Source organism: Triturus cristatus, chromosome 8 (genome assembly GCF_964204655.1).
Source record: "Triturus cristatus chromosome 8, aTriCri1.1, whole genome shotgun sequence".
Lineage (NCBI taxonomy): Eukaryota > Metazoa > Chordata > Amphibia > Caudata > Salamandridae > Triturus > Triturus cristatus.
In genome coordinates, this window is record NC_140591.1 from 1,011,264,085 (window position 1) to 1,011,552,442 (window position 288,358).

Here is a 288,358-nt window from a genome sequence, read left to right on the forward strand (position 1 = left end):
TCTAGAGAGAAGCGGGATTCTTGTGAGAGTTTTTCTTTACTATTCTGTGGTTAGCGAAGCAGACAATGGAGATGTGTATATGTTGTAACTAATAGATTTTGTAGAATCTGAAACGAAGTCTACTGAAAAGGCTTTGTAAAGGAGGGGTAGACGAGTGACAGGAGACAGAGCAGAAGCGACTGCTGACGTCATTCAGACCGCGCTGTGATTGGGCAGTGGATCAGAACAGTGTTCGCGCTAGGATTGGTGCGTTGGTGTGAGCCACGCAGGGATTGGAAGGAGTACAGGGTGACGTGGACGCTCCAGGATTGGTGCGTTGGTGTGAGTCGCGTTGTTATTGGACAAAAGATTGTACAGTTGCGGAAGGCACTAGAGAATATTGGTAAACATTAAAATATATATTACCAACCGGAGGAAAAGAAGAAGAAATCCTTGTTCGGTAAAATTAAAAGGCGGTTCGACAAGGATAAAAACATAATAACAAGAGAGGGTGAATTGTTACCTCAGATGAGAACTCCTGCATCCTTCATGGTTTCAAAATATGGGTATCATACCTGTATATGGTTATGTAACTGGGCTAAGTATACTAAGGAAGATGGTGTCTTAGCGTTCCCGGAACATGGTTCATTTAATCTGGCCGTGTTGAGAAATTTACAGGAGAAAATGATGTGTCTAGAGCCTAGACCAAGGCCGACACAGTTCGAGGCGTTGGTGGAATGGGAAGATGAGGTGCATGAGCGAGAAAAGCAGAGGAGTGGAGGCAACTATAGGTATATGTTCGGGAGGAAATATGATCGTGAAACTCATCATGATCGAATGAGGAGATGGCGAGATGCTAGTATGTCAGAGGGATTATATCCTATGAGAACTGTTGAAGAAGCGGAAGGGAGGAAAGGTACAGAGAGGGTACCTGATGCAGAAGTGAGAAGGTATGGAGCTAATGATTATGAGGATGAGGTCTTGGATGACATGATTTACAAGAGACCACCTCCGTATAGACCAGAACCAGAAGAGAACACGCCAGTTGCTACTCCTGTAAGAGATACTTTGCGAATTATTAAAACTGAGGTTGTGACACCTGATCTGAAAAGTGGTAGCTCTTTCACGGAAAGGGAGAGAGAGAGAGAGCAAGAGAGAGAGAATCGAATCGGTGATGAGAAAACAAGAGAATTAGCCAGGACCACATCTGAGCTGACTGAGAAAATTAGAGAGCTGACGAAAAATCTTGAAGCAGTTACAGTGCCTGTAACAATTGGTCCGATTGTGCCTATTTTTGATAAGCAAAGAATGGGTGAAAATGGTTTAACAGTTCCCTATGTTGGAAATGGTTTGGTTGGTACTTGTACTTTGGAAGAGTCAAGAATGAGAACGGGAGAAAATAATTTGAGACAGTCGAGACATGACACATGTAGTGGAGGATTAGTTATACAGCCTAATTCAGGATTGAATACTGGTTGTTTGGGAGGAACGATGTTGGAACCACAGAGGATGACAGAACAAGTGGGTGCAGTGAAAAAGTCTACTGAAATAACAGCTGAAGATTTGAATGATTGGTTGAAAGTTCTCCAAAAGAAGGATAAAGATTCACAGGCAATTGATGTAGCCAGGTTGCGCATAGAATTGGAGGAACTTATTGCAGGAACAATTCCTACAGATATGCTGAAAAACCATCATGATGGAGAGTTGTTATTTATGTGCAAGAGTATCACCTGGAGGGCTAAGAGTACACATGACAGGTTAAAGGCAATAGCGAGTGAACAAGGAGTTGACATGGATAAGGTGAAAGCTTTGCAGAAACCTTACAGGGTGGATTACTCTGACAAAGATATTGAGAATCTAAATGGTGCTGGCAGAACAGGACAGATTAAGGAAATGATTGCCTTACTGCGAAAATGGGGTGATGTGGAAAAGTGGAAGGATAGGTGGTACAAGAAAAGGGAAGATTCAGTGGACAGGACTTACTCAGCTTTTCCTATGAGAGGAAAAGAGAAAACAGTGGATGCTTATCCTATGAGAGAGATTCCTGGAGGAGGATACGTACATGTCTCATGGACTAGACACAATATTTTGTCATTTACAAATGATTTCCCTCGACTGAGAGAAAAGCCCGTCGAGTGGTATAGGCAGGTAGACAGGTTTGTGAAATTGTCAAAAGTGCTGTGGATTGACCTGAATAGTCTGTTTGATATAATTGTTCCAGCAGACTTGTGGGCAGAGTGTAAAATAGTTGTAGATTGGCCTGCTAAGGAGTATCCAAGAGATCCGAAAACAGGAGCACCAGATCCAGAGGTTATGAAGAAGTATGAACAGGTTATAGTGTTCCTGAAAAATAAAGTACCCCCGAAAGAGACAGACTGGGTTAAGATAGATCGAACACATCAGGAAGCAAAATAATCAGTTCATGCTTTTTACGAAAGGCTGATACTGGCTTTTAAACAGTTCAGTGGAGATGAACACCTGGGTGACAAGGATTTGAGTCATTTTGTATACAGATTTGTATATGGCCTGAGACCTGAAATCAGTGAAAGAATACGTGAGCATACAGTTGACTGGCAGAGTAAAAAGATTGATGAAATCTTGAGACATGCAAAGTATTTCAGTGATGAGATTGAGGCAAAACAGAGAAAGCTGAAAGAGAAAGCAATGTGGGCACAGGTGAAAGTTGCTGAGAGACAAGAAGCACAGTTGATGGAACAGGCAAATAATCCAGGAAATAGGCCCAGATATGCAGGAAAAGGGAAAGGGAATCTAGAAGAGGCAAAGAAAAAGTTCCCTTGTCACAACTGTGGACAATTGGGGCATTGGAGATCCGAGTGTACCAATCCACCATTAGTGAGTAATGAAAATAAACCCTTAAATCAACAGGTGCAGAACGAGGGGTGTAATCAACAGCAACAACAGCAGAAGGTTGTCAGACAGCAGAGTCAAGAGCCAAAACCGCCCTTGCCGCAGAATAGAGGGTCCCAAAAGTATAACCAGGACTCAGGATTCTACAATGATGAGCAGGTAAACAAACCGAGACGTTCTAACCTGGTACAGCAGTACTGGTTAAAGAATGAGGGGAGTGGGTCTGAAGGGGACTATTGACGGTGCCGAAGAGAGGAGGAAGAGTGCATACTTGGTGCAACTCTAGAAATAGACCAGGTAGGACCATTTGTAGATGGGAAAATAAAACACCCACGGTATTTATGAATACTGTCTAGAATAAACCAATTTGAAAGCTTGTCTTGATGCCATCCTGGCCGTCGTACTCTCGTGAGTTTATTTAATTATGCCTCCGTGTAAAGAGATTATTACAGTACACACATATTAAGTAATGCAGTAATTCTCTTAGGCTCTGGCTAGAGACAACCGACACACATTTGGAATAGGGCTACTGTGAGTGTGTCATTGAATAGCAATAGGCTGTAAAATATTTTCTCCCACGCCTCGCAAGCCACGAGCTGGAACGGAACTGGTATTAAACAGGGGGTGAAAAGTTTACCTTGAACAAAGACGTACCATAAAGCCATCGAGCTTCTTTTCTGCTACTCAAAATTCATGCTTCCAAATAAAAACAGTCGTAACAGCATGCCTTTGTTATTCATGGGGAAGGTAGGGCCGGACCACAAAACATTTCTACTGGCACTATTTCATGACATTGGTGATAACTGAGTGCAGTGCTGGTGTAAAGACCTTTTATCACAATATTTATGAAAGCAAGTTTCTTGAGGATGTAATGTGTGTGCATACTTGCTTTGTGACATTTTGCTGTGGTTGTCACGAGCTCTGTTGTTTTCTTTTCTGCTATTTTTGAGCTACATTCTAGCAATGGGATATAATTGTGTTGTACTGTAGGAGCTGTGTTGCATTCAGTTTTGATTGTTTTATTGTGATGTATCCTGTTATGTTTTGGTTGAATTATTCTGCTTTGACTATCTGTTATGTTACACCATGTTATGGTATGTTATTTTATGTCAGAAAATTCTGCTATAAGAAAATTCTACTATATATTCAGTTAAAAGAAGCACATGTTTTTAATGTTCCAAAGTCAAGCAACCATTTAACACTGTCTGCCTTGGAAAAATAGTGCTGATCCACCTCCTTAATTTGTTCATACAGCAGTCAGCCCAAACTGTGGCAGAGACATTGTATTAAATTAGCACTTACAGTGCACACTGCCCAAGAAGTCACACATAAAAACAAAGTGTTTATAGCCACACTTGCCTCAAGGTGCCTTTAGGGGTCCCGCTTACCCTCTTCCCATGGGGCAATGAGTACCCTGCCTTGGGGTTTAAGAAATACCGTTTAGTTAGAGGATGACACAGGTCATCCTACACAGCGGTAACATCTAACCGGATTTGGTAAGATAGGAGCCCTAATTTTTCCGTCCTGATGAACGACACGGCCCCGTTAGGCCATAACGGCAGAAACATGTTGGCGATAATAGTGGTGACGGAGTATTAGTCCCCAAATCCCCACACTTTCGTTTTTAATACAAAGTAAATACCCAGCGAATAAATGTATTTTAGTTTTTACATTGGTTTTTAAAAATCACTTTCTCAAGGGCCTTCACTTAGATTTTAGAAGTGCCTCCCTGTCTCCAGGTGCAGGCCCGCTCTACCAAATATGGTTTCCAGAGAGCAAGGACTGCCAATGATGAAGCATGATACCTGGTGGTGTTTGAGGACAGTCCTTTACATTTTTTGAGCGGCCCAGCACCCTACTAATTTAGCACTTAATACTTGTCTGAATCTGGTCACTATTCTCAAATGACTATTCATTCATGGTGGCTTCTTTTTGTGTGTGCATAATAGGTTTGGAGGCCAACTCTCCCTCAATACCCCATAGCCTCTAGTTCCCTCCCTTGGTAAGCTCCAGGGTGTTGTGTGTCGATATTTTGATAACTGCAGGCCATGAGTTTGAGTCACCTCTCTCAATGCTATCCTCCTCTTTGCACAAATCGGCCTCTGCAACAGGTTTCAGTCATCCTTGGCAATCTTAAAACAGTTTATTTTCATTGGTGAGTATATCTTAGTTTCTCGTACCTGGTTGTCACTACCTTTTATGTTGTAGCTGGTTGGTGCTGCCCTAAGTGTCGTACCTGGTTGTCGCCGCCTGTAGTGTTCTCTTTTTTTTAAATCAAATTTTTATTGATTTTCCATACATCCAAAAAGGGGTTCCGGTTACATACCCCAGATAGGTAGTAAATTCACAGTGCAAATCATGTTATTTATGGCACAGTTGAAGCACCATATGATGTCCATGCCAACTTTTCAGGCACTGCAAGCGGTCATCACGATAAGTATTTGCAATCGATGAAAATTTCCGTCCCCAACTAACCCCCCACCCTTCCTTCCCCACGCCCCTCCAGGCGTGTCATTAGGTGCTGGCTGCAAGAAGCCAGTAGAACTGTTATCTCAGTGGGGCGACTAATTTGAATAGGAAGCTGCTGCAGCTGAATGTCACCTGGCTTGCTTGTCGAGCACCACTACTAAACATGGGGCTACAGATCGAGGTGGTCTTAGAGCTGCTCATGTGTTAGGCCATAGCTGCCATCGGGTCACCTACAGATGCGTCATCCCCCTTTGCTTCGGAAGATTTGAGTGCCACAACGAGCGCTTCCCAAGCTCCTGCCCGTTCCAGGGCCTTTTCACTCTCGGTTCACTTAGCTATTTGTACCCTAATCACTCCCTCACACTCAGCCCACTTTAGGAATTCTGCTTTCCACTTTGCTATGCTAGGGCCCTGTTTTGCCTTCCAGGGGATGGTGATGTTCTTTTTGGCCAGGAGCAGACACAGATCTATAAATTTGCTAGTAATGTTGTTCTTTGACGTGTGGGGAAAGCAGTGCAAAATACAATGAGCCATGGTTGGATCCAGCTCTCTATCAGTGAGGTCTGATAATATTGTCGTTACCTCCTCCCAATAACTGTCTAGGAATAATGGCTCATTGTTGTGGCACAGCACCGTATTCTTCTACAGCCTGGCTGGCAAATCTTGATAGCCTTTTCTCGCAGAGCTCCTCTGACAGGCCTTCAACATCTCCATAAAGCCTTGCACTGGCTGTAGTGGAACGTGCACTCCACATACGCCAACTGCAGGCTCCTTTGCACTGGCTTGGGGTGCATGTAGCATACACAAAACGTTTGGTGCATCCTTGCAAACTCTTAGGGAGAGCACTCTTGTTTCTTTGGGGCACGTATTCTCTACTCCTCAGAACTTGTCACAGCCTCCCCAGCCCGGGAGCATGCACAAGAACATGACAACACAGAGATCATAAACAATGTTGGACGTCAGACACTGTGTTCATGCTGGGTTTTCTACCCCCTCCCCCACCTCTTCCCTCCTTCTTTCTTCTGAGTGTGCCTGTGACCAAAGCACTCCTCTCCCCTTGTTGGGGAGGGATCCAGGATCTATGCCCTGGAGTCTCAGCGACCTCGCTGAGAGAGTCCACCACGACAATGGAATCACACATATCGGAGGACTGGGAATGATCCCATTCCCACGGGGAGCCGTCTCCCACCCAGCCGGACATCAGACACAGTTACTTCCTCATCTCCACGCTGTGTCTCCTACCCCATACCCCACCTCTTCCTTCCTTCATTCTTTGCCTATCTCCACTACTCCTTTCCTCTCTCCCCTGAATTTCTCTCCCCATGCCTGTTTTGTTTATCTGTATTCCTATACTCCGCTTAATCTCCCTCCCTGTTACCCTTTTACATTACCCTCTTACCCTTCTACACGCCTTGAACCAACGGATGTAACCTGTAAGTGATGTACCTTCTGTAACAATGTGTAACTTGTAACCTATGTAACGCTCCTCATGTAAAGCGATCTGATACCTCCGGGTCTAGCCAGTGCTATCTAAAACTCAAGAAAATAAATAAATTAAATAAATAAATGTCTTTATTCATCAGTGTACAACATTCAAACTGAAATTCTCATGATGTCATAACCATTAATAGCCCCACTGGCTTGATGTATACAGCAAATGGCAGTTGTCAGGGTCAGACTGGCGGTAGCAGGCATTGGGTGTTTCACCGGGAGGCTGGAAGGGTGGGGGCCGGTTGGTAGTTGGGGGGTCCGGTTTTCTTACTGGGGCCGGTTTGCAGTGGTGCTGCAATATTAGCCCCCAGTATAAAAAGCAGCACTGCCTCACACTTGCATCTCCCCTATCCCCGACAGGCTGGTCCGACAAAATTGCCAGGGCTGCTTTGGTTTCCCAGTCCAGCCCTGGCAATTGTGCATTTCTTTTGCATCCTTTGTAGAAAGCAGCCATTGGAATAAAATCAATCCACAGCTACAAAGTCACATGTAGGGCTCTATGCCAGAAAACAATTCCGTAAAGCAGTGCAATTTCCAGTTCATAGCTTTTGCCATGGACGCAGCATTGAGCTTTTGGAATGGAGGGCCTAGTGACACAAACTCCAAGATCACCATGTGTGACATTTTGCTTAGGGTATTCTAAACCTTGTAAACAATAAATGGTTCTGACTTTCGAATTTTGTTAAGATAAATAAGGTTGTGGAAGAAGAAGAACTTATAAGTACATTATTTAGGAATGCTTATAGACATTGCCATTTTTGAGGAAGTAGCCAAACCACATAATACATCTTTTGTATTGAAAATTGAATAAAACCTTAATATTTCTAGCATGTGTGACAAGCGGTGACTTTGATCTCTCATATTAATAAATAAAATGCCTGAGCACAAAAAATCAGCTTTTGTGCACTGGATAATATTTGGAGGAGAAAGAAGGTAACAGACTAATGCTGTTTGACTTGTTAATTGTAATTCAAAAACTGTTATCTATCAATAAACAGAAATAAAGGCTTACTGTCAGCAAATACAGAAATGGGATCTAGGACACAGGGGTCTCAAAGTTTGAGGGATTAGTGATTCTGAATTTTGTAATATATGCAGGAAGCAAATGAAGAATGAGTGCTGCATTGGTGTATGTCTGGTTGATGATAAAGTATATGGAGAAGGGATTGACGGTACAGAAAATAAAGGGGTAGAAGGGCTCAGGTGCAAGAGCTGCTAAAGTGATCCGATAGAGTGTGTGCCAATATCATCATGTTATCTGAATAAGACATAAGTAAACTTTGGACAAATTATATTGTGTGATCCTGAACGGGAGGAGAAAGGGCTTTGGAGTGGACTGGACTTTGGAGAGAGCAGCATGACTTTGCAGAATCATCACTCTATGAGCAGCTGGGAAACCATGCCTACCCTTCTCATCAGTAGAAACAAATGAATCTAGGCTCCTCCCACATCTTAGGGATGCTGAAAACCTTGTTATGGATTGCATCTGTGTGGAGGCTCTACCAATGATCTACACACCAACTCATTGTTAGGGTTTCTAATCCATCTTTGTGCTCAGAGTGTGATAAAGTCTCTTAACCAGGTGCTGATGTGAAATACACTGATTCTGTGTGCCATACACTGGAACTGTTTGAGTTAATAAGTCTATATAAGACAAAGCACCACTCTCCCAAAAGTTGTGGGAAAAAATCTACCACCATGAAAACATCAGGCATAACTATCATGTGTAAATTATAAAGATTTTAACCATTATGGCCATTTGTTGAACCTGGACCACCTACTATTTCTAGCAAGACAAGGTCTGATTTATGTTTCTGCATAGAAGAGTGGAATTATGTAAAATAAAGCAAGACAGTATCCTAGCAGTGGGCTTTGCCCACCATAGGTCTTGGCTGACAGAATCAGCCTTCTCAAAAGGCCCAGGTCTCAGGTCTATGTTCTGGAAGCTCATTCAGTCCTGTTTATTTCTTTTCCTTCTGAGACCTGTAATTCTGATTTTATAATGCAAGCATAGGGATTACAAATGTAAGAATGCAAAGGAAATACTGGATTAGCTACTCAAGCATAGGGCTGGGAGGGCTAAGATCTCTGAAAATGCTGTCAGCACTGCTTCAGCAAACAGACTTCTATACGAAGAGATTGCTCCAAAAGCTTAGCAGTCAACACAAAGAAGCTGGTAATTGCAGCAGTATCTAGTCTGAATTCAGTTTGTGACTGGAAGTTTTAGCAGTGCCATCTGTAGGTTATTTTAACTCTATCCACAGACTTGTGGCAAAAATGCTGACAGTTACATGACTCAGGATGGTAAAATGCTGGATCAGTTGTAAAAATCAGGAAAATCACTCTTCACCACCGAATAAAAGAGCTGTGAATAACAAAAATATTGGTTCAAAAGTATTGTGCTACTTAAATATTGTGTCAAAAACATTGTCACTACAAAAATATCAAGAAACTGTATATAGAAGAATTTTTTTTTTCAGGTATAGTTTATTGTTTAAAAAAATATAATTGTATGTAATTTGTTTGACTTTTATATAGTTATATTTAATATTGTTTTATTAATTGACTACATAATATCTGAATTTTATGTATTAATATTATTATTAATATAAGTGCTTTAATTTTTTTGTGTAATTTGTAATTTTTATTGAGTAGCTAAATTCTTTAAATCGTAATTATTAATTTATGATTTGGAAGAAGTGTGTTGGATTTGTTGGAGAATACAGTGGGGAGTTATTTAAATGATATATTATTGTATTTCATTTTCAATTAATTCTGTATGATAATTGAATATTTGAATGATAAGTAATTGTATATTTTAATTGATTCATTGTCATTTTAAATATTTAAGGTATTTTGTGATTTTAATGTACATTTTATTTATGTGTAGTTTGATTACTGATTTGTATTTAGTTTGAGGTTGGTGGATTTGTAAGGGAATAGGGTTTGAAGTTATTTCAATTATAACATTTTTTAACAAATATATTTTTATGTTATTTCAATATTTCATTGGTGATTAATTACGTATTTTTTATTAATTGTTTGTTATGTAAATTACTTGTAAAATGTGTTTTATATTTATTATTAGTTCTCATTTTATTTGTTTTATTTAATTACTACCGTAATCTTATTGTTTCCTTTATGATTGTGTTAAACTTTTTGTGGGTTAGTGTTTTTAGGTAGTAAGTAGGAAGTGTACTTATTTGAAAATCATTTATTTTGCTTTTTAAATTGTGCTTGAATTATTTTTATTTACATTTAATTTCATTTATTCCTGTTTTATATCTCATGTTATTTTGTTTGTTTCTGTAAAATCTTTATTTCGGCATAATAGCCATAAAAGAAGAACATAAATAAAATAAACCCCAAAACTAGTTATATTATCAAAAACAGTTAAAAATGTGGAAAGGAAACTGTACATCCAGATCAACGATTTATGCAGTTTTCAGTAGTACTCGTCGCTTAAACCACATAGCAGCAAGGAATTTTGAAACAGCGAATACAGTAGATCTCGTCACATCTGATTTGAGTATTCGGAATGCATTCATGCAATGAGCGAACCCCAGATTTTTACACAAAGGTACGAGCCAATACCTTCTAGGCTTTCTATAAGCCGGGAAAAAAATAAAACATGAAGTTCATTTTCATTATCACAATTGCAACCGGGACAATTCATTGGAGAAGAGGTAGACCACCTGGTCGTAAATGCTCTAAGCGGTAGGGTTCCATATCTCCATTGCAGATACAGTTTCCTGGCTAAAATGGGGCAGATGTCATCTAAAAAAGTTCAAAATTATATACATGTTTAATCTTTAAAAAAGATTCTGTGAGAGTGCCCACCTCTTGATTATGGAGGAGAGAATCCAACTTACTATCATAGAACAATCTAGAGAGGTGTTTGCGAGAGATCGCGTTACAACTATTCAAAGGGTCGTCCCATAAGGCAGGTATGCCCAACCTACCACATTCGCTCTTAACATACATAAGCCAGGGTATTTTCCATATCTTGGGCATACATAGTATTTCTGCCAATTCCAGCCTGTAATTTGATAACTCAGGAGTTGCCCAGAGCCTACGCCAAAACCTTAAGGGTTTGACGCCTAGCTCGTGGGCGATCGGTCTTATACCCAGATCTAACCTCAATGGGAGGAGTGGAGTGCTGGATGGTAGGGCCAATAGTTTTCTTAGGAATTTATTTTCAGTAATGCTAATGTCAGACTTACAAACATGACCCCATAGTTCACCCCCATACATCACCGCACCCCTGGCTTGTGTTTTATAAATCTCTAATGGTGGTCCTATTGGCTTTATGGTCGACTTGTTAGCAAGCTTTAGAATGCCCCCTGCCAACTGTGCCAATTTCAGTTGGGACTTGGTTTGCTGGGGGGGCCATGTCATACTCTCATTGATAGTTACCCCTAAGTAATCAAATATCTGGACCCTCTCCAGTCGTGTAGTGCCTATTTTTGGACTGGGGCGAGTAGTCGCTGGTGGATTGAAAATGATAAATTTAGTTTTTAGTGCATTGATCTCCAATCCCCGCTCAAGGCAAAAGGACTCAAATCCGTCCAGTATGCGTTGAATCCCCATTGGGGATTTTGAGAGCAGGAGGGTGTCGTCTGCCAACATAATTGCAGGCACCCGATTTTCCGCCAGCTTTGGGGCATCAGTGTTTTGAACCGTATTCAAATGAGTGATCACTCCGTTGACATAGAGGCAGAACAGGGTCGGTGCCAAAACGCACCCCTGCCTTACCCCCCTTTGAACGGAGAATCGTGTTGTCAAGGCTCCATCCTTCCCATACCTTACCCGGGCAAAATTTGCTTCATGGAGCCTCATCAAAATGTGCAAAAGATGATGCGATATACCCAACTCATAGAGCACAGACCACAATTTCTGGCGTGGGACCAGATCGAAGGCGGCGCGTAGGTCCACAAACACCATGTAGAGGCTGCCGCCCTCCAGCGTAACCGTCTTCCAGAATAAAAGAGATAGACGGAAGATCTGATCCATGGTGGACGTGTTTTTCCTAAATCCCGCCTGGAATGGGCTCATTACCGAATGCTCATCAATCCAATTCTGCAGATGAATTAAAATTAACCTCGCAAAGATCTTTTGCGGGACATCTATAAGGCTGATGGGCCTGTAGTTGGCTGGGAGCAGAGTAGAGCCCCTCTTAAAAATAGGGACTATCTCTGCACCCAGCCAAGTACAGGGCACCTCCATGTCTCTCAGGATGGCATTGTAAAAGATGCACAAATATGGGGCCCATATCCTTGGTTCGTATCTAAAGAGGTCACCCGGGAATTTGTCTAATCCCGGGGCTTTACCAGGTATAACTTTACCAATTGCTTCATGGACCTCTTCTAGCGTAAATTCGAACACCATCTCGGATGAGGTGGATATAAACATGTTCCTATCAATCCCCCCAGATTCAAAGCCCTCAACTGAGCTGTACAGGTTCCGGAAATGCTCCTCCCAAACCTCCGCTGCTATATTAGGTTCGATTGCCGACACCGGCTCCCCAGAGCCAGTGTTGACAATGGACCAAAATTCCCGGTGGTTTCTAGTTGCGAGGGCAACTGTCAAATTTGTCCATTTATCATGGTCCCACTCAGTCTTTGCACACTCAAGCAGTCGTCTATATTCAACTCTCCTTTCTGTTATTTTGAATATGTTTAAACAATTTTAGGAAGTTAGCTATTTAAATGTTTGTTTAATAATGATTAGGAGAATGAATGGTATATATAACCTTTCCTAAGTTCAACACTTTCGAAGTTGGAGTGGGAACAGTAAATCCCCTCCCATGTGTAACACGTAGCTGTTTTTGTTTAGAACGGGGTGGGGATAGAAAATCTAACCTCTACAAAATCCAACACTTTTCCTGCTTATGCTGGAGTGGGAAGGGTAAATCTAAACTGTTAGATTTGGGGGTCTCTAGTTGGAACAGGTAGGTACTTGTGACAAATAGGGACCCTTGCCTCTAGTCGGGTAAGGGTGTACACTCCTAAAATAACCCCTGCTCACCCCCTTGGTAGCTTGGCACGAGCAGACAGGCTTATCTCAGAGGCAGTGTGTAAAGCATTTGTGATCACATACAGTAATCAAGTGACAACACTACAGATGGACACCACACAAGTTTTATATCAAAAACAAGTATTCTTTATATAGATTTAACACAAGACCATAATCCACAATACTGTTACTTAAAAATGGTAGAATTTAGCTTAGCTCTCTTTTAGATCTTAAATGCAACACTTTGAGTCAATGTACCTTTAGATGCGACACGCAGAGCAACAAAAGTGTTGCAACGATGGTGATGCGATGAAAGTTCGGTGCAAAGAAATAAAGACGTGAAGATCTTCCTGATGCGGCACGCTTCTCCGATGTTGTGAGAAGACTCGACTTGATGCGTCAGCTGTAGCGGCGACACCCTTGTTCAGTGATGCGACGGCAGCAGCTCCGACGGCAGCACGCTTCTCCGTGGATGCGAGGCGCTTTACTTGATGCGGTGCAATGCGACAGCTACAGCGGCGACATCCACGATGCGACGGCAGCGGCTGTGACACGCTTCTTCCTCGATGCGAGACTCTTCTCATAATACGGTGCAATGTGACAGCTACAGCGGCGACACCCTTGTTCAGTGATGCGACGGAAGCGGCTGCGACGGCGACACGCTTCTTCAGTGTTACAGGACACATCTCGTGGTGCGGTGCAATGCGACAGCTACAGCGGCGACACCCTTGTTCAGTGATGCAACAGCAGTGGCTGCGATGGCGACTGCGACACGCTTCTTCTCCGTGAGTCGCGCTTCCAGCTTCTTGCGACACACAGTCCCTCAGAAGGCCCAAAACAGCAGTAGGCACTTCCAAAGATATCTGGGGAGCTGGTGGTTGAAGTCCGTTCTCCCTGAGACTTCAGCAGGAGGCAAGCTCTTTTCCAAGCCCTTGGAGATCCTTACACAAGTTGAATGAAAATGCACACAAAGTCCTTTCTCCTTTCTTTGGCAGTCAGCCAACCACTGCAGGCCAATCCTCCAAGCAGCACTTCAGCTTAGGGATAGTCTCTCCTCAGTTTCTTCTGGTTCCACTCCTCAGCAAAGGATTCTTCTTGTTTCTCAAAGTGATCTAAAGTTCTTTGATTTGGGTCCCAATATTTATACCAAGTTTCTCTTTGTTCTCTGAAGGCAGAGAGGCCTTTGCCTAGTCCAAACCAGTTCTGGTCAGTCCTGGAGCACTTTGTGTACTTGACTCCTTCTTTCCTTTCAGAGTGCAGGGAAGAGACATCAGACACACCACAGGAGGTGGAGCCAGCATTGTGGAGGGAAGGCACCACCCTATTCAGGTCCCAGGTGCAACCCCTCCCTCCCATCTAGATGCAGATCTCTCCAATTACCACTGGGCTGACTCACCCCGTCTCCTGGAATCCCCCAGCCCTGTCACTCAAACTCCAGACAAGGAATACACAGCCTAGCAGAGGCAGGTTTGAATGGTTAGACAAGAAAATACCTACTTTCTAAAAGTGGTATTTTCAAACACAGAATGTTAAAATCAACTTCACTAAAAGATGTATTTTATCATTCTAAGTTCAGGCATACTAAATTAGAATTTCTACCATGTTCCCTGAGTCAGTTAGGATCATAAGATGTAATAATCAAACTGCCCATTCTGGCCTATGGAAACAGGTAGCCTTGCAATAGTGAAAAACGAAAATGGCTGTAATTCACTATAAGAATATGCCACACACACCAAGGGCTTGTCCTACCTTATCCTTACAATGAACACTGCCCTTGGGCCTACCATAGGGGTGTCTGATATGATGAAAAGGGAAGGTTTAGGGACTGGCAAGTGGGTGCACTTGCCCCGTCAGCATGACAGTACCGGACTGCACGCAAGCTCTGCACTGGCAGGCCTTAGGCACACTTTTACAGGCTGCTTCTGTGGGTGGCACAACCAGTGCTGCAAGCCCACCAGCAGTGTTTGGATTACCAGCCCTGGGCACTCCTGGTGCACTGAACTAGGGTCTGACAGATAAACCAAACCAACCAATCATGGAATCACTAATGCATACATCAATTTACAATAGGGAGCATTTGCACTGTGGCACTGGACAGCAGTGACACAGTGCCCAAAGCATCTAACACCAGCAAAAACACATGAGGCAACAGAAAAAATGGAAGGGAGACCCACGCCAAGGTGCCAGGTCTAACATAAACCCTCCAAAATCCAGCACTTTCCCCACTGTTATTTTGATTTCAGTGAGAATATTAAATCCCACCCCTCCAAAGTCCAAAACTTTTACTAGTGATGCTTACATTGGATTGGGAACAGTAAACCTAACCTCTCCAAAATCCCACACTTTCCTTACTGTTGGTTACATATGAGTAGAAATAGTACATCTAACCCCTCCAAAGTCTAACACTTTTTATGATTTTGCTTACATTGGATTTATATTAGTTTATATAACTCCTTTGAAGGTCAACAATATTCCCAGTTACGTGTAAATTTGATTTTTAACATTTTTTTCAGTTAATGTTTATATTACTCACAGCAAGATGGCCAGGGCTGCAAGTCCTAGATAGCCCTGCACTTTGGATGAAGGGTCTCTATCAGGGCGCCAGAAGAGTGCATAAATGGACTCTTAGTACCCGCAGTGCGGAACACTCACAGCAATGGGGGGCAGAACTATGAGCCCCCAGACAGCCCTGCACTTTGTAGTGGGGCCTTTATCAACACTCCGAACGGCTGTATAAAAGGACTCTCAGTACCCAAAGCACGGGGCATGCGTAGGCATGCACAGGTGTTGCCCGGGTGAAGACTGGGCCAAAAGCAGGCCCATTTGCACCCATTTGTGGCCGTTTGAGGCTGCGCAGGGCCCATTCCTTTGGCTCCTCCAGAAGATCTAGTATCATCAGCCCAAGTGCAAGGAAGCCACTGGTTTATCCTAAAATTAAATTCCTCATGGTGAGCTTTGGTTCTTGGCTTCAGAGATTGGGAAAAAATGACTACAACCTCTAATCCTTCTCAGGCCCCCAGTTGAGCAACCATAGAAATTTTTTGGGCAGAGCCATTGCGTCATCACTAAGGAAATCATCTTGGCACAGATACACCTTTCTTAGAATATAGACAGCCCAGTGCAACTATTCTTGGGTTCCTGGTGCAGATGCCACCCCAAAATAGAAGCGAAGCAGCTAAAATTAAGAGAAAGCTATAATACCCGACTCTTGGCAGGAAGGGTGCTGACAAAAGCATCAATTCTGACCCTCCCATTTTTTGGGAAGATGGTCCACCAGGTTCCCTGGATGTGTCTGCTTGGGCCTCTTTTTTGTGCAACTTGCAGCTACCCTAAAAAATGTTTGGCACCTCTGGTAGTCAGGCTTGGTAAGATTGAAGACATAGGGGGCCATTAAGATGGCGGACGGATAGCCACCACCCAACCGGTGGTGGTGATCTGCCCGCCATAACTCCCTGCCCGCCTGCCATTTACCCCCGCCATATTACTATGGCGGGGGGTACCGGGGCAAATTTAAAGTCCGTCCTCCGCATTTCCGCCGGCCGGCAATCTTCACGATTGCCGGCCTAGTGGAACTCGGGCATTATATGGTGGCAGTGTCTGGAATGGAAAGGCATGTGGGAATTGCTTTGGGGGCCCGCTACGGGCCCCCGGGGTGGGGGACTGCACTTTGGGGGGTACCTATGGTACCCCCCAACATTGCCATACACAAGGTGGCAGGCACCCTGACGTGCCTGTCACGTTGTGAATGGCAATGCACAAGATGCCTATTTAACATTGCAGCGGGTGCTGCTTACAGCATCACCCGCCGCAATGTTAAAGTCCAGAATGCGGCCACCAGTGTGGTGGGCGCATCCTAATTGGCCTTGCGGGACCGCCGCACCTCTGGTGGTTGGTCCCATTTTCCATTACGGCATCGTAATGGGGCTCTAAGTTGCTAAGATCTCTAGCTTCTGCCATTCTTGTCCCAGGACTTGAGGTTTTGTGATTCCTTCTGCCACCTCTTTGGCAGCCACCAATAAGCATGACACTAGTGTGGACAGGACCATTTCCAATTCAGCCAAGAATGCCACCCAAATAGTTGCTAATGGGGCCCTCGAGAGGCACATTACCATTAACCCCATGTGCCAAGCCGCAAATGAAAGGGATTGTAATCTTCTTTGTAACAACTCTGATTATAATCCCTGTCACAGTAACTCTCCTTTCTGCATTAATTTACACCCTGAAAGCTGTTCATTTGTTGAGGTTTTGAAGAATATCCCAAAACTGGAAAACCCTTGATCAGAGTCTCATGACCAACCTAAGAATAAAGTGTGCCACTGGTTAGCTGGACATTCAAGTTTCTCTTTGCGGAATTATCATAAAATTTTGATTGTGCGACAAATGTACTGGATTGAGCCTTCTGTTCAGATTGCCTATAGAGATTGTGTCATTATAAATTTAATATACCGGTCAATTGTTAGACGTGTCCTTTTTCAGCAACAACGTTAACCCTTTCTTGTAGAAGGAACTAGAAGTTTCTTACGTTTAGGCTTTTTTACAGGCATTTCTCAGCTGGTAATGTCCCAACATATGGTATGATCTCGCAAATTTCACCTCAGTGGGTAGATTGCAATTTACACAGTACCAAATGATTTATGACCATGGCAGACCTAAATGACATGGATTGACAACAACAGTATGTTAATGATCTGAACCCTCTAATTAGGGGGTCCTACCCTTATAGGACTTATCTAAATCTGTTAATTTGGTTAAAAATGGGAATGTTGTTGCAGCTCTTCCATGCAGTGAGCCTAAGGTGGCTCTAGAGGGAGGCAAATTAAATCTGCTGTAATTTTGCACAGACTTGATGAGGATGTCTGTTTAGATCTTAGGGTGAAACCGATTTGTTTGAACGTGGCTTGTCTAACTACTAAAATAGCTGATGCAGATTGGCTTTCCTATATTGTTAGTTTTGTCCATATCCTGTTGCAAGAAAACTTGTGTCAAGACTACCCTATGTGGGAAGGATGCTAGAGCTTCTGTGTACCTGCCCATAGATCTTTGAGGGGTAGGGCCAGTGGGGGTACAACTTGTAATTTCAAGATGTATTTAGTCCCCATGAAACACACAGGGATACAGATCCTGTGGGTTGTACTGCCAAGTCAATTTAATATTGTCTTATTAAATTGTATAATGCTGTAGGGCCAAATTATTCTTCATGCAACTTAGAGGATTTGATCTTTACTGTATATTGTCTTCGTATAAGGTTTTTTTAAATTCTTCGTCATTTTGATATTTTTAATGGAGGGGGATTTTAACACAAAGCTGGCCTTCAATACTCCTGTACTCCAGCCCTTCCAGATGTTCCAGGAGGCTTGAGCCCCGGGTAATCCGGAGAACAGGCATATGAAGCTGTGTATGTTTTTACTTGACCTGGGACAGTATAATGGACTAGAATTAAGGGGAGATTCAAACTCTGATTTTCCTACTTATACTGGGTGGGGGTAAGGTGCTTTTACTGATTATACTTTAGTTCCCCCCCCCAAATTGGTAAGCTTAATGATTCTATTGCAATCTCTGCTAGTGCCTTTAGGGGCCACAATTCCATTGTGTTTTTTTTAGTTTTTGCTGAGTTAGCTAAATCTTCAGTTGTGATCGTCCCTTCAGCCATCTCCCCACATGATCAAGGGCTGCCGTTTAGGTGGGGGGGGTGTTGATTTAGCAAAATACAATTCACCTATAAATATGGAATACCTGCTGTTGGAAACCCAGCCCAGCAAGGCCATTCTTATGCCTTTTAATTCCTTGAATGCCCAGATTAAAAGTAGTCTTCTGTATCATGTGCAAGCCTGAAAAGAACACAGAACCTGATTAGTTTGACAAGGAGTGTAGGCATGCAAACAATTAGCTGAGAGCCGCTAATATCTGCCCCTAGGGACAAGGCCAAAGTAGTGGCCTGTTGAGCTGCTTATAAAAAAGCTATCAGAGACAGGGAGTAGGATGTTAGGGTGGAGAAGTGGGATAGGCTGTTATCTGCCACCTCACTTATGGATACAGGAGGCTTCTGGAAAATCATCTATCGCCCTAAGATCTCTGAAGGTCTGACCGAAGGCTTGGGGTTCAACATTAGTGCTGAACATTGGGTTAATAATTTTAAAGCCATTTACTATTGCATGGGCCCTAGCTATTGTAATTCTGAAGATTTGTCTTTGCTTTTCCCACTGTAAATTAGATTTGAAAAAACTGAGGATTGGGGGTGATTAATGACAGTGCCTCAAGGAAGGCCTCTGGACCTGATGGGGTACTGATGGACCGGTACAAGAAAAATTTGGAATTTTGGGCCCCTGTTATTACAAATGTGGTTAACAATGCTGCTCTTAGTGGCTTCCTGAAGTCATTGCACACATCTGTAGCCATCCCTGTTTGATAAAAAAAGTTGCAGAAATGACCCACGGTGCTACATACCAATTTTGTTTCTGGATTCTGTGGTCACAGTTATTGTGCATATCGCTATGAGAAGGAATGAGGAGTGGTCCAAAATCACCCATGTAATTTGCCCCATACAACATGAGTTTAGGGAAGGGCTTGGCACCATAGAGCACTGTTTCAACCTCCATCTAGTTATCAGTAAGTATACGTTGGCCAAATAGGGTTTGCTGTACCTATACTTTATGCGACTAAGCAATGTGTTCCACAAAGTTAACTGTAGTAAGCTCTGGGAAATCCTTTCCAAGTTAGGACCTGATGAGGACCAGGTTATTTTTCTCCGGTCCTTACATTGCAGAGTAGTTGCATCTGCTTGATACAGACCGGGCGGGAAATGCATTGATCTTTTTTTTACCTGAAACAAGTTGTCCACCAGGGCTGTGCCCTGGCCCTATTTATTTTATTTCTACCTTATATAATGGTATAAATGAACACCTATGAAACTCAAGAAATGGCAAACCCATGATTAGGCAAGCCATTGTGCCAGCTCTGCTCTACACAGATGATGCTGTGTTAATGTCTCACACCCTAAATGGCCTGAGGTCCCTAACAAACAGTTTTGTAACTTTTATGGATGATTTTTATCTGGATAATAATATATTCAAAACCAAATATGTAGTTTGTGGCCCCAGAACAGAGAAAGAAAGATTGTTTTCGATCAAAAGCAGTTATATTGAACAGATCACTGATTTTCTACATTTTCCATATTTGGGGGTTGTGTTTGATCAGAAACCCTGTATAGCCAACTGGTGCCTTTGCTTTAACCATTCTGTGGGGGTAATGTTTGACTATGCTCGGAGAGTAGACAACTAACCAGTGTTGCCACTATTAGATGTTTTTCAGCACAATTGTTTGCCAATTCTAATATATAGCGCAGGTATCTGGGGTTACCGAAATGTAGCAATGATGCAGGATGAGGAGAAACAATTTTGTCAGTGGATCCTATGCCTGTAACCCTCAAAACCACACTTTTTTCTCCGTGAGGAGTTGGACATTTCCTATGTGACCTGTTTGATCAAGGTTACATCCATAGTTTTCTGGGTCTCTGTTTGGGCAAATGAGCATTCCTCCTTCAAGAAAGAGATCAATGGTGGCAGCTTGAATTGCAAGAAGAGTCTTCCCATTCCCTGGCTGAAATATGTGTTTTCTTTTCCACATTCTCTTACAAAAGTCAATATCTCCCAGTTCAAACAACTCTTTATGAACCATTTCTACCTAACCAGGGAACAAGAACAGATGAGGAAACCCCTTCTGTGGGATCATGCCAATATCCAAACAACAGCGAATCTCGAGCAGTACCTGACTTAGGTTTTGAGCCCTGGAGAAAGATCTCTCATAGCTAAATTTCAACTAGGGATAAGAAGAACCTTACTTTGTTTTACCCAGGGCCAATACAATAATGCTTCTGTTTTAGTCTGCCCATGTGACGAGTCCTCTGTGCAATCCCTTGAACATTTTGTTTTCTTTTGTAAATATTATGAGCCTTTAACTAAAACGTTTTTAAAACCTTTCTTACATTGTATGAATTTTATCAAAGAAAGCCTGCCTTGTACTTTCAACACATGTTACCTAACGTCCCAGTCTGTTAAAATGTTGGAAGCTTTTTAAAGACAGCATTTCTAAAAGAAAATCATTGACTGATAGATCAGTAGATTTTTAACAATATTTATTGATTTTATTTTATTTTATTCGAATGGTGGCGTACTTATGCTTGTAATGCCTTTATAATTGTTTTAAAACAAATTAAGAAAGCTTTTCTGACTGATTGACTGATATTACTTACAAACTGTATTTTTTATTCAAGTGTTACCTTTTGACATGGAGTTTGTTTTGTCATTAATTGTGCAAAGTTATTGTTCAAATATATTGCAAACTTACATTTTTAAATTAATCTTAATAATATTAATCACATTTGTAACTGTTAACATAGTATATTTTTTATATATGTATTGTAATATATACATAATGTATATATTTAATTCACAGGTTTCATAAAAATATATACTATTTTTAAACTTTAAATTAAATTACAAATATGTTTTGGGTATGTTTATATGTCTTTCCAACTTGTTCTATTAAGTTATTGGCAATATATTTTATGTAATGTATTTCAAATGGTTTCATTATTTTCATTATTGCTTTTTCTTGTTGTATATGTCTAAGTATATATGTTGATATTCACATACTTTAGTCACTTGCCCATGCATTCAGTAAGACATGTTTAATCACTCACTTATATAGTCAGTCATGCACCTACTAAATCATCCATTCACACACTTATACACCCACTCATTCTTCAATACACCTTCGCATATATATATATATTAAACTTATCTAAACTTTACAGAAACACAGTCACTGGATGATGTCATCAGTGATGTCATATGAAATGTCATCAGTGATGTCATCAATGATGTCACTGACCATGTCATGAATGATGTAATATGTGACGTCATCAGCAGTGCATTGCGGGGGTGCGAGTTTTAGTTAGCTGAACTAACTATGACGGCCAAATTTCTCTGGTTGTGTAAGAGTGAAATGTCCAACTAACTATAACGTCCCTGAACCCTGTGGTTTTTTCAGTGAATTTCAAAGGATTTTTAAATGCTAATTTCTAACTATAACGTCCCTGAAACCTATGGTTTTTCAGTGAATTTCAAAGGTTTTTAAGTGATATTTTGTAACTGTAATATCCCAAAAATATTTTTTCTTAGCTTTTAATTTGTTATAAAAATAATCTAATGTTTTCTCTTTTCTAAAATATAAATATACTTTTTTTTAAAAAGTGGAGTGGCGTACCAATCGTGTACCTGTCTCGGTGGGTGCGCACATCCAAGCTGCCATATTGGTAAAGTTGTATATGATGCGTGTTTGGTGTGCAACGGGTGCGCGGTGCCCGGCCCCAGGAAACGTCACGTACGTAATTCCAGGGGACATGCCGGGTGTGCGACTTCCGTAAAATGTTATGTTTTAAAAGTATATATATATATTACCTACTGGTGGTCGCCAGTAGGTAGTTATAGTTAGGACCTATTTTCCATAGGAAATCCTCAACATTCTATTTGGAATAACTTTGGCACCCGTTGCCGAATCTTCGCGAAATTTTCAAAACTCTTGGCCAGCTCCAGTTCGCTCCTATCCTGAAAGTCTCAGGATGATTCGTGTAGCGGGGGCTCAGAAAAAAGGGGGGTCCCAAAACGTGTTCTCCGCATACAATTTCCCATAGGACCTTTAGCTGCAGCTACAGCCCGAACTGTTGAACGGAATTACACCAAATTTGGCAGAAAGGTAGACCTTGGTTCAGAATCGCGTCTTTTGCTTAAATGGTGTAAATCCGTTTAGTAGTTCCTGAGAAAATCAAAATCAAAATCACATATATATCTGGGCGGAGCCTAACCACACATCTCACCGTGAGATCTGATTGGCTGTCAGTACTTCATCAAAGAAGTGTTGGCAGCCATCATGGGACCAATATACATGATAGCACCTAATTAAAATGCATTGCAGTTAATTGAAGGTTGTAAGACTTTACTTACATTATAAATCATTTGTTGATGGTACCATTCTCATTTTGAGAATTGTGGTGTGTTCTAAGGTGATTTTGCCATGTGAAAAAGCCTTCTGCTGTGATATCATGAATCATGTTTGAGAGAAAACTATTTTCTCATGCTTTTCCCACAGAGGTTTGGAAGGTGATCCATAAGCTAAACTGAGAGCATATTTTCTGTAAATTCACATTATCTTTCTCAGTCATGTGAGAATAAAGTCTGACATTCTCAGTAAAACATGTACATCCAACAAGGGCAGAGACTGTCAGTTGATTCCTTTGTGTTCTACTGCAGCTTCCCAGAGTGTTCTAAAGAACAACTAGAGCGCTAACAGTCCTACTTATGACAAACGTATTGCACACCTGAAGCCATCTTGATTGGAATAAAGTGGTAACTCTTAAACGATTTAATTTAAAAAGGAACAAAATGAGGGGGTTCATTTTGCCATGGAAAGTATGATTAGTGCTGCATAAAGAAAAATTAGTGCACATTTTGAGTGACTTCTCAAATCCTCTTCTATTTCGTTAAACAATTCTGACATTCAGACTGAAACATGCACTTTAAATACCAGCAGCAGACTTCCCTGGTGAGCAGTAGCTTTACTACAGTGATCTAATGAGCAATTATAGTGCTAACATTCTGAATTTATGGCAAATGTGTGACACATCTGAATGCCATCTTGATGGAATCAAAGTAAAAAACTGAAAGTATTTCCTACTGAGGAGACTGTAGTACATGAGGAAATTAGGAAACTTCATAACAAATAAGTCTCCCATGATGGCCACCAGAGACAGAAGAGCCCAAATGTAGCAGAAATATCACCCACATGTAGCCCAAGTATAGCCCAATGACAGAATGTCCCAGAGTGTTCTTAAGAACAACTAGAGCGCTAACTGTCTTACTTATGACAAAAGTATGGCACACCTGAAGCCATCTTGATTGGAATAAACTGGTAACACTTAAAACATTTAATTTAAAAAGGAACACAATGAGGGGGTTCATTTTACCATAGAAATTATGATTAGTGCTGAGGAAAGAAAAATGAGGGCACATTTTCAGTGACTTCTCAAATCCTGTTCTATTTCATAAAAAAATTCTGACATGCAGACTGAAACATGCACTTTTAATACCAGCAGCAGACTTCCGTGGTGAGCAGTAGCTTTACTACAGTGATCTAATGAGCAACTAGAGTGCTAACAGTCAGAATTTATGGCAAATGTGTGACATATCTGAATACCTTCTTGATAGAATCAAAGAAAAAACTGAAAGCATTTCCTACTGAGGAGACTGCAGTAAATGAGGAAATTAGGAAACTTCATAACAAATAAATCTCCCAAGATGGGCACCAGAGACAAAAGAGTCCAAACGCAGCACAAATATCACCCAGATGTAGCCCACATGTAGCCCAATGACAGAATGTCCCAGAGAGTTCTTAAGAACAACTAGAGCGCTTACTGTCTTACTTATGACAAAATTATGGCACACCTGAAGCCATCTTGATTGGAATAAACTGGTAACACTTAAAACATTTAATTTAAAAAGGACCACAATGAGGGGGTTCATTTTGCCATAGAAATTATGATTAGTGCTGCAGAAAGAAAAATTAGGGCACATTTTGACTTCTCAAATCCTCTTCTATTTCATAAAAGAATTCTGACATGCAGACTGAAAAATGCACTTTGAATACCAGCAGCAGACTTCCCTGGTGAGCAGTAGCTTTACTACAGTGATCTAATGAGCAACTAGAGTGCTAACATTCAGAATTTATGGCAAATGTGTGACATATCTGAATACCTTCTTGATGGAATCAAAGTAAAACACTGAAAGCATTTCCTACTGAGGAGACTGCAGTAAATGAGGAAATTAGTAGGCCTGGGCCAAAATTCCGTTCCGTTCGCGGAAATTGCGATATTTTGGCATTTTCGCGTTCCACGGAAAGTGCGAAAATGTCAAAATTTCCGCATTCCGCAGCTTAGCGATAATTTTTTTCTTGCTCGCGCTGTAAAACAATACATTCTCGCGCGCGCGCGATCGCCTTTCCTGAATCCCTGCGTTCTCCGACAAGTTTTCTTGACCCGGTCGCGTTCTCCACGAGATGTTGGATTTTGGTAGCCATTTTGCGCTGTCTCGCGAGAGTTCGCGGCCGCATTAAAGTCATTTTTCACGCGATCACGTCATTTGTCGCGCGATCACGTCTTTCTTCTCGCGATCATGCACCGCGCGAATATGATAAGATTGAGATCTCGAACATGTCATTCTACAACGCGAGCCAGAGGATGAGGACGCGGGCACGTGAAATCGAACGCGAACAGGAGAAAGAGACCGCGAACACGTCATATCCAACGCGACAGGGACAAAGAAGAGAACGCGATCATATCGTTTTCGACACGCCGGCGGAAGTAATGTGAAGCTCGAGAACTCAACAACGTAAAATTTACAATTTGGAGAGGAATATCGGCTCTAGCATCATGAAACCATCTGCAAATACTGATTTTGGATGAAAAGAACTCCTTACATTCACATTTGGCTTTCCTTTTTTGTGCAAGGAGTCATTTTTTTACAAGGTGGAGAGAGGGAGGAAGTGACACAGAATCTCCAACTTCCTGTTCCTGTCCAGCAGGCTCCTCCCAGTGCTTTGTCCATCTCCTGCTCATTCTGCCTTTGGATTTGGAGCTGGAAAGATCACTCTTTTTGTCTGCTGCATCATTGCAATTGGATTTCAGGATTTTTGGAATAGGATATTTGACAAGTAAGTGGTTGTTGTGTTTGATTGTGGGCATTGCAGTTGTTGTGTAACTACAATTTATTTTTGATAATTAATTAATTATCATCATTCCTTTTTTAATTTATTTTTTTTAATTTTGTGGGTTGTAGTAGTAGGCCCGAGCTAGCCATGGGCATGGCCTCATGGGTGTGTGTGTGCATGATGAAGCAACTGTTCCTTTTGTTTTTTGAATATATTTCATTTTCAAGCACATTTAGGGCATGGATGGCATTGGATTGAGTTGGGGAAGTGTGTTTTTTGGGGTGGCCTTGCTGATGTTGTTGGGCCTGGCCATGTGGCTGGTGGCCATTTTGAGGCCTAGGCCTGCAAGCTTGCCAGGCCTTGTCTGCCAACAGGCCTGCTTTCATCCACTGCTACCAGAGCAGGTAGCCACAGCTTTAGTAATCTACTGTTTTCTGTGTGCTCTGTTGAATTTAGACATCATTTAGGGCATGGATGGCATTGGATTGAGTTGGGGAAGTGTGTTTTTTGGGGTGGCCTTGCTGATGTTGTTGGGCCTGGCCATGTGGCTGGTGGCCATTTTGAGGCCTAGGCCTGCAAGCTTGCCTGGCCTTGTCTGCCAACAGGCCTGCTTTCATCCACTGCTACCAGAGCAGGTAGCCACAGCTTTAGTAATCTACTGTTTTCTGTGTGCTCTGTTGAATTTAGACATCATTTAGGGCATGGATGGCATTAGATTGAGTTGGGGAAGTGTGTTTTTTGGGGTGGCCTTGCTGATGTTGTTGGGCCTGGCCATGTGGCTGGTGGCCATTTTGAGGCCTAGGCCTGCAAGCTTGCCTGGCCTTGTCTGCCAACAGGCCTGCTTTCATCCACTGCTACCAGAGCAGGTAGCCACAGCTTTAGTAATCTACTGTTTTCTGTGTGCTCTGTTGAATTTAGCCATCATTTAGGGCATGGATGGCATTGGATTGAGTTGGGGAAGTGTGTTTTTTGGGGTGGCCTTGCTGATGTTGTTGGGCCTGGCCATGTGGCTGGTGGCCATTTTGAGGCCTAGGCCTGCAAGCTTGCCTGGCCTTGTCTGCCAACAGGCCTGCTTTCATCCACTGCTACCAGAGCAGGTAGCCACAGCTTTAGTAATCTACTGTTTTCTGTGTGCTCTGTTGAATTTAGACATCATTTAGGGCATGGGTGGCATTGGATTGAGTTGGGGAAGTGTGTTTTTTGGGGTGGCCTTGCTGATGTTGTTGGGCCTGGCCATGTGGCTGGTGGCCATTTTGAGGCCTAGGCCTGCAAGCTTGCCTGGCCTTGTCTGCCAACAGGCCTGCTTTCATCCACTGCTACCAGAGCAGGTAGCCACAGCTTTAGTAATCTACTGTTTTCTGTGTGCTCTGTTGAATTTAGACATCATTTAGGGCATGGATGGCATTGGATTGAGTTGGGGAAGTGTGTTTTTTGGGGTGGCCTTGCTGATGTTGTTGGGCCTGGCCATGTGGCTGGTGGCCATTTTGAGGCCTAGGCCTGCAAGCTTGCCTGGCCTTGTCTGCCAACAGGCCTGCTTCATCCACTGCTACCAGAGCAGGTAGCCACAGCTTTAGTAATCTACTGTTTTCTGTGTGCTCTGTTGAATTTAGACATCATTTAGGGCATGGATGGCATTGGATTGAGTTGGGGAAGTGTGTTTTTTGGGGTGGCCTTGCTGATGTTGTTGGGCCTGGCCATGAGGCTGGTGGCCATTTTGAGGCCTAGGCCTGCAAGCTTGCCTGGCCTTGTCTGCCAACAGGCCTGCTTTCATCCACTGCTACCAGAGCAGGTAGCCACGGCTTTAGTAATCTACTGTTTTCTGTTTGCTCTGTTGAATTTAGACATCATTTAGGGCATGGATGGCATTGGATTGAGTTGGGGAAGTGTGTTTTTTGGGGTGGCCTTGCTGATGTTGTTGGGCCTGGCCATGTGGCTGGTGGCCATTTTGAGGCCTAGGCCTGCAAGCTTGCCTGGCCTTGTCTGCCAACAGGCCTGCTTTCATCCACTGCTACCAGAGCAGGTAGCCACAGCTTTAGTAATCTACTGTTTTCTGTGTGCTCTGTTGAATTTAGACATCATTTAGGGCATGGATGGCATTGGATTGAGTTGGGGAAGTGTGTTTTTTGGGGTGGCCTTGCTGATGTTGTTGGGCCTGGCCATGTGGCTGGTGGCCATTTTGAGGCCTAGGCCTGCAAGCTTGCCTGGCCTTGTCTGCCAACAGGCCTGCTTTCATCCACTGCTACCAGAGCAGGTAGCCACAGCTTTAGTAATCTACTGTTTTCTGTGTGCTCTGTTGAATTTAGACATCATTTAGGGCATGGATGGCATTGGATTGAGTTGGGGAAGTGTGTTTTTTGGGGTGGCCTTGCTGATGTTGTTGGGCCTGGCCATGTGGCTGGTGGCCATTTTGAGGCCTAGGCCTGCAAGCTTGCCTGGCCTTGTCTGCCAACAGGCCTGCTTTCATCCACTGCTACCAGAGCAGGTAGCCACAGCTTTAGTAATCTACTGTTTTCTGTGTGCTCTGTTGAATTTAGCCATCATTTAGGGCATGGATGGCATTGGATTGAGTTGGGGAAGTGTGTTTTTTGGGGTGGCCTTGCTGATGTTGTTGGGCCTGGCCATGTGGCTGGTGGCCATTTTGAGGCCTAGGCCTGCAAGCTTGCCTGGCCTTGTCTGCCAACAGGCCTGCTTTCATCCACTGCTACCAGAGCAGGTAGCCACAGCTTTAGTAATCTACTGTTTTCTGTGTGCTCTGTTGAATTTAGACATCATTTAGGGCATGGGTGGCATTGGATTGAGTTGGGGAAGTGTGTTTTTTGGGGTGGCCTTGCTGATGTTGTTGGGCCTGGCCATGTGGCTGGTGGCCATTTTGAGGCCTAGGCCTGCAAGCTTGCCTGGCCTTGTCTGCCAACAGGCCTGCTTTCATCCACTGCTACCAGAGCAGGTAGCCACAGCTTTAGTAATCTACTGTTTTCTGTGTGCTCTGTTGAATTTAGACATCATTTAGGGCATGGATGGCATTGGATTGAGTTGGGGAAGTGTGTTTTTTGGGGTGGCCTTGCTGATGTTGTTGGGCCTGGCCATGTGGCTGGTGGCCATTTTGAGGCCTAGGCCTGCAAGCTTGCCTGGCCTTGTCTGCCAACAGGCCTGCTTCATCCACTGCTACCAGAGCAGGTAGCCACAGCTTTAGTAATCTACTGTTTTCTGTGTGCTCTGTTGAATTTAGACATCATTTAGGGCATGGATGGCATTGGATTGAGTTGGGGAAGTGTGTTTTTTGGGGTGGCCTTGCTGATGTTGTTGGGCCTGGCCATGTGGCTGGTGGCCATTTTGAGGCCTAGGCCTACAAGCTTGCCTGGCCGTGTCTGCCAACAGGCCTGCTTTTTCATCCACTAGGATCAGAGCAGGTAGCCACAGCTTTATTGATCAAGTGTTTTCTATGTGATCTGTTGAATTTTTAGACATCACCTTCCTGAGAGTGTAGTGTGTGGCTGTACACAGTACTAGTAGTATAACATAGCTCTAGTTAAAAAAAAGTCATAAATGGCTAGACTATCTTTTGTTTGCACTAGTACAGTACTAAGTAACTGAACCACAAAAACAAATGCAACATTTCACTGATGTTCTTCTCCTGTCTTCTTTGCTTTTAGGTGCACAAAAGACAGAGTAGGAGGTGTCATCGGCATCACCTGGCTACCCGTTGTACTGCCAGCCAGACAGAAGTCCTGCTGCGCATCACGCCCACGTGTGACCAGAACTTGTTGTGCATCTGCCTCCTGCCTGACATCGGAAGAAGATGGCCCCAAAGAAAGGTACTAGGTCCAGTACCAAGAAAGTTGCTGGTGAGAAGAAGGAACAGAAAAAGGAAGTGCCATTAACCACGACTGGTGGTGTGCCGGCCAAGGTTTTTTTTGGCACCAAAGCGTTGTCCGGGAACCAAGCTGGGACCAGCACAGCGGTCCAGCAACCCCACCAACCTAGGCCCAAGGGCTTTACTGTCGCAGAGGTAGCCAGTCTACTAACGGGCAGCGATGTTGAAGAAATGTCATTACCGCAAAGTAGTACACAATCAAGTTCAACGCAGGCGCAAACTCAGCATATCAGTGTCAAGCCGCCGCAACCAGAACAGCAGCAGCCGCCGCAACCAGAACAGCAGCAGCCGCCGCAACCAGAACAGCAGCAGCCGCCGCAACCAGAACAGCAGCAGCCGCCGCAACCAGAACAGCAGCAGCCGTCGCAACCAGAACAGCAGCAGCCGCCGCAACCAGAACAGCAGCAGCTGCCGCAACAGCCCACCATAGTAGTTGTTGCTCCTGACGTAGGGGCATTTCAGGAAATCGAGCTTCCTGCAGACAAAGTGGAGCGAAGTCAAACCACTGTTTCAGAAGATCAATTGTCTTCCAGACCACCAGCAAGGAAAAGGAGGCTTAGTCCATCATCTTCTTCTTCAAGCCCCGCTTCTGATGATCGTGATGACACTTGGGTCCCACCAGCTCGGTCTGAGAGTGAAGCACGCCACAAGACATTGCTTCTGAAAAGGAAGGTCCCAGAAAAACTTAGAGTTATGGAGGTAGATGTAGAAGAGGGGGGTGATGATGTTGATGAAGATGAGCCAGTCATCACGCACATTACTCCCGCCCCAAAGGGATTGGAGACCGACATTCTCACCCTATCCAGAAAGGCTGCTACTGAGCGGGATGTAGCACGGATCTCACCAACACAGGTTACACCACCACTACCTCCAGCTGCCATATTTTCCAAGGCCCGGCAGGGACCTACATCCAGCTCAACCATCTCAGTAGGAAGTGGTAGTAAAAGTCACAGTGTAGGTGGACAGGGTCACATATTTTCAAGCACCCCCTCAAGTTCATCTGGTGTTGAAAGTGGCACATCCAGTAGTGCCAGAAAGTTCTCCTCCCCAGTTTGGGACTTCTTTTCTGTTAGCGCCAAGGAGGAGAACGTTGCTATATGCGCAATTTGTCGGCAAGGTGTTCGGCGTGGTAAGCTTGGTACAAACTATGGTACCGGAGGACAAGCAAGTCATCTCAGAATACACCACAATATCGTGTGGGAGGATCACCTACGTAAGTTAAAAGAAAGTAGGAAAACTAAACCCTTTGAAGTTGGTCAGGAATCAGGGAGCGATATTATTGTGGTGGCAGGTGAAGAACAGGGAGGCATTTCTAGCCCTGTCTCCAGTAGTGCAGTCACTGCAGTGGTAACGCACACATCCTCCTCAGTAACATCAGAGTGGCACCGCAGTAAGAGCCATACTCAGAGTGTGGGTGAGACACCAAGGCGACCGGCGAGTACCTCAATGAGACAATCTGTGTCGTTGAGCCTTAGTGGGTTAATGAAAACAGCACCACTAAGGAAAGTAAGCCAGCCTACCATTGACAGCATGTTTAGGTTGGAGGGGCAGTTCCAACGCAACCACCCAACGGCACGATTGTACAATGCGAAGCTGGCTAAAATGCTAGCGCTGGACCTTCTCCCTTTTTCATTTGTGGAAGGGGTGGGTTTCCTTGAATTTGTGTCTGCCATCTGCCCGAAATGGAAAGTTCCCAGCCGGTCCTATTTCGCAAGAATTGCTGTTCCGGCACTACATCATGATGTGCTGGAATTGGTTGGTCACGGTTTGCAGCAGAGTGCTGTGCACAATATCCACCTGACAACAGACATGTGGACCAGTTGCCAAGCCACAGATTACATGTGCATCACTGCACACTGGATCTCTTTTGTGGGGATTAGAGATCAACTATCTGCACGAGGTGTTGTTGACACAGCTGCGATTTTTGAAGGTACTCGGAAACATGCAACTGTAGCCATGTTCGCCATGGAGAAATCTCATACGGCTGAAAACATTTTAGAAGAGTTTCGCACCAAGGTTTTGGAATGGCTGCGGCCCAGAGGGCTTGGTATTGGTTTTGTTGCCACAGACAATGGCAGTAATGTACTTAAGGCCATGGAACTTGGTTCCTATTTCAGGGTTCCGTGTTTGGCACACTGCATAAACATTATAGTGCAAGACTTTCTGAAAAAAGAACCCATAGTAAGCAATTTACTGGCCATCTGCCAAAGAATATGCACTCATTTCAGCCATTCTTTTATAGCTCGGAAGCAGCTGAGGATCCTCCAACGTGACCGTAGGATGCCAGTCAAGGCACTCATCCAGGAGGTGGCAACACGTTGGAACTCAACGTATTACATGCTTGATCGTCTGTACGAACAGCAGAGGTCACTCAATGAATATGTCTGGTACAGAAGCAGTGATGCTAGTGTTAAAGGCATGACCCTTCAGAGGGAGCAATGGACCCTAATTCAATGCCTGACTGAGATGCTGTCTCCTTTTGAGGTCTTCACACGTGAAGTCAGCAAGGAGGACTGTACAATGGGCCAAGCTATCCCATTGTTGCAAATGCTAGAGCATGAGCTGAATAATGTGTCTGAATCCTACAAAGGTGTAGAGGACAGAAGGCAAGCCCATGACTTGGTGGAGAGCTTATCCAGGCGCTTATCAGAAAATGTAAGGATACAAAATAAAATGTTGTCACAAGAACATTACATTTGTGCCACAATTCTGGATCCACGTGCAAAATTAGGACTATTCCTTTCTTTTTCCGACAATGATGTTGCCCGCTACAAAAGTTGTATAGCTGAAGCAGTCATCAAGTTTGAAAACGAAGGGCTGCTAATTAAAAGCCCGCCACATCAACCCACAACAAGTACTGATACTGAAGCAGGCCATGCAGAATCAAGTGCAACTTCGTCGGCTGAGGGCAGTGCGGTTGGCTCACAATCGCAACACTCACCATCACCATCGACTACAAAAACAATAACTGGATCATTCAGCCGAGTACAATCATTATCAGATTGGTATGTAAAGATGGGCCTTAAGCACAGTGCTGATGCACAGAAAAAACAGCACAAAAGCTTACCAGCAGCAACCCTGAACATTGAGCGGATGGTCCAGGCCTATCTGGACGACCCAACAGAGGTGTACGTTGATCAAAACCCAGTGCAGTATTGGTATAGGAAAAGGTCTGAATGGCCACAGCTCAGCAGGCTGGCGATAAGCTATCTGGCTTGCCCTGTCGCAAGTGTCTCTTCCGAACGTGTTTTCAGTGCTGCTGGTTCCATTGTAACCTTGAGAAGGACCAGTCTATCTCCCAAAAACGTGGAGAGGTTAACAATGATCAAAATGAATCAGCACTTCATACCACCGAATTACACAATGCATGAATCAACAGAGGAAGATGAGGACAGCGGCTCAGGTGACGGAAGTATTGTGTCAGATGATTACCTACTACTGGAAGATCCCCCAGAGTTTGAGGACGAGCTATACTTCCCTGACAATTAGGCTCGCACTTACTGTCTTCCTCCCTTTTTTCCCCCTTTGTTTATGTGTCTGTCGTTCCGGTTATAAACTTGTGAATCGCAACAAATGCATTATCACCGTCTTCTACTCTTCTAATTTAAGATACAAGTTTCAGGTGTCTGCCATTTGACACTACAGTCCTCAGAATCCAGCTCCTCCGCTCGATCATACTGCATCTCCTGCTCAATTCCATTTCCCTCATAAATGATGATTGGATGATGGTAACAACAAATTCAAACTTTCCTCGTCCTTCCAAAACAAGTGGACCATGAATCAGATGACTACTATAGCTATCCTCCTTCAGAGCCGAGAGAGACTGGCCATTAACTGAAAATAAGATGCAACAGGTAATGATTGATGCCATGCATTGGCCGCAGAATAGCAGACTGAATGATGTAGATTTTGTTGTGTGTGTTGCGCATGAATTGATGTAATTGTGCACTGCCACTAATCAACTTTCTACAGAACACACTAATTTTCCCCTTCTTGCAAACAAGAAATGTGTACTTCTCCTGCATCTTGGTGATACATTGCTTTTAATTCAATACAGGAAGGGGACTCACTCAATCTGCGCAATGCAAATGACTGTGACTTAACAGCACCGTCCATCATGATGATGGCGAAAGAGACGGCCTGCAACGTTAACAAGATGAGATGGAACAGGTAATGATTGATGCCATGCATTGGCCGCAGAATGGCAGACTGAATGATGTAGATTTTGTGGTGTGTGTTGCGCATGAATTGATGTAATTGTGCACTGCCACTAATCAACTTTCTACAGAACACACTAGTAATTACTAATTTTCCCCTTCTTGCAAACAAGAAATGTGTACTTGTCCTGCATCTCGGTGATACATTGCTTTTAATTCAATACAGGAAGGGGACTCACTCAATCTGCGCAATGCAAATGACTGTGACTTAACAGCACCGTCCATCATGATGATGGCGAAAGAGACGGCCTGCAACGTTAACAAGATGAGATGGAACAGGTAATGATTGATGCCATGCATTGGCCGCAGAATAGCAGACTGAATGATGTAGATTTTGTTGTGTGTGTTGCGCATGAATGAATTGATGTAATTGTGCACTGCCACTAATCAACATTCTACAGAACACACTAATTTTCCCCTTCTTGCAAACAAGAAATGTGTACTTCTCCTGCATCTTGGTGATACATTGCTTTTAATTCAATACAGAAAGGGGACTCACTCAATCTGCGCAATGCAAATGACTGTGACTTAACAGCACCGTCCATCATGATGATGGCGAAAGAGACGGCCTGCAGCGTTAACGAGATGAGATGCAACAGGTAATGATTGATGCCATGCATTGGCCGCAGAATGGCAGACTGAATGATGTAGATTTTGTGGTGTGTGTTGCGCATGAATTGATGTAATTGTGCACTGCCACTAATCACCTTTCTACAGAACACACTAGTAATTATTAATTTTCCCCTTCTTGCAAACAAGAAATGTGTACTTCTCCTGCATCTTGGTGATACATTGCTTTTAATTCAATACAGAAAGGGGACTCACTCAATCTGCGCAATGCAAATGACTGTGACTTAACAGCACCGTCCATCATGATGATGGCGAAAGAGACGGCCTGCAGCGTTAACGAGATGAGATGCAACAGGTAATGATTGATGCCATGCATTGGCCGCAGAATGGCAGACTGAATGATGTAGATTTTGTGGTGTGTGTTGCGCATGAATTGATGTAATTGTGCACTGCCACTAATCAACTTTCTACAGAACACACTAGTAATTACTAATTTTCCCCTTCTTGCAAACAAGAAATGTGTACTTCTCCTGCATCTTGGTGATACATTGCTTTTAATTCAATACAGGAAGAGGACTCACTCAATCTGCGCAATGCAAATGACTGTGACTTAACAGCACCGTCCATCATGATGATGGCGAAAGAGACGGCCCGTTAACTTAAGATGAGAAGGAACAGGTAATGAATGATGACAATTAATGGCATGCATTGGACACCTGACTCTGAGCTATTGGTCTTTGTGTTTGCGTTGTTTGTTGTGCACAAAGTGATGTCAAAGTGTACTAGTGGTAATCTATCTTTCTGTACACAATAAAGAATGACTCAAGTCAGTAATATTTATATTTCTACTCTTGTTGTGTCATAAAAATTACACTTGTACTGCAGGCCGATCTCCAGTCAGTCAGTAGAAGTATCAGAGCTGATGATGAAGTCAGGAGGATGTTTCATGAGTGGCATAAAACGGAAAAGCCTAAAGGTAAACACGTCAACAACAACCACAGCACACCCAAATGTCTGTGTAGAAGTTGAATAGAGTGTAGCGGTGGGATGACTGCAGTGCATTGATTTTACTAACTTTAACTGTAAAATGCTATGTTTGGAATGGATAATGTGCTTTGCGTTTGTCCAACTCTTTGAGAGAAAAAAAAAGGACTCTAAAGTGTTAACGTAGGATGTGCTAATGGTAAGCACTGTGGGCCTGATCTCTCCTGTTACAGTTGAAGGTCTATGCTGGAAACAGACTACAGTAGAGATGATGCATATGCATACATGCCACCTCGGAAAGTGTTCTTGTTGCACTACACCATCACTTGTGCATTTGTTTTCACTTTCTGTCTGAATATCCCCTTTGGTTTTCAATCTAAAATTACAGGCCGGGCCTTGTCCAAAACTTTGTAAAACATTACAATGCATATTAATTACCTTACCAATCAATCACCTTTTTATTCCAGCCGGGCAGTGGCGAGTGGCGAGGCGACACACCCAAGATTGATGGACGAGAGGAGCAAGAGGAATGCCGAGATGCAAAAAACCAGTCCACATTTTTGACCAGGATAAGACAGTAACAGTATCCACTTTTCACTTCTTTTAAATAATTTGATTAATATCTTGTATACATTCTTTACAACAGTGTGTTCTTGGAGTTGTTATTATCAATCATCATTACGTTTGCTCTGTGTTTACGATTCTTCACTACCAATATTTAAAATTTCTATTTGCTATCTGTTAAAGTATTAAGGCCGGAACAGAACAAGAAATAGAAGTGTATGTAATCCGGGTCTCATCATCATGCATGCATTGCCTTTTTCTCCCTTAACATATGGAATGGATATGGTATGGTAGTCTTCAATGATTGTCGTTTGTTTGTCTATGTATGCATACTGTTTTTCTATGTCAAACCTTTCCCAAAATCCCCCTTCCCATCCAATCAATGGACCCTAACCCTCTTCCCCCGGGCTGTGTGACTTATTGTCGAGGTGTAACTAAATTAAATGTACACCAATACTTAATCACACACTTCCTGGGGCGGATGTGGTGAAAGCAACACTACTTCAATTTCAATGCAGAGCGATGATCTTCTTCTGCTTGCCCACCCATGAGTAGGATATTTCAGAGGTTATTTTATTTAACAAAGGAACATATACCTCAGCATGAATTGCCGGCATTGATTGGATTTGTTTGTTGTTATTCCTCATATACAGCACTAACTGTTAGACTGTAGGCATAGTCAAGTGACTCGAGTCGACAAAACTATAGTTTGTAACTCTGTCTAGTAGGCTATCCTCATAATAACCAGCATTCAGTTTTTTTGTCAAATATTTGAGCATATAATTGTTGCTCGGTAAATTCTGTGATGTACTTCATTCAACTACTCCTCTAACAGTCTCTCAAAGGCGATTGACTATCTCCTTTTCTTTTTTTGGAAATGCTGCCACCCTGCCAGTGTATACTACTACTACTATACTACCACCACCACCACCCCAATCATGGCATGTATGAAAAAGGAAACCATCTTCACCATGCAGCCAGTGCTGTGCCACAGTTGGACATAAACATCAAGCACCGGTAAGAGAGAAGTTTGGGGGAGGCAGAATTAATAATGGACATGTTGTCAATGATTTCAGTTTCAAACACCACTCCAAAGAATGCATAGTAGGACCAGTCAGTGAGTGAGGTGTGTCGCATCTATCTGTTTGTGTCTTATACAGTCAGCAACTTATTGAAATCAAACACACGCTATGGGCGGCCATGCACCAGCAAGGAAACAGTGTGATGTAAAACAGTTACCCCACCTACAAAACATTAACAACATTGCATGTAACATAGAAAAATATATTTAATTGACCCTAACAAATAAACTAAACCCACAAAAGCTAGCCCACCCACCTCCCTAACCCCAACGACTGTCCATAGAAGTAGAGAACGCCCAAACGAGTGAAGAACGAACAGGAATTAAAAAAGGGGGAGTGACAGGGACTAACTGGTGGGGCGGGACTGGAGGAGGACACGCATCTGGTCCTCTAAATGGGCGACGCGGCGTCTAAGGCCGCGGCAGTTGCAGCCACAGTGGGGGGGGGGCACCGGAGATGACACGGTGGCGGCGGGCAGCCGTCCGGCGGTGGCGCTGTACCGCTGGAGGGCGGTGGCTGGGGCCCGGGGCACTGGAGGAGGCTTCAATAGCTGCAGCAGCCTCCTCCACCTCCTCGGCTAGGACCACCAGCCGCCGGTATTCCTGCTGGATTGCCTCCAGCTTCCGGCGCCGTGCCTTGGCGGCCAACTCCTTACGGTTGAGTTTCGGAGTTGCTGTGTATCAAAAAGAAAAAAACAAGACAATTGTAAAATATAGTCTTAATAAAACAGTAGGACAAGGTAATTATTTATACACATAGTGGCATGGTAGAGTAGCACTATAAAATAAAGCACAGTAGTACATAACATTTTAAATGTCGCCCGTCCTTCTTCCTTCCACCTGTCTTACACTTTTTAGTTGAACAGTGCACCAGGTGCTCTTCTCCATAAAACTTTCAAAGCGGAGTTGAAATCAGATAGATGAGGACATTGGTTACTCAATACTCCGGCTCCTAGTCCTATACCAATTAAAGGGAATTCTAGTCTTCTAGTTCACTCTTCAAATGTCCCCAAGAACTCATACTTACTTACGACATCGGATAGCGGGCGGACTTTGTCCGCCCGCCATCCGACTGCCAAAAAGGGTGGGGGTCCCGTGGGGACAATTAATTAGGATGATGCGCCTGGCACAGTGGCGGGCGCACCCTGTTTTTTAAAATTTAAATTCTGGTTGGCTTTGCTGAAAGCAATGCTAAAATGTTGTGCTGCTTTTCCAAGCACAACATGACGGGCCTCGCACGGAGCCTGTCACGTTTTGCTTTGAAAGTCGGGGGGGTACCATAGCATCGGTAGGTACCCTCCATGGGGGCCCCCAAGCATACTCTGCAATGTGTGCATGCCTTTGCGTGGCGGACGGCAATGCCGCCACGCAAAGGCATTCCAAAATGCAGATTATATGGCTGCCGGTGTGGTGAGAGAGACACCACCGCCATATTGAACCCTTTTCCGCCTGGACATGTCTGAATATTTTCTACAGGGATGGCGGGAGGTTTGCCCCTGCGGTGACGGCAGTGAATTCCAGCCGGCCCGGCGGGGGCAATACGCCCACCATCCTAATGGGGCCCTAATTCACAACTGTACAGTATACATATACATACAGTACACCTTTGCAGTGAGTGTGCTGTCAAGTTCAACAATAGTTAAAGATTATGAATCTAACTTACCACCGCCTGCCACTGGTGCTGCCACTCCCCCTCCGTTGCTATCTGCAACTGCCGCATCCTCGCCCTCGGCGTCGCCTTTGCTGGCCCCAGCAATGGTGGTCGGTAGTGCGCCTAGAAAACATTACACATTTATTAGGCGACATATACACCTCCCCCCTATTGATCAGTAGCAAGGTTGAAAAATGAGTTAATACTAACATACATCACTAGTACAAATCAGGTAGTAGTAGAGTAGACACTAAGTTATATGATCATTGTAGCATTTGCTTGATTAGCCCTAGCCATGCACATGTGACGTTACCTTTACCTTGCAGCTTCTTAAGACACCTTTGAGCCCACATGACCTGCCTCACACTGCTACTGTCTAGTCTACGCGCTGCGTACAAGCGGTCAACAAACATTAACAAGCCACTTTTTTAGGAAGAACTGGTGTACTACTGTTACTGTTAGTCCATATTGCTTATCCATAGATGCTACACTTTTTGGCACGGCTGAGAAATGCTTGCAAGTTGCAATATACTAACGCACACCATGTCTTTTTTCGCATTACAGACGCAAGATTCCCTTCTACGAACCAGAGCTTCTGAACGATGCACCAACTACCAGTACTAGGTTCTTCTGAGGTGAGGGGTCCCTTCACTCACATCTTCATTTATAAATGTATATAAACTAAATTGCTATGGGATGGTGGTGCTGCCTTCCACCACTGTTCAGTTATCATGATTTAATTCCCAACTGTATAAGTGTAACAATGTATATTGTTTTAATGTTATTGATTTGCCGGTTGGTGCTGCTAAGAAAACAGTGTACAGACCTTCTCAAATTGAAATAAACATTTTAAACTTACATAGACTTCGTGGTATTTGGTGTGGAGTGGACTAACTTACACGAGTGAGCAAATTAAAGTAAGGGTGTGCATGTGAATTGCTTCCACGACAGAGGTTGGGTGTGTTATGTTCTGGGTTGTCTACTTGTTGGTTATCTTGGGGGGAGGGTTCCGAGACCTAATAGGTATGACAAGACAGTACTATAGTCAAGCAGTGGAATTGTGGTGGGTGCGGAATTTCTGATTGAGGTGTGCAAGGAAGGTCCAACCTACCATCACCAACATCCTATTTTCTGGTGCAAATGTATGTGCAAGATCCCTACAACAGTGGTATGTCCTATAGGGTATCATATCAAAATATTAAGAAATCTGGTAGGGCTGTTGCTGTGAATTTTCAAAGCCTCAACATCAATAAGAGTAAAAAGTAGTACAAGACAACGACCCAACGGATTGTACGAGCTACTAGTGAATATGAGTTTTATATTACAACCTTTCACAAAGAGTGGCACTGGCCAACTGGGCAAGACTAGCTACTACAGTACAGACAGACAGACTGATAGTATGTAGTAGTACTCAGTCATCATAGCGGAGGCAGGGATAAGCTTTTTGAAACCGTACAGATCGAAGGATAATTGGTGGTAAAAAAATAGCATTTGGAAACACACTATAGTTCGGGAGAAATGGGGCAGTAAAAGTTATGGAATAAGAAATATTATTAAAAACAAGAAGACTTACTGGGGCCAGCAGAGGAGCCCTCAGCGGTGTCCTCCTGGTGGTGTTCCTGTCCCGCCGACTGTCCAGTCCCTGTCGGTCTGCCCCTGGGTGCTGATGGACAGGAGAGATATAAGAATTAAGAAAGAGACAAACATTGATGGATGATGTCAAACAAATACAATATTTTTCAACAACGGTCAAAAAACACTTATGTAAACAACAATTGCAATAACTACATTGACCGATCTCATCTGGTCAACATGTAATATCGCAGTTCGACTACTTAAGTTACTATTTATCAACAGTAATCCATTCTTCCATTCTGATTCCAGAAAACTAAGTTACAAGTAAGCCTAAGTATTAGTACAACGTACCACCCAACCTAGCCCACCTATTCCAGGCATGCCAATTGTACATTAAGTATGCATTTCCACTGTATTCCTCAACAATGTGTATGATCCAATCATGGAGGACACATGAACATGACTACATTTTTTGTATACACCAAATTTTGGTTTGATTGATGCTGATCTGCTCCTGCTAAGTAACTGCAAAGCCTACCTCCACTCATTGAACAAACTAGAAAAGGTTCTAAAGACTGCCGTACTAGCAGCATGTCACGTAACTGAGTGAGGGGGGGCATCACGCATACCACTAACCAATTAGAAGCTCATACAAAATACCTAAACCTAAGTATCAATCCGCCCCTATCTATTAGTGACAGGACAAAGTAAGGAGTGGACGTGAGTCACTGTAGCATTACGTAACTTAATTTCTCTAAAATAAACTCGTAAAGAATCACGCTAAGCAAGCGCAAACGCAAAGCTGCAAACAAGTAAGATTAGTAGTAGCGCAGAAGAGCACCTGTGTCATAATCACAGAAGACTTTTAAACGTTATTAACCTGGAATGTATTGTAAGCAGCAACATTCTAGCTGGTTGGAAGGAAAAAAAGATATTCGCAATATATAACATAGAGCAGAAGAAAAGACACAAAGTTGTAATAATTAAATAGGTACTCACCAAGCCCCGGGACCTCCACTCCTAGCAGGTCCAGCAGGTCCTGCTCACGGTCCAGGATGTCGGACCACCGGTGCGTCAGCTGTGCCTGGGTGCGCCGGACCCCAGAGATGCGCGACACTGCCCGTCGCACCTTCCCCCACCGCTGCCGATGCTCCCGGAGGCCGTACCCGGACCCAGGCCTGCCACCTGCTGCCAGGGTTGAGGGGAGGTGGCGCTGCACAAAGAAAATTAGTGCAGCCAACTCCGCCTCCCCAAATAAGGCCCGTGCATGCACCCCTTGTGGGCGCCGCCTTCCGCAAGGAAGGCGGTCGCGGCTCTGGCTGCGCCGGCGAACAGCCCTGCCCTTGGACATGGTTCTGGGGACGGGGCGGGAAAGAAAAGGTAAAATAAATAAAGGAGTAAAGGAAATAAATAGCGGGCAATACAAAGAGAAAAAGTAGCTAAAAAACAAAAAAAAAGTAGACAAAAACAAAAAATATAGAGGCAGGAAAATAGTTAGAGAAATAATAAGTAATAAAGATACAAAAAAAGTGGCTATAAACAAAGGATTGAAAAGATTTAGGGAGGATTGAAAATCAGGCCCCAGAACCATGCAATAGAGTGGAAAACAAGATGGCCGCGCCCACTGCGACCACGTGCGCAAGTTCGCGCGATATTTTCTCCCTGAGCAAGCAAAAAGCAACGCGATCAAGTAAAAGCGGTCGCGAACAGGAAATATCGACCGCGAACATGCATTGCGCGACCCAGAACAGGAAGTAAACATCGCCAGAGGGCGGGACAAGTGAAAACAAGATGGCCGCGCCCGTGAGCAACCGCATGGGTAAGTTGGCGACCCGCGATCACGCAAAAAATACCGCGAACAGGCGGCAAAAAAACTTCCGCGTCTTCGCGATATTTCCGGCGTGTTTGCGGAGATTTTCTGCATTTTCGCGATAATTTGCGGAAGTTAATTCCGCAAATTCCGCCCACCCCTAGAAATTAGGAAACTTCATAGCAAATAAATCTCCCAAGATGGCCACCAGAGACAAAAGAGCCCAAATGCAGCACAAAAATCACCCAGATGTAGCCCACATGTAGCCCAATGATAGAAGTGTGCGAAACACTTATTTTTTGTGTATTTGCAGTTTTATATAGGACAGACTTGTCAGGTATTGGAGTGCTTTACATGAGCATTGGTTACACCACACAAGATCAAATTCATTTTGGTTGTAGACATGGGGAGATTTAGTGATTTGACCAGAATCACAGAATGTTGAGCTGAAGCAGAAACTCCAACCTGGTTCTCCAGTTGCAAAGTCTGCAGCTCTGGCAGTAACACCACATCCTCTCCCCTAGGTGCAACATTTAATCAAGTGGTCAACTGGATAAAAAACATAAAGATTACAAATAATTTAATAAGTTCTTTGTCGCTATTTGAAAACTCAGAAAATATGTCCTCATTTTAGTTTTTTAGAGGACTAACCATAATTTTGATAGAAATAAGACCCTCTCATATATGTAATTTCTAAAGGAAATGCTCTAGGTATTACAGTTTTGATTACATCAAGATGACATCAGGCGTTCCACACTTTTGTAATAAATATAGAATGTTAGCAATCTAGTTGATCATTGGGATACTGTTGAGAGGCAGAGGCCAGGGGCACGGAGTCTGAAAATTGAAGGCAGGTAGGAGAGTGCAGAGGCAACAATTTGACCACACTGGGCAGGTAGGAAGGGCAGTGGCAGCACAACAGACTATGGAGGGCAGTGGAAGGGAGGGCAGGGGCAACAAACCAACAATACAGGACTGGCAAGAGAGGCTGTGGCAATATAATAGACCATTGTGGGAAGAAGGAAGAGACAGTGATAGTACAACCATACATGCCAACAGACCCGTTTCAGCCAGGAAACGTCCAATGTTTTTAAGCTCAAATGGGCTTTATTAGATCTGTCTTCTGTCTACAATCTCCTCTTTTTCAATGTAACTCAAAGGGGAAAATCAATACCCCAGTTTTTTTTCAAAATCTCCCTCTTACCAAGTTCAAAATGTTCGCAAGTATGGTACATTGGATGACGGTAGGCAGGAGGAATTGGGGTAGGGACATGGACTCGGATAACAGAGGACAGGAGAGACATGGAGAGGTGCACCAAACTGACCCTGCAGGGCAGGCATCAGGGTTTACAGCAGCACAATACACCACACAGGGCATGCGGGACGGGAGTGCAGCACAACAATCCATAGAAAGCAATAGGGAGGGGACAGGACGATGCACATGGACAACAGAGAACAGAGGGGAAAGAGGCAATGGTAGCTAGCTGACCATAATGGACAGACAGGAGAGAAAGCTGCAGCATAACAGACCATAAAGGGCAGGAGGGACGGATCAGGGGCATTGCAATGGAACAGACAAGCCAGGAGGGAGGGAATAGGGGTCTGCACATGGAAACAGAGGGCTGGGGGCAAGGGGGCAGGGCAGGAGCAGCAAGATGACCATGGAGGTCAGGCAGGATGCGCACTAGAAACAAGACACACCATGGAGAGCAACAATGAGACTATGATGGCATACACACAGACCATGAAGGGAAGGTGGGATGGGGTAAGGGGCAGCTAGCTGACCACACAGGGAAGGAGGGAGGGGTCATGGCAGCACAGAAGACCATGCATGGCAAGCGGGAGAGTTAGTGGCAGCACAATGGCTATGATGGGCAAGAAGGAGGGTGTAGGGACATGCACAAAGGACCATGGAGGATAGAAGGGAGGGTCAGGACCTGGGCACAGACAAGAGAGTTCAGGGGAAGGTGCCTCACAACAGACTGCGTGGTGCAGGCAGGAGGAGCAGTTGCAGCACAACAGACCAGGGAGGGCAGAAGGGTGTGGCAGTAAAATGGACCATGTAGGACAGGAGTAAGGGGATAGGGGCATGGCATGTGGACAGGTAGGGTGGAGGTGGCAGGGACAGGTTACGGTCATCTGACAATGCTAGGCAGGTGGGAGGGGAGTGGCAGCTCAACAGAACACTCAGAGTAGATAGGAGTGGCAGGTCCATGGAACATGGTGGGCAAAAAGGATGGAGCAGGGGCATGCACAAAGACATCGGAGGGCAGGGGGAAGGAGAATAGGGGCAGCAAGCTAAGCACAGAGGCTAAGCAGGAGGTCAATGATGGGCCATAGAATTGGGCAATGTTGGGCAGGAGGAGTGGACTGGTAACATCATGCTAAATGGAGGGCAGTGGTAGCACATCAGACCATGCATGGCAGGAGGGAAGAGGCTAGTCCATGGATTCAGACAACAGAGGATAGGGAGGTGGTGGATGGGGCAGCAAGCTAACTGTTCAGAGAAGGTGGGTATTAGGAACTTTATTGTTTTTAAAATGTGTGTCTGTGCGAACTACTTAAAATATGAACAAGTATGCAGCATAATCTCACTTTTATTCAGGAAGAAGAGGACGTTTGTGACTGTGACTCCGGGCTCACTTGGCAGAAACACCCCCTGACCCTCCACCCCCCATCGCAAAATGTAATTCCCGTGAAAAGGGTTGGTGGACGCAGTGTTATATAGAACATAGTCCTGAGAGCACGATAGAAAATGAAAACTAGATATAGTATATGGTAAAAACTATGCACCAAAAAGTGTGATATAAGATGAACCGGGGCATGAAATATAATATGCAATACATTGTGCGCAATGACAGATTCATAGGAGAGTGCGAGATAGCTCAGGCACTAGCGCGTGCTATGCGATATGCGCCTTGGAGTGTAATATGCACAGGGCAGTGTTGTTTAACCTAACTAGTCTCTAAAGTTGTAATATAAAATATGTGCTCGGGAGTGTAACGTTGCATATGCACTGTGACAAAGATATGGATCCCAGATTATAATATGTATGGCATAGCGCTGTGCGTTATAGCATAGGCATCGAGGAAGGCACGATAGATGGGGCAATATAACCCATGCGAAGGCAAGTGTGACATGACATATTCACGGGGTGGTGTTACAGTGCACATTTGCTAGAGAGTGTCATAGCATACGCACTAGCTGGTGGAATACAACACAGAGGTGTGTGGAACTCAGCGGGCACTGGTGGGTGTAACACAGTATTGGGCTCAGCCAGTAGCACGCTGTGACTCTCAAGTGAGGTTCGTCTCCTTTCCAGAGAGTAAAATAAAAAGTAGTACACATCCGGCTGTGGATGTGTGTTTTATTAACCATGAGGGGGGTTTCTTGCATCGTTTGGTCGAATTTTTGTCGAATCCCCTTTGAATGGCTTGGTGCGCGTGTGTATTGAATGTGCCCGTCAATAGCTATCCATGTTTGTATAAATAAACGACAAGGGTGTCTACTTGGAGAGTACCCACCGGCGGGGGCGCCGGGATTAGGCATGGTAGGGCGTCAGACACGCCAGAGCTTCACTAGCGGTGTAAATACATTCCCCGTGGATTCATTGTATGCATAGTCGCCTTAATGAATATCACGCAAATCGTCATGGTGATAGGTACATACGGTTTGTCCAGCATGTCCTAGGTGTTTCTATAAATATATATATTTTTTAAATAATAAAAAACAAAGGCTGGCCCTGGAGTATAGGGTCCCCGGGGCCATAAGTGGCCTAAGGAGGGGGTCAATGCAGCCCCCCTCCTAAAGATTTTTTTTTTTAAAAAGGCCATGTCCCGGGGGTTGGGGTCCCCGGGGCCGATTAAGGCCTTGGGATTGCCAAATTAAATTTTTTTCAACAAAAAAAATTAGGGTGCAGGCCCTGGGGGATGGGGTCCCCAGGGCCTTCTTAAAAAAATAAAATAAATAAAAGACTGGCATCGTGCTGGAGGCCACGCCCCCTCCTTGCAGCACTCTGCAAACGCGCCCCCTGGCCATGTGTAAGTTGGGGAATTAATTCCCCTTCAATACTGAGGGTCCCTGAGGGACTACTGGCCCAACAGGTATCTCCAGTATGTGCCAGGGAGCTGCGTTGCAGACAGGTGTTCTGAGGCCACGGCCCTTTTTACACCTCAATGCAACGTAGTGGGCTAGTTTGACCCTAGAGACCCTTAGGATTCAAGGGGACATAATCTCTCAACTTAGAACGACCACAGGGCGCGTTTACACAGTGGTGAAGGGAGGGGACGGGGCCTGAGGTGACGTGTGCAAACACGCCCTGTGGCGCGTTTTAGGTTGGGGAAATAATTCCCTTTCAACCCTGAGGGACCCTGGGGGCGAACTAGCCCACCAGGTGATTCCAGTAAGCGCCACTGCACTGCGTTGCAGAGAGGTGGTGCAGGCCGTGCCCCTTTTTACACCTCTCTGCAATGGCACTTACTGGACGTACCTAGTGGGCTATTTTGCCCCTAGGGACCCTCAGGATTCAAGGGGACTTAATCTCCCAACTTCAAAAACGGACAGAGGGCGTATTTACACAGTAGGCAAGGGAGGGGACGGGGTCTGAGGTGACGTGTGCAAACACTCCCTATGGCGCGTTTTAAGTTGGGGAAATAATTCCCCTTCAATCGTGAGGGCCCCTGGGGGCTAACTAGCCCACCAGGTGCTTCCAGTAAGTGGCACTGAGCTGCGTTGCAGAGAGGTGGTCCAGGCCGTGCCACTTTTTACACCTCTCTGCAACGCAGCTCTGTGGCACTTACTGGAGGTACCTAGTGGGCTACTTGGACCCTAGGGACCCGCAGGATTCAAATGAACTTAATCTCCCAACTAAAAACGGCCACAGGGCGTGTTTACACAGTGGTGAAGGGAGGGGACGGGGCCTGAGTTAACGTGTGCAAACAAGCCCTGTGGCGCGTTTTAAGTTGGGGAAATAATTCCCCTTCAATCCTGAGGGACCCTGGGGGTCAACTAGCCCACCAGGTGCTTCCAGTAAGCGTCACTGCGCTGTGTTGCAGAGAGGGGGTCTAGGCCATGCCCCTTTTTACATCTCTCTGCAACGCAGCTCTGTGGCGCTTACTGCCGGTACCTAGTGGTCTAGTTGGACCCTAGGGACCCTCAGGATTAAAGGGGACTTAATCTCCCAACTTAAAACGGCCACAGGGCGTGTTTACACATTGGGGAAGGGAGGGGACGGGGCTTGAGGTGACGTGTGCAAACACGCCCTGTGGCGCATTTTAAGAGGTATTTTTAATCCCCTGCCCTATTATATACTAGGGGCTTTCAGAGGAGGTCATGCTAATCACAGGGGGACCGCAACGCATAGTGTTCCCTAGTGTATGTAGGTGTTTTCACTGTATTCTGAGTGTCTTTTAACATAGCACTGGCTCTAGGACTGGTTAGTCAGACTCAGTTACCACCAGTATCCGTCTGAAAAAGTTGAGGGTACAGGATGATTTTGCAACAAGGCTTCTTTCTGCTCTACTGTTTGTTCTTTCTGCATGTTATCCTTCTTCCTGCACTTTTCTTCGTCTTTGAGGACTTCTGTTGCTTCTTTCTGCATTTCTTTTTTTACTTTCTGTGCGTTTTTTCTTCTTTCTTCACATGTCCTATCTTTGTAGGCATAGTAAGAAATTAGCATTTAAAAAACCTTTGAAATTTACTGGAAAAACCATAGGTTTCAGGCACGTTATAGATAGGAATTAGCATTTAAAAAACCATAGAAATTCAATGAAAAAACCATAGGTTTCAGGGGCGTTATAGTTAGCTGGACTTTTCACTCGTACAAAACCATTGAAATTTCCCCGTTATAGTTAGTTCAGCTAACTATAACTCGCGCGCCCGCAATGCACTGCTGATGACGTCACATATTACATCACTCATGACATGGTCAGTGGCATCACTCATGACAGCACTGATGACATCTCAAATGACATCACTGATGACATCATCCTTGTTTAAGAGTGGCAGACCTCCTCTCCCCCTAATATAACCTTTGATACACACATTCAAAAATAGAAACTAGAACTTTCAAAACAATGGACATACCAGTTGCAAGTTACAACAACCTATTCAGTAATTCTAAGATCCACATACACATCCACTCATTCACCAACAGTCCTATACAGTCACTCATACATGTACTCACTCATCATATGTACTCATACACCTATACATCCTGTTACACAACGCCACTCATCCATAGAGTTACTCACACATATATTCACTCATGCTAATAAAGAATCAAACATCCATTTACTTGCATATACAGTTATACACACACCACCACACTTACTTCTACAGAAACTTACACATACTTTGTTTTTTAAACAATCACTTATAGAAACACATACTTATTCATACAGGAACATTTTCAATCTCTCACTCTCACATATACTCACGTATATACACCAATAGTCACATATACTAGTTTAAAACATATTTAGTTACTCATAAAGACACTATTGAGACAGTCATTCACTCACTAACACACCCATGCACACACTCATCCACCCATACAGTCCTGCACACATGCTGTCTTCAACACATACAAACAGTGAGTCACTCATTCATGCACCTATGCACTATGTAATACCCCCCACTGAACCATACAGACACTCAGACACTCATACTGATACTCAAAAAAACAACTAATAACCTATATAGACACTCATGTAGCTACTCACCAACCCATGCAGCCACTTATACACAAAGTGAGAGACTGATACAGATATTTACATATTTAAACATTACTCACTAAGTCATGTATTCACTAAGATACAATTAATCAGTCAGTTATACAATCAATTTTTCAAAAACAAATCATCCATTTAGACACTTATATAACGCATTTATTCTTCCATCGACCTTGAGATATACATATATAAAACATATGTAATTTTCAGAAAAACACACATTCACTGGATGATGTCATCAGTGATGTCATCAGTGATGTCATTTGAGATGTCATCAGTGATGTCATGAGTGATGTCACTGACCATGTCATGATTGATGTAATATGTGACGTCATTAGCAGTGCATTGCGGGCGCGCGAGTTATAGTTAGCTGAACTAACTATAACGGGGGAATTTCAATGGTTTTGTACGAGTGAAAAGTCCAGCTAACTATAACGCCCCTGAAACCTATGGTTTTTCCCTTTAAAATTCTAAGGTTTTTTAAATGCTAATTCCTAACTATAACGTGTCTGAAACCTATGGTTTTTTCAGTGAATATATATATATATATATTCCATACAAAAGCACTCCTCCTTGGAAAGCCACACGCATCGTGTCATTTGCTTCTTTATTGGCAGATTGTAAATTACACACTTGGCAGTTCTGGCGTATTTATGCTTCTCTGTGCCTCATATACCATACGCGTTTCTGGTTCACAAACCCTTGTTCACTGGCTCGGCACAAATGGAAACAGGGAGGCAGGAAGTATTGTTGCATTCGCAGCGTGAATTTAAGTTCTACCACAGTGGGAAAGTCCTTCAGGGCATTCTGTTTATTAGAGTCCTATGTATAAACCCATAGTGGAAGCCTCCTCTAATGTTTCTCAATACATATCTCACCACCGTTGGTTCACCAGAAACTCGCCAGGTGAGTGATCCACCTTCTGTAAATCTGCCAATGTTGACATGTTGCTCTCTACGCACCACTTTTGTCTTCGGGGCCATTCCACTCGCGCTGTCAGCGGGGGGGGGGGGCTTTCCGCGACCAGAGCAGGCCGCTATATAATTCATACGAAAGCACTCCTCCTTGGAAAGCCACATGCAGCGCGTCATTTGCTTCTTTATTGGCATATTGTAAATTACACACCCGGCAGTTCTGGCGTCTGTATGTGTCTGTATGCCTCATATACCATACGCGTTTCTGGTTCACAAACCCTTGTTCACTGGCTCGGCACAAATGGAAACAGGGAGGCAGGAAGTATCGTTGCATTCGCAGCGTGAATTTAAGTTCTACCACAGTGGGCGTGTCCTTCAGGGCATTCTGGTTGTTAGAGTCCTATGTATAAACCCATAGTGGGAGCCTCCTCTAACGTTTCTCAATACATATCTCACCACAGTTGGTTCGCCAGAAACTCGCCAGGTGAGTGATCCATCTTCTGTAAATCTGCCACTGGTGACACGTTGCTCTCTAGGCACCTCTTTCGTCTTCAGTGCCATTCGACTCACGCTGTCAGCGGGGGGGGCTTTCCGCGACCAGAGCAGTCCGCTATATAATCCATATGAAAGCACTCCTCCTTGGAAAGCCACACGCAGCGTGTCATTTGCTTCTTTATTGGCAGATTTTAAATTACACACTCGGCAGTTCTGGCGTCTGTATGCGTCTGTATGTATATGTGTGAGGGCTAATCTTTGTTCTGTAATGAAGCCTTTCAATCTGAGGGCTCTGGAACCAGCTTCATCTAACCATGTAGGAGCCTGTCTTTTATGGTTGCTCCGAGGTACCTTTGTTTTTAGGCCTTAGTACAAACAGCTTTGCCCACATTGTAGACCTAGGGCCAGATGTACGACCATTGGATTTAGCGCCTCGCAATTTGCAACAAATTGCGAGCCGCACATTTTGGGGCGCTAAATCCAATGTCCAACAGTGTCTCAGACACTGTTTGCGATTCCCAATGGGGTCGCAATTTGCAAGGCTCATGAATATTAATGAGCCACTCACAATTTTCGACCCCCTTGGGAATGACAGGCCCTCCCAGGGATGGTGGCCTACTGGGCTCAGCAGACCACCATGTCTGTGACTGCTTTTCAATAAAGCAGTTTAAAAAAAAAAAATGCAGCCTGTTTTCCTTAAAGGAAAACGAGATGCATTTTTTTTTTAAACAAAACTTTTTTGTTGCATTTTTTAAGGGCAGGCAGTGGTCCCGGGATCACTGCCTGCCCTTAAAACATATTTATAGAGCTAGTCACAAAGGGGAAGGAGTCCCCTGGGGATCTCTTCCCAATTGCGACTCCATTACCACCCTCTTGAAGAAGGTGGTAATTTGCAAGTGTTTTTTCAACCACAATTGCGGTCACAAAACATTCCTACATGGCTAGGGACTCGCTATTAGGAAGGGAACGCCTCTTCCTAACAGTGAGCCGCAATACACTATTTTGCGAGTCGCAATTTTTTGCAAGTCGCAAAATAGTGTTTGTACATTGACCATGTAGGTTTTTGCAAGCGTAAACGGGTCGCAAACTTGTTTGCACATGCAAAAACTGGTTGTGCATCTGGCCCCTAATGTTATGAAATTCATGAAAGAAAAGTGCAAAAGAAAATGTAGAGAGACAGAGAGAGAGAGAGAGAGAGAGAGAGAGAGGAAGTGGGAGTTGCATTAGTCCCTTTCAACTATAAGATTTCGTGGGCATGTTATGGTTTGTCCTTGCTTGGATGAGCTGTCAATCAAGCCCACTACATTTCTTTAAAGGCTATTTTTTCTTATCATTATTCCCATTACAGTTAGGTGATGGGGATTAAGAAGGCTTCCATACCTCTCACTCATCCACTTCTCGCTTTGAGTCTTCAAATCACCCTTATCCCCATGGTTTCACAATCCCTCTTTTCATTCACACGTGTTCCCTTTTAGCCCCACTGTAGTCTGTTCTTTAATTCCTGCCACTACACACGGGTAATTGTTACACTCATGAGCCACTTGGAAAAATAAATCATTTAAAGAACTGTTGTGCATCCAGAATACAGATAGTTTATACATACAGGTGACCTGTAATATCATATCAATTCAACAACACACAGCACTAGGGCTCACAGCCTTGATATTGACTATCGCCATCATAAACTAGGAGCTGCATTTCTATTGAGGAAATGGACAGGAAGAAGAAATAATGGACACCCTCTGTTGTTATGTTCCCCAACCTAGGCCTAAGTAGCAAAGCGACCTTTTACCTACATTTGTCCTACCTTGCTCTGCATAAAAGTTCTAGCACTGACCTACCCATTTATGTGCTTAATATATGTTGATAGATCTCCTTGAAACTAGCCTCATTTAATATGCATGAGGATTCTTAGTAAAACCCCCTGCACATGACGCACATAACATGATTAACATACTCTGTACAAAAGTCATTGCTATCTTTCATCCTAGAGCGAAAGAGCTACTTCGCATAGTTGCAATTATTGATTTAGACTCATTTACATAATCGTACTCATAACATATCGATTGTGGTAGGAACTCGAGGCTATCTTTGTGGTATACAAGAACCGTACCTTCACTAGGTAACTAGAGGAGACGCGTCCATGCTGACTCAAGACAATAAGGTCCCGGCACTCTTAAGCTTCAACATGCAGCAGTCTGACATCCCTTGTGGCGTGTCCAACTCATGACAGGGTTTTACATTCTCTCATATCAGGTAATAGGGTTGGCTCTTTCCTATGGGATTCTTTGCTTTACACCCACATACATGCTAGGAACACTGAGGTACACCTAGGTATGGTCTGCATCATAGGAGTACGATTGATTACTGTCACGTGTATATGCCTGCATATATTCACTGTTTTAGCACCGTGGTAGAATTCTACCTTCTATTTACTCTGCTGGTGTTTGTAATCTCTTATGTTAGCTTCTGTCTATTGATTGCGCCAGCAAACATGTTTTATACTAGAATGACGCTGATTCAATAAATACTTATTGAAAACGTCCCCACCGTTTTTTCTGCCTATCTCTCTGAGACTAAGTGAGCATGACTGACTGAGCGAAAAGTAATGTACTGTTTCCAATATCCCTGAAGCGTCAAGGGTAACCATGTTCGATGGTTGCCAGAAAATGATTCACTCCTTTATAAAGTTTGGGGGCTTATAGTGGCAATGTGAGCTAGCTGTTCTATACGCTGACTTATCCTGTGGGGGTGTCCGGAAGCAGTCTAGACACCAAGCCCTCAGTTTATGTTGTCCAACAAACGCACCGATTCTATGTATTTTTAGGAACTACACTACACTGTGATTTAGAGTGCTAAAAAAGCACAGCTAAGTGTTTTGGCATTGTTTCCTTCCCCTTAATCATGGGGCATCTGCTCTGTTCATAATTCTTTGGCATCCTGATATTGAGGGGACATTAGTAGTTGAATGAGGGGCCATTAGTAATGGCCTAAGTTACTGTAGTCTGCCTACAGCATAGGGACCCGTGTCTGATTTAAGAAAACCCTAGTAACAGCCTATGTTACTCAAACTTGCTACTTAAAGTACTTGATTCTGACTCCAGAGACCTTTAGTACTGGTTTAAGGTACTGCAGCCTACTTCGGAATGTCCCTGTGCCTAATTGAAGGTGCTTCTTGTAATGACATAAGTCTCTGCTGCCTGCATAGGAAAGTGCTGATTGAAGCTTTTACAAACTCTTAGGGGTTTGGAAAGCCACATTTAGGTTAGGGTTTCTTGTGTGTTTTTGTTTGATCAAATCTCTTGACTTTGGCAGTTAAGGACGATAATTAGCGGTACTGGAAGTGGTATGTGAACAAGCCTTGCCAGTACACATGATACGCCTTTTTCAGTTGCAAATCAAATCTTTTGGCTTTGGAAATGTTTTATTAAATTTATCACTCTGGAAGTGGAGCAGAACACTGCATCCATAACGGCAATGAAAAAGCCATAGTTACAATGGCAGTACACAGATGCATCCCTTTTAGACTGCACAAGATATCAACCTTAAACAAACAAAATTGTTTTTTTTTTTTTTTATTTACGAACATCTCGTACCCCAATAAAATAGTTTCCATTCAAGATGAGTTCATTTGCTCAATTGTTCTTATGCCATTTAAATAGCTTAACCTTAAGAAATCAAAAGTTCGGAGAACAGTATTCTCTCTGTCCGAATATAAATGGCGAGTTTTCTATCCGTTATCTATTTAGAAGTTAGAAAAGAAGGGGCATATTAACAACAACGCCGAGCTTTGCATCTCTAATGGGATGCAAAGTGGACGTTCCGTGCCAGAATAACTGGAAAAATGTCGCTAACCGACATTTCTCCAATTATCAAGCTGCACGCAAACAAGCAGAGCGATAAGAAAAGTAGCGCTAACCACAGTTATCGCTACTTTCTTTACGCCTGCTTGTGATCTGATTTAGCCATGTAATCCAATGGGGGGTGGATTACATGGCTAGGACCTGCCTGCCCTATCAGCAAGGTGCCGCTGGTCGCAGTGTGATTATCACTGGATTTCCAGCGATAATCACACTGTTTTCCAGCTAACGCATGGATTCCCATCGCTTGGGAGATAAGCGTTGCTGATAGCACGCTATCTCCGCCATAAAATCCAGCGTTAGCCTGCAATAATTATCCTCGCGCTAAAAGCGCTGAGCGATAATTATCGCAGGCCCTTGCTGATATGCCCCGAAGTTGGGGGCATATTAACAAGACGGCGATAAAAAATTATCGCCGCTGTTGCGGCCGTTTTCGGCCAAAAAGCGGCGATAATTTTATCGCCTTATCAGCAAAGACACGCTATTGCGTGTTTTGCTGATTTATCGCCCCTTACAACAACGCCCAGCTTTGCATCTCTAATGGGATGCAAAGTGGGCGTTCCGTGCCAGAATAACTGGAGAAATGTCGCTAACCGACATTTCTCCAATTATCAGGCTGCACGCAAACAAGCAAAGCGATAAGAAAAGTAGCGCTAACCACAGTTATCGCTACTTTCCTTACGCCTGCTTGTGATCTGACTTAACCATGTAATCCAATGGGAGGTGAATTACATGGCTAAGACCACCCTGCCCTATCAGCAAGGTATCGCTGGTCACAATGTGATTATCGCTGGATTTCCAGTGATAATCACACTGTTTTCCAGTTAACGCATGGATTCCTATCGCTTGGGAGATAAGCGTTGCTGATAGCACGCTATCTCCACGATAGAATCCAGCGTTAGCCTGCGATAATTATCCTTGCGCTAAAAGCGCAGAGCGATAATTATCACAGGCCCTTGCTGATATGCCCCATAAGGCCTAGAGACCAATGACCTAGCGGTGAGTTTTTGTTTTATGAAATAGGTACATACATATTCTTTAATCATAGAGATGGGACAGAAACGAGCTACATATTGCCTACAGCTACTTTTTCACTTCCGACTACAGCAGAAAAACATACAACTACCAATACTTCAGCTGGAGTCACAATGCTGTGGTAAAATGCCACATCTGTCTGTACAATAAATGGATCCTTGCTCTGGCTTGCTTCTTCCAGAGGCTCTTAAGTACATTTGCCTCTTAGTGTCATGTGCGGTTCTTGGTGGATTAATTCCCAGCTAATCCACCCCTTGCCCTTTGAATTCCTGCACAAGATACTGCGTGTTAAACGACCAACCGAGCAGTGTCTTAACACTATGCCTTAGCTCTACTTACTTGGTATCCCTTGACTATCAATAGCTTTGAGGAAGCCACTGCCGCATATAATTGCATGGAGAGAAAAATGTCAGATTTAAGAATCCTGCATTGATAGGAAATGTCAAGAGTGTAGCTATTGACCTAAATTATAATGCAAACTATGGAAGCAATAACAGACGCCTGTCATTGGCACAGACACATCATATACAGTACAGCGTTTAGCCAGATAGTTAGTGTATTACTTTATTGACTGGTCCGGTACTTCAGATTTCATTTTCCACACTGTTGTATTTTTCTGTTTCTAATATGGCCCCCATTTCCCAGATATTTTCTTGCCTATTGTGCATGTGTGTGGTACCAGGGATGGACGCACCAGGAGTACCTGGCTGTCTTGGGAGCCTTGGGCCCGGAGGACATACTGACAATGGCCAAGGCAGAGGGAATGGATGGGTGAAGGGAGTGCCTCTGCTCAGGACTAAATTGAGGCACTTTTGGCTATAGTAAGGAAGAATTTCTGGAAGCTCGTGTTTGGTGACAGTTTATGGTTAAGACATGGAGCACCATGTCCTTGTCTTAGTAAGCCCAATATTTCGGGGGATGCATTTCTTTTAAAATCACGGTTGAGTGTCTACTGGTGAATTTTCACATACCACTAAATTTGATAACTAGTATTGTGAATGATTTCAACTTTCCTATGTTATGTGAGACCGCAGCATACCTTTCAAACTCCCATCCTTGCACAGCCCAAGCCTGACACCCTGACAGACGGGCACTGTCAACACTCCCAGCCTCATTTTAAGCTTAAAGGCATTTGTTTTGCCGCATTGTAAAGGTGATTTTTTGCAGGGTGATTTTACCACAAATGGTTTTAGCACGAGTGAATTTAGTGACAGTGCCAAATCCACCTGGTAAAAACACATGGAGCAAAGTAGCGTGGTCTGAAGAAAAATAGCCCCAAATTGTATGCCCTAGGCAGAATAGGAAGGATTATCTCAAAAGGTCTCCACCACCCACAGGCTGGAGGTAAATAGGGAAATGCACAACCTCTTCTAAAACATTTCTCATGAGCTACAAGCTCCCAAACATGAACATGTAAAAAATGTAATTAAAAATAAATAAACAAATAACAACCAACATAAATTGAACTAAAATATTTTCGGCAAAATTAGCAACCCCCAAAAGTGTCATAATGGGTCAAACCAAAACTCTCAAAAAAACGTACACAGTGAAAACAATTCACTTCCTAGCCATCAACATGAAATTAGCTGTCATGTAGCATTTCCTGCTACTTCCCATATTTCAGTCCTGGTGCAACTCGCCTTGCTGTTGGGCGAGGAGAACTAAGCTGTAGGTTGTCAAAGCCGAATACCATTGTATAGATGAAAGAGAAACCAGTGCTTCCCGGGACAAGACAAAATCCATTGAACATAACAGAATCTCAGATATTGACAACATATCGTCTCCACATAGAGACTATGAAGCATATCATGTCTAGAGTCAAACATTAGAATACAGACTGCCATACACGCCATCATCAATGTACTTGCTAAACTGAATTTGTATGCAATGGGCCCATTTCAGCACACAGTGGCCATGATACATTGGATTCCATAGCCCATCTCTTCGAAAATACTAAGGGGGATATTCTCAAGAACGTGAGATAACTACCGCGGGAAACAACCTTTACAACGCAACTTTTACAACGCTATGCTATTACAACGCATTTTTTACAACGCAAAAGCTTTTACAACGCATGCATTTACAACGCATGCTATTATATGGTAAGTACTTTTACAACGCATATACCATTACAACGCATTCTTTGCAAAAGCCTTTACAACGCATGCATTTACAACGCATGCATTTACAACGCATGATGTTATATGGTAAGTACTTTTACAACGCATATACTATTACAACGCATTTTTTTTAATATTGAGATTTGTAAAAAATTTAATATATATTGTATAATTTAAAATAATTACTATATTTGTAAAATATGATAGTGTAATTATTGATTAAAATTTTGTTTTTTATTTTTGAAAAAATTAAAAATGTGAGTAGTTTAACAAAAGTTTTATACTTGAGTATTTTTCTAATATAAAAGAGTATTTTTTAAGTTAAATAAAATAAAGATATGATTAATACTTGAGTATTTTTCTAATTTCAAAGAGTATATTTTAAGTTTAATTTAAAAAAATTTACGATTATTAAAAGAGTATTTTTCTAATATCAAAGAGTATTTTTTTAGTTTAATTAAATAAATATAATTTTAATATTAAATGATTTGTCTTTTGAAAAATTAATAATTGAGTATTTTTAATTTTATTATAATATGTTAATAATTTAAAAATAGATTTATTATTAATTATTTATACTAGAGCTTTCTTAAAAAATATATAAAAAAATTATTTAAAAATTAGTCTTATGAAAGAATCATACTTGAGTATTTTTTAAAAATTAAAGAGTATTTCTTAAGTTAATTAAAAAAAAAAATATTATTAATAAAAGAATTGTATTATGAAAAATTAATAATTGAGTAATTGTAATTTTACTAAAATATGTAATTAAAAGAATAATTAGGATTATTATAAAATATTAATACTAGAGCAATTATTTAAAATTAATATCAATTAATAAAAAAATTAATATTAGTATTATGAAAGATTAATACTTGAGTATTTTTAATCTTCTTATATAAAGTTAAATGTTTGTAAAAAAAAAAAAAAAAGTAAGAGTACTTTTGGAGTATTATAATATAAAATTAGAGAAATGTTAAAAAAAAAAGATACAAAACTAAAATTATTTTTAATATTAAAAGAGTAATTAGAAATGCATTTCAGAAATAATAATACCTAAAGAAAATAGAGCAAAGAAAATAGAACTTACTTTAAAAAAAAATTCCCACGTTTTTGCATTGAAGTCTATGAGCTTATTTGTCCTTCATTTATTTTGGCAGCTTCAGAATAAACAACCCGCGGAACAAGAAAAGAAGGATCAGAAAGAGAAGAATGCGCAAGTTTAGAAGGAAAAAGAATATAGAGTCGAGGTAAGGAAAAGAATTAATAAATTTACATTTAAAAAGTAACATTTTACATGATTAAATTACAATTTTAAAAAATAATAACAGTAAACAAATAATGTTTATAAAATATTTATTTATTGAAACAAACTTAAAAAATAAACCATATTTTTATTGATTTTTGCAAAATAAGGTACATTTTTTGGAAAACATATAAATATTTTAATTACATTTTTAAACATTTATTTACAGATTAGTTAAATAAAGTAGTCCGTAATAAATATTGAAGCACGCGATGACGTAATGACGTGAGCGTCGACGTAATGCGCAATTTTGAAGAGCATCGGAGGAGGAAGCAGCAGGAAGCTGATCTGCGTCCAGGTAGGAAACATTTTCACTTATAATTATAGATTAAACCTTTAATAGTGATACATATATAGTAAGGAAAGAATAAGGAGAGGTTGCGGAAAACTAATTGATGTTTTAAATGTTTTTAAACATGTCCACATTTATGTCATTAATGTATGCCTATGTCGGGTCGCCCAAAGGTATTGGTTCATTTCAAAAATGTATGTAACTGTAAAAATATTTAAAGTTACTGTTCACAAAGTTTATTTCTTAACTTCGGAACTAAAAATAGTGATTTTGATCTTCATTTCTAAGAGAAAAATAATAGCGTATTCGTAAATTTTGGGAAATAATGATTGAATATAAATTGGTGTTTATGCAGCAATGTGCATTTTGGATAATGGCTTGACATGTACAATTTAGATTGGTTTGTTTTTTGGTGAATTTTTAGGTCGGTAATTAAAAAGGAAGTTTTCTGTAATTAAACTAATGGCGTTCGGTTGTTGAAAACTTGGTCCAATACTATGGAACAGCAGATTTGATGACATTGGTAGTTTTGCTAGAAATGAAGAATTGAAAAAAAAAAAAAGACCCGACTTGTTAGTTTGAAATTTTTTTTAGAAAAAACATTGTATGCCAATTGTAATTTAAAAATATTTAAATTTGAAGCAAAGCAAGAAAGTAAGTACAAAACTAATTTTAGAAAGAAAGAATGTTAGAAAGATTTTCCAGGTAGTCTATAGCCACACACAACGAAAATTGTTGTACAATAGCCAATAGTCTCTCAGACATTTTCCTTGTTTTGACAGTTACTCGTGGGTTTAGACTACCTGCAAGTGTTTGGGCTATTCTCATTTCTTGAAAACTTTGCTCCTTCTTCAAAGTTTCCAAAAAAGAGTAGAAGTTTGGATGAGGTTTGCCAATTGTGTGGTTGAAGGAGTTATGCCATCCCTCAATGGCATTGTTTGTTTTTGCTTCTCCCTCTAAACAACTCGTGTAGCAGTTCCACCACTCCACATGGAATCGTGGCTTCCTCCTGCGACCCGATCTGCTTAGGTGTCCAATCCATGTGTCCTCGAAATAATTTAGAATGGGTGCCAATTTTTCTTCGTTACTTGTATAATAAACAGATTCTATAATTGCAGTGTAGTACTCGTCCACACTATCGGGAGCAACAAAACAAAGTGCTGTTAATTTTTTAAGTTCAAATTGTAGTTTGCTATCACGAGAATATTCTGCAACTAGGGATGTTTTTTGTAATTTACGCCAAAATGCCTGGGAAAAATGGAAAAAACATCCCTGAATTTGGGTATCCGTGTACGTTTTATTGATCACATTGATCATGCTCAATTCAAAATCTATAATAATTTTCCTAGGACTTTGAGATGTTTTACTTTTAATCACTGATAAAAGTTCAGTGTATGTTGCAGAAGTCTTATCAGGTAGCAAACTATATACTAAGGGGATTACACTATTGTTAATTTTGGCATGTATAGTGTAAATTTGAGTGAAAGGATGGGGTGTACTTTTAAACGTCCCATCCATCATCCAAATTTCACTACTTTCTAACTTTGCAAGGTTACGTGGGGTACTAAAAATTAGAATTCGTTTCTGAGGGTTTTCGTTGTCATGCAGAAGGAAAGGTTCATCAGAAAAAGAAATAGAAAGATCATGTGGAATTCTAATGTCAGAGAAAGAATGTGGTGTAGATAATTGAATGTTACTTGCCTGCTTTTGTCTTTGAATAATTCTTCTCAAATTAGGAATTATAGGCATGTTACTAGCAACATGACTGGGGACATGCTGTGTAACCTCTCTTAAAATTGATCCTGTAGAATCATTGGAGGTGCTTGCAATAGCTTTCATTTCGTTAACTGTTTCTCTAATTTCTACCTCCATTGCAGAGGCAGAGTGGTTATGTTCTGTGGTTTTCACAACTAAATTATCAAGAGTAACCGCTCTGCCACTGCAATGGGTAGTGTAGTATTGCACACACCTCCAATGATTTCTAGTTAAACTTATTCTTTCCTTACTATATATGTATCCTCCATGGTTTAATACATTTTTTCCCTTCCTGGATTTAATGTACTTCGCAGCTTCAAGACTAGACATTATCTGAAAAGAGAAGAGAAGAAAAAAAATTAGGCTGAAAAAGTAAATGCAATACCTAAAATGTAACACTTACACCATCCAACACTTTCCCTACTGCTGCACCTTCCTGGAGTTAGAATAGTAAATTGCACCCCTACACCATCCAACACTTTCCCTACTGCTGCACCTTCCTGGAGTTGGAATAGTAAATTGCACCCCTACACCATCCCACACTTTTCCCTACTGTTGCACCTTCCTGGAGTTAGAATAGTAAATATTACCCCTACACCATCAAACACTTTCCCTACTGCTGCACCTTCCTGGAGTTGGAATAGTAAATTGCACCCCTACACCATCCAACACTTTCCCTACTGCTGCACCTTCCTGGAGTTGGAATAGTAAATTATACCCCTACACCATCCAACACTTTCCCTACTGCTGCACCTTCCTGGAGTTAGAATAGTAAATATTACCCCTACACCATCCAACACTTTCCCTACTGCTGCACCTTCCTGGAGTTACAATAGTAAATTGCACCCCTACACCATCCAACACTTTCCCTACTGCTGCACCTTCCTTGAGTTAGAATAGTAAATATTACCCCTACACCATCCAACACTTTCCCTACTGCTGCACCTTCCTGGAGTTGGAATAGTAAATTGCACCCCTACACCATCCCACACTTTTCCCTACTGTTGCACCTTCCTGGAGTTAGAATAGTAAATATTACCCCTACACCATCCAACACTTTCCCTACTGCTGCACCTTCCTGGAGTTGGAATAGTAAATTATACCCCTACACCATCCAAAACTTTCCCTACTGCTGCACCTTCCTGGAGTTAGAATAGTAAATATTACCCCTACACCATCCAACACTTTCCCTACTGCTGCACCTTCCTGGAGTTATAATAGTAAATTGCACCCCTACACCATCCAACACTTTCCCTACTGCTGCACCTTCCTTGAGTTAGAATAGTAAATATTACCCCTACACCATCCAACACTTTCCCTACTGCTGCACCTTCCTGGAGTTGGAATAGTAAATTGCACCCCTACACCATCCAACACTTTCCCTACTGCTGCACCTTCCTGGAGTTAGAATAGTAAATTGCACCCCTACACCATCCAACACTTTCCCTACTGCTGCACCTTCCTGGAGTTGGAATAGTAAATTGCACCCCTACACCATCCCACACTTTTCCATACTGTTGCACCTTCCTGGAGTTAGAATAGTAAATATTACCCCTACACCATCCAACACTTTCCCTACTGCTGCACCTTCCTGGAGTTGGATTAGTAAATTATACCCCTACACCATCCAACACTTTCCCTACTGCTGCACCTTCCTGGAGTTGGAATAGTAAAATGCACCCCTACACCATCCAACACATTTCCTACTGCTGCACCTTCCAGGAGTAAGAAAAAAAAATTCTTCAATCTGAAAACTTTATGTTCTACATTTTGGGAATATTTTAAAAATAAAAAGTAAATTGTTTGTTAAACTAATTGATGGTTTAAATACAATGTTGTATAGAAATACCTTGGTTTTTTTTGGAATTGGTTTCCTTGGTGAGGCTTTTGAAGTGGAATTGGCCTGCTGGCTGGAGTTGACACTTATGTGTTGGATGGAATCGTACAACACAAACAATTGTCTGGAAAAGTGATAAAAGGATAAAATGAGAAAACTGAACGTTGTTGAGAAATGCAAATTTAAAATAACTTTTTGCAAAAAAGATATTCAATATAACTAATAGTACATAACACTTTCCCTACTGCTGCACCTTCCTGGAGTTGGAATAGTAAATTGCACCCCAACACCATCCAACAATTTCCCTACTGCTGCACCTTCCTGGAGTTGGAATAGTAAATTGGACCCCTACACCATCCAACACTTTCCCTACTGTTGCACCTTCCTGGAGTAAGAATAGTAAATTGCACCTCTACACCATCCAACACTTTCCTAACTACTGCACCTTCCTGGAGTTAGAATAGAAAAATGTACCCCTACACCATCCAACACTTTCCCTACTGCTGCACCTTCCTGGAGTTGGAATAGTAAATTGCACCCCTACACCATCCAACACTTTCCCTACTGCTGCACCTTCCTGGAGTTGGAATAGTAAATTGCACCCCTACACCATCCAACACTTTCCCTACTGCTGCACCTTCCTGGAGTTGGAATAGTAAATATTACCCCTACACCATCCAACACTTTCCCTACCCCTGCACCAACCTGGAGTTAGGAAAAAAAATTCTGCAAACTGCAACTCTTATTTTAATTATTTTGGGATTATATTAACATTAAAAATAAAATGGTTAGTCTAACATATTGATGGTTTAAATACAATGCTGTATAACAATACCTTGTTTTTTTGGAATTGCTTTCCTTGGTGAGGCTTCTGAAGTGGAATTGGCCTGTTGGCTGGAGTTGTCACTTATGTGATGGACTGAATATTTCAGCAAAGAAACAAACAATTGTCTTGGAAAAAAAAAAGAGAAAATAAAATAACTTAACGTTGTTGACAAATGCAAATTCTGAATAACTTTTTAAAATTATGATATAGAATATAACTAATAGTACATAACACTTTCCTAACTGCTGCACCTTCCTGGAGTTAGAATAGAAAAATGTACCTCTACACCATCCAACACTTTCCCTACTGTTGCACCTTCCTGGAGTTGGAATAGTTAATTGTACCCCTACAATATCCATCACTTACCCTACTTCTGCACTTTACTGGAGTAACAATAGCAAAAGGAATGACTATTACATTGTGGAAATTATAACTCTGAAAATATAAAATACCTTTTTCTGTTGTTGTTTGTTTTCGTGGAATTTTTGGTAATGCTGGCTGCAGGATTAAGTTATTTTTTAAATTTATTTAATCCACAAACTTGTAACCGATTTACTGTGGAAATGAAAAAAAAATTTTCACAAATTAATGTTACTTAGTCAACGTTGGTTAAAGCAAAAAAACCAATTTTTTGTAAATATGATATTTGACAAATGAGTATGAGTAACAATTGGTAAAGTAAAACATAATACACTTTGAATGCATTATTAAATAAGAGTAATAATGGATACACCTACACCATCACTCAATTACTCTACTGCTGAACATTCTGGGACTTAGAATAGTAATAGTTACCCTAGTAACATGAAACGCTTTTTCAAATGTAGTACCTAACTGAAGTCATATTAGTAATTGTTACCCCTGCACCATGGTATTATTTCGTTTATGATGTAGTGTGAATGATTAAAAGATTAATATAATCACCTTAACCATACAACAGTTTTGCTAATGCTAAAAATATATTTTAAAAGTAAATAATTAAAATTAAATAACATTTACCTTCACAATAGTAAAGGTGAGTCGATTACATTGAGGTGATGCAAAGTTAGGGACATGAATTCTTGATTTTGAAAAAATAGCAAGTTTCTGTTTTTGGAAAAGAAAGTAGTTGTTTTAAGTTGGTATATATTTTTAGTGATAACAAATTAGAAACAGTACATTTTAAAAGTTAATATAAAATTTTTTAAAACATATTTTGTATGGAAAGCAAACATATTTTATGCTAAAGCAAGGTGTTAAAATTTTTTACTGACTTACTAGTAGTTGCAAACTAATAATGCTTTTCCAAACGAATTCAGTGCTCTCTCTGAGGAGGTCGCAGTGGAGGTGACAGAGGGTCAGGTTTTGACGTCTGGTCTCTCTGGTAGTTGATAATCAACTGATTGCAAAATGGTGTCTTCCTGGTATTTATAAGTTTTACTCAGTGTCACTATTAATTTTTTTTAAAAGTGCGTTCCTTGTGTTTTTTTTTATACTTTATTTTACTGTGGAAAATGATAATTTAAAAAAGCATTTAAAAATGTATTTTTTTCATTCATTTGCTCCGTTTTGGCATCCATTTTGGAACATGTCTTTTGCTATTGTTTTCATAGAAAGTGTTGTAGGACAAGTTTTACAAGTGAGATGGATAAAATGGCGCCTATGTGTATGTGTCTTCTGTTTTTCTCTGTTTACTTTCTTTCCGATGTAATCATGATAAAAATGTGTATGTATTGTTGTTAAATCTTTCGTTGTTTGTATAAAACTTTGAAATGTGTGAATACGGAATTTTAGGGGGGATTTTGAGTATTAATTTTAATACTCGAGTATTAATTTTAATACTCGAGTATTAATTTGGTAATGCATTTCAGTAGATTTACGTACAGTTTTTCTCCACATTTTAATACACTTCCCCACCCTAAAACCCCTAATTTCCCTGCATCCCGTGCCAGATTTTATTGTACTTTAAAAAAAAAAATAATAATTTGCGTTGTAATGGTATGCGTTGTAATAGATTTCGTTGTAACAGCACTTTTAAGTATTTTAATAGGTTTTGCGTTGTAAAAGTGTTTGTTGTAAAGTAATGCGTTGTAGTAGTATTTGCGTTGTAAAAAATGCGTTGTAATGGTATGCGTTGTAATAGCATGCGTTGTAACGTCATACATCCAACTACCGCAAGAGTAGTGTAACGCAACTTTCAATATCGCAGCCCATCGCAGGAAAATAACCCCATGTCAACGTGGAATTCACAACAAAGCGGTACCATGCGATAGTCCGGGCACAGTACACACCTACAATGACCCTGGCTCCTCGCCCAGACCCACAGACTGTCACAATGTACAATTCCATGCTGTCAGAATGTCAACCTGTACCATGTGGCTACATACATGTGGACACATTGTAATACAGCATTTCCCCTTCACATCGCAGGGGCATCGCCAACACCTCCTGCAGAGCAGTCCCAGCCACTCATGTCATCCCCGGGTGGACTCTGGCTGGCCCTTCCCTGGCCCATATTGTGTAGTGAGCTTGGCATTGCCCTGTACCGCTCCAGCTGAAGAACTGCACTGGATGTGCAAATAAACATCCAGTGACGCTCTGCTGTGACATGTCTTACATCATTCAGGTATGGATGTGTGGATGAATGTGGGGACAGTGCCTTCCCTTGCACCAATGATGTTCATCCTGTGGGATGCAAGTCAGAGTGTGCGACATTGCATTTTGTGTACCTGGTCCCGTGAACACTACTATAGGGACACATGCATCAGTCACTTCCTTGTCAGGACATGGACTGGACCACGCCCGAGCCCACAAGTCATTGTGGCAAGCCCTGCACTGGTCTGGTGTACAGCAGGACAGACCACTCCGATGACGCACCGAGGGGGGGCCATCATTGCTACCCGTCGCAGGCATACTCGCTGGTGGTGTGCAGGTCACTGGTCTAGTCATCAGCATGTCACGGCCACTCCCTGAGGGCAGGTTTGCACACACACCACACCCATCCGGCACAGGCGTCACAGGCCATGTGACTCCACCAACATAAGGGGCTGATGACGTCACATTCCCCTCTGCCGGTGGTGACTGGATGACGGATGCTCCACGGTTCTCAATCATAACGGGCCCATGAGTAGTTGCGCACAGGGTTAGTGGCACCCGAGGCCTTGCGGCCGTCACGGGCCTGCCACCATGTGGCGCTGACTGGGGTTGCACAGGGTTAGTGACACCTGGAGCATTGCGGCTGGCACAGGCACCCCGCCACGGGACAGTGACCTCGGGTGCACTGAGTCAGTGGCACCTTAAGCTGCTGAGCGGGTGAGCAGCCTGCGATGATGCCCCGTACCTGCAGTCCGGACAGCTCAGGTTTATTGTGCGCTGCTGGACCTCAGTTTGGGCCAGAGCCAGCGGGCAGCACGGGCCTACCACCACGTGGCGTCTCTTCTGGGATCCCAGAGTTAGTGGCACCCATTGGGCTGAGCGGGTGTGCAGCCTGCGATGGTTCCGGGTGCACTGGTATGTCCTCTGCCATGGAGTAATCAAGACCCAGCACCAAACGTGAGACCTGTTGGGCTGTGGAGCATGGCTGCATGGTGTGGAGGGTGCCATGTCCGCAGGCCGCGGGCTTGTGGCTTGCAGCGGCACATGGTGAGACATCCTGTCTACGTGCCGGTGGCAGAAGGTGAGCAGTGTGGCCTGTGTGTGCATGGGCAGGCATGCTCCGATGGGCGGCGGGAGGGGTTGGGGTGCCTCTGCCTGGGCGTGCATGGACGGGCAGGCGATGTTGTCTTGTGCAGGTGTGTGTACTGTGCCAGTCATGTATCGGGACTCTGTTTCAGCTGACGGCTCTGACTCAGATGTGTGACCTGGTGAACTGCAATACATACCGGCACGTGGTTGGAGACACACCGGTGGCAGCAGGTGAGCAGTGTGGCCTGGGTGTGCAGAGGCGGCACTCTCTCTCTCTCCCCCTCTCTTCTTCTATCTGTCTCTCTCTCTCTCTCTCTCTCTCTCTCTCTCTCTCCCCCTCTCTTCTTCTCTCTCTCTCTCTCTTTCTCCCTCTCTTCTTCTCTCTCTCTCTCCCCCCTCTTCTTCTCTCTCTCCCCCTCTCTTCTTCTCTCTCTCTCCCTCCCTCTTTTTCTCTCTCTCTCTCTCATCCTCTCTTCTTCTGTCTCTCTCTCCCCCTCTCTTCTTCTCTCTCTCCCCCTCTCTTCTTCTCTCTCTCTCTCTCTCTCTCTCTCTCTCTCTCTCTCCCCATCTCTTCTCTCTCTCTCTCCTTCTCATCATGTTTTTTGTCTTGCAGGCTGGGACCTACGGATTGTCCCGAGGGGAGCAGCCACGTGTCTTCATTTCATTTCAGTGTTTATTTTAATAAAGTTTCATTTGTTGCTTCGAAAGTGAATGTGTGCTGCTCATTTCTGTGTCGACACATGCATGTCACCAGTTGTGATTGTGCGATGTCAGGCGGATTATTTTGTACATGTTTAGGTGTAGGTGATGTGGCATGTCTTTGGTCGGGGGTGACAGGGAGGGGTGGTCCTGGGGGTGGTGTCGGTGGGTGTTGTGGCCCTCTTGGGTGTCTGGGCTGCATGATGGGTGGCTCCATGGCATCTGTTGCCCTTCCGATGTGGCCCTGGGCTGTTCTCCCTTTTGTTGTGCAGGCTGCCGTCCGACTTTACGCCAGGTCAGAGCAGGTGTAGATTTCCCGGAGCTAACGCGCCTTATCACCTGTTTTGTGTTTTTATCGCAGTTCTGTCTGGCCGTTGAGAATGTTGAGGTGTGATGTTGTCGCAGCTTATGGCACGGGAACGCCCGCTCCCCATCTCATTAGCGATAGTTGCGGGGGGCCTCTGTGGCAATGTTTTTTGTGGCTGCTATCGCGGGTGAACTGGTGCTGTGGGCTGACAGCACCAGCTTGTGAATGGGGAGATAAATTTATCACGGCTTTGGCTGCGATGAAGTGCCGTTAATTCGGCGATAGCTCCTTGTGAATATGGCCTAACCATTTCCATGGAGGCGTGGTTAAACAGGGATGACCAGCACATGATATTGCCTATGAACTTGCAGCAAGACAATACTGTGAAGGCAACATGTTATGCTGTAACTGGGCAGTGAGCAGGGCTTCACAAATCACTAAGCACAGCAGATCCTGAGTGCTCTGATAGTATGAGAAGTAGGTGTGTCTCCACTACTGGGGTGTTTGGACATTGCTCATCGTATTAGGTGCCCCCCCTTTATCAAATGCTGAATTGTTGCTTCTTTCCAGACACTGTGCTTCTTTTTCAATTGATGGCCGGTTTCGGTGTCTTTCTGTCCGTGCAGGGCTGGGCCTAATGTCAACAGCAGGGTCTCCAGGTAGCGGTCTAAGTGAAGTGGGCATGGTGGGTTGGACGTGTGCCTTTCTTTGACCAGCCTGACATTTACAATTCAGGCCTCTCCCACCTGCACACTGGGGATCATAGAACAGCCACTGGCCTCACAAGGGTGCCTGTTCCAGCCAATCCTGGCCCTGCTCTCATTCTGTTTTGGGTGACAAACAGCAAGGGAGCAACATCTGGGTTGGAGCAGGAGACGAAAAGTAGGCCTCTAGTCCTGTACACATGAGCAGCACAGGGTGGGACTTTCATAGAATATGGCAAACCACAGCACGGCTTCAAAATTAAGCTGTGGGCTTTATTATTAAACCATGCTGTGAATGGTCGTTTTCTGTCCCTCGCTCTCCTTCTTTCGTGCCCCGTGCACTATACATGAGGGAGGGGAAGAGACAAGTATCCGTGTCCTGCTGCCGTCCTCATCAGAGGGAGCAGTCACGTGCATGGGTGTAGGCTTGGAGCTGAGGCCCTCCTCGCCTGAGACTGTGGCAGCTCAGTTTTTTTTAATCCTTGTCCCATCAGCAGCTACAATTTTTCGAGGGACAATATGACATAAAGCCCCTCTTTTGAAAGTCTGTCTGTACCAATCGCAATGGAGCTGACTAACACATCTCACAGAGTACACTGAGCTAGATATGAATATATAGCAGGATTAAATGTAACATTACAATGCAAGTTTGTAATAAATGTATGCATTTTGTGAACCCTAAAGGTGTCTGCGATGTACCTTTGTGTCAAAAGCAATAGTAAAGGATCTTAAAATAGGATTATGTGAAGCATAACCTCGAATGCGGTGGGGCTGGGGCCCACGAAAGAAAAGGATACTTAAAAATACAGAAAGAATCGTCCTCCTTAGACTTCCCAGGCTGGTTTTATGTTTTTAATGCTTAGACAGCTTAAATATGTGATGAGGCCCTGGCTGCTCTTTCAGTCGGTGTGACACCGCCAAATTATGATAAATCGTTGACGCAGTGTGCAGTGAATTCAAATATAAAACCATTTTTGTGGCGAGAATATCCCAAATCCTTTATTGCTGAGCATGGAGAGCCAGAGTACCGAACGGATTGGATGTTATATCGTCAAAAGCAGATGAGAGAGAAGGGAGCATGGGGCCTCTGAGTTTGTATTGCAAGGGCGGCAGAAACCAGGTTTGGCAGATTACTTCCCTGGCTCGCTTTACAATTACGGAGGCAGGCGCCCTAGCACCATAGAAGATCTTAGTCCCGCCCCTTGTGGCTCACCTACTTGTTCTTACATATGGGCAGTGCTTTAAATGGGAAAAAATAAGGGCAGGTACTCTTAAAATGAACTATGATTGTAGCAAGTGGGCGGGGCTAGGGGCGTGGCTAAGGACAAGACATATAAGACACTTCTACTATGTGGCCGAATACTTATATATTCTTGAGTGCGCACTCACAGAAACAAGCAGCAATGCTCACACAAAGCATTCCAAGAATGTCCTTTAAAATACCTCCCTAGTGTCTGGATTCTCTCCCCCTTTCACTTGCTTTTCTCACACACACACACACACAAACATACGCACACAAGCAGGCAAACACCCAGACACACAAAAGACAGACACTCACACAAAAGAATCAGGTGGGATAAAGGCCATTTTCCACCCCTTATCTCCCATGGCTTTAATTGCTGCTATTGCTGCTGTCAGCGGGATGCCTGGATTCGAGTGTGTGCACAAATGCACACCATGGTGTGAATGTAGTTGACAGCAAAGGGCCTGAATGGACCCTGCTCTGTCAAATACAGCGTGGTGGTGAACACCGGACATTATGCGGATGAGCCCTGCTGAATTGTTTAAAGGTGGCTCAGCTTGGGCTAGAGGTGCATTGGCTGTCAGACAACCTCGTTTGTGCGCGTGAGCCAAAGCAACAATGACCCTACCTTTGATGAGTACCGGTACTCTCCTTGGCAGCAGAGAAGTGCTGGTACTCAGAGCGGTAAAAATGATAAGTGCCGGTACTCAGTACCGGTGAGTACCGGCCCATTTAAAGCACTGCATAAGGGTCAGGTCATCTATCCTCCACTGAGCTAGTTGTCCCTAGCTAGGACGGTGTGGGAAACTTATACCCGCCTCCTGTGCTGACCACTGCACTAAACCATACTGCACTTGTCAGGGCTGGGGGACATTGGCTGAGCTGTGTGTAGGACGTGCCCCTGTACTAGAAGAACACAGGTTGCTACGTGTCGGGCCAACATTGATATACATTGGATGAACTCGGTGCGGGTCCAAATACTACAACATAAAGGGTGGAGTGGGTTAGGATCTGGGGTCATAGGTTGAGCTGTGCGAGAATCTCTTGACTGGAAAGAAGGAAAGTTAGATGTAAAATGCAGCATTTGCCACCCTTAGTATCCGATTTTATAGAGGGGCCACCAAAGCTTCTCTTATGTCAGTTTGGCTCTCAATCTTCGCTCGCTCGCTGCATAAACACACCCCTAACTTTTGTGTTGCTCCACTTTGAACTGTCACCAACTGTCGCTGATGAGAAGCTGACCTCCTCATCACCGATTGTAGTGCAAGATTCCCTGGGGCATATTTACAAGCCCCTAGTACCACCGAAGCTCCACTGTTTTTGACTCTCTAGTGGCGCTGTGTGCTAGTTCATATTTACAAGGCCACGCAAAGCCACTTTGTGTGGCTTTACATAGCCTTGTAAATATGGCCCTCTTCCGCACAGTACTCTGAATCAAAGAGGCGTGTCATGGGCTATGCTGTGTGTTTTCTCAGACAGTACCCATGGCATTTTGAAACTGCCTCAGATTTACAAGGATTCGTAAATCTTACGCAGCATCAAAAACGAATGCCTTTCCAGGGGAGGTGTTGCAATGGCACAACGAGGAGAAATACTTGTCTTCTCCTTGTTTCTTGATCTTTCTATGTGTGCTGCATTCTGTAGCACACAGAGAAGGAGCAAAACACCATTATTGATTGTTTTTGTGCAGGAAGGGGTCCCTTCCTGCACAAATACAATCATTCCTGCACCGAAGGCACCCTTGCACCATGGTCCAAGGATGCCTGCGTTTGCGCACAGCTGCTGTTTGTGCGTCGGCGTAAGTACAGGGATGTGCCATATTCTTATAAATACGGTGTATTTTGAAATTGTATGTGTAGCCGCACTGCGCCATTTAATTGTAAATATGCCCCTCAGTTTCAATTCATGACTCCATAAATACTCCGTGACCCTCTGAAATATCTGCATCCCTAAACCATGCAGAAACATCATCCACTCATAACTTCGCTTCTTGAGGACTAGAAAAAGGCACTCCTCTGTAACCATAAATGACCCTAGTCAATGCAAATGTTTGAAGTCATGTCATGCAACGAAAAAAAACGTATCAATTGCATCTTAATATGTTCCTTCTGAGTGGTGGACATCTAGACATCACAGCTCATGGACCTTCGGGCTGGACTGTTCCCAAGAGGCACAGGGTCAAGTCTGATTTGCATTTGTAGAGTTATGAGGACAGCAGTGTAGGCAATGAAAGCTGCACCAATATATTAGTTCTTATATATATTTAGATTGCTCAACTTTCCATGACCCCACCGCTTAGAAGTCACAAATGTACGAGAAATAATTTTTCTTCAAATAATGAATGATGAAAAGGAGCAAATAGTAAAGTATAATCCATTTATCACTTATAAACAGTCTCTTCAGATCCATGAAATTCACACAAAATTATTGTGGAAGGAGTCTTGAAATCTCTTTTTTCGTGGCTCTGAAGAGACCGTTTATAATTGATAAATGAATTACAATTTACTGTATTCTCCTTTTCATCATTCCTGATTTGCATATGGCTGATTCTGAACTGGGGTGGCGAAGTGAGCTAAAGGACGATGATGGATTCAACCTAGATCTGTGACTGGGATTGAGTTTCTGAAAAGTTTCAGCACTCCGTCCATCATCAACTCGTGTTTGCTTTGTTTGCCCTAATTTGGTAGGGTATGCCCAGACGTGGGTGCCTTGCTCACTTTGCCACTGGATTCAAGCTAGCCTGGCTGATAAGGGGTGTTACCCCGAAACCGCTCCCAAGATGCTTGTTTCCGGTCCAGGGAAGACCTGGCTTGGCAGTTTGGGTTGGGTTGTTCCCATGAGGTATAGGGTCAAGTCTGATTTGCAGAACTAAAGAAAGATGATGGATTCAACCAAGATCTGTGACTGGGGTGAGTGTCTGAAAAGTTGCAGCACTCCGTCCATTATCTCATTGTGTTTGCCACGATCCACAAACTTGACAGCAGCAACCAACATGTGCAAGAGACAAAAACGCTACTCATCATCAAGAAGATGGTGCCATACATCATCAGCCTGGACGCCACGACCCAGATGTAAGCACATCGCTGATGTTTACAGAAGGTGTGGTCCAATTGAGCAGCAACCATCGTCGGGCAAATGGCGTTGTTGAATGATTTATGGGCACCATAAAGAGAGTGGTTCAGCACGCTGTGCTCAAAGGAATTAAGTTCAGCCAGCCTTATGTCCAGCCCTTCTTGCCTATCGGACAACTCTCCATTCTATAATAGGTGAAAGCCCTGCGCCCTTGCAATTTGGGAGAGCCATTGGGACAAAGCTACCATAATAGACCACGAGCAGAGTAACAGACTGACGAAATTCCTGTCACTGACACTTCACGAAAAAGCAAGATGAAGGTCTATGCAAATAAGCGTAGATGTGCTCGGGACCAAGTTTTCGAAGAAAGAGACTGGTCCCTAGTCAAACAAATACGGAAATGCAAGACTAATGCTCCATTTGATGCTGATCCATTGAGAGGCGTAATAAGTAAAGGACATATAGTGACTGCTCAATATCCCGGAAAGTCCATTATGAGAGACTCATCACATTTCAAACATTTGTCTCGATGTTCTTTGTCTCCAGACTTTACGAGTGAGACAAGTCCACCTGAGTGCCCACTTCAGGCATCTGAGTCTACATCTACGATGCCAGTTCACAGTGCAACTCCTTCACCTCATACGACTCAATCTAGAAGATTGGTGTGAGCAACTCAATGACTCATTGACAAACTCTAATGTATGTATGTTATTCATGCTTTTATTTAACAAGGGGAGAGATGTAGTGTCATGTGTTTAGGGTCATCAGGACCCTTGTGGTCCTTACAAAGTTAAGTAATCAGTTTGGAGGTATTTGGGTCTGTCTGGGTGTGGTCAATAAAGTCTATGACATATTGCATTCATTTCAAGTTTGCATGCTGAAGATTAAAGATGCGCACTACAGAGCTCCATGTGTGGCAAGATCATTTGTGTGCTCCAGAGGTGGAGTGCATGTGACAGAAGTCATTTTTGAAAGTGTTTTAAGTTGTGGAAATATGATCAAATTAAGCCTAGTAAAATGTGATACCATAACATAACTATTTTTAAAGCACACGTTCACCTAGAAAGGTATCTTGGCACTGAAAAACAGATGATTTTATTGTTACCCAACTCAATTGTGTTCCTTTTATTGACCCCAGAAGGATGAAAGGATGAGTAAAACCGCCAGGATATAAACCTGTGAATATGAAGTCAAACACATATTAGTCCACTGAGTCAAGAGACCCAGCTCCTGCACAGATGAGTGATTGTGCCTCAACAAAAGTTTGCAGAGTGGGAGAGTTTGAGGCAATAGGGCCCAACCAAAAAGGCAATGATGCATGTGAAGCAGTAATAGTAACTTAAGCAGTAGGCAAGCTCATTGTGCCAGGAGTGCACACGAATCTATAGCTTGCAGAATTTACTTCAGAATGAGCAGTACACATAATATAGTTACGCAAATAAATAAAGTGGGCTTCCTTGTACACCTTTCCTATCCAGTGCTAAATAGTCGTAATATTTTGCCAGCATCTGTTACATAAAAAAGCTACTATTATCTTTTCAAGCACCCGCAGGTGTGCACCTCATGACTTTCAAGAAATTCAATAGAAAAGCCGTGTTGGCAATAATCTGTTACCACTTGCAACGTGATTATAAGAATTTACTTGACGCAACAGCAGGCGTGCTCCAGCGATGACTAGGGTGAATTTATTTGTTTGTCAGATTTCTAGCAACACGTCATCATTTAGCAAATCTAGCCCCACAGTTATGCTCCAAAAATAGGAAAAGTGCTGTGCAACCTTGGCCAGGCTGCTTGCTGGTTTTCTTATGCCATGGTTGTTTGCTACAATTTTCATATAACCAACCCAGAGTAACATTTTGCGCTCAATACGAACTGTCAAAGAAACAAGCTGTGCAGAAAAGTGCTCAGTTGACAAACTTCCTGAGCCCATTGAAAACCCAAACAACTGCTGTCGACTAAAGCAGGCAGAAACGGCGCCACATGAAATTGCATTTGCGATAAGCACTCAGCTTACCGCAGTCAATGGCTGATCATTTGTATTTTAGAAAGAGTGACAAACAGCTACAATTGGCGAGGGAGAGCAGTTCTGAATACTGTGTAACCACTGCTGTGGAGGAAGGATTCAAATCTGGTTATTCACTGCGATGACTTCGCAGCAGTGAAACATGAAACCTATTTTGCACTACACAGATATCACTCGGACCACAGGGAATGGTTGAAAGTCATGTGCTGATTTTTGAGTCCCTAAATGGGGTTCGTTTTCAGAATGAAACACAATTACCGGTACTGAAAAGATAAGGCTTGGGCGGTAAATTTCGTTTTGCGTGCGGAATTTGCGATATTTTGACATTTTCGCGTTTCGCGTAGAGCGCGAAAATGTCAAAACTTTCGCAACCTGCCGCGAAACGAAAGTATTTTTCTTGTTCGCGCTTTAAAAATGCATTCTCACGCGCGCGGTCACGAATTACCGGGTCCCTGCGTTCGCCGATGAGTTAGCCGGTCGCGCTATCCCGCGAGACTTTGCGATCACGAAAACGTCATTGCGATCACGAACAGGAAATAAGTATCGCGAGGAAGATGGCCGCGTCCATTAGCGACCGCATGGGCAAGTTGGGGATATATATCCTCGCGAGCACGCAAAAACACATCGCGAACGGGCGGGAAAAGCAATCTTCCCGAAAGTTTCTCATGCTTGCGGAGACTTTGCGCAATTTCGCTATTATTTGTGAAAGTCAATTTCGCAAATTCCGCCCACCCTTAGAAAAGATTCGAGCAATAAAAGAGTAGAGAGCAGAAGTGAGAACTGCATACAACAACTCTGTACATTTGGTAGCATGCAGTGGCGGCTCCTCCGCTAAGGCATAGGAGCATCGCCCTACTGCCAGGAAGCAGCAAAAGAAATGAAAAAATAAAATGATAACAACGGAATGTTATTATCATTTTATTTTCCCCTGCTGCCGCAGTGTGCGTCAGGGCGTGGGGCGGGGCTGCAGAGCAGGGGAGGAGTGGTAGAACACTCCTGTGCGCAATGACTGTTTGGTTGACCCTCTTGGGCCGCCCAAAACAGTCAGGCGCACTTCTCTGTTTTCCATGCAGGCTGCATTACAGCCTGCATGGAGAGCATGCCCACCCCTCCAGCCCCTGGCTGAGCGCCAACAAGGCGCTCAGACCAATCACAAAGCTGCATTGCAGCGTTTTGATTGGCGTAGTGGTGGGAGCCTGGCTGCCTGCTTCCTGTTCCAATCTGGAGTTGGACACAGGCGAACAAGAGAGAAGACGCCGGCGGCAAGGTAAGTGTTATTTACATTTTTATATACAGCACGCTGCCCCTTCCAGCCCGCCCCCCCCCCACTCGCAAGCTGTGCCGGCAGCCCTTGGTAGCATGCAATAAACATCTTAAGAAATATCAAGAATTAGAAGATTGCCAAGTGCTACACTATATATGGATCCCTTATTGAGGAGGTGACATTTGGAAGATGCACCTGTATATAATAGGCTCTTACAGTATGACATTAGTTAAAGTATTATAATTGTAGTATGGGATTTTACTGATTGCATTCACTTTTACGAGATGTATGTGCATTATATGTCCTGAAGAAGGTGGGGGTAGACCTGTGATTTCACCGAAGCGCCCAGTCAACAGTTTTCCATTCCTACCGCATTTATTTGGAAAAAACAATTGAATGAGTTTTAATGAATTCTAAGAGATGGGAATAACTGTTTTAAGTGTTTAATGTATTTTTTTTTTTTTTTTTTTTTAAACCTTTATTTCTTCAAGAATCTGGACACAGCTATTCAGCCGACAACCCGGAGGTTCGGCAGCTTCGGTAGGAGAGGACAAAGAAGCGTCCACAGTGCATTGAAGGAGCAGTGAAAAGGTTCCATTTTTAAATAATTACAAACACACAACAAACCCCAGCAAGGCAACAACACTGAATACCCACGGTGTTAGCCCCTCAGGGGGGAGCCGGACCCCAATCGTCTAACAGTTACAGTACTATGAAAAGAGGAAAACGGGGGGAACGCAGAGGCCCAAGAAGTCAATTAACCATCACATCTGCATACTAAGCTGGAAAGAAGATCAAGAAGAAAGCTGTTCCTCGGGGGGATCCAGATCAGGGGCAAGACATATTCCCCCCTGTATTGATTCCACCTCCCCCAGATGGCATGCCACTTCCGAGGGCGGCCTCTAGCGCAATAGACTGTCTTCTCCCTGAGCATGCTCCAGTCCATATTTTCTTTCCACGCGGTTAACGTGGGGGGCCCCGCGGAACCCCACAAGCGCGCGATGTCCCTCTTAGCAACCATGTTACCCAGAGTCACCCACTGGGTTTGCGCCTCATCATGATCAGTGGGCCCCCAGACATTCAGGAGACAACACCGCGCTTCCGGCTGCATAGCAATGCCCGTCACCTCCCCCATCACTGCATGGACTCGCCTCCAAAATTCCGTGATGACACCACATTCCCAAATGATATGGAGGAAAGTACCCACCATACCACATCCCCTCCTGCATAGGCCTTCCTCAGAGAATCCCATATGAACCAGTCGCGGCCCCGTCACATACACTCGATGCAATATCTTGAGCTGCACCAGCCTCAGACGCGACGGGATCGCAACCTCCTTAGGAGAGGAAACAGCAGACTGCCAGTCCTCATCATCCAACTCGAGTCCGTCCCTGGTCCACTGGTCCCGCAGCCCCAGAAGCATATCAGCCCGAACATTTATCAGTTTCTTGTAGATGAGCGAGATCGTGCTCTCTGGCATATGGCCATCAAGGATCCGGTCCTCCAAAGGAGAGGACTCAGGCACCCTCTCACCCTCCACAAGGACTGACCGCAGGGCATGACGCACCTGAGCATATCTGAAAAACTCGGATGCCCCCAACTCATACTCTTTCTGCAACTCTTCAAAGGACTTCACCCTCCCCTTAATCAGCACATCTCCAACCCTGGAGATGCCGATCAAGTCCCATTTATCAAACCCTTTCGTATGCCAAAGCCTACCCAACCTTTCAGATTCAAACAACGGGGTAGCTAGGGTGAGCCTATCCTTCCAGCCCAGAGAGTCAGTCGCCATCTTCCATACACGCACCGCCACCCCAGTGGGCCCCGTGAGGGACGAGTCGAGGGACCGCGAATACAATGCCCTAAGATAGTTCCCACCACGCAGCAACCATCTGTCCATGGCATAACCAGGGCTGATAGCCGGGCCATAAAGACCATGGTTAATCGCGGACAACTGGGTGGCCCAGTAATAGCGTCGGATGTCTGGAAGAGCGATACCCCCGTCATACCATGGAAGCGTCAATTTAGCAATCGCTATCCGCGGCCGCCCATCCCACAACAATGTTCGTTGGAGGCTTTCGACCTCCCGAAAGTACCTGGCCGGCACCCAATCCAGAGTATTCTGCAATGCGTAGAGGAACCGAGGAAGGGACATCATTTTGAACAAGGCAGCGCGCCCGACGAGGGAGAGCGGTAACCTCCGCCAGCCCTCAACATCCCGCCGCAGGCGCGCCAGGGGGGGGAGCAGGTTTCTCTCATACCGCAAAGCGGGGTCCAAGGAGATAAAGATCCCCAGATACATGAAGCCCTGCTGAGCAATCTGGATCGAATAAGTTCACGGGACCGGTGGAACCTCACCACTAAGGACGTATAAATACGATTTACTCCAGTTGATGACGAGACCCGAGTTCCTACCGAAAGATGTAAGAACGTCACAAACCACTATGAATGAATTTTTGGGCGAGGCAAGATACAACAGGATGTCGTCAGCATATAGCGAAATGCGATCCTCGTGTTCGGGCGACCAGCGAAGGCCACGTATGTCCGGATGCCATCGTATCCACGCCGCCAGCGGTTCAAGGGCAAGGGCGAACAGCAGAGGCGACAGGGGGCAGCCCTGCCGAGTCCCCCTCCCAAGCCGGAACGGAGTCGATGCTCGGCCATTTACCACCACACTCGCAAGGGGTCCCTCATACAGCAACCTCACCCAACTCACAAAACCAGGGCCAAAGCCAAACTTGGCTAGCACAGCCCACAAATACTCCCATTCCACCGTATCAAAGGCCATCGTGGCATCAAGAGACGCCACAATAGCCGGTTCTCGCAGCGTGCCAGCCCTGGCGATCACACCATGAAGGCGCCGAAGGTTTAACGCGGTGTTGCGATGCGGAATAAAACCGGATTGATCCGGGTGAATCAAGTCTCCAAGTACCCTGACCAATCGGCCCGCCAGGATTTTAGCCAGAATCTTCGGCTCGGCGTTGAGGAGTGAGATGGGCCTATAGGAGGCACACTTATCTCGGGGTTTACCATCTTTGTGTATCACAACAATTGTCGCCAGCCTCTGGTCCAACGGGAGGGTCCCACTCCCCCGCGCCTCCACGAACATGGCGCGCAGGTGAGGGGCTACCCTATCCGGGAACAGCTTATACAGGTTAATCGGCAAGCCATTCGGGCCCGAGGCCTTGCCCGGGTTCAGCGCGCGAATAGCTCCTGCCACCTCATCGACCGTTATGTCTCCATCAAGATCATCTCTATCTACATCAGAGAGACAGGGCAGAGCGATATCCCTCAAGAGGTCACGCGAGTCCTCGGGCGGCCTATCCGACACTGAGGCATAAACCTTACAGAAATAGTCCGAGAAAGACTGTACAATCCCCACAGGTTCCACAATCACCTCTCCCCCCTCTCCCGTCAACTCCGGCACTACTCTATTAACCCTTTCTTTTTTATCCAGCCAAGCTAGGAGCTTCCCGGCCTTGTCACCAACATCATACAGGCGGCCCTGCTGTTCCCTACCGAGGGCCTTAGCGGCATTTGTCACAAGGTCCTTATACTCGGCTTGCTTCAAGCTCAGCTCATGCAGTGAGGCCGCTGTTACCTCCTCCTCTAACGCTCCCTCCAAAGCCCCGATCTCCTCCTCCACTTGCATAACCTCGCCATCTCTCCGCCGCTTGGCCGCCACTACAAGTGAGAGGGCCTCCCCTCGCAGCACGGTCTTAAATGCTTCCCACAACGACACAGCCGAGTCCACGGACCCATGATTGTCCTTGAAGAAATTATCCACTGCCTTCACCAATGCGCTGCGCATCTTAAAATCTCGAAAGTACCAGGGGTTAATAGGAGACACCCTTCCCCCTCCCTCGCGGCTTATGTCCAGCCTGACCCACACTGGCGAATGGTCCGATATGCCACGCGCCATGTGCCTGACCTCAGACACCAGTGGGGCGTGCGCAGCCAAAGTGAGCAGGTAGTCAATCCTAGAGAGGCTACCATGCGCCCCGGAGTGGAAGGTGTATTGACGCTGTGTGGGGTGCCGGAGCCTCCAGCAATCTATCAGGCCGAGTGTGTCTAGTAAGTCTGGAAGCCACTTCTGAGCCCCCCCCAGTGTCTCTGGGCGGGTACCTATCCAGCAGCCCAGAGCCGACAGCATTGAAATCCCCCCCCACCACTAGCATACCTCCCGGGAGATCCAGCAAGGCCCTACCCAGATCTGTAAACGTGGAGGCCTGCAGGGCTGGAGGGACATAAACCGAAACCAAAACCAAAGTTCTACCTTCCCACCTCCCCGCCACCGCCACAAACCTCCCCCTATCGTCGACAATTGTGGAGTCCACCTCAAATGGTAGCGAGGCCCTGACTAGGATGCCCACACCCCTGGACCCGGAGGAAAATCCCGAATGAGCTATGAATTTATAACCCTTCCTATTAAGAGCATAACACGTATTACCTATGAGGTGTGTCTCCTGCAGTAGGGCAACATCTGGCATTGACCGTTTCAAGTGTTGCAAAACTATCCCGCGCTTAATGCGATCTCCCAAACCATTAACATTCCAGCTAATAACACTTAAACCTCTACCCCCCATCCCCAAACACAAAGAGGCCCACCCCCCACCCGAAGAGCCACCATGGAACAATCCAGAGAATGATCATTACGCCTTGCAGAAACAAACCCCCCAACAACAAACCCAAAGTCCCAACCATCCCCCCCACCCTGCACCCCTGCTGCAGCTTACAAAGCCCCCCCAACTTGCAGTGTGCCTGTCGCCCTACCAAACCCAAATCTACAAAAAGTACCCTAAGGGAGGAAAGAGCTCCCCTCGTCCTCCCGCAACCCTCCGCATTTACTGCACTCTGTTCAAGTCATTAGATAAAGTCAAATCGAGTCAGACCAGCTCCGAAAACATCACTCTTGCCCATCCCGGCCACTGTCCCCATCCGCGGCAGTGTCCTCTCCCGTCCGTCGTCGGGGCAAAGCGTCCAGCCATTCATCGGCCATGGCGGGAGACTCAAAAAAGAATGTCCGGTCTTCGTACATCACACGTAGTCTGGCAGGGAAGAGCATGGCATACTTCAGATCCCTCTCCCGAAGGCGCCTCTTCACCCCCAGAAAGCCCTGTCTCTGCCTCTGCACCTGCTGGGTGAAATCAGGATAGAAATTCACCGACGCGTTCTGGAAGGGGACCGGGCCCGTTACCCTCGATGCTTGCAGGATAGCGTCCCGATCTCGAAAATGAAAGAGCCGGGCGACGATCGGCCTCGGCGGGGCTCCCACCCTGGGCTTCCCACCCGGCACTCTGTGGGCCCTTTCAACCGCGAAGAACTTCCCAAGACCCTTAGGCTGCAGGTGGTTAAGCACCAAATCCTCCACGAGCAGGTCAACCGAAGCCTCATCCGAGGACTCCGGGACCCCGATAACGCGCACGTTGTTGCGCCTGGCCCGGCTCTCAAAGTCCTCCAGCCGACGGGCGGCGAGATCACTCTCGGTCCTCAGCTTACGAACCTCGGTCTGCAGTTCCGAAACCTCATCGGCGAGGCCCGTGGTCTTGAGGTCCAGGGTTTTAACCCGTTCGTTGGTTTTGCCCAAATCTGCACGGATCAGGTTGACGTCCACCAAGATGGTATCCACTTTATGCGCCAGGGCATCAAATTGTCTTCCAATCGAGGTCTGCATCCCCTCGAGCGCCCCCATGACATCCTGCAGCGAGAGCTCCGGGGCCAGGGGCGAGACCTCCTTCTGGGTATCCGGCGACTGGCTCGACCCACTCGGTGACCCCTTCTGCAGAGCATAGCGGTCCATATTATTAGCTTGAGAATAGGCTCCCCGCCTGGTTGACTTAGGCTTCAGCCGATCCACCTCTGCTTTGCCCGACATGGTTGGCACCAAGCAGTTCGGTTCCGATAACACGGCCCTCTCTCAGCAAGAGGAATCAGGAGTGATCAGGTCTGCAGTGGGCCGCCAGAGTAGCATGTAGAGCGTCCAAAGGAAAATAAAGCCACCAAGGGCTCTCCAGGGGCAGGGCAGACAAAGGGAGAGAAAGTGAAAGTGAAAGGACGGTGACCTCCATCCGACAGTTCACACCTCGCCTGGCCGCTGTGTTCAACTAGAGGTCGGGCATCCTGCCAACTCCAGCCCCTGGCATCCCTCGGAGATAGGCCGCAATCTTCCGCCATGCATAACTCCGGTTCCCGGTGGGCGATCCGACCTCGGGTAGCATCAATCGCCTCCCTGACAAGTCATCTAGACGATGCCATGCATGCAGACAGGATTAGAGACAGGATAGTCGACGGAGGGCGCGAGGGTCTCGGGAGCTCAGAGCTCACGCGGCCATCTTGGTCAAGCGCTACGCTCCTCCTAATGTATTTTAAAAACGTATGTATTCATGTATATATTTATAAAATGTGACTCAAAGGAACATTTTAGAATGTGTGGGATTATGTTGTGTTAATTATAAATATTATTATATGTTTTAATAAAACCACAGAAGTATTATTTGCAGTACACTGCGCACATAACATATACTGAAGGAAACGATTCCTTGCAGGAGCCTAAAAGGGGATTTGCACTACTTTACATCAAAGGGGCCTCCTGTGGCTGGTACATAGGTATTCCCATGCAACCACCCATAGATTATGATGTAAACACCTATCAACAAACTTTAGCAGATAGGGAAAATATATACCTCCTCGAGGCAGGTGTAATGTTAGAGCATTAAATATCTCAAAATATTTCAAACTTTGAATGTGTGCTGCATTGCACATCCCACATAAAAAGGTGGAAAATCTTTACTCTATGTCTAAGCATAGGGGCATATATTTATGAGAGGCTTGCATCGCGTTTGCACCACGCAATGTGGTACATGCATGACTCAAACCTCTAAGTCAGATTTTTGAAGCCACGCAAAGCTACTTTTCATGGCTCTGAGTGACTACAAAAATCTAGAGTAACAGAACACAGCGCAAATTGCTGTGCTATGTTTCTCTGCCCTGGGAAGGTGTTCCGTGGGCACTGCATGCGTGTTCCCACTCAACTTTATAACCAATAGGCATCAGTGGAGGATTCCACTAATGCCATAAGGGGTAAGAAGGGTAGATGTATGGATACCTCCTCCTTAGTATATACTTTTCACACTACTATATCCAAACCAAGAATTGGCTCTACCAGCCTCTATTTCTCCTATTGGTGATGTGTTCCACTGTCACGGAAAGGAAAAAGATTTCCTTTTATTGTTTAACCCTCACACACCCTATTGGTGTCATGCTTCATCATCGGGTTCACCCGGACTCCTAAAGGTCAGGGTGGGCTCAACCGTCTTTCAGGGAGCTCTTAGGAGATATATGGCCAGGGGAGTTTTAAAGATTACAAATCCTATTGCTTCCCCAGGTATCCCTTTATTCGCTGGGATGCTATGGATATTAAGAATGAAAAATTGTTTGTGTCTTTTCGGAGTTTTATGGTCCTAAGATCCTAAAGGTTAGCAATTTGTAATTGCCAAAAAATGGTCAAGGGCTTTCGTCAGGGCTTGAAAAAGAGAATGTTCCCTCCCTGGTATTTCAAAGAGTTGACCTATAATTTAGAATCTTCAAAGGTACATATAGCTGTTCCCTTCATCATTTTCAAAAATCGAAATTATCGAAAAACAATCACAAAATATTCTTTGTAACAACTTTCATCACAGTAAGGAGAATATTTATCCTCCTACTTTCCTTGTTTGTAAAAATTCCACCCAACTTGTCTCAGGGGGAGGGGGAGAGGTTATTCGGTAATATGTAATTTACACATCCTGCTCTCAGGTATACCTATTCACCAGCACCAACATGTCGACCTCAGCATAGTTACCCGGGCACATTGCGCTTCCGCTGGTAACTCTTAATCTACGGGTTTTTTATCCTGCCAAGGGTACCTCATCATTAAAACTCTTCTTTTGGCAACCCATAGGCAGTTTTAATACGCACTGCACGCACAACCTTCACCCTTCACAGAGGACTTTTAACCACGCACCCACATGCACCCATCGGCAGTTCTCTAAAAATATCTCCACCAAAGAGACCCTTCGGGGGACCCGTAGGGCATTGCACCGCCGGCCCGACGAGGAGCAACTGCCCGATGATGAAGCATGACATCCCCCGGGATGTGTGAGGGCAACAAGAGACAATTTGTGTCTCTCCCCACCTCTATCACAAAGTCCCTGACCTAGTACCCTTCTTCTTCCCCCTTCTCCATTTCTTTTTCCTCTGACTTTGTAGTGTGGGTTGACTCTCTGCAACACTCACTCTGGAACAGTGCCCCCCCTTTTGATTACCGCAGATTTAGAAGCCCCTTGCACTGCCAGTACGTCACTTTTTGTGCTCCACATTCTGCAGCACACATAGAAAGAGGAAATCACCTCTAATGATCTGTTTATGTTCAGTAAGGGTTCCCTTCCTGCACATAAACAATCATTGAAACAATGCTGTTTTTCAACTTCTATGTGTACTAATGCAGCACACATATAAGTTGAAAAACGGCATTTCAGATTGTTTTTGTGTAGGAAGGGAACCCTTCCTGCACAAAAACAATCTCCCGATGGCGCAGGTATCCTTGCACCATGGTACAAGTGTGCCTGCATCGGCACATGGCAGCAGTTTGTGTGCCAGCGCAGGGGGAAGCACAGAGATGCGACATATTGTTGTCGCATCACTGTGCTTTCCAAATTAACACAGCACGGCACAGCAAATTGACTTGCTGCACCGAGCTGCGTTAGTTTATTGTAAATTTGTCCCTATGAATTTAGTGCATACAAAACCAACTTAAACTACACAAAAATCCCAAAGTTATATGTCCACATGTATCAAGCATTTTTGCGTTTGCAAATGGGCCAATTCTCAGACTTAGCCCATTTGCGAGTGCAAAAAATGCTTTTCACATGTATCAAACCCTATTTTGCAATTTAGTAAACTGTTACAATTCAATTCAATTTCAATTCAATCGCGAAATGGGTTTGTTATTAAGTATTTGTAGGGGGCGTGTTTAGGGCATCTCTTCCAAAAACCAAATCGCCGCGGTATGCATGAATTTTTTGTGACTGTGAATGTGGTTGCAAAACATTTTCACATACCACCAACTTCAAGTTGGTGCTCACCCATTCGCAAACTGGAAGGACCCCTTCCCCTTTGTGAATGTATGCAAAAACCTTTTTTAAGAGCAGGCAGTGGTCCCATGGACCACTACCGGCCCTTAAAAAATGAAAAGTTAACTATGAATTTTTTTTCTAAATGCAATCCGTTTTCCTTTAAGGAAAGTGGGCTGAATTGAATTAAAAAGTAGACAGGTATATTTTAAAACAATCACAGACATGGTGGTCTTCTGACCCCAGCAGGCCATCATCCCTGTGATGTTAGTGATTCCTAGGGTGTTGCAAATTGCGATCCACCTCATTAATAGTGAGGTAGGTCGATTTGCAACCCTCTATGAATTGCTCTATGAAACTCCTGGAGTTTCATACATTTGTAATAGTGATTACCTAATCGCAATTTGCTGAAAATCGCAATTAGGTCATCACTATTACAAATGTTGATACATGTGGCCCATAGTTATAACTTACATTTATAATTTATGCACCAGCTTAAAACTTACTGTTACTTGGGCACCTCCATAACACTGTGGTTAACTCAGTAGTCCTACCCCATTCCTTCTGTCCTCTGTGGTACCATTATACCTTACATGGCAGCATTCTGTACTTGGTAAGAGGGAGATTTTGAATAAATAATCAGGGGAATTGATTCCACCCATTGACATACATTGGAAAAGAGGATATTTTAGGTGGGAGACAGCTAAAATAGAGCCCTTTAAAAAAAAGAAATGTTATTCTCATGCCTGAATCAGTTTTGTTGGCCTGTACAGTTATACTGCTATTGCCTCATCTTCCTGCCCTCAATGTTCCGTTGTATTGCCACTGCCTTTCTGGCCTGTCCTACTTGACTGGTTTGCTGCCCTTGCCCCCGTTTACACTGCCCTACATGGTACATTATGTAGCATGGTCAACTTGCTGCCTCTGACCCCTCCTCCCTGCTCTCAATTGTCCGAGTCTGTGCCCTTAACCTTTACCTCCCCACAGTGTCCTGATGAACAACTAGATTGTGTAGAACACTCAAAATAAAATCAGGACTCATTTTCTGAGTTCTCAAATTTCGAAAAAGTGCTTGTGAATTATTTGCTATTTTTATGGGGGGTTTTAAAATCCAGTTGATCACTTGATTCTTTGTTGCACTTAGGAGAGAGGATGTGGTGTTACGGCCAGAGCTGCTGACTTTGTAATTTGGAAACCAGGTTCAAGTCCTGCAATTGGCTCAACATCCTGTGATTTTGGGCAAACCACTAAATCTACATGTGCCTAAAACCAAACCGAATGTGGCCTTGTGCAATGTAACTGATGCTCTTGTAAAGCACTCCAATTCCTTTGGGTCACATCCACGCTAAATAATACTTCCCCCTCCCCCAAAAACGTATGCATTTTGCACACTTCTGTGATTGGGCTATACTTGGGCCATGTTTAGAGGGGAGTGATATTTGAGCTACATTTGCTTTCCATGTTCCATAGTGATTCCATCATGATGGCATTCAGATGTGCCACTTTTTTGTTATAAATTCAGAATATTAGCACTCTAGAATCTAATTAGAGCACTGTGGAAAAGCTGCAGTTGATCACTAGGAAGATAACTGACAGAGTGCTGATGATCTTCAAAGCTCATTTTCCAGTCTGCATGTCAGAATGTTTCAATGAAATAGATAAAGAAGACATTTAAGAAATTATTTAAGATGTGTCCTAAGTTTTCTTTCTAAAGCACTAACCACAATTTCTATGACAAAATGCCCCCTCTCATTTTGTTCCTTTCTAAAGGAAATACTTTATGTTTTGCCAGTTTTAATCAACCAAGATGGTGTCAGGGCTGCCACATTTGTGTCATAAGTAAGACTTGTAGGGCGTGTGTTGTTTTTTAGAACACTCTGGGAGCCTGTGTTCCACAGAGGACCTGGCCTGGCAATCTGGCAGTCCAGGCTGATTTGCATATGGCTGGGTCCAAACTGAAAAGATGTGGTAAGCAAAGTAATGATTGATTAAACCCATATCTGTGACTATGGTGAATGTTTGACAATGTTCAGCATGCCATCCATCATCTTTTTGTGTGCACTTGCTAACTAATAGCACATTACACCATAAACGTTTAAAAAATATATAGAGAAATATATCTTTCGATACCTATTAACACTTATTAATTTGCAATAGGTAGGGAAAAAGTAGAAATCCTGCTACTTACCAATATATAGGACCCTAAAACAAAATACAGCCAGAGCGTGGGAAAAATGAAATAATGCCTTCCCATCTGCATGGACCATAGTAAACCACAAAAATATCTTGGTATACTGTGGCACAATGTATCATTCTTTTGCATCACTCTTTCATCACCCATGGTGTTTGATGGTAACACTGTACTTAAGATTTACATATTTAAGATTGTACATGTTGCGCACGCAACGTAGGAGTTTTTTCGTAGAAGAAGGACAGCGAGGAGCAGGAAGGAGAGGGGCCTGGCAGAGGAGTATGCAGCCATGCAGTTAAGTGCCATATTTAAAAAAATGTAATCAGTTTGGGAGGGGGGAGCGTAGTTTCACTGAGTTTTTTTCAAACTCCGTGGAACTACGCGTATAGGTACTATGCCAGCACAGCACACCCTTGATGTGTAACCAAGTATTATTAGGGATAAAGTAGCCCCTACCAAACATGATAAGAATATTGCAGTTGCCTCAGAGTTTATCCCATACATAATACATTAGATTCTGCAATCTATGTATATAAACCTTTTTGTACTTTCATTAAATCTCGCCTGTCACAAAGAAATGATGTCAGAGCTCATCTGTAATAACTTATTACTGTTGAGTTCTGATATCACAGTGCCTGCGGCCAGAACAGCAGCCAAGAGGAAAGGCATGTCAGGTAATGGAGCATATTAAAGCAGCTATTCAAAGAACGAAAATAAAAGGTTTCTCTTCTTTCTTCTGTTCATTTTTTCCAGCAGTACTGTGACAAGCAGAAAGGAGATATTTATAGAAAATATTTTTTTGCACTATTTAGGTAATTATAGAAAAGTTAGAAACTTTCTGCATGTTTCTACATATTTTGAACTACTTTTCCTTTTTCTAAACACTGACTTTAATTAAATCAATTCTAATATCTTTTTGCACCAAATATCTAATAACCCTTTTGATTTTTTTTTAGTTTTGCACAAGAAATTCAATTTTTATTCTTCATGTTTGCAATCATGCTCTCTCTTTCATATGAAAGAGCAACACACTAAACATTTATGTGTTGTGGGGAAGGTGACTGTGTAACCATGTATTATAAGGAATAATGTACCCCCTGCCATAAATGATAAGGATATTGCAAGTCACCTTGGAGTTCCATAACCTTATAAAGGAACTCAGGGGCATATTATCAAGGACGGCGTTAAAATTATCTCTGGTTTAGCGGCAGAAAAATTCTGCGATAATATGCCCTGGGGAATTCCAATAGAAGCCCATGTTCACACCAGAACATGGGCTTCTATTGGAATTCTCAAGGGCATATTATCAAGCCCATTATCACCGCTGCAAAACCGGTGATAATCTTTAACGCCGTCCTTGATAATATGCCCCTCAGTCTTTGGCCACATTCCTCTATATGGTCATAGAACTCCTCAGTGGCCCGCAATATCCTAATAATATACGGAACGGGGTATTTTTCCCATATCTAATACGTGGGATTCTGCAATCCCTCTATAATAACCTCTCTCTAATTTCTTTATAATAGGCGACCTGAGACACACACAGTCTTGTATTAGAAAGAAATAACATCAGAACTCAAATGTAATAACCTACTAAAGTTGAGTTCTGATGTCTCAACGTCTGCTGCCAGAGCCAGCTGCCGAGGGAAAAGCAGGCCAGCTCACAGAGCACAATTAAAGCAGCTGTTTAGGGAACAAAACAAAACCTTCCTTTGCTTTTTCTGCTGCTTTCTAGCTCTATAGTGAAAAGTGGAAAAAAGACTTTTATGGCAATAAGTTTATTTTTTGCACTGCTTGGTAATTAGAGTTAGAATCCTTCTAGATTTTTCTATGAATTTAGAGCTACTGTGCATTTTTTTAAACAACTTTTATTTAACTTATTTTAATATCTTTTTCACAACAAATTCCTACTAGCTTCTTTTGATGTGTTAAACTTTGCACTATAGATTCTATGTTTAGTCTTTATGTTTGCTAACATGCTCTTCTTTTATATGACAGAGCTACCCACCAAGGATTTAGGTTGTTTATTGAAAAGGTGATAGTGGGACTAAGCCTGGGCTAAAATTTTGTTCCGTTCACGGAAATTGCGATAATTTGACATTTTCACGTTCTGCGGAAAGCGCGAAAATGTAAAAATTTCCGCATTCTGCAGCTTGGCGATAATTTGTTTCTTGCTCGCGCTGTAAAATAATACATTCTCGCGCGCTCGCGATCTCCTTACCTGAATCCCTGCGTTCGCCGACAAGTTTTCTTGATCCGGTCGCGTTCTACATGAGATGTATTGTTTTTAGCCATTTGCACTGTCTCGCGACAGTTCGCGCCTGCAGTGACGTCATGCGTCGCGCGATCACGTCTTTCTTCTCACGATCATGCACCGCGAGACAACTGAAAACAAGATGGCCGCGCCCGCGAGCAACCACATGGGTAAGTTGGCGAGCCGCAACCATGCAGAAAATCTCGCGAACATGCAGGAAAAAAGCTTCCGCATCTTTGCGATATTTCCGCGTGTTTGCGATAATTTTTAACATTTTCGCGATAATTTGCGAAAGTGGATTTCGCAAATTCCGCCCACCCCTAAGTGGGACCATGTATTACGAGGACTAAAGTACCCCCAGATGTACATGATAAGGATATTGCAGGTTACCTCAGAGTGACAGAACCTTATACAGGAACTCAGCCTTTGGTCTCGTTCCTCTACATAGTCATGGAACTCCTTTGTGACTTTCAATATCCTCATAATGTACAGCTGGGGTACTTTATCTTGTTTGTGTGTCTACGTATGTTATTTACGTTGTATTTATACTGCAACGCCTCATCCCTGGCACAAATAAGTTGTAACACATTCTGGGAGACTTTAATCAGGGACATGAGAAAAGAGAAAACACCTAAAAGATTTTTTTTAGTTTTTCCTGAATAAATGGAGGTACCAAATTGTCTAAAGATTCCAAGAAAGAGTGTTCCAGTGGTGGACTACTAGATGGGGAAAAGTATGGTCCCAAGCCTTGACATGGTGTGTGCTAGAGCCTGATTGGAAGACCTTGAAGATCTACCAGGTATTTAAAACTAAATTCAGTTTTGTAGGTATGAGGGGCCAGACAGATAGAGCGCTCTATATTTGTGCCATATAACTTCAAAGATGGCTCACTTACAAACTGACTACCAGTGCAACAACCTAAGCATACCATCTGACAAAGATCTAGGTGGAAGATTGCACACCAAGCGGGCTGCAGTGTTGAGCAAAAAGATAGTCGCCCATACTTACATACAGGGTATTGCCATTGCCCAAGCTGCCTGTGATAAGGACCTGCTTGGTACTTTTTCAATTGTATTGGGAGCCAGGTGAAGATTTTCTGCAGCATGCACAAAATCCCATAGCAAGTCTCACAGACTGATGTAACCTGCTAATTCATAGAGTGTGTTGTTCACAATAATGCCCATAATTCTGGCTCCTTTTTTAGGAATAGGGGCTGAGCCAAGTACACTGGGCTACCACCTGTCTGACCAGATGGAACCTGCCTTACCAAACAGGATGACATCAGCCTTCTTTCCATTCAGTTTAGCCAGTTACTCTTTATCTATGTGTCCACTATATTCAGGCAATTCATGAGCCTTAGACTCATTGCTTCAACCTTAGCCTGATTTTTTTTAGTTTTTCCTGAATAAATGGAGGCACCAAATTGTCTAAAGATTCCAAGAAAGAGTGTTCCAGTGGTGGACTACTAGATGGGGAAAAGTATGGTCCCAAGCCTTGACATGGTGTGTGCTAGAGCCTGATTGGAAGACCTTGAAGATCTACCAGGTATTTAAAACTAAATTCAGTTTTGTAGGTATGAGGGGCCAGACAGATAGAGCGCTCTATATTTGTGCCATATAACTTCAAAGATGGCTCACTTACAAACTGACTACCAGTGCAACAACCTAAGCATACCATCTGACAAAGATCTAGGTGGAAGATTGCACACCAAGCGGGCTGCAGTGTTGAGCAAAAAGATAGTCGCCCAAACTTACAAACAGGGTATTGCCATTGCCCAAGCTGCCTGTGATAAGGACCTGCTTGGTACTTTTTCAATTGTATTGGGAGCCAGGTGAAGATTTTCTGCAGCATGCACAAAATCCCATAGCAAGTCTCACAGACTGATGTAACCTGCTAATTCATAGAGAGTGTGTTGTTCACAATAATGCCCATAATTCTGGTTCCTTTTTTAGGAATAGGGGCTGAGCCAAGTTCACTGGGCCACCACCTGTCTGACCAGATGGAACCTGCCTTACCAAACAGGATGACATCAGCCTTCTTTCCATTCAGTTTAGCCAGTTACTCTTTATCTATGTGCCCACTATATTCAGGCAATTCATGAGCCTTAGACTCATTGCTTCAACCTTAGCCTGAATAGATATTATTAACTGAGTGCCATCTGCATAGGAAATAATATTGAAACTGTCCACTCTTACACTGGCTGCCAGATGGCCATATAAATATTAAAAAGCATAGAGCTAAGAGACGACCCTTGTGGGTAGCCACAGAAAATAGGAGCATGAGTGAATGTGAATGGAGGCAGATGGGTAAATTGAGGTCTCTCAAAATAAAGGACACAAACTGTTTCAGGGGCTTAGATAGATGCCAAATGTGTGTATCTGTTTTTAAACCATCTTCCATTAGTTATTAACACAAATTAACAGAACTTGTGTATCTCTTAATCGTGGTTACATGGGACACCATATTGACGCTGCAGAAAGGTCAAATTGGATGAAGGCCATCGGTCTGCCCTCTTCCAAACTTGACCTGATGTCCTAGCAGACAGCACACCTGTCTCTACGTTGTGAGCTGCCCTAAACCCTGACTGGGAAGGGTCCAGAAAGATATTTTCTTCCAAATAGGAGGATAGATTGGTGTTAACCTGTTTCTCAAGGATTTTAGCCAGAAAAGGAAGCAGGGAAATAGACCTGAAGTTGTACAAATCAGCTGGATTGGCTGAAGGAGTTTTGAGTAGAGGGAGCACATTTGTATGTTTCCAGAAGGCAGGTTAGTGCATAAAGTTGATGGGGAAATTAAATAAATGTGTCGAATGAGTGCTAAAGCAAGTAACTTTCAACAACATAATAAGATGATGACTTGGGTCTTGTGGTGAACTAGACCATAAAATGTGCATGTTTTTTCTTTTTTCTACTGCAAGAGTGGTGATAGAATTACATTAGTTCATAGAGCACTCCAAGTTGGGTGGAGGATGTTCTTAATGGCAAAGCAATCACCCTATAGTTGGCGGAGGGGCCAAATTTGATTAAAACTTGGCAATTTTGTTTCACAATGGTTGAATAATATGGAACATAAGGAAGGTGATGAGAAAACTCTTGAGCACAAGTTAGAGGATGGGTGGTGTCTTGAAACCATTTTAAAAATTACTCTTGAAGATAGTTCATTAGTCTTAATCTCTAAAGTAAAGAAATTGTGATGTTTTTATGATAGAGATTGAGAATGACTTTATACAAAGCAGTCAGTCTCTGATTCAGTGCAACGCCATACACGTTTCAAACATTTGCAAAGGTGTTTATTCTTTCACAAATACAATGTGTACAATTTGGCCTCTGGTTATCTTTTACCTAGTCTATTTATCTGCGAAAGGGCTATTGTGTCCAAAGCCACTGTGATGGCCTCATTGAACTATGTGACTGTCATAATAACATTTACAGGCCCCTCAGTGGTTGGCATTTATTGGATTTCCTTTAGACTCTTATTATTTACCAGAATCCACACTTTGCATTTAGAGACTTGGGGTTTAGGAGAAGCAAGTGGCCTAATTTCTTCGAATTGTAAATTGTAGAGGTCAGACCATTGGAGATGATCAGGGACCTTAACACTCATGGCATCTATATTTGTAAATGTTTGGTCAAGAGTATGGCAAGCCGTATGCATGGGGCAAGAGACTTTTGCATGAGATTTATAGCCTCTTAATTTTGTGATGGTAGAGTCTCTGTGATCTGCAAAATCAAAACTGAAATCCCCCAATAGAAGGAAATTATCAGATATGATAGAGAAAGGAGCCAGTATGTCAAATAGTATAGAGTTAAAATTGTTCTTGGGTTTAGTGAGTTGAGAGATTAAGGCTCCTTCTATACTACTGGATAGGTGTAGAAGCATTTGAAATAATGAGGATTATATAATCATCCATTAAAAGTGAGCCCACTATATCACATTGATGTTCCAGATTGAATATAATGGGCACACGTCTACCAATTCTATCTGTACAATCAAGTTTGTTTTAGAATGCAATACTTATCCTGCATGGTAATAGTTGAGTTTGGGTTAGTGGTATTAGTGAGTCATGTTTCCATGATAAAGCAAATATCTGGAGGTGTGCCATGAATAATATCCCAAAGTTGAATGCTGTACATCCAAACAGATCGGGTGTTAAGATAGACAACATTTACTGTGGTGGAATAGATGCAATTTACTGTGATGGATAGATGCAATTTACTGTGGTTAATCTAATACTAATTGTAGAGAAGCTTGTAGTGGATTGTGTGCCTCTAGTCCCTAACGATGTCTCTGCACAGAGCTGCACATTACCTTGTTTACAGGCATACCCACAATTGAGGCAAGATAAAGGGCTATCAGTTTTCACAGAAGTTCATTTGCAGCAATGTCTATCACTACCTATAGATACATTGTAGGAAGTTAACTGAGAGCAAGTATATTTAAGTCGCACATTGAATTTTTGTTTGAAACATCAAAGGGTGCTGGCATATGGTATTATCGAGGTATGGAACGGATGCAAATTGACTTGCCTTTGGCTTGCCTTTGTTGCATCATCGGCGCATCAGCTGTTTGCCATAGGGTGTCCCCTTTCAGTCTGTGTTGCTGGTTTGCAACTAGACTGCAACGAAGTGATGTGCAGTGGGATGATCAAGATGGTGTTCATAGGAAATAGAAAGAGGGCACTCTGGTAACGGTCAGAAGATTAGGGAAAGTAACCCCTACCTACCCTGATACGCAAGAGTCAGTCTGAGTTAAAGTGCAAGTTGCACCAATTGTCTAATCACAGTTAAACAAAAAATTCAATGATTCATATAACTGCAGTAACAAGTAGAAAAACATAGCTATGTCGAGCATTAAAAAGAAAATGAACACCCCTTCTTTGAATTCCAACAAATACTAGTAGAGAAACTTGCATACATATGTATATATGTGTTTATTTATATATATAAATATACATATATATATATACATACATATATTATCTACTGGCGGTCGCCAGTAGGTAGTTATAGTTAGGACGTAGTTTCCATAGGAAAAGCGTTTATTTATTTGCCAATAACGTTTGCGCCGTTTGACGAATCTTCATAACATTTTCAAATTAGTGGCCCGCTTTGGTCAGCTCCTGTCTTGAAAGTTTCAGAGTGATTCATCAAGCAGGGGACGAAAAAAAGGGGGGCCCCAAAACGCATTTTCTCCATGTTAATTTCCATAGAACTATCTTAAGACAAAATCCTAAACTTACTACCATTTTGGTATTCACAGAAGGCACTTACTCATTTTGGTATTCACAAAAGGCACTTACTATTTCGGTATTCACAGAAGTTAGGAGTCCTAACTTTAGGACTCCTAAATGACTTCTGTGAATACCGAAAGTCTTAAAGTTAGGATTTTTCTCAGTTTAGGAGTCCTAAAGTTTGGAGTCCTAACTTTACTATTCCTAAACTGAGAAAAATCCTAACTTTAAGACTTTCGGTATTCACAGAAGGCATTTAGGAGTCCTAAAGTTAGGAGTCCTAACTTCACTACTCCTAAACTGAGAAAAATCCTAACTTTAAGACTTTCGGTATACACAGAAGGCATTTAGGAGTCCTAAAGTTAGAAGTCCTAACTTTACTACTCCTAAACTGAGAAAAATCCTAACTTTAAGACTTTCGGTATTCACAGAAGGCATTTAGGAGTCCTAAAGTTAGGAGTCCTAACTTTACTACTCCTAAACTGAGAAAAATCCTGACTTTAAGACTTTCAGTATTCACAGAAGGCATTTAGGGGTCCTAAAGTTAGGAATCCTAACTTCTGTGAATACCGAAATGAGTAAGTGCCTCCTGTGAATACCAAAATGAGTAAGTGCCTTCTGTGAATACCAAAATGGTAGTAAGTTTAGGATTTTGTCCTTGGTTAGTTCTGTGAATCGGACCCCTAGAACGTAAAAAGCGTGCGCCGTCTAATAAGTAATTACAAGCGAGCCGCAGATCGCCCATATGACACAGGCTGTCATGGACTCTACATGGTTTGTTGATTCCGGTGGCAGAAGGCAGCCTGTTAGAGAAGAATAGCGCAGCACTTGCTGAATGTGCCGCCTGCCTCTTGTTTGGGAGTGGAGGCGGAGGACAGCAGCGAGTAGCTGGGGAGCCAAGCCAGGTGAGGGCACTTATCAGATTGGGGGCGGGGGATGGGTCTTATTAATGGTAATGGTAAGGATATTTCTAAAGCGCTGTCATTCATCCCAAAGGATATCATGGCGCTGAGATTAACACAGTGCAGAGTGCTGCCGAGAATAGCCAGGAGAGTTTAACGAGTGTTAGGGAACAACATGGTTTTAAGTTTTTTCCTAAAGGTGAGGTAATCATCAGTAAGTCTTAAATCTATTGATACATTATTCCACAGATTTGCGGCTAAGTGTGAAAAGGCATGGCCACCCGTCCTGACCTTTTTTATGCGAGTGGTTACCGCTCTTGCGGTGGTTTGGGATCGGAGGTTTCTATTGGGTGCATAGAAATTGACTCTATGTTTTAGAATCTTCGGGTCAGTATCGTGCAGTGCTCTGTGAGTAATGCACAGTAATTTAAAGGCGGCCCTTTCTCTCATTGGGAGCCAGTGTAGGGTTTTCAGGCAGCTGGTCGCTGAGTCATATTTTCTTTTATTGCATACAGCTTTTGCTGCCGCATTCTGAACAAGCTGTAGCTTTGAAAATAGGTAGTCTGCCGTGCCGACGAATAGGGAATTCCCATAGTCCAGTCTACTAATTAGTAGTGACTGGACTAAGATCTTTCTGCATTCCAAAGGAATCCAGGGAAATACTCTTCGAAGCATTTTCAAAAGTGCGAAGCCTTTGCCACAAGTAATTGATACATGGTCTTTCATTGACAAAGCATTGTCAATGTAGACTCCCAGATTCTTCGCCTTCTGAGTTGGTTTGGGGGGTGTGCCAAGACTATTGGGCCACCAGGTATTATCCCAGAGCTGCTGGGAAGCGCCGAATAGTAAGATCTCCGATTTGTCGGCATTTAACTTCAAGCAGTGGTTTTGCATCCAGCTAGATAGTTCGGAGAGACAGTTGTGTAATCTGGTTTTAGTGCCGTCTTCACCGTTTAGTGCAATCATAAGTTGTGTATCATCTGCGTAAGAGCAAATGTCTACGCCCCACTTCTTCCCAATCCTAGCTAGTGAGGAGACATAAACATTAAACAGTGTTGGGCTTAATGATGCCCCCTGTGGTACACCATATTTAATCTTTCGAGGAATAGAAGAATAGCCGCCAAGTCGAACCGATTGCAGTCTGTCCGCTAGGAAGGAATTCAACCACATCAGGGCTTTTCCCTGTATTCCTTTAGCAGCTAATGTTTTTATCAGGAGGTTGTGGGATACGGTATCAAAAGCCGCTGATAAGTCTAACAATATCAGGGCCACCGTTTTACCCTTATCCACCTGAATTCTGATGTCGTCAAGTACTGCCAAAAGGGTTGTTTCAGTACTGTTGTTGGACCTGAAGCCCGTCTGTGAAACATCAAGCAGGTTATTGGCTTCCAAAAATTGTGAGAGTTGCTTATTCACCAGTTTCTCCAATACTTTTGAGAGGTATGGTAACTGTGATATGGGTCGATAGTTAGCTGGGTTTTTTATATCTGTTCCTACTTTTTTTAGTAAAGGCGTAACCACTGCTGTTTTCCAAGTAGTTGGAAATTCCGCCTGGTCAAGAGACATAACCTAAACTCTCAGTGGTAGGGACAATTGCGCAGAGAAATGATAAGTCAATTCGGTATATCAATACAAACCCTTGCTACAGGTTAACAATACGACGACCACCAACATCGTAATATAGGCTAACAAAAGTTAACCACAAGCATCAACAAGTTTGGAAACCGAGCAAAAGGGTTTCTAGAAAGTCAACAAGCATGTAAAAGTGCGAGTGCACATCGAACGAAATATTTCAAATTGAATTCCAGGTTTTCATATTTTGTCTTTATTTCTTGAAAGAAACTTCTTCGATGCAAGCCCACTGCCTGCCAACACGTGTTTCGTCCTGACTTAATAGGTCACGGACTTCATCAGGGCTGGAGACAAAGAAATAACCGAGTTTCATAAGGAAATTGCTTAATGTAACAACAGAAAGTAAATAAACATAGTGACATCAAGCATTAAGGCAAAATATGTGGCTATTAAGACATTACAAAACCTAATAGGAAAACATCGTGGTTGGAGCAAAATTGTAAGATATAATGTCAAACAACGTTTAAAGTTTGCAAAATGTGTGCAGAGGAAAGAAGGGGAACTACAGAAAAAAGGTGCTAATTGTAAGAGGAGAGAGCGAACCCAGTGAGCTAAGTACCATGGTAAGATAAAAATAGAAAAAAATATATATAGGGAGAAATAATATTAGATGAAAAGAAAACAAGTGACGCTAGAGACCACTGCTCTAATACAAGCACATAATGTGAGTAAATGTCTCTTAAATCAAGAAAACCCATACGAAGGAAAGCTGCCAAAAGCAAAGCTAACCACCAGTGAGAAGTACTTTCTAGAAACCTGTACACGAAACATATGTTACAAAGGACTCACCATAATGGTATTATCAGTCTGCAAATATTGTTAGTCCAGGAGCCAAGGACATAGCGATCGCAACCTGCATGCAAATTAATGTTTTCAATAATCAATCCAACTAACTAAAATATTATAAACCAATCTGAGTAAGTATTAAGGACATACCAATCAAACTTCGGACTGGCGGCTCCAAGATATCCAATAATATTCAAAATTAAACAAGATCAGTCGATGTAATAATTCGGTAGAAGGTGTCATTCAAGTAACCTAAAACGAAAGTTAAACTAAATACCACGTTGTCAGCCAGTATACGATCGTAAATGTCTACCAATCTCAACAGAAAAAGGAAAGTACTGGTAGGTTAAGTATAACTGTAGGATTTGTAATCTAATAACAGAACACCACAAGACGGCATCACTGATATATCAACTACAAGGGCACTAAATGTAAATAAACTAACGTCTAAGAACCAGTATTAAGCTGATAGTCAAGTCTTACGTTCGAATTACGAGTAAACCCCTGAATCGTATACAGATCGTCATACGTATGCACTTATAAATACCTGAAAGTAAAGCGAAGGGTCCAATATCTAGACCACTCGTGTAAAGTTCCGGCGTCTGCAGTGGGCGCCATGTTCGTGTGGGAATATATAGGCTGACTGATGACGGACTAAATGGTAATGTGCAAGCTCTAAGATTAGGCGCCATATTGGACTAGTGATTATGTTAAGTCAGTAGAAATAGTCAAAGAAATCAGTAACCAAGACACAGAGTGTGGTGACACTCAAGGTCATACGTAATTTAACCGGGCGTCTAAATTTAAGCGCCATCTCGGATAAGGAACTACCTACTGAGTAAAGAAACAAATTACGCGCCATATTACAAGGGCTACGAAACCCCTCGCGTATATATAGAAAAGTTATTAAAAGTATCAAGTATCACTAGACCGACCTCTAAAAAAAGGAACCTTTTACTCAACAAATAAAGTTTGAGCAATTTATCCGGGCGTCTGTTTTGGAGCGCCATCTTGGAAAGAGATCAACCTACTATGAATAGAGCCTAAATACGTGCCATCTTATAGGGACTGAGATGTCCTGCACGTGTATGCAAAAGTTAATAATAGTATTGTATATCGCTAAACCGACCTCAAGGGAGGTTACCCTTTGCCTGACAAATAAAGTTTAATGCCAGAAATTCAGAAAATGAGGAAAAAACAGTAAAAGAGTCAAATAAGCGGAAAAGAAGTTAAGAAAACAAAGACCAAAGTGACCCCACCTTAGTAAAAATTCTGTGAGAAAAGGCATTCATTTACAAGATTCTAATAGTGTACAGTACTTAATCAATAAGTAAGTGTTACATACATACAGAGTATACAATTATCTGGTAAAGCAAGGTTCGGCATAAGGAGAGGGATACATCATAAATCTCCAAAAACATACCACAATATAAGTACAAATATTTACAAAAGCAGATTGAATTCAACTTCACAGCCTAAAAGTACCAATAAATGGGAATGATTGGAATACTACCATAAAGTTAAGTACCCAAGAAATACTGTAATTCATTCTCAATGTTAATTCCCATCTTAACCGCATGCAACCTCAAGATCCATCGAGCTTCAGTCTGCCGCAGCTTTAGTTCTCGATTACCACCTCTAATGTCACTAGATACCGATTCCAGTGCATGAAATTTAAAGCTCTGTTGTTGATTTTGTTCAGAGCATTCTAATGCATGGTGTACTATTGGGTATCTATCATCCATATTTTTCAACGCTCTAAAGTGTTCTGCAATACGGGTTTTGAGATTTCTAACTGTGCTACCCACATAAATCATGGAACATTTACAAATGATAACATAAATTACATACTTCGTGTTGCAATTAATGTACTCAGTGATGTGAAACTTACTAGATCCATTATAGGAAAATTCTTTTGTTCCAGACAAGGCATGTTTGCACATGCTACAGTCTCCACATTTATGGAAACCCAAACTTCTGCTATGGAGCCAAGACATAGTAGCCAAATTTTTCTTTGGATAACTTGGACTAACCATATTACGAATAGATAAACCCTTCCGGTAAACAAGACTAGGGCTGCTAGTCAATATTTTGCTAAGATCAGAATCTGATGTTAGGAGTTTCCAATGACGTTTAAGTATATTGAACACTTTGTGGGACCAAGGGTGAAAGTTTGTAATCATTCTCACTTGATGTTCTATATATATTTTTTTCTATTTTTATCTTACCATGGTACTTAGCTCACTGGGTTCGCTCTCTCCTCTTACAATTAGCACCTTTTTTCTGTAGTTCCCCTTCTTTCCTCTGCACACATTTTGCAAACTTTAAACGTTGTTTGACATTATATCTTACAATTTTGCTCCAACCACGATGTTTTCCTATTAGGTTTTGTAATGTCTTAATAGCCACATATTTTGCCTTAATGCTTGATGTCACTATGTTTATTTACTTTCTGTTGTTACATTAAGCAATTTCCTTATGAAACTCAGTTATTTCTTTGTCTCCAGCCCTGATGAAGTCCGTGACCTATTAAGTCAGGACGAAACACGTGTTGGCAGGCAGTGGGCTTGCATCGAAGAAGTTTCTTTCAAGAAATAAAGACAAAATATGAAAACCTGGAATTCAATTTGAAATATTTCGTTCGATGTGCACTCGCACTTTTACATGCTTGTTGACTTTCTAGAAACCCTTTTGCTCGGTTTCCAAACTTGTTGATGGTCAAGAGACATGTTTAAAACTTGTGTCACTATTGGACCAATGAGAGGAATTATTTGAAGGAATATGTGGTGTGGGCATGGATCCAGTGGAGAGCCAGATTTAATTTCAGACATGACTTTGGCTACTTGCTCTTCTGAGAAAGGTCCGAAGGCAGGACAGCTAGCCAATGTGCAGGGCTCTGCATCAATGTGCTGCTCTGGCGTTACCGGATCGGTGCTAGGGAAGGATGAATAGATTTTATCAATTTTATCGAAAAAGAAATTACTAATTTCGTTGCATCTTTCCTGTGACGGTGGCAAATTTGTTGTAAGGCCAGGGGGAGTGCAAAGTTCTCGAACAATTTTAAAAAGTGCTTTAGAAGAATTTTTATGCTCGAGAATTTGTTGTGAAAAGTAATTTTTTTTGCTTTCCGTATGGCTGTATTGTAAGCTTTCAGTTCCTTTTTATACATGTCTCTGTCAGACATGGTTTTGCTTAACCTCCATTTGTGCTCTAGCGTGGTGCATTTTCTTTTAAGTGTTTTAAGATCTGGACTATACCACTTTTCTGATATCGTTCGTCTGGCGTGCAGGGTGTGTCTGTGTGCAGCACCAGCAAAACAAAGCGTAGCCCTAGGCAGGACCGACGGTCCAGGGATTGTTTTCTTAAAAGGAAAGTCCTCCGAGGAGCACCCTGAACCACCAACAGCCCCCAGCGGAAATGGAGCAGATCCCCTGTTGTGTCCTGCTGTACACAGTCTAGTGTTTCTGCCAGCCACTCCCATGAGGGCTGGCCCACATATACACCCCCTCACCCATCCAACACGGGCATCACCAGTCAGCTGACCTGGCAAATAAAAGAGCCCGAGTGCACGTGCTCTGGGCTAGGTCACAGTACCATATTCACTGTGTCCGTGTCGTCCTTCCAACATTATGTGGGCCTAGGGCCCAGAACCTAACACCCCCGTGATCTACACCCATTTCCATTCTACAGGAGTTGTCCGCCTCCTGAAAGCCTCCCTATGACACCGCGGAGAATCCTGGCCACATATGTTTACAGAGAGGAACAGAAAATGGGTCTTAAAAGTTGTGCTTGTGCTCCCCAATGAATATTTACTCCGCCCATTTATATTCAGGTGAAGCCCTTTCTAAAGGAACTATGTAGAAAGATGTCCAGAGCTTGCATTTCGGTGCAAGTTGTGTCCATGTGAGGTATAACATTTAAACGTACGCCCCTGTGCACCAAGGGTGTATTTACAAGAAGACTCTTCCCCAGTAATTTACATGAATGCATAGCCTCCCACGAGTGTTTGCAAAAGCAGAATAAACGCCCCACCCCAATAAAAATATTTGAACATGTAACTATCCTACCACGTTTGTAAGTAAAGACTCTCCAGATGATCCACGTACAGGTAGGCGTCACCCCTCTCTCCTTGTGAGAAAGGATGTAAAAGTGCCCCCCACCTCATATGGGTGTGAATGTAGACCTCTCCATAATAATGACGTAACAAGGGTGCTATTGGCCCAAATACCATTAAGTAAATGGCCCTCATAACCTATAGTTGGGTGGAACATAAGCAGCTTTATGTAGCATGCAGTGTTTCCCTTATTTCCATCTACTGTGTTGCAACTGTTCCTGCACTACAAATAGCTGTACTCCTACCCAGTATAAAGGTTAAAGTAAAACCTGCTTCCAGCAGATGTAGGTAAAAGTGGATCCCACCAGCTACTGGTGTATGTGACTACATCTCACACCCTATGGTATATGTGCGCGTCTCCCTTCTTAAAGGATCCTGTAACTGCCTTCCCTTTCCATCCCTACGTCGAGCCGTCCCCTTTACTTACCTTCCCCCTTGCCGGTCTGCCTGACACTCTCTACATCCCTTACCACCTTTTTACCTTTCCCCTCCACCTTCCTTTTCCCTTTAAACGTGTGTATTTGCTATGCTTTGCGCTAATAACTCTTGTTATTGTGTAATCACTGTTTTTCTCCTATGTTTATACTTGCTCCTGTAACTGATATAATTGTGTTACATGTAACTCGCTGATCCTCGTGTAAAGCGCTCTGATACCTCCGAGTCTAGTCACCGCTATATAAAACTCTGCAAATAAAATAAAAATAAATAAATAAAAGAGGTGAGCCTAACTTTCGGGCGTAGTGGGCATCCTACCAAAGAACTTGGTATACACACCCAGAGCACTGTAATATTGCACTTTCTTGTTCCCCGAACCAGGAACACTGCAGCATCTTTGCACAGACAGGGCGTAGAGACCTACAAGGCACACAATTGCAAACCACACTGCAAACAGACTGGATCTAGTTACAATAACGCCATAGCAGTATAAGTCCACTGTAGGCAATTTTTGAGAGACAAGTTTAGAATATGAACAGCTCTGGCTATCAAAATGAATTTAATAGTAATCGGTTTTCAAACACCAATTGTTAATTTAAGTATCTGCAGCACATACTGCCTAGGAACTATCTATTGCGACATGGCTTGGTCCAGTGATTACATTTTCACCATGGAACCATGGTTCTTGGCATCTAATATGTTCCTCTTTTCAGCTAAATATGGTGGAAATAAACACTGTATTTTTAAGCTTGGTAGGGCCCCGAATACTGACAGCTTCCTTGGAAGGACTACCCCTCAGCTTGTCATCAGAATCACTGCTTTCCAGTTGTGGACAAGTTGAAACCATGGAACATGGTTTTTAATCCTGGCCGCTCATTTGGCCATATTGTGTGTATACATATGTATACCTATAAGTAGGCTCCCTTATGGCGTTTTTGTGGGTATTGAGAATCAATGTAAAAGCTGCTGGTAAGCGCGTGGTTAATAAAAAAGACTGTATATTATAAAACATAGGGCAAATTTGAAGTGCACAGTCTCACAGTATGTTTTCCAGGATGCAACATGGTGGTAAATATATAGTCTTTGCAGCAAGTAGTAAAGTGCGGCAGTGTTGAGACTGCCAGTTTAACAAAATGTTTGAACTTGGGCAAAGTATACTCTCTCTGTGCCTCTGTTCACTAATATGATAATATATGAACCCTTTAAAACTGGCCAAATGGAAGAAATAAACAGCAAAGGCATGTGGAAATTTAGTTCGTATCTGAACATTATCTGCGCCATCTTGTCTTTCCCCAGCACCCCATGCAAAAACACACGGCAGCCATTTTAGGCACCATGGCCTCTCTCCCTGCTCATTGTCGATCGCCAGCGCGTCCCCCTGGCGCTGCGAACATCCCCCCACGCGCTGACCACCCCCGCTCTCTCATACACGGCCCATAAACCCTCTCCTTCTGCGCGACCCTGCCATGGAACCACATCCCACGCCTGACCGACATCCCATACATGGTCATACATCTCTTTGATAACCCCCTTCCTCTGCGCCCGATTGTCCGGGCCGATCCCAGGCCATCACCTAGCCCTGCGGATGCAGTTTATTGCCCCTACTGTAAGGTAAACACCCCACATCAAAGGGATTACAGTAGATCAAGGCCCCCCACCCCCTGAGACCCGACCAGTCGCACACACCCCCGGGAATTGGCGGAATGTCCAGCTGTGTGATAGCCATCTCCTACTGTGAGTGGGGTGGGGACTTCCACTGTAGATATGTGTGGGAACGAGCTTGAAGTAGGGATTCTGAGGATGTTCTTTCATGTATCAAAGCGATCTCAAGAATGTGCCATGTATGATAAACCGGCAATAAAGTCATAAACCTGTGTATAAGAGGCCAGGCCTCAGAGATGTGGTTAGAGCACCTCGTGACGATACCTTGCTGTCTGATCTGATGTGTTCTACTCCGACGGAATAAAACTTTGTTTCCTGCCTCCCAGTCTCCGGCGCCTGCCTCTTTTATTGGTTAAATCATCGAATGGTATAAGAGGTGATTACCGCCGGGCAAATCTTGAAAGGTTATCGACTGCAACTGCCGCTACCATTTAACAATTGGCGTCCCAAGTGTGGGGCCCATCAGCGACACGTGGATCCAGTGAGAGAGGTCCCAACGACAGAGTGAACGACTGCAGCGATCAGGAGAGCTCCTGCCTGATAGACCCTCGTCTGGCAGCCGATCATTCGAACTTCACTGGTTCCGAACAGACCTCTCTCGAGTGATCTACGGTCCTGACTGGGAACCGTCAGGAGTGCCGTGGCAAATACGAAGAGTAGAGGACGATCAGGCGCTGGAGGCGGAAGACGAGAAACTGTCCATGCGGTCCGGGTAAGATCGTGAAACACGACAAATTGCGAAACGATTGATTGATTGATTGATTGAAAATACTAGTATTGCTTATTGATTGTTCTCCTTGAGATATTCGCTGTCTACAAACGGGGAAGAGTAGAAATACTCTCTCTTCCTTTGCAGATAGTGAAGGGTAGGTAACGCAGACTTTTGTCCCCATTGTAACCCGTCGTGCCTATTTTTATCTCCCCATTGATTGATTGTCCGAACATTGATTGTTTTGAAGAATAGTACTTCTTGAGATATTCTCTGTTTGCAAACAACGTAGAATAGGGATATTCTGTCTAGTCTTTGCAGACAGTGAAGGATAAGTAACGCAGACTTTTGTCCCCCATTGTAACCCGTCGTGCTTATCTCTTTCTCACCATTGATTGATTGATTGTCCGAACACTAGTTGTTCGATATTGGTTCTTTGGAGGTATTCTCTGCTTGCAAATAACGTGGAATAGAGATATTCTATCTAGTCTTTGCAAGCAGTGAAAAGATAGGTAGTGCTGACTTTTGTCCCCGTTGTAACCCGTCATGCCTATCTTCTCCCCACTGATTGGTAGTTGGTTCTGCCCGGACCGCTTACTAGAGGTGAACCATCCGGCTCCACTGGAAGGCACCCCTAATAAGGACATGTTCACTAAATACGGACTAGTCGCCGTAGCTTATAGCAAGCTATGGCATAAATATACAAAGAAGGACCCCGAGAGTCAGTGGCCACTGATGGGATCCTTCGATGACCATAAAATGGAAACGCTAGAAATAGCTCTACGTAGTAATAAAACGACGCCTACTATGCTCGTCAGTATCGGCATGTGGCGCAAAGAAGCAACGCAACGGAAAAAGAGGGAAGAAGTAAAAGCAGAAAAGGAATTACGAAAGGCAGCTCACCTTGCCGCTAGAAAGTTAGAGGAAGAGATAAAGGAGAGAAAGGAAGCTAAACTAAAACAAGAGTCTGGAACATCAGGACAGTACCCTGTTAGGACTCCCTCTACGCTCTACCCTGAGTTACCTTCCAAGCAACAAACGAATGACAAATTGCTATTAGGTCCCCCGATCATCTACATGCCCCCTCCATACGCACCCTCCCAACCGGTAGCGCAGCACCCACAACCCCCAAACGCAAGCGAAAGCAGTACCAGGGCCTCGGTCCTCACGGCCTCCACGCCGGCCAAGCCTCTTGTACTGAACACAACGTTAGCAATAACGTTAGATGACCCTGAAATGAGAAAGAAAGATTCCGCCAGAGTGAATCGACTAACAAAGGATGAACGAGCCGGAATCGATAAGATAGTAAGGACACTAGTAGAGCGGAAGGAAAGTGAGGAGTATATAACAGACATGCATAACTCGTATGCCGACAACCACAGACGGCACTTTGTCGTACGACTTTGTTATCACGCCCTGAATACATATGAGGATAGGTACCACGATAAAGGTCCCAAAGGCTTAGCGACCCTATATAGGAAGGTAGACATTGGGGAAGGAGGAGAGGGCGATGTGACGGACCTCTTCACTCGTACACTCGAGGTCTCCCGGCATCTTAACGAGCACAGACAGACAACCAAAGCAGAGACCCCCATAGCGACTGAACCCCAGGCTGGAAGGGCTGATACCATGATGCCCATCAAAGAAGCCGCCCCCTACTGGGTCCCCCCACGAGGTCAGGGAACACACGACGACATCAACCACCAAGATGCGAAGGGAAGGGTTGTATATAACTGGGTCTACCAGCCATGGGACCGACAAGACATTTTGACCTTTAGAAAAACCCTACCCGACTTAAGAAAGAACCCAACTGCCTTCTACACCGAACTAGGTACAGCCTTAGGTTCACCAATAATGACCTTAGCAGATATCGACTTGTTCTTCGGGTTATGTCTGTCGGCTGATGTGTGGAAGCAAATCCGGAAAGTCGACCACGCGGAGCCGTTCGGATATACCTGGGTACAACTCGATACCATAGATAAACAGCGAGAACCGGGACAAAACCCCCCAAAAGCCATATTGGAGCTCCCAGACAAGATTGTACAGAAATTGAAGACTCTAATCCCAGAAAGAAAGGTAGACTGGTCGATAGTAACGGCTTGTCGCCAGAAACCCCAGGAGGATGTGTCTGAATACTTCTCTCGATTCGAGACAGTGTTTTCCGATTATAGTGGCCAGGACATGACCACTGCAACCGGACATCACCTCTTTGTCCAGAATTACGTGAAGGGTCTGTCACAAGAAGTCTCCCAGAAGCTACAGACCAGCGAAAGTAGTTGGGCAGCCTCCAAACCCGCAGCTATCCTTCAGATGGCCCAATACTACGAACACCAAAAGAATGAGAGCGATAGGGCGTCCGAAAGAAAGAAAAAGGAACTGAAGGAAAGAGTAATGATAGCTCAGTTACAAGGGGTGACCATAGGAAGGGAGCCTCCCAAAGGAAATTACCAACCGACCGCTCCTAGAAAGCTACCCCCTAGAGACCATACACCTGCACTCTACGCTGGAAGAAGAGACTTAGACGGGAACCAATGTGCGTTCTGTAGAGGGTTCGGACACTGGAAATCTCAGTGCCCGGTCCTTCTGGAAATGAACAGAAATAGAGACACCAGAGACATAGCACATGACCCCAGAAGTAGAGGACAGGGACGAGTGTACACGAACGACGCCACAAACGACAGGCCAGGCAGACCAAACACCTTTGACCGCCCCCGACAGAACCAGTGCCAGTCGAACTCCGTGTTGACCAGCAAGGTCCTTACGTCACTGCTAAGGTCTTGGGCACAAAGTCTCCATTTTTGGTAGATACTGGGGCGACACGTAGTGCGTTATCTAAACGACTGATTTCTAGGGCACCCTTGTCTGGCTCACACGTAACCTCAATAGGCTTTGATGGAACGCCCTCCACTAATCCCTTGTCCGCACCAATCTCCTTTGACTTAGAAGATAACATCACTGATGCGACATTTCTGCTCTCCTCCAACACCCCCGATGCTATTATGGGACTCGATTTGCTAAAACATTTCCGAGCTACCATCAGATGTTCCCCAGACGGAGTTCGAGTCATCCTGCACGATAACCCAGATCTGTTCAGGCCTTGTCTCACACGACGTATGTTCTCTATAACCGATGCTGACCTGTCCCTACTCGACACGTTACCCTCACATCTATGGGCTAAAACCGACTCAGATGTAGGGCGCATGGTGATCGACCCTGTACACATAACCGTCCGACCGGACGCAGTGCTCCCAAAGCTTCCACAGTATCGGATATCGTCCGAAGGCGAGAAGGCATTGGTGGAAATCATCCAGTCCCTAGTCGATGCAGGAGTGGTAGAAGAAGTAGTCAGTAATGTTTGCAACAGCCCTATCCTACCCATTGTAAAAAAGCAAGGCGAGGGAGATGAGAAAGCATACCGCTTCATTGTTGACTTACGAGAAGTTAACAAAGTAGTCATACCTCAGTACCCCGTGGTCTCAGACATCACCACCATCCTCACCCTGATTCCGTCCACTGCCACCACCTTTACCGTTATTGATCTCAAGAACGCATTCTTTTCCATCCCCATCCACCCAGACAGCCGCTACCTGTTCGACTTCACTTTAAAAGCCTGTTCGTACAGATTCTGTAGGGCACCCCAAGGCTACACTGAGAGTCCCAGCATTTATAGCCAAGCCCTCAAGAGACAACTAGATGCAGTCCAACTACCCGATGGAGTGGTGTTAATACAGTACGTAGATGACATTCTTTTGGCGGCCGACACCACTCCACTTGCCGTCACAGCCACCATTCACCTCCTCCACTTCCTCGCGGAAAACGGTCACAAGGTCTCCAGGAAGAAGTTGCAATTCTGCCAACCCCAAGTGACATATCTAGGCCACCTACTATCCAAAGAAGGGAGGAAACTTACACCTGACCGAATTCAGACCATCCTAGAAACCCCTGTCCCCAAAACGCAGAAGCAAGTGCGGTCCCTGGTTGGTCTCACCTCCTTCTGTCAACAGTGGTTGCCAAACTTCAGCCTCATTGTAAAACCTCTGCTTTCCCTGCTGGCTACAGACGTCCCCTTCCCCCTCCCCTGGACACCCGAATGCCAGTCCTCCTTCATAGAATTACGAGATGCCCTTTGTGCAGCACCAGTCCTAGGAACCCCAGACTACACTAAACCTTTCTCCCTCTTCACCCACGAAAGGGAGGGATGCGCGTTGTCTGTTCTAACCCAGTCCATAGGTCCTAAACAACGCCCTTGTGCCTACTTCTCTGACACTCTTGACCCTATAGCCAGAGCTTTGCCCTCCTGCCTTCGAGCAGTAGCCGCCGCTGCTGTCTCTATCTGACAAAGTGAGGGGATCGTGCTCTCGAACCCCCTCACTGTATTAGTACCCCATGCGGTTGACACCCTCCTGAACCAGACCAAAACTCAGCACCTGATTAGCGCACGACTGACTGGTTATGAACTGACTCTGCTTGCACCCCACATCACAATGAAACGATGCACCACTCTGAATCCAGCTACTCTACTACCTCTCCCTGACACTGACCCCAATGCGTCCCCTATACATGACTGCGTGACCCTCACTGACGAACAGACCAAGAGTAGGGTTGACCTCCGAGATACTGCCTTCCCGGACCCTGACGGAGAACTGTGGGTAGATGGCTCATGCATCAATCTCCCCGATGGCACCACCTCAGCCGCCTATGCAGTCACCACAGCCCGAACAGTTGTAGAGACAGCCCGCATCACACAGCGATCCGCGCAGGCGGCTGAACTGATCGCTCTCACACGAGCATGCATCCTAGCAGCAGGGACTACCGCAAACATTTACACAGACAGTCAGTACGCCTTCGGGGTAGTTCACCACTTTGGGCTCCTATGGAAAGAGAGGGGATTCCTGACTTCACATGGCACACCCATCTTACATGGAGATCTAGTCTCCGCTTTGACCGAAGCAGTCCTCCTCCCCACACGGCTAGCTGTGATCAAATGCCAGGCACACAAGAAGGTGACAGACATTATAGGACAGGGAAATGCTCTGGCTGACATTACCGCCCGAACCACAGCCGAGAATAGGTCCACGACCCGCATGTATGTGACCAGGTCACAAACTGAGAAGTGGAAGGATGCTAGAGAAACGATTAGGGACATCCAATTAGCCAGCTCACCACACGAATTGACTGAATGGGCACGGGTGGGATTGAAGGACGATGACGGTTGCTGGCGAACTAAAGACTCAAACAAATGGTTGCTACCTGACTCATACTTGATCCCCATGCTGACCATGGCACACTCCCCCGCACACATAGGGTCTGCCCCCATGATCGAACTCATCTCCAAAGTTTGGCACAATGACAAGATCCCAGACTCAGCCAAACGTCTGGTCCAACAATGCCTGGTATGCCTCCAACACAACCCTGGGAAAGGAACTGCTGTACCCCGGGGAGGGTTTGGGGTTCCTAATCACCCATTTGAAGTCCTACAAATGGACTACATCCAATTAGAAAGGTGCCAAGGTTTGAAGTACATACTTGTCGTTGTGTGTGCCTTCAGCAAGTGGGTGGAAGCCTACCCAACCCGCGACAACACTGCTATGACTACCGCAAAAGTATTGCTGAAAGAATTCTTCCCCCGTTACGGCCTTTGTCGAATTCTGTGGAGCGACAACGGCCCTCACTTCGAAGCCGAAGTTATCCAACTCATCTTAAAAGGGTTGGGTATAAAACAGAAATTTCATGCGGTCTTCCACCCCCAATCTGCGGGCTTGGTTGAACGACATAATGCCACATTGAAACTCAAAATATCCAAGATAGTTGCAACCACAGGACTAAAATGGCCAGACGCTCTCCCGCTAGCATTGCTATCAATGCGTTCCACTCCTACCAAACACCACTTAACCTCCTACAAGCTCGTCTTCGGGCGGCCCATGAACCTTTGGACTGCACCGAAACCGACATCCATTCACGACGTCCCGGACGTCCTCATGTCTGACTATTTGTACAACCTAACTAAAACGTTGTCTGTTATCCATCAGCAGGTGCTGCAAGCCATTCCCGATGCTTCCAGGGGCCCCGGGCACGACATCCAACCCGGTGACTTTGTCTTAGTGCGTAACTTCCAGCGCACCAAGAGTCTGGAGCCCCGGTGGACGGGCCCCCTGCAAGTCCTAATCACCACCCGAACAGCTCTTCGAGTGGAGGGGAAGCGTATTTGGCTGCACGCACACCATTGTAAGAAGATATCACCGACCCTGACGACAACCGACAACATCACCGCCCAAGAGGAACCCCTGGACAAAGACCGACCATCCCTGAGCTGCTACCCGGATACAGAGACACTTGAATTAATGAAATATCCCGATCCCACTGTGCCATCCAAGGAAGGGTATAACCTGCGACGAAAGGAGGGAACCTCGGCTAAGCAGACCACGAACTAAGTAGAAATCTCAAAACGGTAGCCTAATCACCCCAAAGGCCTCCAGAAGAGAAATTAAACAAAGTCTGTGGTTCTGCCCGCTACCGAGTCCCTTGAAGATGATGGAAGCACCCGACATGAAGATGATGGAAGCAACCGGACGTCCGAAGATCCACTACAAAAACCCAAAGACTGACAAAATGCACAGCTCAAAGACTATTGCACTTTTTATTGCCCTTCTCTTTTGCCTTCTCCTCATGGTCACCTTCTGGATCATGGAGGAGAGCGCACCCGCTCATAAGACATTGCTGACCACCGTTCAACCTACCACCATGAAAGAACACCATCTGATCTCACTTTCACCCCAACTCCGAGAAAGGCGTAAGGAGTTCTGGAATAACTCTTTTGTGCAGTTGCTCCACCAACACAATCTTGCCGCCAATGCCACTAATTGCTGGATCTGTGGATTGCTACCACATGCCACTGGACACTCTATCCCTTTCATCCCTTCACCTTTTTCTGTCCATGGTTCCTGCCTCGCCTGGCTAATCCTCCTGCAAGAAAGCTACAAGGACAATGCCACTTCCGGCAAAACTGTGTCACACTTCTACCATGGGTTCTGGCTGAACAAAACTGGAAAAACTTCTGCCCCTTCTGTCCTCTGAGATCAAACACTTCCTTTCACATGGACATCCCTGCGAAAGAACGAGTTGAAATGCAGGTGTTCAACAACCCAGCCAGACCCACCTTCTCTTACCTCCGGAAACGAACGGCCGCCACCCTAACAGTGGCCCTATCCGTCATCAACATCACTGGACTTGTGTGCCTCGAAGGCCTGGGGGCGCAGCTGGTGGGCCACAGCTCCTGCCTCATCACCCGAACATTGGACTCAGTTGATCCACCCTCCTTTGTTACCTCCCCAAATTTGTACTTCGTCTGTGGTACTAAGGCCTACACCTGGCTTCCGAAAGGTTGGGGAGGCACCTGCTACATCGCTTTTGTCCTTCCTCCGACATATGTGGCTCCAGCAAACCATCACCGACAGAAACGTGCCAAAGACATTGTGCAAGCCGACTCCACCGGAGCACAGTTCATGGACGCAGTAAAAGGACTTGTTCCACTTTGGGGCCCAATGGCAAACAGCCGTGCCATCTGCCACTTAACCAAGGCAGTCGAAACAACAATGAACATTACAGCCGGCATCCTCACCAACAACACCGCTGAGCTTCAGGCCGTCCGCCTGGTAGCTCTTCAGAACCGCCTCATTCTAGACGTAGTTCTGGCCGATCGTGGAGGAGCATGCCGCATCATTGGGTCCAGCTGTTGTACCTACGTACCGGATAACTCACCCTCAGTCTACAAGGCGATTGAACACCTCCACAGACTTTCCGCAGAGGTTCATCAGGAGCAAGAAGGATGGTCGCTTGGGAGTTGGTTTTGGGACACTATTAAAAGTTGGAGGTAGAGGTTGTTTACGTTTATCCTGATACCAATCGTGATACTATGTGGATGCTGCCTGGGTATTCAATGCTTGCCACCTCTGTGTTCACTTTTTACAAACTGTATCTGTCCTAAGACTCTGGACTTTGAAGCCGAACATATGAAAGCTTTGTATGAGGTAGAAATGCGTAATATTATGGGAATAGATCCGAACTAAGCAAGCTGGCGAGATATGTTAAAAGGGAGGACTGTGGAAATTTAGTTCGTATCTGAACATTATCTGCGCCATCTTGTCTTTCCCCAGCACCACACGCAAAAACACACGGAAGCCATTTTAGGCACCATGGCCTCTCTCCCTGCTCATTGTCGATCGCCAGCGCGTCCCCCTGGCGCTGCGAACATCCCCCCACGCGCTGACCACCCCAGCACTCTCATACACGGGCCATAAACCCTCTCCTTCTGCGCGACCCTGCCATGGAACCACATCCCACTCCTGACCGACATCCCATACATGGTCATACATCTCTTTGATAACCCCCTTCCTCTGCGCCCGATTGTCCGGGCCGATCCCAGGCCATCACCTAGCCCTGCGGATGCAGTTTATTGCCCCTACTGTTAGGGAAACACCCCACATCAAAGGGATTACAGTAGATCAAGGCCCCCCACCCCCTGAGACCCGACCAGTCGCACACACCCCCGGGAATTGGCGGAATGTCCAGCTGTGTGATAGCCATCTCCTACTGTGAGTGGGGTGGGGACTTCCACTGTAGATATGTGTGGGAACGAGCTTGAAGTAGGGATTCTGAGGATGTTCTTTCATGTATCAAAGCGATCTCAAGAATGTGCCATGTATGATAAACTGGCAATAAAGTCATAAACCTGTATATAAGAGGCCAGGCCTCAGAGATGTGGTTAGAGCACCTCGTGACGATACCTTGCTGTCTGATCTGATGTGTTCTACTCCGACGGAATAAAACTTTGTTTCCTGCCTTCCAGTCTCCGGCGCCTGCCTCTTTTATTGGTTAAATCATCGAATGGTATAAGAGGCGATTACTGCCGGGCAAATCTTGAAAGGTTATCGACTGCAACTGCCGCTCCCATTTAACAGGCATGTTCACACTACTGAGCCTCATTATGCTTTGCATTTACATATTCAGGCCTTTTTAACTGCAGGAGTCTCTATTTGCATCACTTTAGTGGATTTTGCTCATGAAGCTACACTGCAGTTTTCATCCTTGGCTACAACACCTCCCTTCGAACCACCGAAGGGTACCTCTTTTAGAGCTCTTAAAGGGCTGAACGAGTAAGAGCTGCTTGTGATTTTTGAGGGTGAAAGTGTCTGGGAACGAAAATGTGGCACAATCGATGACCCATTGTGCCTCTGGGCAGTGGGACAGAAGACTTAATTGCAGGACAAACCTCCAAAGTGCAGGACGGTTGTTCCCCTTAGGCTCACAGCCCGTTGTAAAGCCTAGCACGCTATCATGAGCTTTATAGTACTATTAGGGGTAGGAGGTAAGGGGGGCTGCACTATAATACCCCAGAACCAAGCCCCAGAGCACTTCAAGACATTCCTTGAGCCAATTACACCATTCCAGAACACAGTGTGGCATGCAACGTCAGAGTCTGTAGACAGCAGCAGTTTAGGTCCAGCTACAACAGGAAGCGTAAAAACATACTTAATTGTATAACTATGCCCAAGCTGTCCACCCATCACTTCTTTTCCCCACCTATTATGCATCCAGAAAATGTATAATACCGTACCTGAACTACCATTTGGTGGTATGATGCACAGCATGTCACTCAGACACACAGTTGGGCAAACAGGGTCAGTCACACAGCTCCCTTTTCTGCTATTCTTTAACATTGCATATAGCTGTAGATAAACCCAGTCAAAGCCAGGCATACAGCAGGGCTTGTGTCAAGATATTTTGGGTCTCGCGGAGATATACTTTTTAGAGCTGCCATCCCGTTTCCTGGTTCGTATGTGTAAACCCCCCCACCGACCTGCCAACAGGGCACCTTAGGTGACAATTTGTTTGGCACATGATTTAAATAAAAGTGACTGAGCAGACAGCACCACAGACAGATGCATCCCAGAATGTATAGAATTACTCACAAGTAGCACCAATTCGAGCAAAGCGTGCCAGAGTCGAGCATCAGCCACAAGCACCAGATAGTGCCAAATTCCATGCCTCAACCAACCATCTATTATTAGCCAACCTGGGGAATCACCCTCCTCCGCACTGTTCTGAGCCATGCTTCATATCGCACATGAGTAGAGTGCACCCACCACATAAAATTGATTACAATTGTGGGAATCTGCTGTACATTTTTAGTCAGCTTGTTTTGAGAGCATTGTGTTCTTTTTTTACTTGGGGTCAATGTGTAGTTGATGATTACTGGGCAGTCCCCTTTGTAGGTACCATTGCTTACCTTTGGTGATACAAGGGCACAATAGCGGCACACTCCTAAGTAAATAGACAAGAAACTACCTCAGTGTAGCAGGACGTCCAGATGATCAATGAAGACTTACTCCTGGAGGTGGAGGGGTTTAAAGACTCTGATTCCGTGTGAGTTATCCCTCAATGTCCTGTCAGTCATTCAATTTAGAAAAAAATACTTTTATTAACAGGTAAGTAAAAAATGTGCATCCAAAATTTGGATAGGCAATGAAATCCAGAATGCTTTAGCAACATTGGAGCCTGAGTTGAGACCTCAAAAATACTTATTGATTCTTTGCACTAAGTGCTAAGTTTGCTATTAACATTTAGCCATATGGACAAAATTATTCTTTGGGGCAGCGTCGGATTGGTAACGCGGGCACTCTCTGGCAATGCCCGAGGGGCTGGCATCTGAATTCCAGCTGTGGGCTGCTTTTTTGAGGAGCCGGGGGGGCGATGTGGGTGGTTTCTTAGTTGTTTGATGCCGCCAGCGGCCCAATGGGGGCCTAAGTGGCCTTTCTGGAGGTAGATGGGCTCTCATTACCTCCCTTTTATCAACGGCAAAGGCATCACTCCCTTTCTCTCGCTGGGCCAGCCCATTAATATATGTATATTGAGCAGGGGCAGTGGGCCTGAGCAAAAGTGCCCTCACTTGTTTTCAGGTGTGTTTCACCAGTGTACACTAATCCTGCATTTTTTTAACCCCTCCCCCCAACCCCCTTTTTTTATAACAGTAGGTAGTTCTGGTTAGGACATATTTTCTGTAGTCTCTTTCTGCACTTGTCTTCCCTGTTTCTGTACCTTTCCTGCCTGTTTTTGCTCCTCACTTGCTTCTTTCTACACTTTTCTTGCTTCTTTCTACACCTCTGTTGCTTCTTTCAGCAATTCTCTTTCCTCTTTGTGCACATCTCTTGCCTGTTTCTGCACTTCTCATGCCTCTTTCTGCACCCCTGTTGCTTCATTCTGCACTTTCCATGCTTTTTTCTGCACCTATCTTGCTTCTTTCTGCACCCCTGTTGTCTCTTTATGTACCTCGTTTGCCTCTTACTGCACTTTTCTTGCCTTTTTCTGCACCTCTCTTCCCTCTTTCTGCATGTCTGTTGCCTCTTTCTGCACCTCATTTGCTTCTTTGTGCACCCCTGTTGATTCTTTCAGCACTCGTCCTCCCCCTTTCTGTACCTTTCCTGCCTGTTTCTCCACCTCACTTGCCTCTTCCTACACTTCTCTTGCTTCTGTCTACACCTCTGTTGCTTCTTTCAACCATTCCCTTGCCTCTTTGTGCACTTCCCTTGCCTGTTTCTTCACCTCTCTTGCCTCTTGTTGTACCTCTGTTGGCTCTTTCTCTACCTCACTTGCTCCTTCCTACACATCTCTTGCCTCTTTCTACACCCCTGTTTCTCCATTCTGCACTTTCCATGCTTCTCTCTGCATCAGTCTTGCTTATTTCTGCACCCCTGTTGTCTCTTTATGTACCTCTTTTGACTTGTTATGCACTTTTCTTGCCTTTATCTGCAGTTCTCTTCCCTCTTTCTGCACCTCTGTTGCCTCTTTCTGCACCTCATTTGCTTATTTCTGCACCCCTGTTGTCCCTTTATGTACTCATCTTCCCTCTTTCTGTACCTTCCTTGTCTGTCTTTGCATCTCACTTGCCTCTTTCTGCACTTTACTTGCTTCTTTCTACACCTCTGTTGCTTCTTTCAGCAATTCTCTTGCCTCTTTGTGCACATCTCTTGCCTGTTTCTGCACTTATCTTCCCTCTTTCCGCACCCATGTTGCTTCATTCTGCACTTTCCATGCTTCTTTCTGCACCGTCTTGCTTATTTCTGCACCCCTGTTGTCTCTTTATGTACCTCTTTTGTCTCTTTATGCACTTTTCTTGCCTTTTTCAGCTTCTCTATTCCCTCTTTCTGCATGTCTGTTGCCTCTTCCTCCACCTCATTTGCTTCTTTCAGCACCCCTGCTGTCTATTTCTGCACTTGTCTTGTTGCAGGGATTCTACTCATGCACAGAACCATGCGCAGGAAACCAGGACCTCAGTGAATTGCGGTGTGCCAAAAACTCACCTCAGTACCCAGAACACCTATCCTACTAGCATCAGTGTCTCATTCGTTCTCCGTATCATCTCGAAGCTACCAATGATTAGACAATCCAGAACAAGCGACTTAGAGTACTCTCAGGAATGGTGGGAATCAGAAACACCTTTTCATTCTCATATCAGTCCACAACAAGAGTAATCAGAGACACATTATAGTTTAAAATGTTTATTTTTAACTACGTGCCCTGAGATGCAGTACTTTGGCTAACATAAGCAGACAAATGATTAAAAATAAAACCATCAGCATTGTTACAATACTATATAAAATGAAGGGAGAAATCATGTTATAAATGATAGTGGATTATAGTTACCCTCCCTTCGTAAGAAAGCTAGTATTATTAAACTAATAGAAGGTCTCTAGGTTTGAATGGGGAACCCCATACCGTAAAGATCAGCTTAGGTGAATCACATCACAGGATCAGCTCTGCTCTGTGTCTGGAAAAGGTCTTCTCCAAAGTGTCTGAATCATGCATGCAAAATGCAAGATTAAAGGCACTCGAATTTCAGATATTTGCAGCTGTGTGCGTGTTATGGCTAGAGCGTGGGCCGATCAACAAGAATTGAAAAGCATACATTGTTATTTGGCCCTGACGGCTTCTGCACACAGTGTTTAGACCAAGGTCGCGGTGCACGTCTAGGGATGTGAACAACAGACCGATCTCATGTGAAGAAAAAGCAAGCAAGCAGTTTTTCTTATAATAACAGCTACCTGCAGTGTCGTATGCAAAAGCAGCAAAAGTGGCAAGATAGCGTTTTAAATCTAAGACGCTTATGCTAACATAGCAATGTGTGTCCTTGGAACTCCGTCTCCACTACAGTCTTCCATCTTTCTGTACCTTCCCTACCTGTTTTTGCATCTCACTTAACTCTTTCTGCACTTTACTTGCGTCTTTCTACACCTCTGTTGTTTCTTTCAGCAATTCTCTTGCCTCTTTGTGCACATCTCTTGCCTGTTTCTTTACTTCTCTTGTCACTTTCTGCACCCCTGTTGCTTTTTTTCTGCACTTTCCATGCTTCTTTCTGCACCTGTCTTACTTCTTTCTGCACCCATGTTGTCTCTTTATGTACCTCTTTTGCCTCTTTCTGTACTTTTCTTGCCTTTTTCTGCAGTTCTCTTCCCTCTTTCTGCACGTCTGTTGCCTCTTTCTGCACCTCATTTGCTTCTTTCTGCACCCCTGTTATCTCTTTCTGCACTCGTCTTCCCTCTTTCTGTACCTTTCCTGCATGTTTTTCCTCCTCACTTGCCTCTTTCTGCACTTTTCTTGCTTCTTTCTACACCTCTGTTTCTTCTTTCAGCAATTCTTTTGCCTCTTTCTGCAACCTCACTTGCTCCTTTTTACACTTCTCTTTCCTCTTTCTGCACCCCTGTTGCTTCATTCTGCACTTTCCATGCTTCTTTCTGCACCCCTGTTGTCTCTTTATGTACCTCTTTTGCCTCTTTCTGCACTTTTCTTGCCTTTTTCTGCAATTCTCTTCCCTCTTTTTGCATGTCTTTTGCCTCTTTCTGCACCTCATTTGCTTTTTCTGCACCCCTGTTGTATCTTTATGCACTCGTCTTGCCTCTTTCTGCACCTTTCCTGCATGTTTTTGCATCTCACTTGCCTCTTTCTGCACTTTTCTTGCTTCTTTCTACACCTCTGTTGCTTCATTCAGCAATTCTCTTGCCTGTTTCTGCACTTCTCTTGCCTCGTTCTGCACCCCTTTTGCTACATTCCGCACTTTCCATGCTTCTTTCTGCTCCTGTCTTGCTTCTTTTTGCACCCCTGTTGTCTCTTTACTTACCTTTTTTGCCTCTTTCTTCACTTTTCTTGCCTTTTTCTGAAACTCTTTTCCTTCTTTCTGCACCCCTCCTGCCTTTTTCTATACCTCTCTTGCCTCTTTGTACACCCATCCTACCTTTTTCTGCACCCCTCTAGCCTCTCTCTCCACCCCTCTTCCCTCTTTCTGCACCTCTGTTGCTTCTTTCAGCAATTCTTTTGCCTGTTTCTTCACCTCTCTTGTCTCTTTTTGCACCTCTTTTGGCTCTTTCTGTGCCTCACTTGCTCCTTTCTACAATTATTTTGCCTCTTTCTGCACCCCTGTTGCTTCATTCTGCACTTTCCATGCTTCTTTCTGCATCTGTCTTGCTTCTTTATGCACTGCTCTTGCATCTATCTGCACCTTACTTGCCTCTTTCTGCACTTCTCTTGCTTCTTTCTACACCTCGATTGCTTCTTTAAGCAATTCTCTAGCCTCTTTCTGCACTTCTCTTCCTTCTTTCTGCACCCCTCCTGCCTCTTTCTGTTCTACTCTTGCCTCTCCTACCTCTTTCTTCACCCCTTTTGCCTCTTTTTACACCTCTGTTGATTCTGCACTGCTCTTGCTTCTTTCTGCACCTGACTTGCCTCTTTCTGTACCTCACTTGCTTTTTTCTGCACCTCTCTTGCCTCTTTCAGCACCTGTGTTGCTTCTTTCTGTACTTCTCTTGCCTCCTTCTGCACCTCTTAGTTAGAGGTAGTTTTAATCTCCCTGTCCTATTATGTACTAGGGCCATACAGGGGAGGTCATGCCAATACCAGGGGTACCCCAAACCATAGTGCACCCTAGTGTATGTAGGTGTTTTTACTGTTTTCTAAGTGTCTTTCAACATAACACTGGCTCCAGGCTTGGTTAGTCAGAGTCAGTTACCACCAGCACCAGTCGGCAAAAAGTTGGGGGTTCATGGTTGACTTTGCAACAAGGCCTCTTTCTGGTCCTCTGTTGGCTCTTTGTGTACATCTCTTGCTTCTTTCTGTCCCTTTCTTTGTCTTTCTGGACTTCTGTTACTTCATTCTGCACTTTCCATGCTTCTTTCTGCACCTGTCTTGCTTATTTCTGCACCCCTGTTGTCTCTTTATGTACCTCTTTTGCCTCATCATGCACTTTTCTTGTCTTTTTCTGTAGTTCTCTTCCCTCTTTCAGCACGTCTGTTGCCTCTTTCTGCATTTCTCTTGCTTCTTTCTGCACCTTTCTTCCTCTTTCTACACATGTCCTACCTTTGCAGGCATTGTTAGAAATTAGCATTTAAAAAAACCTTTGAAATTCACTGAAAAACCACAGGTTTCAGGGACGTTATAGTTGGAAATTAGCATTTAAAAAACCTTTGAAATTCAATGAAAAAAACACAGGTTTCAGGGACGTTATAGTTAGTTGGACATTTCACTTGTACAAAACCAGAGAAATTCGGCCGTTATAGTTAGTTAATCTAACTATAACTTGCACCCCCACAATGCACTGTTGATGACGTCACATATTACATCATTCATAACATGGTCAGTGACATCACTGATGACATCACTGATGACATCTCATATGGCATCACTGATGACATCATCCATGTGATAATCTGATGCACCTCCTCATACCCTAGTATAACCTTTGATACACCCACTTTAAAATACAGACTACCATTTTTGAAACCATGGACACACCAATACCAGTTAGTACATACTCACTCACTAATTCCTATGTCCGCACACACATCCACTCATTCACCCATACAGTTACTCATACATGCATTCAACCATCAATACGGCACTATCATATGTACTCACATATCTATACAGACACTCACATACCGCCACTCATCCATAGAGTTACTCACACACCTAGTCAGTCATGCAAAGAATCTATCACACTCCCATTTACTAACCTATACAGTTATACACACTCCACCTCACTTATTCAAACATATACTAACACATACTTACACTCTTATACAATAACTAATACAAGCACACACTCATCCATACAGCCACTCTCATCATCACTCACTCTCACATATAGTCATTTATATACGCCAAGACCCACATATGCCCCCTTTCACATATGCAGTTACTCACACATGTACCACTGTGGCATCCATTCACTCACCAACACACCCATACACTCATTCACCCACCCAAACAGCCCTTCACAGATGCATTCTTGAACCCATAAGCCCAAGGAATCACCCACTCACACATCTATGCACAGAGTAACACCCCCCACCCACCCACACAGACACTCAGGCACCCATACAGATACTCAGACAACAATCAATAACCCATATAGACACTCATTTAGCTACTTACCAACCTATGCAATCGCTTACACACCAACTGACAAACTAAACAGTGTGAATGTCTGTATCAGTCACTAACCCATGCATTCAGTAAGACACATTTAATCACTCACTTATACAGTCAGTCACACACCTACTAAATAATCCATTCAGACACTTATACACCCACTCATTCTTCAATACACTTTGGCCTATATATAAATAATACATATTTAAACTTTACAGAAACACACAGTCACTGGATGATGTCATCAGTGATGTAATTTGTCCCGCTGGAGACTAGAGAAGAAATGGCGCCATGAGCACACCCCGGACAAACATGCAGCCCTCAAGAACGCCAACCGAAGACACCACCAACTCATCCGGTCAGCAAAAAGGACCTCCTTCAAGGAACGCACACAACAGCAAAGAACACCACACTCTTCGCAAACATGCCTCCACAAAGCAGGGATCCACGACAAAGCCCTGAACTGGATCAGATGTGGAGAAGTGTGGCTCAATGATTAGAGCGGCAGACCCTGATGCAGAGGTCTACCCGGGACCAGGGTTCAATTCCCCGCCTCGGCGGGTCTTGGGCTCAAAATTTCCACGGACCTGATAATTCTCGCCTCGGTGCCATTCTAATCATGGAGTCCCACTCTGCAACTCTGGGCAATAGCTTGCTTAATCTCCACAACGGCCCCCACAACGCTAAGGATGCCTGGCCTTCACCTTGGGGGTGCCCAGGAGTGGACGCCTCACAGGGAAAAGCCAGGATGGGTTCCACAGCGGTATTCGTACAAGCGCCGAGAGACCTCCGGGTAGTCGTGCGCTATACAAGTATCCATACATACATACATCACCTCCTTCCTCACCGGCAGAACGCAGAGAGTCTGCCTCCCTCCATTCCGATCAATAGCCACCAAGATCACCTGCGGCGTACCCCAAGGATCATCCCTCAGCCAGACCCTCTTCAACATCTACATGACACCACTCGCCAACATTGTCCGATCACACTACCTCAACATAGTCTCATGTGCCGATGACACCCAACTGATCCTCTCCCTCACCAAAGACCCCGGCACTGCCAAAACTAACTTCCACGCAGGAATGAAGGCCGTCGCCGAATGGATGAATATCAGCCGACTGAAACTGAACTCGGAAAAGATGGAGGTCCTCATCCTTGGCTCCACCCCCTCTGCCTGGGACAACTCCTGGGGGCCAGCCTCACTGAGAGATGCCCCGACACCCACCAACCATGCACATAACCTGGGGTTCATCCTTGACTCCTCGATATCAATGACCCAACAAATCAACGCTGTCTCCTCCTCCTGCTTCAACACCCTCCGTATGCTCTGTAAGATCTACAGATGGATCCCCACTGAAACCAGATGGACGGTCACCCAGGCCCTCGTCACCAGTAGGCTGGAATACGCAACGCCCTCTACGTGGGAACCATGGCCAAACTTCAGAAGAGACTCCAATGCTACAGAATGCCTCGGCATGCCTCATCCTCGACATCCCCCACCCCAGCCACCTCACTGCCCACCTGAAGAACCTACACTGGCATCCTGTCAACAAGAGGATCACCTCAAAGCTCCTCACCCACGCTAACAAAGCACTCCATGACACCGGACCAGCATACTTCAACAAGAGACTCACCTTCTACACCCCCAACCGCCAGCTCCGCTCTGCTGACCTCACCCTCGTCACTGTCCCATGCATCCACCAAACAACCACCGGCAGAAGATCCTTCTCCCACTTCGCCGCCAGGACTTGGAACACCCTCCCCATCCACCTTCGTCGGACCTGCTGACCTTACAGAGACTCCTCAAGACCTGGCTGTTTGATCAGTAGCTGCTCCCCCAGCACCTTGAGACCATCACAGGTGAGTAGCGCGCTCTACAAATGTATGATTGATTGATTTGTTTGAGATGTCATCAGTGATGTCATCAGTGATGTCACTGACCATGTCATGAATGATGTAATATGTGACGTCATCAGCAGTGTATTGCGGGGGCGCGAGTTATAGTTAGCTGAACTAAGTATAACGGCCGAATTTCTCTGGTTTTGTACGAGTGAAATGTCCAACTAACTAGTGGTTTTTTCAGTGAATTTCTAAGGTTTTTTTAAATGCTAATTTCTAACTATAACATCCCTGAAACCTGTGGGGTTTTTCAGAGAATAAATATATATATATATATATATATATATATATATATATATATTTATATATATATATATATATATATATATTATCTACTGGCGGTCGCCAGTAGATAGTTATAGTTAGGACCGTGTTTCCATAGGAAATCCGCAACATTCTATTTGGAATAACTTTGGCGCCGGTTGACGAATCCTCGCGAAATTTTCAAAATAGGTGGGGCGCTCCGCTCTGCTCCTACCCTGAAAGTCTCGGGGGGATTCGTAAAGCGGGGGCTGAGAAAAAAGGGGGGTCCCAAAACACGTTTTCCCCATGCAATTTTCCATAGGGACCTTTAGTCCAAGGTACAGCCCGAACGGCTGAACAGAATTACTTGAAATTTGGCAAATAGGTAGTCCTCAGCTCAGGCATGTGCCTTTTGCATATATGGTATCAATCTGTTCAGTAGTTCCTGAGAAAATCAAAAGTAAAATGATATATATATATCTGGGCGGAGCCTAACCACACATCTCATCCTGAGATCTGATTGGCTGTCAGCACTTCATCCAAGAAGTGTTGGCAGCCATCTTGGGACCAATATACATGATAGCACCTCATTAAAAAGCATTGCAGTTAATAGAAGGTTTTAAGACTTTAGTTACATTATAAATCATTTGTTGATGGTACCATACTCATTTAAGGAATTGTGGTGTGTTCTAAGGTGATTTTACCATGTGAAAAAGCCTACTGCTGTGATATCATGAACCATGTTTTAGAAAAAACTATTTTCTCATGCTTTTCCCACAGAGGTTTGGAAGGTGATCTATAAGCTAATCTGAGAGCATATTTTCTGTAAATTCACATTATCTTTCTCAGTCATGTGAGAATGAAGTCTGACATTCTCAGTAAAACATGTACATCCAACAAGGGCAGAGACTGTCAGTTGATTCCTTTGTGTTCTACTGCAGCTTCCCAGAGTGTTCTAAAGAACAACTAGAGCGCTAACAGTCTTACTTATGACAAAAGTATGGCACACAGGAAGCCATCTTGTTAGGAATAAAGTGGTAACACTTAAAACATTTAATTTACAAAGGAACAAAATGAGGGGGTTCATTTTGCCATATAAATTATGATTAGTGCTGCAGAAAGAAAAACACATTTTGACTTCTGAAATCTTCTTTTATTTCATAAAAAAATTCTGACATGCAGACTGAAACATGCACTTTCAATACCAGCAGCAGATTTGCCTGGTGAGCAGTAGCTTTACTACAGTGATCTAATGAGCAACTAGAGTGCTAACATTCAGAATTTATGGAAAATGTGTGACACATCTGAATGCCTTCTTGATGGAATCAAAGTAAAAAACTGAAAGCATTTACTACTGAGGAGACTGCAGTAAATGAGGAAATTAGGAAACTTCATAACAAATAAATCTCCCAAGATGGCTACCAGAGACAGAAGAGCCCAAATGTAGCCCAAATATCATCCAGATGTAGCCCAATGACATAACGTCCCAGAGTGTTCTCAAGATCAACTAGAGCGCTTACTGTCTTACTTATGACAAAAGTATGGAATACCTGAAGCCATCTTGATTGGAATAAACTGGTAACACTTAAAACATTTAATTTAAAAAGGAACACAATGAGGGGGTTCATTTTGCCATAGAAATTATGATTAGTGCTGAAGAAAGAAAAATTAGGGCATATTTTGAGTGACTTCTCAAATCCTCTTCTATTTCATTAAAAAATTCTGATATGCAGACTGAAACATGCACTTCTAATACTAGCAGCAGACTTCCGTGGTGAGCAGTAGCTTTACTACAGTGATCTAATGAGCAACTAGAGTGCTAACATTCAGAATTTATGGCAAATGTGTGACATATCTGAATACCTTCTTGATGGAATCAAAGTAAAAAACTGAAAGCATTTACTACTGAGGAGACTGCAGTAAATGAGGAAATTAGGAAACTTCATAACAAATAAATCTCCCAAGATGGCTACCAGAGACAAAAGAGCCCAAATGTAGCCCAAATATCATCCAGATGTAGCCCAATGACATAACGTCCCAGAGTGTTCTCAAGATCAACTAGAGCGCTTACTGTCTTACTTATGACAAAAGTATGGCATACCTGAAGCCATCTTGATTGGAATAAACTGGTAACACTTAAAACATTTAATTTAAAAAGGAACACAATGAGGGGGTTCATTTTGCCATAGAAATTATGATTAGTGCTGAAGAAAGAAAAATTAGGGCATATTTTGAGTGACTTCTCAAATCCTCTTCTATTTCATTAAAAAATTCTGATATGCGGACTGAAACATGCACTTCTAATACTAGCAGCAGACTTCCGTGGTGAGCAGTAGCTTTACTACAGTGATCTAATGAGCAACTAGAGTGCTAACATTCAGAATTTATGGCAAATGTGTGACATATCTGAATACCTTCTTGATGGAATCAAAGTAAAAAACTGAAAGCATTTCCTACTGAGGAGACTGCAGTAAATGAGGAAATTAGGAAACTTCATAACAAATAAATCTCCTAAAATGGCCACCAGAGACTAAAGAGCCCAAATGTAGCCCAAATGTAGCCCAAATATCACCCAAATGTAGCCCAATGACAGAAGTGTGCAAAACACTTATTTTTTGTGTATTTGCAGTTTTATATAGTGCAGACTTGTCAGGTATTGGAGTGCTTTACATGAGCATTGGTTACATCACACAAGATCAAATTCATTTTGGTTGTAGACATGGGGAGATTAAGTGATTTGACCAGAATCACAGAATGTTGTGCTGAAGCAGAAACTCCAACCTGGTTCCCCAGTTGCAAAGTCTGCAGCTCTGGAAGTAACACCACACCCTTTCCCCTTGGATGCAACATTTAATCAAGTGGTCAACTGGATAAAAAAACTAAGATTACAAATAATTTAAAAGTTCTTTGTCGCTATTTGAAAACTCTGAAAATATGTCCTCATTTTAGTTTTTTAGAGCACTAACCATAATTTTGATGCAAATAAGACCATCTCATATATGTAATTTCTAAAGGAAATGCTCTAGGCATTACAGTTTTGAGTACATCAAGATGACGTCAGGCGTTCCACACTTTTGTAATAAATATAGAATGTTAGCAATCTAGTTGTTCATTGGGATACTGTTGAGAGGCAGAGGCCAGGGGCACGGAGTCTGAAAATTGAAGGCAGGTAGGAGAGTGCAGAGTCAACAATTTGACCGCACTGGGCAGGTAGGAAGGGCAGTGGCAGCACAACAGACTATGGAGGGCAGTGGAAAGGGGGGCAGGGGCAACAAACCAACAATACAGGACTGGCAAGAGAGGCTGCGGCAATATAATAGACCATTGTGGGCAGAAGGAAGAGGCAGTGGTCATACAACCATAAATGCCAACAGACCCGTTTCAGCCAGGAAACGTCCAATGTTTTTAAGCTCAAATGGGCTTTACTTGATCTGGTTCCTGTCTACAATCTTCTCTTTTTCAATGTAACTCAAAGGGGAAAATCAATACCCCAGTTTTATTTCAAAATCTCCCTCTTACCAAGTTCAAAATGTTCGCAAGTATGGTACATTGGATCATGGTAGGCAGGAGGAATTGGGGTAGGGACATGGACTCGGATAACAGAGGACAGGAGGGACATTGAGAGGTGCACCAAACTGACCCTACAGGGCAGGCATCAGGGTTTGCAGCAGCACAATACACCACACAGGGCATGCGGGACGGGAGTGCAGCACAACAATCCATAGAAAGCAATAGGGAGGGGACAGGACCATGCACATGGACAACAGACAACAGAGGGGAAAGAGGCAATGGTAGCTAGCTGACCATAATGGACAGACAGGAGAGAAAGCTGCAGCATAACAGACCATAAAGGGCAGGAGGGACGGATCAGGGGCATTACAATGGAACCGACAAGCCAGGAAGGAGGGAATAGGGGTCTGCACATGGAAACAGAGGGCTGGGGGCAAGGGGGCAGGGCAGGAGCAGCAAGATGACCATGGAGGTCAGGCAGGATGGGCACTAGAAACAAGACACACCATGGAGAGCAACAGTGAGACTGATGGCATACACACAGACCATGGAGGGAAGGTGGGAGGGGGTCAGGAGCAGCTAGCTGACCACACAGGGAAGGTGGGAGGGGCCATGGCAGCACAGAAGACCATGCATGGCAAGCGGGAGGGTTAGTGGCAGCACAATGGCTATGATGGGCAAGAAGGAGGGTGCAGGGGCATGCACAAAGGACCATGGAGGATAGAAGGGAGGGTCAGGACCTGGGCACAGAAAAGAGAGTTCAGGGGAAGGGGCCTCACAACAGACTGCGCGGGGCAGGCAGGAGGAGCAGTTGCAGCACAACAGACCAGGGAGGGCAGAAGGGTGTGGCAGTAAAATGGACCATGAAGGACAGGAGGAAGGGGATAGGGGCATGGCATGTGGACAGGCAGGGTGGAGGTGGCAGGGACAGGTTACAGTCATCTGACTATGCTAGGCAGGTGGGAGGGGAGTGGCAGCTCAACAGAACATTCAGGGTAGATAGGAGTGGCAGGTCCATGGAACATGGTGGTCAAAAAGGATGGAGCAGGGGCATGCACAAAGACATCGGAGGGCAGGGGGAAGGAGAATAGGTGCAGCAAGCTAAGCACAGAGGCTAAGCAGGAGGTCACTGATTGCCCATAGAATTGGGCAATGGAAGGCAGGAGGAGTGGACTGGTACATCATGCTAAATGGAGGGCACTGGCAGCACATCAGACCATGCATGGCAGAAGGGAGGAGGCTAGTCCATGGATTCAGACAACAGAGGATAGGGAGGAGGTGGATGGGGCAGCAAGCTAACTGTTCATAGAAGGTGGGTATTAGGAACTTTATTGTTTTTAAAATGTGTGTCTGTGCGAACTACTTAAAATATGAACAAGTATGCAGCATAATCTCACTTTTATTCAGGAAGAACAGGACGTTTGGGACTGTGACTCCTGGCTCACTTGGCAGAAACATCCCCTGACCCTCCACCCCCATCGCAAAATGTAATGCCCGTGAAAAGGGTAGGTGGACGCAGTGTTATATAGAACATAGTCCTGAGAGCACGATTGAAAATGAAAACTAGATATAGTATATGGTATAAACTATGCACCAAAAAGTGTGATATAAGATGAACCGGGGTGTGAAATATAATATGCAATACATTGTGCGCAATGACAGATTCATTGGAGAGCGCGAGATAGCACAGGCACTAGCGCTTGCTATGTGATATGCGCCTTGGAGTGTAATATGCACAGGGCAGTGTTGTGTAACCTAAGTAGTCTAAAGTTGTAATGTAAAATATGTGCTGGGTAGTGTAACATTGCATATGCACTGTGACAAAGATATGGATCCCTGATTGTAATAAGTATGGTATAGCGCTGTGCTTTATAACATAGGCATCGAGGAAGGCACGTTAGATGGGGCAATATAACCTGTGCGAAGGCAAGTGTGGCATGACATATTCACGGGGTGGTGTTACAGTGCACATGGGCTAGAGAGTGTCATAGCATAAGCACTAGATGGTGGAATACAACACAGAGGTGTGTGGCACTCGGCAGGCAATGGTGGGTGTAACACAGCATTGGGCTCAGCCAGGAGCACGCTGTGACTCTCAAGTGAGGTTTGTCTCCTTTCCAGAGAGTAAAATAAAAAGTATTACACATCCGGCGGTGGATGTGTGTTTTATTAACCGTGGGGGGGTTTCTTGCATAGTTTGGTCGAATTTTAGTCGAATCCCCTTTGAATGGCTTGGTGTGCATGTGTATTAAATGTGCCCGTCAATAGCTACCCATGTTTGTATACATAAACGACAAGGGTGTCTACTTGGAGAGTACCCACCAGTGGGGGCACCGGGATTAGGCATGGTATGGCATCAGACACGTCAGAGCTTCACTAGCGGTGTAAATACATTCCACGTGTATTCATTGTATGCATAGTCGCCTTTTAATGAATATCACGCACATCGTCATGGTGATAGGTACATGCGGTTTGTCCAGCATGTCCTAGGTTTTTCTATAAATATATATTTTTTAAAATAAATAAAAAACAAAGGCTGGCACAGGGGGATGGGGTCCCCGGGGCCATAAGTGCCCTGAGGAGGGGGGCAACGCAGCCCCCCTCCTAAAGATTTTTTTTTTAAAAAGGCCTTGACCCAGGGGTTGGGGTCCCCGGGGCCGATTAAGGCCTTGGGAGGGCCAAATTTTTTATTTTCAAGAAAAAAAATCAGGGTGCAGGCCCTGGGGGATGGTGTCCCCAGGGCCAATAAATTAGAAAAAGAATGGGGGCCACACAGCCCTCCTTCTGAAAAAAATAAAATAAATAAAAGAGTGGCATCGTGCCGGAGGCCACGCCCACTCATTGCAGAATAAAAAAAAAAAAAAAAAGGCCATGACCCGGGGGTTGGGGTCCCCGGGGCCGATTAAGGCCTTGGGAGGGCCGAATTAATTTTTTTCAACAAAAAAAATTAGGGTGCAGGCCCTGGGGGATGGGGTCCCCAGGGCTAATAAATTAGAAAAAGAAAGGGGGCCACACAGCCCTCCTTCTTAAAAATAAATAAATAAAAGACCGGCAACGCGCCGGAGGCCATGCCCCCTCCTTGCAGCACTCTGCAATCGCGCCCCCTGGCCAGTTGTAAGTTGAGGAATTAATTCCCCTTCAATACTGAGGGTCCCTGAGGGCCAACTAGCCCAACAGGTATCTCCAGTATGCGCAAGGGAGCTGCGTTGCAGACAGGTGTTCTGAGGCCACGCCACTTTTTACACCTCCATGCAACGCAGCTCTGTGGCGCTTACTGGAGGTACCTAGTGGGCTAGTTTGACCCTAGGGACCCTTAGGATTCAAGGGGACTTAATCTCTCAACTCAGAACGGCCACAGGGCGCGTTTACACAGTGGTGAAGGGAGGGGACGGGGCCTGAGGTGACGTGTGCAAACATGCCCTGTGGCGCGTTTTTAAGTTGGGGAAATAATTCCCTTTCAATCCTGAGGGTCCCTGGGTTCCAACTAGCCCACCAGGTGCTTCCAGTAAGCACCACTGCTCTGCGTTGCAGAGAGGTGGTGCAGGCCTTGCCACTTTTTACACCTCTCTGCCACGCAGCTCTGTGGCGCTTACTGGAGGTACCTAGTGGAGTTCCTCTATGAATAAGTATGTGTTTCTATAAGTGATTGTTTAAAAGACTAAGTATGTGTAAGTTTCTATAGAAGTAAGTGTGGTGGTGTGTGTATAACTGTATATGCAAGTAAATGGATGTTTGATTCATTATTAGCATGAGTGACTATGTGTATGAGTAACTCTATGGATGAGTGGCGTTGTATAACAGGATGTATAGGTGTATGAGTACATATGATGAGTGAGTACATGTATGAGTGACTGTATAGGACCGTTGGTGAATGACTGGATGTGTATGTGGATCTTAGAATTACTGATTAGGTTGTTGTAACTGGTATTGGTATGTCCATTGTTTTGAAAACTTTAGTTTCTATTTTTGAATGTGTATATCAAAGGTTATATTAGGGTGAGAGGAGGTCTGCCACTCTATCACAGGGATGATGTCATCAGTGATGTCATTTGAGATATCATCAGTGATGTCATGAGTGATGTCACTGACCATGTCATGAGTGATGTAATATGTGACGTCATCAGCAGTGCATTGCGGGCGCGCGAGTTATAGTTAGCTGAACTAACTATAACGGGGGAATTTCTATGGTTTTGTATGAGTGAAAAGTCCAGCTAACTATATCGCCCCTGAAACCTATGGTTTTTTCAGTGAATTTCTAAGGTTTTTTAAATGCTAATTCCTAGCTATAACGTGCCTGAAACCTATGGTTTTTTCAGTGAATTTCAAAGGTTTTTTAAATGCTAATTTCTAACTATGCATACAGAGATAGGACATGTGAAGAAAGAAGAGAAAATGCACAGAAAGAAAAAAAGAAATGCAGAAAGAAGCAACAGAAGTCCTCAAAGATGAAGAAAAGTGCAGGAAGAAGGATAACGTGCAGAAAGAACAAACAGAAGAGCAGAAAGAAGCCTTGTTGCAAAATCATCCTGTACCCCCAACTTTTTCAGATGGATACTGGTGGTAACTGAGTCTGGCTAACCAGTCCTAGAGCCTGTTCTATGTTAAAAGACACTTAGGATACAGTGAAAACACCTACATGCACTAGGGAACACTATGCGTTGGGGTCCCCCTGTGATTAGCATGACCTCCTCTGTAAGCCCCTAGTATATAATAGGGTAGGGGGATTAAAACTACCTCTTAAAATCCGCCACAGGGCGTGTTTGCACACGTCACCTCAGGCCCCGTCCCCTCCCTTCTCCACTGTGTAAACACGCCCTGTGGCCATTTTAAGTTGGGAGATTAAGTCCCCATGAATCCTAACTATATCTACCAACTGGCGACTGGTGTGGGGACCAGAGGAGGGGCAAAAATTCAAGCAGTCACACAGGAAAATGGTTTTAAACATCACGGACTGTCCTGCTAAAGCCTGCATAACCACAAGGTATGACAAACATCCTCGCATTACCTACCTGGATATGAACTGAATTCTGGGGCTTGCAGTTCATGATAACTACGTGACCTGTTTTTTGTGAGCGAATACACTTGGGGTGGAGCGAGCCATGACCAACCAGCATGAGGCAGGACATATTTAAAGTGATGTTTGTAATGCCTCCTGAACATCTTGGGTGCTGATGAAGGCCGACTGGGCCGAAATGCAGGTAGTTATAGTTAGGACCTATTTTCCATAGGAAATCCACAACATTCTATTTGGAATAACGCTGGCGCCGATTGACGAATCTTCGCAAAATTTTCCAAACTGTTGGCCAGCTCTGGTCCGCTCCTATCCTGAAAATTTCACTGTGATTCATCAAGCGGGGGCCGAGGAAAAAGGGGGGTCCCAAAATGCGTTTTTCCCATGCATTTTCCCATAGGACCTGTTGACGCAGCTACAGCCCGAACTGCTGAACGGAATTACACCTAATTTGGCAAAGATGTAGTCCTCAGTTCAGACTCGTGCCTTTTGCTTAAATGATGTAAATCCGTTCAGTAGTTCCTGAGAAAATTAGAGTTAAAAAGATAGATATATCTGGGCGGAGCCTAAACACATCTCATCGGGAGATCTGATTGGCTGTCAGTACTTCATCCAAGAAGTGTTGGCAGCCATCTTGGGTCCAATATACATGATAGCACCTCATTAAAAAGCATTGCAGTTAATAGAAGGTTTTAAGACTTTTGTTACATTATAAATCATTTGTTGATGGTACCATACTCATTTTAGGAATTGTGGTGTGTTCTAAGGTGATTTTACCTTGTGAAAAAGCCTTCTGCTGTGATATCATGAATCATGTTTGAGAGAAAACTATTTTCTCATGCTTTTCCCACAGAGGTTTGGAAGGTGATCTATAAGCTAAACTGAGTTCATATTTTCTGTAAATTCACATGATCTTTCTCAGTCATGTGAGAATGAAGTCTGACATTCTCAGTAAAACATGCACATCCAACAAGGGCAGAAAGTGTCAGTTGATTCCTTTGTGTTCTACTGTAGCTTCCCAGAGTGTTCTAAAGAACAACTAGAGCGCTAACAGTCCAACTTATGACAAACGTATTGCACACCTGAAGCCATCTTGATTGGAATAAAGTGGTAACTCTTAAAACATTTAATTCAAAAAGGAACAAAATGCGGGGGTTCATTTTGCCATAGAAATTATGATTGGTGCTGCAGAAAGAAAAATTAGGGCACATTTTGACTTCTCAAATCCTCTTCTTTGTCATAAAAAAATTCTGACATGCAGACTGAAACATACGCATTGAATACCAGCAGCAGTCTTCCCTGGTGAGCAGTAGCTTTACTACAGTGATCTAATGTGCAACTAGAGTGCTAACATTCAGAATTTATGGCAAATGTGTGACACATCTGAATGCCTTCTTGATGGAACCAAATCAAAAACTGAAAGTATTTCCTACTGAGGAGACTGCAGTAAATGAGGAAATTAGGAAACTTCATAACAAATAAGTCTCCCAAGATGGCCACCAGAGACAAAAGAGCCCAAATGTAGCCCACATATCACCCAGATGTAGCCCAAGTATAGCCCAATGACAGAATGTCCCAGAGCGTTCTTAAGAACAACTAGAGCGCTTACTGTCTTACTTATGACAAAAGTATGGCACACCTGAAGCCATCTTGATTGGAATAAACTGGTAACACTTAAAACATTTAATTTAAGAAGGAACACAATGAGGGGGTTCATTTTGCCATAGAAATTATGATTAGTGCTGAAGAAAGAAGAATTAGGGCACATTTTGAGTGACTTCTCAAATCCTCTTCAATTTCATAAAAAAATGCTGATATGCAGACTGAAACATGCACTTTTAATACCAGCAGTAGACTTCCGTGGTGAGCAGTAGCTTTACTACAGTGATCTAATGAGCAATTAGACTGCTAACATTCAGAATTTATGGCAAATGTGTGACACATCTAAATACCTTCTTGATGGAATCAAAGTAAAAAACTGAAAGCATTTCCTACTGAGAAGACTGCAGTAAATGAGGAAATTCGGAAACTTCATAACAAATAAATCTCCCAAGATGGCCACCAGAGACAAAAGAGCTCAAATGCACAAATATCACCCAGATGTAGCCCACATGTAGCCCAATGAGAGAAGTGTGCAAAACACTTATTTTTTGTGTATTTGCAGTTTTATATAGTGCAGACTTGTCAGGTATTGGAGTGCTTTACATGAGCATTGGTTACATCACACAAGATCAAATTCATTTTGGTTGTAGACATGGGGAGATTAAGTGATTTGACCAGAATCACAGAATGTTGAGCTGAAGCAGAAACTCCAACCTGGTTCCCCAGTTGCAAAGTCTGCAGCTCTGTAACATCACATCCTCTCCCCTAGGTGCAACATTTAATCAAGTGGTCAACTGGATAAAAAAACATAAAGATTACAAATAATTTAAAAGTTCTTGGTCGCTATTTAAAAACTCAGAAAATATCTCCTCATTTTAGTTTTTTAGAGCACTAACCATAATTTTGATGCAAATAAGCCCCTCTCATATATGTAATTTCTAAAGGAAATGCTCTAGGTATTACAGTTTTGATTACATCAAGATGTCGTCAGGCGTTCCACACTTTTGTAATAAATATAGAATGTTAGCAATCTAAGGTGTTCATTGGGATACTGTTGAGAGGCAGAGGCCAGGGGCACGGAGTCTGAAAACTGAAGGCAGGTAGGAGAGTGCAGAGGCAACAATTTGACCGCACTGGGCAGGTAGGAAGGGCAGTGGCAGCACAACAGACTATGGAGGGCAGTGGAAAGGGGGGCAGGGGCAACAAACCAACAATACAGGACTGGCAAGAGAGGCTGCGGCAATATAATAGACCATTGTGGGCAGAAGGAAGAGGCAGTGGTAGTACAACCATACATGCCAACAGACCCGTCTCAGCCAGGATACGTCCAATGTTTTTAAGCTCAAATGGGCTTTATTTGATCTGTCTCCTGTCTACAATCGCCTCTTTTTCAATGTAACTCAAAGGGGAAAATCAATACCCCAGTTTATTTCAAAATCTCCCTCTTACCAAGTTCAACATGTTCGCAAGTATGGTACATTGGTTCATGGTAGGCAGGAGGAATTGGGGTAGGGACATGGATTCGGATAACAGAGGACAGGAGGGACATGGAGAGGTGAACCAAACTGACCCTACAGGGCAGGCATCAGGGTTTGCAGCAGCACAATACACCACACAGGGCATGTGGGACGGGAGTGCAGGACAACAATCCATAGAAAGCAATAGGGAGGGGACAGGACCATGCACATGGACAACAGAGAACAGAGGGGAAAGAGGCAATGGAAGCTAGCTGACCATAATGGACAGACAGGAGAGAGCGCTGCAGCATAACAGACCATAAAGGGCAGGAGGGACGGATCAGGGGCATTACAATGGAACAGACAAGCCAGGAGGGAGGGGATAGAGGTCTGCACATGGAAACAGAGGGCTGGGGGCAAGGGGGCAGGGCAGGAGCAGCAAGATGACCAGGGAAGTCAGGCAGGATGGGCACCAGAAACAAGACACACCATGGAGAGCAACAATGAGACTATGATGGCATACACACAGACCATGGAAGGAAGGTGGGAGGGGGTAAGGGGCAGCTAGCCGACCACACAGGGAAGGTGGGAGGGGCCATGGCAGCACAGAAGACCATGCATGGCAAGCGGGAGGGTTAGTGGCAGCACAATGGCTATGATGGGCAAGAAGGAGGGTGTAGGGACATGCACAAAGGACCATGGAGGATAGAAGGGAGGGTCAGGACCTGGGCACAGACAAGAGAGTTCAGGGGAAGGTGCCTCACAAAAGACTGCGTGGGGCAGGCAGGAGGAGCAGTTGCAGCACAACAGACCAAGGAGGGCAGAAGGGTGTAGCAGTAAACTGGACCATGGATGACAGGAGGAAGGGGATAGGGGCATGGCATGTGGACAGGCAGGGTGGAGGTGGCAGGGTCAGGTTACGGTCATCTGACAATGCTAGGCAGGTGGGAGGGGAGTGGCAGCTCAACAGAACACTCAGAGTAGATAGGAGTGGCAGGTCCATGGAACATGGTGGTCAAAAACGATGGAGCAGGGGCATGCACAAATACATCGGAGGGCAGGGGGAAGGAGAATAGGGGCAGCAAGCTAAGCACAGAGGCTAAGCAGGAGGTCAATGATGGGCCATAGAATTGGGCAATGGAGGGCAGGATGAGTGGACTGGTACATCATGCTAAATGGAGGGCAGTGGCAGCACATCAGAGCATGCATGGCAGGAGGGAGGAGGCTAGTCCATGGATTCAGACAACAGAGGATAGGGAGGAGGTGGATGGGGCAGCAAGCTAACTGTTCAGAGAAGGTGGGTATTAGGAACTTTATTGTTTTTAAAAAGTGTGTCTGTGCGAACTACTTAAAATATGAACAAGTATGCAGCACAATCTTACTTTTATTCAGGAAGAAGAGGACGTTTGTGACCTTGACTCCGGGCTCACTTGGCAGAAACACCCCCTGACCCTCCACCCGCCATCACAAAATGTAATGCCCGTGAAAAGGGTAGGTGGGCGCAGTGTTATAAAGAACATAGTCCTGAGAGCACGATTGAAAATGAAAACTAGATATAGTATATGGTATAAACTATGCACCAAAAAGTGTGATATAAGATGAACCGGGGCGTGAAATATAATATGCAATACATTGTGCGCAATGACATTCATTGGAGAGCGCGAGATAGCACAGGCACTGGCGCGTGCTATGCGATATGTGCCTTGGAGTGTATTATGCACAGGGCAGTATTGTATAACCTAACTAGTCTCTAAAGTTGTAATATAAAATATGTGCTGCGAGTGTAACGTTGCATATGCACTGTGACAAAAATATGGATCCCAGATTGTAATATGTATGGCATAGCGCTGTGCGTTATAACATAGGCATCGAGGAAGGCACGTTAGATGGGGCAATATAACCCGTGTGAAGGCAAGTGTGGCATGACATATTCACAGGGTGGTGTCACAGTGCACATGGGCTAGAGAGTGTCATAGCATACGCACTAGCTGGTGGAATACAACACAGAGGTGTGTGGCACTCGGCGATCACTGGTGGGTGTAACACAGCATTGGGCTCAGCCAGGAGCACGCTGTGACTCTCAAGTGAGGTTTGTCTCCTTTCCAGAGGGTAAAATAAAAAGTATTACACATCCGGCGGTGGATGTGTGTTTTATTAACCGTGCGGAAGGTTTCTTGCATAGTTTGATCGAATTTCTGTCGAATCCCCTTTGAATAGCTTGGTGTGCGTGTGTATTAAATGTGCCCGTCAATAGCTACCCATGTTTGTATAAGTAAACAACAAGGGTGTCTACTTGGAGAGTACCCACCGGCAGGGGCGCCGGGATTAGGCATGGTATGGCATCAGACACGTCAGAGCTTCACTAGCGGTGTAAATACATTCCACGTGTATTCATTGTATGCATAGTCGCCTTTTAATGAATATCACGCACATCGTCATGGTGATAGGTACATGCGGTTTGTCCAGCATGTCCTAGGTTTTTCTATAAATATATTTTTTTTAAATAAATAAAAAACAAAGGCTGGCACCGGGGGATGGGGTCCCCGGGGCCATAATTGCCCTGAGGAGGGGGGCAACGCAGCCCCCCTCCTAAAGAATTTTTTTAAAAAAAGGCCTAGACCCAGGGGTTGGGGTCCCCGGGGCCGTTTAAGGCCTTGGGAGAGCCAAATTTTTTATTTTCAAGAAAAAAAATCAGGGTGCAGGCCCTGGGGGATGGTGTCCCCAGGGCCAATAAATTAGAAAAAGAATGGGGGCCACACAGCCCTCCTTCTTAAAAAAATAAAATAAATAAAAGAGTGGCATCGTGCCGGAGGCCACGCCCACTCATTGCAGAACTCTGCAAACGCGCCCCCTGGCCAGTTGTAAGTTGGGGAATTAATTTGGCTTCAATACTGAGGGTTCCTGAGGGCCAACTAGCCCACAGGTATCTCCAGTATGCACCAGGGAGCTGCGTTGCAGACAGGTGTTCTGAGGCCACACCCCTTTTTACACCTCTATGCAACGCAGCTCTGTGGCGCTTACTGAAGGTACCTAGTGGGCTAGTTTGACCCTAGGGACCCTTGGGATTCAAGGGGACTTAATCTCTCAACTTAGAACAGCCACAGGGCGCGTTTACACAGTGGTGAAGGGAGGGGACGGGGCCTGAGTTGATGTGTGCAAACACACCCTGTGGGGCGTTTTAAGTTGGGGAAATAATTCCCTTTCAATCCTGAGGGACCCTGGGGTCCATCTAGCCCACCAGGTGCTTCCAGTAAGCACCACTGCTCTGCGTTGCAGAGAGGTGGTGCAGGCCGTGCCCCTTTTTACACCTCTGCAATGGCGCTTACTGGACTTACCTAGTGGGCTATTTTGCCCCTAGGGACACTCAGGATTCAAGGGGACTTAATCTCCCAACTTAAAAAACGGCCACAGGGCGTGTTTACACAGTGGTGAAGGGAGGGGACGGGCCTGAGGTGACGTGTGCAAACACATCCTGTGGTGCGTTTTAAATTGGGGAAATAATTCCCTTTCAATCCTGAGGGTCCCTGGGGTCCAACTAGCCCACCAGGTGCTTCCAGTAAGCACCACTGCTCTGCGTTGCAGAGAGGTGGTGCAGGCCGTGCCCCTTTTTACACCTCTCTGCAATGGCGCTTACTGGACATACCTAGTGAGCTATTTTGCCCCTAGGGACCCTCAGGATTCAAGGGGACTTAATCTTCCAACTTAAAAAATGGCCACAGGGCGTGTTTACACAGAGGGGAAGGGAGGGGATGGAGCCTGAGGTGACATGTGCAAACACGCCCTATGGTGCGTTTTAAGTTGGGGAAATAATTCCCCTTCAATCCTGAGGGCCCCTGGGGGCCAACTAGCCCACCAGGTACTTCCAGTAAGCGCCACTGAGCTGCGTTGCAGAGAGGTGGTCCAGGCCCTGCCACTTTTTACACCTCTCTGCAACGCAGCTCTGTGGCGCTTACTGGAGGTACCTAGTCGGCTAGTTGGACCCTAGGGACCCTCAGGATTCAAATGAACTTAATCTCCCAACTAAAAACGGCCACAGGGTGTGTTTACACAGTGGTGAAGGGAGGGGACGGGCCTGAGTTAACGTGTGCAAACAAGCCCTGTGGCGCGTTTTAAGTTGGGGAAATACTTCCCCTTCAATCCTGTGGGACCCTGGGGGCCAACTAGCACACCAGATGCTTCCAGTAAGCGTCACTGCGCTGCGTTGCAGAGAGGTGGTCTAGGCCATGCCCCTTTTACATCTCTCTGCAACGCAGCTCTGTGGTGCTTACTGGAGGTACCTAGTGGTCTAGTTGGACCCTAGGGACTCTCAGGATTCAAGGGGACTTAATCTCCCTACTTAAAATGACCACAGGGCGTGGTTACACAGTGGGGAAGGGAGGGTGCAAACACGCCCTGTCGCGCGTTTTAAGGGGTAGTTTTAATCCCCTGCCCTATTATATACTAGGGGCTTACAGAGGAGGTCATGCTAATCACAGGGTGTTGAAAACTAAAACAGCGATATGATTAAGCATTCTCTAAAGACATGAATTCTCTCTAGTTAAAACATGTTTCTTGTCTTATGTTGACTAAAGTCTGGACTCCATTTTGTATTGTCATGTCTCCACGTGCCTTGCACGAGAAGAGTCCTACCTTTTCGCTAGTTGCTCTTGTAATCTGCCTAGTAACAGTCTATAAATAGCTCCTTTGTCCGTCTGGCGCATGTCCAGACTTGACCACATCTGTTATCAGTTAGTCCTTGTTTGACCATGTTTTCGCGGGCTCAGGAAATTGTTAACTCCGCCGACATATTGATCCTGTATCGAAAATGTCCATAAATGGTAATGAATTTTGCTCTATGTTGTATCCACCCACTTATGAGCCCCTCTGTTGTGTATAAAAGGGGACCACGTACGCAAGTTCTTTGTGCTACTCTATGCAATACTGAAGAGTGTTGTGTAGGTTGTAGGACCACCCTTAAGGGTTAATAAACTCTGTTTTTGTATTTGCAGTTTCCGTGCCAACTTTCTTCTAGCTTTTGTTACAGGAGAGCGAACCCTTGTATTTTGCGGGCCTAGCTGGGGCCTGTACTCATCAATGGGGACCCCAACGCATAGTGTTCCCTCGTGTATGTAGGTGTTTTCACTGTATTCTGAGTGTCTTTTAACATAGCACTGGCTCTAGGACTGGTTAGTCAGACTCAGTTACCACCAGTATCCGTCTGAAAAAGTTGAGGGTACAGGATGATTTTGCAACAAGGCTTCTTTCTGCTCTTCTGTTTGTTCTTAATGCATGTTATCCTTCTTCCTCCACTTTTATTCGTCTTTGAGGACTTCTGTTGCTCAATACCAGTTACAACAACCTATTCAGTAATTCAAAGATCCACATACACATCCACTCATTCACCAACAGTCCTATACAGTCACTCATACATGTACTCACTCATCATATGCACTCATACACCTATACATCCTGTTACACAACACCACTCATCCATAGAGTTACTCACACACATAGTCGCTCATGCTAGTAAAGAATCAAACATCCATTTACGTGTATATACAGTTATATACACACCACCACACTTACTTCTACAGAAACTTACACATACTTAGTCTTTTAAACAATCACTTATAGAAACACATACTTATTCATACAGGAACTCTTTCAATCTCTCACTCTCACATATACTCACTTATATACACAATAGTCACATATACTCGTTTAAAACATATGTAGTTACTCATAAAGACACTATTGAGACAGTCATTCACTCACTAACACACCCATGCACACACTCATCCACCCATACTGTCCTGCACACATGCTGTCCTCAACACATACAAACAGTGAGTCACTCATTCATGCACCTATGCACTACGTAATACCCCCCACCGAACCATACAGACACTCATACTGATACTCAAAAAAACAACTAATAACCTATATAGACACTCATATAGCTACTCACCAACCCATGCAGCCACTTATACACAAAGTGAGAGACTGATACAGATATTTACATATTTAAACTTTACTCACTAAGCCATGTATTCACTAAGATACACTTAATCAGTCAGTTATACAATCAATTTTTCAAAATCAAATCATCCATTTAGACACTTATATACCCATTTATTCTTCCATCAACCTTGAAATATGTCATCAGTGATGTCATCAGTGATGTCATTTGAGATGTCATCAGTGATGTCATGAGTGATGTCACTGACCATGTCATGAGTGATGTAATGTGTGACGTCATCAGCAGTGCCTTGCGGGCGCGCGAGTTATAGTTAGCTGAACTAACTATAACGGGGGAATGTCAATGGTTTTGTACGAGTGAAAAGTCCAGCTAACTATAACGCCCTTGAAACCTATGGTTTTTTCTGTGAATATATATATATATATATATATATATATATTCACTGAAAAAACCATAGGTTTCACACACGTTATAGTTAGTATCTAGCATTTAAAAAACCTTGCAAATTCAGTGAAAAACCATAGGTTTCACACACGTTATAGTTAGCTGGACATTTCACTCGTAAAAAACCATTGAAATTCCCCCGTTATAGTTAGTTAAGCTAACTATAACTCGCGCACCCGCAATCCACTGCTGATGACGTAACATATTACATCACTCATGACATGGTCAGTGACATCACTCATGACATCACTGATGACATCTCAAATGACATCACTGATGACATCATCCAGTGAATGTGTATTTTTCTGAAAATTAAATATGTTTTATATATGTATATCTCAAGGTCGATGGAAAAATAAATGGGTATATAAGTGTCTAAAAGGATGATTTGTTTTTGAAAATTTGATTGTGTAACTGACTGATTAAGTGTATCTTAGTGAATACATGGCTTAGTGAGTAATGTTTAAATATGTAATTATCTGTATCAGTCTCTCACTTTGTGTATAAGTGTCTGCTTGAGTTGATGAGTAGCTACATGGGTGTTTATATTGGATTTTAGGTTGTTTTTTGAGTATCATTCTGAGTGTCTGCATGGTTCGGTGGGGGGTATTACATAGTGCATAGGTGCATGTATGATTGACTCTCTGGTTGTATGTGTTGAAGACAGCATGTGTGCATGACTGTATGGTTGGATGAGTGTGTGTATGGGTGTGTTAGTGAGTGAATGACTGTCTCAATAGTGTCTTTATGAGTTACTAAATATGTTTTAAAGAAGTATATTTGACTATTGGTGTATATAAGTGAGTATGTGTGAGAGTGAGAGATTGAAACAGTTCCTGTATGAATAATTATGTGTTTTTATTAGTGATTATTTAAAAGAGTAAGTATGTGTAACTTTCTGTAGAAGTTCGTGATGAGGTGTGTGTATAACTGAATATGCAAGTAAATGGAAGTTTGACTCTTTATTAGCATGAGTGACTATGTGTGTGAGTAACTCTATGGATGAGTGGCGTTGTGTAACAGGATGTATAGGTGTGTGAGTACATATGATGAGTGAGTACATGTATGAGTGACTGTATAGGACTGTTGGTGAATGAGTGGATGTGTATGTGGATCTTAGAATTACTGAATAGGATGTTGTAACTGATATTGGTATGTCCATTTTTTTGAAAATTTCAGTCTCTATTTTTGAATGTTTGTATCAAAGGTTATATTAGGGTGAGAGGAGGACTACCACTCTGTCACAAGGATGATGTCATCAGTGATGTCATTTGAGATGTCATCAGTGATGTCATGAGTGATGTCACTGACCATGTCATGAGTGATGTAATATGTTACGTCATCAGCAGTGGATTGCGGGTGCGCGAGTTATAGTTAGCTTAACTAACTATAACGGGGGAATTTCAATGGTTTTTTACGAGTGAAATGTCCAGCTAACTATAACGTGTGTGAAACCTATGGTTTTTTCACTGAATTTGCAAGGTTTTTTAAATGCTAGATCCTAACTATAACGTGTGTGAAACCTATGGTTTTTTCAGTGAATTTGCAAGGTTTTTTAAATGCTAATTCCTAACTATAACGTGTGTGAAACTCATGGTTTTTTCAGTGAATTTGTATGTTTTTTTAAATGCTAATTCTTACCTATAACATGTGTGATTCCCATGGTTTTTTCATTGATTTTTTATGTTTTTTTTTTACAAATTCTTATATTAAACGTGTTTTTGGTTTTTTTTATTTGCAAGTGTTTTTTTTTTACTTTATATTCTCTTAAAACACTATGCTTAATTTTAAAAAATTCTGCAATATATTAATTTTTCTCATTTTTTTTTCCAAACAGGTAAGATATATTAGTATAACATAGAGATTCTTTTTTTCTTTTTTTTTACGTGCTCGTACGGTAAGCTTACGGTAAGCGTACGGTTTGCGTAATGGTCGTAATTTTTCTACTCTTTTTGCATATGGTTACGCAATTTACGTAGCCGTGCGTACTGCGTACGTGGTGCGTAAGCGTGTACGCTACACGCGCACGTTACGCGGAAGTGTTGGGGCGTGCCCGTTATGCGCATGCGCGCGAGCGCGTGTCTTTTTTACGCGCATGCGTACTTTTACCGTAAGCGCTCCGTACGTGCAACGTAAGCGCACCGTAAGCGTAACGTACGCGCACGGTGGGTCATGTGATCAAGAAACAAAACTTTTGATTGGTTCAAAGTAGTTTCAGTTCTAGAACTCTCCTACACCACACCCATTCCCCTCATTTCTGCTTGTGATCCCTTAGGAGAAGGAGCTGACTTGTCTTTGTGATACGATGGCAGACCAGCACTCTTCTGCTGAGAGTGAGGCTAGCAGCACCACCATCAGGCAGAGAAAGAGGAAACAGAAGAGCTCTTTTAAATGGGAGTATTTTACTTTTCCTGAGGGCGAGAAAAAAGTCAATGCTGCCTTGGTGACTTGCAAGCTGTGCCAGCGTGTACTTTCGAGAGGTAATCCCAACAAGAAGTATTCCTTCGGGAATCACACTATGTTGAGACACCTTGAGGATGTACATCCTAGGACACATGCACGACATACTAGAGGCAACCCTTCAGTAAGTCGAGCAAGCACATCCACAGCAGTTCAGCCGAGTCCTTCTTCGGAAGCTCAGCAGAGCCCTTCATCTGTGGGGGCAGATTCACCTTTTTCTGATCCTGTGGAAACCAACCATCGGTTTGCGAGGGTTACTATGCGGTGTTCATTTTGCCATGGTCTAATTGTTCATAGGGAGACCAGTCTTCCCCTCATTAACAACAAAATAGACCAGCACATTTGTCCTACCAGCTAATGTTCCCATTCTTCCTTTCCTCAGTCCCTGCATGAAACACAACGGCTCTTTTAAGAGCCAACCTTAACTCTCAACTTTTTAAAAAAAATTCTTAAAAACATTTTTTTTTTTTTTACCGTACGCGTATTTTTTTTTTTTTAAAACAATTATCACATTACAAGGTCCTTGAGGGTTAATAACTAAATACTGAAAATCTGTTTGAGGAGAAGTGGAAGAAAGGGACCATCTAATTTCTGACTTACCTAACCCACCCAAAAATTTAATTATAATTTTAAATTTAATTGAAATTGCTTATAAAAATGGCTTTATTTTTCGAAAATTTTCTTTCTCAATCTGAAAAAAAAGAAAAAAGTATTAATATTTAATAAAACATTTTATAATACAGTACACGTATTTACATATTTTCCAAAAAACAATTTTTTGCCTTTTTTTTGCTGTTTTCAGAATATATTGCATTTCACTATAAATCGTGAAAGCAATTGCATTCATCACTTAACAGCGGGCAAAAAAAAATTAACAATCTCAAAGATTGTTTTAAAAAAGCCCAGAATCTCTTCTCACTAAAACATAACATTATAGAAATGCAAAATATTCAAAAAAAATTTCATCTAATAACAATAACTATTTCTTTAAAATACCGTCTGACAATTTTGTTACAGAAGCATAATCACAAAAATAATATATCTCAAATAACTCCACAATACATCTGGTTACCTTTCCTTTAGGCCAAATGATAATTTTAAAATTCTTTTTTGATTAAATTTCCAATGGTAATCCAATAAAATTTCAAAATTTAAATTGGACAGATGTTACCGATTCTCTCTAAAATTTTGGTTTCCGAAAGATTCATTAGGAATTAAATAAGTCCACAATACAATTGATTACCTTTCCTTTAGGCCAAATGGTATTTTTAAAAATATTTTTTGATGAAATTTCCAGTGGTAATCCAATAAAATTCCAAAATTTAAATTGTACAGATGTTACCGATTCTCTCTAAAATTTTTGGTTTCCGAAAGATTAATTAGGAATTAAATAAGTCCACCATACAATTGGTTACCTTTCCTTTAGGCCAAATGGTAATTTGAAAAATCTTTTTATTTGTAAATTCCAATGGTAATCAAATAAAATGGTAAAATTGTTTTGTACAGATCTTGCCAAGTCTCTCTAAAATTTAGGTTTCAGGAAGATTAGATAGGAATTTGCTAAATCAAAAGGCAAACGTAGCTTGAAAATCAATTGGGAATCATTACACAGTGTCCAGCCTTTTTCACATTTAAGATAAACTGTGTAATGTCCAGAAGTTACAGTAGGTCCTTCATGGAAAATTATTGCAACGGTTACAAAAGTTTTTCCTGAAATTGATAATTGCTGTCCTATAAACTTCTTTATTAAAGTATCCAATTTTGAACCATCAGCTTTACATCGTTGCATCATTAAAATTACATACTGTCCCTATTCCTTTAAAATTAACGTTGAAAACATGTCAGATTTACACTCACCGCATTCCATGCTATGATTAGCATCTTTAACTAATTTAGCAAAAGTGACTGTTTTACTGTCTGGCAATGTTAAATAAATAAACCTTTCAGAATCAACATTAGAGCCACATGTATTGAAACAGTTTTCACAACTATGTTCCCATTTATAAGAGACACCAAACATATTTTCAATTGGCACCCCTTCTTCTTCCAGTACCTGAAGAAAATACATCAAGAATTCCTGTGCATCTTGCTGTACATTTTGAGAAAACTGTGTTTGTCCTGAACATACATCTAAAAGTTTTCTAATTTCAGTAGCACTTTCTATTTGAGTTTTATCATTACTCAGCTTTTGAAAAAGGAGACTCAACTCAGAACAGAATCTTTTTGTCTGATTTACTATTATCTGCTCTTGCAAACTTTCCAGATAAAATGCAACATTCAGCACTACATTAGCGTAGCAGTTGACACCAGAGCTATTTTCAAAATGACAACCTACAACCTCTTCAACATTTTCCTTTTTCTTTTTGCTTGCAATTTCTTCACTCCTCTTTTTTTTCCTCCTCTCTACATCCTCATTACAGATATTCTCAATTCTCCTTTTTCGAGAAACTACACGTTTCTCCAACACAGGATACTGACCTAAATGAGGAGCATAGGTTCTTCTTAATCTATTATACTCCTTTACACAGTTTGTATCAGCACTAACTTTTGAATCATCAAAGTCTATCATGAATAAACCAGATAATGTTTTCACTCGTGACAAAGCTACATAAGCCATACCTTCTTTGAACACAGTTGAACCAATGTTTACAAATGCACAATCTACAGTCAATCCTTGAGACTTGTGAATAGTTACAGCATATGCTAGAGAAAACGGAAACTGTTTCCTTTGTACATATAAGTCTTTCACAAGCATGAAACGAACTGTACAATGACAAATGTCTATAACTTCTTCTATCTGATCAAATTTTATTTTTAAACATTCAATTCCATCTTTTTCTGATAATTAATAAAACCCACAACTCTTCCCATAGCTCCATTTACTAAGCCTTTTTCAACATCCAAATTTCTCCTTAAAAATACTCTACAGTTCATGCAAACATATAGATTTTTTTCTAATCCAGCAGTTTTGGAAATGTTCTTCTCTAGTGAATCCAATGTATTTTTCAGTTTGCCTGTTAATGTGATAGTAATTCTTCCATCCTGAATTTTGTCCACTGCTTCCAATTTCCTAATCTCCTCCTTTTCCAATTTCAAAAGCTCCTCATTGAATATTGAGCATTCACGTAGAGTTGGCATTAAGCAGATGACACTTTTCTTTTCTGCAATGTTCTTGTATATCTTCTCTGCAACTATTTCTTCCTTTGGAAATAAATTATGTAGCAACCGACTCTGTAATGCTTTTGTGCCAGCTTCAGTGAGTAGTCCAATTCTGATATCTTTCAGAATACTTCCATATTCTTCATCGTTTGCTTGCCTCATATTAGTAGTAAGTTCCTTGTACTCAAAGAAGGACCAAATATTTGCATTACCAATGCTTCCCAATGACTTCTTTGTGTCTTCATGTGTCACAGTATTAAACACTGGTTGTCCTTTAACTGGAGTAAGCTGTAGAAGATCCCAAAAACTATGACATGTTTTCCACCAAATAACATGTCATAGTCTGTCCTTAGAATTTGCTGCATTCTTAAATGCACAAAGGCAAGCATTAAGTTTGATACCATGCTCACCTCATCAATAATGAGAACTTGCATCTTCTTCAATACTCTTGAAACTTCCAAGCATGCTTCTCCAGTTAGCTTGTGGTATTGTATTTTGTTCTCATGCTCCACTGGTAACATTAGCAAACGATGTAAGGTGATTTCTTTTATGTTATATGCTGCTAACCCAGTTGGAGCAGTAACCACACAAGACAAAGTTGAATCCGTTTTTTGCTGTAGGTAGCTTCTGATGACTTTTATTAAGAAACTTTTTCCAGTTCCAGCTTGTCCGCTTACATACATCCTGATTGGATGAAATGATGTGCATGAGCACTCTTTTTTTTCATGTAGTAATCCATGATAAATTTTGTTTCTGATCTCTTCATAAATTTGTTGCTGCTCTTCATTCAGTTGTCTTTCCAAATTTGGTAAGTCTATAAATTCTTCTTGAGCTTGATTCATAGCCGTTTCCACTTTATTCATGGCTATTGCAGCTTCATTTTCAACGATTGGTTGTCCTAGGGGATCTTGACTGAGTGTTCCTGAACTTTGGCTGTCTTGAGAACTGTCTCTAGCTACTTCAGCTGCAATTGTAGTTTCCTGTTCAATTTCTTCATTTAACATTTGCACATAATTTGTGAAAGTACTGCATTCTATGCTGTCTTTGCAAGCATTAAAGGAATCTTCATAGCTTTGAAATTCTCCCAGTAGTTCATTCTCTGTACGCCATGGTTTAAACAGCTGTAAAAGAGCCAAGTAGTAAAATTCCTTTTTGTCAGTAGTGTCGCAACTCAGCTTCCTGTGATTTATCAAACTTCCTTTTGTTTGCTTCACCAAACATCCTTCCTCACCAATGACTTTATATTTTCCATTGTTGATGTCTTCTGTGGCTTTCCGTGAATAAATGTAGTTCTGCAGCACTTCATAAAGACACATGTTCTCTAGATGAAGACTTCTCTTGGGATAATATGTGTCCAACATGTTTGATTTCAAAATATCTGTACTTTCTGGGTCATTCTCGGCCAAATACTCAATTTCTCCAACAGATTTCAGTACCCGATTTCTCATTGCTGCAAGGCCTAAACTTGCCCAAATTATTCTCCTTGATTTCGAGTAGAGACTTGCAGATGATAACCTATCTGAACATTCGTAGGATCCAATTTCTCGATGCGATAACATCTTTAAACTGAAACTGTACAGCTTCTTACTGACAGTCTTCTCGTGAGAAATCTCTTCCCACATTTCTTTCAATTCAGTTTTTTCTGATTCAGTAATGTAAGATGTTACATATCGAGCAACAGCAATGGAATTGTCAGCTACATACTGTATATCCATGATAGCATTCCACATGGATAAAATGACTGGGTTGTAGTCATTTATATTTTTTGATTCTTCTTTTCTTTTTAGGTTGTAGGTATTCTTAGGTGATTTTCTTGTAATAGTATGTCTCACAGCTGACATAAAACTGTTTACTCTTCCTTTTGAAAGAACAGGTCTAGGAAATCCAAATCGACATTTAGTGTAGTATTTATCTTTGCTCTTGTATTTCCGTCGACAGTATTTTCCACACCGATGACTTTGGAAACGTAAAACTTGCTCCTTTAACTTTTTCTCTTCTGTGCTTTTTGGTATAGCACATGTTGCATATTCATCAATGAAAGATAACACTGCTTCATCAGTATCTGTTCCAAACTTTGGGGCATCCTTGATCCACAACAGCATATGAATATGAGGAGCACCTCTTGCCTGGTACTCTTTTCTCCAAAAGAAATCCACTACTTCTCCAAGAGGTGGATTTTTTTTTATTGCAGATGAAGCACATCATGGCCTCAAATCTATGATTGAAATATCTGCAAACATTAACCGGATCCAATGAGCACAGTTCTCCTGCTGTCTTGTATTCCATGTTTTTAATGTTTGAATTTGCCTCTCGTAGAAAATCCAGTAAATCATCCCAAGCGTACTCGGCACAGCTTAGGGTAAGGAACCATGTTGGAGTTCCTAAATTCCGTAACATGCATTTTAATTCACCATGGCGTCGGTACCAATATTCATTTGTCCCACGCTGACAAGCCATCAGATTGATCAGTTGTGTTTCCAAATGATCATCTCTGTGCTGCACTTTCTCCATAAAATCCTTAGCAGACACATTATGTAGATGTACTCCACTTTTTAAAATGTGATTTACTGCATAAGATAATGCAGACAAGTCGCTTTCAAATAAAAGATGGAACAAATAAGGAATACTTTGACGAAATCTTGGATCTTCTGCATATAGTCTTGTAGTCCGATACTCAGAAGCTGGAATCTGTTCTGGACGTTCATCGTATCGTCCTCCTTTTCCTGTAGGAAACAGCTGGGGAAAACATCGAGCTTCCAAGCTCTCCTCCCATACACTCACGGGAGTTCCTTTTGCTTTCTTCATCTGAAACAGATCAATAGTGTCTCCCATAACTTCTTTTGAATGAAGAGGATGTATGCTAAAATATTCATAAATTTCTTCTTCCTTTGACTTGTCCACTTTTTCAATTTGTCCAGTTGGTGTTTCTGTGTCTTCTTCTATATCTTCTTCTTCTTCTTCTATATAAATTGATTCATACCATTTGTTATTCCTTTTCAAATACAAATTTGCTCTTTGTACTTTCCGTACATCTACCAGCTCCTGCCAAATCTTCTTATTCTTTGTAGGTACACCATTAACCAGAATAACTAATGGTTCAGTTTCCAAAGTATCTGCATCAATAGTTTCCATATTTTTTTTCAAATCCAAGGGCAAATACACCACTCTACCTTTTAAACCTCTCAGTAAATCTGAAGGAGGTAATTTACCAGTTTTGGGCTCCATACGTACTATGGTCTGGAAAGGATGAACACATTGAATAAGTATAGACTCATATGTATTTAATTAAGAAAGTTCGGCAGGAATAGCATCCAAATCTAAATTATTATGTACAGCTCTGGTCGGCATTCTATTTTCCTCTAACTTGTTGTAACAGTATTTACAAATACGCTGATCTTCACCCAATTCAAAACAATTTTCAAGAAATATATATGTGGCAAAATCCTTCCACTTATAATTATCTTCATTTTCACTTTTTCTGTAGAGATCAACATTCCTGGTTTGTTTTCTATAATGAGTTCTGCGGCAACAAATACAAGTAATATTTGATCTTTCATTTGAGATTATTGCAAATTTTATTATGTGATCATTAAATGCCTTACTTACAGAGAGTTCTACATTCTCTTCCACTTCTTCCTCATTTACTGTGTCCTTTTCTGCACTTTCTTGTTCTGGACCAAAGTAACAAAACTGAATTTCATCAGTAACCTTCTCTACATCTGATACCGATCCACGGAACAGAGCCCTATTCAATTCATCTAACTTTATTGCTGGACTTTTATCAAAATACAACCGTCTCACAAACTTTCTCATTTCAGTATGATGAACAGCCAGCATCCTAAAATGATGAAAAACACTTTTACACACTTTTCTAGATAGACAAGCCAGAGAATGTCCCCGCAAACCAGTATTCTCTCTAACTCTGCATGGATCTAGACTTTGAAGCACCTTAATCTTCTGTTTAACACTTTTTTTACTATATTCTCTTAGAAACTCACGAAATTTATCAATAGATTCCTGACGCACAGTGCAAATACTACTACAATTCCAAGTGTACACTGGGGCTTTAGGACGTCTCCCCATAGCCTCATCCGCCATCACTTGTACCTCATCTCTTGGAACCATTTTCTCCTTCTCCATTATACAACCATTTTTCATTTCATAAGCACGACCTCTGGTGTCAACTGCATGCAGCAAACTATCACTTTGAAAATAACTCTCTTCATTAAAAAAAGGTTCACTACTTGAACTATGCATCCATTCTCCTTTAAACATTTAACAAAAGTTTGTTCTTTTCACTAGTCTTTTCCTTTTGCTTTGTGATTTCAGTACATTGACCATTTTATCTAATGTACGCATCCTGTTCAAAATTAAAATGAATAGTTTCCTTTTTAATTCTAAAGCCTTTGCTGCAATGGCTTCAATTTCTTTTTTTCTTTTATAAAATTTAGCTTTTTTCTTATATTTCTTCACATCCTTTATCAAATTGGACATAACTCTTCTCTGAGACATTTTTCTACGAATCTCTTTAAACGCTGTTTTTCTTTTTAAGTTAATCTTTATTGTTTCTGAAGGTACATTTGCATTAACTAAATGCTCAATTTTTTCCTGTTGTTTTCTATTTAAAACATTCTTTCCAGTACAGACATTTTGTACATTTTTCCTTTTTTTGAAGATATTGCTTAAAAAATCTTTTGTCTGCTTACCAGAAGACTTTCTCTTTTTCCCAACATGAGCATCTCCAACTAACTTAGGTCCTCCAGTTGTCTTCAAATATAGTTTTTTTTTGTGGTTTTCCTTAGTCTGGATTTTGTAGGCATCTTAAATTTTGTTCACTGCTCTTCAGCAATACCTGAAAAAAACTAAAAAAAAAATTCCTTTATTTTATTTAAATATATTACTACATTTTTTATGATCTTTTCAAATCTTAAAATACTATGTACCCCTTTCCTACAAGTGAAAATCACAATAACACCATCACAAATTAAATATCTAAAAACAATTCCTGTGTGCACACAGAGTCATGGTTTGAAATTAGGCAGAAAACAAACTTTCTTTGCCAATTGGAAAGCACACTTCCTACTCTTTTTTTGGCAAGTGATAAGTACTTTTACAGTCTGACACATTTTGAATCCACTTTTCAGATTCTGAAAAAAGCACATGTCCAAACAGCTTTTTGAGACCAGAAACATGTGTAACCTGGGTGACTGACTACACTTCAGCAAGGGCAACCAGCCTTAGTGTTGCTGAATGTATTTGCATTACTGACTGCAACCTCAAACCCCACTTGGTTGTGAATACTATGCATGAGTCCACAGGATAAGCAGTTGGGTGTGTGCTAAGAGTCTGCTTCTGCAGAAAAAATAGCTCCCCCTTTCCTACTAATGCAACTGTAAAATTACCAGAGTAATACGCAATAAATCTCTGTCTATAATTCCTCTTTGCACACAGAGTCATGGTTTGATATTAGTCAGAAAACGAAATTTCTTTGCCAATTGGAAAGCACACTTCCTACTGTTTTTTTGGCAAGTGATAAGTACTTTTACAGTCTGACACATTTTGAATCCACTTTTCAGATTCTGAAAAAAGCACATGTCCAAACAGCTTTTTGAGACCAGAAACATGTGTAATCTGGGTGACTGACTACACTCCAGCAAGGGCAACCAGCCTTAGTGTTGCTGAATGTATTTGCATTACTGACTACAACCTCAAACCCCACTCGGTTGTGAATACTATGCATGATTCCACAGGATAAGCAGCTGGGTGTGTGCTAAGAGTCTGCTTCTGCAGAACAAAATAGCTCCCCCTTTCCATCTAATGCAAATGTAAAATTACCAGAGTAATTCGCAATAAATCTCTGCCTACAATTCCTCTTTGCACACAGAGTCATGGTATGATATTAGTCAGAAAACGAAATTTCTTTGCCAATTTGAAAGCACACTTACTACTCTTTTTTTGGCAAGTGATATGTACTTTTACAGTCTGACACATTTTGAATCCACTTTTCAGATTCTGAAAAAAGCACATGTCCAAACAGCTTTTTCAGACCAGAAACATGTGTAACCTGGGTGACTGACTACACTCCAGCAAGGGCAACCAGCCTTAGTGTTGCTGAATGTATTTGCATTACTGACTGCAACCTCAAACCCCACTCGGTTGTGAATACTATGCATGATTCCAGAGGATAAGCAGCTGGGTGTGTGCTAAGAGTCTGCTTCTGCAGAAAAAAATAGCTCCCCCTTTCCATCTAATGCAAATGTAAAATTACCAGAGTAATTCGCAATAAATCTCTGCCTACAATTCCTCTTTGCACACAGAGTCATGGTATGATATTAGTCAGAAAACGAAATTTCTTTGCCAATTTGAAAGCACACTTACTACTCTTTTTTGGCAAGTGATATGTACTTTTACAGTCTGACACATTTTGAATCCACTTTTCAGATTCTGAAAAAAGCACATGTCCAAACAGCTTTTTGAGACCAGAAACATGTGTAACCTGGGTGACTGACTACACTCCAGCAAGGGCAACCAGCCTTAGTGTTGCTGAATGTATTTGCATTACTGACTGCAACCTCAAACCCCACTTGGTTGTGAATACTATGCATGATTCCACAGGATAAGCAGCTGGGTGTGTGCTAAGAGTCTGCTTCTGCAGAAAAAATAGCTCCCCCTTTCCTACTAATGCAACTGTAAAATTACCAGAGTAATATGCAATAAATCTCTGTCTATAATTCCTCTTTGCACACAGAGTCATGGTTTGAAATTAGGCAGAAAACGAAATTTCTTTGCCAATTTAAAAGCACACTTACTACTCTTTTTTTGGCAAGTGATAAGTACTTTTACAGTCTGACACATTTTGAATCCACTTTTCATATTCTGAAAAAAGCACATGTCCAAACAGCTTTTTGAGACCAGAAACATGTGTAACCTGGGTGACTGACTACACTCCAGCAAGGGCAACCAGCCTTAGTGATGCTGAATGTATTTGCATTACTGACTGCAACCTCAAACCCCACTCGGTTGTGAATACTATGCATGATTCCACAGGATAAGCAGCTGGGTGTGTGCTAAGAGTCTGCTTCTGCAGAAAAAATAGCTCCCCCTTTCCGACTAATGCAACTGTAAAATTACCAGAGTAATACGCAATAAATCTCTGTCTATAATTCCTCTTTGCACACAGAGTCATGGTTTGATATTAGTCAGAAAACGAAATTTCTTTGCCAATTTGAAAGCACACTTACTACTCTTTTTTTGGCAAGTGATAAGTACTTTTACAGTCTGACACATTTTGAATCCACTTTTCAGATTCTGAAAAAAGCACATGTCCAAACAGCTTTTTGAGACCAGAAACATGTGTAACCTGGGTGACTGACTACACTCCAGCAAGGGCAACCAGCCTTAGTGATGCTGAATGTATTTGCATTACTGACTGCAACCTCAAACCCTAAAAGTATTCCTCATTTATAACAATACACCTTATTTTATGGTGAAAACATAGTCCATATTATTTTACATGTTCCTTACATTTAAATTTCTCCCAAAACACAAAACGATAAACACAACTTCAACAAAAGGAATTCCAATTCTATTATTCATTTCTTAATTTACCATATACATCCCCTCTCAAACTCATAACTCACCTTTAAAATTAGTTAGTTGTGAAAGAAATGTGGCACTCAAACAGCAGATTATCAGAGCCAGGATCTCTGTTCTGTACACCTCTCTCCTCTCAGCAGAACCAGATAATGGCAATGTTTCCCTCTCTTTTTCCACACATATACATGTTAATTTCAAATCTCAGTGCTTCCCCCTTTTTTTCAAATGTAATTACACGTTTCTATTGGTTGAAAACCAACCCTTTTCCAAACGTACCCTTCCCCCAACTTGACTTCAGCCTAGTACCCTTCCCCCAACTTGACTTCTGCCTGCTACCATAGCAACAGGTCTTGAAACACTGCTGTGTAGAGTTAGGTCAGAAGTTCACCACACAATGTTTCATTTCCAAAGAGCAAGAGTGCTTGACTTTTCAAACCTAACAGCAAATCCATAGTACTGTTCTTTGGTAACACATTTTTCTGTACCAATACAAAACATGCTTCTATATATTGACACATACAGCCTAGTTTTTAGTGTAGAATGGTATGAAACAGCCAATGAGTTCTTTTTATTTTAAAAAAATATGTATGCCTCCATTTCCAAACTGTCTTTCATTTCTTTTTCCCATTCTACTGAAATACACCTCCTGAGTGCATCCCGATCTCCTTGGAAGATGTTCACAGTGTGGATTGTAGGGCACAGCTATGTCTTCTGGAGTGAAAAGTATGCAGAGAAAACAGGTATGGTGAGAGACCTTGCTTTGCCAAATGTAGACATTAAATGGATTGGTCAGAGAGGGTTAAAGTGGCACCAATTGATGCCATTGGTGAAATCCTTCATGCAAATCCAACACCCTGACCTCATAATAGTGCACTGTGGTGGCAATGACCTAGGCACTTTGACTGGGGTAGGTCTGGAAATGCTTATGAAGGAGACCTTTGCACAACTGTTTTCACTTTTCCCTAAAACTGCCTTTGCGTATTCTAACATATGCCAAAGGCAAAAATGGAACTGGTCCAATCATTTTTGTCCGCAGATTGACAAAGCAAGAAAGCACGTTAACAAATCTGTTTCTGCTTTCCTCCGAGACTATGGTATGGGTTCCATTTACCACAACAACTTGCGTTACGACATGCAAGACATTTATAGAGGAGATGGTGTACACTTCACTGATGAAGGGAACAGAGTCTTCCTCTTGAACCTTAGACTCTGCATCGGTACTTACTTGTAGGTACCACTAAAAAATCACTTCATAAACACAACGGCTCTTTTTAGAGCCCCCTAATATCTAAACACTTAAATCTGAATTTTATTTATTTTTTTATTTTTTTTTCTACCGTACGCGTACGGTAAGCTTACCGTAAGCTTACCGTACGCGTACCCCGCGATTTTTTTAAAAAAATTAATAAATGTTTTTTTGAACTTTTCTGTCCTTCTTTGACCCCCTTTCAAATTTTAGGGGGTCTGTAACTCTCTTCCTTGCCCACTTTTCAAGTTATCTCCCTTTTTTTCCTGTGTGAAACACACGAAATGGCGGCCGACACTTCCTGATTTCGTCCGATTCGAATGTTTACAGTCATGTGACAACCAATCAGATTTGAGCTCGCGCACGGCACCGTACGCGTACGGTAAGCTTACCGTAAGCGCACGGTAAGCGCACCGTAAGCTGCCACAGATATATATATTGATTTAAATGCTATTTTCTCAGGAACTACTGAACAGATTTACACCAGACCTGCAAAAGGCACTTCCTTGACCTGTAGACTACCTCTCTGCCAAATTTCAAGTAACTCTGTTCAGCCGTTCGGGCTGTAGCTGTGTCTAAAGGTCCTATGGAAAAATGCATGGGAAAAATGCGTTTTGGGACCCCCCTTTTTTCTCAGCCCCCACTTGACGAATCCCCCCGAGACTTTCAGGGTAGGAGCGGAGCGTAGCGCCCCATTAGTTTTGAAAATTTCGCGAGGATTCATCGACCGGAGCAAAAGTTATCCCAAATAGAATGTTGCGGTTTTCCTATGGAAACAGGGTCCTAACTATAACTACCTACTGGCGACCGCCAGTAGGTAATATATATATATATATATATATATATATATTTTTTTTTTATATATATATATATATATGTGTGTTGACAAAGGGTCAAAGTGATGTTTCAGTTAGTGATTAAAATGAGGCGTTAGCCTTAAAAATAACAGAAATTCACTTCTAAAAAATCACTATTTCAGAAATGCAAAATGGAATGTACGAAATTTGGGATTTCCAAATAACGATTGCTATGGAGTCGTAAATGCTATTAGGAAATCACAAATTTGGAAATGCAAAACTATTCAAATCAAATCAAGCTTTTTTCGATTTTTGTAATGCAAAAAATCATAAAAGCATAAGTGATATTGCAAAAAATAAATATGACATTATGACACAATATTAAAATAATTCGTTAAACAGTCATGGTTATATAAAAACTGAGAGTAAATAGTGATATGTCTTGTCATCTAACATTAACGCATTAAAATTGTTTCCTACACCTGATTATACTTTTTAAAAATGGGACTATTTCTCTTGTAAAACTTTCAATGTCTAAAATCTGTAGTGCAATAACAGCTGGGCGGCATTGCTTCAGACCCCATAATTTTAAAATGGGAATGAGCCATCTCCTTCTGTTTGCGGTGTAGAATTTACAAAATATTACTGCATGCAAAGTGATTTGCTGGGAGACCTCATCGCATGGGCAAGGGCACAGAATTTTAGACCAGTCGTTTGTTGAGGGAAAGCATACCAAACGATGGAAGGTGTTAAGTCTGAAATGAGTCAGAACTAATCTATCATATCCGTTTGGCATATTGGTGAAATAAGGCTGAATGCCGTGGGTACAGCATTTGGTTTTGAAGTACCATGGGTCGTGAGGCTTCTCCAGCAAATCTAATGGCCTCCAGAAGAGCCATACAAGACTTTTGAAAGGCTTTTCTGGAAATGTTACCTATAGACAGGGGGTCATCAAAGTAGCCCGCATGCCCCATATCATTCATGAAATCATTAATATATTTCAACCAGCATATTTCAAATGCATGATCCAGTTTAAGGCTGTCTCTTAGAATTTCACGGTTAAATTCGGTATTAGTTGTGGACCAAATGTGATGCCAAAGGAGGACCGGTTGTACTTTTATTATATCTGTTATGTACGGCATTCCCAATTCTGAGTGACAAATATAGGTCGAAGTGCTGGGTGGGACTGCCAACAGGAATCTTAAAAAGGCGTTCCCTGTCTCTTGAATAGAATTTACGCTTCGATATCCCCATATTCCAGCACCATATATAGCTGTGCTAGCGCATTTCCCACTCTAAATGTGAAGCAGTTCCACTGGAGGTTTCTTCCCTAACTTCTTAGAGAAATTTACCAAAGCTGACGTTGTTCGCATAAAATGCAAGTTTCTAGATTTAATGGCTTGGGTCCAAGAACCGTTGGAATCAAATAAAATTCCCAAATAGGGATATGTTGTGGTCTTAACTACCTTTTTTTATCAATGTAAATGGCTCTGCTCTTCGCATTGCCTTTCCCACAGCTCATAATAAAAGTTTTGGATGTGTTCACTCTTAGATTTTTCATATAATCGTTGTAATCATTGTAATCGTTGTAAGCGTCAGGTGTCCGTTGTAGGGCCAATGCAGTATGGGCCATTATCACGGCATCATCAGCGTAGAGAAGGGCAGGCAAAACTATTCATACCTATGAACCTAAGGCCCTCCTTAACTCTCCTGTAAATCAAATTGTGCTTGTGTGAAGAGCTCCAAAACCCTCATGGTGAGTACGCACTACAGGGCACTGTAAAAACTGCATTTTGGGTGTCTTTATAAGAATTGCACCTGGTTACCATCGCAAAGGATTAGATGGTAATAGTTTTTCCCTATATGCCCATTTCGCATTTAGGAAATGCTAAAGTGCGGTTTGGAAATCACAAATAGGAAATCCCTATTTGCGATTTCTTATTTTGTTAATAAGAAAATGTGATTTTTCCGGGGTAGAAATCACAATTTATGACTCCCTTTCTCGATTCTACACATAGGGAAAGGCTAATTACATATCTTAACTGGCTGAAGTAGTCATTCGGTCTGTTAGAAAATGCTAAATAGCTTCCCACATATGTTCCCAAGTCATACAAGAAATAATGTTTGAAAACATAAAAAAAAATGAACTATAACTTGTGCTCCCCTGAACGCACTGCTTTTGACCTCACATATTACAACATTCATGACATGTTAAATGACATAATTGATTTGACAACCCACTCAAAATACAGGAGAGTCCAGTGACTGAGCTGAGGCCAGTGTGAAAACTGCATGAAGTTTCAGGGATATTTAACATTGTTCATCCTCCTGGCTGGAAGAGCTCACAGAGGAGTAGTCACCATTGACTATTTCGCTGAGTTCTTCCATATTCAAAGTTTCTACGCTTTTGGAGACAGGCTACCGTAGTTGCACTAGTGATGCCCAAGCTTGTTTTTGTAAAAGATGACTCGTAGTTTAAAAAGAGCTTTTACATTGCACTTAGCCATACTACATTCCTTGACGGTTTTCTCCACTTCAACTTCACAGGGTGTATTTATTTCAAATAAAGCAGGAGGCTGTTTTAATTTAATATCTGATGTTGACTAAGGGACTAACTTATATGCCAGATATCTGCAAAAAAAGTCACAGATATCCCATCCATTGTATTAGGAGAGCATTAATATCAAGGACACACTAAGGGATATAATTACTTGCCTACAAGGCTAACGCCGCACTCCGTCACTTCATTGTGAATATGCCCCTAAATATGGCACATGCAACATTTTTGGGACACCACATCAACCAAACTCTAAACCAACTGATAGAACCAACACGGTTTGATAGGGTGAAGTGGTGAGAGAAGATGGCGCTCAAGTCCATTAATTGCTCAGTTGGAAACTGGAGTTAATGGCAAATTACCTCATTACCTAACTTTAGGTTTTTTATAAGAAAAAATGACAAGCTACTATTAATTTCTAAATAATTTTTTAACTGCAAGCTGTAAGGCATACAAACTGACATGAAGCAAGCAGGACCTTACAACATCAGGAGTTTACCTCCACAGGGAAGAGAAAACAGATTGTGATAAGATGCTATAAATTATGCACTAACCAGTATTCCTCAGACAGACCATCTCACATCTGGCAACGCTAGAAAAATGAGTGTGTTTATCTGTCCTCCTTTCTTCTATCAATTACTGGAACAAAAGATGGAAATTGCCTTTGGATATCACTGTTGACGTGGAAGTGCATCCTTGCAAGGAAATTAAAGTGGATTAGACCTCTTAGATGGGCCATGTTCTGGGATTTACTTATAGGATGCCATAGGATTAATCTACGCCATACTGTAATGCGTTATAGTACTTAATACACAAGGGCTCATTTATGAGCCCCTGCGTCACTTTTGCGCCACCGGTGCGTCACTTTTTGTGACGCTCCAGTGGCGTAGAACATGCGCCATGTTGCGCCATATTTACAAAGTGACGCATCTACCTAGATGCGTCACTTTGCAAACCCCTGCGCTACATTATACCTGCGTCAGGTATAATATATGCAGGGTGGGCATTCCCACGTAAGTAAGCATCGTAGAAGTGACACAGTGAATTCTACGAGATTTCACTGCGCCACTTCTAGGGTGCAAATGCGTCAATATCTTACGCCTGCCTCACAGCAGGCGTAAGACTGACGCAGGCCCTATCACAATATGAAAGGACACATTGTGACACACTCCAGCAATGCGTCACTTTTGCGCCTACAGATACGTCAGAAATACTGACGTATCTGTGACTCCTTGCGACTTGATGTGTCATACTGTAAATATGACGCATCACTGGAGTCGCAGGGAGGGCGCAGTGAAAAGTGACGCATCACTGTTTTCACACAGTGATGCGTCACTTTTCATAAATGAGGCCCACAGTTTTTTCCATTCTCACTTCATAATGAGTCTTGTTCCTAAAGACTGTTTCTTTAATGCAGAGAACACATGGCCTTTGCTTATTCAAAATGTTACAGTTAAAAACTGAGGAAAAGGACACATATGATGTTCGAAATAATGTGTTATAGCAGAATATGTTTACATATTCTTTTGTTCTCTTTTCCTCTGTGAAATGTCTTTGCTAGCGAAAACAGCCTTTTCCCAGGTAGAGAAGAGAACAAAAACAAAATGATTGATTTTATAGTAAGACTTTCAATCAAGGTACGATGAAACACGCTCAGATGTAATCGAAAGTCAATTCAATTGGGCGCAATACAGATCCTGCTGGTTTTAGATTGAATAGACTCACAAAATGTCAAAAAGCAAGGGCCTGCATTCAAAACTGTTCATGGTGGTAATACATTTGTGAACAGAAAATTGCAAAATACATTCAAACACGACATTTTCCACTTAAAACTAAAATAAATGTAACCAACCCTTGATTTTCTAGACAGATGTATTGAACACAGTTTTACATTCCCAAGCAAGATATGGAAATATTATCTCTAATGAAAACTGACATTTTTATGAATATTTCCAGCACCTTTTATATTTCAGTTGATATTAGGATTATTGGTTATTTAGAACTTTGCTAGCTGGAAAAAATTGGACTGCAAATATTTAAATGAAGCGGGGTCTCAAAGTAGCATTTTCAGTTTCAGGAGAAACAAAAAGTATCTTGCAAACTTCTTCATCTGATAAAGTCCCAATACGACAATTTTATTAGCAACTTCAGCTACATTAAAGTGTGCTATATATATAGCATTTTAAATCACACCTCTTGTCTGAAAGTATATAGTTCCCCCAATTATTTTAGCTATACTTGTTTTTTTTAAACAATATATGGTTTTTCTGTTGGGCGTGACCTGCATCATTTTTCTGACCTCGCATAGGGGTCTATTAGGATGGCGGTTGGAAAACCACCCCGACCGCCATGGTAGTGGAAATCAACCATCTGCTGGTACTGCGGCAAAAGCGGCGGTCCGATTAGGATCAACCGCCAAAAATATCCAACCGCGACAGAACAATGCCACGAAATCCCGCCGGTAGCGGATGGAGCAGGTGTAAATCCATCAGCGCCGGTCGGATTTGCGGCAGAAACACACAAAACCGCTGCAAGGCCAGCGGAGTGACCACACATAAAATTAGGTTTCCATTGAGGTGACAGCGGGAGGATCCGCTGTTTCCGACCACCGCGTTCACAAATAGTGATGAATGGGAAAGCTGTCAGAAGGGCTGTTGCATAGCCACCGCCGCGGGCGTCCGTGACAAATATGGCGGTCGACATAAAAAACACAAAAAGGCCACCAAGTGCACACATCAAACTAGCTCTGCTCCCCCAAAAAACCTAACACACCCCAATGACACACCCCCATGGCAACTTAAAAAATACAAATCCCAGGACAACCCACACAACACACCTCTCAGCAATTCTACATTTTGACACAACCACATAGCTGAGTATAAAACCAGCCCCTTCCCTGACCAGAATCCTTTGCATTACTCCAGCCCTAAATAAACTAAACCCTGCAGGACATTTGATAGGCAAAACACCACACATCTCACCAGCACAACAACACACACACACCACCTACACCACCCCCATCACCCTCACAACTGCACCTCAAACCATTTGAACATCACACACCATGGCACAAAAGAAAATGTCCAAATTCACAGAGACTGAGTTGTCAGTCATGGTAGATGAGATAATCAGAGTAGAACCACAATTGTTTGGTACCCTGGTCCAACAGACACCATTAGCCACTAGAGCACAAATGTGGATAAGGATAGTCGACAAGGTCAATGCAGTAGGGATCACCCCATGCTCCAAGCAGGAAATCCTGAAGCGGTGGCATGACCTCAAGAGGATGGGGAAAGAGAAGAACAACAAGAACCGTCAGCTGGCTCAGATGACTGGCGGTGGCCCTCCCATTCCACCAAGAACATTCACTGCATGGGAGGAGAAGATGCTTGCCATACAGCATCCAGAGAGTCTCACAGGAATAGCTGGGGGAGTGCAGGCTGGTTAGTACAAAAAATGTATACCATTACACTGCTATGTACTGTCCTGCACAACTACAAAGCAACACCTCCTAGGCCCAATCCCATTCATCTGCACCACAATACCCAACACAGGTCTCACAGATGTAACATTCACCCCATCTGAATCACCCCAAAGGTAGGCAGCAACATTCCCAGGGTTGCATGTGTCCAGGCAGCAGGCACTACAACTCCCACCAGGTCCCCTTGTTCCACAGCTCAGCAAGATGGAGCACTCCCCCACCCAACCAGAAGCATGTGGCAGCCATTGTATCTTACCAACCAAACTTACAGGTAGCTAGCCATCTGAACAGGGAGGGGTGTCTCTGGGTGCGAGACCAGCACCACAACTCCCAATAGGCCCCCATGTCCCACAGCTCAGCAAGATGGAACACTCCCCCACCCAGCCAAAAGCATGTGGCAGCCATTGCATCTCACCAACGAAACTTATAGGTAGGTAGCCATCTTCCCAGGGATGGCTGTTTGTGGGTGGGAGGCCTGCACTACAACTCCCACCAACCCCCCTGTCACACCCCTGAGCAGGATGGAGCACTCAAACACACACCCAGTAGCATGTGGCAGCCATTGTATTGTTCACCTTCACCTAACAGGTAGGTAGCCATCTTCCCAGGGAGGAGTGTTTGGGGGTGGGAGGCCTACACTACAACTCCCACCGGGCCCCCTATCCCACCCCTGAGCAGGATGGAGCACTGCCCCCAGCCAGAAGCATGTGGCAGCCATTATATCTCACCAAACAAACTTACAGGTAGATAGCCATCTTCCCAGGGAGGGCTGTTTGGGGGTGGGAGGACTGCACTACAACTCCCACCAGCCCCTCTGTCCCAACCCTGAGCAGGATGGAGCAATCTCCCTAGCCAGAAGCATGTGGCAGCCATTGTATTACAACAAACAAACTTACAGGTAGGTAGCCATCTTCCCAGGAAGGGGTGTTTGGGGGCGGGAGACCTGCACTACAACTCCCAACAGGCCCCCAGTCCCACCCCTGAGTAGGATGGAGCACTCCCACCCAGCCAGAAGCATGTGGCAGCCATTATATTGCAACAAACAAACGCACAGCTAAGTAGCCATCTTCCCAGGGAGGGGTGTTTGAGGGTGGGATGCCTGCACTACAACTCCCAACAGGCCCCCAGTCCCACCCCTAGGCAGGATGGAGCACTCAAACACACACCCTGAGAGATGTGTAAGAAATTCCATCCAAATGTGACAACAGAACAGGTAAGTAGACAGTGCATGCACCCCACCATTCCTCTCAAAAAGCATGGAGCCATATGACAACACCAGCCCTCACATCCCACCATAATTGACACAGATCCAATAGACACTTACAGTGTGCAGACAGCTAAGCGTATGTAACTGTCACAGCAACCAAAGTGTGAATCAAAAAAACACATGTAGAATAAATTCAGGGCACAATCATGCACAGCACTGAAGTAAGTTCCATGGGGGCAGAGCTTGAAGGACCATATGAAAACAAAGCAAGCATGGTCTATAGAACAAATAAAGCAATGCACATGACATGACAAAGGTATGCATAAGATAACAATGGCTAGTTCATGCGTGTATGTAACGCCTGCCAGGCAGAGTAATCAGCAAAGATGCTTCACATCAAGTCGTTGTGCTGCTAGTCATTAGATGACAACATGTCCTCGTAATCACAAAATCTGCATGTGGCACATGGTATCTATTGACATGTCACACCATGGACAAGTAATGTATGTACCTCCACATCTAGTCATGATGCACAGTACAGTGCAGATATACAATGTGAGAACTAGTAAACTGTTTGGTGCATAACCTGTAAATAAGATACATCTAAAACGAAGCTTGAGGGGTGCACGTTAATGACCTTTTCCTCTCTGTCCCACAGGTGACCAAGAACTGACTGCAGAGGATGACGACACCAGCCTGCAGAGCCAGTCTCCACCTCTGGAACATGGACTCTCTGATGATGACTCCCTAGCATTCGAGGATGCGGTGCAAGAAGCCGGCCCACCACCACCACCACCACCACCAGTGCTGCCTGGAATACTCTCCCTGCCCCAGAGGATGACCACCCCACCCCACCAACTAAGGAGGGCAGGGAGAGTAGGCGGGTGCATACAGTGGTGAGGCAACAGATCCGTGACAGCAGGGCAGGTGGAAGGGCAAGTGGGAGTCAAACACAACCGGACACTGGGACTGAAGCCCTGGCCAACATCGCCAGAGTCCTTGGGGCCTATGAACGAGCCCAGGGACAAACGGGCCAGGCTCAGGAAGATTCACATGAGCTCCACCTGCTGCTGAGGTCCATAGACACCCGCATGGGCCAAATCATGGACCTCTTGAGCCAGCTAGTGGCGGTTCTGAGAGACAGGCCTGCGGCCCAAGCAACACCTCCACCTCCCTCACGTGACCCGCAGGATGACAGTTGCCCATCCTCCCCTGTGGCTACAGAGAGGGGGAAGTCCTCAGACCCCACTGGGCCCGCAGCAGAGGCCCCCCTACCAAATGATCAATGGGTCGTCCAAAGAAATCCCAGGGAGGATCCTGTGGCAAAGCACCTACTAAACACCAGTCAAGGAGCCAGCCATGATGGCACCCCTCTTCACTATTGCATTGACTTTGTTGACTGTCCTTCCCCACACTGCCATGTTAATGGCATCCACCTGTTGGACTGTGTCACCACATCAATGTGGTGACTACTCGATTGTTTCATCTTCCATCACTGACAACTCATTGATTCACCATTCACCTCTTTTGTAAATATTCACTTCCCTGTCACATGTATCCACTGTAAATAAACACTCCTTACACACCTATGTATTCATGTCTGCTCCATGTTTATCACAGGATGTACAATGTCGACCATGATTACAATGTACCAGGAGCTCGGATTGTTTGTAGGCAAGGAGAGTTTTAAGGGACCTAGGAAAACACAACAGAACAATATTCACTTGTAAGGCGGTGGCATCACAGCCATTACACAACACCTGTCATCAAGGTACTCCTATCTGCACACCTTACAATGAGCAACAGTACCAACAAAGACATCCTGTAGCTGTGCATAACTACCCTGTCACAGAAACATTATTATTATTATTATTATTAGAAATTTTTATAGAGCGCGTAGTCACCCTGAGGTATCCCAGCGCTAAGGATCCCTACACCTGTGGGGTCGGGGGTGAGAAAAAAAGGGGGGGGGACAGCAATTTTAAACAGATGTGGTTAAAAAAAATTAAGGGAACAAGTGTGTTTTGAGTCGTTTCCTGAATCGCAGGTAGTTAGGTTCTTTCCTCAGGTCTCGGGGGAGAGCGTTCCATAGGCGAGCTGTGTGGATCGAGAAGCGCCTTCCACCCGTGCGGGCTTTCTTGAATCTCGGCAAGATGATGAGGGACTCCTTGTCCGATCGGAGGGATCTAGGGGCTTTATACGGTTGTATAAATTTCCTCAGAATGGGGGGCCCTGATTCTGCAGTAGTCTATGGGCCAGGCTTAAGGCTTTGAATATTACTCGTTCCCTTACTGGAAGCCAGTGAAGGAGCTTCAGAGCAGGTTTGGCTGAAGCTCTGGCAGGGGTGTGCGGGAGGATCCGGGCGGCAGCATTTTGGATTTTCTGTAGTTTGTTTAGGGTTGCTTCGGGTGCGCCCAGGTATATAGCGTTGCTATAGTCAAGCCTGGACAGTATGAGGCCTTGGATGAGAAGTCTTTGCGATGTGGGTGGAAGAAGGGGCAGGATCTTTCTCATCGATTTGAGTAGCCCGAAGCAGGTGCCTGCTACTTTTTTGGCCTGCGTGGAGAATGAAAGGTCTGTTTCAATCCATACTCCCAGGCTTTTTACTTCCTGTTTGGGGGCAGGGGGGGGTCCCAAACAGGGTGGCCAGATGTTCAAAGGGAAGGTGAGTCCTTTCTGACCCAAAAGGAGAATGTCAGTTTTAGAACCATTCAGCTTTAAGGCTGAGTTATTCATCCACCCTTGGATCTGCGTCAAGCAGTTAAATAGGTCCGCAGGCTGTTGACTAGGGTGGGAAAGGGAGACAACTAGTTGTGTGTCATCCGCATAACTGACAATGCTCACTCCGAACGGGGTGACAACCTCCTCCAATGGGGACATATAGATGTTAAACAATGTGGGGCTCAGGGAGGAGCCCTGAGGCACGCCACATTGGAGGGGTGTGTCGGAGGAGCGGGTGTTATTCTCCCATATCTGGAAGGAACGTTGGGCCAGAAAGGAGGAAAGCCAGGATAGAGCGGTGCCTTCTACTCCTACCTTCTTGAGCCGTTTGACCAGGAGTTGGTGGTTGACGGTGTCGAAGGCCGCGCTCAGGTCGAGGAGGATCACTGCCACTGATCCTCCCTCGTCCAAGAGCGCTCTGGCCTCCTCCACTGCTGCCAGGAGGGCGATGTCGGTGCCCTGTCCTGGGCGGAAGCCTGTCTGCGAATTTTTTAGCAGATTATTGGATTCAAGAAACTGGGAGAGTTTCTTATTCACCAGTTTCTCGGCGACTTTGCTGGTCCCGGGGAGGAGGGATATTGGTCGGTAGTTGGCCAGTTCAGCTGGGTCCAAGGAGGGTTTTTTAGCAACGCCTTAACGACTGCCGCTTTCCAACTAGGGGGGACGACTCCCTGTTGAAGAGAAGCGTTAATCAGATGGGTGAGGGGGGGAATGATGATGGGAGCGACTTCTTTGAGGGTTCGTAGCGGTGCGGGGTCCCTAGGGGATCCGCTTTTGATGGATTTGAGCGTGTTCTCCACTTCTTCGTTGGTTATTTGTCCCCAGGAGGTTAGGCGCGGACCGATCCCAGTGTCAGGGGGATCATCAGTGTCGCTCGGATTAGTCGGAGGAATGGAGTCAAGAATTTTTTGGATTTTTTCTTGAAAGAAGCTGGCTAGCTGGTGACATTTTTCCTGGTCTGCCTTTGGATCTGGGGGATTTCTAGGTGCGGGGTCGGGGACCTTAAGAAGTTCTTTCAGGATGGTATAGGTTTCTTTGCTTGAACAGGCTGCTTTTTCGATTCGTTCCTGAAAGAATCGACTTTTTGTCTTGTCGATCAAAGATTTGTAGGCTGATAAGGAGGTGGAGTAAGCGTCCTTATTAGCGTTGGATTTTTCCTTCCTCCATGATCGTTCAGCTCTTTTACAGTCCTGCCGTAGCGACTTGAGCTCTGGAGTATACCATGGGGCTGAGGGTATGCGTTTGTTGTGTCTGAGGGTGGCGGTTTTGGGGATAAGGGTGTCCAGAGAGGAAGTGATCCAGGAGCGAAACTGTTCATCGGCCTTTATGGCGTCGGAGGAAAGCGCCGGGATAGTATTGGAGAGGATGTCCGACCATTCTGATGGTATGAGTTTATGCCATCGTCTGTCAGTGACATTGATTTTCGTAGGCTGGGTGGTAACAGTGGGGGCCTCCCATGAAATGGGGACTAAAAGGTGATCCGTCCATGGCAGTGGCAAAGGTGGACTGGTGGTGATATTGGCATTAGTGAAGACGGGATCTAGCAGGTGTCCTTTAACGTGGGTGGGCTCGTTATTGACCAGCCTGATATTAAGTGACAAAAGGTCCGCTAGCAGGTCAGAGGCAGACCGGTCAGTGGGATCTGTAAAGTGGAGGTTCAGGTCGCCAACGATGAGAAAGTTGGAAACGGAGGCGGCTAGTTGAGAAGCCGTTTCGGTGACTGCATTGAGAAATTTCCCAAGAGTACCTGGGGGCCGGTAAATTAGGAGTCCCGAAAGGGAGTGCGTCGGGGAGGATTGAAGGGAAAATTGACAGCTTTCGGAGTCATCAATTTGGGCGTCACTGGTTCTGCAGGTGAGATGTTCCCGGTAGATTATGGCCAACCCACCTCCTCTTCCTCTTGGTCTATGGAGGGTTTGGATGAGATAGCCTGGGGGGAGGGCGGAGACAGCATCCGCATCGGTGCTGTCAGAAAGCCAGGTTTCTGTTAGAAATAATGCATCCAAGCCTTGGTCTTGGATCATCTCATTGATTTCAAGAGCATGCTTGGGGAGGGAACGGCAGTTGAGGAGACCAAGCTGTAGCCTGGGGTTGGCTGTGGTCTGAGTGGATGGATAGCAACGCGTGCAGCTTATAAAGGGTTTACCTGCATCGTGAATATATCGACAGCCGAGGTTTTTTTCGGGTCGGAGCTCCAGTAGCGTGTCTGCTAGGTACATCAGACGACTGGGAGGTGGATCTGGCAGAGTCCCTGAGCCTGGGTCCGTCCGGGCCCGGACGGGCCCAGACGGGCTTGCCTTTGGCGCGCCTTCGGCGCGCTGACGGCGCGCCCGCTGCGCCCGTCCGCTGCGCGTACGTGAGATGCACATGTTTAAGTAGGCAAAGAGGGCGTGGCCTCGAGCGAGTGGGCGTGGCCACAAGACCGGCTCACTGGCTGTTGGCGGCGAATCTGGGCGTTCCCGCTGCAGCGATTAGCCCTGCTGCTTGGGGCAAAGAGAGGCGACCAGCCCAACAAGGCACGATCAAGTGAAGGAAGGGGGGGGGGCAGTGACACAGTATACACCACACAAGTTTTTAAAATCAACAAGTTACAAGTTTCTAAAAAGCGCTCCCGGCTGTGCCTCAGGAGTAGTGATCTGACCAGAGCTCGTGATCAGCTCTGTTTAAGTAGGCAAAGAGGGCGTGGCCTCGAGCGAGTGGGCGTGGCCACAAGACCGGCTCACTGGCTGTTGGCGGCGAATCTGGGCGTTCCCGCTGCAGCGATTAGCTCTGCTGCTTGGGGCAAAGAGAGGCGACCAGCCCAACAAGGCACGATCAAGTGAAGGAAGGGGGGGCAGTGACACAGTATACACCACACAAGTTTTTAAAATCAACAAGTTACAAGTTTCTAAAAAGCGCTCCCGGCTGTGCCTCAGGAGTAGTGATCTGACCAGAGCTCGTGATCAGCTCTGTTTAAGTAGGCAAAGAGGGCATGGCCTCGAGCGAGTGGGCGTGGCCACAAGACCGGCTCACTGGCTGTTGGCGGCGAATCTGGGCGTTCCCGCTGCAGCGATTAGCTCTGCTGCTTGGGGCAAAGAGAGGCGACCAGCCCAACAAAGGCACGATCAAGTGAAGGAAGGGGGGGGGCAGTGACACAGTATACACCACATAAGTTTTTAAAATCAACAAGTTACAAGTTTCTAAAAAGCGCTCCCGGCTGTGCCTCAGGAGTATTGATTAGCAGCCAGCACAAAGCCAACAACAGGTAGCAGTCACAAAGCTATCCTAGGCCTTTTCACCAACAACAACATCAGCGGACAATGGCCCTGTTGTACGTTTTCACTCACCTTCAAGGGAAGTTGCGATTGATGAGCTGTTGATGCAGGCCGACACCTTTCTCCTCTCCACTAACCACGTCACTGGACATGTGTGGGTTTGCAGGTGGGGCCCTCGGCTGCTCATCATGGTCCAGGAGCAGGGGGATCTCCTTGCGCAAGGCCAGGTTGTGAAGCATGCAGCATGCAACTGCAATCTGACACACCTTTTTGGGCGAGTACACCAGTGCACCTCTGGTCGTGTCCAGGCAGCAAAATCGTGACTTCAGGAGAGCAAATGTACGCTCCACCACACAACGTGTCCTCCCATGGGCATCATTGTAGCAGACTTTAGCCGGGGTCCTGGGATTCCGCTGTGGGCTCAGCAACCAAGGTTGGCTGGGATATGCAGAGTCACCTAGGTGTGAGATACACATATTGATTCTGTGATATAACTGTGGCAGAGGACAGCATGTCACACACACAGCACGCTACTTGACCCTGCATACTCACCCACAATCCATGCACGCTCTGGAAGCAGATTAGCCATCAGCTGTGGCACAATGCTGTTACGCAGGATGTACCAGTCATGGGCAGGTCCGGGAAATTCGGCACAGATGTGTGAGATAATCATATCCGCCTGGCACACCACTTGCACATTGATGCAATGGAAATGTTTACTGCTGCTGTAGATGTGCTCACGTGCCTGAGGTGGAACCAGGCCAAAATGTGTGCAGTCAATGGAACCAAAACATTAGGGATGTGCCCAAGGGCATAAAAATCACCCTTCACAGCCGCCAATTCATGCCTCCTGGGGAAATGAATGTAACTCTCCTTGTAGGTCATCATAACGGACAGGACATAACATAGTACCATGCTGAACATAAGTTGCGACATCCCACCTGCGTTGGACAATTAACCAGTAGCAAAGAAATGCAGGCCCGCCATCACCTTACACGTTGGTGTCAAAGCAGTCGGATACATTCTGTGAGGCTGAAGGTGGGGCTCCAACAAAGCACATAGGTCTTGTAGGGTGGGTCGATCTAGATGGAATTTCCTCATGACATCCTCATCCTCCATGTCCGCCAGCACTGTGAAGGGACGATGAACATTTGGTCGCCTCCTAGGTGAGATGAAAGGGGACACAATCATTGCAATCCACCATGTGATGTGTCCAACATCTTACGTTTTGACTGACACAACACCAACAACAATGACTGGCATCAAACTTCAGCTTACAGCACAACTTACATGTTGGGACACCTTCAGCTACACTAGTGGTACACTTGTCCACTGTTCACACAGTGAGTACCTCCAAAACAAAATCTGACTCTGTGAATACCCAAAGGTATATGTCCACATCTTGCATAACCAGCACTGACAGTAGTTCATACAGCTTATGTGTGAAACAGCAACACTACTGGCTCCTACCTAGCTGCTGAACCTCCCACACCTTCTTGCGTAAGTCAAACAGGGCACACATCAACAACACCATGAGCACAGTCTATGCATTAAGATCAACTATGTGCATGAGCCAAGCAAAGTAGACAGTGAAATATGCACATTGTGTAGTCAGACATTCATCACTGTGAGTTGTTCAGCCATATCACTCATTGACATGTGTTCCCATTGGAGAGTCCATCACAACACTGATCTGTGTACATGCCCCGCAATATCACAAGGGACATGTGAGGGAGTACATGCCAATGTTTTCAATCATATACACCAATATGGCATGTATAGACAGCAGTGGGCTAAATGCTACATTGGCATTGTGTGCACGATCTTGTGCCATGAATCAGGTGTCTACTGTGCACTGTTGAGAACTGGCCAGTGCCATTAACACAACATGATGTGTACATAGGTGCTGTCAACGTGCTCCGCCACCCAAATCACGGTCATTGTCACCAATGGATAGCAGCCATATAAGGTAGCGACTGCATGGCCCCAGCAGTGTGTCACCGCCAATGTCAAAGCCCCAATCGCGGTAGTGATATACATATAGTAAAATGGTGGTTGGCATGCTCCGCCACCCAAATCACAGTCATTGGAACCAATGGATAGCAGCCACATCACAGTAGCGACCTCTTGGCCCCAGCAGGCCAGCCATATCGAGGTAGCGACCGCCTGGTCCCTGTGATTTGTCACCGCCAAAGCCCTTACAGCCAATGGGAACCGCAATCACGGTAGTCTAATGCATTTTTGAAAATAGCGGTAGGCGTGCTTCGCCACTGCGGGCCAGTCATTGGATGCAATTGAACGATGCACGATCGGGGTAGCGACCGTCTGGCCCCTGCCGTGTGTCACCACCAATGCCAAAGCCCTTACAGCCAATGGGAACCACAATCGTGGTAGCCTAATGCATTTTTTAAAATAGCGGTAGGTGTGCTCCGTCACCGCGGGCCGGTCATTGGATGCATTTGAAAAAAGCGGACCTGGAGCACCAATTGCAGCAGCTTCGAACCACTGAAACTACTCCAGGGGGCTATATATGTGTGGGAGAGAGCCTCCCATTTCCACTGCTTCCAGACACTGCTGGCTGACACTCCTCACCACCAACTGCTGCTGCTCCTGTCTCCTGGACCCTGACACTGCTGCCTGACACTCCTGACCACCAACTGCTGCTGCTCCTGTCTCCTGTCTTCAGACACTGCTGCCCGTCACTCCTCACCATCAACTGCTGCTGCTCCTTTCTCCTGTCTCCAGACACTGCTGCCTGTCACTCCTCACCACCAACTGCTGCTGCTCCTGTCTCCTGTCTCCAGACACTGGTGCCTGACACTCCTCACTACCAACTGCTGCTGTTCCTGTCTCCTGGACCCAGTGATGGGGAGGACTGAGAACATCGAGGTCTGTCCCTTCACCACAGAGGAGCTGGAGGTCCTGGTAGACAAGGTGCTCACACATTATGGGAGTCTATATGGCGCTCCAGATGTCATGGTAAGTGTTTCAGAGTGGAAGTGAGAGTGTATGGAGTGTACACATGAAGTTGATCTGCTGCAGTATGTTCCTGAGAGTGTGGCTTTGTGTCATACACTGCCTAGCATGCTGACTCCAGGAGAAAGGGGTTTGTAGCCTATTTTACATATTTCCCTGGCTGCACATCAGGATGGGAGGGACATGCATTGTTTTTGCAGCCATACAGTGACACAGCAAGTTTGTTAAGCTGGAGTCAGGACAGAAATTGCCTGTGCCAATGGATGTGTGGGTCCATGAGGTTTTTCACAGGCTCATCTGTGACATTACCAAGGGTTTCCGTCCAGAGGGAATGGATGGAAGTATGTCTGACTTAATATTGCCACCATGTATAGGTCAGCATTATGCACAAGAGGGAAATGGCAGAGGGTACCACTCTTGGTGGAAATTCACCTATGACACAGCAGATTGTTGTACTGTTGAAACGTCCCCCTCTCATTTTCATTCATCATGTGCCCTGACTCTCATGTGTAGGCACTGTTTGCCCACTCATATTGTCCCTGAATGTGACATTTCTGATGCCCCACGTTAAACCTCAGTGTGAGCCACCCTGGCCTGCACAGTCACTGTTCAATCTCACAAGGACCCATCACTGAATGGACCGAGTGAGACAAATGGGTTGTCTGACACACTATCCATCAAAGGGCTATCTCAGGCCGATGTATTGCACAAAACAGACCTTGATCAAATGGTGTGAGATTGTGAGATCATGTTCCTGAATGTGACCTCCATGACAAAGTGAGCCATTCACAGGGCAAGGACATTGAGGAGTGTGCAGTGTTGGACACAGTGAGTCTGTCACGCCACATTATTTACAATCTAATGTATGCCTTGCTCACTCACAAACTGGATAGGAGATGTGGGCCTCCTTCACATTGACGGTGCTGGTATTCTGCATGTGTATGAGATGGCCAGGTACTGTGTCCATCCTCATACCTGCATGCATTTTGGTATGATTATCCCATGCTTATGTTCTACGTGTCAAGCGTTATTGTCTCTGCTAAACAGGTCTGTGAAGTTGTGCTGAGTTTGTGCATGCTCCTGTACTGAGAGATAGTGGTACATAACCCAGTGTCACTGAAATTTCCTTCTCTTTTCTCCCATACCTGCAGCTCAAAGTCCACCAGCGTAAGGCCGTATAGAGGGCCATTGCATGCAAGGTGCGGGCTCTTGGTGTCTCCAACCGACAACACACACACTGTCACAAGAGGTGGGATGACTTCTGCCGGTGTGGCAGAGATGACACTGGGGCTGCTCCCTTGGACTGTCAGGTTGGCATGCCGGAGCATGACACCACTAATGGCACTCATCTTGGCAGTGACACAGCCAGAGCAGGATGCACGTTGGAAGGACCGTCAGCAGCAAGCTTGGGGTGAGTATTGTGGAAGGGTGACTTTTGTTGTGAGTGACTACATGTATTTAAACCCTGAGCCAGTACTGGGTTGTGTGGTGTTGCTAGTGTGATGCAATGGCTTGTAAGTGACCTCTGTGTTGGGTGCAGCTGTCATGCATTATCGCTACATGTACTTTCTCATGTCATTGATGTAATGGGCCTTGACGTTGCATTCTGAGTTGTGGCCTTATGGCATTGGCTGCACTGGGGGAATCAGGAACATCCCCTGGCAGTGAATGGCAGTGTGCCTCATCTGAGTGTACTTTCATCAATGTGTGCTGTGCCTGACCTCAAAATTGTGAGGACTACACATCTGACACCAATGTGCAACTGTGGTTGTGCCCCAAAGTACAACATGGTGGATGGCATAAGCTCATGGCCATTGCGAACTGACATTTTGGAGTCTGTACCTGTGTTGTCTCCTTATGGTGACTCCATATGTGACTGTGACAACATGTTGGGAGGTACATCGTTTCCACCCACAGGGCCCTAGGTATGCTCGGAGGGATCTGTACGTCTGGTTAACCTGAGGCACGGGCAAGCTCTTTGGCTGTGTGGGCATCACATGGGTCAATGATGCCAAGTTTGCATGATACCATGCAATTTCTAACTTTGGAATTAAGGTTGCACAATGTGACTGCACAGGGTGGTGTGCAACATAGGGTTATCATCTTGCTTTGTGCTTTGCTTGCATATGATGTTTGTGTGAATGGCACTATACTGAACCTACGTCTCTGTCTCTTGTAGCATCTACCATGGGCACAGAAGGACAGGGGACGGATACCGGTGGTGAGGCATCTGGCACGACTGCTAAACACGAGCACACTGACACTGATGTGACCAGCACCTCGGAGGGATACAGGAGTGTGCTTGAGGAATCTCAGCCAGAGACACCAACCTCAATGTCATCTGACACCAGCGGTGACTCCTCTATGTTGGCGGGCAGAGGGAGCAGGAACTCTGCCTCCTCTTCCACCACAAAGCATCCAGTGCCCACCCTCCCAGCTACTTCCACTAGTGCTGCACGTGCTTGCATCAGTAAGAATGGAAGAGTGTCCTTCCCCCCCAGGCACCGCTGCCCCTGCCCCTTTCTCCCCTGCTGCCCTCAGTGTTGAGGCTATGGACCTTTTGTGCCAGCTGTGTATAGGTCAGACAACTCTCCTCAATGCCTTTCCAGACCATGACAAGAAGTTGGCACAGGTGGTTGCCTTCATGGAGGGGATTCATTCAGATGTGGGTGGGCTACACAGGACTGTCCAGTCTTTGTCCTCCACAGTGACGGCAGCCATTCAACTGTCACAGGCTCAGAGTCCAGCTCCAGTCCCTTTGGCCATCCCCCTGCCGGTGGCTACTTCTGACGTGAGTGACCACACACCACAGACCTCAGGCTCAAGATACAGCACACCCAGCACACAACAGCAGCACCGCAAGCGGGCCTGAGTGCAGACACCATCCCCCAAACAAACCAAAGTCACCCCAGAGCGCAAAGGCAACAGCCCTTCAGGTGACACTCAGGGGCATCAATCCAAGAAGCAGGCCTCAGGCTCACATGCCTCAAAGGCATCCCCATCCAAGGACTCTCCCGTCCCAAAAACAGCTCCCAAAGAAAAACTGACAGTTGCCGTGCCTGCTGTGAAGCTGGAGTCCACAGAAAAAGCCCTCTCAGGCAGATTCACCCACAACCTCAACTCCCATCCACACCCCTGTGAAACGGAAAGAAGGGCACTGTAGGGGGTTCACCTGGTCAACAGGGGATGGACGGGAGAAGGCAAGGCCAGGCAAAGTGTACCGCTGGATCCAGCAGGTCCCCAGAGGGAGGGCTACCAGCTGCACCTGATGCAGCTTTGGTGGAGAGTGTGCCTGTTGTGGCCGCCCCACTAACCACTCCTACCAAGACCAAAATTCCATATCAAGTCCCCAAGAAGTGTAAAGGCACCGCTCCACATTCTCCCACCCACACTGTGTCTCACGGCAGCATGTCTCCACCTCCACATGCCACCACACCACCCGGTCCAAGCAGCCCTCTGGCTCACAAAGCCACTGATGCCTCTACCGCAGCTGGTCCTCTCTCTCCCATGTCCAGTCCTCCAACTGGCCCGACACTCAGCCACCTCCCAGTCTGACTGACAGCCAAGTATGAAGGAAAGTCTCTCTCACACACCTGTCTCTCCCACAGCGGTGCCTGGACTGCCCATTGGTATCAACCTAGCTGTGTTGCTGACCATGGCAGTATACAGTCTTGCCCATTCCCTTTGCAGGGTCTCATGCACACATGTGCCTACTCTAAAGTATGGACTGGCCACTGGCCTTGCTGTTTATTACTGTGTTTGCCCATTCCCTGTGCATGTTCTCATGTACCTACTTTGCACTTTGTACTGGACACTGGCCTTGCTGTTCATCACTTTTGATGGCCATTCCCTGTGCAGGTTCTCATGCACACATGTGCCTACTTTGAAATATGGACTGGCCAATGGCCTTGCTGTTGATTACTGTGTTTGCCCATTCTCTGTGCAGGTTCTCATGCACACATGTGCCTACTTTGAAATATGGACTGGCCAATGGCCTTGCTGTTTATTAGTGTGTTTTTACCCATTGCCTGTACAGGTTCTCATGCACACATATGCCTACTTTGAAATATGGACTGGCCAATGGCCTTGCTGTTTATTACTGTTTGCCCATTCCCTGTGCAGGTTCTCATGTACCTACTTCACACTTTGCACTGGCCACTGGCCTTGCTGTTCATCACTTTTGATGGCCATTCCCTGTGCAGGTTCTCATGCACACATGTGCCTACTTTGAAATATGGACTGGCCAATGGCCTTGCTGTTGATTACTGTGTTTGCCCATTCCCTGTGCAGGTTCTCATGCACACATGTGCCTACTTTGAAATATGGACTGGCCAATGGCCTTGCTGTTTATTAGTGTGTTTTTACCCATTGCCTGTACAGGTTCTCATGCACACATATGCCTACTTTGAAATATGGACTGGCCAATGGCCTTGCTGTTTATTACTGTTTGCCCATTCCCTGTGCAGGTTCTCATGTACCTACTTCGCACTTTGCACTGGCCACTGGCATTGCTGTTCATCTCTTTTGTTGGCCATTTCCTGTGCAGGTTCTCACGCACACATGTGCCTACTTTGAACTGTGGACTGGCCACTGGTCTTGTTCTTGTCTACTTTTGATGCCTAGCTGGGTAATATGTAATAAAGACAGTTACTCCTGTTGTCTGCTTTGTCAGTGTCCTTGCTAAATAAAGGGTTTTCTGTCTTGGTATGGTTTAATGTGACACATGCTCTGTATGCCACTTTAACATTGCCAAGGGCTTGTTTCTCCTTTTCAGGGTTTTGCAGAGGTGACAGGCACTTCAGTTCTTCTTGACTGTGAGGCTTGGGGGTGCAATGATGGTTGTTTGTGATACCCTACTGTTTTCCTAATCATTCTATGGTCAGGTTAGCTAAATTGTACACATGTCATGTTTGGATGCACTGCCAGAACAGAGGGGTATTATATCCACAGGATTGCAGGCAGGCTGGCCAGGGTCCATCATGTCTGTGTGATCTTTCTTGATGTGTGAACAGCAGTGTTGTGATGGCCAGTCGTCCTAGTCACATGGGTACATTTAAATATGTTCACTTGGGTGGTCATAAAGTGTGCGGTGTGAAGGGGTGACTTGGTCAGTAGTGTTGATGTGTGTGTGCAATGGCAACCGCACACATGTGTCACCCATGAGCTTAGTGCCTGTTAGTTTGATTAGTCAGCCCTGTGCTTGTGATTGTGAGCACATGTGGGAGTTGTAGATTGTGCACTGTGCAGTGTGTTGGTGTGTCTTTGCACTCCTGGGGGACACATACTTGTTGTTGCTGCCAGTTGTGAATATGCAGAGTGTGTGACTGGCAAGTATGTGCTGTGTTTTGATGATCAGCCATGTGTCCTGATACTGTTTGTGCTCACTGTGCAGACCTGCTCAGCCACACTGACATTGTGGGTGTATTTTCTCATGCATTGCTGTCACTTGAGGCATTTTTGGCTCCAGTATGACACGTGGGAGGTGGAGTTATACCATCCCTTATCTGTGCTTCTGATGCCTACCCATTGTGAGTGACTACTCCATCTATTTGTATATGGTGTACTCCTGACCTGTCCACTACTGACATACACACCACTTCACTCTCATGTCAGCTATCCCCTTGGGTTGCCAGTGTGTGTGCCTCCCCACCACTTCATTTGTTACGCTAAGCTTTGTGGTGCTGATCTGTGCACCAGACCAATGTGCCAATCAGGACAGTTTCCCAATTAGTTATGTGCGATTTTCTTGTACTGGTTTGCAGTCAGGGTTGCTCATATGAAGTGCAACTGTTTTTGCTTCATAGTCCTCTGGTCATGTTGTTTGCACCTGGGTGTCCCTGAGTTGTGCATCTGTGAGTGCTGGGTTAGCTGTATGTGTGTTTGCTGAGGTACTGCTACCCTTCCTGAGTGTAATGTTGTCTATGTACTGTGGTGATTTGTGTTGTGGGGGTTCATGCTGTGGTACTCAGATATGTGTGCTAGTGGTTTGGTTGTTGTGCACACACGGCTTGTTGTGCATGCAGAGCTGTGAGTGTATGTTGCCTTGTACTTGATTGGTGTGCATCCCCTGATGTACAGCTGTGTTTGCAATGTGATGGATTGGCATGTGCATCTGTTGTGTGTTTGCTGTGGATGTGTGCAGTGTTTGGCCTGTGTTGGCTCTTTCAGCTGACAAATGCTCTGTGTGTGATCTTCTATTTGCATGTCATTGTGTGTGAGTTGTTTGTGCATTGTGAGACATTCAGATGAGTGTTGCAAGTGTAGTGTATTCTTGTTCCTGAGCTTGTTTTGAGTACAACTTGGTGGTTTCTCCTCCTATATTTGACCTGTCACTTGTCAGGATTGTGCATGTGCATGCATGTGGTACACTATAACACCATGTTGACTTGATGGGTGGTGTGTTTTGTCTGTCTGTGTTTTCTTATTGGGCCATTGATCCCAGTTTGTGTCCATGATTGTTTTGAGATGATGCACTTCTTGTCTGTGTTGGGGTATGGTGTCTGTCAATTGGTCCTGAGTGATAATATTGTGTACTCCTGTTCTGTCTGGGCTCCCATTGCCTTTCCACTGTTTGTCTGCACATGTCTGGGCATGTTGGACTTCTGAAAATGTTGTTTGTGAGGTTTGTGTTTGGCTATTGTTTTTGTGCCAGCATTGGGTCAGGCATCCCTGAGTGTGTGTGTGATGTTTGTGGATGCACCCCAGGGAGTGTGATTGTTTGTCAGTGTAGTCACAGGAAATTATTTGCACCATTATGTGTGTTTAACACTGGTGTTGAGTGGTGGAGGTGTGAGGTGGGTGGAGGAGGGGTATGTGTGAAGGATCCAACTTGTGTTTGACAGTTCATGGAGTGTGACAATGGGCCCTGTGTGTTGTTCTGATGACATACACATGTCAAGTAAGTTGTGACAGATGAGTGGCTGATCATTGACTTCAGACACTTCCTATCATCCCTGTGCCTATGCATGGCTTGCCTTGCTGTCTCCCTGAGTTGTTGCACAGAGGTCACTGTGGTTTAATTTCACTCACTGTGCCAGCCATGTCTGATTTGATGGCCTAAGGGTGTTGTGATATGTTCCTTCTCTTGCATGTGATGTACACATGCTTTGTGGCTAGCTCCTTGACTTTTCATCACTGTCCCCCTCACTTTTGTCTTGCCCATTTCTTTTCCTCCATTGCTGCTGTCATCTGGTATATGTATGTGGCTGTGTGTCGGTGTGGGGTGTGTCTGGGTGACTTGACAGGCAGTGTGTACAGTTAAGTAAGTAAGTGTTCATATTCAGTGTGAGTGTTAATTTTGTGATTGGACTCGGTTTGCTTGACATGAGTGGAGGGTGGGGAGGAGATTTGCCCTGGCCCTGAACTTCTGTGCTGGGTGTTCCACTTCCACCCCACCTGCTGAGACAGGCTCCCTGGTTGTTTGGTGTGTGTGGTGCAGGGTCTGGGTTCACCTGGCTGGTTAATTGTGTAGGGGGCACAGGAGGGGCACACAACATGTCCCCTAATGGGTGTGGGGGGCCTAGTGTGTGAAGGGTGGAGGTGTGGCCCTATGATCTTTGTGGACTGCCCATGCCTGGCGCTGGCCGTGCCTACTACATTGTGCGCATGTTTTACCACGTCTTCACCGCTGCTGTGACGTGACCGGGAGATTGCTGTGATTTCGCAGTCGATGGATGACCTGGATGCAGAGGGGTGATTTTGTGACAGGTAGGACATGTGTGGGTACACTTGGGGATGTGTTCCTGTCCCCACTAGAGTGTCTGGTGTGGACAGGAACCCTATATCAACCCAGGAGTTGTGTGTTGTGGTAGTGTGTGGAGTTGTGTCATTGCATACCTGCGGTGTTGTCCGTGACGGTCCATTACTTGCTGGTAGTGGATCAGGTACAGCACCGGAAAGATGTGTAGAGCTGGATCCATTGCGGTCGGGACCGGGTGGAGGGGACTGGGAGTCTTGATTCGCGCTCCGCTGTAGTGCTTCCGCAGTCTCTGGTTGGGTTGTATCTCCGCAGCGGTGTGGGGCATCCTGATTTGTACGGCGGTCTGGATGTCATTCCGCATGACGATGGGTCTCTATTGGCTCCCACTGAGGTGGTGGCATGCGCATTTTTATGGCGGTTCACTTCGCACCGCGGTGGATGGGAAATGGGCTATGTTTGCCCATTGTAATATGACGGGCGTGAGGACCGCTGCTGGCATGCGGTTTCCGCCACCGCCAGCACCGCGGTGATGCCTCCGCCTGCCATCTTAATGAGCCCCATAATGTTGGTTAGTACGATATTACCTGTTTTTTAGCATAATTATTGTGATTACCCATTCTCATAAGTGGTTCAACTTTGAGATGTTCCAGAGCAGGAGTAGTTTGGATTTCTGTGAGCTACAGCTGTGTAAATCTGGTAATAGCCTGGACAGAATAGGGTATTCGGTGCAAGGTCCATGTTTATACCAAGCAGGGTGGGACTGGTCTATAGGGCAACCTGGCAGTGCCAGAAGGGTTGGTCTTGTAGGTCAGTATGTAGGCTGATTTTTGGCTGTTTGAGGGTCGTTTTATTGTCTGGTGGGCCAGCTTTTACAGTTGATTTCCAAGATTCTGCCACAAATATTGCATGCAGTAAACACAAATGCATGCAGTTTCCTTTTCCTTGCAAAACCCAAAACCCATATCCATGCAGATTCCCATGCCTTGCAAAGCACATATACATGTTCAAAACTGCCTCGATTTGCATGGACTCCTTTTTTGGGGGGAGGGGGAGACTTCTAATTCGCTAACTGGAGCCTCATTTATTTTGGTGCCCGAGCCTTTTTAGGTCTCGCCTAGGCAGTGCATGCGCTGTCTCGGCAAGAGATGGTGTATACAGTATAGTGGGGGAAGCTCCGCCCACTTTCTGCCCGTGCTTTTGATTGGCTCAAATCAGAAATGCTGCATTCTGATTGGTTGATGGCTTATTAGTCCCGCCTCCTGACTGTCATGACAACATTTTTGTCCTTCCATGGCTATTGGCCCCTTTACTTCAAAAACTGTTTGGTTTCCCTACCTCTCCCTGTTCTCTCCCATAGTACGTAACTTCTTGGACCGCCACCCTCCCCCCACCCCCTCCCGTTCATGCCTTCATTCACGTGCGGACTGCCATTTAAAATGCAATCGCTCTCGTGGAAATACGAGTCCGATTGCATTTTCATTGCTTGTTTGACATTTCATTGGTGGGCGAATTGGCACTCTTTGTCTTGCATGCGTGCGATGCCTTACATCGTGCGCATGCGTGACGAAACAGTGGCGTTTTTCCAATTCACAGCGGTGCTGGTAAAGCCGTGAAGCCTGCCTTGCCCGCACGCCTATCTGCTCTCAACAAACATGGAGAGCACTGCGTGTTTCACCTCCGCAGGCCCGTGACCGGAGAGAAGCACTGAGGGCTGGTATTTAATCACCACTGGCCCCCGATCCCCAGAAGTGCTGAGTGCTTGCTTTGGTTTCACCAACGCTACTCGGGCTGACTGCCCAAGGCCGGGTTCGCTAAGGAGAGGAGCCACGCTGGAGCGGAGCCGGAGGGTCGCTGATTCAACACCGGCATCAAGAGTCAGTGTGGAGAGAGTTCAGGCACTGCAGGACCAGGCGCTGCTCCTCCCGCTTCAAGGTGCTCCTGGCAGCGGGTCTCCTGAGGCTGCCTGCCCCTCAGCGCGCCATGCACCCGGGAGCCTCTCTCCTGCTGCTCCTGTGCGCAGCCGGGCTTCTCGCCTCTCCTGCAGCCATAAGCGGTAAGTGCGCAGCATCCAGCTGCAGCAGATAATTGCTGGGTCGATGGTCCGCTCTATACGTTAGGGTGATTTTATTTAATATTTTTTTTGTAGTGTTATACAGCGCGAACTCTGCTGCATGTATTGTAGCGCTTTAAATGAGCACCAGTGATGTCACACAAAGGGGCAGTACGTTTTATTGGGGGGGAGAGTAGGTGATTTGACCAGAATCACAGGATGTTGAGCCCACGCCAGGACTCAAAACTGGTTCCAAAGTGGGCATAATAAAACACATCAGTATGTGCAATACAAATGGTTATTGGTGCATTTATTCACAGACTGTTGCATTCGATATTCCTAATGAGCATGCATATCTCCTTAAAGGCTACGAAAAGTACAATCCCTTCTCCCGAATCATAATTTATCCTGGAAGTCCTTGGGAAGTGACAACAAGCTTAGTGTCTTTGTTTCAATGGGATTGGTAGCTAGGCGGTAAACTTTAGCTAGCTCTCCTGAGAGTTGAATGTGTGTGCTGATGGCCCTTTAAGTGAGGTACTTCTACTGGTGCCAGCTGGAACGGACAATAAGATAAGACATCTCCCTCACTCTTTGTTGATACAAACGCAGAGGAGATAAAGTGTAGATACTCCTGAGTGTGTCCTTGTGTCATGCCAGCAGGGCCGAAACACTGCAGTGGATGCAGGTGCTCCCTTTCCTTACTTGGGTGCATTTTAAAGAATTATAGTTTGGGACAACCGTCATGTCACATATTGCTATTATGCACAGAAATTGTGTCAGTACCACTACACTGCATTTATTTGACACCCTGACCACTCCCCTGCGTCATGCTGTCACAACCCCAGGTGACCAGAGTATATTGGGTGGGTCCCAATACCTCCCCACCCCCAGCAGTCCCATTTATAACAAGGTACGCAGGGCAGCCATTTCTGTATAACTAATTTGCCTTAATAGGCTATAGTCTAGGATGGCTCTATGATCTCGTGATGCAGTCATCTTCGAGAAACCCACTGGTCAAGATTTCAAAACGTTCCAAAAACGTTCCAAAACGTACTTTTTTTTGTAGTGTTATACAGCGCGAATTCTGCCGCATATATTGTAGCGCTTTACATGAGCACCAGTGACGTCACACAAAGGGGTAGTATGTTGCTTGGGGGGGGGAGAGTAGATGATTCGCCCAGAATCACAGGATGTTGAGCCCACGCCGGGACTAGAAACTGGTTCCGAAGTGGGCAGCGCTGGCTGTCACGTCCCCTCCCTCGCTCCTTGGCCGGGATCACAGGGGGTCATGGAGTAGGAGCTGGGAGTGTAGTGCCACGCCTCGCAGCTACAGGTGTTGTGCAACATCTGGCATCCCCGCTCACCTGAGAGTAAACTCCACCTAGCCAGGGTCAGCAGAAGCGCCTAGCAACCAGGACTCCTGCGCCCACGTCACCACGTCCAGGAATTTTTATTTGGGTGAGCCAAGGGTGCATTTGGGTGGGCCACTGCGGGCTTGATTTGTCTCTTATATGTCTAGCCAGGCCTGCTTCAGGGCCCTCCTTTATCTCTTCTTAGTCTTACAAGACCCAGTAAAACGCACTCTTTTTCAAATCTCTTTCTAAAAATGATCACTCTCAAAAAGTGTTTTTTCCGTGTAATGTTCCTTTGATGGGAAGATGAGATTTCTGAGGTGGTAGTATCAGGCAAGTGACACTTCTCGGGCTCCCTCTGTGCGAGCCTTCAGGGAGAATCCCTCTTCATTTCTACCTCCACCTGATCCCGGACTCTGAAACGCACTCCCTTATAGGCTTGATTATCCACTACTCCTCTCCAGTGCACCTTATCTCACAGCTGACCTTGGGCCCCAGCCCCATATCAGTACAAAAGGGGGTGGTGATGGACGGAGCATCAGAACCAATCAAACACTCACACCCAGTCAACAGATCTGGGTTTGATCCATCACCGTTCTTTAGCCCACTCTGCCACCCCAGTTCAGACATGGCCATATGCAAATCAGTCTGACCCTGTGCCTCATGGGAACAGTCCAGCCCGAACTGCCAAGCCATGCCTTCCCTGGACCGGAAACAAGCTTCCTAGGACCGGTTTCTGGCATTTCAGCCGTCTTCAGCCAGGCTTGCTTGGATCCAGTGGCAAAGTGAGCAAGGGACTCACGTCTGAGCATACCCTGCCAACTTATGGCGAACAAAGCGGTACAAAAGGGGGTGGTGATGGACGGAGCATCAGAACCAATCAAACACTCACACCCAGTCAACAGATCTGGGTTTGATCCATCACCGTTCTTTATCCCACTCTGCCACGCCAGTTCAGACATGGCCATATGCAAATCAGTCTGACCCTGTGCCTCATGGGAACAGTCCAGCCGTCTTCAGCCAGGCTTGCTTGGATCCAGTGGCAAAGTGAGCAAGGGACTCACGTCTGAGCATACCCTGCCAACTTATGGCGAACAAAGAGGTACAAAAGGGGGTGGCCCCATATCAGGCACCATTGGGCTCCGCTTTCATTTTTCCCGGTAAAAACATTAGTAAAATCACCTTCAAACTTAAAACATTGAATATAGCAGTAAATATAATTAGCACACACTTTAAAGTACGTTCCACCGTAGCCCTTAAGACCCGACTGCTAATTAAATAAACAAAAACAAAAAGGCCATGACAGGGCCAGCTTCAGCGCTGATGGGAAAGTCTATTTTGCGCCGCACCAATAACCCCTTTCTCCATAAATACCTTTACTACCACCTTCCAACAGTGCCCCTTATCCCTCCATGGCCCCCCCTATTGACCTCCTCCTCGGATTCCCTCACTGCCACATGCCACAAGTGCCCCTCATCTACTCAGAGACCCTCCCCCTCATGACCTCCTCCTTGGAGTCCCTCACTGCCACCCACCACCAGTGCCCCTCATCTCTTGGTAGCCCCTCCCCCTCATGACCTCCTCCTCAGACTCCCTCACTACCACCCTCCAGCAGTGCCCCTCATCTCTCCCTAGCTCCCCCTTCTACCCCATGAACTCTTCCTCGGATTCTCTCCCTGCCACCCTCCAACAGTGCCCCACATCGCTCCATAGCCCCTCCCACTACCTCCTCCTCGTATTCCCTCACTGCCACCCTCCAACAGTGCCCCTCATCTTTACGTAGCCCCTCTCTCATATGTATTTCATTTATTGTATAGCGCTACTCATATCAGTGTAGTGTGTGTCAGTACTTTACACCACGCACACATTATACAGAGACAATGAATCATACAAGTATGTATATCAGTCTACAGGGAATGTCACATAAGCCAATGAGGATTACAAGGTGTAGGAATCACATGTCATCCATACTGGTGGGCAGTATATTTTAAGAGGGTTTGGTCTGGGGAAACACAACCTTAGGATTTAAAGAGTATTCCGTGGGGGTCAGCTTTACTGATAAAAATGTATATCTGCCCAAACATACTCATTTTAGCAACATTAGAATAATGAAAGACTGGGGAAGTTCTAACTATATCACAAAACAAAAAAAGCGAAGTTCTAACTATAAAATTCATGTTTGTATGCAGCTCTTTGATGACAGTTCATTGATCACTGTCCTATGTTAGGATTGTAACTTCTGAACTGCAAGTAACACAAGGATCTCTGTGACAAAGGCATAACCTACTGAGTTTCCACATAAAATACAGTTCATCTGCATTTAAAAAATACTAACAGACAAATGATTGCTCTCCAGCAGGATCATAAATCACCAGCAGTATCTGGGCATTTTTGTATTGTCTTATTGTTGTCCTGCATCGGCCATGATAATGATAAAAACTGTTTAAATGAGGCACACACAAAATATGTGTCCTGCTGGGCCTGCGCAGATTTAAAAAAGAAAAACTAATAGTATCACATTCTCTTACCTACTCCATTAGTCAAACTTTGTGTCACAGCCTGGTGTGATAAGCAGCTGCAGGGTTCAGGAAAGGTGAATAGGAATAAACAAACTTCTTTTCTCTGCTGCATAGGAAAAGAAATATCCACACAGCAGAACAGTAGGCAAAGATTACTGTTGTAAAAGAAAGGAGTTGTCGCCTTTCGCCATGTGGAGATAAAGGGGTGAAAAAAAAGCCTTGTTAACATGTAAATGATCTTTTAAAGACCTGAGAAGTACTCGGGTGCGGCTGCGGTAATCTCTACAACTGTCTGTGTGTGTGTGTGCACCCGGGAAGCTGTCTCAGCCAGATTGACACACACGAGGGGGGGGGGGTTGAAGCACCTTGAGCCCAATGGCGTTGCGCGCCTGCATTCAAGCCCTCACTGCGAGGACCAAGGCTTATGTTTGGGTGGGCCTGGCCCACCCAGCCCACCCACACTCCTCTCCTTGATCCTCCGTGCTGACGTTGTACGTCGTTAAGAGGAAGCGGAAGTGTTTTTCCATTTCCTCTTACGACGCCGATTGCCTCCACGTCTTTTTCTTTGTACTTCGGAAACAGCTGCGTTTTTTGGGGGGGTGCCCCCCCAAGCCCCCTTTTTTTATCCCATTCTTTTTTGTAGGGGGAGACCCCCATGCCCCCCCCTTTTTTTTTTACTTTAGCACACATGCCTTTACTGCGTATTTTGTAGTAAAGTTATGCGTGGTAAAGGCTTTTCGTTGTAACCACGCATGCGTTGTAATGCATGCGTGGTTATGGTAATGCGTGGAAATGGCTGCGTTGTAGTGGCCATTTCCCTTTTGTTGCCATGTAAACATGCTATGATTTGCCCTGAATCACCTGCTCAAAAACATCACATAGAGACTGGAACCCAGTTGGCAACCTTCCAAATTATTTAATGTACAAGCTATATTTGCTGTAACTTTGGTGTCTCTGGCGCTTAAGCAAAAATAAACGGTCCAAAGTATAGCCACAAAACATCGACATTTGGTGTTTGTTAACTTGCTCTCTCTGTTCCCTTTACTCGGCTTTACTTTATAAAAGGGAATTTGAAGTAAGAGAACCCGTGTTGGAAGGTTGCCTTTATCACTTTTTATGACAACAAACTATTACTTATGTTTCTGAGGACAAAAGCTTACAACGTGCCCCATTACGATAATGCGTCTTTCTTTTCAAAATACATTCTGGCCCTACAAATTTAAACTACCCACCCACTCGCACACTACGTCTCAGTGTCACAAAAGGTTAGGGCCTACTTTGCACATCATTCTACTCCTCACCGCATACATCCACTCCACTCCAATCTAAAACACATGGGTAAAATACTAATTTACGCCAATACCGCTAACTTTAATAAATGCGAGACCAATTTGCATTGCAGATGCTTGTTTCTTTCCTAGTCAACACTGGTGCCAGCATGGGTTATTTTAAGTATGTCATGGCTGGAATACCCTTAACTTTCGTAAGATTTATAAAGTCGTTATTCCCACTAGATCACAGACATTTACAGTTTATAAATTGCCCCATCGCCTGCCTTCAATTGACTTTGTAACACATTAAATCAAATATATATGTTTGGCTCTGCCAAGCAATTGAAGTGTCCTAGTGGGTTGAAAGTAGATTAGTGATTAGAGGGTAGATGTCATCACATCAACAAGTAGGGCATAGGGGAGACCTATCGCAACCCTACCTGAGCCTCATACACAGTCCCAGAGCCAGTCAGGAGTCTCAGGCTGAACACCAGTTCCAGAATCTTTGCCTTACACTCTTTGCCTTACACTCTGAGGTGAAGACATACTATAACTAAACATGTATTAGGAATAGTAAGGACAAAAACTAATATTGCAGCAGATTTATAATTCAATTTGGTAATTCAGCTCATTTTTCTGGCAGCAGGAGTACCTGTTACAGAATGCACCAATACCTGCTCCCGTCTCTGCCACCTGATAACTGCTAGATCTGGGTATTACACTGAAGGATGGTCAGAGCCATAGACAGATGCCATTTCCCTTGTCTCTGTTCACAGTGCAGTCAATGGGGCACCATGTCCATCCACATACCAGAATACCAGGATTTTATCTTGTTTTGTCCCCTCCCCCCTCGCTATGATATAATGTAAGTCTTAGGGGGTAGTATTTGTTCATAATGATGCTAAACGATTCCCAATAATGAATTGGAGAGATGTCAATTCACCAGATCGTGCAAATCACCCGACTGGCAAGAAAGAATTAACTGCTTGGATCCTTGCCAAAGACATATACGACTCGTGTCTCTCTTAAGGTCAAGTATATATCGACCCTTTTTTGGAGTTAGAAGCATAACACACGCGCAGTGATTAATGACTTTTGCGCATGGCTACACATACCCCTCCGTCCAGAAGAAGACCCGCCGTAACGCTTATTAAATTTTGCGCCTATGTAGGGTCGAAACGTCGACGCACACTAAGAGTCTTCGCAACGTCTCAGTTCAAAAATCTATTCACATATGAACAGGAAGCGTATGTGATCAATCATATGGACTTAGCCAAAAATTGCACCCTCCCAACTATTTCTTTATTTGCTATATTAAGTGTATTGTTTGTATTTACTTCTACATGTCACTCCTTCCTCACATTTCTTTCAATTGTATTATTGTAGCCTAACTTATTTATTACCTCTTTAAAAATATCGATTGAAACTTTCGCTTGGGTGTTGTTCTTTTCTTTTCCTAAATCATAGATACATGTTACATGTAATGTATTTATATTGTGAACATCCCAAAGCAATTGTATTTCCCCGACAGAACCAGTGTATCCATATAATACAATAATTGTGATAGGCAGAATAGAATTGCTCTTTCCCAACTCAACAGGCTTTGTGAGACATTGTCTGGACTGCAACAACTTCAAAAGAATCCGTCAAATTTTACAAAGGTTCAACAAATAGTAATGTCTATCGACATATTTGTTCTTTAACTCTGAATTTTCCCCTTAACTCAAGCAATCCAAGGCTCAAAAGGAAACTGACTTTATTAGGTTTAGAAGAAAGACTGACACCTGAGGTCATATTATATGCTACTCCTTTTTTAGCAACCCTTATGCTTCATTCAAAACTTTCCCACATGCTTAAAATAGTTTGAAATTTGAAAGGATTGGTCAAGGTGCTCAATCTTGTGTTGCACCCAACTGGAGTTTACAATTTTAAAGGCAGGTCACTTAGTTTCTGCTGACTCAATGATTACAAAGGAAACAGATTCATGTATCCATGATTTGCAATTGATGGGTTATTTACAAATGTGCAAGTATCAGATAATGGTGAAGAAGTCACCGAAGAGTGAGATGATTAAAATAAAAGCCATGCTGACATTTTATAATCTAAACTGATCACTTGTTTTGCTCGGTATGATCTTGCATGGGAGACATATTCACCGGCTGACAGCTATCCATTATAAGAAAGGGACTAATTGACCTATCCTGTTAGGCTCGGGAAGGAGATTGCGACAAACAATACTGGAGTCAATGATGGAGGACCTATGGGGCATATTATCAAGAAACGGCGTTAAAATTATCGCCGCTTTAGCAGCAGAAAACTGCAGCTAAAGCGGCGATAATGGGCTTGATAATATGCCCTGGAGAATTCCCATAGAAGCCCATGTTCTGGTGTCAACATGGGCTTCTATTGGACTTCTCTGAGGCATATTATCAGGTCCATTATCGCCGCTTTAGCGGCAGTTTTCTGCCGCTGATGCGGCGATAATTTTTAATGCCGTGCTTGATAATATGCCCCCCAATTCATATAATTTTATAAGGAGTTGAGAGGTATATGAAAATTGAGAAGAGGGATAAAAAAATATCCTGCTTCATTCACACATCCATCGCCCGATGACATTTAGGCTGTACACTGACAGAGAGCTGCAAACTGTGGTTTTATTTTTATCAACTGACACTGCTTACCTGATCAGAGTGAGACGAGAGTGTTTACGCCAGCGATCATGTGCTCATGGAGAGATCCCTTCATGTGCTAATGGAGAGATCCCTTTGAGTGAACAGAATGGACGTTATCGTTTGGATAATTACAATATTCGGTAAGCCAGTGCAAAGACAGCACTGTGGCTAGTAAACAGTTCATATCATTTAAAAATGAGCAAACTTTTTCAATCTTATTTTTGGAGCAATTACATTATTCTCCTGGAATACTATCTTTTGCAGATGGTATATTTCATTTGGAATTTAAAACTATAAACTTCCAAAAATTCCCTTTTTATTAGTATGTATATAATCGGCTAATCACACCATGGAAACAATTTAATACCATATACAATAAGAAAAAATATTATACACTTATAAGCAAGGCATCCCATTGTCACATGAATACTACATCCATATGCAGTAATACTGTGCAAAATTTAAAAAAACAATTAAAGCAAATGTATTCTCGCCAGGTAACAGCGGGTCACAAGACTGAAAGAACTCCGTCAGATACCTAGCCGCATTTCAATATCCATGTTGTGCATCCAAATTGCATAAAGCCTCAAATAAAACATTTCAGTAATCATTATTAGAGAATTTGTGCTGCTTCCAAAAGGGTAAGATCATATCATTGTGCAAGGGAGAATGTTTGACAATAATGTGTCCAATGTTTTAACAATATTCACATGGAATTAGCAAAGTTGTGCAGCCTTGTTTATTCCAATCCAAGCAGTAGAGAATGCAAACAACTGGAACAATCCTGTGCTGACTATCAGATATGTTCATCTGACATTAGACACTAGGGGTCTTATTACCGCCGCACTGCGGTACTGTGCGTTCAGCACTGTGCGCTGCATTGCATGGAATGGAATGACATGGTGAGCAAAAAAATGATGGATTTAGGCCCAGATCTCTATACTGGGGTGAATGTATGACATTGTTCTGCATTCTGTCCATCAATTGTTCTTTTTGCATTGCATGTGTGTCAGTCGGACTACTACTGAAGCGCTTCGACCACCATGGATCAAGGATCCAACAGTGGTCTCGCAGCGGCCTGAGACCAAGTATGCTGGCGGTGCCACAGCAGCACCGCCGTGCATATTTTGAGTTGCCTTGCCGCCTCCCGTTTTTTATGGCAGTGGGACTGCCATGAAAAGGGTGGTGGTGAGGCAACAAAGGGGGCCCTCTTGTGCCTCTGGGGCTGGAGGTATTACAGGGGGACACATGTTGTGCCCCCATATATTTGCATCCCAGTTCCAGCATGGTGCAGCATTCACCACCTGGTGCATGCTGCACCGTGCAGGAAAATGCTACAGCAGTGTCATGGCAGTGCCCGTCTAAGGCTCTCCTATGAGCCACAAGACAGGCACCACCCTGACACTGCCGCAGCACTGCACACCCGCCAAGGATGAATATCGTAATCTGGGCTTGGTGTGTCTCCAGGGGAGCGCTGGTGTGCTGGCCCGCCGGTGTGCTGCCAAACTCCGAATAAAGCCCTAGGCCTAATTACAGATAGGGTTGGATGTGAAACGTTGTAGACAACAAGCATACATTTAAAGCGTACATCTTCTCAGCAAAGAAACCAGGTCTGTGAAATGAGAGAACCTATCAAAGCATATCAATACCAAGAGATGAAACTGGCTCTGCGATAGAGCTTGACTGTAGAACTCATCCCCTACTTAAAAAAATATAATTCTTTGTTTGAGCAACCCAAGCTTTGGAATCTCAGTTTTCCTGGTAGTTTTCACCCTGAGAAGAGGGTCTCTTGATATACTTAAGAACTAACCTTTGAGCACAGTAAATTAGGTATCACCAGAAGTAGACATCACAGTAACAAGTGCAGACAGAATACTGCAATTTCAAACAAAGCATTCAGATCCAAACCCCAAGCAGACCTCAGGAATAATTCCATTCTAATTGCCTCAAAGGATACTGCATTATGCCAAATGCAGGTCTCTTATCTGGTGACTCTAGTGATTCTGAAGCTTGCTTACATCAGAAAAGCCAGATTGCTATGCCATAAATTTAGGTAGGTTGTACTTTTGATAAATAGGAATACCTTGATGGTCAACACAGAATAACTCCCATGAGGCACCTTCAGACAGGACATCTTCTTAAATCTAAACAATCCAGAATCGAACCGTAGCTCAAATTTCGATATAATTCAAGCCCTGGAAACTTGTGGTGGCAAATACCTCTAACGTGTTAGAAGCCAGACATCATCTTGCTTGCCTGGAATCTAACTAAGAACATTAGAACTACTCGGATTCACCATGTTCTTTGTGAGAGTAAATCCGAAGGAAGTTCAAGCCCTGTTGCAAGCTAATGGGACACCTAGTCACATAAAAGCATAAAATACCATTTCTAATTCGCCTAAACCAATTTCTTGGGATCCAATTTTTGGTGGGTCAGGAGGGTCCAAGCAATAAATAAAGGTGCCTTAGAATTCTGCACTTTTCATTTCACATTTAACTTTTGCTGCGCTTTGAAGAAAAGGTCAAATTTCAGACTATGCCTCCTGGCAAATTGCTGTCTATTTTTCAACATTATGATTGGCGTTTATAAACTCCTCACACTTTGTAGTCAGAAACAGAAAATTAAAGTGAACTATGTGGCAATCTTGCTGGGGTACAGGGAATGTGGAAGGAAAGTCTGTAGGATGTAATTTTTTTGTAACACACAACAACATTGTAATACTTGTAAAGGAACTGTACACATTAGGGTGTTAGGAAAGCAAAAAAGATTTTAATAGGATCAAAACAAATCAAGATGTTTTACTTGGTGATGCAAAAATTATAAATATTCACAGAAACCTAATTTCCACACATTATCATTTGTGTGCAAAATAGGTTTATCTGTAAAATTGTATGCCTGTGAACATTTAGTGACCATTTCAATGGAAAATATGATGTCTGGAATTTACGCTACCACATGATACTTTAATTATATGTAAAAAAATCACCCGCCTCATGTTCATTAAAGCTAGGTGGGTCTTGAAAGTTTGCCATTCTAAAAAGAGGGCTGTGGTTCTAAAACGTTTGGCAAGCGCTGACCTTAAGTTTTTAAACAAATTTTCAAGATAAATGCCTTTTACCATGTGGTAGAAGCCAATTCATGAAGTAGGTTTCTTTTAATAAAATGTCATTCTACATGCTTTTTTTAGGTAGTCATGATGTTAATCTTACAAAATGGTTTCCCTCTATGGGTTATAAATGTTTTGTATAAATTGTTTTTCGCTTACCTTCTTTTTCACTTCTTTTATTTACCCTTCCAGGTTTCTTCTCACTAACTCCTCCTCCTCCTTCATGCCCCTTGTTTTTGAGGGTGAGGCAAGATGTTTAGGCACCTCCCTACACCAATTGTTTTAAATACATTTATTTCCCTTGCCATGTTCTTCCTGTTTTTCCAATTATTTGCGGGTGCCCCTTACTTACCCTTGTTCATCCTCTTAACCATTTATCTACCCTCCCTCTTTCTACCTTTGTTTCTTCACCCCCTTTTCTACCTAATGTCCTATCTTTTTATGTGTGGAGACTCAACAGTCATAACGATACTGCTGGTAAAATTCCTTTGTGAATAGCTAACATTTGTAAACTTACACAAAAGTGTAAGTTTACCTTTATGAATTTAGGTCCCATGTTCCCTAACCCGGATTCTCTATGGTGCTCCAAAATTGTGTTGTTTTCTTAGTAAAATAATTGTCAGTGTTAAATTTTCTTAGGCAGTTTCATGCTAAAAGTGTTTTTGATTATTTGAGCTATGTAGTAGTGTAAGAAGTGTTGGACCAAGCTAAGACGTGGGGAAGAGTCAGGTTTACTGTTTCAACAGATAAAATATTTGCAATTTTTCTAATTTCCAAGCAATTTGTTTTTACGTTTTCCTTCATCTTATGTATGTGGCTGTTGTTGGACTTCTAGGATATGTTCCATAACTCATTAATGCTTCTAAACTACTGGTCACCTCTCGTGAGTATTACACCACGGAAAACCCAGTTAGGTGGTTCACAACACACCACTGTTTTCACCACTTTCTGTGATCACTTCTGAGTGCTCCATACCTTAGTGTTCTTCCTGTGCCCATGTCACTAGGTGCTCATATATTCTTTTATGTACGGTCTGAGTGACTGACTCACTTAAATGAAATATTGATTACTTGCCGTAGTCCACGATTCTTCTGTGGAATTGTGGCAGATGGAGACTCATAACCCGACACAGTGTAGCTGCTGCGACTGGGTGCTTTGAGTTTTGAACAGTTCAGAAATGCATAGCTGGCTAGTTCCTTGACTCCCACAACTCTCTGTGTCTCTTCTACCCCTCCTCCTTTCCATCTCCCCTCCATTTTTTTCCATCGCTCTTCGAGACCTTCTCCTTTCTGTCTCTCTTCTGCTCTTGCTTTTCTCCGCTTCTCCATTTCTCCTGTCACTTGCTATTTCTCCAGCTTCCCATCTTCAAGCCAATGATCACAATTGTTTTTTTTCTTCTCCACATCCATTTTGGTCTTCATGGTTTGTCATCATCAGTCACCTCCACTCTATGTCGTTCTGATTTTTTCAAAGCTCACACTCATGTTTCTTTGACCAGGGAATTGTTTAATTGAAATTGTATTATGTTCCTAGATTTAAGTGGAAGAATCCCAGCTTCATGATCTCAGCTATGTGTTTCTGTTATTTTGTTTCTCTATGAATTTACATACTACAACTCATTCAGAGATGCATGTGCTTGCCCTCTAGCTTAGGCGGGATTTCCATATAGCATGACCACCTCACACAGTTCATTACAGACACTGTTACCAGTTCGGAAATTTTCACCTGCCAATCTTTAATTTCAGGTGTGTTAGTCTAATTCAATAGAAGCAAAATCAGACTATAACACCCAGAGAGTACTACCCTTCCACACAATAATCCAGGACTGGAAGCAACATCCATAATGATCTGGAGGTAGGTGGTTATTCTGCTCTTATATAGTCCTCTTCCCAAGCCAGATCACTTATTTAGATACAACCCAAAATTGGTGAGCACATACCACAGTTCTATGGCAGAATCACCCGGTTCAAACTTCAGTTACTCTTACCTGCAAACCTTAAGGAGGTCAACTTTTCACGGTACAGCTCATTGATAATGTGAACCAACGTTCTTTGCGAGCCCAAGTTAAGATTTGTAACCCAAAGGTAACCTGTATTAATGTTGTCAAGTGCTGTAGAGAATTCTGCTTTTGTACAATTCAGTGTACCCTCGCCATTAACAATTGACTGACCAGGGCCTATGCCAACCATATAATAGACCATGGACATCCCAAAATGGAACCATGTTTGTGACTTGAGGATGGTTTTACAGCAATCCAACCACGCCAGAAAATGAATTCTAGGGGCCTTAGTAAAATATTTTTTAGCGGGCAAAGCATCCATAACAGGCAATAATTCACAGGCAAGTTCACATTGTCCTTCTTATGCACCAGTGTAAGAATGTATTTATTTATTTTAAATCTTATACAGCTAGAACAAGACCCATAGGACAGCGGAGTGCTTTATATCATGATTCTGGGTAAAAGGGCTACAGTTACAAAGAAAATGAGACATAAGATTAAACAATATCAATAAGCTGTATAATAGGTGCTAAAACCAATGGTCTGTACTTAGCATGGGGTCTACCTGTAGAGAGGGCAAAGTGATGAGGTCACCTCAGTGTTGAAATCCCTCTTTGGAATGACATTGAGGTTATGATTGGAAAAAAACATGAAGAGTGGGACTTTACGTTCTTGCTGCCCAACTTTAGATGCATTATTGTTTTGCAACCTTTCACTCTTCATATTGCTAGCATTAAATAGCAAGGCCCTATGAGAATGTTTAAAAAAAGTACTACACTGACTTTCATACAAGTCTTTCTCCACTAAGAAGGGCTCCATGTAGTATTCAGAACAATGAAAATCACCCACTGTCTCATCTCATCCAAGACAACATTCACATTTGAGCCTGACGGAGGGAATTGTACAGCCCTCTCATATAGTAATATATTTTATGCAGCTTTCAACTTTAGAGACATCTAGTGGTTGGTGCATTATTGTATTACCCTCTTCACTGGATTTCTGCACATATATCTGTAGTTCTATGCCCTGCCACCAGATTTCGTACTGTTGAAACACTGAAGAAGGCAATCAAATCAATGTGTTTGAGTTAAATTTCCTTTATTATGGTTCTTGAATAAAATCTTCCATAATTTGGATCCATATATGAGCCTAGCATACTAGGAAAATATGCTGTCTAAGGGGCATATCAACAAGGGCTTTATCTCTGCTTTTTTGGCTTTAAAAGCCAAAAAGCAGAGATAAAACTAGCGCCCTATCAACAACAGGGTGCTAACACGCAAATTTGCATGTTAGCACCCTTTTACTCTACGCTTCCCCTTGCATCTCTAATGAGATGCAAAGGGGGCGTTCCAGAGTAAAATAATAGGAGAAATGTCGCTAAGCGACATTTCTCCTATTATCAAGAATGTCGCTAACCCTGTTAGAGACAAAAAAAGCAGCGCTAACCGCGGTTAACGCTGCTTTTTTACGTCTGCTAATTTTCAGACTTAGCCATGATATCCTATGGAAGGAGGATATCATGGCTAAGTTTGCCTGTCCCTATCAACAAGGTAACGTGAGATTATCGCTGGGTTTCCAGCGATAATCTCACGTTAGCCTGTTAGCGTGAGGATTTTTATCGCTATTGAGATAAGCGTTGCTAATAGCACGCTATCTCAGCGATAAAAATTCACGCTAGCCGGCGATAATTATCCTCACGCTAAGAGCGCTGAGCGATAATTATCGCTGGTTGTTGTTGATATGCCCCTAAGATAGGCATAAGGGCCCTGGTCCACCACCAATCGTGAATGAGTATTATCAACTGCTTTATATACCATCAAAATATATGCAGCGGAAGTAAGCGGTTGAATCAAAGCAACATAAATGCATACATTCTCACACGCCGCATCCTTTCCTCTTGCTCCATTCGGTCTAAAGTTCAAAGGGCGCCCTGCTGCATATGGTACAACTATTATTTAGTAAAATCCAAAGTACTTCACTTGTGTGAAAAGATTTAAAATGGGTAGCGGAACGAGGCATTGAATGTTTATCTCAGGTGCAGCCCATAAAACACATCAAGCAATAAAGTATTAAAAAGACTCCTGAATACATTAGCATAGCAGTGCTAACTTACACTGCATTTATGCGTTGTTTACATGTATTGTCCCCCCGCGGTGGGGGGGGGGGCAACCTCCAGGGGGCCCCCTCAGCACAGCACTCTGGCTGGTGAGCCGGGCAAGCTTGCACAGTCGATGACCGCCTGCAGGTCAGGCAAGCACACGGGTCTAACGCAAAGAGCTTTATCCTCCTGTTATTACAGGACAGAGACACACTCGACCTTGACCCCGGAGGCGGGAAGCACGAAATGTTATTTTTGACGGAGAGAACGCACGACAGACACCTGTGCACTCTTGATGGGTTTGTCGCATGTAAAACAATCGTACCTTCTTTGTCAGAAAGGTACGCGTTCCGAATGTAAACAACGTTTATTTAAAATTGATTGCTTAAAAAACACAGATTACGAAAAGAAACCAAAAACGACACTTCCCAGGTACACGAGATAAAAACATCATTGTAAACCAGGTCATAACAAGGGGGGTCTATGTGCTGCCAGGGGGTATAAAGATAGAATATCGACGGGAAAATATCGACTAGCATTAATATCGTGGTAAGAATATCGACTGTTAAAAATATCGTAATAGAAAATATCGTTGTAAAAAATATCGTTTCGTGAGAAAGACAAAAATATCGTCATAAAAAAATATCGATGAACAGAATATCGTTGATCAAAATGTCGTTTTACATAATATCGACACAAAAATATAAGGTGTTATAAAATTTATAAAAAAATATGTATTATGTTTTTAAAAAACTTACAAAACTCCTACTAGTAATAATATGTGTTAAAAAATATTTTCTACAAAAGAATTGTTAAAATTTTAGTAGCGGGATATTGGTATTATAGGGGATAAGGGTGAGTAGTAATTTAAAATTTGGTTTTTAAAAAATTTATAAAATATAAACAAATTAGAAAATAATTAAGAAATCGAAATTTTAATTTGAAATTTCGAATTGTTCACGAAATTAAATTTGTAATTAAATTTTAAAATTTCAAATAAAAATGTTAGGAGCGGGTTTTTGGTATTATAGGGGATTAGGGTGGGTAGTAATTTAAAAATGTAGTGTTAAAAAATTGTATAAAATATTAATAAATTAGAAATTTATCATGAAATCAAAATTTAACATCGAAATTTAAAATTTTACACGAAATTTATTTTTTAATATTAATAAAAAATATTAAATTAATATTGAAGAAGCGTAATTTTGGTATTATAGGGGAATAGGGTCTAAAAAATAATTTAGATAGAAAAATGTATATTGTTTACTAACCTGCACATTTCCTGACTTATGTTGGATTGGAGTTAGAATAGTAATTTATTATAGTTTACTATCCAGCACTTTCCCTGAGTTATGTTATGTTTGGAGTTAGAATAGTAATTTATTATGGTTTACTATCCAGCACTTTCCCTGACTTATGTTGGATTGGAGTTAGAATAGTAATTTATTATGGTTTACTATCCAGCACTTTCCCTGACTTATGTTGGATTGGAGTTAGAATAGTAATTTATTATGGTTTACTATCCAGCACTTTCCCTGAGTTATGTTATGTTTGGAGTTAGAATAGTAATTTATTATGGTTTACTATCCAGCACTTTCCCTGACTTATGTTGGATTGGAGTTAGAATAGTAATTTGTTATGGTTTACTATCCAGCACTTTCCCTGAGTTATGTTATGTTTGGAGTTAGAATAGTAATTTATTATGGTTTACTATCCAGCACTTTCCCTGACTTATGTTGGATTGGAGTTAGAATAGTAATTTATTATGGTTTACTATCCAGCACTTTCCCTGAGTTATGTTATGTTTGGAGTTAGAATAGTAATTTATTATGGTTTACTATCCAGCACTTTCCCTGACTTATGTTGGATTGGAGTTAGAATAGTAATTTATTATGGTTTACTATCCAGCACTCTCCCTGACTTATGTTATGTTTGGAGTTAGAATAGTAATTTATTGTGGTTTACTATCCAGCACTTTCCCTGACTTATGTTGGATTGGACTTAGAATAGTAATTTATTATGGTTTACTATCCAGCACTTTCCCTGAGTTATGTTATGTTTGGAGTTAGAATAGTAATTTATTATGGTTTACTATCCAGCACTTTCCCTGACTTATGTTGGATTGGAGTTAGAATAGTAATTTATTATGGTTTACTATCCAGCACTTTCCCTGACTTATGTTATGTTTGGAGTTAGAATAGTTAATTATAATGGTTTACTATCCACCATTTACCCTGACTTACGTAGGATTGGAGTTAGAATAGTTAATTATTATGGTTTATTATCCAGCATTATCTATTTACTATTTTTAATAAGAATAATATATGTCATGTTGTAATATTCATTTCAACAATATAAATTAAAAACATTTTTATAACATTTTTACATACATATGACAAGTTTCTAAATTAAGAAATAAAAAAATTTGAATTTTTTTTTTTATTCATAGTTTAATTTGTTACTGCAAAGATTTTGAACATTTTATAAAACATTTAACATAATTTTTGCTAACAAATTATATTTCAGTTTTGTACATAAATACAGTTTTAATTATGCATAAATTAGTATATTAAATGTTAATATTTTTTATAAAAATTTAATATATTACATATTTTTTATGTCATTGATTTAATCACGATATGTACATAACATAAATTTACATTTTTTAACATCTGAGAAAAATATTTAACAATGAAAAACATTTTTTAATATACAATAAACAATTAATACATAATTCTATTGAACATATTAATGTATATTTTACAATATTCATTTGTTTTTTAACAATAAAAAGTAAATTATTACTAAACATGGTAAATATTATGCTATTTAATACAATTTATTTTTGATCAAAAGGGTATTTAGTCCTATTTTAGTTTTTATTATGCATCCATTTTGTTTTTGGAACTTCACTTTTTACTCTATCAACATCGTTGTTTGGGTCATTTTAGAAAAGGGAACCTCGCGGTTGGGAGCTGCTTCTTGTTGGTGAAGGTAAGTTTATTTTACATTATTTTTAAAGTTATTTCAATTTATTTTAGTGATAGTTGTAGTGTGTACTTGTCGATAAGTGTAGTACTTTACTCTTTATGTGCGAATTACGTGTTATTTAGCGTCGTTATGGAGAACGTACTTTGTGAGGTAGTTCGAACACAAGTAACGTTTACTCTTGTATTAATGGATGAATTCAGATGTTGTCTTATGTTTTATATGCTATGTGTAGGCTATGTGTATTTCCTATGTTTTGAGGGTGCGTTTTGTTTCGATTATTTACAGGTGTTCGTTTTGGGGAGCAGATGGATTGTAACGCTTTTTTATTTAAAGCAGGTACATACTTTTTTACTTTCCCTGCTTTTTCGAGTTTTCTACTTTTTTACTCGTGATTATTTATCACCTTTTTAATGGTTTCAATTTCGAGAGGATTGCGACGGGGGACTATTATCAAACAGTTGTATTTTTTCCATTTTGTTGGGATTTTTAAACACTAAATGGATAGCGTTTGCTATTATTGCTGTGGAAAGTATCACCGTGGAACATATTCAACAGCAGTAGAACCGTAAGTAAAAGTGATATTTACTTTTGGGTTGCATTGTGTTATAGTGTACTATTTAGTAAAATGTAATGTTATTATGTCTTGTAATAATATATTACTTATATTTTTACATGACATAATGTTACTAAATTTAACTACATAGTATGTTTTGTTATGCTTTGCTTAATTTTTAGGTATTTATATTTAAAGGATGGATTTAGCTATTAGGTCTAAGTATGCTAGACCTTCTATACTTGGGTACATTCTAGTTTTTTGCTGGAGATATTGTGGAAATATAGATTTTTATGATCAGTTATGTCCCCTATCTTGGACCCCAACGGTTTCATGTATAGATCATAGGTACATGTATGTTTCCTCCAGTTCCAGTTATGAAGACGCAAACACATGTGCGTCCACCGTCAACATGTCCTCTTCCAGACCCGCCATGAATGGGCCGGATACTCTATTCCTAAGTATGAAAGGCCACCGGCTTTATATGGTTCACTTCCCACATTTCTTACAGTCCAGGCGAGTAGGCCCTGATTCTGCCATCAAGCCTTTTCTGCCTTCTGCCTCTGAAAGCTCCAGTCTGAGCTCGCATCTGTATCCATGAACTTTGTCCTACTCCCTGCGCGGCTAACGGTGCCTGACTCCAGCCTGTTGCTTGCCAAAAACTGTATTTCACCTTCAAGATTATCTGCTCTGCTCCGCTCTTCACCCAATGCATTCCTGTCTAGTAGTTTAAGTAAACATTCTTTCAGCTACCGAGCAAAAGGCCCGGCTTCTCTGTCTTTATGCAAGTAATTCATAGCCCTGTTACTATGGAAGATTTCTGCCCTCGCATCTAGTGTAGACACTTAGACGCTTGTACACGCACTAACAGTCAGTATAGTCAGTATAGAATAAGATTCTATCCTAAGAGACCTTTCTTTTTGGATAACACAGTTCTTTAAACATAGGATGTTAGATATGATTTGGGATTAGGTTGACATAACCCCAGACTTCTGTCTCCACATGTAGAGCTAAATGTCAAGTCCCTTTCACCCCCTAGTTGCACGTCAATCACACGTCATGCTGCTGCGCGCGCATCTCTGCCAAATATTTCTGCTGACATTGCGAAATTCTTCCGTGGAACCACCCATTTCTAACATCATATCCAATGACGTTCTTTAAGTTACGCCCAGTTACACCTATTTTAGTTACGCATGTATGTTCTTATCTTTATTATCAACTGTTACGCCTCCTGCATCTGTTTCACTGTAATGCCTATTGTATAAAAATGATTACTTGTCAATAAAGTTGGTTCTTCACTTCCTGAACCTTCGTGGTGATGGAATATGGAGACCATCGATTCGAATCGATTTTGGAATAAAGCCCGTTCCGAACCTCTAATACCACGGATTCTGCCTCTTATTTCACTGAGCTATTATTATAGATTTTCCGCATCAAATTAAGTCCCGGTAATTAAATTATTTACCACATAAATGGCGCCCGAACAGGGACACTTTCTCATCTCACGCACGGGGGGGGGGTGCCGGCCCGGTCTCCTGTCACAGCTGGACGGACAACAACGCGTACCCACAGGATTTCCTGTATCTCCCTCCTGCCGAGCGGGGGTAACTGAGGCTGCGATCAACACCCAGACGAGGCGGTGAGAAGTGCGAAGTATCCTGACCAGAGCCTAGCTGAGAGAGCAAGATCCGAGGTATACAGAGGCCCACCAGGTTCCGAAGTTCCGAAGTTCCGAAGTTTCGAGTCGAGTCGAGTCCGGTCCGAGTCCAGTTCAGTTCAGTTCCGAGGCCTTCCGTTCCGAGCTACCCGGTGAGTACCATTATCGGGGAGGCGTTCTGACGTGCACATTGATTGTGCCGGTCAAGACGGGTTTGGGTACACAAATCCGGTCTGCACTGTTTCAGCAGTGTATCTGTACTGTTTAGCAGTATATCAAGTATGTCTAGTATATAATCCAGAATTACCTAGTTAGTGCCGAGTATCATGTTTAGTGACTAGTTCCTCAAATGACCATCATTGCTGTTCATTAAATGTTAAATGTTAAAATGTTTTAAATACGTTCTGCATATTGTGGTGTGAATGACTGTTCATTATTGTGTTTTGTTGTATTAAACGTGTTCAGAATTAGGTATCAGATCAGATCAGTTCTCAAAAATGCCGCTCTTTTCGAAATTAAGACAGATAAAAACTAGAAAAGGGGTACTCGAAGAAGCTGTTCCCATTCCTCCTAGGGACACTCCAGGGTACTTCATGTATCATAAACATGGCCTAGACGCCATATTATTTCTTGATTTATGGGTAGACTACACCAAGGAATTGCCAGACAGTCAGAGGTGGCCCGCAGCTGGGACCTGGGATGCAGATTGCATCGTGAAAGTAGAGGAAGAATTATGGAAAAAGAAAGCTAGACAATCACAGAAAGATGCCATTGAATTATGGCGTAAAGAATCGTATAGACGTACAGAAAAAGCACGTAGACAAGAAGAGAAGAGTAAGAAGAATTCAAATAAAGTTCGAGAAAAACTATTAATTGAAGAAGGTACTCGAGTAAAATCAGAACAAGTAGACAGACAACGAAATGCCCTTATGAATGGTATGTATCCTCTTCTGGCCGAAGGATTACCTAAGGCTACTCCGGAGATACCAAAAGACTTGCCACCCCCATTGTTTCCGATAAAGGTACATCCCAAAGGGCATCCCAGAACCGCAGAAGATGTTTTTCTTTCCTCCTATTTAGACGACGCAGCTCCCGAGTATGCTAATGCTGCGCCACATAGACCGCCTGCAGAGGGGGTTCAACGCCAAGACCCTCCTCCGTCTGTACCTCCGCAACAACAAACTCCGACACAAGTTCCGGCAAGCACATCTGTTTCTACAGCTGTACCCACATCTATGGTTGCCATATCACGTTCAACGAATCCTTTCACATCCAGCACCCCAGGTGGTGCTACAGGAGGTACAACAAACATTTTTTCCACGCCACCCAGAGTAAATAAACTTTCCTTTCAAGAATTAGCCCACCAACGTACGCCCAAACTAGTAACTCCCGACGCGCTTAAGGAACTTCTAATAGATTGTAGATATGACCCGGTGCCCGGAAAAGGGGACGAAATGCTGCTGGTATCATTACGTATCCGACGAGCTGCAATATATTTAGGGAGGCTACCAGGAATGACTACACATTTAGAAAATATATATCACTTTGTCCAGTCAGGACGAGATTCCGAAAGTATTAATAGAGCCTTGGAGTACCAGAAAGTGGAGATACAGGGGGAACTGTTACGTTTCCTCATAAATTGTGTGATCAGAAATCAAGACCGACCAGGGGTAAATCCGGAAGAAATGCAAATTCTTACCACCTGGAGTCGGAATATATCAGAGGGGAGACATGATAAACGATCATGTATAGTAGCTATGTGTCGCAAGATCCGCAAAGAAGTAGAACGAATACACGAAGAAAGATTAGCAGTAGACGAGCCTGAACAAACCGAGGAGGAGGAAGAATTAGAACTGCCCACAGGACAGTTAGAAACTATGGCCTATGTAGGTAGAGGGAAATATTGTAATAATACTAGATGCTTTACTGATCCGATACGTCCGATACGTCCAGATAATAACAGAAACTTCCAAAACCCAATAATAAATATAAGGTCCCCCGAACATTCGTTCCAAGCCGCTGACAAATTGCTCCGAGAACGAAGGGGTTATCATATACTTGATTCTATGGACGAACAAGAATTAGCCAGGTCAGCCGTTCATTGGGTTGACAGTCCCGGAAAATATAGTGATGATACACTAGCACACACGTTTTTGAACCTCACCCCAGATGAACAACGTTTAGCTGGTATCTATATGGTTCAACAACTCCTTATATTATATAAAAGCCAACACTCCGATCCTGGTCCATTACCTATTATATTGACTGAATTACTCACAAATAAATGGAGAGGTTCAGGTACTGAGTTAATTAGAGAAATACTAGAATCCAGAAAGCAGTATATTCTTTTTGTATGCCCCGAACATGTCTCACTGCCCATCAAGGAAAGAACGACGTACTATATGGATAGACAGAATCCCTTACGCGAAGTGCACCCGATAAAAGGTGATGACAATCAGTTTAAACGTGTGTTTGTATACACACCCATATCTAAAATAGAACTATTAGAAATGAAGAAAGTGGTACCCAGTCATGACAAAGACCCAGCGGGTTTCCACCGTGAAATTAAAGACATGTTGCTTATGGGAGAGTATACCTATCCAGACATTATGACGATATTGAAGGTATTAATGCCTGCGGGCATTTACGAAAAACTCAAGGAAAAGGACTGGGAGGTGGGAGACCAGAAGATAGATTGGACAGCATTAGAAAACGAAGAAAAAGCTCGAGGTCCAGGTTCAGGGCTTGGGGAAAAGACCAAAATACTACCAGGTTTACTAGTACAGGTATTGCCACGTTTATTAACTACGAAAAAGGAAGACTGGGGTGCAATTTCAGCCTGTAAACAAAAGCAAGATGAAGACACTAGTGATTTCTATGCCCAATTCGAAAAATGTTTTGGTATAAATAGTGGAATAAAAGAAAGTAGCGAATCTTATCCACATCTGTTTGTGACAAAATTAGTTGAAAATGCCCTGCCCCAAGTTAAGAATAGAGTATTGAAATTCGAGAGTACCTGGCAAGGTAACTCTCCGTCACAAATGTTACAAATGCTACAGTACCATCACAATAGAATTAGAGAGGAACAAGAACATGAACAAAGACGCATGAAAGACACGAAAATGAAAATGCTAGTTTCCCAGACAGTTCCAGCTGACGGTCATAAAAAGGGTATGACACAGTCCAGTGTTTCAACAGGTCCTGTAAAAGGGACATGCAACTATTGTAAACAGCCAGGCCATTATGTACACGATTGTCCAGTTTTAAAACATAATATCGCCATAGGTAATACTAAAGAAAGACCACGGCCACTTAGACAGGATCAGAACCAACAAGGAGCTCCGCAGCATGCACAGGCCGTGCCAGCTCCGCAACAGTCTATGCCAGCTCCACCACCGCAGCCTATTGCTGCTACACCAACAACGACACGACAGATGTACCAGACTGCACAGTATGATTATCCTGATTATCAACGATACTCATGAAACAGCCTAGAGAGGGAAGTTGGCTTACCCCTTATCGAGGTCCCTGTAGATCAAGAAGGACCTTATGTACACAGTGAACTATTAGGCCAAGATAGAAAATTTTTACTTGATACAGGGGCAAGCCGAACAACAATAAAACGTAGTGAAGTTCCAGGGGCACCCCTCTCAGGCTCACAGAATATTTCCCTTGGGTTTTCAGGAAAACCTATCATTAACGAAGTATCACAGCCTCTTCCCCTTACGATTGGTCCTTTGACACGAACTACAGATTTATTGCTTACTAAATCATGTCCAGAAAACCTGTTAGGTATCAAAACATTGAAAGCTCTAGGAGCTATAATATGTTGTTCTCCGGAAGGAGTAAGATTGTTTTTACGTGATTTCAAAGGGCACTATGTGTCCCGAGACATGGATCCCCGACTGCAGACTTTACCCACACATTTATGGGCACAAGGCCCTACAGATGTTGGTTGCATGAACATTACACCATATCGAGTCACACTAAAGGCAGGAGTGGTACTACCACGAATGCGACAATACAAGTTACCCCCAGATGCTGTAGTGGCTTTACTGCAAATCATTGACGAGCTTATTGGCCAAGGAGTGGTTGTGGAAACCGATTCCAATGTATGTAATTCCCCGATAATCCCGATTCTTAAACGAACTGATCCAAAAGCCCCGTCAGTATATCGATTGGTTATTGATCTGCGCGAATTAAATAAATGTATTGTACCACAATACCCCGTAGTTCCAGACATTTCTTCATTACTGACAGCCATTGATTCCGAAGCAACATTCTTTACTGTAATTGATCTCAAGAATGCCTTTTTCAGCGTCCCAATAGATCCGGAAAGCCAATACTTGTTCGGATTTAGTTTAAATGGACAAAGCTTTAAATTCACACGCGCACCTCAAGGATTCACAGAAAGCCCCAGCATCTATAGCCAAGCATTGAAACGAGAACTTGACAGTATCCACATGCCAGTCAACACTGCCCTGCTTCAATATGTCGATGATCTGCTGATCACCGCCCGAAGCGAACCTGAATGTGAAAAAGCCTCACTGACGGTTTTACATTTTTTGGCCGAAAAGGGGCACAAGGTGTCCCCTTCTAAGCTGCAATTCTGTGTCCAGCGAGTTGTTTACCTTGGTCACTCGCTGTCCAAGGAGGGAAGGCAGCTTGCACCCGACCGCATACAGTTAATTGATAACATGTCAGTACCCAAGACACAAAAGGAGGTGCGGGCTTTTATAGGCCTCACTTCATATTGTAGGCAGTGGATCCCTCAGTATGCATTTCTAGCAAAACCACTCATTCAGTTGACAACACAGGAGGCAGCCACATCGACTGTCCTCCCTTGGACTCAGGAACATACACACGCCTTTGAAAGTTTAAAGAAAGCTTTATGTCAAGCACCTGTCCTAGCAACACCATGTTACGGCAAACAGTTTACGCTCTTTGTTACAGAACGCGAAGGTACTGCTTTGTCAGTACTCACACAGGAACAAGCAGGATCACACAAACCATGTGCTTATTTTTCTAGTACATTAGATCGCGTAGCTCAGGCTCTGCCTGCGTGCCTGAAGTCAGTGGCAGCGACAGCTTTAGCAATCAGACAAAGCGATGCCATAGTGTTAGGACATCCATTGACAGTACAAGTACCACACGCAGTAGAGGTTCTCTTGAACCGCACACAAACACAACACTTGACTATAGCGAGACTCACCGGTTACGAATTAACATTGTTTCAGCCACACATAGAAATCAGACGTTGTAGTACATTGAATCCTGCCACTCTTTTGCCAGTAAACGGAACAGACCCATTAGCACATGATTGTATTGAAGTTATTACTATCACGACGAAACCCAGACAAGACTTGACAGACGTCCCATTGACAGATTCAGACCTGACGTTGTATGTAGATGGTTCATGTATGAGAACAGGTACAGGAGAGCTAGTGGCCGTGTATGCAGTCACAACAGACACTGAAGTCATTGAAACAAATCGTATTAATACCTTGTCAGCCCAAGCAGCAGAGCTCATCGCTCTGACACAAGCCTGTATTCAAGCCTCAAATAAGAAAGTCAACATATACACAGATTCACGTTATGCATTCGGAGTCGTCCATGACTTCGGCGTGCTGTGGCGAGAGAGAGGTTATTTAACTTCTCACGGTGCCCACATTCAGCACGGACCCCTCATTCATGCTCTATTAGATGCAATACATCTACCCGCTGCACTATCAATTATGAAATGTAAAGCTCATACGAAAGTTACTGATATCATTTCCCAAGGCAATGATCTAGCTGACAAAACAGCTAAACAGACTGCTCAAACTCACACATCTGACATGACAAAGACAATAGTTCCGACACCAACACATTGCATGATGGTTAAGGATCCCGCTCTTGACGTAATTGACATACAGACACATGCTACACCAGAAGAAATAAAGAAATGGACTGAATTAGGAGGGATCCAAACTGATCAGGGATGGATGACGAAGGAAAAATCCATATGGTTTCTTCCCGACTCAATGGTCAAAGTTATCATAAATACAATACATAGTCCTGCCCACTTAGGAGAAAAAGCTATGCTAGACAGCATTCAACACATTTGGTTCAACAAACATTTACGAGCAGCAGCTAAACAAAAAGTCCGTACCTGTATGATCTGTTGTCAGTTTAACCCAGGTAAAAGCATTCCCGTAGAACAGGGTGGATTTCAGCCTCCTGATCACCCTTTTGAAGTCCTCCAGATGGATTATATCCAGATGGAACGATGTCGAGGATTCAAATACGTTCTTGTAGTTGTTTGTGCTCTTTCCCGTTGGACAGAGGCATACCCGGTTTCAGATTACACTGCCCCGACTACTGCCAAACAGTTAGTTCGAGAATTCTTCCCACGGTACGGTTTACCACGTGCTGTCTACTCAGATAACGGCCAGCCGTTCTCATCCGAACTAATGAAATACGTTTCACTTTTGTTAGGTTATCAATGGAGATTTCACTGTGTCCGACACCCCGAGGCAGCAGGTCTCGTGGAACGACATAATCAAACTCTGAAAATTAGATTGTCCAAAATATGTAGAGAGAAAGGTGTCGACTGGGTAGTAGCCTTACCAGTTGCACTCTTTTACATGAGAATGGTAGCGCACTCTCGAACAGGGCTATCCCCTTATGAGGTGATCTTCGGTAGACCACCAAATATGTGGGGGACGCCTATACCTCGTAAAATAACTGACGTTGACTGTAATATGCTGACAGATTACCTGGCTTCCTTGATGTCTGCACTACAATCTTGTCGTTCACAGGTAGCTGCAGCCTTTCCCGACAACACCGAGGTGAAACCCCATGACGTGGTTCCTGGTGACCTGGTGTTAGTGCGGAATTTTGATCGGAAGTCTCAGCTGGATCCTAGGTGGAGATCGCCTCAACTCGTACTGCTAACCACGAGGACAGCCGTGAAGATCGAAGGTCGAAAAGGCTGGATACATTCAAGTCATATCAAGAAATTTCATGGACTACCATCCGATATAGAGACTAAACCCTGTATTTCCTCAAAGACAGACTCAAAGCTTCCTTTGGTTGAACCAACAAACTCAGAACAATATAGACTAAAGCTACGGTCCAGTAAGTCAGACAATTTGATTGTTTAAGTCCTCTCCAAGGTGAATCAGTTGAATTTGTCTCTGACATGTATCATCTGGACCGGAATAGAGAAGGAGATGTTCTTATCCAGTTGAAAAAAACATGCGTACTGTAAATCACTGCGTAGTCATTGTACAGTGACGTTATTAATTTTGTTTTTCTTATGTCTTTTAATAATAGCTGCAAGTATATTGTTGCACATATATTATCCTATTTCTAAACATGTTTATAATGTTACTGCTGAACATTCTTTTAGTGAATTTCCCCCGCATGAGTTGTCGTATAGATTTGCGCTGCGCAATAACACTTTTATTAGTATGTTACATCATTCCCATCAGGCTAGCAATGCTACAAATTGTTGGATATGTGGCCGACTCCCTCCCTATCAGAACTATAATGGAATTTTGCCTCTCTTTCCATATCCGTTCACACACAATGGCTCCTGTGGAGCATGGTTTAGTTTAATTAATTCCCTAGATTCGAATTCCGCAGTTTATCAAGACAACTGGGTTTGGGGAAACCTGAACTTAGTCTTGCTTAAAGCCTGTTACCCTAACAAGGAGGGACTTCCCAAAAGAACAGGAACTGATCTAGAAAATGAAGTATATGGATTAGGTAATTTCACGCTTAATCTCATGATCCTGAATGTCGAGTCCGAAGCTGCACCAATTTTGCCCGCTATGTCAGTATTTCCAGTTAAAGGTGAACTGTGTATAAGAAAGAATGGCTCCATACACATGGGCCATAGTAAATGCATCACTGTAATAGAATTCAGTGATCAAGGCAAGTCTACATTTAGAGCTTCTCGCCATTCCTACTTTGTATGTGGTCAGACTGCATATATACGTCTGCCTCTAGATTGGGATGGTACCTGTTACATCGGATTTCTTTTGCCACCTGTTTTCCCAGCTCCTCCTGATTATCATAGAAATACTCATTTAGTACACAATAGAGAACAGAGAGATCTCCCAATAGTCGATTATACTGAAACAGCATGGGAGAAATACACAGATTTCAATAAAGGTTTCTTTCCTTATATAGGTACAGTCACTAATAGTAAGCTGATACGTAGATTAACCAGAACCCTTGAAGCAGTAGTAAACGAAACTATTTCCGCCTTAGGCAATTTAACGGAAGAACAGTCTGCTATGCGGATTGTTGTGCTTCAAAATCGTCTTGTCCTTGACGTCATTTTGGCAGATAGGGGCGGAGCTTGTAGGGTCATCGGATCAAATTGTTGCATTTTCATACCAGAAAATTCGCCATCTGTATATAAAGCCATAACTCGCCTTCATAAGATTGTAAGCCAGATACACCAGAATCCAGGCACCTGGACTTGGTCCGGTTGGTTTTGGAGTGTATTATCTACCTTTGGATGGAGGGTCCTATCCTTCCTAGGTATTGGCCTTCTCATACTATTCAGTTGCTGCTTATGCCTACAATGTGGACCAGCGATTTGTGGTCTATGTGCCACCTCGTGTATCCCACATCCAAGTTTTCATTCAAGATTCCGGAAGAAGAAAGAAGAACAAATGATGTTATATGAACAAATTAACGGATTGATGAAGATTGATATCTCTTGAGGGCAAGTAGGGGACAAGGAGGGAATGTGGAAATATGGATTTTTATGATCAGTTATGTCCCCTATCTTGGACCCCAACGGTTTCATGTATAGATCATAGGTACATGTATGTTTCCTCCAGTTCCAGTTATGAAGACGCAAACACATGTGCGTCCACCGTCAACATGTCCTCTTCCAGACCCGCCATGAATGGGCCGGATACTCTATTCCTAAGTATGAAAGGCCACCGGCTTTATATGGTTCACTTCCCACATTTCTTACAGTCCAGGCGAGTAGGCCCTGATTCTGCCATCAAGCCTTTTCTGCCTTCTGCCTCTGAAAGCTCCAGTCTGAGCTCGCATCTGTATCCATGAACTTTGTCCTACTCCCTGCGCGGCTAACGGTGCCTGACTCCAGCCTGTTGCTTGCCAAAAACTGTATTTCACCTTCAAGATTATCTGCTCTGCTCCGCTCTTCACCCAATGCATTCCTGTCTAGTAGTTTAAGTAAACATTCTTTCAGCTACCGAGCAAAAGGCCCGGCTTCTCTGTCTTTATGCAAGTAATTCATAGCCCTGTTACTATGGAAGATTTCTGCCCTCGCATCTAGTGTAGACACTTAGACGCTTGTACACGCACTAACAGTCAGTATAGTCAGTATAGAATAAGATTCTATCCTAAGAGACCTTTCTTTTTGGATAACACAGTTCTTTAAACATAGGATGTTAGATATGATTTGGGATTAGGTTGACATAACCCCAGACTTCTGTCTCCACATGTAGAGCTAAATGTCAAGTCCCTTTCACCCCCTAGTTGCACGTCAATCACACGTCATGCTGCTGCGCGCGCATCTCTGCCAAATATTTCTGCTGACATTGCGAAATTCTTCCGTGGAACCACCCATTTCTGACATCATATCCAATGACGTTCTTTAAGTTACGCCCAGTTACACCTATTTTAGTTACGCATGTATGTTCTTATCTTTATTATCAACTGTTACGCCTCCTGCATCTGTTTCACTGTAATGCCTATTGTATAAAAATGATTACTTGTCAATAAAGTTGGTTCTTCACTTCCTGAACCTTCGTGGTGATGGAATATGGAGACCATCGATTCGAATCGATTTTGGAATAAAGCCCGTTCCGAACCTCTAATACCACGGATTCTGCCTCTTATTTCACTGAGCTATTATTATAGATTTTCCGCATCAAATTAAGTCCCGGTAATTAAATTATTTACCACAATATTCGTACATATTTAATGTTTGTTTACTTAGTTTAGGGCCAATTTTAGAAAGGGATTGCTCTATTCTGAGTTCTTGGTAGCTTTGTTCTTTTTTAATGCTTTGGATTAGTTTGTGAAGTGTTGGTTGACTTCTTCCTAAAGTGGCTTGGAAGGCATTATGCCATCCTTCAACTGCGTTGTTAGTTTTAGCTTTCTGTGCTATTGTACTAGCATACACATTCCACCATGGAATTTGAAATTTAGGTTGTCTACGGTGGCCTGAACGATGTAATCTTCCAACCCAGGTATCTTCAAAATAGTCCAAGAAGGGAGTTAGTTTTTTCTCATTGGTGCGGTAGAAAGGGCTGTCAATTAATAAATTGTAGTAGTTAGCTACTTCTGTTGTTGGTACATATGCCAATGCAATCAACTTTTTTATTTGATAAGCAAAGTGACTGTTTGTAGAATATTCAATGTTTAAGGTAGATTTTTGTAAGTGCCTCCATATACTTTGGTTGTAGTGATAATAACAACCTTGTATTGAGGTATGGGGATATATTTTAAGGATAGCTTGAATCATGGCCATTTCAAAGTCAATTATAATTCTTTGAGGATAGTAATTATCTGTTAATTCTTTGATCGTTGTTAAAAGTTCAACGTAGGTAGTATTTGTTTTGTTTGGCAGCAGAGTATAAATTAGAGGGATATTTGTATCTTGGTATTCCCCATGGATGGTGTAAAGTTGATAGAAAGGTTTGGGACAAACTTTAAAAGTCCCGTCCATCATCCATGTTTCACATGATTTAAGTTTTTGCAAATTACTATTAGTAGCAAAAAGTAAAAATCGTTTGTCATGACTGTGGTTGTCATACATTAAGAATTTATCGTCATTATGTGTAATGGTATATTCAGGATATATTTTTATATCCTGAAAACTTCCTGGCGTTGGTGGAGTTGGATCTGAAGCACGTTTAGTTTTTGCAATTAATCTTTTTAAGTTGGGAATAGAAGGTAGCTGTCCTGTCACATGTTCTGGCACTTTGCTTAAAATATTTTTCAAAATACTAGTGCTTGTTTCTTGTGATCCTGTACTAGCATCTTTCAATGTTTCCAGTGCTTCTCTAACTTCCACTTCTGTTACATTTGGTGGGTGGTTATGCTCACGTACATTTACCACATTGTTATCAACAGTTGTTGCTCTACCATAGCATGCACTTGAGTAATATTTGCTACATTTCCAATGGGTCTTGTTCGCTTTTATTCTTTCTTGGGTGTAGGTGTAACCCATGTAGTTCAGCATTAGTTTCCCTTTTTGTGAAGTAATGAAAGTAGCTCCAGTTGCCATGTCTAAGGTAGATCTGTGGAAATATATATATGTATTTTTAAGAACATTGAACATGATTTACAGAGATGTGTATAAGAGCAGGAAAAAGCGTGAACATATACTTACTATGTGGCTTCACTGGTAATTCTTTTATTCTTATTTCTCTTTCTGAATTTTCTTCTTTTTAAGTTCTGTAGTAGTGTTAAAGAATAATTGAAAGACATGATTTAGTGTTATAGGTGTTTGATTTTACTTTCAGAATTGTTATACATACAGTGACTATACTTACTTGATGTAGTAGAAGATGTTGGTAGTGTAGTTGTAGATAGGCAAATAATTTTGTAGAGTCTGTGGAAAAAATAATCATTGTGTTACTTATAGTATTTGGATGATAGTAGTTGTTAACATATGAAGTAAATTGTACATTTACTTAGCAAGTTTAAATAATTTTTATCAGCTATCTAAGTAGACATGGATAAGGTAGTTTATAAATGTTTTTACATCTAAGTTTTTGGTCGTTGTTGATAAGTTCAACATGTTTTGTTTTCACTCTAAAGAAGAACAGTTTTTAAATTAGGGAGTTTATCTACTTTTTGCTAAGTTCGAATGAAAAAAGCAATGGGATTTTACTTACTTGAAGTGTAGTATGACGTTTTGTAGTTGTAGTCGTAGGTTTGTATTCTCTTCTCTCAGCAAGGTAACCGTTTTTCTCCAAGTTTGGGCCAAAAATGGTAAATTACGTTAAGTGTATAATTGTTTTTATATTAGTGAGTTAATTAATGGTAGCTTTTGATTGGTTCAATTAGTGAAATTTCAAAATCATTGGTCGAGAACGTTTATTTTGAATTAGAAAACCGTTATTTTCGTAAGAGTTTGTTGCATCACTATTTGTTTGTTAAAGTACATAGTAAAAAGTTTTATATGTGCTTTTTTGTTTTATATGTAAATAGTTTATATGTAGAAAATAATGAAATGTGTTTCACATTTAGGCCATCGGAGTGTATGATAGTATCAGTAAATGTAATTTTTTTTAACCTATATTATATATTTTTATATCAATAAGTATTAGGAAAACTAAATAATTATATGTGTGAATAGTTTTGTAAAGTAAAATAGTAAAAAAAAGTGAGTAAAATAAAAGAATAGTGCATATCGAGTTGGTAATAAAAAGACGATATTTTTTGTACATTTCTATAAGCAGATAGGTCGTCGATGTTAGTGTAGTCGATATATATGTCTAAGGTAATGTTATTTAAAATAAAGTCGATAATGTAGTAGTCGATATTTATGTTGTCGATATTAGTGTGAACGATATTAGGGTTGTTGATAAAAAAAAATCGATATTTGTGTGAATCCTTGTTTAAGTATAGGATGACGATATTAATGTAAGCGATATTTTAGTGACGATATTTATTTCTGACGATATTTATGTTAACGATATTCCATCATGGAACCCTGCCAGGGAGTTTGTTTCACGCGGCAAATGGTTATTTTATCCCTTCTATAGTATTGTTTTTCCTCGCGGTTTTATGTTTTTCGTGTGTGCCGATTCCCATTTGTGATTCTGATGAAGTTATTCTTTGGTCAAAGTAGGCATTGTATTTTTAAATTCATTAATCCATTTCATAATTCGGTATTTGTTTAGTCATATTCGTGTTCTTGTTTCAATTTGCTCGAGTTTGCGTTTATCTGATTTATTTATTCCAGTCTGGTGTCAATACAAAAGAGTTGTTATATTCCCGTGCAAACGACAACTATTTAGTTTTTTTTCCACATTTTGCTTTCCCCTTGAATTCAAGGACATGCATAAAAACGACAAACGCCAGGCTGAAAATGTAAGATTTAGGAACCTACCTAGCATATGGGTTCGTTGACAATTTATAAGAGCCAATGCAATAATGAGCATTTACATACGTGTATACGTGCGAGTTAAATATATACATGTACACAGACACACAAACAAACATATAGACGTGCGTTTGTGAGCAAAATCTATCTATCTATCTATCTATCTATCTATCTATCTATCTATCTATCTATCTATCTATCTATCTATCTATCTATCTATCTATCTATCTATCTATCTATCTATCTATCTATCTATCTATCTATCTATCTATCTATCTATCTATCTATCTATCTGTCTGTCTGTCTGTCTGTCTGTCTGTCTGTCTGTCTGTCTGTCTGTCTGTCTGTCTGTCTGTCTGTCGATTGATTTTTAATTGATAAAGTGCAACAAATGCCCATAGGCGTCAAGGCGCTATAGTCACAAGAGCCAGCACAATCGGCTGTAAATGAAACAGTTACGAGGCCAAGATAAGAAACAGTCTATACAGTGTAAAGCCAGGTCTTTAATGCCTTTTTGAAAGGTAAAATAAATAAATCAATCCATCCATCCATCCACCTGTTCGCCTGCCTGTCTCTAACATGGTGGCTCCTTGTATGATAATGGACACAATCGGGGCATAAGTCGGGGGTACACGCAGGTACATGTCGTCCACCCACTCTTTTCACAGGGTGGACGCCGTCCCCCCGCTGCCAAGAAGTTGAACCGCACTGAAATATGCTGAATTTGTCCCGGTGTAATTGTCAGACACCAGAACACGCTCAGCAGCACCTGTAGTTGTCTGCTTTTTCTCTTCCAGCTGGGCCAAAGTTAAGGGGCCATCAGGCGTCCTTTTATTTGAATATCCCGACTGGACCCGGCCTGGAACCTCACACTTAAATGTAAATGCCACGGAGGGGAAACAAAGGCACATCTTGTTATCTCTTCACAGGTACTTAGGAAAGGCATGCTTTTGCCTTTGTTCAGTCCCGGTATTTAAGAGATGCATGCACTGTAAGAATGTCTGGTGTGTTGGTCTGCCCAAGTATTTACTCAAATAACAATTTCAATAGCACTATATTATTTCTTTTATAGCACTATGCAACCCAATGCAGGGTGTCAGAGCTCTTCACGTAACATACACATTGTACATTGACAATAATTCATGTACGTGTGTGAATCAATGTACAAGATGAGTTACAATAGCCAGTGAGGGTTACAAGCAGGGGCGTAACACAGGCCCGCAGCCCTCGCGGTGCGGGGGGGGCCGCCGAGCTGCAGGGGGCCCCCTCAGCACAGTACTCTCATCCAAGAGCTCGAGCAGGGGGCTGCGAGGAGGGTAGAGCAGGTGGACACGTCCTAAAATGAGCTGGGTGGAGAGGACGAGAGGCAGAAAGAGATTGGGGGTGAAGCCTTGAAAGGAAAGTCTGAGAGGGGAGAGGAGGTGATGGTGAAAGAGACAGACTGGGGAGGGTGATCAGTGAACAGAAGGCAGGTAAGAGAGGTCCCGAAGAGCATGAAGGAGTTGAGTGACATAGAACGAGAAGGGAAAGAGAGGCGAGGAGAGAGAGGTGGAGAGGAGGCAGCAACGCAGAGAGTGAGAGGGAGCGGCCACCCATTACAGAAGTCACTGTAATTGTATTTATAAAGTGCTTACTACCCGTGACAAGGCGCCGAATAAGGAGATCGGGGGAGAGAGAATAAAAATAGATACTTAGGAAAGATGTGCAGAGAAAGTGAAGAGAGTGTTGTAGAAAGGACAGAGAGAGAAATAAAGGTCAACACACGAGAGCGGATTAAGGAGAAACAGATAGACGAGATGGCACTGATGAGAGAGTGTACAGGACGAAGAAAGAGATGGGGTAATAAGACTACAGATAGAGGGAATGACATAAAAGACTGCAGGAGCGAGAGCACCGAAGAATTGGGATGGGGAGAGAACAAGGAGATGTGAGAGACTCAGAAAGAGAGACGGAGTGGGATGGATGGAGACAAACATGGAGTGTGAGAGGAAGTGTGAGCGAAAAAGACGAGTGAGTACAGGGTTGGTGGAGGAGACAGACTAGAGGGAGTGATGAACAGAGAGAGGCAGCAACAGAGAAAGAGAATGATGGGGACAGGAGTGGACATAAGTGATGGAGAAGAGACCTTTATGTGGTCAAGAACGGAAGGAAAACGTGCAAGAGATAAAGATAAAAGTGGAAGGAAATGACAAAGCAAGAAACAGGGAAGAGAGTGAGTGAGTGATAAAAAGGAAGTGATGGAGAGACTTGATAGAGATGATCTGATGGAGACATACAGGGAGGAGAGTGAGTGATAAAGAGTGAATGATGAGAGAGACAAAGAGGATAATATATGATGGAGACACAGGGTGGAGTGTGATAAAGAGACACAACAACAATATTGTCTGATGGAAACACGCACAGAGGAGAGAGACAGCGAGGATATTTTGTGATGGACACACACAGGAGAGTGAGACTCGGAGGGCATCATCTAATGGAGACTCATAGAGAGGAGAGTGAGTGATAGAGAATGAGTGATGAGAGAGACAAAGAGGATATTATATGATGGAGATACACGGAGGAGAGTGAGTGAAGAGAGTGCGTGATAGAGAGGAAGTGATGGAGACAGACACAGAGGAGATTGTCTGATGGTGTCACGCAGGGAGGAGCATGAGTGATAGAACAACAGAGTGATGGAGGGAGAGAAACAATGTTGATCTTGTATGATGGAGACATACAGGGAGGAGAGTGAGTGATAGAGAATGAGTGATGAGGAGACAAAGAGGATATTATATGATGGAGACACATGGTGGAGACTGAGTGAAGAGAGGGAGTGGTGAATAGAGATAAGGGCAATATTACATGAAGGGACACACACAGAGGAGAGTGAGTGATAGAGAATGAGTGATGAGCGAGACAAAGAGGAGAATGTCTGGACACACGCAGGGAGGAGACTGAGTAACGAGAGGGAGTGATGAATAGAGAGACAACGGCAATATTGCATGATGGAGACACACAGAGAGAGACTTGAAGAAGATAATCTGATGGAGACAGACAGGGAGGAGAGTGAGTGATAGAGAGTGATGGGGAGAGAGAGACCACAAGGATATTGTATGATGGAGACACACACAGAGGAGAGTGAGCGATAGAGAATGAGTGCTGAGAGATACAAAGTGGATATTATATGATGAAGACACAGGGAGGTGAGTGAAGAGAGTGAGTAATAGAGAGGAACAGTTGGAGATACACACAGATGAGATTGACTGATGGAGACATGCAGGTAGGAGAGTGAGTGATAGAGCAACAGAGTGAAGGAGGGAGATAGACATGTTATTGTGTGATTGAGACACACAGGGAGGAGAGTGAGTGATAGAGAATGAGTGATGAGGGAGACAAAGAGGACATTATATGATTGAGACACAGGGGGGAGATGTAGTGATGAATAGAGACAACAACAATTATTGTATGATTGAGACGCACACAGAGGAGAGTGAGTGATAGAGAATGAGTGATGGAGAGAGACAGGGTATTGTGTGATGGAGACACAAACAGACGAGAGTGAGTGATGGGGCAAAGTGATGGAGATACACACAGATGAGATTGTCTGATGGAGACATGCAGGGAGGAGAGTGAGTGATAGAACAACAGAGTGAAGGAGGGAGAGAGAGAGGCTATTGTGTGATTGAGACACACAGGGAGGAGAGTGAGTGATAGAGAATGAGTGATGAGGGAGACAAAGAGGATATTATATGATTGAGACACGTGGAGAGGGAGTGATAAATAGAGACAACAACAATATTATATGATTGAGATGCACACAGAGGAGAGGGAGTGATAGAGAATGAGTGATGGAGAGAGACAGGTTAGTGTGTGATGGAGACACAAACAGAAGAGAGTGAGTGATAGAGAGGAAGTGATGGAAAGAGAATCGAAGGGCATAATCTGTCAGCTGAACCCACAGACCACCACCCTTGAAAACGCACCGACAGCCTCGGAAGCAGACCTGCGGACAGTGGAGTAGGCAGACCTTTTGCCTACCCCCCAAGACATGTACCCTGTGGAAGACCTAAATGAAGAGGTCAACTGGAGGGGTCCCTTCCACATATCCTGCAGGGGGGGTCCCTCAAGTTTTGTTACGCCACTACGAGGAGGAGGCAGTCTGGAGAATCCACAGCAGGTAAGTTCATTTTTTTGGGTTATAATATTTTTAGGGAGGGTTTAGTGGTCGGCAAACTCCGCTCTGCTACGGAGTCAGGGTTTTGCCTGAACTCCGTGTTTTCAATGGAGCTCAGAGTAGGCAAAACTCTGTAAACTCCGCTGGTGGAGTGGAGTTCTCCACCCGGGGTTTATCTATGTTTTTATATATCTTTCAACAAAACAGCCCCAGTTGAAGACACACTCAAAAAGCTGATGGATTCCACTGATTCTTTTAATAAAAGGAAACTGGCATTTTCATTCAGATGCATTTCATTGCCTTATGCATTTCAGAGCACAGCTCCCTGGTCACAGGCTCCATGATAGTGCATAGAAATGGTGAAAAGGCATTCCCCCTCTGCATATCCATTTAATGATCCCTCAGTAGGCCTCACAGGTGAGTTAAACTAAGTGTTGCATGCTGGGATCAGTAGTGCATTTTCAAGATTCCTTTACCATTATTAGGTTTCTCTGCTGTAGCAAAATGTTCATTGAATTTAAAAGCCCTCAAATTGGCATAAACCCGTTTAGTCGTTTTTAGGAAATTAAGAGAGAAACGTGGTTATAAATTGGGAACTCTAGTTGCCAGAGGTATGCACCTTTGTCCAAATAGGGACCGTTCCTTCTAGTCAGGTTAAAGGGGATACCCACTTTAGATAACCCTTGCTCACCCCCTTGGTAGCTTGGCATGAGTAGACAGGCTGATTCCAAAGGCAATGTGTGAAGTAATATGTACTCAAAACACACAGTAATAGTGATAACACCACAAATGGAAAACACACCAGTTAAAAAAAATAAAGTATCTTTATCCAAATTCAACAACACCAAAACGACAAAAATCCAATATACTTTTAGTAAAAAAGCACTTCAAAACAGCTGTTTTCAAAATAAAGCCTGTAGAAAACACATAGCTCCACCTGGGTCTATTACAATGTTGTGACAGCAATAAATCCAAAGTACGGTGTTGACCGCCTGGTGAGCGGCATCGGGCATTGAGTCACATGGTCCCCCAAACAAAACAAAAAGTACCTTTGGATAACCAAGTCTATGAAGATGCACAGCATCATGGAGGTGAGGCGTCCGTGCAGAGGTCAAGGCCAGCTCCCTGGCTGCCACGGGGAGGCGAGGAGTTGTGTCTGTGAGGAGTCAACGTGTCGAATACAGGATAGGGGAAGTCAGTTGTGTTAGCGGTGAGATGTCAGTTCTGGTGAGGCGATGCAAAGTCAGCGAGTTCATGGAGTCACCCTTGGTGGTTATCGGCGCTGTACTAACAGGATGCAGGCGCTGGGGGTGACGGGGTCGGTGTGACTGCTGGCATCTAGAAGGCCGATAACTGCAGGCATCGTAGGGCGTCGGAGCTGTGGTGCAGGCCGGGCGGTGCGTCATGCACTTTACGAGCAGTGCTCCTGGCCTCGGTGCAGGCCGAACCGTCACAGTGGGTTTTCTCACTTCTTTCAAGTTGCTTTCAGCTCCCAACAACCCTAACCTCAAGAGGCCAAAAACTGGAATAGGCTCCTCCTGGCTGGTCAGAGCTCTCAGTAATAGAGTTCAGGGGATCTGGAGGTTACGTCTTTATGTCCCTGAGACTTCAGAACAGGAGACCAGCACACACAGGCCCTTGGAGATTCTTCTTCAAGCAGGTTCACAGCAAAGTTCCTATCTTTGTCTTTTAGTTGGCAGAAGCAGCAACTGTAGGCCAACCCCACACAGCAATGGGGAACTACTCCTCCTCACAGCTCTCCAGCTTTTCTCCTTGGCAAAGGTTCCTCTTGAGTCCAAAAGTGATCGAAAGTTCTGGGGGTTAAGGTCCACTACTTATACCCCAGTTTGTGTTTCTATCCTATGGGACAGATAGCCTTTCAATAGTGAAAAACGAAATTGGCAGTATTTCACTATCAGGGCATGTCACACACACACACCAGTACATGTCCTACCTTTTACATACACTGCACCCTGCCCATGGGAGTACCTTGAGCCTACCTGAGAGGTGTCTTGCATGTAAGAAAAGGGAAGGTTATAGCCTGGCAAGTGGGTGAACTTGCCAGCTCGGCATGGCAGTTTGAGACTGCACATAGAAACTGCAGTGGCAGGTCTGAAATACCATTTTAGGGCTACTCATGTGAGAGGCACAATCAGTGCTACAGGCCCACTAGTAGCATTTGATTTACAGTCCCTGGCACACACATGTGAGAGGCACACTCAGTGCACTTTAATAGGGACTTACCAGTAAATCAAATATGCCTATCAGGGAGAACCTATTGAAATAACAATTTACACAGAGAGCACTTGCACTTTGACACTGAGCAGCAGTGGCAAAGTGCCCAAAGCATCTAAGCCAGCAAAAACAAGATCCAGCACAGCATAAAAAATACAGGAGGCAGAGGCAAAAGTTAGGGGAAACAATGCCAAAGATGTCAAGTCTAGCACACCTAATTGTATGTATAGGGATGCAAAGGCTCTGCAAACCTTACCGATCTCATACTGAGATCTGATTGGCTGCCAGCACTTTAAACTGCGAAGTGTTGGTAGCCATCTTTGGACTCGGCTTGAGCTTCATCCCTTAAAGAACAATTTAAACAAAGAGACGGGGCAGGATAGGAATACCCTGACCCTCTAGGCCTCTTGGTGTAGTCCCAGATGGGACGCTGCCAGGGCAAAAAACATTTTTATATAAAAAGAATTTTGGCGGGAGCTGCGCTGGAGCTGTCTGGGTGAGTGTATGGCTGTGTGACTGGCTGTGTGAATGTGTGACTGGTTGTTTGAGTGGCTGTATGGGTGAGTGAATGGTTGCATGAGTAGCTGTATGAGTGACGGAATGGGTGTGTAAGTACTGGTATGGATCTGTGAATGGGTATGGAAGGGGGGTGAGTGGGTGTAAGAGAGGTTGTGTGGGGTATGAGTGGCTGTGTCAGTGATTCTGTGGATAATGTCATCAGTAATGTTATTTGAGATTTCATCAGTGAAGTCACTGACCATATCATGAGTGATGTAAAATGTGAGGTCAGAAGCAGTTGATTGTTGGGTGTAAGCTATAGTTAGCTCAGGTAACTATAACTGCTGAATTTCAATAGTTTTGTACAAGTGAAGTCTGAGCCTAACTGTGACGTCCTTGTAACATTTGTTTTTTTCAGTGAATATATACATATACACCTATGTAATATATATGTATATATATACATATATGTATGTGTTCAACATACATATTTATACATATATGTGTATATGCATATCTAATTATTTATATTTATAGTTAGGTCTATGTTTCAATTCCATAGGAAATTTTTTTTGGTTTGCTACTAACATATATGAATGTACAGATATTTATTTATTTATATTTATAGTTCTGCGCTTCCATAGGAAATGCCTTTTTTGGTTTGCTACTAACTTTGGTGTTGTTTGATATAATATGTCCTAACTAGAAAATCTTCATTCAGCAGACCTTTGCTATTCGGCTGAAGAACAAAGAAGCAAGAAGGTGTATTAAATTCATACAGTTAGTCTTTTATCTACTACAATGACATTTTTATGTGATTCATACACAGCTCAGTCCGGGCACTTCCTTGACATGGAGTGGGACTGAATTGCTGGGGACAAGGATTTGAACACCAGGAAATTAGACAGGGAGGTGAGAGAAATATTGAAAAGTGACTTGAAAGAGCAAATTCAATAAAAGGTTTCAAAGCATGCAATTAGGAGTAGGAAAAGAGAGAATAATAATGGCAAAAAGGAATGAACAAGGCAAGAAAGAAAATAAAAACACATTTATTTTTAATTAATTGAAAAAACCTATGGTGTGAACAAAAAGAAGTAAACAGTGATAGCCACTGATTTTTACAATTTGTGAAAACATAGGAAAACACTGACAAAGCCCCACCAAAATTCACAACAAATAGAAATTGAAAACAGGAAAGACTTTATTTCTCTCTCTTGTCCCATTCCACTTTCCTCGGGCCTAATGCAAATCCCTCAAAAGTAGCGTGCAGAGGCTCTGCGATTGGCAAAGTGTGGAACCTACAACTGCTCCTGTGAAATCCATCTCTACAATATACCACTGATAGCGCATAGCAAAGCAACCCCTCAAGCTCATTAAAAAACTTGGATGAATGTGTCTCATACATGCCTCCCAAATAACATAAGAGGCAGGACACTGTTTTTGGTGGGTGAGAGTATATAGCAGGTTTTTTAAACCGTGTAATGGAGTAATTTACCAGCAATCCAGAAGCATGGCAAAACCTAAACTGGCCACCAGCCAGATTAACCAACAGGCATCAGGGTGACATAAAACTGATGCTTTAATCAAACAGATTTGAATGGGTTTACTTCACCTCTGTAGATCATAGTCCAGAGGAACATAGCTCTCACAGAAGGTGGAGTAAATGTAGGCCAGCCTCCCTGCTACTTAGGCTTGCAACTATCGAAGGGATTACAAGGCGTAGTACTTTTCAGAGGGTATTACTTGAAATTATCTGTCATGTTTCAGGATGAATTGAGAAATCCCTTTGATCCAATGCAAAGAGGAATTCAGAACCATAGAGCATTAGAAGCTTTAAACTGACTCGTAAACACTGGAACAATTCCTTGATTACTTGTGTTAGACCTGGCATCATTGGCGTGAGTCTCCCCTTCATTTTGTCGGATTGCCTCCTCTGTTTTTGAGATGTTTTTGCTAGTTATATGCTTTGGGCAGTGTGCCACTGCTATTCAGTGCCACCGTGCAAGTGCTCCCTATGTTAAATTGATGTGCTGATTAGTGACTCCATGATTGGGTTGTTTGATTTACTTGTCAGATCCTAGTACAGTGCACCATGTCTGCCCAGGACTTGTAAAACAAATGTTGCTGGTGGGCTTGTAGCACTGGTTGTGCCACCCACAGAAGCAGCTTGTAAAGTGTGTCTCAGGTCTGCCCTTGCAGAACCTATGTGCAGTCTGGTACTGCAATGCTGACTGACCAAGTGCACCCACTTGCCAGTCCCTAAACCTTCCCTTTCCTTCATATCAGACACCCCTATGGTAGGCCCAAGGGCAGGGTGCATTGTAAGTATAAGGTAGAACATGCCCTGATGTGTGTAGCATGTCCTAATAGTGAATTACAGCCATTTTTGTTTTTCACTATTGCAAGGCTACCTGTTCTCCATAGGCCAGAATGGGCAGTTAGATTATTACATCTTATAATCCTAACTGACTCAGGGAGCATGGTAGAAATTCGAATTTTGAATGCCTGAACGGATAAAATACATCTTTTAGTAAAGTTGGTTTTAACATACTGTGTTTGAAAATATCACTTTTAGAAAGTAGATATTTTCTTGTCTAACTATCCAAAGCCTGCCTCTGCTAGGTTGTGCATTCCTTGTCTGGAGTTTGAGTGACAGGCATGGGGAATTCCCAGAGACAGAATGAGTCAGACCAGTGGCGAATAGGGAGATCTGCATCTAGATGGGAGGGAGGAGTTGCACCTGGGACCTGAATAGGGCTGGGCCTTCCCTCCACAATGCTTGCTCCACCCCCTGGGGTGCGGCTGATGTCTCTGCCCTGCACTGTGAAAGAAGAGAAGGAATCCTGTCAACAAAGTGCTCCAGGGCTGTGTTTTCCCTCCACAATGCTGGTTCCACCTTCTGTGGGGCGTCTGATGTTTCTGCCCTGCACTGTGAAAGGAAAGAAGGAGTCCTGTAAACAAAGTGCTCAAGAACTGGTTTGGACTAGGCAGACGCATCTCTGCCTTCAGAGAACAAAGTATTTTGGGGTATAAATATTGGGACCCAGACCCAAGAACTTTAGATCAATTCTGGGAACAAGACAAACCTTTTGCCAAGTAGAAGAACCAAGGAAGCTGCAGGAGTTTCGACTGCCCCTCTGCCAGTGTGCGGATTGCTGGGTTGGCCTGCAGTGGTGTGTTCATTACCAAGGAAAGGAGAAGGAACTTTTCAAAGGACTTTCATCATCTTACAGAATATTTCTCCAAGGGCTTGAACTTGTGCTTGCCTCCTGCTGAAGTCTCAGGGACAAAAGACTTCACCATCAGCTCCCCACTGATTTCCATGCTGGGAATTCTATCTGCAGAAGCCTGTGTGTCGCTGGGAGCTGGAAGCGAGAAGCGTGCCACTGCCGCATCTCCCAGAAAGCATGTCTTCGTCGAAGCTGTCTGCTGTCGCATCACTGGAGAAGCGTGACGCCATCGAGAGGGTCACTATCGCATCGCCGGTGAAGCATGTCGCAAGGCCTCTCGCGGCTCCAAAGTACAGAGTCGTTGCAAGGCTGCCAGGGCGTGAACACATCGCTGTCGCATTGTCGCATCAAGGGCGCCATCTTCTTGCATCGCACCAGGATTGTTGCATCGCATCGAGGCGCCATCTTGAGCATCGCAACCGGGCCGCAGGCCGAGAACCTACGCATCAGCCCCGCACCGGTAAGGATCACAACGCATTCTCTACTCTGCACAAGCATTGAGGTGCGACGCATCATCTCACCCGGAGCACGGAACCGACGCATCTCCCTCTGCAAGCCTTTTGTTTATTATGTGTTACGCATCCAGGTATTGTTGTGAGAACTGTGTTGCATTTATCATCAACTTGAACTAAGTAACTTTTACCATCTTTAAGTCAATCTTAAGTACAGTATTGTGGGTTTTTGTTATTTGTGGTATTGTGTTAAGTCTATGTAAAGCATACTTATTTTTATAAAACCTGTGTGGTGTCCATCTGTAGTGTTTTCACTATATTACTGTATGAGTTCACAAATGCTTAACACACTGTTTCTGAGATAAGCCTGTCTGCTTGTGCCTAACTACCAAGGGGGTGAGCAGGGGTTATCTAGGAGTGTAATCTCCTTATCCTGACTTAGAAGCAAGGGTCCCTATTTGGACAAAGGTGTATACCATTGCCAACTAGAGACCCCCAGTTCTAACAACCTGCATCCATAACAGAAGGACACCATTCAACCATATGAATCAGCGTACACACCGGTGAATGCAACTTCAACAGCTTTGCATCAGGAAATGAGACACTGACCAGAAGGCAGTGTGCACAACTTGATGACAAATGACAGACTTGGGGACAAAAAAAGTCAAGAACCCAACGATAACTCTTGATCCCCCATGCAAGAATATTTCCATATTTTTGGTGTCCAAGAAGGTTTAGATCTGCTGGTTGCTATTATTGTTTATTCTTTTTCCTAACAGTAATACAGACTCCTATTAAGGTATTATGGCAACACATTTACTATATGGTGTAGAAGGCACAAAAATATATCAGTGATATCACGATAGGCTACTAAACCCACATACGTACTATATGTTTTGCTTATATCATGAGGTCTACGCTCTACCCTAAACTCCTTAACTATTGCACACTTCTAAGATGTGGCCATCTGGCTGACTTAGCAGGAGGGATTTCCACCTGGTCAAAGTAGTTTAGGTAATCATAATATCATTAGTCAATTGCAAACCACCTCTGGCAGGAATAGGTGCTTATTAATTGTTGACCAAGTAACAATGTAAGGCCCGTTACTACTAAATACCTACTCAAACTATTTCCAATATTACCACTAAACAAGCACATGAACACTCTATCATACTCACAAATATTTTTTTTCATCTTAAATGGCCCTAGTTACACATTCCAGCCACAGTGTACCCAGTCACAATCTTGACTGCATGCTATGACTATTACACAGAAATGACAATCATATGGAACATTGATTTGCCTATAATATCCTTACAAGTGAACAGAATATCTCATTACATCAATCAAAAGAAAGTTCTCAGTGATTTAAGACCTAGGCATGCTGACACAAGAGGTTCACATGTCTCCAGAAGTAAGCATTAAATTGAAAAGAGGTTGGGTCAGCAGACTGGTCTTCTCTTGTGATACTTTCCACATCAATAAGGACAGACCTAGATCAACAGCAGTCAGGAAAGGGGAGTTGTGATCGTGATACAAAAATCCCTGCCAGTAACAATCTTGAAAACTTGTAATGACACCAATGGACAATCTTTCATAATGAAACTCAAAATACAGGAGCTGAATCTAGAAGTGGGCTCAGTATACACCCTGGTGGGGGACAAACAATTTTTAACACTGCACTCAACTGGGCACTCACTGATCCTTCTATGCAAGGACTAGAACATGGTGCTAGACTCAAAACTAAGTAAAAAAAAAAATAGGTAAAGAGAGCCTCGTAAGCCTCTTTTTACCTTTTACATTCTTTGTGTTGTGTTCTCTTGCACTACTGCGTGTTGCAGGGTGCAGGAGTCCTATATTTTAACCTGTTTTTAACAAATTAGCCTTATTTAAAAAAACGCTCTCCTTACCCAATCTGCCAAGGTCTCCTAGGCGGACTTGCGGCCATTAGGTGTGCTTGGGTGTGCTTCTCTCCCTATTGCACATGCGCAGGTGCCATTTTGGAAGGGTCAGCGGTGTAGTCTTGAGACTGGCTCACTCTTTCACTCTACTTAATGGGAGCCACAGCGCAGAAGCGCCACAGACTCCAGGGGGATACCAAGAGTAACGCTAGCCTCCTAAGGCTCTTTTTACCTATTACATTCTTTGTGTTGTGTTCTCCTGCACTGCTGCCTGTTGCAGGGTGCAGGAGTCCTATATTTGAATCTGTTTTTAACAAATTAGCCTCATAAAAAAAAAAAACGCTCTCCTTACCTAATCTGATGAGGTCTCCTGTGCTGACTTGCGGCAATTAGGTGTGCTTGGGTGTGCTTCTCTCCCTATTGCACACGCACAGGTGCCATTTTGGAAGGGTCAGCGGCCTAGACTTGAGACCAGCTCACCCTTTCACTCTACTTTTTGAGAGCCGCAGCGCGGACGTGTGTGCGCCACAGGTGCGCCAAAGGCAAGCCCTTCTGTGCCTGTCCGCGCTCCGGTTGTGCCCAGTGCCAGCTCCCCTGCTGGTTTTGCTCCCTAGCACCGCAATGGCTGGAGGTACAGTAGGGAAGAGCTGCTCATTCTCAATTCTGCAATTCTGAAACCCGTTATGTGCAGGCCCAAGGCTGTCCCCTGGAGATGCACTAGTATGTCAAACTTGCCCGGTCTTCTCTCTCAGATTCAATTGCTTTGAGATACACTCACCTAGCCATTCTGTGGCTAGTAATCGGAAATGCATGGCAGAAACGATAAAATGCACTTTGTTGAATGCTTGGTCATTCATAAAATATGCAATGGAAATGGCTGATTTTTTAGACAGTGCTAATATTGACATCACTTTTGTAACTGAGACATGGGCAGACGCCACTTCAGGGCCAGACTTGGTCTTTGCCACCCTTCCTGGCTACTCGTTATTCAGGCTGGATCGCATTGGGAGCAGAGGTGGTGGCCTAGCAATTGTCTTCAAAGACAAATTCATGGTTAGGTTTGACCCCCTACCCCATCCTTGCTGTGAAGCCCTGGCTTTCAAAATTGGTCTTTCAAATCATTATTCCTTCAATGGTGCCTTGATTTACAGACCTCCTGGCCCTAGAAACCTCTTTTTAAATTTGGATAAGTCTCCATGGGACATTAAGGCCAACTGCTCTGATTTTACTATCCTTGGTGACTTTAACTTCCATCTGGAGACTAAGGAGGACCTAGATACTCAAGATCCTATAGCCTCTTTGTCTCTTTTAGGTGTATTGCAACTAGTTTGCGATCCCACACATTTGGGCGGCCATTGCCTTGATGGCATTTTTTCAGATTGTCCTTTTATTTATGTTTCCCCCTCTTTACCGTTATCATGGTCATACCATAAGGCAGTAATGTTCCAACTGAACTTAGTGGGCCACCGTCTGGAGGAGCCTGGGATCCCACATACTCCCAGCTACCTACCTTGGCACCTAATTTCGGAAGGCCAACTCATGAGGACACTTACTGAATCTAATAAACCAATATCTCCTGATCTTGACCCAGCAACTGATGATTATCATCAATGGATAAGCTACTCCGTAAGCAGTATAGCTCCTATCAAACGCGGAAATAATAACTATACTGTATCATCTGAACTTTGGTTCAATGAAGAGCTCAGACTGGCCAAACAATCATGTAGAATGTTAGAGAGAAAGTGGACGCTGAGTTACAGTACTGAGGACAAGGATCCTTATAAGGTAGAACTACTACGCTATTAAAAACCTTCTGACCAAAGTCAACTCCAACTTTTTTATAAATAAAATTAACTCAGCATTGAACACTCCCAAAGAGCTATTCTCCACAGTGCTCAAACTAAGCAATCCCTCACTAGCCAGGATTCCTAATGCGAATGCCTCTTTATGTAACAGACTCTCTACATTCTTTAAAGATAAGGTAGCGCTTTAACTTCTAGCCCTAACCCGGGAGGAACTTGCTCGAACAATAACCCGCAGTCAGCACTTTCCAATGGGCCCAAACGAGGAATTGCCAACAGTGAAGCCAACTCTTTGAAAACCCACCTCTTAGTACCATCTCAATCAAGGAATACCACTCTTCCTGCATTCTCCAACCTTACCATTGGTCAAATAACCAACCTTTTTAATCAAATGAAATCAGGGTTGCCTTTTGACCCCTGCCCCCCTAGAGTTTTACAACTAGCCTTTGCCATAGTTCCTGGACACCTCTTAGTGATTTCTAATCAAATGCTCCACCTTGGCTACTTCCTCAAAAGTTGGAAAATAGCATACATTCTTCCTCTTTTAAAAAAAACAAATCTGGATGCTGATAATCCTAACAACTATAGGCCAATTTATCGACTTCCTTTTCCGGGCAAGTTGATAGAGAAAGCCATAAACACTTAGCTTTCTCTATTCATCCAGGATCATAATCTACTGGATTCCTCCCAGTTTGGCTTCAGAAGCCAACACAGCACTGAGACAGCTATAATTACAGCTGCTGAATATGCCAGAACAACTTGAGATAAAGGAGGGAACGCTGCCCTAATTGTGTTAGATCTTTCGGCAGCGTTCATACTGTTAGTCATGAACTCCATATCAATCGTTTGTTCGAGATAGGAGTTAGAGGTACCGCTCTTAAGCTCCTCAGATCCTTTCTCGCGGACAGAAGGCAGTTCATGGAATGTAATGATCACAGAGCTACATCTTTTACTCTTCCCTGTGGGGTACCACAAGGGTCGGCTTTGAGTCCCACCCTTTTTAATCTGTATGTTACCCATTTGGCCTCTCTGATCAAAGGCCTTGGCTTCTCAGTTGTCTCTTATGCTAACGACACCCAAATTATAGTATCAGTCACAGAAAATCCTGATAGCACGGCAGAACCTTCCACGTCACAGATTGGTAGTTGGATGTCCAACAATTGTCTGAAGCTAAATGCAGATAGAATAGGGGTGCTGCTTTTTGGCAATCACCCATCATTTTGGTCACCCTAACTGGTGGCCTCAAGAAATGGGTGTGCTCCCAACTCCTGTCTCTAAGGTGAAAAATCTGGGAGTCCAATTTGATGAAAAACTCTCCTTCGTGGCACACGCCAATGCCATCACTTCGTCATGTTTCTTTATTTTTAAATCACTTAGGAAGGTTTTTCCTTTCATCCCTCTGGACCTACGTAAAGCATTGATCACTGCTCTGGTCTTTAAAAAAATAGACTACTGCAATGGGCTTTTTTTTTTACTGACCATAAGAAAACTCTGGACATGCTCCAAATGGTCCAAAATGCATCTGCCAGATTGCTTCTAGGAATACCACAACATCAATTGGTCTCCAAGTCTCTCCCCTTACTTCATTGGCTCCCGGTTAGAAAGCGGATGATGTTCAAATCTTAATGCATAGCCTATAAGGCCCTTCATCTTGTGGGTCCAGAATCCATTAAACAACTCTTTCAACAATACATCCCTTCTAGGACTTTAAGATCCTCGTCCCAGGCTAATTTGGTTGTACCTAAATTCAAAAGAGCTACCTGGGGAGGTAAGAGCCTTGCAGTGACCACTGCCAAATGCTGGATTTCGATGCCTCTGACACTAAAAACCACAAAATATCTGTTTACCTTTCGCAAGGCTCTTAAAACCTGGCTGTTTAACAAATAGCTCAGTACTGTCATCTACTTCTTGTGCCACACACTCTGTTGTCGGGCATTTTTCCTTACCTTGGTCCACCCTCTGGAAGTTAGCACCTAACCTAGAAATTCTAATTTCATAGAAAAATTGGAAAGGTCTGAATTATGCCCCTTACAAGATAGGCGCATACTACATAACCAACTATCGGGTTATACATTAGGGGACCCATGGAAATGGATGGTGAGAGATAGACCTTTAACTTCTTGTATGCACAGCACAAGCTCTATAGAGATCACTTCTTAACTGCCCACAGTTTACTGCATACAAGTAAAATTAAATAGAGATACTGAAGTATTAAAAAAGATATTGGAGGCTAAAGGTTACAACTAAAAAGTAAAATACAGGGACTCTACACAATAGATTGCCACACCCATCAATCCACACTAGGTCAATTCCTTGAAATTAAGCATGAGTTAAACACTGTCTATTCCGCCTGAGCATAATTTGGATTAGCAAAAATCAAATAGAAATATTATGAACGAGGGAAAGGCAGGGAAACCCTTGGTGCTACAATTGAGGGAAGATAAATCCAATCATGCAATGGCAGCCATCATCGATGACCAGGGCAAAATTAGGAGTAACGCCACAGTGAACACCTTTGCATCTCACTAAGAAAATCTGTCAAGAGAGGGGGACAATGTTTTGTTCCTCAATGTGTATTCCACGTTTATTGATGGGAGTGATATCAATACTGGGAGGTGACATAATGAAAAAAGTAATAATCATTGCTGCTGATGAAATGATGACCAGAAAACCTCCTGGAGATGATAGGTTTGTCCTTGAAATTTATAAGGGCAATAAAGAGTGGATTTCCCCACTTCTGAATTGACATATAAGGAAGCTGGTGGAATGGGCAGATTATTGCCTGAGTTTAAATGTTCTTTTTGCATTTGTCACCCCGAGTGGGACGGGTATGTCCACACGTTGGTCTTATGCTCTCCATGCCATTGGAGTCAAGCTACCCTGGCTCATGAGGGGTGAAACACCAAAACCAGTCCTAAAATACATGTTTCCAGTCCAGGGAGGACCTGGCCGGGCAGTTCGGCTGGACTGTTCCCATTGGACACAGGGTCAAGACCGATTTGCATATGGCAGGGTTCAAACTGGAATGACACGGGGAGCAAAAAACTATGGATTTAGGCCAAGATTTGTGTACTGGGGTGAAAGTATGACAATGTTCTGTATTCTGTCCATCAATTGTACTTTTTCCACTTTTGGATTGAGCATATAACGAAGCTGGTGAAATGGGCAGATTCTTGCATGAGTTTAAAAGAGCAGAAATCTCTCTGATATTGAAACTGGGCAAAGACTCATCACAATGTACTAGGTACAGACACCTACATGTAAAATGTAGAGTTGAAGATCCAAGGAAAGCACATTCTCCTAAATAGTCATATGTCATCTGATATACCCCACCCAAGTGGGTTTCATACCCCATAGATCATCCACCACCTGTTTTTGGAACCTATACCATGCTCTTTGTTATATTATGTTGTGCTAAGTTATATTGATTTGTATAGTTCATTAATCACCCACAATGGTATCCAGGTGCTTGGACAGGTGTGTACGTTTGTGGTCCCCAAAGTGCTTATAGGAAGAGCCAAGTTGTCAGCTTCTTGCAGAACTCAAGCAGTGAGAAGGAGGCTATGATGTTTTGAGGGAAGTCGTTCCATGTCTTGGGTGTGATATAGAAGAAGGAGTGACCTTCAGTTTTGCATTTGCAGATGCAGGGATTGTGTGCGAGGGAGAGTGAGGTAGGACGTAGGTATCTGGTGAGCAGCTGTTCAGGAATTCTGATACAGTGTTGTGTAGGAATTTATACGCATGCATGAGGAGTTTGAATTTGCTGCTCTTGTGAAAGGGGAGCCAGTAAAGCTTTCTGAGGTGCGTGTGGCATGGGAGATTGAGTATGAGTCTTGCAGCTGTGTTCAGGATGGTCTGGAGTCTGTGTAGGAGTTATTTAAAGATTCCAGTGTAGAGAGTGTTGTAGTAGTCCAGCCTGCTGATGATGAGTGTTCTGAGGCAACCATTTGAAGATTTTATGCAGGATGCATAGAATGTAGAAGCAGGAAGTGAACACTGTGTTGATTTGAGCCTTCATGTTGTTGAGCTGATTGTCTAGAATGACCCCTAGATTTCTTCAGGGATCTGTAGGTGTTGGTCCTAAGTCCAACAGCCACTAGGTGGAGTCCCATGGGAAGGCCTTGTTGTCGAAGACAAGTACTTTTGTCTAGCCGGAGATGAGCTGCAAGCAGTTGGTTCACATCCAGTCTGCCACCATGGTAATGCAGTTGGTGAAGTTGATTCTGCCAATGGTTGTTTTGTCCGTCAGGGAGAGGATGAGTTGGTTGCCATCTGCATAGGAGATGACGGCGATGACTTGTGATCAGATGATGTTGGCAAATGGTATGATGTATATGTTGAAAAGGGTGAGGCTGAGGGACGATCCCCGTGGGACTTCTTTCCATGACGAAGGAACAGTTCCATTTGAGAGTGAATCCTTGCATGCCAATCTCGTGGAGCCTTCTGATGAGAGTTTTATGGGAGAAAGTCTTGAAGGCCGCAGAGAGATCAAACATGATGAGGGCTGCTGTTTCTCATTGGTCCAGGATCATTTGAATGTCATTGGTGACCATAATGAGTTCTGTTTCAGTGCTGTTGTTATTTCTGAATCCTGACTGAGTGTTGCCTAGAAAATGGTGAAGTTCACGGTGGGTTGGGAGTTGCTTGTTGATTTCCTTTTCAATCATTTGGCTGGTTAGGGAAGAAGGGAGATGGATTGGAAGTTACTTGGGTGGGCTGTGGGCTTCTTGAGGAGGGGGTTGATTTCTACAAGTTTCCATTCATCCTGGAAAGTGGAAGACATGATGAGGTGTTGATGATGTAGGTGAGGGTGGTGCTGATTGGTGATGTTCCCAGGTTGTAGATGTGGTGGGGGCATGGGTCTGTTGGGGCCCCTTAGTGGATGGTCTGCATGATTGCTGCTATGTTGTTTCTGCTGAGAGTTTTCCATTCAGTCAGGTGGCCCTTTTGGTTGATGGTGGGTACGTTAACAATGAGTTCTCTGGGGTTGGGTATGTGTGCGAAGTTGCTGGAGATGTTTGACATTTTGGCAAGTCAGGGTAGATATAAAAAAATAGGCTCATCACATTCCTTAATTCAAGTAAAGCCTTTAATCAAGTGGAAGGGACATACTTTTTTAACATCATGAACATTATAGAACTAGGAAACAAATGTGGTCAGAGGGTACAATGGCCAAACCAGAATCCTACAACAGTGGTCAATTGCTGGTAATTTATGTTAACACCCTTTATAATCTCCTGAGGTACTAGACTGGGATGCTTCATGTCCTTTCTACTCTTTCCTTCAACACTAGAGCCTGTCTCTATAGCCAATCGACAACATGATGTTATAAAAGGCAATATCTTGCCAGATGATGAGCAAAAAATACTCCTATATGTTGATGATATATGGTTTGCATTGTCACAAACCCAACTGTCCACCCAGACACTCATATAACTCATTTCAGAGTTTTCCAGCTTCTCTGTTTACAAGATAAACTCTGGTAAAATCGAGGTTCTACCCTTAGTAAGAAATCCAACAGTAGCATTTTTGCATAATGCTGCCTTCCCCTGGAAGGCATCAACCATGACATACTTAGGTATTCTTCTCAAAGAAAGGTTAGATAATATGATGAAGGATCTCTAGATATTCAGTGTTGGCCCAGTCTGTATCTCTTCATGTGGAGCAGAACTTATATTGTTAAAATGCACGTCTCCCCTAAATTCAATTATACTCGCTTGGCAAAAGGAATATGCATCCTGGGCACACATGTCAAACATTATGCCTCCTACTGATGCACTAATCTAGGACGTTACAACAAACAAATGATGGACGGAATGCTGACAATGCAGACATTCTCCCCCAGTCAAGAGATCTGGGTTAAATCCATCGTTCTTTTGCCCACTACGCCACCCCAGTTTAGACATGGCCATATGCAAATCAGTCTTGACCCTGTGCCTCATGGGAACAGTCCAGCCCGAACTGCCAAGCCATGTCTTCCCTGGACCGGAATCAAGCATCCTAGGACCGGTTTCTGGCTATCAGCCATCATCAGCCAGGATAGCTTTACTCCAGTGGCGTAGTGAGCACGGGTCCCACGTCTGGGAATACCCATCCCACTTAGGGCGAAAAGCGTTGCAACAAACAAATGATGGACGGAATGCTGACAATGCAGACATTCTCCCCCAGTCAAGAGATCTGGGTTAAATCCATCGTTCTTTTGCGCACTACGCCACCCCAGTTTAGACATGGCCATATGCAAATCAGTCTTGACCCTGTGCCTCATGGGAACAGTCCAGCCCGAACTGCCAAGCCATGTCTTCCCTGAACCAAATCAAGCATCCTAGGACCGGTTTCTGCCTATCAGCCGTCATCAGCCAGGATAGCTTTACTCCAGTGGCGTAGTGAGCACGGGTCCCACGTCTGAGAATACCCATCCCACTTAGGGCGAAAAGCGTTACAACAAACAAATGATGGACGGAAGGCTGACAATGCAGACATTCTCCCCCAGTTAACAGATCTGGGTTAAATCCATCGTTCTTTTGCCCACTACGCCACCCCAGTTTAGACATGGCCATATGCAAATCAGTCTTGACCCTGTGCCTCATGGGAACAGTCCAGCCCGAACTGCCAAGCCATGTCTTCCCTGGACCGGAATCAAGCTTCCCAGGACCGGTTTCTGGCTATCAGCCGTCATCAGCCAAGATAGCTTTACTCCAGTGGCGTAGTGAGCACGGGTCCCACGTCTGGGAATACCCATCCCACTTAGGGCGAAAAGCCTTACAACAAACAAATGATGGACGGAATGCTGACAATGCAGACATTCTCCCCCAGTCAAGAGATCTGGGTTAAATCCATCGTTCTTTTGCCCACTACTCCACCCAAGTTTAGACATGGCCATATGCAAATCAGTCTTGACCCTGTGCCTCATGGGAACAGTCCAGCCCGAACTGCCAAGCCATGTCTTCCCTGGACCGGAATCAAGCATCCTAGGACCAGTTTCTGGCTATCAGCCGTCATCAGCCAGGATAGCTTTACTCCAGTGGCGTAGTGAGCACGGGTCCCACGTCTGGGAATACCCATCCCACTTAGGGCGAAAAGCGTTACAACAAACAAATGATGGACAGAATGCTGACAATGCAGACATTCTCCCCAGTCAAGAGATCTGGGTTAAATCCATTGTTCTTTTGCCCACTACTCCACCCCAGTTTAGACATGGCCATATGCAAATCAGTCTTGACCTTGTACCTCATGGGAACAGTCCAGCCCAAACTGCCAAGCCATGTCTTCCCTGGACCGGAATCAAGCATCCTAGGACCGGTTTCTGGCTATCAGCCGTCATCAGCCAGGATAGCTTTACTCCAGTGGCGTAGTGAGCACGGGTCCCACGTCTGGGAATACCCATTCCACTTAGGGCGAAAAGCGTTACAACAAACAAATGATGGACGGAATGCTGACAATGCAGACATTCTCCCCCAGTCAAGAGATCTGGGTTAAATCCATCGTTCTTTTGCCCACTACGCCACCCCAGCTTAGACATGGCCATATGCAAATCAGTCTTGACCCTGTGCCTCATGGGAACAGTCCAGCCCGAACTGCAAAGCCATGTCTTCCCTGGACCGGAATCAAGCATCCTAGGACCGGTTTCTGCCTATCAGCCATCATCAGCCAGGATAGCTTTACTCCAGGGTCAAGACTGATTTGCATATGGCTGGGTTCAAACTGGAATGGTATGGTGAGCAAAAAAACGATGGATTTAGGCCCAGATCTCTGTTCTGGGGTGAATGTATGACATTGTTCTGCATTCTGTCCATCAATTGTTGTTTTTGCATTTGTCACCCCGAGTGGGAAGGGTATGCTCAGACGTGAGTCCCGTGCTCTCCATGCCACTGGAATCAAGCTATCCTGGCTGACGAGGGCTGAAAGCCCGAAACCGGTCCTAGGATGCTTGTTTCCAGTCCACGGAGGACCTGGCTTGGCAGTTCGGGCTGGACTGTTCCCATGGGGCACAGGGTCAAGACTGATTTGCATATGGCTGGGTTCAAACTGGAATGGTATGGTGAGCAAAAAAAAGATGGATTTACGCCCAGATCTCTGTACTGGGGTGAATGTATGACATTGTTCTGCATTCTGTCCATCAATTGTTGTTTTTGCACTAATCTAGGACAGCAGAGAAATGTTCATGAAAGACTCCACTTTCTTCTGGACACTGGATATCCCCTTGGTAGCCCTCTAGATAGGTGATCTACTGACCGAAAATAACTATAAATCATTTACAAATTTAGAGATGGAATATACCTCACCGCAATCACAAATTTGGAGATACCACCAACTAAAACACTTCCAGGGAATCAAACTGGGCTTTTCACTGATACAATTAAACCCTTCACATATCATTCAAAACCTAAAAAAGAAGGGACTATTGAAAATTTTAATCTGTGGATTGTACAAACTAATTTTATTTTTATTATTGATCAGATTGTCTCTCCACAGACATCCCCCAAATTTTTTTGTAAAACTGATGGGAACACAGATTTCAAATTGTATTGCCAGACAAAGGTTAGGGTGATACATTTTTAGACATGATAAAGGGCTGAGGAAATCCATATCAAAATTAAGTTCTTCAAAATATTATGCAGATGTCACTGGTTACCCTTACGCCTACAAGCTGTGAATCTTTCCAAGTATCACTATGCTGGAGATGCACACACAGATAATGACATTGTCTATCCTTTGTGGAATGCCCGAAATAAAATACATATAGGGAACAAATCTGGAATAGATTCAGATCAATATCAGAGAGGGATTGGGATACAGATATTCAAATATGCCACTGATCCCCTGCACACGCTGAAAGTACATGTACAGTAATATATACAACAGTCTTCTTCCTTTGGGTCCGTAGTTACTCTATTCTTTTAGATTCTGTGGATGGTGTCTTTATACATCCCAGTAAATTTCTTGTGTTCCTTGCCAACACGTGTTCCGTCGCTTTACATGGGATGAACCCACGACTTCTTCAGGGCTAAGGAAGTATACAAATACAAGAATTGTGGTATGCATGATAATACTGCGGTTACACAGGTACATCCTAATGGTTTGGTGTCATGAAAAATACATATCAAATTTATTGTTAAGCTTTGTGGAAACCCATGCGTGCCTTTGATGTTGTACTGGTGGTTTAATAATCTTTATTTTATCTAGTATATTTGGTAACTTTTTCTGCACACTTAGGGCCTAATTACAATTCTTGCTAGTCCAAGGACCGCCAGACTCATGGGGGTGCGTTGGTGGCAGTCCAGCCACCTCTGCAACGGTGGACTTACCAGCAAATACAACTTTGGTGGACTACCATTCCCTGGCAGTGGTGTGACAGCCAGGGGATCAGCAATATGCTGGTGGTGCATATTACAAGTTTCAGTACCGCCAGCAGGTTAAGGAGGTCTTTACTCCGTGAAAAGGCTGGCGGTCCTGAAACAGAGAGGGCCCTACAGTCCCCCCTGTTGCCCAGGTGCATGGAGATGCATGAATGGGGGCACAACATGTGACCCCGTGTGCATGCACCCCAGTTCCTGCACTGCATGGACTTGCAGTCCATGCAATGCAGGAACTCTTTTTGGCGTTCCCATTGCGATAGCCATTTTCTGAGGAACTGCCCAAAAAAGCCAGACGTGAGGAAACTCATAATCTGGCGGGCAGCGCGCACACAGGTTTGGCGATGAGTCAGGACCTTAGAATATTTGAAAAACCTCCATGAACATTCTTCAAAATCATTTTAGATGTAAATAGACAATAGTTAGAAAGTACTCCTGACAACATGTCTTGAAAATACCATACATTTCATTTCCGTCTTTCCTTTGCTCCCAATTGTGGTTTTACAAACAGCCTAATGCCACTGAATCGCCATCTTCTTGTTAATGCTCTGCCAGAAGCACACAGAACATGCTGGGATAATTCATCTTTGCTAATGTGAAGTATCTCAGTAGGACATGATTACAATACTAGCATATATTATAGACAAAGTGCATATTACTCAGGAGCTTACTTTTGGATTCCAAGCTATGACGAATATAATCTACAAAGATGAAATCCATGCACCTCATAAATCCTTATATGACATTTTATTTTGGAACTTAACTCGTGTGACAGCGATTATATCCTTGCTGTCTATATTTCACTTCAAACCGGTTAAATGCAGATTATAACTCTACAGACACATTCTCCAAACGTCCTGTTCAATAACCATCAATTGAAATGGATGACATAAATGGACAAAACCTGCTCCTGGACCATCGTTTAGGCTGGGATCCAGGATTTAGTATATTGTCATGTTAAATGGAAGTGCTGCTGTATATTACCTTCTTCAAAAAGTAATCTGTTAGTTAATGCCTATACCTAACTTTTTACATTCCGTCGAAAAAGCACTGGACAACAGGAAATTAAAAGGAAAGGTCAATGTTCAGCAGCTGGGCGTTTTGCTGTGCATAGAAAGCATGTTAATATATTAATGCATTTTAATTGATAAAATCGTCTCAATTTACAATGCACAGTCAAGAGAAGTCAATACAGAATTTCATTTATCAGTATCACAGTGCATAAAAATTGAAATCTTAACACTGAATTTGAATGAACAACGTGCATATTTACTAAAATGACTCTTTTCTCTATTTTCTCGTCCTTAGACTGTTCTATTCCAATGTACAACATCTACTATTAAAGTAGATAAACAAGTAGCGTTGTCAAGGACACTGCTTCATTCTGAAATAGTCATCCCTTTTCTATCTTTTATCTTTGCAATTTAAGGACAACAGAATATGGAAAATAATGGTCTGTGCACATCACTATTATTTTCAAGGCGTACAAAACAATAGCTCATAGATTAAAAATGAGGAAGTGATAAAACATGAGTTTCTGCAGTCAGCAAAATGTAGCACGAATAGAATTGGCTTCCCATTATAGCGAGGCATTGAAAGTATATGAAGCAGGGAGAGAAAGGGTTTGATGTAAATTGTTTCAAGGCTAGTTCTACATTTAAAAACCCAGCACTACAAGAGCTTAACTTCCCACCGATTTATGAGAGTAGTCAGGCAGTCAAGAATTTAATTACCTTGTGTACAAAGGATTTTACAATGAATGATGTGTCTACGTTGGTTCACAATACAATGACTAAAACAACTTTAATGAATTCATTTATGGAACATGTTCATAAGTTTTTTAGGAAGGGCGATTCCTAAACCTTGATTGCAATTCACACAGATTTTATTTGACCTGCTCTTGGAGCATTCAATGATTTACTACTGAATTCAAAGAATAAGACAGGAGTTATAGCAACACAAAAAGATGATGGACGGAATGCTGAACATTGTCAAACATTCACCCCCAGTCACAGATCTGGGTTAAATACAACGTTGTTTTGCTTACCATGCCAACCCAGGTTGGAGCCAGCAATATGCAAATCAATCTTGACCCTGCTCCACACGGAAACCGTTCAGCCCTTTGTCTCAGGTCAGGTCATCGTTCGACCAGAAAACAGGGATCCTGGAACCAGGGGGGTCGGGTAGTTCTAAGGGCTGAGGGGGTCGGGGTAGTTCTAAGGGCACAGGGGGTCGGGTGGTTTTAGGGTTCGGTTTGGGCTAGTTTTAAGAACTCAGGGGGTTTGGGTTACTTTTTAGGGCTCAGGGGGTCAGGGTAGTTTTTATGGCACATGGGGTCAGATAAGATTTAGGGCTCTGGGTGTGTCTGTGTGTGTATGTGTGTGCGAATGTGTGCGTGTGAGTGTGTGTGTGTCTATGTGTCTATATAACATTATAATACCATGAAAAATGTAGTTAATTTGTTTAACGTGTAATACTTTACAAAAATAATATGCAGACATATTAACATTAATGGAAAAAATTGTAAAGTCAAATAAATCTATAACATAAATACATAATTTGCAAATAAAAATAATTTATATTTTTCAATAAAAATGGTATAAACATGTATGAATATTATTAAGTTCTCTGGGGGTTAGGGTAGGTTTTAGGTCTCAGGGTAGGTTAAGGTAGTTTTTATGGCTCATGCTGGGTTGGGATACTTTTTAGGGATAAGGCCGTGTGGCCTCAGTGTGATCTTTACAACACATCCGTTTACCAGTCATGCCTTTACCTAGAAATTGCATGTGTAAAGTCATTTGTGGTAAAGGAAAGGTTGTTCAGACGCATTCGTTGTTTAGGCAGCATAGTAGAGGCATGCGTAGTTTAGCCATGTGTATATCTGTCATACTTCAATCAATCAATCAATCAATCAAGACATTTGTAACACGCGCTACTCACCCGGAGGGTCTCAAGGTCTCAAGGTGCATAGCGAGCATGGGACCCAAGCCTGGGCAAACCCTTCCAATAAGGGCAACTTATAGCACACAAAAAGATGATGGACGAAATGCTGAACATTGTCAAACATTCACCCACAGTCACAGATCTTGGTTAAATTAATAATTTCTTTGCTTACTATGCCTCCCCAGTTTGGACCCACTCATATGCAAATCAGTCTTGACCCTGCTCCCCATGGGAACAGTCCAGCCTGAACTGCCAGGCCATGTCCTCCCTGGAACGGAAAACATGCATTCTGGCACTGGATTCTGGGTATGATCCCCTCATCATCAAGGCTAGCTTGAATCCAGTGGCATAACGAGCACAGGACCACCATCTGGCCATACTATTCCCACTAAGAGCGACTTATAGCGGCACAAACAGATGATGGATGAATGCCGAACATTGCCAAACATTCACCTACCAGTCACAGAACTGGGTTAAATCCATCGATTTTTTGCTCACCATGCCACTCCAGGTTGGACCTAGCCATATGCAAATCAGAATTGACTATGCCCCCATGGGAATAGTCCAGCCCGAACTGCCAGGGTTGTGGTGCAAAGACAGGAGTATGCCAGGAATACTACTCACTTACTCCTGAAATTAATGAGTACTACAAGAGAAATTAAAACCTACTCTTACACCAATCTTTGTGAATTGGGATCCATGTCTGTCCTGTTTCTTTTCATTTGCTAGATACATAAAGATGAATCTGATTGAGGGGTTGTTTACCCTGAATTATGGTTCCTCTTCACAGTTCTAAGAAATTAGCTTGACCCACTCAAAAAGGCTGTGAAATTCTTGCAAAATTAAAAAAAAGCAAAATAAATAACTGACTCCTCGACCTTCTCCAGAGGAGGGGATAAACGGGTATCCCTCCCACAATCCATCCTGTTTTTCCTGTCTCCCGAGAAGAAGAAAACACTTGCTGTGGTGAGCTTCTCTCTTTTTATCAAATCTTACCAGAGGACAGTGGATCCGAGCCACGAGGTAACTGTCTTTGGGCTTTGTGTGGAAGAGCAGTTAATCAAGTGCAGGGACAGAACAATCCCCATTCCATTTAAGACTAGACATCTGATAACCTCTTTAAGGCCTATGCACCAATAAAACTTCTTTTCCACCCTCAGTTCAATAGATACCACTTCTCATTTAAGGGTAAAGGATTCTTTCATCTATATTCTGCTTCTCCTAACAAATAATTTTCTTGCTTTCGCTTTCAAATGAACTCCTGTTTATGCATGACCTGCACAGTCTCCCTTCAAGTGCACCCCATTAGTAGTAGGCAGGCTCCAATTGTATCTTTAAACATGAGAGATGAATGCAACAGGCAACTGGGTCCTCAATTAGATCTGCAGATGGTTTCCCATCATAGATAAGCATGGAACTACATACTTTCCCATCACCTGCCTTCCTACTTATTCAATTAGTTTTGTGACTTGGTGTCCTGAGTGATTACTTTCAGTTTGGTGTCCTGATGTTTCGAGTCAAATATGCCACAAGTATGTTCACAAATGTCTTGGCCCCTCGAGCTGACATATTCTTTGGGGAGGGTATTTTCTTGCACCCCTATTTGCAAAATTGGCAAGTCCATTCAGGTTATCTGTCTCAGAAAGTTCATGGCATGCAATGTGTGAAGTCATCCCATGGACTGTAGGTGGTTTATAACCTGTGACTGTGAGTCAGTTAGAAGCCTAGAAGTCATCGGATTCATGTTCAACAGTGCCACTGAAAATGTTTCCCTTGCTTCTGTTTGAAATATGAAACTACAGGATCATCTCCACTGCCTTTTTGTGAGAAATTCATATACGAACACCAGTGGCTCCAGATCCAAGGGTACTTAGTTGCAATTGGCTCTATGATCCTTGGACAAGATTCTATCCAAAGTCTCACGTTGGTCATTTATTGCATCACTGGAGTGATGCACTTGGTCTACAACAGGGAGATCCTTTTATGTCCAGCTATCTTCAGCCCCCTTGAAATGGAGGCTGGTACCATGGAACGTATTGAAGGGGTTGACTGAGCCCTGCAGAATCAGCAATGCTGGTTGTGCCAAACGTTTGCAGGGGTTTGGGGCTGGAGGAATGGCCTCTTCAAAAGAGGTCATATGGCAGAGTATAGCCTTCAAAATAATTGTGATACAATATATTGTGGAAAGATATCAGGGAGCAAATATACACTTTACATACGTATAATGTAAAGAATTAGTGATTACAAAAATATTGTGGACCAAAATATCGAGATTCCATAGGGTGTGTCCATGTGTGTGTGTCCATGTGTGTGTGCGTGTATGTGTGTGTGTGTGTGTGTGTCTATGTGTCTATATAACATTAATATAACATTAAACATTTAGTTAATTTTTTTAAGACACATAATACATTACAAAAATAATATGCAGGCATATTAACATTAATAGAATAAATTATAAATGCAAATAAAATTAAAATACATCTAAAACATGAATACATCATTTGCAAATAAAAACAAAGTATATTTTCTAATACAAATGGTACAACCATTCATAATTATTAGTAACTCTGAAAACATGTAAAGAAAACAATATATTTATTAAACAATTACAAATACATTTTAAAAATAAATTATTAATACGTATATGGTTCAAGGAACAAAACACTTGAAAAATCATTTGATATAAAAAACTAAATTAAAAAAAGAAATCTAACTTACATTTTTTTCATTTTTATTTTAAATACACTGAAAACAGTTATAAAACATTTTTAAAGAAAAAATACAAACACTCCAATCAAAAGCCATTAAACAACATTTAAAAAATAACAAATTATTCAAATATAGTACTGTAATTACAAACCTGCAAGCAAAGGAAAAAATACTTACATTTTGGCGTGAAAAGAACATATTTAGTATTTCAGTCAAATTTAACAGATTCAGAATAAAATATATACATGAATAGGTTATATATACGATTTTACCTACAGTCTAACAAAGGTTAGGGAGAGTGCATACAAGATTTACTTTTGTAACTCCAATCTCACAATCAGCAGGGAAAGGACATACATGTGGCAGTCACATTCATTACACACGAAAAATATCTTTCCCCTTCAAAATAATTTAGAAAGCATCATTAAAATATATTTTTTTGTGAAATGCAGAGTTCATTATTTAAATGTATTGAGGAAAATAAAATATCATGAGGCCTATGTGTCCCCGTGTGTTCCCCCACACTCATGTGCACATACATGTCACCTACGTATTTCCCCTCCATGGCCTGTCTATCATGATGCTTATGCTATAACGTGGCCTGCCATAATCCAGTCTCCCATGAGAGAAACGACAAATCTGCTCTGAGGCCTACACGTTTTGCATCATGTTTTCCCGCATTTCCATTTTTGTGGCCCAGCCAGAGCCGAAAAGAAGCTTCAGGCCTCAGAACGCTCTGAAAGCTGTAGCTGCGTATCCTTGGCCTTGCACACTTGGGCCTCAGCCAAAGGGGCCCTGTCCGAGACAGTATTGAGCACGGTTATCTGCTTACTCCTACCGAAACCACATTCCTGCCTGGAGAAGGAGGGATAAACATGACCCATCTGCAAAGGAGAAAGCCTAGCCTTTCTGTCTCTTTTTGTGTGATTACAAAGCTCACGTCAGTGAAAAGCCCATAGCCCCCGTTCAAGACTTCAGCAGTAAACGAAGAAATAAATGCCACATTGGCCCTTGGTGATGGGCAACCTATGTCACGAATCAGTCCCTGCTCCAGACTTAGATACCCGATAATACAAGATGTGCTGGTCGCCCTGACACTGAAGGACTCATTTTCAGACTCCAGACTCCCCGGTTGCATAGCAACCCTTTCACACGTCAGTTACACGTCATGCTCGAGTTGAGCACAAGTAAGGCAAAGTTCCAGTAAAGTTCCAGCTGATCACGCAACCCCCTCTAGGCATCCACCCACCTATGACACTTACCCATTATCATCGAGTGGACGCCCACCTCACGCCTACTTACACACCCACATGCTCTTATCTCATTCTCTCTTGCTCCGCCTGAAGCGCTCTTGCTTACGTATATTATTACAAACATATATATACTGTACTCTGTGAATAAAGTTGGAGAATACCTTTTTGAGAACCCTGGTCCTGATCCCTTGTGGTGATGGAACTATTCTCCCTATAACTCGAGTTATTTGAATAAAGCCCTTTTGAACCTGATACCACAGACTCAGCCTCTTGCTTCATGCATAATCATATTGATATCTAGAAATTCTGAACTCGTAATAATTTATTTACGACATAATGGCGCCCGAATAGGGACAAATCTCCTTCCCCATGCGCCGGAGATGAAGGTCCAGTTTTGCCCCCTTCCACAGCCGTGACGGACTTCGAGTGTACACGACGCGGGTGTTCCCGCCAACTCCCTCAGGCCGACGAAGGAGACGGACTGCGACCAGGCATCCATACGAGGCGGTGAGGATTGCGGATCGTCCCGACCCAGAGCCCACCTGCGAGAGAGCTGTGTCCGAGGTTTCTAGAGATCCACCTAAGATACGCCATTCCCTGCGCAGTGTCAAGTGTCCGAGGCCTTCAAGTTCAAGTTCAAGTTCTGCTTCCCGGTGAGTTTCTCATGGGGGTTGCAATCATGACGGGTTCATTTAATGAACACGGTAAAGACGTGTCTCACTTGTGAGACCGGTATGTTCAAGAGCATGCATTCAAGAATTAATGTTTCAAGATTTAGAGGCCAAGTTTTCAGGTGCACCGATATAGCTGTATGAATGTTATCGTCTTAAGTTAGGTTCAGTTAGGTTTGAATGTGTCAGGTTTGTGTGTAAGTTTGTTGCATTGTGATTTTTGGTTTTTTTGTTCATTGTGATTTTTTTTTGTTTTCGGTTACATTCCAACATGCCGTTATTTTCGAAACTGCGTAAGATAGGTACCAGGAAAGGTGTACTAGAGGAACCAGTTAACATTCCGCCTAGAGACACACCTGGACATTTCATGTACTGTAAGCATGGTTTAGATGCCGTGTTGTTTTTAGAACTTTGGGTGGATTACACGAAGGATTTAGAGACAAAGTATAAATGGCCCATTACGGGAACGTGGGATGCGGAATGCATCATGAAGGTAGAGGAAGAGATATGGAAGAGAAAATCTAGACCTGCTCAGAAGGATGCCATTGAGTTATGGCGCAAGGAATCTCATAGAAGAACAGAGAAAGAGTTCCACAAAGCAGAGAGAAGTAGACAGGAGTCCGAAAAAGCCAAAGAAGAAAAATTACAGGAAGAAGGGGAGCGGGTAAAAAGAGAGCAGGCTGAAAGAGAAAGAAATACTGCCATTGCTGGTATTTATCCCGTCCTTTCAGAGGAACTAGCAAAAGTGGCCCCAGTAGAAAAATTAGTTAGAGTACCACCGCCAGTACCCCGAAAAATAAAACAAACAGCATCCGACACGTTCATTAACAACTACCTAGAGGAACCCCCACCATCATACGTGGACGGAATTTTCCCTGCACCCCCAACGCAAGAACAGCTCCAGGAGCTCGAGGACGGCGGGGAGGGAGGATCCGGGGCAACATCAGGAGGGGGGCCGACAGTAAAAGTAGCAATCTCCGAATGTATATATGACCCAGATCCAGGAAAGGGCAGAATGCTCGTGTTTTCATTACGGCTTAGACGAGCAGTCGCAGATTTGGAAAAATTACCAGATATGGATAAACATCTAAAGAAAATGTACACATTCATAAGAACAGGGGAAGGTCCTGAGTGTATAGCAGAAGCCGTACAAAATAGAAAGGTAATTATTAAGAACTATATCCTTCGCTTCCTAATTAATTGTCTGATCAGGGAAAAAGACGAAGGTGATGGTGATGTAGACCGTTGTTATACTGGTTGGAGTGATCGCATAGATGCCGGTCAGCATGATAAATCAGGCCAAACAGACAACATGTTGACCAAAATCCGGAAGGCAATAATAGCATCACATGAAGGAAGCCCGAACGAAACAGCTGAGTTATCATCTGATGACGAAGCAGGGGACAAAGACAGAATACATTATGTGGGCCGTGCCCGGCGATTCGAAAGGCCCAAGGGCCTCAATCACCGTAAACAGGGAACTGCCATAAAGGAAAGATATTCCCTAGAAAGTTTGTTCCAGATCACCGAAAAATCGGTGAATAAATGGCTGGGTAACGATCAGCCCCTCACCCCGACCGAAAATGAATTAGCACGATCAGCCACCCTGTGGATATCCCAATATGATACATATAATAATGATATCGTAGCCCAAACGTTCTTGAGCCTCCCACCAAACGAACAGCGCATAGCTGGTGTTTACATGGTCCAACATTTGATCACGCTATATGAGAGTCAATATTCTGGTCCTGGTCTGTTGTATAAGTTGCTGGACGACATAATACTAGACAGGTGGATGAACATGGGTACTGAACTGATTAATGTCATTCTGGATCAGCGACACAAGTATATAGTATACGTGACTAGATCCCTGCTTCCCGCTCCACCTCAGGTTAAGGAACAGTCGTACGACAAGCTGAACCCCCTACGAGAGGTTCATCCTGTAAAGGATGCAAACAATGACCTGCAACGGGTGTATGTCTACACCCCCTTGTCAAAATTAGAGATACTGGAAATGAAGAAAATGTTACCATCCCATGATAAAGACCCGGGGGGTTTTCACCGAGAACTAAAGGACATTCTTCGCTTAGGAGAATATACATATGCTGACATTCTAAAGTTATTAAAAGTACTATTGCCCGCTGGTATTTACGAGAAATTGAAAGGACAGGACTGGGAGGTGGGAGACAAAAGACTCAGTTGGGATCTACTGGAAAGAGAGGAGGTAGGAAGAGGCCCGGGGGTTGGTCTGGGTCCTCGAGCTAAAAACCTACCTGAACTCCTTGTACAAGTTTTGCCCAGATTACTAATCACCAAGAAGGAAGACTGGGATGCTATTTCGGCCTGTAAACAGAAACCAGACGAAGACACTAGCGATTTTTACTCTAGGTTCGAGAAATGTTTCACTATCAATAGTGGTCTTAAGCCCGGTAGTGATTCATATCCCCATCTTTTCGTGAGCAAACTAGTAGAAAACTCCCTACCAGAAGTGAAGTATAGGGTACTAAAGGTTGAGAGTACTTGGCAAGCAAACAGCCCTTCACAAATGTCACAGATGTTACAATACCACCAGAACAGAATTAGAGAGGAACACGAACAGGATAAGAGACGCATGAGAGACACAAAGATGAAGATGCTGGTGGCCCAATCAACACCGGCAAACACAAACACGAACAAGAATAGCACGAAACAAAATACTGGGACCTGTAATTATTGCAAGAAGCCAGGCCACTTCGTAAATGAATGTGCGGTCCTGAAACACAATATAGCGATAGGTAAAACAAAGCCACGATCTTATCCTCCCAAAGAAAATAACACACATCAGACATTAGACACCTTTCCACCGTCGCCGCCGCCTGTCCATGCACCTGCACCAGACCACGCCACAGTACAAATGTATGAGCACGCTCAGACTAACTATCCGGAATATCAAGCATATTCGTGAAAAAGCCCGGAGAGGGAATTCGACTTGCCCCTTATTCCAGTTCCTGTGGACCAAGCGGGTCCCTATGTGCATGCACGTTTACTAGGACAGAATAAAAAGTTTTTGATTGACACCGGGGCAAGTAGAACTACCATCAGTCATTCTGAGGTTCCAGGGGCACCCCTCTCGGGCTCAAAGAGTATATCCCTGGGCTTTTCAGGAAAGCCTATTATCAATGAGGTTTCAGAACCAGTCTCTTTAGGAGTCGGTCCACTAATACATACAACAGACTTACTGCTTACTAAATCATGTCCAGAAAACTTACTTGGCATAAAAACATTAAAAGAACTGGGAGCAGTTATCTGTTGCTCGCCAGAAGGAGTGCGACTGTATTTACGTGATTTCAAGGGACATTTTGTTATGAAAGATATTGACATCAGGCTTCAAAATGTACCACAGCACCTATGGGCAGAAGGCCCGACTGACGTAGGTTTCATGAACATTACACCATACCAGGTCACCCTCAAGGAAGGAGTGGTGCTGCCACGGATTCGACAATATAAAATTCCACCTGAAGCTGAAGTAGGGTTGCTGAAAATTATCGATGAACTCATCGCATAAGGGGTGGTGATAGAGACAGAGTCAAACATATGCAATTCACCTGTTCTTCCTATTCTTAAAAGAACTGATCCCAATGCATCACCTATCTATAGATTAGTTGTGGACCTGCGAGAATTAAACAAATGTGTGGTGCCACAGTACCCTGTGGTCCCGGACATTTCTTCATTATTGACTGCCATTGATGCGAAGGCTACGTTCTTTACAGTTATTGATCTAAAGAACGCCTTTTTCAGTATCCCAATACATCTGGACAGCCAATATCTTTTCGGTTTCAGTTTAAGAGGTCGCAGCTTCAGATTCACAAGAGCACCACAGGGCTTCACGGAAAGTCCTAGCATCTACAGTCAGGCGCTCAAAAGACAACTAGACAGTATTCATATGCCTACCACTACAGCGCTGATACAGTATGTAGATGACATTCTCATTACTGCACGATCGAAAACTGACTGTGAAAATGCATCACTCACTGTTTTACATTTCCTGGCTGACAAGGGGCACAAGGTGTCCCCTTCGAAGTTACAATTCTGTGAACAGCAAGTGGCGTACCTTGGGCACTTGCTATCCAAGGAGGGCAGGCGACTGACACCAGAACGTATTCAATTGATTTCTGGCCTTTCACAGCCCAAGACACAAAAGGAGGTACGTGCATTCATTGGCCTCACTTCATATTGCAGGCAGTGGATTCCCCAGTATGCTCACATAGCCAAGCCCCTAATACAGTTGACGACACAGGAGGTAGCTTCTACTAAAGGCCTCCCTTGGACACAAGAACACACTGTGACATTTGAAGAATTAAAAAGAGCTTTATGTCAAGCACCAGTTTTAGCAATCCCTGATTACAACAAATCTTTTATGCTTTTTGTGACAGAGCGGGATGGAACAGCACTATCTGTCCTCACACAAGATCATGCAGGAAAACACAAGCCCTGCGCTTATTTCTCTAGTACATTGGACCCAGTAGCACAGGCTTTGCCTGCGTGCCTAAAATCTGTTGCAGCAACAGCCTTAGCCATAAGACAAAGTGACTCGATAGTGCTGGGCCACCCCCTGACAGTACAAGTACCGCACACAGTAGAGGTTCTCTTGAACCTAACACAAACACAACACCTGACTGTAGCGAGATTGATAGGTTATGAGCTGACGTTATTTCAACCACACATAGAGATCAGACGATGCAACATACTGAATCCTGCTACTCTTTTGCCCTCCAGTACAGAAAACGTTTCCCCACATGACTGTGTTGAAGTAATAAATTCAAATTCAAGAAAACTTTATTTCGGAATAAATCCATAAAAGCACATAAAATCAGTATAAAGCATTTGGCAACAATAAATAAAATCTTTAAAAATAATGCATCCAGACAGCTAATACATACTAATTACATGCATAAATCAGATCGACATTTTTAGGTATTTTTTCCGTTTGTGCCAGAAAGCCCCCAAGAATTTTGCCACTGCGAAGACAATGTGCGCGGCCGTTTCGCTCTTAAGAATTCTAAAGGCTTGATGGCACCTTACGAAGCCCAGGTTCCTACAGATGGGAATGATCCACTTTCTTCGGAACTCAGTATAGCCTGTGCAAAAAAATATAAAATGCAGCTCAGTTTCCTCACTTGCGCTGCATGCCGGGCAAATACTGGGTGTCGACTGGGACCAGGAGCTAGTGAAAGCACGAATTGGCAAGGACCCGTGCCTCCATTGCAGGTAGAGCTTCCTAATTATTACGGGGTAAACATTATCCAAGGCCGATTCGAAGATGTATGTACTCTTCATAAGAAGGAATTGGTTTGTTAGGGACCCTAGGGATTTGGAGGGTCGGAGTGAAGGAGCCTTAGAATCATGATACACCTTGGTTAGAGCCTTTTTAGAAAGTTTGGGACAAACATTACCAGGATCGTTCCATAGTGCATCTAGTCCTAGGCTCATCAAACTATTCCTTATGAATTTAAGCCAAGGAATGTTCCCCGAATTTGGGAAGCTGAGAACTTCCTGGAGACCCTGTCTATAGTGAATCAATTCAGGCACTGTCCATAATCTGCGCCAGTAGATCACAGGACGAAGTGCCAACTCTTCCTCCAGTGGTCTAATGCCTAGGTCAAGTCGTAGAGGCACTAGCGGTGTGCTCGGAGGAAGAGCTGCTAGACACCTAAGGAATCTGTTCTCCTCCTTTGTCAGGCTGTCCAGGATTTTATGACCCCATAATTCACTCCCATAGGTAACTGCTCCTCTTGCTTGGACTCTATAAATATGAAGAGGAGGGCCTATGGGTTTAAGGGTTGACCTATTCTTCCCCACCATTGCTAGTATTCCACCAATATGTTGCGCCAGCTTCAGCCTTGTTTTCTCCTGGTGTTGACCCCACCCCAATTCCTCGTTGAGTGTGACACCAAGGTATTCAAATGTGCTCACTCGGTCTAATACATTTTCCCCAATGCGAGGAATGCGGTGAAACCTGGGTGGCGGATTGAAGGCCATAAATTTGGTCTTTGTGGTGTTAATTTCCAATCCATGCTCTCTACAGAAGTCCCCCAAACCATCCAGAACACGCTGGATTCCCATAGGTGACTTGGAGAGAAGGAGGGTATCATCAGCGAACATAATTGCTGGGACCCTCCTTCCCGCCAACTTCGGGACATCCGAATTGGGGACCCCATTAAGGTGGTCAATGACCCCGTTGACAAAGAGGCAGAACAGGGTCGGTGCAAGTACGCACCCCTGTCTTACCCCTCTCTCAACGGGAAACTTGTTTGAGAGTACGCCCTGCGCACCGCACCTCACACGGGCATAGGTGTTTGTATGGAGGCGGATGATCATATTCAGGAGATCAGCTGGCACCCCAACTTTCGCCAAGACTTCCCAGAGCTTACCACGCGGAACAAGGTCGAACGCAGCCCTTAGATCTACAAATACAGTATAGAGGCTGCCACCCTCCAGCTGTATTGTTTTCCAATATATAAGGGACAGCCTAAAGACCTGGTCCACGGTAGAGATCTTCTGGCGAAACCCAGCCTGGAGAGGGCTCAGGACATCCCTCTCCTCGATCCAGTCCAAAAGTCGATCCAGCAGAAGCCTCGCAAAGAGTTTCTGTGGAACGTCTATCAGACTGATCGGTCTATAATTGGCGGGGAGCAAAGGTGAGCCCCTTTTAAAAATGGGCACAATCTCCGCCCCCAGCCAAGTTGGGGGAAGTGCCATCCCATGAATAATTGCGTTGAACAGTATCAGGAAGTAGAATGCCCAAATTCTGACTTCGTGCCTTAGGAGGTCACCTGGAATCTTATCTAAGCCTGGCGCTTTTCCTAAAGAAAGGCAGGTGATTGCCCTTTCCACTTCCTCCAGCTTAAAGTCTTCCAACACCATGCAACTATCAGTGGGGTTCACTAAGCTCTCAGGCGGAGTTCCCATTTGGTCTATCCCAACACTGCTATAGAGGGACGAGAAGTGTTTTTCCCAGACTTCAGCTGTAACATTACCATCTATTGCCTTAACAGGCTCAGCAGAACCATGTCTGACTATGTGCCAAAATTTTTTGGAATCTCTGAGTTTGAGAGCAGATGTTATTTCTGACCAGTTCTCCCAATCCCAGTCTATTTTCGCAGCTTCAAGACTGGACTTATAGGCCACCCTCTTTTCCCTGATCACAGAGGATGTTTCCTTATTCTTAAGTGCTTGGAGGAGATCTTTCTTTGCTACCCTACAGCTGGCATTGAACCAAGAGGCTCATTCACTCCTCGTTTTCCTGCCCCGAACCACAGGATTCAATACCTCAGCTAGGTTGGCACAAAAAGTCTGATGGATATCCTCAAGGGAGGAACAGCCCTCCGACGAGGGCAATTGAGGGAGAAGGCTCTCCATTCTTTCCAAAGTTACAGCCACTTGCTCATATATAGCCCTTATACGGTTCGGTTTCTCTAATAGTCTATCCCACCTTAGTCTTCGTCTGTTGCTAGACAGAGTGAGGCTAGGGGCAGGTAAACCATTTCCCCGAGTTTCTGGCCTGAGAAAACCATCCGCAGCTAATGAGAGGATTAGGGGGTTGTGATCACTATCAGCCCTTTGGGCAATTTTAAAGTCTAATGCCAATTTCCAGTCTTGGAGTCTGATCAGTATGTAATCGATCCGGGACTCCTGCCTTGGTCTATTAAAAGTTGGCTTGGGCGGATTATCCCCCTTAAACCTACCATTGCATGCTCTAAGTGAATTTGCCAATATTAATGTTAGAACTTGCAATAGGAGAGGTGATGCTACCCTGGCTGGCGGACCTGTAATTCTTTGGATTCCCCAGAAATCATCCTCCTCACTGCTGATCCCATCTAGATACGCCGGGAGTGGTTCGAACTGAATATTGAAATCCCCTCCGACCAAGAGTATATCTGGGCCAGTGAGGGAGTCAAGAAAAAGCCCTAAATCCTCCAGTGTCCTTGAGGTGGCTGCAACTCCAACCGGTCTAGAGTATATATTTACCAGTCTCAGACCCGCCCCATTGGGCCAACGCAGGACGACACATAGGATATCCAGAGAGTTAGTTTCTACCACCTCGGCAGTACAACCTAAATGACATGCAATCCATGTTGATAGGCCACCAGACGGGCGTCCCTTCCCGCCCCATCTAGCTGGAATATCAAAAATAGCAAAACCAGGGTGGCTAAGATTTTCTCTGGACCACGTCTCTTGGAACATACATATGTCCTGTTTTTTGATAAAGGTTTCCCAATCAGTATTGCCTAACTTATTGGGGAGCCCAGCCACGTTCCATGACAGAATCTCTAAAGCCCTCATAGTTCTAGTTACAGGCATAAAAGCCTCGTGCGGGGTAATTTCTTCTATCCTTAATAAAGCACAGACCTCTCGCGCACTTTGTGCGTTGCATGAGGGCCCCTGTGGAACTTTGGCCTTTCGTGGGAAGCAGCCACCCACCGCCTCCACCCCGTTCTCCATGTTTACGGAATGGTAAGATTCGGTAGCTATTTCATCTGTGGCCACCAGAGCATGTTCCAGGGGCCCTGGGCGACCCACCAGTGAGGACATAAGTTGCCTGTCAGAGATAGAATGGTGTGGACAGCGAGTCGACCGTTTGAAAATCAAATCCATACCCTCGTCCTGGCCCCCCTGTATGCTATGCCCATAGCCAAAGGAAATACTGAGTCAATCACAGTCATCAACTCCTGATAAAGCCCCAAATCTATTATCAACTTCGAGGGGAGTAAATGGTAGCGTGTAATTCACCCTCCGAGGTCCCATTCTGTGATTTCTAGGTGGAACCGTAGTCCATTCTGCTACTTTTTCATATGCCACGTGACTAGGTACATGCATGTTACAATGTGGAACAAGGGAAGCAGATGGTGCTACGAATGGATGAAAAAGGGCCACAGTTTTTCTTGGAGCCCTGGGATGTGCATTATAAGAGACTGTTGATCTTGGGTAGAAATAAGATAATACACGGGGGTTTATAGATCCCCGTGTAGAGCCCAGGGGGTAGTCTAAGATGTATTTGACTGCATTGGGGTCTCTAAAATTAATAATGATTACATCCCCTTCTAGATCTTTGATTCTACGGCCCAACCAAGGAAGTCTCCGCACATGCAGTATCTCTCCATTGATGTTAGGGGGAAGGGGTCTATTTGTCCTAAGCCAGTGCACGATTTTGTTTTTTAGGTTATAATAACCCTCATTTCTGCCCTTATCCAGAGGTGGAACTTCAGTTAACACCACCACATATGGTACCGCCTCTGGGGGCAAATTAACTTGATGGCTACGTGAATCACTTACTATAGCTGAGAGGTGATTCTCCCCCTTCTCGTTTGGGGATGTTACTCTGTTAGGGTTTACTATTTCCTTCCTTAGTTCACCATCTACGTGTTGGCCATGACTTGGATTAATTGCGGTAAGGGTGGGCTTATCCCTACACTGAGAATTGGAGCTGCCTATCTCGTTAATCCTAGTGTGCGTGAGAGGTGGATCTGAATCCGTAGGGGGAGACGGGTAATGTGTGGAATCTTTCGGTGTCCCTGGATGTTTTGTGAATAAAGATTCTAAATTCCCCAATCGTGACTCTATATTTTTTAATCTTTCTATGATGGGTAGAGTGAACGATCTAATCAGCTTCTCGATGCTCTCAAGGTGTGATGTCACAGTACATAGTTCAGGTAGGAGCAATGGAGAGCGAGACAAGTCAGGAGGGGGAAGAACCAGGGAGGTGGAGGGTGTTACAGCCAAGTCGCGTGTAATTAAGAGTGGTAATGGAGCCTTTGTCAGTGATGCAATGCTCTCAGTTTGTGTGGGGCCCTTGCCAAAATCAGTGTGATTAATATTGCGAATTGGCAAGTTACCTAACCACTTTCTTCTCTTGAGCGGGGGGGGCCTTATAACTTTGGACACCTGTACCCTCCCTGCCTTTTTAATAGTGGTCTTAGCCCTCGGTTCAGTTGGAGTAATAACAATATCGATTTCCTTTCCAGAAATAGTAGAAGTATTAGCGGAAGACACATTAGTTAAAACTGGTAAGGAGTTAAAATTACTGGGTGTAGGATCAATTGTTCTTAACAGCTCTGGGACGTTATCCATGGCTAGCGCCTCCTGCGTCAAGGTAGAAGGGCTTAGCACAATAAGGGACGAAGTCAGAGGAGATGTACTGTCCAGTAATGTCCTATTTTTCATGCACTCTATGGAACGGCGTCGCTCGGCCCTTCGTTCAGCGAGTGTAGTCTCATTGTCCGTGGGTACTGCCATCTTTTTAAAATAGTCTACCAATGTACCTTTGGTTGGAACACCATGTTTAGCAGGAGAGTTAATAGCTACAATGTCAGCCATGTTAATACTAACAGTGTCAAACTGTAGACTCACGGTTCGTAGATGTTGCGAATAGGGAATTACCCCAGTCCGGTCTCCTCGTGACTCTGAGGGCCTCAGAGGGCCCGCTCTTTGCCCGGTCTTCGCCCCGGCTCTCGTCCCGCACGCGTCCCGCTAGCGCGCGAGAACTGTATTGTGATAATATAGAGGAGGGGGGCGGAGATAGGGGAGGAGTCGGGAAGAGGGCCAGGTGCAGCCGGTGTGGAGCGCGCACGGCTCCCTGGTCCTCGCAGTCCCGAATGCGTGGATCTCTATTAGCAGGCTCTCCCCTTCAGCAGGTGAGTTCAGGCAGCGTTATTGCTCCAGGATGCGGCGTCCGTTGTGCTTGACAAGCCCCAGTATCCAGCAACAGGGAAACGGTCCTCGAGCGGCACCCCTGTGACGTCAGTGCAGCACCCACAACTGACCCCTCCTCTGTGGATTCTTGCTCTCTGAAAACAGACTGCAGGCAAACAAGCAGAGAAGACGTGTAATTCACGCTCCCACCGGTAATACATACCGTGACTAAACCAAGACAAGACTTGACAGATGTTGCACTCCCAGACCCTGACCTAACACTCTATGTTGACGGTTCATGTATGAGGACGGGGGCGGGAGAATTAGTGGCAGCATATGCAGTGACCACTGCTATTGAAATCATAGAGACTAAAAGAATAGACATACTGTCAGCACAAGCAGCAGAGCTCATTGCTCTGACCCAAGCGTGCATAAGAGCTAAGCACCTGAGAGTAAACATTTACACTGATTCACAATACGCATATGGGGTAGTTCATGACTTCGGCGTCCTATGGAGGGAAAGAGGTTTCTTGACTTCTCATGGGGCCAAGATACAGCATGGCCCCCTTATTCATGCCCTTCTGGAAGCGATACATTTACCAACAGCCATAGCTATCCTGAAATGCAAAGCACATACTAAAGCCACAGATACCATTTCTCAAGGCAATGATCTGGCAGACCGGACAGCTAAACAGACAGCTCAGACCCCACTAGACATGACGAAATCACAGGTACCATTAAGGTCCAAAGCCATGACAGTTAGGGATCCTTCCAAGGATGTACAAGACATACAGACACATGCTACTCTAGACGAATTAAAGAAATGGTCGGAACAAGGAGGGGTACTGACTGATCAGGGTTGGATGACTAAGGGCAAAGAAACATGGTTTCTTCCTGATTCGATGGTACAAGTGATCATAAATACCGCACATAGTCCTGCACACTTAGGAGAGAGAGCAATGCTAGACAGCTTACAGAATATATGGTTCAACAAGCACCTGCGTGCAGCAGCGAAACAAAAGGTCAGAACATGTATGATCTGTTGCCAATTCAATCCAGGTAAAGGCATTCCAATGGAACAAGGTGGTTTCCATCCACCTGACCATCCTTTTGAAGTCCTTCAAATGGATTATATCCAAATGGACAGATGCAGAGGTTACAAATGTGTCCTAGTAGTAGTATGTTCCCTATCAAGATGGACAGAGGCCTATCCAGTCCCTGATTATACTGCTGTAACTACCGCCAGACAACTGGTGCGAGAGTTTTTCCCACGTTATGGATTACCGCGTGTCGTATATTCCGACAACGGTCAGCCTTTCTCTTCTGAACTCATGAAACAAGTGTCCCTTCTGTTAGGGTATACCTGGAAGTTCCATTGTGTACGACATCCTGAGGCAGCAGGCCTTGTAGAAAGACATAATCAGACCTTAAAGATAAAACTAGCAAAGATTTGAGCAGACAAAGGTGTGGATTGGATGGTAGCCCTGCCGGTTGCCCTCTTTTACATGCGAATGGTAGCCCATTCTAGAACAGGCTTATCTCCCTATGAAGTGGTCTTTGGTAGACCACCGAATATGTGGGGCACTCCAATGCCTAAAAAGATCACTGATGTTGACAGTAACATGCTGACAGATTACCTGGCTTCCTTGATGTCTGCACTACTCTCTTGTCGTTCGCAGGTTGCTGCCGCCTTCCCTGACAACACCCAGGTCAAGGAACATTCCCTCGCTCCTGGGGACTATGTTCTCATAAGGAACTTTGACAGAACGAGCCCTCTTGAGCCAAGGTGGAAGACGCCTAAACTGGTATTATTAACTACGAGGACCGCTGTTAAAGTCGAAGGACGAAAAGGATGGGTTCATCTACATCATTGTAAATGCTACTTTGGGAATAACGATTCGTTTAAAAGAGACATAAAGACTTCAGACTTTGAGCCCCCTTTATTAGAGGAGACTCCCCAGCAGAAGTACAAAACCAAACTTAGATCTAACAAGTCAGAACCCGTTTGATCAATTAAGTCCACTAGGTGGTGAAGCGGTTGAACATGTATTCTGGCTCGCATAAGATCTTGGATACCACGGATGAGAAAAAGAGCAAGATGAAAAGCAAATACTGTAAAATATTACGTGGTAGATGTATAGTGACTCTGATAGTTGTATTTCTTCTGTGCACCACGATGATATGTATCAGCTTAATACTACATGCTATTTTTCCTCCTATTGCCTCACTCTTACACTCTACCAATGATACCATAAAGCACACATTTAGTGATCTGCCATCCCATGAGCTATCATATCGACTTGCCTTATGCAACAATACTTTCATTCAGATGCTGCACCATTCACATCAGACTAGCAATGCTACAGACTGTTGGGTCTGTGGCCGACTTCCCCCGTATCAGAAGGTGAAGGGAGTGTTGCCTCTTTTCCCTTTTCCATTCTCCCATAATGGTTCTTGCGGAGCATGGTTTGCCTTAATGACATCCATCAACGGTGATGCCAAAGAATGTCAAGATAAGGAGTGTAGGGGCGACTGGGTATGGGGTAACTTGAACAAAGTTATGAATAAAGCATGTTTCCCAGATGAAGAAGGTCTTCCCCAAAGGAATGGTACCGATCTAGAAAATGAAGAGTATCTGCAAGGAAATGCGACCCTTGACTTTATAGTGTTGAATGTCAAGCCCATATACAATTTAGGTCCATCCTCAATCACAGTCCTGCCAGTAAAGGGGAACTTGTGTGTCAAAAAAGAAGGCTCTGTACATTTGGGGCACAGCGAGTGTAACACTATACTAGTGTTCAAAGACAAAGGAAAGTCTTACTTCAGAGCATCACGACACACCTACTTTATTTGTGGCCAGACAGCCTATGTACAACTGCCCTTAGACTGGGGTGGGACGTGCTATATATCATTTCTCCTACCACCCGTTTTCTTGGCCCCATCGAACTATCATCAAAATCTTCAACTAGCACTTATCAGGCACAGACGAGGGCTCGATGCCTCTGGCATTGACCAGACTGAAACAGCTTGGGAGCAATATACAGATTTCAACAAAGGATTCTTTTTCTTCATAGGTCCCGTCCAGAATAGTAAACTTATCCGCAGACTAACAAGGATTCTAGAAACAGTTGCTAATGAGACTGCATCAGCCCTGGGGAACTTGACCCAGGAACAGTCTGCTATGAGAATGGTCGTTCTTCAGAATCGTCTTGTTCTTGACGTCATCCTAGCGGATAGGGGCGGGGCCTGTAGGGTCATCGGTTCCAGCTGCTGCGTTTTCATACCTAATAACGCACCGTCTGTATACAAAGCAATAAAAAGACTCCACAAGATTGCCCAAAGCATACACCAAGACCCAGGCATGTGGACTTGGTCCAGTTGGCTCTGGGAAATAATATCAGCATGGGGATGGAAAGTGTTGACTGTCTGTGGACTAATACTACTGATGATATTCAGTTGTTGCCTATGTCTGCAGTGTGGCCCGGCCATTTGCGGCCTGTGTGCTACTGCATGTGTACCACATCCCCATTTACAAAGCATTGAAAATGGAAAAATAATGCTGCAAGAACAGATTGACTGTCTAATGAGAATAGATATGACATAAGGGTCCACTAGGGGACAAGGAGGGAATGAGGAAAATAAAATATCATGAGGCCTATGTGTCCCCGTGTGTTCCCCCACACTCATGTGCACATACATGTCACCTACGTATTTCCCCTCCATGGCCTGTCTATCATGATGCTTATGCTATAACGTGGCCTGCCATAATCCAGTCTCCCATGAGAGAAACGACAAATCTGCTCTGGGGCCTACACGTTTTGCATCATGTTTTCCCGCATTTCCATTTTTGTGGCCCAGCCAGAGCCGAAAAGAAGCTTCAGGCCTCAGAACGCTCTGAAAGCTGTAGCTGCGTATCCTTGGCCTTGCACACTTGGGCCTCAGCCAAAGGGGCCCTGTCCGAGACAGTATTGAGCACGGTTATCTGCTTACTCCTACCGAAACCACATTCCTGCCTGGAGAAGGAGGGATAAACATGACCCATCTGCAAAGGAGAAAGCCTAGCCTTTCTGTCTCTTTTTGTGTGATTACAAAGCTCACGTCAGTGAAAAGCCCATAGCCCCCGTGCAAGACTTCAGCAGTAAACGAAGAAATAAATGCCACATTGGCCCTTGGTGATGGGCAACCTATGTCACGAATCAGTCCCTGCTCCAGACTTAGATACCCGATAATACAAGATGTGCTGGTCGCCCTGACACTGAAGGACTCATTTTCAGACTCCAGACTCCCCGGTTCCATAGCAACCCTTTCACACGTCAGTTACACGTCATGCTCGAGTTGAGCACAAGTAAGGCAAAGTTCCAGTAAAGTTCCAGCTGATCACGCAACCCCCTCTAGGCATCCACCCACCTATGACACTTACCCATTATCATCGAGTGGACGCCCACCTTCACGCCTACTTACACACCCACATGCTCTTATCTCATTCTCTCTTGCTCCGCCTGAAGCGCTCTTGCTTACGTATATTATTACAAACATATATATACTGTACTCTGTGAATAAAGTTGGAGAATACCTTTTTGAGAACCCTGGTCCTGATCCCTTGTGGTGATGGAACTATTCTCCCTATAACTCGAGTTATTTGAATAAAGCCCTTTTGAACCTGATACCACGGACTCAGCCTCTTGCTTCATGCATAATCATATTGATATCTAGAAATTCTGAACTCGTAATAATTTATTTACGACAGTATAAACATATTTCATAAAAAATAGTGAAAGTATCTCAAAGTAAACAGTCTCCCTGAAGCCACCTATGAATTACACAAACATCACATCAATTCCTATAGCATAAAATAATTACTTACAAACTATTTTGATTTAAAAAGATTTAAAGTATAATTATTACATTGAATAAAAACTTACTTTAAGCAACAACAGAATCATACCCACAAAATACCACACACTTATAATAATACAATTATTTAAAAAAATCTATGAAACCATATATTACAATTAAAGTACATTGAAAATACAGCTTAAAAAACTGCCCAGCTAATCCTCAACTAAACACACATCCCAAATATAAAATTGAATACATAACACAAGAAAATGTTAAACTGTGAAAGAAAGAAATAACAACTGTAACATTTAAAAAAATGAACATATTGATCAACTTACACAAATTAATATATACACGTAAAACACAACACACTCAATACCCCACTAAATCCCACAATCCAAACTTAAAATTTGGTATGTAAGTAGAAAATGTAATAAACAATTAAACACATAAATAACAATATAAAAATATTCAACACATTAATCAATTAACATAAATTCAAATACCTCAATAAACCAACCACCCCAAAATATTTATGTGCTACATATATACATGAAAACATGAAACACATAAGCACCAATAAAATGATAACATATATTTAACACATTGTTGCAGGGTTTCTTCACAGACACAGAACAATGCCTAGGATTACAGGACCTTGGTGTATAGGGACTGGGTCATCCTACCACCTTAGAACCCACAACCCCAGGCCACAGTGTCTCACTCGCTCTCCTTCTCACTCACAGATAAACAAATGATTAGACACCCCAGAACACAACACTCTCAGATCTCTCAGGAAATGCGGTAACAAGACACACTCTTTCACTGTCACTCATGTCCACAATAAGATCTGACAGAGACACGAAACAGTTAAAAAAAATGTTTCAACTAACGTGCCCTAACATGCAGTATATGTGACACAACAAGCAGGAAAATGCATAGTACAAATACAGCATAGCATCTCGAACCATATATCATGAAGGGAAATGTCATAATGAAAAGACAATAGAGCCGTAACCACCCTCACCTAGCTACGAAGCAGTATTATTATACATTAGCAGATCTCTGGGCTTTGTCAGCAGACCCCATACCTTAGCCTATAGATGGTAGATCTACATCATAGGTGCTTTCTCGCTCTTCTCCTTGGTAAGCTCCCTCTCCAAGTGTTCGCTACCTATTCTTGTATTCCTATAAGACCAAAGTACGTTGGCCAAGCAACAGCTGCATTGGTATGTTTTGTCTAAAGGCTAAGGCCTGGCCAGTACAAAATAACAAGGAGCGTTGTTGTTCGACCTTGCTCACAATGTTCAGTCAAAATCCCAGGAACTTGCAGAGAGTGAACACAGCTATGAATTCTCATTTGAAAACAGCCATTGAAATTATTACAAAAATAAAGTTGTATAGTAAAGTGTGCAAAGCAGCAGGCAAGCTGCAGCGTGCTTATGCTAACTTAGAGAAAACAACAATGTCCCCATAGGCCATGTGACAACATTTGCATAAATTAATTCCTACATACAAAACTGCGTACCCAATCCCCTAACGAACCAGACAACATGAAAACTAATAAATGCCAAAAATATATGAGAAAAGTAATAACAGCTTCACAATAACTTGTATGAGAAAGTTAAAACCCAAAGTAATAAAATAAAACACCATAACAAATTAAGGAATTTCAAGTATTAAGTAAGCAGTATTGTAAAGTTGGATATAATACTAATACAATTAAGAAATTATGTCCTTTTGACATTTTGGTCCACAATATTTTTGTAGCCACAATTTGTAATCATTATACTATGGTCTGATCATATTTTTGGGTCTATATTTATCTCTAAAACTGTGGCGTCAACAATGCTCTTCTCTGAGCCCCAATCTGGTCAATCTGCATAAAAGTTCATTCGCCAAACCAAATTAGTCCCTAAATTATCTATGTGCTGTTGTCATGATACTCAGCTTGCATTAAGGCTAGATTGGAACACTGATCTGACAAGCAGTAATTTTAACTGTGGACTTACAGCTCTTTTAAACTCAGCGTAGTGCAATTATTTTGAAAGTAAACACTCATAAAAACTGAGGCAGTAGTAATCAGGAATGATCCTCAATATCTGGTCATTGGCATGGCGGGTGGCTACCCTGGGCCATTACCAGACCTCACACAAACAACAAGTAATCTAGGTGTATATTTTGATGGAGAACTTTCCTTTAAGCCACAGGTGGCCAGGGTCTCTGTGTCTTGTTGTTTTAGGGGTAGGCGGAACTCGCGGAATTTCACTCCATGGGATTCCACTGAATTACAGAACAATTTCACAAGATTCTGCAGAATTCCAATAATTGGCAGAAAATATGCAGCTAGTGCTGAAGTTTGCTTTGAAATTGCACCCACCAAGCAAGAGCAAGCATGGGTTTCTCTGTCCATACCAGTGTGGGCATGGAAACCGCTATGTTCTGGGGTTGGGCACTCTGGGACATAGCTGAAGCGGGTCCTGGTGGGTATCCGGGGCCATTGATGGCTCTAGAACGGGGGCTGTGCTGCCCATCTCCCCTATCTAATTTTGACTGCTCCCTGGGGATGAGGTCTCAGGGGCTGAAATCAGCCTTGTTGAAGCTACAGCCAGACACAGGTGATGGGGTCCCTGCAGCCAGAATCTGCCTGAGAGGTGGGCTGCATGCCCCGCAATATATTTTAAAGGCCAGGACCCAGGGAAATAGAACCCCAGGGCCAAAATGTGCCTGGAGAGGGGGTCCACGTGCACCCCATCCCCCAAATGTTCAACTTCCCCCCTGGACCTAGTCTACCCGGAAGACATTATAAAAACAAGCACAGGAAAGCACACTTGCTTTTTCTTTTAAATTGCCACAAATCCTTCTCACATTTGTGACAATTTTTTAAAAATGTTGGGCCCCAAGTGGGGGCCCCTGTGGGACCCCTTCCCCAGGCCTAGGGGGTGAGGGTATTCCTACCCTGACCCCTTATGTTTTATGTTTTGCATTTTTTCCTGGGCCTTGGGACTTGACCGAGTCTGAGTCCCAGGGTGGCTGCCACCACTTCCTGGTTGAAGTGGTGGCAGCCAATCAGATCTCATCATGAGATATACATACATTTTTATACTTTAATAACTCCAAACTACTGAACAGATGTGCATCAAATTACAGACAGAACTCTTTCTGGACAAAGATCTAGCTTTTTGTCAATCTTTGAGTAATTCTGTCACTGGACCATGGCTGCAGTTGTGTCTAAAATCCCTGTGGGAATTTGCATTGGGAAAAAGTGTTTTGGAAACCCCCTTTTTTTCAACCCCCACTGCACGAATTACACAAAAATTTTCCAGACAGCAGCTGAAGTGACCGCCAGTAGGTTATCTATCTATCTATCTATCTATCTATCTATCTATCTATCTATCTATCTATCTATCTATCTATCTATCTATCTATCTATCTATCTATCTATCTATCTATCTATCTATCTATCTATCTATCTATCTATCTATCTATCTATCTATCTATCTATCTATCTATCTATCTATCTATCTATCTATCTATCTATCTATCTATCTATCTATCTATCTATCTATCTATCTATCTATCTATCTATCTATCTATCTATCTATCTATCCATCCACCCATCCATCCATCCATCCATCCATCTTTTACCCAGTGGTGAGCACTACTTAGGTCATCTGTTCCATAGGAAAATCATGTTTTATGTTCCTAATAACGTTAGCACTGTTTTACAAATCTTGAAAAAACTTTCCAAAAAGGTGCTAATGTTTAAATGGTTTGTGTGTGGAAAGTTTCGGGGGGATCTGTCAAGCAGGGGCTGAGAAAAAAGTGGGCCCTAAAACACAAAATCCCCATGCATTTTCCATAGACTCCTTTAAGAACGGCTACAGTAAAAACCGGTGAAAGGTATTACACCAAACTTTGCAGAAAGCTAGAGCTTGGTCTGCAGATTGTGCTTTTTGTTATTTGGTGTGCATCTGTTCAGTAATTTTTGAGAAATGAAGGTTAAAAAATAATTGTATATCTGGATGGTTGGGTATGCTAGAAGCTCGATAAACTCTTACGGGAGCGCCAATTTAAAATAGAGCTTTATTTCCCTTGGGCCATCTCTAATTGACTACCAGCAATATCAATAAAATATTGCTCCCAGCCATTGCAGGACTCGGGGACTTATTCCCCTGTCCTAAAGTAAAAAAGTAAAACGTGATATAAAGGGGCAGGGTAGGGAAGCCCTGACCCCCTTGGCCCCATGAGGGAGATCCAGAGGGATCCCCTGGGGTCAAAAACAAGCAAAAACTCGCGCTGGTGCTAAAATTAATAATTATGTGGACGGAGGCTGTTGAGCCCCCCTCCCTAAGCCATTAGAGGCACCAGGGAGCGCACTCTGGGGCTGATATTTTTCTAAATGGGAGGGGCCCACACTGCACCCAACTCCGAGCCTCAAGACCCCAGGGAGCCCACTCCCAGGATCAAAATGACTGAAAATGGGGGGAAGATGTGTGGCCCACTCCCTGATTTCTTAATGGCCTCAGAAACCCCAATCCCCTGAAGCCAGTTCACATGCTATGTTCCCGGGAGCCCACACCCATGACATTGCTGTTTTCCTGGCATGACGCTGACATGGAAACCTGGGCTTGCTCCTGCTTGGCACAAACATTTTAAAATCTCCTGCCAAGCAGGAGCAAACACAAAGAGTCTGTTTTAGATCCCAGCAGACAGGTTGCTCTGTTAGCATTGTGTTGCAGTAAGCCATCTTCTGAGAACTAAAGAGCCCATCACGATGGCAGGCGGACAACGTAACGGTAAACGGGACCGACCGCCAGAGGTGCGGTGGTCCCGCTGTACCCATTAGGATGCGGCCGCCACCCTGCCGGTTGCATCCTGCATATTTAACATATGTTAGCAGCACCCGCCACAATGTCAAATATGCATGTTGTGCATTGGAATGCACAACGTGACAGGCACCGCGCGGTGCCTGCCACCTTCTGCATGCCAATGAAGGAGGGTACCATAGGTACCCCCCAAGTGCAACCATCCCCCGCAACTGGCCCCCACAATCAAACTCCGTATGCCTTTCCATGAACTACCAAAATCCCCACACATCATAATATGGTGGGCGGTGCCTGCTAGGCAGCGCCACCATATATTGACCTAGGACCGCACGCTGCTTGCGGAAAAGCGGCAGACGGTCTTTCCATCTGCCACTGTCCCCCGCCATTGTAATGGGGCAGGGGGTAAATGGAGGGCAGGAGGGGAAAGATGTCGGGTGGATCGCCATCACCGGTCGGGCGGTGGCGATCCGCCCTACATCATAATGGCTCCCTATATCAGGCCCAAATTCTGCTCCCAGCTAGTGGGAGCTTTCAAAATGCTACCGCCTGCTGGGAGCAGATGTTTGATCTGTTTCTCTACCCACATTGATGCGCAGAGGAAAACAGATCGAAATATTGCTCCTGCTGGAAGGAAGCAGCATTAGTAGCTTCTTCCTCCATACGGGAGCAATGCTACCTCCGGCTGCCTGCGAGAAGCCGGCTGGGGCAGCAGGCCATGGTGCTCTCCTGGATTCCCCCTAATGACTATAAGGTGGGTGCCCTGGATTGGTACCACCCACATTTAATAGTGTAAGCCCCTGGTAATTGGGACCTTGGGGCTGGGAAAGATTCACCAAGGTGGGCCACCGGTCCACCTCCCCTTTAATATTCATAGTGGAAGTGGGGGATGGGGTCCAGAGGGCCCAAAAGTCTTAGGAGGGAGGTCATGTGGCCCCCTCCCCTTTGATTTATAAAAATACGCCTGGAGTCCAAAGGGCCTAACAAGGCTCGGGGAAGAGGGGCTGCCTGGCACCCCTCCCCCTTATTTTAAGCAGTGGCCCTGGTTGATGGGGTCTCCGGGGCCTAATAAAGCTTGTGAAGGGGGGACACATAGCCCCCTCCTTTGATAAAACAGGTCCTGGGGGATGGGTTCCCAGGGAGTAATAAGGCTCAGGGAGGAGGACCACGGGGCCCCTCCACTTTAATTTATATTATTAGCCCTGGGGTATGGGGTCCCTTTGGGCCATACAAGGCTTGGGCAGGGGGACTGCCTGGCCCCTCCCCTTTATTTTAAGTAGTGGCCCTGGGGATGGGGTCCTGAGGGCCTAATAAGGCTTGGGGAGGGGGGCCACATGGACCTCTTCCCCTTTCATAAAAAGAGGCCGAGGGATGGGGTCTCCAGGGTCTAATAAGGCTCAAGAGGGGGGCCATAAAGTCCCTCTCCCCTTTAATTGGAAAAAATGTCCCTGGGGGATGGGGACCTCAGGGCCTAATAAGGCTTGGGTGGGAGGCCATGTGCCCACCTCCCTTTTCACAGAAAAATGCCCTGAGGGATGGAGTCCTCGGGGCTTAATAAGGCTCTAGGAGGGGAACCAAGCAGCCCTCCTACCCTTCATAAAAAAGGCCCTGGGGATGGAGTCTCCAGGGTCTAATAAGGTTCTGGGATAGGTCCATGTGCCCCCATCCTATAATTAAAAAATGACCTAAGGTATATGGTCCCTAGGGCCTAAATGAGGACAATTTTTAAAAAATGGCCCTCGGGGATGGTGTGCCGCTTTGGACACCATGATAGGTTGTGTCGCTAAGGACACCTGATACTTTTGAGGTGCGCAGACCTCCCTTATAGTTTGAGGTGTTTAGACCTCCTTTAAATGATGAGGTGCATAGACCTCCCAAATTATTTGAGGTGCTTAGACCCCCCAATGTGCTCATGGGGCTTGCTCTTTCAATGTTGTTCTTTCTCTTTAATCATTTGCCCCCTTTTTTATTGCAATCCCGTTTTGGCCTTTCTGGGTTTCAATAGTGCCATCTTCTTCCTCAATTAAGGATTTTTTGGTTGACATGACCTGGTTGAGTGTTTTACGCATGCAGGAGTTCATCTCTTGTTGAGTAATCGTTTTCATTTCTCCATTATTGATGTTAGGGGTAGGTACTTCCAGACCATCTGATTCTACATCAGACATGTTAGATTTTATATCCCTTTATGGGTTGTAGTACTTAGTGATCTATATAGATGGCTTAGAAGGCAGGCAAAATGACTTATTAGTAAGGTTCAGAGGAGCTTATGTAAATGAATGCTCTGTTATAGGAGCTTATGTAAATTAATGTTTTTTTACATCAGGTCTTTTACATTTTATGCTCCTTTACTATAAAGTGAGGTTTTTTGTGTAAAAATAGCTTTTGAGTACTTGCGGTAGCAGTTAGCAGCAGATCACAGGAGTGACCAACTGCCAGACTTCCTGAAATCAGATATGCTTGTGAGCAATCAGCGGTTGATTTACTGCTTTGCTCAGGTAGCCCCTCAATTACCGACAGGGTAAAGATTTTTTATTTTTTATTTTAATTATTGATTTTGTTATGAGTTCCCGACATGTCTGTATTTCGGGGTAGCCCTGTATTGGGTGGAAACGCAATGTGAGGTCCGGGGTGAGGGCGGAGAGTGGGGGGGAGCAGGATTTCCGTAAGTTGGAAATCAGTTAGGTGTGAGCCTAAAGTTTAAGGTCAAAGAGGCATAAGTCTATTAAGAAAGGTATACAAATTGAGTTAAACAGGGCACAAAGCTATTCAGAAAGGTATACAAATTAAGTTGAGAAAACATACATACACATGTAGTTGCCCATTCTAGAAGATACAGATCATACATGAAAATGAAGAGAAAATGTACTTATCTGCCTGGAGCCGCATTTAAAAGAGGCAGACTATCCTATGTGCATGGTTATTGTACATCTGGAAGATTCTATTCTAGATCTGTTTAACTTTATGATGTATTTCTTCTAAGTGGCTGCTTGGAGGCAGCATTAAAAGATATATGCATAATGATAGCCTCTGTGTCTTTAATGAAATCCAGATTCTCTTGTCATGTTATTAGGAGAATTGCAATTCACCAGTTAGAGTTAGCAAAGATAACTATAACTTGCGCCCTGGCCATGCACTGCTTATAACCTCTCATATTACATTACTCATGACATGTTCTATGACCTCATGGATGACATCACTGATGACATCTCAAATTTCATAACTGATGACATCACAGATGTATAACATCACGTTAAACTTTGTTTTTTTGAGTGGATTCCTAAGTTTTTTTATGTCAATTAAAATACAGTTACAATTCAACATTTTATTACCATACGTAGTGCCAACTCCACATCACAAATGCCCTTCAGCCGGGAAAGGGTGTGCGGTTAGATGCAAGGTCTGGCCTGACATTGGGCCCTATGTCTAACTCTAAGCAGGCAGCCAAACCTATCCCATAAATGGCCTTCAGCCATGCGTAGTGTGTGTTTGGGCTCAAGCCAAGCCCTGTGTCTAACCCCCGCTGCACATTGGCTTGTGCGTAGCAGTGTGCTGGGCAGCCAAACTCCTGCACATGGCTGAATATAAGTGAGGTCATGCAGAAGCTGAGGGGGACATGTGCACCCCTGCCCACGTCTCAATAAGTGTACAGAGACCCCATCCCTCACCCTCAGGACAATATTTAAAAAAAGGGAAGGAGGTAATGCAGCACCCCTACCTGAAGCTCTTAAGGCCTCATAGACACATTCCCCTTAGGCCAATGTTTTAGAAAAGAGGAGGGATTGTGTGGTACCTCTTCCATGACCCTCAATGAAGCCCTGGGGACACCCTCCCCTGAGGCCAATATTTAAAAAAAGGGGAGAGTGTGTGTAGCTACAATCTTCACATTATAGCTGTTGTGTTGGAAAATAAAATGCTCCATTCGTTATAACAGGATACAAAGGCACAATAAAGTAGAATTATTTATCTCTATGCATTTTTGTCTACTGAGTGCGTGATGGGTGTGTATGAAAGGTATATGTGAGTAGAGGTTGACATGGTGGATGACTTGTTTTTAAGAATTAATTGATGTAATTATTTACATTTATATATAAACATTTGTTGTGATCATAACTTTGAATAATAAACATTTCTATTTTTTGTATCAAGGTTTATGTTTCTTTTCCTATGCTTGAACATGCTTTCAGTTTTATTTCGTGAATGAATAGTTGCCTAAGAATTTTTTTTTAAATTGTATCTTAGCAGAGCAACATTTTTTTCCAATTTTTCCAAAACAAAAACACATTAGCTATTTTTTTGCAGTTTCCACATGGAAATCCACAAACCCTAGATAGCTATAGAGTATGCAGCATGTAGGAAAAAAGGGCATACATTTGTCCTGGATAACTTTTGTGTAAATAAAGCTGTGAAGGTGTAAGTGTGAAGTGCTCCACACATAAAAATGGCTCAGCACGGGGAAGGGGAAAGATCAGCAGCTAAGGTATTAAGCATATAGGGTTCATAATATTTTGGCAGTCAATATTTTAAACCACAATATTTTACTTAGTTACTTCCCATCCTACATGCTGACTGGCATGTAGGACAGCAAAGAAGGACCTCCACTTCTGTCTGTCTTAGATACATTTCAGTGTGTTGCCTCAGCTGTGGTTCAGGGTCTTCATTTCTGTTTTCGCAGTTTGTCTCCAAGTGTTCTTTGACCTGCCTCTCTTCCTTGTGCCTTTTGGGTCCTGTGGAGAGCTGTTCTTGTGATGGAGTCATTCTCTCTTTTGATGGTCTGTCTTATTCATCTGCATCTTTTTCTCACAATGATGGTGTCAATGCTCTCCTGGTTGCATTTAGTGAGCAGCTCCTAATTGGAGATGGTTCACAGCCAGAAAATGTGCAATACTCGTTTCAGTTGTTGGTAATGATCTGTTCAAAACGTCTTTAAGGTGCTCGGCCCAACGTGTTTCCTGCTCTGTCACTATTGTGAGAAGGTTGCCTTGCTTATCCATGAGAGGTGTGTTGAATGTTGCTCAAGATTTACAACTGACTATCTTTGTGATCTTGAAGACTTTCTCCTCAACTGGTTGCCTTCTCTGCTTAGCTGGCAAGGTTTTCCATCTGAGCTCTTTTGTCTGGTCTTGTCATTCTTTTGGCTGTTCTGTTTGATTCTATATACTTAGGCTATCCGGTTTTAGGTTTAAACCTATAATAACTGATAAAACCCTACCGAAAGGACCATAGCCCTCACCAGTGTAAACATATAAACATTGATAAAACTCCGGCACAACCAAAAATTAAATATCATTCAAATAAAGGAAAAGGTGAGTGAAAGAGTAATTTTTTATTTCTTTCGGAAGGGGCGAACACAATGTAACTTTGTTATACAGGCAGCAGCAATAAAGACTAAGCTAACATTGTTCTGCTTGAGTTTTTTTGTTTAGGGATGTCACTAGAATATTGTTTCTTCTTCATTTTGCCTCTTACAGTTTTGTGGTCTTGGGTCTAAAAATGCAGGGTTTCGAAGCATGTTTTAGGTCGTATGTAAATATTTTATAAACTGTAGAGAGTGTGGGAATATCAACATCATATATGATATTTTGGCTATGTTTGATGTGTTCATTCATAGGTAAAATGCCTGGTTTCATAAGATCTTTCCCAATATGTACCAATACATTTACCCACACACAGAGAATGGGTAAAACCCTTTGATACATCACCCCCTTTTTCTAAGGAATCCGTATTGATAGTAGGTGAATTGCCAAACACCCCAGGTTTTAAACATTCAATGAAAGGTGTAGTGACAGGTATATGAGAGTGCTGTCACCAATAATCCTAGATAGTGGTGAAAAAATGACTACAGACGTTTGAAAAACATGGAACGCAGTGTTACTTGGAATGCTGTTGCAAAATGTTCTTACCCAGTTCAACAGATCTGTGAAAGAAAATAAAATAAAAATTATAACAAATAATAATACATTTTTTACAACACAACATAATTTCCACAAAGTAATTTGTTTGCCTTTGTTGCTGTTCTCAGAATATATTGAATTTCACTCGAAATAGTGATTTCAATTGTACTCATCACTTAACAGCGGGCAAAAAAAAAAAAGAAAGATTGTTAAAAAAAAAACAACATACTATTCTCAGTAAAATACCAGAAAATACAAATCATACACATATGAAATGCTTACAGTTTACAAAATTTTATAACTTTAATTTATAAAAACTGTAAATTATGCCACATTAAAATAATCACCGAATAAATGACCACCAAAAAGTCCAAAATTCAAAAATATACCTTTCCTTGATGCCAAATGGTATTTTTGCACCTCTTCTTTATGTAAACTGTCCAATGGTAGTTCTATTAAATTATAATAATAAATTCCTCAGAGAGTAAATTAGCTTCCTAAAACTTTGGCTTCAAAAATATTAGGTAGGAATTTTGTAATTCCCTGGGCAAACGTTGTTTAAAAACCAACTGGGCATCATTACAAAGTGTCCAGCCTTTGTCACATTTTAGATAGGCAGTGTACTGTCCAGATGTGGTGGAAGGACCATCATGGAAAATTATTGCAATTGCTACAAAAGTCCTTCCTGATATTGATACTTGTGCTGCTGTTCCATGTTGCATCAATAAAATTATGTATTTTCCATATTTTGTTAACAATAATGTGGATAACATTTCTGATTTACATTGGCTACACTCCATGTTTTGAATTGCACCTTTAACTAATTTATTGAAAGACTCTGATTTACAGTCTGGTAATGTTAAATACAGAAATCTCTCAGTGTCTACATTGGTGCTACATGTATACTTGCAATTTTCACAATGATGTTCCCATTTGTAAGAAAGGCCAAAATAAATTTCTATTTCTACACCTTCATTTTCAAAAATGGTAAGCATATACATTAAAAATTCCTGAGCATCTTGTTGGATATTTTGTGTAAATTGTGTAGAACCAGAACACACATCCAAAAGACTACGAACATCTGAAACAGATTGTATTTTTCTTCTATCTGTTGTCAATTTTTCATAAACAGAATGCAACAGAGAACAAAATCTTTTTTGCCGATTCTGCATAATTTGCTCTTGCAAACCTTCCAGATAAAAAACAACATTGACCACTACATTAGCATAGCAGTTGACACCAGAACTATTTTCAAACTGATAACCAACAATCTCTTCAACAGTGTCCAATTTATTTTTACCTGCAATCACAACATTATGTTGTTCTTTTCTTTTCTTGATACCGTCAGAACAGATATTCTCTAACCTTCTTTTTCGACCAACCGCACGCTTTTCAAATACATGATATTGACCAAAATTTGGAGCATACACCCTTCTTAACCTATTATACTCTTTTACACAGTTTGCATCTGCAGTAACCTTTGTCTCATCAAAATCAATCAAAAACAAACCAGATAATGTTCTGACTCGCGACAAAGCAACATATGCCATACCCTCTTTAAATACAGTAGATCCAATGTTCACCAATGCACTGTCTACACTTAATCCTTGAGATTTATGAATAGTCACTGCATATGCTAGAGAAAATGGAAATTGTTTCCTACGGACATATAAATCTTTAACAAGCAAAAAACGAACTGAACAACGACCAATTTCTTTAACTTCATCAATCTGATCAAATTTAATTTTTAAAAATTCAATTACTTCTTTTTTCTGATAATTCACAAAATCCACCACTTTGCCCTTTGCACCATTAACTAAACCTTTCTCTACATCCAAATTACGCCTTAAAATTACCCGACAGTTTACACACACATACAGTGTCTTTTCCAAACCAGCAGTTTTAGATTTTTTTTTTCTAAACAATCTAGTTTTGATCTCAACTTACCTGTTAAAATAATATTCATTCCTTCATGTAGTATTTTATCGATGGCTTCCATTTTGACAATTTCTTCATTTTCCAATTTTAATAATTCTTCGTTGAATATTGAACACTCACGCAGTGTTGGCATTAAGCAAATCACTGACTTATTTTTAACAATTTCCACGTACACTTTTGCAGCAACTGCATTTTCATTTGGAAAGACATTGCAAGGTAATCGACTCTCCAAAGCTTCTTTCCCTTTTTGTGAAAGAATTCCAATTCTTATATCTTGAAGAATACTTCCATATTCAGCATAATTTGCCTGTCGCATATTTGTTGTCAGTTCTTTGTATTCAAAATTACTCCAAATGTTCACATTACCAACACTGCCAAGAGACTTTCTAGTATCTTCATGGGCAAGTGTTTTAAATACCGGTTGTCCTTTTACCGGTGTCAGTTGCAGTAGATCTCCAAAAACTATGACGTGTTTTCCTCCAAATAACACGTCATACTCTGTTTTAAGAATTTACTGCATTCTTAAATGCACAAAGGCAAGCATCAAGTTTGAAACCATGCTCACCTCATCGATAATGAGAAGTTTAATTTTCTTCAGCACTCTTGAAACTTCACAACAAGCTTCTCCAGATAGCTTGTGGTATTCCAATTTGTTCTCATGCTCTACTGGCAGAATTAGTAAACGATGTAAAGTAATTCCTTTAATGTTATGTGCTGCCAACCCAGTTGGAGCAGTGACAACACGAGACAAATGCGACTCAGTTGTTTTTTGCAGATAACTTTTAATTACTTTAATTAAGAAACTCTTTCCTGTTCCAACTTGACCACTCACATACATTCGGATAGGTTGAAATGATGTACATGAGCAGTCTTTCTTTTCATGAAGTAATCCATGGTCAATCTGCTCTTTCACTTGCTGATATATTTGTTTCTGTTCAACATTTAGTTGCTCTTCCTAGTTTCCTAACTGTATTGCATCTTCTTGTGCTTGATACATTGCTGTTTCCACCTCATTCATGACAATCGCTGCTTCATTTTCAACAATTGGTTGTCCAAGTGGATCTTGACTCAGTGCAGCAGAACTTTGACTGTCTTGAGAACTGTCTCTAGCAATCTCAGCTGCAATTGTAGCTTCTTGATCAATTTCATCATTCAACATTTTCACATAATTTGCGAAAGCACTGCATTGTATGCTATCTTTACAAGCATTAAATGAATCTTCATAGCTGGGAAAATCTCCAAGTAATTCCAGTTCAGAACGCCATGGTTTGAACATTTGCAAAAGGGCTAAATAGTAAAATTCCCTTTTGTCAGCAGTGTCGCAACTCAGTTTTCTGTGATTAATTAAATTTCCTTTCCTTTGTTTCACCAGACATCCTTCAGAACCAATATTTTCCATTGTTGATGTTCTCTGTAATATTCTGTTTAAAAGTGTAGTTTTGCAACACTTCATAGAGACACATGTTCTCAAGATGATGACTTCTCTTTGGATAGTATGTGTCCAACATATTGGTTTTCAAAATATCTGTACTTTCAGGGTCATTTTCTGCCAAATATTAAATTTCTTGAACAGATTTCAGTACCCGATTTCGCATTCCTGCATGACCTAGACTCACCCAAATGATTCTTCTACTTTTAGAATATAGACTTGCAGATGATAACCGATCTGAACATTCATATGCTCCAATTTCACGATGTGATAACATTTTCAAACTGAAACTGTATAATTTCTTACTTAGACTCTTCTCGTGAGAAATCTCTTCCCACATTTCTTTCAATTCAGTCTTTTCTGATTTAGTAATGTAAGATGTTACATATCGAGCAACAGCAATAGAATTGTCCGCAACATACTGAATATCCATGTTAGCCTTCCACATGGATAAAATAACTGGGTTGTTGTCATTTATGTATTTTGATTCTTCGCTTCTTCTTAAGTTGTAGGTGTTTTTCAGAGACTTTCTTGTGATGGTATGTCGTACAGCTGCCATGAAACTGTTCACTCTTCCTTTGGCTAATACAGGACGTGGAAATCCAAAACGACATTTGGTATAGAACTTATCCTTTGACTTGTACTTTCGTCGACAGTATTTTCCACACCTATGGCTTTGAAATCGTAAGACTTGTTCTGTTAAGTTTTTGTCTTCTCTGTTATTTGGTACAGCACATGTAGCATAATCTTCAATGAATGACAAAACACTTTCATCTGAATCTGTTCCAAATTTGGGGGCATCCTTGACCCATAACAACATATGTATGTGAGGAGCAACTCTTGCTTGATACTCCTTTCTCCCAAAAAAATCCACAACTTCTCCAAGAGCAGGATTCTTTTTATTGCCGATGAAAGACATCATAGCTTCAAATCTATGATTGAAATATCTGCATACATTGACAGGATCCAAAGAGCACAATTCTCCAGGTGTCTTGTATTCAATATTATTTATATTGGAATTTGCCTCTCGAAGAAATTCAAGTAAATCATCCCAAGCATACTCAGCACAGCTTAGTGTAACAAACCATGTAGGAGTTCCCAAGTTCCGTAGCATGCATTTCAGTTCTCCATGTCGACGGTACCAATATTCATTAGTCCCACGCTGACATGCCATCAGATTAATCAACTGAGATTCTAAATGATCATCTCTCTGATGCACTTTAGCCATAAAATCCTTTGCAGTTACATTTTGCAGATGCATTCCAGTTTTTAAAAGGTGATCTACTGCATATGAAAGTCCAGACAAGTCACTTTCAAACAGAAGATGAAACAGATAAGGGATACATTGTCGAAATCTTGGATCTTCAGCATATAATCTTGTTGTCCGATATTCAGATGCAGGTATCTGCACAGGACGTTCATCATATCGTCCACCTTTTCCTGTTGGAAACAACTGCGGGAAACAACGAGCTTCCAAACTCTCTTCCCATACACTCATGAGACTTCCTGTTGCTTTTTTCATTTGAAAAAACTCAATTGTATTCCCCATCACCTCTTTGGAATGAAGTGGATGTACACTGTAATGTTCATAGATCACTTCACATCTGGACATGTCCACTTTTTCAATTTGTCCACTTAATGTTTCACTATCTTCTGCTAAATCTATTTCTTCTTCTCCAACAAACACATTTCTATAGTACTCATTATTTTTTATCAGATACAATGATGCCTTTTGCACTTTTCTAACATCCACTAACTCTTGCCAGATTTTCTTATTCTTAGTAGGAACACCATTAACTAGAATGACTAGTGTCTCATTTTCTGCATGATCTACACCAATAGTTTCGACATTTTTCCTTAAATCTAATGGTAAATACACAACTCTTCATTTCAATCATCTTTGCAACTCTGATGGAGGTAATTTACTTGTTTTGGGCTCCATACGAACAATAGCCTGAAATGGGTGAACACATTGTATCAGAATAGACTCATACGTATTTAAATCTATCAGCTCTGGAGGAATAGCAACCAACTCTAGATTATTATGAACAGCTCTAGCAGACATTTTATTCTCATCTAATTTATTATAACAATATTTGCAAATACGCTGCTCACATCCCAAATCAAAACAATCCTCTACCAACAAATAAGTTGCAAATTTCATCCACTTATCATTATCTTCTATTTCACTTTTTAAATACAGATTGACACCCCTAGTCTGATTTTTATAGTGACTTCGCCGACAACAAATACAAGAAACATTTGCTCTTTCACCTGAAATTACCTTAAACTTTGTCATTTCATCCTCAAATTTTTCTGTAATTACAGGTTCTACATTGTCTTTAACATTTTGTTCTACTAATGTGTGAGTTTCTTCACTCTCTTGCTGAGGCCCAAAGTAACAAAACTCAATATCCTCACAGACCTGCTTCACATCTGAAACTGACCCAGGCAGAAGAGCACTGTTCAACTCACTTAACTTTAGTGCTGGACTTTTTGCATAATACAACCTTCTCACTAACTTCCGCATTTGAGTATGATGTACTGCCAGCATTCTGAAATGGTGAAAAACACTTTCACAAACTTTCCTAGAAAGACAAGCCAGAGAATGACCTTGCAAACCAGTATGTTTTCTCATTCTGCAAGGGTCTAGTCCTTGCAACTGCTTAATCTTTTGTTTTACACTTTTTTTAGTATAGACTCATAAAAAACTACATAATTTTTCAATAGATTCCTGTCGTACACTACAAACACTACTGCAATCCCAAGTGTACACAGGGTTTTTAGCACGTCTCCCTAAAACTTCATCAGCTATCACTTCTTCTGCATTTCTTTCAACCATTTTCTCTTTCTCCATTGGACAACCATCACTAACCTCATAACCTCTACCACTGGTGTCAACTGCATACAATAATTTTTCACTTAGTCAATAACTCTCTTCATTAAAAAAAGGCTCTGAACTAGAACTGTGTTTCCATTCTCCCAAAAAATATCACACATTTTTTTTTTATTAATAATTCTTTTCCTCCTACTTTTGGCCTTCATTACATATATTGATTTATCTAGTGATCGAATTCTGTTTAACACTAAAATAAACAGTTTCCTTTTTACTTCAAAAGCCTTTTCCACAATGCTTTCAATATGCTTCTTCTTTTTATAAAATAAAGCTCTCTTTTTATATTTCTTTACATCTTTCAGCAAATTATGCACTACTCTCTTGTAAAATATTTTTTTGCGTAATTCCTTATACTGATTTTGTCTTCTTTTACCATACTTTGGGCCTCATGTAGGTCGCCAAATACCGGTCGGTAACGGCCGATTTTCGGTAATTATACCATTACCGACCGGTATTTTGGCTATTGGTATGTAGGGGGACAATTTTTGGATTCGGAATTTACCGAATCGGTAAAATTACCGAATCTGGAAAATTACCGAATCGTGAATGTTACCGAATCGGTAATTTTTCCGATTCGGTAATTATACCGATTCGGTAAATTCCGAATCCAAAAATGAGATGTAGGGGGAGTGTGTGGGTGTGTTTAGGAGTCGGTATTTACCACCAACTAATAGTTGGTGGTAAATAATTAATGTATGTGTATCAGCATTTTTCAGCGCTTAGCAGTGTGCAATGTGGCAGACATACATGCCCTTAGGGCATGTATGTGTGCCACATGTGCACACATGGCCGAATCAGGGGTGCAACAGGGTGTCAATGTGACACCCTGCCACCCTTGCATGTTCTCCACCATTACCGAATCGGTATTTACCGATTCGGTAATGAGGCATACCTTCCCCTCAATGGGAAAGTATGCCTCATTACCGAATCGGTAAATACCGATTCGGTAATTACCGAATTGTAACGAATCGGTAAAAATTACCGACTCATTACCTACATACGAGTTACCACTTCTTAAATACCGATTCGGTACGGCTCGGTATTTAAGAAGTGGTAACTGGTATGCTACCTACATGAGGCCCTTTATCTTCTTTGACTGAACATTTGCTTTTTTACTTTTCCTCTTATTTTGATTTTTTTTCTTACTTAAAAAATTATTTAAAGTTGCAGCATTCTCTACATTCTGTTTGCTCCTACAAACATTTTTAATAAATTGCTTCGTGATCTTACCAGAAGATTTTTTCCTTTTAGCCACATTATCTTTTTCATTCAATACTTGTGGTTGATGTTTCTTCAAATAATCCTCCTGTCTCTGTTCTTTTCTTTTTCTTTTTTTTTCTGGCATACTTTCTCGATTTTAACGTTGAAAAACAGTATCTGCAAAAAAGAGTCACAAATAAATGTATATTAATAACTTTCAAATTTACAATATTCCATTACTGTACGAACACATTTTATATAAAAACAGACTAAAAAACTATAGCCCTGAACCACAAGTTTGACGATGATTAAAACACTACATACATAATGCATACTACTTTGAAGCAGTTAATGCCCTAAAGCCTACCTCACTAAGGGCCTCATGTAGGTAGCATACCAGTTACCACTTCTAAAATACCGAACGATACCGAATCGGTATTTTAGAAGTGGTAACTCGTATGTAGGTAATGAGTCGGTATTTTTTACCGATTCGTTACAATTCGGTAATTACCGAATCGGTATTTACCGATTCGGTAATGAGGCATACCTTCCCATTGATGGGAAGGTATGCCTCATTACCGAATCGGTAAATACCGATTCGGTAATGTGGTGAACACATGCAAGGGTGGCAGGGTGTCACATTGACACCCTGTTGCACCCCTGATTCGGCCATGTGTACACATGTGGCACACATACATGCCCTAAGGGCATGTATGTATGCCACATTGCACACTGCTACGCGCGTAAAAATGCATAAACACATACATTGATTATTTACCACCAACTATAAGTTGGTGGTAAATACCGACTCTTAAACACACCCACACACTCCCCCTACATCTCGATTTTGGTTTCGGAATTTACCGAATCGGTAAAATTACCGATTCGGAAAAGTTACCGATTCGGTAACATTACCGATTCGGTATTATTACCGAATCGGTAATTTTACTGATTCGGTAAATTCCGAAACCAATAATTGTCCCCCTACATACCAATAGCCAAAATACCGGTCGGTAACAGTATAATTACCGAAAATCGGCCGTTACTGACCGGTATTTGGCTATCTACATGAGGCCCTAAAAGACTTCATGCTAACTAACTGAATGATTACAGTACTAAAAAGAGACACACTGGGTGAGTAACAGGGTGTTTGCTAGAAGTGTATGAATACTAACTGGGGAATTGAAGCTGCGAAAGACAACTGTGTAGCTCATTAGAGAACTGAATGCCTACTGGATAGGCATTTAAAGCAGTCCATGTGCTAAGGCCCGGCTCACTGCATGAGTACTTGGGTACTGACTGAATGATTAGACTACAGCAAGGAGACTGCCTGGATGAATTTATAACTGGTAGACTTTTCGCACAGCGAATGAATTAGTACTTGGTGCTAAAAAGGTCACTAAAAGACTGCAAAGGGAGTGACAAGATGTTTGCTGGACTATACGGATATTGACTAGGGAATTGAAAGTATAAAAGACAAATCTCTAGGTGGTTAAAAGACTGCATGCATAGTGCATAGGGGTTTGAAGCAGTCCATGTGCTAAGTCCTGGCTCAGTCCATGAATACTTAGACGGTAACTGAATCATTAGAGTACTGGAAAGAGAGTGTCTTGGTGAATTTATAAATGTTTGGGTTTTGGCACAGGGAATGAATTACTACATGGTGCTGAATGGGTCACTAGAACACTACAAAGAGAGTGATAGGGTGTTTCCTGGCAGTGTATGGAAACTGTTTAGAGAATTGAAGGTGTGAAAAACAACTGTGTAGGTGGTTAGAGAACTACATGCATACTGCATGGACATTTGAAGCAGTCTATTTGACAATGAATGGTTCACAACATAAGTACTTAGAAACTGACTAAATCATCAGACTACTTCTAGGACAGTGCCTGGATAAAAATATTAAATTTTCAGTTCTGGGGCAGTAAAGACAATACTACATAGTACTGTACTTTAGTGTCAAAGCATGACTCATTTTATCAACGCATATGCAAAGACTGGCTTCTAATGCTACTAAAACTTGACAACATGACAGGTTTCAAAACAGTTTTCTGTCAGCAAATGCACAATGTTACCAAACGCTTCTCTGACAGTGGTTCCCAAATGCACACAGACTCACAGTGTGATTATAGACAAGCACCACTATCCTTAGGAGTTTACAAAAACTCATTCACTACACTGGAAGTGATAAGGGAACTGCACACAATCTACATATTTCAAGACTACACTTTAGTGTCAATGCCTGACTCATTTAATCAACACATAAGCAAAGACTGGCTTCTAATGCTACTAATACTTGACAACATGACATGTTTCAAAACAGTTTTCTGTCAGCAAATGCACGATGTTACCAAACGTTTCTCTGACAGTGGTTCCCAAATGCACACAGACTCACAATGTGATTCTAGACAAGCACCACTATCCCTAGGAGTTTACCAAAACTCATTCACTACAGTGGAAGAGGTAAGGGAACTGCACACAATCTACACATTTCACGACTACCCTTTAGTGTCAATGCCTGACTCATTTAATCAACACATAAGCAAAAACTGGCTTCTAATGCTACTAAAACTTGACAACATGACAGGTTTCAAAACAGTTTACTATCAGCAAATGCACGATGTTACCAAACGCTTCTCTGACAGTGGTTCCCAAATGCACACACACTCACAGTGTGATTGTAGACAAGCACCACTATCCCTAGGAGTTTACCAAAACTCATTCACTACAGTGGAAGAGGTAAGGGAACTGCACACAATCTACATATTTCACGACTACCCTTTAGTGTCAATGCCTGACTCATTTAATCAACACATAAGCAAAGACTAACTTCTAATGCTACTAAAACTTGACAACATGACAGGTTTCAAAACAGTTTTCTGTCAGCAAATGCACGATGTTACCAAACGCTTCTCTCACAATCCTTACCCAAATGCACACAGACTCACAGTGTGATTTTAGACAAGCAACACTATCCTAGGAGTTTACCAAAACTCATTCACTACTGTGGAAGGGGTAAGGGGACTGCACACAATCTACATATTTAAGTACAGCACATCAGTGTCAAGGCATGACTCATTTAATCAACATATAAGCAAAGACTGGCATCTAATGCTACTAAAACTTCACAACATGACAGATTTCAAAACAGTTTTCTGTCAGCAAAAGCACGATGTTACCAAACGCTTCTCTGACAGTGGTTCCCAAATGCACACCGACTCACAGTGTGATTCTAGACAAGCACCACTATCCCTAGGAGTTTACCAAAACTCATTCACGACACTGGAACTGGTAAAGGAACTGCACACAATCTACATATTTCATGACTACACTTTAGTGTCAATGCCTGACTCATTTAATCAACACATAAGCAAAGACTGGCTTCTAATGCTACTAAAACTTGACAACATGACAGGTTTTAAAACAGTTATCTCTCAGTAAATAAACGATGTTCCCAAATGCTTCTCTCACAATCCTTACCCAAATGCACACAGACTCACAGTGTGATTTTAGACAAGCAACCACTATCCCTAGGAGTTTACCAAAACTCATTCACTACTGTGGAAGTGGTAAGGGAACTGCACACAATCTACATATTTCAGGACTGCACTTTTGTGTCAAAGCCTAACTCATTTAATCAACGCATAAGAAAAGACTGGCTTCTAATGCTACTAAAACTTGACAACATGACAAGTTTTAAAACAGTTATCTGTCAGCAAATACACAATGTTACCAAATGCTTCTCTCACAGTGGTTCCCAAATGCACACAGACTCACAGAGGGATTCTAGACAACAACCACTATCCCTAGGAGTTTACCAAAACTCATTCACTACTGTGGAAGTGGTAAGGGAACTGCACACAATCTACATATTTCAGGACTGCACTTTTGTGTCAAAGCCTAACTCATTTAATCAACGCATAAGAAAAGACTGGCTTCTAATGCCACTAAAACTTGACAACATGACAAGTTTTAAAACAGTGTTCTGTCAGCAAATACACGATGTTACCAAACGCTTCTTTCACAGTGGTTCCCAAATGCACAAAGACTCACAGTGCGATTCTAGACAGGCACCACTATCCCTAGGAGTTTACCAAAACTCATTCACTACAGTGGAAGAGGTAAGGGAACTGCACACAATCTACATATTTCACGACTGCACTTTAATGTCAACGCCTGACTAATTTAATCAACACATAAGCAAACACTGGATTCTAATGGTACTAAAACTTGACAACATGACAGATTTTAAAACAGTTTTCTCTCAGCAAATACACGATGTTACCAAACGCTTCTCTCACAGTGATTCCCAAATGCACACAGACTCACAGTGTGATTCTAGACAAGCACCAGTATTCCTAGGAGTTTACCAAAACTCATTCACTACACTGGAAGTGATAAGGGAACTGCACACAATCTACATATATCACGACTGTACTTTAGTGTCAAAGCATGACTCATTTTATCAACGCATATGCAAAGACTGGCTTCTAATGCTACTAAAACTTGACAACATGACAGGTTTCAAAACAGTTTTCTGTCAGCAAATGCACAATGTTACCAAACGCTTCTCTGACAGTGGTTCCCAAATGCACACAGACTCACAGTGTGATTCTAGACAAGCACCACTATCCCTAGGAGTTTACCAAAACTCCTTCACTACACTGGAAGTGATAAGGGAACTGCACACAATCTACATATTTCAAGACTACACTTTAGTGTCAATGCCTGACTCATTTATTCAACACATAAGCAAAGACTGGCTTCTAATGCTACTAATACTTGACAACATGACAGGTTTCAAAACAGTTTTCTGTCAGCAAATGCACGATGTTACCAAACATTTCTCTGACAGTGGTTCCCAAATGCACACAGACTCACAGTGTGATTCTAGACAAGAACCACTATCCCTAAGGGTTTACCAAAACTCATTCACTACAGTGGAAGAGGTAAGGGAACTGCACACAATCTACATATTTCACGACAACACTTTAGTGTCAATGCCTGAATCATTTAATCAACACATAAGCAAAAACTGGCTTCTAATGCTATTAAAACTTGACAACATGACAGGTTTCAAAACAGTTTTCTATCAGCAAATGCACGATGTTACCAAACGCTTCTCTGACAGTGGTTCCCAAATGCACACAGACTCACAGTGTGATTGTAGACTAGCACCACTATCCCTAGGAGTTTACCAAAACTCATTCACTACAGTGGAAGAGGTAAGGGAACTGCACACAATCTACATATTTCACGACTACCCTTTAGTGTCAATGCCTGACTCATTTAATCAACACATAAGCAAAGACTAACTTCTAATGCTACTAAAACTTGACAACATGACAGGTTTCAAAACAGTTTTCTGTCAGTAAATGCACGATGTTACCAAACGCTTCTCTCACAATCCTTACCCAAATGCACACAGACTCACAGTGTGATTCTAGACAAGCACCACTATCCCTAGGAGTTTACCAAAACTCATTCACTACAGTGCAAGAGGTAAGGGAACTGCACACAATCTACATATTTCACGACTACCCTTTAGTGTCAATGCCTGACTCATTTAATCAACACATAAGCAAACACTGGATTCTAATGGTACTAAAACTTGACAACATGACAGATTTTAAAACAGTTTTCTCTCAGCAAATACACAATGTTACCAAACGCTTCTCTCACAGTGATTCCCAAATGCACACAGACTCACAGTGTGATTCTAGACAAGCACCAGTATTCCTAGGAGTTTACCAAAACTCATTCACTACACTGGAAGTGATAAGGGAACTGCACACAATCTACATATTTCACGACTGCACTTTAGTGTCAATGCCTGACTCATTTAATCAACACATAAGCAAAGACTGGCTTCTAATGCTACTAAAACTTGACAACATGACATGTTTTAAAACAGTTATCTGCCAGCAAATGCACAATGTTACCAAACGCTTCTCTCACAGTGGTTCCCAAATGTACACAGACTCACAGTGTGATTCTAGACAAGCACCAGTATTCCTAGGAGTTTACCAAAACTCATTCACTACACTGGAAGTGATAAGGGAACTGCACACAATCTACATATTTCACGACTGCTCTTTAGTGTCAATGCCTGACTCATTTAATCAACACATAAGGCAAGACTGGCTTCTAATGCTACTAAAACTTGACAACATTACAGGTTTCAAAACAGTTTTCTGTCAGCAAATGCACGATGTTACCAAACGCTTCTCTGACAGTGGTTCCCAAATGCACACAGACTCACAGTGTGATTCTAGACAAGCAACACTATCCCTAGGAGTTTACCAAAACTCATTCACTACAGTGGAAGAGGTAAGGGAACTGCACACAATCTACATATTTCACGACTGCACTTTAGTGTCAATGCCTGACTCATTTATTCAACACATAAGCAAAGACTGGCTTCTAATGCTACTAAAACTTGACAACATGACAAGTTTTAAAACAGTTTTCTGTCAGCAAATACACAATGTTACCAAACGCTTCTTTCACAGTGGTTCCCAAATGCACAAAGACTCACAGTGTGATTCTAGACAAGCACCAGTATCCCCAGGAGTTTACCAAAACTCATTCACTACACTGGAAGTGGTAAGGGAACTGCACACAATCTACATATTTCACGACTACACTTTACTGTCAATACCTCACTCATTTAATGAAAGCATAAGCCATAATGGTCTTCTAATGCTACTAAAACTTGACAACATGACAGGTTTCAAAACAGTTATCTGTCAGCAAATGCACGATGTTACCAAACGCTTCTCCACAGTGGTTCCCAAATGCACACAGGCTCTCTGTGAGATTCTAGACAAACAACACTATCCCTTGCACTATACCAAAACACATTTCTTAATCTACAAGGAGTACTACATTTTACTGCAGAAACATAACTCATTTCACAAATTCATAAACAATAAGTGGTTTCTAAATCTACCAAAATATAAGAACTGCATAGTTATCTGTCTACAAACACATGAAAAAACACAAATCCTTATCACAGAATGGTTTCCACATGCACACACACTGTCAATAAGATTGTAGAGAAAAAAAATACTCCTTACACTTTAGCAGAACAATTACATTAGTCTGATTAAAATAAAAATACTCTACATACATCCCCTCACAATTAAATAACTCACCTTTCAAGATGTTTTGTAGATTAAGAAGTATATCAGTCACACACCAGATATCAGTCACACACCAGATTTTCTTATACAGAATCTCTGCACTGTGCACCTGTCACTGGAACCAAAGAATGGCAAA